This window comes from Camelus dromedarius, chromosome 26 (assembly GCF_036321535.1).
Source record: "Camelus dromedarius isolate mCamDro1 chromosome 26, mCamDro1.pat, whole genome shotgun sequence".
NCBI classification, from domain to species: domain Eukaryota; kingdom Metazoa; phylum Chordata; class Mammalia; order Artiodactyla; family Camelidae; genus Camelus; species Camelus dromedarius.
Window position 1 is genome coordinate 21885746 of NC_087461.1, and position 288358 is coordinate 22174103.

The window sequence follows — 288358 nt, forward strand, 5'->3', positions numbered from 1 at the left end:
TGCCCTGCCTGCCTGCCTGACCACCAGTGGCACCATGGGAAGCTCTCTCTGTCCACATCGGACCGTCCTCAGGACATCCTTCTGGCTATCTCCAGGGTCATGCCAAAAAGCATTCCTCCAGCACTGTAACAGAGGCCGGATTTGGTATTCAGCACCACAAAGCCTTCCCTTTCCTTCCTGCCAACTTGAGGCATCTCTATGCTGCAAAGGACAAGAATACTCAGTAAGTGCCAAGACGAAACGAGTCAGTCCCTAAAAGCCGTGGTGAAAATTACGTAGCAATATCAGGCCAAGAACACCCAGTGCAAAACAATGGTCATTTTAACTGTAAATTTCACGGCCATGATGTTATAAAAGAAACAAACAAATTAGTGAAGCTCTGAGCCCCAGTGGAGTCAGTCTGGCATTTAGAAAGAAAGTGTGACAAATACGTTTAAGGATTTTAACAGAAATTGGCATTTTTATCCAAAGCACAAGTCTTATATTTCAGCAAATTTCTCCTTAGAAGATCATGAAATGCTCCATTATGAATGTAGTGGAAACCTGATAAACTATTGTTTTGGGCTTATTTACAAGAAAGCAATAAAGTTGCCTCTTCTTGGCTGTTACTAGATGGTTGTCATTACCCTCGACATCACATGAACCTACATTGTCTTTAATTTTGTTTTTGCAAACTTAACATCACTAGAAAACCTCCTCTTTCCCACTTGGTGAGTTACTTTATTTTCAGTCTCTCCTTTGGTGGGATCTCAGCTCAGAGGGAAAAGAAGGGCAGAAACTGGGAGGAAATGGACAAGGAGCAAAAAATTGCAGTTGGCAGACAGTGGCACGAGAGGGCCCTGGTAGACCTACAAACGTTTTTGGTTATCTTAGGCAGCATTGTCATGCAAACTGGGCCCCCAAGTAATGCTGGTAATGAGACGATTCCAAAATGGTGGACAGCTGCAGGGCGGCCACGCTTTGGAAGCTGAGCTGTCGTGTCGGACTGATGTGTGACAGCTGGTCTGTCACACGGAGAGAAAGGTTTGGGCAAGTGGTTAGAATGGTCCTCATGAAGACAGCAGCATAGATTAGGAGACAAACCCTCCAGGGTCCTCATTTTTGCCTTGGAGTCCCCAGGCCAGCTACCCCGGAGTCCTGTCTTACTGCTGAGGGGATGTCATTCACAGAACAAGGTGGGGGATCGTCATGGCAACCAAAAGAAAAAAAATGATGATTAAAAACATTGCAAGAGCGCTGACCCCTTACCAGATCGGAATGAGAGTCAAGCAAAAGGTTAAAGCGTCGTGTCTATGAAACAGAAGTGTCCTGATGGAGGAGACACGTGGAAACTTAAGACCCAGAGAAGACAAAATACAACCAGGGACCGGTGATGTTCCCAATCAAGGAAAGAGACAGGAAAAACTGCAGGCAAACACTGACAGCACATGGAGAGTGAGCGCTCCAGACCTTCCCCGTCGAAGAGCTGTCCTCCCCCACCCCATCTCTCGCCGTCTGCTGGGAGCATCTTCTTTAAAAAGCTCATTTAGTTGAAAACGTTAAAACATCACAAAGAAACTGACAGACTCATAGTGAGAAAGGTCCACCTGCAAAAAAGACCCCACCCCTTTAGTTCCCGGAGGACGCCGAGGGAGGCAGTGGTGGGAACCTAGGAACTGAGACCAGTGAGGGCAGGGGAGGGGCATCCCAGGAGTCATGCCATTGCCGCTAACCTTTCAAGATCACTTGTAACTTTACAAGATCACTTTGTTCAAGAACACTTTCACCAGTAGAACCTGAGTCCTCTGACTTCCTCCATCACCCAGCATGACCTCTCCAGGACTGAAATTTCCCAGGAATAATGAAGCTAATGCGATTAGATAACTCATAACCCAACTTCCCATTTCTCAGTGAGATCAGAAAGGGAGATAAGAAATCAGGATGTGGTGACAGCAAGACAGGTCAGTGCAGAGAAGACCCCGGGTGGACAGGGGCTTGGGCTGATATTACGGGAGGGTGACTCCTGTCCAGGGTCCAGGACATCTGCAGAGGTGTGCAGGAAGGGCTGAGAGCTCCAGGAGGCTGTGCATGTGGGAGCAACCTCAACGGTCACCAGCAGCAGGCAGGAGCCACCTGATTCTGAGAGATGGATTATTTACTCCCCCAGTCAAAGGCTCTTCATCTCCCTGGTTCTGCAGGGCCCCTGCTGTGCAGAAACACAGAAGATGGTGCCAGAGACAGTCAGTGTCTCACAGGTCCTGATAAACACCACTCACAGCACACGCTGGTCTGTGAATGAGGATTTGACACGTCCAGCCGACTTCACCTGAGAACCCAATTAAACTAACTGCAATTATTGAGAAGAATGAAGGTATACATTTAGCTAGGCCTCTGAATACACGTAGCAAAATGAATTAGAGCTACTTTTCATCCTCAAAAGGGGAAACAAGAAAATCTACTATCAGTACATGAGTCACCCAGGGCATCCACGGACCGGAAACCTGCAAGGAACTGGAAGTTGCCAGAACTCTCCACCTGGCAAGCCTGCCCTACTCTGTAGATGGCTTCCTTCTTCTGCCTCTGCATCTGGCTCCTCTGCCTGACTGTCTACACTGGGCAGGAGGAGGCCACCTTGGAGTTCCTACATCCACAGTTCACAGCTCAGCCAGAAGCAGAATCTGGAGAAGAGAATGGGCGCCTCCCAGCAAGGTTCCAGGCCCATCCCTGGCCGGATGGCTCTATCAGGAAGCTGGTACCGCAGAGTGAGATGCAGCAGGTCGGGTGGGGGCTGAGCAGGCGGTTCCCAGGAGAAGGGGTAGGGGCAGGGCCCAGAGGAATTGAACATGGACCTGTTTATGGAACCGAAGGCTGAGGGCCTTGGAGAACGTCTAGGTCAAATCAGCCATTTTATAAATAAAGAATCTGAGGCTCCGAGAAGCAGGATGCTCACCCAAATGCCCACAACGCACACATTGCAGAGCTGGCTTTAACCCACTCTCGTTGTTCAGTCTTTCAACTCATGTCAACCGACTACACGTTGAGCCCTACTTAGCCTGGGGCTGTGCAAGCCAGGCAGGTCCCCACCTTCCTGCTGCTCGCAGGCGTGTGGAGAAAGAGCGCCCAGATCAATGAAATTACAACCCTGATCGGCGCTAAGAAAGGCAGACAACGCCAACCTCCATTTTGCCGTTTGGGACCATTGGACAGGTCAAAAGAGTAGGTCTCAGCGCTGGAGCTCAGAAGAAGCATTGCACCTAAAATAAACTTTGACAAGAGTGACATCACCAAGATTGGTGGTGGCATCACCAAGATGGTGGCATCACCAGGATGGCTACATTGGAGGCCTCTCCTTCTCTTCCTCCCAAATGCACCAAATACACAGCCGCACACGCATCCTTCCTCCTGGAAGAGCCCTGGGGGTAGCTGAGTGACTCCCACAAGCTGGATGGCAGAGAAAATATCCACAAGAAAATGAGTAGGAATCATACTTCTGCCATAAACTGCACCCTAGGCACAGTGACACAATCGGAGGAAATCCCCAAATTATGTATATAATTGTGTGTACATATATACGAATGAATGGTACTCAGCCTTCAAAAAGAAGGAAACCCTGTCATTTGTGACAACATGGATGAATCTGGAGAACATTATTCTCAGTGAAATAAGTCAGAAGGAGAAAGACAAATACGACATGGTATCACTTATACTTGGAATCAAAAAAAAAAAAAGTCCTATTCATAGAAACACAGAGAATAGTGGTTGCCAGGGGCTGGGGGTGGGGAAATGGGGACAGATTGGCCAAATTACACAAATCTTTGGTTATAAGATCAATGAGATCTGAGGCTCTAATGTGTAACATGGTGACTCTGGTTGATAATACTGTATCGTCTAACAGAAATTTCTGAGAGAGTAGAACTTAAAGCTTCTCACACACCAAAAAAAGGTAAATAAATATGTGACGTGATGGATGCGTTAATTAGCTCAGTTGTTAGAATCCTTTTACAACATATCCACGTGTCAAATCATCACATTGGACACAAAATATATCACAATTTTATTTGTCAATTACACCTCAATAAAGCTGAAGAAATAAATCAACTTTGACGCCCTATAATTTCATCAGCCGATGCTGCTTACATAGGTACCACGTGCCATTTTAGAATCTTGAGAAGTGAGTTAAAGGCACCCAGAACTGTGGCTCTGTGTGATTATTCGCCAGCCAACAGCTTTTTCTCAATAGACCTTTATTTTGTTTAATTGGTATTGGCTGAACATTTGGAAACAATGGACTCAAAATAGACTGCCTTCCAGAGGGGGAAGGGGGTGGGAAGGGATAAATTGGAAGTTCGAGATTTGCAGATACTAACTACCATACATAAACTAGATAAAAAAAAAAAAAAAAACAAAAAAAACACAAGTTTGTAATGTATAGCCCAGGGAACTATATCCAGTATCTTGTAGTAACTTATAAAGAAAAAGAATATGAAAAGGAATATACGTATGTACGTGTGTGACTAAAGCACGATGCTGTGCACCAGACATTGCTGTGCACTGTAAACTGACTCTACTTCAACTAAAACATAAATTTTAAAAATATACATGCTGTCTTTTTCAATCGATTCTTGTGGTACAGCCATCCTAAATATTTCTTTTTTCAGACACTTGTGACTCCTCCACTAAGATGTTGTCATCAAAAATGTAAAAGACTATGAAAAATTACAGTGACTTGGGCTTGGCTAAGCCCCTCAGCTAGAGTAACACCCTCACATGTCTGCACTTCTCCAGGATGTAGGACATTGTACTTGGGCGATTTTTTTTTTCTTCTCCTTTTTGTCTTTTTAGCTAAAACTAAGCCTTTCTTCCTAGGGAAGTGCTCTTGGTTTTCACATGTCACTGTTCTGTCCGATTAAAACACAGCTGGTTCCATCTCTAAACAAGCAGCATTCCTAATCTTTCCTTCCATCCCAGAAAACACAGACTGAGTTGGGAAGAAAGAGGTCCAAAATAGCATCATTCTGTGTTTGCAGGTTTGTATGATTATAGCATGCTGGAAATGCCACGATAATTATAGAAACAAATTATCTCAACAGTCCTCATAAGTGATGTTATTTTTAGACAATCCACTGAGTATCTGGAGGAGGGGAAGATTCTGGGAAAAAAACCTGGTAATGACTGTGCCTGGCCCCAGGTGACTCGAGGTGTCCTGTGAAAACAAGTTCTCATTTCAAACGCAGCACGTGAGAAATGAGGTAAATAAAAGGGGACATTTACAGGATTATAGCTTGGCCCTTACTCGGCATTCTTAGTGCGTTAGGTACTATTTTAAAAATTGCAACCACTCCTTAACTCTCTTTTGAGACTTTAAAACTAACGGCTCTCCCAGAGAGACCTCAGGCTCAGAAGAGGTAAGTGACAAGAGATCAATGTTTAGGTCATGAGAAAATTAAAAAAAAAAAGATGGGATATCCATGTTATCTTTATCCGTGCCCATGTATAGACTATTAATGCTGGAAAAAATACAAACAGTTATTCTGTGCCGTGCTCACCTTCTTCATTTCATCTTGAGCAGAGGGAAAAGAGTTGGCTGGAATTGCTTGGTTGTTATTGGTTTTTCCCTTTTTATTGTTAGTCTCTTGTTTTATGATTTTTATGTAGTTTTGGTTAACAAAGCTGTCAATTCAGGAATGAAAGAAATTTCACAGTGGCTCTCTAACCTCCGCTGTGAAGCTGCATTTGCAGAAACTTCTATTTGGCTCAGAGATTCAGCTTAGGATAGGGTTAAACCATCCCAAAAGGAGGGAAAGTCATTTAACCAAAAGTAGTCCCTCAGTAAACAACAATTTGCCTTAATTATTGGTGTTTTTGCAGATTGGGTAACACAGCTGTCTCCTGTGTAGTAGGGAGGAACCAACCTGACTCCATATTGGATCTGTGCATTTAGTTCCAACCCTGTGCTGTTTCCTGGGCTCAGTCCTGCTAGTTCTGCACCTTTCGTAAAAGAATGTTGCCTAGAGCCTGAAATATACAGTAGAGACCATTCTCCATGCTCTGACCTTGAAGGGGATAACACTTTGCCATTTGTATAGAGATAAAAAGTTGCAGAACAGAGAATAACATTTGTCTTGAGGTTTACAGGAACACCATGACCTGCCCCAGGTGGGCAGCTGCAAGAACAACAAAGGATTCCAACACCAAGAAAGTTGCAACAACCAACCACATCCCCTCCCCTTTTTAGTGTAAAAGGGGCCAGAATTCTGACCTGGGGAAGATGATTCTGCAGGACAACAGTCCTCCATCTTCCTGTTCTGCTGCTTTTCCGAATAAAGTCGTTCTTCCTTGCCCCAACACCTCGCCTCCCGATTTATTGGGCTGTCATGCAGCAAGCAGAACGAGTTTGGACTCGGTAACACCTGGGGCACTGGGTCGAGCTGACCATGCTGTCCTTCTGAGGGTGATGGGTGAGTAGCATGCTCCCTCTACCCCCAAACCTGACTGTGCCGCTCTGGGAAGTCTCCTAGGGTACCAGTCAGCACCAGCCTCAGGAGCGGACAATGGTGGTCCTGGGTCTGACCTGGTTTAGGGAACAAAAACAGTGTCCCTAATTTCCCTAACCTCTTTGTGAATGGCTGCCTTCATGCTATTCAGTGTTCAGGTACCATAGTTTAGCCTCCATCAAAAGTAGCTTTCTTCCCGTCTGTGCTTCCTGCTGTGCAGTACTGCCTAGAGACTGCGAAGGTAAATTTGCCACTAGTTGGCTGTCATTACGTTGTGGGAGCGCACACAGGTCAATGAGTATCGCGCGGAAAGTGACCTGGGGCGCATCTCTCAGGGAAATAGCAAGTGCAGGAAGGTGCCTCAAAGGCTGAGGACAAGGAATTTCAGAGTAAATTGCTGCTTGCTTCTTCTGATCCATGGGAGGAATCAACCTAGGGAGGAAAGATAATAGCAACAACCAACCAAACTCGGTAACATGTGTGCGGCAGGGACGAGAGCCGCAGCCCCATTTGGAATGAATAAACATGTGTTAATCATTAGAGTTTGAAACTGATCCCAGAGTATGCTGCATTCGAGCTACAGACGTGAAAAATGAATCTTTGCACAGACAATAACTAGGAATGCTTAGATGGTGACCAAACCGCCCATCCTAGCGTGGAGCTCAGGATGGGGTGAGGAGGACTACGTGATGTCACTGGGTCGTGTTTAAGAAAGAAGGAGATGAATTTTCCTCTGAAGCAGCCGGATGTCCTCTGGCATGCAACCTCCCGGCTTTGCAACAGAGCTCCAGATGGATGCTGAGCGTAAGATCCCAAACCCAGCGACACCATGCAAGTTGGACAGCTACCTGACAGCACTGGAAGGGGCCTGCAGGAAGGGTCCCCTCATTAAGCTGATAGTGCACCGGCTTATGTGGTTAACTGAAGCCAAGGGCTGGGGATGATTTTACAAAAAGGAAAGAATTTAGCTGCCATGGTAACATGGACAACGGCAGATCTTCTGGATGACAAGATTCCAGTCTGAATTACACAAAGTCACCATAAGCCCAGAATGCAAAATGGATTTAATTAGTTGGTTAAATCTGCAGCACAGGAAGAATGGTAACATTTGTCCTTTATTTTCTTTCCAAACTAACCACGCGTCACTAGGATGCGTGTTCTAGAATTGGAACATTTTTAGCTGAGTGCAGAACAGTGCTGCACATGGGAAATCCTCAAATTTAAACTCCCTCCAACCTCCAGATCCAAATTAGCCATGATTGCTTTGAAGGATGCTCAGCGAACAGGCTTCAGTATGTCACTTCTAAACATGGAGTCTACAAATGTCCCCTCCCAAAGCCCCAGATGCCAAGATCACTACTTTCTAATTTTAATTCTATTAAGATAAATTGAGCACAGGAAGCTTCTTCATCTTATTAATCAAAATGTATTTGATAATTGTATTGAGCCTTAAATGAAGCAACTTTCAAAGGAGCAGATTCCCTTGAACTTGGATTTTACTACCCAGAATAACATCCATGTTATCAGAGACAGATCTGTCAGAGGGGTATTAAAGGGCAACAAAAACTTCCCTAAAATGGGAGGATTCACAGGGCTGTCTTGCCTTTCTATAACCCTCATTTCCTTGGTGTCTTGGCTGTGTTTTATAGACTATTACCATGAAAACCTTAATGACTATTGATACTCTTTAATAGTAACTACTATTATTATTAGATCTGCTTTTTAAAAGTTTCTCCTTTGGGTTCCATGACCCCCATCTCTGCCCACTCTTGGTCCCACCGGTTGCCTCTTCTCTGGGCGTTTCTCTGCCTCTCTCATGTTAATGAGGACCTGAGCTCCCCTTTCTCAAATTTACCAGTTGCTGTTTATTCCTGAAGTTCCCTCACGCATCTTAAATTGAATTCTTCTCCCCTTTTCCTACACTTCCCTCCATTTCCCTCACTTTCTATCAACGTTGCCATCATTCTTCCAGGTCTTCCAAGTTGGTGGTCTTGGTGTCCCGTAGCTAGTGAGTCGCCAAGTCCTGTAGGTTCCTCCTTCAGATTTTCCTTCAACACTGCCCCCATATTTCACACTTGGAATATCAAACGAATTATTGCTCTGTCAGCAGACCACAGTCTCTCAGGTCTGCCTCCTTGGAGGATAGGCTCTAAGCAAACATCATCAGGCAATTCCAATAGAAACTCAAAGTAGTTCACAGTAAGGAAATCTTGACCGTGAAGATTCAGAAAGAACCTCGTGCAACTTGCAGTAGGAAGCAAAGTCCAACTCACAGACCTGGAGCTGAGGATGGAAAAGTGCCAGGAACCAAGGCAGCGTTTCTCTCCACCCAAGAGGGGCTCCAGTTCCTCGTTCGCTGAAGCCCACCCTGGTTGTTTATTCATCAACATGCAAATGACCACCAGGCACCCAGACCTCCCAGCTTCCCCTTCTGTCACCACCTGCAACATGCCTGGGTTTCTTAGGTCAAATGTCAAGGGAAAGGAGAGATCAGACCAAATTACCGGTTTAACCAAGACCGCACGTGTGTCTGGTCGCTGAACCATCAGGAGGTTTCCTGTGTGCTCAGTGCCAGGTGCCCACCCCTTGGACAAGCAGCCCTGGCTCAGGAAGTGGGAGGGGTGAACACTGCTGCTATTCTGAGAGCCTGAGGGTCGAGTGTGCTCCTTGGAGGGGCCACGGGGAGGACAGGCAATGAAACAGCCCTTGTCAAAAGTGCTGCTTTCGGGAGTGCCCTCTCCCCACCCCTCCACTCGGAACACCCCTCCTCCTTGTTGTCTGAAACCTAGGAAGGGTCACTCTTTTGTTCCACGTTTCGCTCATTTTGTGCGGAGCTCCGAGCAGAGACAGTCACACCCTGCTCTTTCTTGAGCTCATGTCTGTTTCTGCATGTAATTCACCAAACTGTAATTATCTATTTGCACGACTGGGTCCCCTACTGGACCGGGCGTCTCTCAAGGACAGGTTTAGAATTTTACAGTGTCTGGTAGTAAGTGCTCAACAAATGTCTTGTTGACTGAACTGCTTTTGATATGCTAATTAATTAATTAATATTTATGAACGTTGTCTCCTAAGTCTGCCCCTAGCTTTAGGGAATTAATTGTATGTAATTGAAAGGGCAGAAGTTGCAGTTAGAAGCAATGAATTAGAAGCATCCATAAAAATAGGGACGAATCTTAGAAATATAGTCCTTGGTGAAAAAAAAGTAGAGAAGGGAAGATATATAGTTAATATCATGTACATAAATTTAAAATACTTGCACACAAAATAATTCTGCTCATTTTCCAAGAACACGTGGGAAAATACACATCAAACACACTGAAATTTTTGATTATGGAAAATAGAGTAATGGGAATAGGGCATAGGGATTTTTCAAGTGGATAAAAATAAAGTAAGAATGAGGTCTTGCTCAGATGAAAGATGGTGACGTGCCTTGAACCAAAGAGAAGGGTTAATTCAAACATCTGCTTTGGCTTCAAAATAAAAAATAACAAATGGGATGAGCTTTAACATTTAAAGGTTTGGTTTACATCCCAGCTCTTACTTATTAGTGAATTGATATGGAGAAGTTACTTAAATCTCCCTGTCTCTCAGTTTCCCTATTTATAATATTGGGATATTATTATCAACTTCGTAAGGTTAACTTATGAATGTATAGAGTACACACGTCACAGAGTAACCCAAGAAGTGTTCATATAAATGGATTTCTGCTCAGTCTTCCTGCCTGCATTTGCCTATAGGTTTTTCCAGTTCAAATCTGCCCACTACTAAGCCTATCTTTCAAAGACATCAGCTCAAAACTTTTTCCTTTCCTGCTTCCTTATATGCCTTATTTCCCAACTTACTGGAAATTGAGTGGATGATGGTGGTAAGGTTGAGGTGTTAGAAATGTCTTTAATCTTGTTATCCGTGAGTTCAATACAGTGGGGGAGGTGGGGGGTTGATGGGGAGGGTGTGAGAGGTCGGGGAAGGGCCGCCCACCTCCGGGGAGTTGCCACTGGAATACCCTTGCCTCTTCTGTAAGAAGTGCCCTGGGGCATGGGTGCTGCTGGGGGTCGTGGGGTAAGAGCCTTCCATGAGCTTGGGCTGCAGTAAAAGATATCAGAGGGCAATGAAGACCAGCACGCAGAATTTACCAGGAGCCAAAGACTGCAGCTTCCAGCATGAGTAGACTTGACTCCCAGGCTATTTCCCTGGTTCGTCGTCTCCCGCTCCTGGTGATGGGCAGACACACGTCTCTGCTTGCTTTCTAGGCACCAAGCACATGCTAGTTAACTTGATCTTTGCTTCCCAAAGAGCTCAGACTAGTACCCCTCACAGCACAGGTGAGACCCACACACATTCACACGCTCACTCTGCTCTCGGGGGTCGGACCTGTGTGCTTGTTTCTGAATCTGTCCCATCAGGACCCATCAGTCATGACAGGCAGGGCATCGATGTTGCCTAGGTCACCGAGATGAGGGGACTTACCCAAGACCATGCCGACAGTAACAAACTCAGGGACCAGACCCCAAATCTAGCTGTTCCTCTGCGGCATAGCTTCTGAATGAAGCATTTAAAAGTGGCCAGTATATGACTGTCGCCTTCTAATCCCACTAGTGACATAAGGACTGTATGAAATACAGCATTTTCCTGCTCAGGAAGCCCGCTGATTCTTACATAATCAAACACTGCAAATGTCACAGTTTCATGTCTTCTCAACCTACATGGACAATGATGGGAAAGCAGCATGGTACCCGTTTGGTTTTAAGACATCTCTCCGTGAAGGTGAAGGGAGGAGGTGTTTTGTTTTGTTTTGTTTTGTTGTCACATGTTAATGAGAACTTTTATTCCTTTGAGTTTTCCATCCATCTTGGGAGGCTACTTACTACATTGTATCCTGTGGCCTGAAAGAGTGTGTCCCTCTCTAAGAGTGCCACATTTAATTGATTTAGTCATGTGGGTTTTAGAAGAACCTTCTCTGAGGCTCCCCAGTACCGGCTCTGCCAACAAGTACCCTTAACCTCCATGACTCAGTCACCTGGGCTCTTTCCAGAGCAGAAACATGTGAGCTGAAAAGCCCCACAGGAACCAGTGCCGGGGTGGGAAATGTGACTGCAATCGGCAAACTGCTGGAGGCTCTGTGTGGGCACGTCTGGAAAGTTAAAAACTCCGGAGGGACGCACTCACACATTTGTGGGTTTTACCTCCAGGAACTCACTGGGTCCTCGTGGTAAATACTGGAGAACAACACCTTTGTGCTTCCTGGAAGGGCTGCGGAAAGAGAACCATGTTGAAAATGGAGTTTCTCATTTCTTAAACCTCTCAGTTTCTTTTCTCTTGCAAGTTCTTGTTTAAATAATTAATCAGCCCCAATGAATGAGGCTTTCTTTTCTCTTTCCGAATCTCTTCTCCTTCCACAGCCCCCTGTAGGATCCCAAAAAAGTCTATTCAGAGAAGAGAACCCCCAGGGCACTGTGCTCTGAGGAAGGCCTCCAATATGGGCCACGTCTTAGGGCCCCATGTAGTCCAGTAACTTTGCTTCCGGGGGTGCTAGCACAAGGAGTCAAACCCAGGACAGAGAGCCCAAAGCCTCTGCTTACAACCTCTAATCTACTATTTCCAGGACTGAAGTCCTCCACCTAAGGGTTCATTATTGGCCTCAATACTTCAAAAATAATGTTTTCAATGTAATTCACAAAAGCCAGTTACATTTGGTCAGTTATTATTAAAAACCAAATACCTAAGATTAAGTTCAACAAAAATTTAACCTACTATCATTAGGTGATTTCCATTTAGAATTTCTATTAAATGCTTTGACTTGGTCTAAAATTAGGACAAAATATACTTACCATTCACCAAATTTTAAATCTTGTATTTCAATGAAGTAGAAGAAACAGGGAGTGAAGAAGCAAAATTATTACAGTCCCAAATCTCTAAAAATGTTCAACACTAGTTTTTTAAACTTGGTTTTCATCTCATTCAAATTAGCGTAGGCACTGCAAATAAAATTTTAGAATGTAGCAGAAGGTCTGTGAGGCATAAATTATAGGTGTTTTCCCAACTGGTTTGTATGAAGGATTTGCTAAAATCATAAAAGTTTAATTCACTAAAACTCAATTCTTCTGAAAAATAAATTAACTTGACTTTAAAAAGTCACATTCATTCACTTGAAGAATTTATATTGGGTGCCTAGCATGTACCAAGCATTGAGCTTAGCACCGTAGGAGACATGGATGTACGTGTGTGTGTATACATATATACACACATACACATATTAAATAATATATGACATTAATTGGCACACAATCTAGAAGTTTGATTGGAGCTATTTGAAAAACAGAAGGACAGAAAGTACATCTGTGAAACCAGAAATGTCTGGAAATCCAGCTGTCAACGTGCTCTGTGTTGATCTTCTGCCGCCGTACACAGGTTGCATATACCTTATTTATAAAACAAACATTTGTCCAGTATTTGAGCACTGGTGAAGATACAATGATGAATAATCTCTAATCCTTGCCCTCAAGGAGTTGACAGTCTTGTAAGCATTTTGATAGCTAGGTGGTTTTAAAGAAAAGGGGAGATTGCCCTGTCCTCCCAAAGCAATAATGGGCAGCTCTGAACAGAGGAATTAGCAGACAAAAGAACCAATCAGCTTGAGTTGGATTTCATAGAAAGAGGATGATGTGTAAAAAATTGACAATTGACTTTTGAGCGACAAACTCAGCACAGAAGAAAACTCAACCTCAGAGAGCCAAGAATTTGGTCAAGAATTGACTATGGTTGTTTGGACAGATGATCCAAGCCAAGAGGAGTCTGTAAGAATGACCTCCTTATCTGTACAAAGCTAGATACTTACCTATGCTGTGTGTGTACATGTTCTTACCAGTAAGAAACTGGTACTCCCATCTGGCTAGAATAAGCGGTGGCTCCTGCCCCCTAAAAGAGGGTCAGAGATGGAAGACGGAATCTCAAAAGCAAGAACAGGGGGATTCACACCCATCTGCCTCCCCAGCCCTGCTGCCCCCACCTGGAGCAGAGCCCAGCAGCCCCCATCCCCCATCTCAGCATCGAGAGGCACAGCTAGGTCACTGAACAGACTGTGTCATCACATTAACCTCAACAACCAATCTAGACCCTTAATGACTGTCACCCTGCACTTCCTCCCTCCACAGAGTAGAGATGGAATAGCAAGAGCATGAGAGACGAGGTGAGTGAGAAAACGAGGTCATAAGCTTGGACTTGAAGACTGTACCTTATGGAACATTTACGCGTTAGCACTGGAGACTGTCCATTCGTGATGGAAAATAGGACACAAGCGAACCTTTTAGAAAACCTGGGTCAGAAACTTTTTCATGAATTGGCAGATTTGAAATAGATCGATGACAAAGTGCTCTCCTGAAAACCCATGAATCACATAGAAAAGAATCACATGGTACCATAGAAAACTCAAGGTGTGGATAATACCTGAGGATTATATCCATTATATCCATAACCGATTATGAGAGTCTCCTGGAATTCTCTACTGGGGGTACCCATGGTGTCGGTGATTCAGTCCCGGAGGCAAAGAGTTGCCTGTCCTTCAATATCCCCACAATGCCACCTTGACGATGTCTGCCAGTGTAAGAGGCTCAGCCACTCGCATCTCTCTTTTTTTTTTTCCTGAAGTATAGTTGATTTACGATGTTGTGTTAGTGTCTGGTATACAGCATAGTGATTCACTCACATATACATACATAGATGTTCTTTTTCATCATATGTTATTGCAAGGTATTGAATATCACTCCCTGTGCTGCACAGTAGGACCTTTTTGTTTACTGGTTTTATATACAGTAGTGTGTCTGTGTTAATCCCGAACTCCCAGTTTATCCCTCCCACCCCCTTTCCCCTTTGGTATCCATAAGTTTGTTTTCTATGTCTGTGAGTCTGTTCTGTTTTGTAAATAAGTTCATTAAACTAATTTGCAAATGGGAGTCTATGCTTGCCTCCAAGAGACAAGTTAAGGTAATTTTAACCAAGAAAAAAAAAACAATTGAATTTAAACGAGGAAACATGTGAGGGAAAAAGGAGAAAGGGGGATGGTGGCAGAGGAGGCTTCTCCTGCCCCTCGCTGTTCTCAAGCACTTGAGCTTCTGGGACGACCCTGTTCACCCTTGGAATTTTCAAACCCCGCATTCTCTGTTCCTGGCTTTTGCCTTTTTCCTTAATGTCCTATTCTCCTCATTTAAAGCCAATTAATCGTGCAGTTATTTTTTTTAAAGTCATGTTTTAAATTTTAAATTTACTTTTATTGAGGTAATATTGGTTTGTATCCTTGTATAAGGTTCATGTGTACAATATTATATTTCGACTTCTTTGTACTCTCCAGCATAGTAAGCACCAAAAACTCAGCTTCCAACCACTGCCATCACTGTGCAGTTGACCCTTTCTACCCATTTCACCCTCCCCAGCCCCTCTCCTTTTCTGGTAACCATGACTCTATTCTCTCATCTTCATGTCTATTTTCGTTGGGTTTTGTTTGTTCGTTTACTTTGTTTGCTTATATTCCACATATGCGTGAAATCATACCGTATCTGTCTTTTTCTGTCTGACTTAAAAGTCATGTTTTTTTAAAAGAGGAATAAAATATGGAGGGCACATGTGGGAAAAAAAACCCCTATATTTTATAAATTATACATCTGAGGCATGAGGAACTGAGGGATTTGCTTGAAGTCATATAGTGAACATATCCAAAGGGGGTAAAAATAAAAAAAAAACAGGGCTGCAACTTCTAGAAAGATTATAGACAGATAGACCTTGACTCTGGGCACAGAATATTAATGATACCATGCTTAAATAGTAAATATCTGATAAAAGTCATCATCATACATCTCCGTGCTCAAAGGTCTCAGGGTGAGGAGTGTCACGGAGAAAATAAAATAAGATGGGGGAGGGGAGCTCTGAGTAAGGGTGAGCTGCTAGTTCCATGGCGGGGGGCAGTCTTTGGCAGTTCATAACACGCCCGCCTCCCGCTCCCTGACGTAGTCCCCATTCATCCTGACTCTTTGCTTTAAGACGACTTGTGGCCTTACATCTTTGAGTTCCTCTACTGCACTGGACACTAAACTCTGAATGTCCATTAGCATCAGCAGTAGTGGCTGTGCACTTAGGAAAGAGGGACATGGGACGGAGCGTGTAGCTCAGTGGTAGAGCGTGTGTTTAGCACCCGTGAGGTCCTGGGTTCCCTCCCTGGTACCTCCATTAAAATAAAAGCTAAATGTAATAACCCCCCCCAAATAAATAAATAAACAACAACAAAAAAAAAAGAGGGACGTGAATGACATGGCTACAAAAGTCTCCTTCAGCAGACTGCACAGAACTTCGCCTAATTTTTGTCCAATACGATGAAGGACGTGTTCCAGCTTAATGTCTCATACAAACCAGCAGACGCTGGTCTTCTCGCGTCTCTTGCGTGTTCATCAGACGTGACCCTCCACACCCTAAAAAGGGGAACGACAGTCAGAGTATTCAAAGAACTTACTCAGAATTTCTCCAGCAGTTGACATCTGCTCAATTAAGTCACCTGCAGGCTGAGCCAGAATGAGTCCGTTCCAGTGGTGCCGGTACAGAGGCAGCAGGGTCTTCCCGCCCCGGCTTCGCCCCAGATCAGACTCCCCCGGCGCTGACTGCTGGGCTCACTGCATTACCGGTTTCTAAACAGAGCCTTCCCTGAGCTTCCAGGCCCACGGCCGAAGACCAACCCTCCTTCTCAGCAGCAGTGGTTTTCTGCGCGGTGGAATCACAGTTACAACCCTGCCGCTCCTCCCGCCGCGGTGGAAAGGGGACTCCTGCAGCCTCGCAGCCTCCAGCCCTGAGGCGTGGGAAAGGTCGTGTCCACGTGACAGCTCAGTCCGTCGTCGTCGGTGGGTGGCAGAGATGCAGGTTAAGAGGCCAGACCTAACGCTCTGTCCCCCGCACGATGGGCTGGGAGACCACGCCTGGGGGAACCGACCCGAGGAACCTGCGCGGAAGCTTAAATAGAGCATTCAACTGGGCTCGCAAGTGAGCTGAATCCGAGCAGACAGTGGAGAGCGGATGTTTCTCGTTTTCTAGGGCCGCTCCGCGGGGACAGCCCGGCGGCAGGGAAGGCAGGTCTGTGCACTGGGGCTTGGTTTCCTTGGGAGCTGCTTTGAGTCTGTCCCCCGGGCTGCGCGGCCTGGAGCAAGTTCGGTCAGCTGTCTGGGTGGCAGTTTTCTTACCTACACGGTGAGGAAACTGTACTAAGGTCAGACAGCTGTGGGCCTAAGTCAGTAACACCAGAAGCAGCCGCTTCACCCTCCCCGAAGACGTGAACCCTGCCACCACCACTGTCACCAGTCGTGAAGCAGAAATTAATAGTCCTATGAAGCAAATCGTTTTTATGAAACTGCTTCCTGGAGGTTGTGTGCTGTTTTCTCCAAAGCAAATATCAGGAACTGCCCTATCCTCATGCAGGCACGGAACGCCATGCAGGTCCGAGGCGGGGCAGACCCTGGGCTGGGTCGGGGGCCGGTGACCAGTCCCGCAGAAAGGATGTTGAGCTCCTGGAGGCTTCCAAAGTCAGGAGTTAGCATCAGTGTGGTTCGGCAGGTCATTCCAAGGTCAGGGTTACTGGAAGGGGAGCCCAGCAAGGCGGTGGTTACAAGAGTGTGAGTCAAGGATGAGGAGAGCCGTCTTCCTCTGAGATGCAGGCGATGGCTGTAGCAGAGGGACCAGTGGGCCACCGCTCAACACGAGTGGTGATGCTCCAGGCAGCGGGTCAGCCCCACACGGTCACTCGGAGACCCAGGCTCTGCCGTCCGCGGCTCCTCCACCCGCAGCCCTCGGCGTCAGCAGCGTCAGTCGGCAGATGATGAGAGCACCGAGCTCAGGAGGGACGTGAGCTGTTGCTGGTCTCCACCCGCTGCCCGGGCGGCACGGAGCGGGAGAACCAAGTGCTCCTTGAAGTGCCCGAGCCAGCAAAGAGAATGGATTTTGGAGAACTGTTGGAAGTGTCAGCTGCAAGAGCGGCAAAAGCAGCAAAGAGGAGAAAGACGGGGGGTTGGAATCAGGAGACACTGGGGAGGAATAATCCCAGAATGCGGGGCCGGTCTGGACGGAGGCTAAGACATGAGCGGGGAAAGCTGGAGATGATGACTTTGACATTTCTAGCTTGGAAAACTGAAAAGAAAAATATTGGCAATTTTAAGAGTCGGAAACCTCAGAGAACAGAAGGTTAGTCACCAGGGTCTGGGTGGAGGAAGAAGTTATTATTTTTCAAGGAGTGTAAGGTTTCTGTTGCACCAGATGAAGAAGTTATTAAGATGCTGTAGAACGTCCGACGTCCAGCTCTGTATGGGTAACACAGTACCTGTAGGTAACAATATGGAATTGCATATTTTTAAATATTTTACTAATTGTATAGAATTGCCTATTTTTAAATATGAAGAGGATAGATTGCATATTAAGTGTTCTTACCAAGCACACACACACACATACAAAAACGAATACAAGGAAAATGTAAAGGTGATGGATATCTTTAATACTTTGCTAGTGATAACAGCACAGGTGTACGTGTATGTCCAAATTCACCAAGAGGTATACATTAAACATGTGCATATTTTGTATCTCAATTATACCTCAAAAAAGCTAAACATAAAGGGAAAAAATTGGCAGCTGGGTGTTATTGAAGCGGGAAGCCCCATAAAAAGACCAGCAGGACCCCGAAGCAGGGCCGCTGCTCTCCTCCCAGCACCATCCGGTTCCCTGGCCCAGAGCCTTTATCTCACTTTTTGCCTCTAAAGGGGCTAACTTACACCTAGAATTCTATTGGTTCCCTGAGCTCACTTCTGATTGGTTCTTACTCTCACTCCTGATTGATTATTAATCTCACTTCTGATTGGGTCACTTCCTTAACTTCTGATTGGTCCATTTGTAGTACTTCATTTGCTTGGAGCTCACTCCTGATTGGTCTATTTCTACAAAGCTTGTTCCTGGTTGGTCAACTTCTGTTATACTTTATTTGCATATAATGTTGCAAAGTGTAAAACTGGCAGCCTATAAAAGGCCTGTGTAACCCTATAGGCGGGGTCCAGAGATTGAAGTGTTAACTCGTTTAGGTCTACTGGTGTGATAAAGCTGAGTTCTGCAACTGTCTGAGTGCTGCCTGGTCTTTTGTCTGGATCCAGGCTATTGTTACAACTGAGCTGTAACACTGAGCTGCAGCACACTTTTCCTCAAAGTTTTTGGAGGCCCCAACGGCATTGCACCCACACTGGCCCTTTGAGCCACCAGGACGACAGAGCAACTGCCTGGAGGTCGGGAGCTCAGAAAGCGAACGAAGAGGTGCACCACTCAGCAGTATCCTGGGTCCTTCTTTAGGGTGGTGATTCAGTCCTCTGGGTGGCTGTGCCCCAACCAGACTCAGTGGAGGGACGGACCAATTCACCCAGTAACACGGCTGAACAAGGTAGGAGGAGCCCTGGAAGTGTCCATATTTAGGTTAGGGTAATCAGGTTCTGTCCAAGTGAACAGAAGAGGAGACTGATCATCTTCTCCAGGCTCTCCGCCTGACGGTAGTCTGACGGGGAGATCTGGTTAGATTAGGTTACATAAGGGACTCCCTGGTGACAGGGAGGGAATGTGCAAATAATCTCTCGTGTGTTTGTGTGTGTGTGTGTGTGTGTGTGTGCAGCCTGAAAAGCATGCGATCAGGTTCGAGTTTGTAGCTCCACGGCATTCTGCTATGGAGTTCGAGTGAGTCCCAACCTGCTGTTCCGTGGTGACCTCATACGGCTCATGGCGGTATCGGCCCCTCGGGGTATCGATCGGAGTCAGCGGCTTATACTGACCCGCCAAAGCTAAGAGGCACCTTCGTCCCCGCGAGGGGAGCAGCCAGGCGGACGAAGCGAAAACCCTCCCTTTGTCTCGTTTGCGACACTGACATAGGGTGGCTATACAGGGAGGGAAAGGGACATAGAACAACCTAAGAGTAAACGAAATCTCTGCCCTTAGGGACTAAGACTACGTTAAAGAGGCTGACACAACCTTGTCACCAGTCCCCCAGAATATCCTGTCGTGATTAATCGGTATCAATATTACTACATCTAAAATTAAGTCCACAAGAGCAGAGCCGGAGGGAGCCAACCCAGGATTGGCTGGAACTCTTTTGAGGCCCCCCTTATTTTGGTTCATTTATTCAGCCACCAGCCAGCCACCCTAGCCTCATATTTTGTCAATTCAGGCTACAAAGACTTTGTACAGGGACCCCTAGAGCTCCTCCAGGCCTGAGGGAACCTCGGGGTTACCTGCCTAATGTGGAAACCCCAGCCCGTCGGCAGCACTTGCAGCCAGGCAGGTAGACGTTAGGCCCAGGGAGGCAGCCAGCTTTTTGAGAAGGCCACCGTTTCGAGGAGTGGGACAAAGATTCTGGGGTTACAGTTCTCAGTGACAGAAGCAGACCCACACCTATAGACCGTAAAATCTGTCAACTAATAGTAATGGGATCCTCAGAATCAAAGCCGACTGTTCTGAACTGCATGATTCAGAATTTCGAAAAGGGTTTCTCAGACAACTATGAAGTTGAATTGACACCACAAAAATTGCACAGGTTGTGCGAGTCAGAGTGGCCCACCTTTGGAGTGGGGTGGCCCCCGGGAGGTACGCTAGACCTGTCAGTTGTCAAGGCCATACACCACATAATCACCACGCCCCCAGGGCATCTCGACCAGTACCCATACATTGATTCTTGGCTAACAGTCGCCGAAACCTTGCCTCCGTGGGTCCAGGTCTATGCAAAGGGACAGGGACAATGTAAGATCTTCAAGGTCCCGACGTTAAAGATGAAAAAAGACAAAACGAGGCCAGTCGTTCAGGACAACCCTGAAGAACTGCCAATGGTACCCCTGCCAGGTGTTTCTTCTGCTTCTGCAGCTCCACCACAGCTGCCTCTACTGGACAGTCCACCGCCTGTACCGTCATGGTGGCCCCGGGCTCTTAGTCTAGAGCCCAAGGGATGGAAACGCTTTTCAGCCCCACGGGCCACCCAGCCAGTGGCCATGCTCCGGAGGCCTTTCTGGAAAACCCAGGGGCCCCAACACATTACCGGGCAAGAGCCCAAGGGAAGGGAACTCCATTCTGCCCCAAAGGCCACCCAGCCAGCGGCCACTCTCCACAGGCCTCTCTGGGAAACTCAAGGGCCCCAACGCGTTACCGGCCAAGAGCCCAAGGGAAGAAAACTCTGTTCTGCCCCGCAGGCCACCCAGCCAGCGGCCATCCTCCAGATGCCTTTCCAGGAGACCCAAGAGCCCCAGCAAGTTAACAGTGGTGGCCCCGTACAGCCCGGCCACTCCACCCGGTACTACCAGCCTTTCAGTACAATGGATCTGCTGAATTGGCAAGAGCATACTCCACCATATTCAGAAAAACCCCAGGCAATGATTGACCTCCTAGAGTCCATCTTCCAGACCCACCAGCCGACTTGGGAAGATGTTCAACAGCTGCTCCTGACACTCTTCAATTCTGAAGAAAGACAGCAGATCATAACAGAAGCTAGAAAATGGCTGCAAGAGGAGGCCCCAGAGGAAACCATCGATGTGGAGGAGTGGGCCCGGAATGCAGCCCCAGACACAAGACCAGAATGGAACTACAACTCCCAAGCTGAACGGGAGGCTCTGCGGATGTACCGGAGAGCCCTCCTCCATGGGTTGCAAGCCGCGGCAAAGAAACCAACCAATGTGTCTACGACCACCATGATGCAAAAGCCAGACAAGTCCCCCATGTACTACGGTGAGAGGCAGTTTGGGAGCCCAGAGACATGTCAATCAACCACTATGGAAAACACCATAAAGAAATACCCCATAAACAGAAGAAACTCAGACAAGTCCCCCATGTACTATGGTGAGAGGCAGTTACAGCGCCCAGAGACATGTCAATCAACCACTATGGAGGACACCATAAAGGGAAATGACCCCATAAATACAGAAAACCAACCAGCAGATCAAGCTACACATGAAGCGACAAGTGAATCGGGCCATGCCAGAGGTCTTGGGGCCATCCCAAAGATTCGACCAGCACCCAGACCCATACTGTTGCCAACATCTCCAGCATACAGGTATGAGGAAAACTCATGGGCAAGAACTAATGGAGGAGCCTGCAGCAAGGAAGGATGGTGGGTGATGCCTGACAAACGGATATATATACCTGAACGATTAGCCCACCAGGTGGTCCTTCAACAACATGAGCTCACCCACCTGGGAAAGACTGACCTAGAGGCCCTGCTGGAACGGTACTGTCTGATCCCCCAACTTCCATCCCTCTGTGCCTCAGTCTCAGAGCGCTGCCTCATATGTGCTCAGAATAATGCACAATGGGGGTCAGCTGGACCAAGAGAAACCCAGTACTGTGGCCAGGCTCCTTTTGAAGATATGGAAATGGGTTTTGCAGAAATGGGGCCCAGCAGAGGATACAACTACTTGCTGATTTTTTTCTGCACCTTTTCAGAATGGGTAGAAGCATACCCAACACGGACTGAAGAAGCAAGAGAAGTAACAAAGGCCTTACTCAGAGAAATTATTCCCAGATTTGGGATGCCATTAGCCATAGGGTCAGATAATGGACCTGCCTTCATAACAAAAATAGTACAAGAAGTGGCAAAAACAGTAAACATCCTGTGGAAGCTACATGAAGCCTACACGCCCCAGCATACAGGGAGGATAGAGCGCATGGGCCAGACCCTAAAAAAGGAGATGATAAAGCTTGGTCGAGAAACTGATCAACCTTGGACTGACACTCTGCCCATGGCTCTCCAATGGATACTGTATACCCCTAGGCACAGGACGGGACTCTCCCCTTTTGAAATCTTATATGGGAAACCCCCTCCCCTGATGTTACTAGGAGAAAAAGTTAGAGAGGTGGGAAGCTTAGAACTTCATAAACAAATGAAGAGTCTTGAAAAAACTATGCGGAAAGTCCATGGGTGGGTAACTGACAGGATCCCAGTCTCACTGGGAACAATGTTACCCCCTTATGAGCCGGGAGATCAGGTCTGGATAAAAGATTGGACAAAGACCCTCGAACCCATTTGGCGGGGCCCCTGCACAGTTAAACTAACCATCCCAGCAGCTCTTAAAGTTGCAGGTATCGCCCCGTGGATTCATCACACCAGAGTAAAGAGAGAAGCACCACCGTGAGACGAGGACGTCTGGTGAATCAGCCAGGACCTTGAGGAGCCACTTGAAATCGGAGCCAGAGACGCCCGCTTCACCTGCCAGAGAGCGCCAAGCCTTGCTCTAGCCACCACACCGGGAAGCTGGCTAGTCAACGCACGGCGGAAGCCTGAGGAACCACCAATCAAGATGTAAAAAGAACTGCTGCCCTTACTTTATTATTGAGTGTTGTTACTTTATTACTAGTTGTAGGACTGATGGCCACTGCACCCCAGGATTGGAACATAGGCCAGAAACTAACACCAGCTGTACTCTCTCTACAGTAGAAAACCTAACAGTCAGTCAGTGTCTCCTAATGGAGGTATGATTCCTCTGTTAAAAATGATGAAACCCCAAACCCTTGTTATAAAAGTAGTTGCTGACATACCTCTTTCCATGATGGGGGTTCCAATGGGACCCATTCACCAAATTGCATTTGGCAGGAACCTACTCCCCAGAAAAAATCCCCGGCCCACATGCTCAGGGCCCTTCTATAGACCTAGCAAGGGTTGGGAAAAGAAAAATAGACCTAGGTTCATGCTCTATAACCAGGACCCCCGATTAAGTCCCTTAATAAACAAGGTCCATCACCTCCTTAATGCTACTAACCCACAACTAGCACGTGATTGCTGGCTCTGCCTGCGTCCCGTCCCCCTCCAGTGTCCCCCAGCTGCAGATGTAAGCCCCAAGTCAGTTAATGTACAGTTGGCCCATATGGCTCCTGACTGCATCTACAACTCAGGGATGAAACATTGTGTAGGAAATTGGCCACTGCCCAGTGTGCCCAAACCTATAACTACACAACTGTTTATAGTGGTGTGCCTGCCAATCTCCCCTGTACATCGAGCCCAGGAACTTTTTTGTATGCGGGGCACACACCTACAGGTGCCTGCCAGCCAGTTGGACAGGTACTTGCATATTGGCCTTCCTCACCCCTCAGATGGACATAATAGCTAATAACCAGAGCCTTCCTGTACTCCTGATGGCTCATACAGTTATCAAAAAGGGCCATCCAGTTAGTACCACTACTCATTGGGCTGGGAATAGTGACTGGAGTGGGCACGGGAATAGGAGGAACAGCCTCATCATCCTACTGTTACCCGCAGTTATCTGCTGAGTTCATTGAAGGGTTAAAACAGGTGGCTGAGTCCTAATGACTCTACAAAACCAGTTGGACTCCCTAGCAGCAGTAGTCCTACAGAACAGGAGCAGTTTAGACTTGCTCACCACCAAAAAGGGGGGACACTCTCTCTTCCTAAACGAGGAATGCTGTTTCTATGTAAACCAATCAGGAACTGTCAGAAATATGGTCCAAAAACTACGAGATCGAGCTGAACGCAGAAACCAGGAATTAGCAAACTCCTGGGCACAATGGAATAACCTCTGGGGTTGGGCCTCCTGGCTCCTCCCCCTAACAGGCCGTCCTTATGATCCTTCTAGCACTGCTGTTTGGTCCCTGCATCCTTAATCTCATTACCCGTTTCATTAGCTCATGAATAATCACTAAGACTACAGCTACGAGTTACTCAGTACAGGTCCCTGGACCAGGAAGAACCCAATGATGAATCAGGGACACCACTCTAAGGTTGATGCTCACTACAGATGTTAAAGAGAGCATCAAAAGGGGGGAATGAGGCGGGAAGCCCCATAAGACTGGCAGGACCCCTAGGCAGGGCCGCTACTCTCCCAGCACCATCCGGTTCCCTGGCCCAGAGCCTTTATCTCACTTTTTGCCTCTAAAGCGGCTTACTTACACCTAGAATTCTATTGGTTCCCTGAGCTCACTTCTGATTGGTTATTTCCTTCTCTCCTGATTGGTTATTACTCTCATTTGATTGATTGTTACTCTCCTGATTGGTTGTTAATCTCACTTCTGATTGGTTCACTTCCCTAACTTCTGATTGGTCCATTTGTAGTACTTCAGTTGCATGGAGCTCACTCCTGATTGGGCTATTTCTACAAAGCTTGTTCCTGGTTGGTCAACTTGTGTTGTACTTTATTTGCGTATGATGTTGCAAAGTAAAACTGGCAGCCTATAAAAGGCCTGTGTAAACCTACAGACGGGGTCTAGAGCTTGAAGTGTAACTTCTCTGGGCCCACTGGTGTAATAAACCTGAGTTCTTCAACTCTCCAAGTGCTGCTTGGTCTCTCGCCTGGATCCAAATTGCTATCACAACTGAGCTGTAACACCAAGCTGTAACACATTTTTCTGCAACATTTCGTATCAAAATTTCTGATGGACACTACCTGTCATGCAAGCATTCTACCCTAGGAACACATCCTACACAAAAACTGACACACATACATGCAATATATATGCAGAGACGTTCACCACAGCACTGCTTGGATTGGTCAAGGACAGAAAGCTACCTAAATGTCCACCAAGGAGATGCACACTGATAAATATTATACCACAGCCACGTAAGTGACATCCGCTCAAAGTTGCAAGATTGATCTAGTGTATGTATTGACAGAAAAAGACGTCTGAATTGTCCTATCAGCTTCAAGAAGGAGGTTACAGAATGATATGTACAACTGTTTGGGAATAAAAATATATGCGTGCATATTCATTGAAGAAAAACTCGAAAAGAATATGCCAGAATAAGCTAGTATGTGACTATTTTGAGAGTTATATATTATTTAAATTCCTTTCTGCAGAGTGTCTTGTCTTCACTTGAGTAATCAAAAAAATATATGGTGGGGGAGCTTTTTTATTATTTATTTATGTGTTAGTTTATTTTTTAGACTCTATGAAGCCATGCCTGTTCAGGCAGGGAGTTGGGGGCAGGATGTGAGTGTGCATGTGTGTGGACGTGTGTGTTATTTTTGCTGTTCCTCCAAAACACTTCGTCATATCAGCAGTTTTCCCAATTTAGAAACAAGGAAACAGGCTCCGAGAAGGGCATGTGCTTCCCCAGGTCACAGACATCTGAAGGAGCTTCACTTGGGCTTCATGGAAACCAGGGGGAGGCCCTCGGCCACCCTCCCTCTGGACACAGGTGCCCACAGGCAGGTGGTGGACCAGGAGTGGGCGGAGCCGGCAGGGCGTGCAAGGCCGCAGACAATATAAGGAGGGCCGTGTCTTTTCCAAAGAGCGTGTGAGTGTTAGCTACAACAGCCCCCTTGCCTGTTTTCAGTCTGCCCAGTTCCTCTTACTTCCCTTTCCATTCTTCTTGCTTCTTCCTTCTCTTTTTGATTCTGTTTTTTTTCTTCCTCTGCCTCCCAGCAAAAGAAGTAAGACTGAGGTTCAAATGGCACAAAGAAGAGGTCAAAATCAACAAAACTTTCAGCTGTTTTTTATAACTGGCAGATGTTGCTGTAGGATTTTTTTTGTTCTGTTTGCGTTTCTGTTTGTGTTTGTTTCTAATCATAAGCCTCTGAGAGAAACAGACCGTGGAAATTTCGAGTTTTTGTTCCCCTGCCTCCCGTCGGGACACAGTTATGCCCATGAAACTCTTATTATTTAGTATCACTGGGGCTATTTGAGAAATAAATGGCAATTGTTGGGGTTTCAAATTTTATATTCATTAGCGACACCAATTTATTTCTCTTTCCTTTCTTATCAGTCCAGTCATCTTTCTCAGATGTGTTCAGAGAAACAAGCAACAAGGGTGTATGTTTTTTTTTAAGTTTTGGTCTTGTTTTTGATGAGTCACTAAAGGACCCATATTAAAGAATACAGAAGGTACTTTACAAGGGAAAGATTTCGCACAGCGTGGACCTGAAACAATATCACCTATATTTTTAGAAGCTCACAGAAGCCTGTTATTTCCATTTAATAAGACATTCCATGAGCTACACCTGAAAGCCACTTCCTAGCTTCACAGTCACTACGAGAGAGAGACCTGGCCGAGCCAATACCACCAACGACCAGAGTTGCAACTCCGTCCCCAGTGCTTTCCTTGCAAAAATAAATTTAAATACATATTTAAGTAAGAGAATGCTTTTGCATTTAGTGTAACAGTGAGTTTGTTATAAAGATAATCATTAACATGCAGGTGGTGAGACTTTGTTTCTATTTCTAAATAAAGTTAGCAATGATTACTGAAGATGGTTTATTGGGTTCTTTTTTCAATAAAAGTAATAAGGCTTGGTGTATGTGGGGGTGTCTGTGTTGTGCAGGTTTGCTTCAAGCATAAGCATACAGACCATGTCAAAGTTACTGCAGTGTGTTCGATGAGAAGAAAGAAGGTACGTTATTTTAATTTACAATAAAAATCCATATAGTAGGTTTCAAAAAAAAAGTTATGTGTATGAATACCTTAAATGGCTATCATTTTTAGGAATCTTCTTTAGCATTCTCTGTCCTCAAGAAAATCAAATCAGATAAGACCACACATTAATTGGTTGCCAAGTTTCATTTTTGTAAAAATCACTTTGGAATTGTAGGCATTCATGAAAAGACCTATTGGAAAGTGGTTTATTATGATGATGATTTAATTGTTCAAAACAATTTTCCATTGGGAGTACTTTTTCCAAGTCATTTATTTCACTTTACCAAATGACCTTTCAAGAAGGTCTGTAACCCAGCCAAGATGGGGAGTCTGCAGACACGCTGGCAATGTTATCTGTCTTGTCTTCTCTCTCTCTCCCTTCCTTTATGAAAGTCCTGCATCTTATTAATTTAAAACAAAAGCTTCTCTTTAATTCCATCAGGCTTGTTTAGAAAAACAAAAACAGCACTTTTAAGTAGCCTACTGAGTATTTAATATGAAAAAGAACATGAAAGACTCAAATATATGTTATATAATATTGATATATAATCCAAAATATAATATGTAATGCATAACTATAACATGAATTACATATATGTTTCTTTCGCACAAATCTTAATTTCCAACGAGGTATAGTGTTTTGATTTAGTCTCCCTTATGGGGAATCTTCAAAAGCCCTGGAAGATGTTTCTTTGCACAGAGTACAATTTAGTAACGTTTCCTTGCTGTGCGCTGACTCGTGGTACCCAGGCATTCCAATCATCGAAATACATTCTGAAAAAGAAATTCTGCCCAGCATGTTTGCATTTGCCTAGCGTGAAAAGCTGTGTTCTTTAGCATCTGAGTCCCCAAGACAGATGTGGGTTGCAGACTGACAGTCAAGCTTGTAGCCCCCTGTCCTACAGTCCACACTTCAAGGAGGGGACTCGTGGAGCCAAGAAGATGATGTGGACCACCTAACTTCCCAACCTGATAAAGAAGCTGAGGAAAGTAATAAAGGCAAGAAACAATTGGACTCATTGAAAATGATCAAACTCAACATTTTGTAGCAGCTAAAAGCTGGTGTCTTTAAAATTAAATTGACTCACTAACGGTCTGAGACTGTCCTGTGCCCTGGTCCTGAATTTCCCAGCCTCTTGTGACTCTGAACCATTTTCATAGTCATCTTGCAAATCGTCTCCTTTAAAAGTTTTTCATGGTACACAATGAAGTCATTTTAAATTAAATTTTTTTTTTAATTTTAGATCAGTGTATTATTAGAAATCACATTACAAAATTCATTTGCTATAGTCTTCTATATTCTATGCATAAAATAATTTAGCTTTTTCTGATGTATTATATGACACATGGTATTTGATTTACTTTAATTATGTAAGAAAAAAGGATGGTTTGGTAACAAGTTTCCAAATGGTACTGTACGCAATTTGGGGGCTGATGTAGATTAAAATGTAGATTAAAATCTAATTACATGTTACATCAAGATTTGACTTTTTAGTAGCTGGTGTTTAGAATTCCTGATTTTTGCAGTTTAAAAATCAGCTGGTTCATTTTTATAATTGTTCAAATGATATGAAAGGAGCTTGTAGGCTGTTATTTGCAAGCCCTTGCCAAATAACACATTTTTATTAGATAAAAAGCCAAACTAGATAAATAACTACTATATTTTTTCTGTTTTTTATCTTCATTTTTAAGCATTTGAGACATCTTGATGAGCTTGACAAAAACTTGGAGATTTGACCTGTGGATCTGGTGAAGGTCACCTGGAGGCAAATGTGCAGAATTTGCAAATCTGTGCTTCTCAATAACTTACACTCTAACATAGGTTTTTTTTTTTTTTACTTCATGCCTTAAAACCAATGTCCACTTTGTGGTATAAAAAACCATCCCCAATATGCGGTTTAAAAAAATCAGTTAAAAACTACACAATGCTTGAAACCGTGGTGTTTGGCCAAAAAGCATGGCTGTGCTGATTCTGGCCCACTGACCCCGGGCTCACCTGTTGGGTGTGTCTGGGACCCTTGAACCATGCTGTGTCCCAAAGTCTCCTGTGGGAGCAGTGACCTTTGTGACTCACTGGTGTTCACAGATCACCAGGTAGAACAGAGGTGGAGAAGTACCAGGAACTCTGGTGTGGTGGTTAATGTGCCCGCCTGACTTTCCAGGGGACAGTTACACTGACAATTAGATGTGTAGCTCCAGGTTTCAGGGCCGAGTAGGGGTGTCAGCTTGGAGTCTTAAAGTCACCTCACTGGATAAGGTCATTGAGTGAAACAGGGCAGAGAGGGGCCCCAGCACTGAGCTCGGGGACACCCCAACTTGAAGGGGTTGCAGGTAGCAAAGGGCGTGAGAAGAAATAACCAGGAGGGTTGGGGGAAAAGATCAGGAGAGCGTGTAGTCACAGAAGCCAGGAAGAGAAAGCAGTTCCAGGAGAGGAAGGTCCAACGTGGGACAACTGAAGGTGAGGATGAGACTAGAGAAGTGACTGCAGCGTGGGGCCACCTGCAAGGCTTGGGACCTTGACAAGAGTGATGTCAGTGGTGTGGCAGCAACTGTGGTGAGGAGAGAGCCGAGGGAGAGATGCTGAGAACTTATGCCCGATATTGCACTGTGATGGAGACCAGAGGCGAGCCACAGTAGCTGGGGGCGAGGCGGGAACTACTGTGGTGTCTTTTTGTGCGAGTGGGAAGGAGTCAGTGAGTGCCTCGATGATGCGGGGGCGGGGGGTCAGGGAGAGAAGGGAAGCTGTCACCGCAGAGCTGATGCCCTCGAGAAGAAGAGCAGAGGAGCTGATTTGGTGGAGTGAAGATGAATTCATCTGTTTTCATTGTCTGCTTGTATTTTTTTCAGCAAGTCTGAGCGGAGGTCATCAGCTGAGCAGAATGGGTAATAATTGAACATAGATATTTTAAGAGGAGGTAAGTAGGTGCCACATAGCAGGAGGGAGAGAGAAAGTACCAGGGGAGTAAAGCACAGGATGGCGTCGAGGGGAGACTGTGCTGGTGGACTTCAGGGAGAATGGTCGGCGGCATCACATGGCTTCTCTCAGGGATGTACAACTGCTCTGGCGAAGGCATGGATAACGGGTTGAGGACAGGATGGAGCTCTTCACAAAGGGGAGGGAGGTCAGTGGCTTGGAGGTGTGATAACATTCATGATTGCTAGTGTGGGGTCCTAGAGCAGGTGAGCCAGAGGGCCCAGTTATGGTGTCCCAAGAGAGAGAGGTTTAGAACCAAGCCAGTTTCTCCTGCATCACAGGTCTTCCTTGGTCACTGAAAGCCCCTTTGGCCAGGTGTGCCTACTCTTCAGAGCTTCTCAAATTTCACAAAACAAATATGGTACCCGGGTCATATCCCAGTGGGGCACATTTGGGTGACGTCCTCCAGTCAAACACATTCATGTGTCTGCGGCAAAACCATGAATTTTCACGCTCAGTGGGATGAGCAGAGGGCGTTCATGGTCCAGCAGCACGTCAGAGCAGTGGCCAGTGGGCCGTCTATCTCCTCCCGGTGAACAGCCAACAAGTGAACAAGGAAACAGGCACCTGAGCTATTTGGTTCGGGCTGGGTTTTCAGAAAGGAGGTTGTAAATACACCCTCCTCTGCATCCCAAGCCATCTGACCGTTTTACCTTTTCTCTCCTCCAAAGTGACTTCATACACTCCTTGAAGAAAAGGGCCACAACACTCCAGTTACAGGGTCGCGGTAACGTGCTGTTCCTCTGAACGTCACGCGCGTGCGCACCATTGCTCATCTAGAGAGTTCTACACACCACCCATGAAAACCTGAGCCTCCTATAAACATAGGTTAGCAGAAGTAGACTCGCTTTGGTGGGGCTGGGAGGGATAGGGAGGTCAGCCCGAGTGCACCAGGGCCGAGGACGGCCCCGTCCTCTGGTTCCCAGTCGTGGAGAGGAGCCGCCTGACAGCTGTGCTCCCGTCATCTTGAGAAACACTGTCTTCCTCTCCTTTCCTTAAGTTAGTGAATTGTAATAAAAAAGAAAAACCATAAAGTTGAATGGGCTGGAATATGCACATTACGCACCACGGTGTAACTGTGCAATTATCCACACTCTACCTGCTGGACCGGAGGTGGACTGCACACTGGAGAGTCAAACAAAGTCGTGGCTAACCCTGGACCAGATCCAGCAGGCAGATGAAGGGGGCAACCTTGACGTCTTGCCCAGGCCAGGGCAATAGATAACTGAGCTGGGCACGGGGTAAGTGAAAGCACTAGATGAGTGGAAGTTGAGATGAGGGGACAGGGGAGGGCAGAGGCAGTGGTAGAGCACGTGCTTAGTGTGTACCAGGTCTTGGTTCAGTCCCCAGTACCGCCACTCAATAAATAGATGAACCTAATTGCCTCTCCCCCCACCCAAAAAGAACCCTAGATGAGGAGGTCAACAGATGTAGGTTGGTTCCGAATGATCTCTTAGGATAGACTGTTAAAAAAAAAAAACTTTATATCCTTAAGTTTCAATCATCTTTCCATGTTTCAAGCCATATATCTGGTGATGTTTTATCATGTTGTTGGAAGTACCAACCTTGTGGTTTTCTTTTATAATTTCCTGAAGCCTGAATCTGTGTTCCTTTAAGGTCTTTTTTCTAGCTGGACATTCCCAAACTGCCACAGCATTTGCAATGGTGGCCCATTAAGAATTTTATTTTTCCCAAAAGCTTAAGAAAACCCTAGAGGCAATTAGGATGAGGCTACGGAAACTAGTTAGCACTGCAGGTAGCGTTCCACCAAACACGTTCCAGGTGCAAGGAAGAGTGTGCAAATGTGGAAAGGTAGGAAGAGGCATGTATCCCCGGAGCTCATGCCAACAAGACAGAGGATGAAGGTGGAATTCATGGCAATGAAGGGCAGAGACGAATGTCACCACTCAGTTTTTCGGCTCCTCAGTGCTAGGCTGGGGAATCGGAATTCAGTCAGTCTGTCTGCAAAGACAATGCAATTGAAAGAGTTTTGAATAAGAAAATGTCATTATCATATTTATGTAGCTTTTCCCCTAGAACTCAAACCACTTCACGTTCTTCTGAGTCATTTAATCTGTCTACGGCTTTAGGGGAACTCAAGTTAATTTGAGTCCTTGTCCTAGTTTTTACTGACTTCCCAGACCTGGAATCTATAAATGAGAGCCTGCTGGTGACTCAGACTCTCTGAACTTCATTTTACTTACATGTAAGTGGGGATAATAATACTAACTTTATCAAGTCGCTGTGGGGATCAAATGAAGGAATATGTAAACCACATCGTGTCCCATGCAGCACAAAATAGATGCTCATTATGGGCCCGTTGTCCTCCCAGGCTTTCCACATCTTCTCATCATCAGGGTGCTAACATCAGAAAGAAGACACCCGCCACATGAACATTTTTAGTATGTCTTTATTCAACTTAAGAGACTTTTATATGGCCCATTGCTAGATGCTGGGAAGAAGATGAATCAAATAAAACCCCTCTTCTCAAGGACTCTGTAGCCTCCTAAGGAGGGAAGACAGCATCAGTAACCAGAACACACCCGACAAGAATAATTAACCAAACACTAGGGAGCCCCGAGTGCGGCTCTGGGAAGACCCACCAGAGAGCGGGTACTTCAGGTCGGCTTTGAAGATTGAGGAGTTAGATGGATGAGCGAATCCCAGGCACCAAAGTGGGAGTTCCTAAAGCAAGACAGTAAGCAGGGCAGACCGGCACGTGACTCCAGAAGGACTATGCGACCAGGTTATTAAGGAATATATTTCCCCCCACCCCTCACAAATACTGGCCCATCTTGCAATACAGTAGTTTCTCAAGTCTCTCAGAGCATACTAGTCACAGTTTCTGAGTACTTTTTAAGTTGTTTTTTTCACTATGTTTTTCCCTTTGGGGTTGGCTTTGCTTTTCTGGTGTTTCGCTTTTGTGCTGCAGGCTTTTCTCAGATGCTTGGTGACCCATGGTTGGCCCTTCAGACTTAAGAACAAGAGAATAAGGAAGTTGCTTATGTGTCTGCCATTCTTACGGGAAGGAAAGGATTATGTTTTGTTCACCTTTTTTTTGCTAAAACATTTTTACAAAGTTGGGGCACAACATTATAAGGATAGTATTTAGAACATAGTAATTGACCCTCTCGTTTCTGTCATCCTTGTTTGGAGTAAGGGCGACATTAATAATCAACCAGGAAGACTGAGTCAGTTCTGAAACTGCACCCTGTGATCAACAGTTGAACGGTGATGCTGGGAATCATGTGAACGGAGAGGTCTCCCAGGGAAAAGAGCAGACAGAGGGAAGAAGGGGAGACAAGACACAAAAAGTGTAATGAAGTTCTTGAATGACCTTGAACAAATACCATCTGACATGATGAGCAGACCCTGTTCTGAAAATTAAACATGGAGCTCCCCCAATCCTGTATGAGGGGGTATGTTCTCCCCCATTTTACAGACGGGAAATTGAAAGGCAAAACCGTGGAGTGAGACTGCCAAGGCCACACTGTCAGGGACCGGTAAAGCCAGACTGTGTCTCCCAGCTGCCTATCTACAGCAGACTTTTAACCTCACAGACCTAACAATCATACATTAAGTCTTCAGAATTTAGAGCTGGGTAACGTTTCTTAGCAATTGGAATTTCCCAGTCATGGACGGGCAGGAGCAAATGACAGGGATGTCAGGAAGACATTTGCAGTGGTCAGTGAGTTAGATCTTCAAGACCTACGCCAAGTTCTCTGACGGCAGCTTTCTGCACATCGATGTATCTGTCCTCCCCAGACGGACCAGAAGGTTCCCAGGGGGTGCGGCTGACGTCTTCTACTTCCCTGCAGTCTTCTCCCCACATTGTCCTACCTACACAGTAAGTACAAATATTTGTCCATTCATTTTGAAACACTTTCCACAGCCAGGCCTTTGGGAACAAGGTCGATCATCTCTCATCTGTGATGTTCAGCATAAAGGCAACAGCACAGACTGATGACTTCTAAAGCTCCCTTCCAGGGCTGTGATATGGCAGGGGACAAAAATAGACAGGAAAAAGCACCGACATCCTTCTGGTCTTCTGTGGTAGTCGGAGAGTGTGACGCCAGGGCTTCTGATTTTAAAGGTTTTTTTTTTTAAAAGATAAAATGGAGTTCTGAGCCATTTTCAACATGGCTTATTGATCATGTCACCCGGGTCTTCTAAGCTCCACCCTGAAAATATAAGAAATAACAGATCGGCATTGGCAAGAGGAACTAACCTTTCTGACGGCCTCAAGGATAAGTCAGATATAAGAGCAAGCTGTCTAAATATTTCTAGATTACTACGTTAACCAGAAGAGCGGTCATAACGATTTTACAGAACAGTCGTTAGCAAGAAGAATGCAACTGAAAAATGGCAGCAGGGCTGGAAAGAATGTTTCTTCGATGCCCCTCTAGATTGTTGAAATCATTTTGAAATGATCTTTCTTGCTTCCAAACAATGGCGATTTGATACCAAGAGTAGCAAAAAAACAGCGCTTTTGAGGCAAAAGCACTTTGCAATTGACTTTATCTTTGGATACATTATCCTGTTTTTTGAAGGCTAAATGAAAGTGAAAAAATTATTATTGAGCCCTGAGAGGAAGGGTATAGGTAACTCTGAATCTGCTCTTGAAGATGTTAAAATGGTACGTTGTATACAACCATTTTCATCCAATAGCAGAAACACAAAGGCATGACTCGAGGACAGAGAACCAGACGGCCTTGCTTGATGAGAAAAGTGGTAAGAGGACCTCCAGACTTAGAAAGCATCGAGTGAAACTATCCTAGTGAAACATGGTTGATTTTATACATTTTTTATTGCAGTAGAGTTGATTTACAATGTTGCGTTAACGTCCAGTGTGCAGCACAGTGATTCAGTTATACACGTACGTATATTCCTTTCCATATTCTTTTTCACTATAGGCCATTAAAAGGTATTGGGTACAGTTCCCTTTGCTCTACAGTAGGACCCTGCTGTTTTGATTTTAAAGTTATAATGATAACTGCATCGACTGAGACAGCCCCTAACTTCTAAATCAGCCATTTACCAATGGAAACAATCAGCTTACCTGCTGCTCCACCAGAGGTAACAAAGCCATCCCTGGCCCCACTGATGACACCAGTTCCCTCTGGCCCTCTTCTTCTAATTGATGTCCTCACACACCCTCCTTCCTGGAGCCAGGACACCAAGCATCCCACCGCGTCTGGGCCCCCTACCTAGGAAGTCCCCCTGGCAGTCCCAGGACAGGAGCCCAGCTAGCTCGTCTCTCCTTGTTCATACCTATTGACTTAGAGCCCTTGCCCCTCCTGAAAACACCCAGGGCTCAGGTCACCCAAGTCCCCACAGCTCAGAGCCACCAATAATGGAAGTCTAGCTTCATTAGTGTGAGTTTAAAATGTCTTGGTGGACTGGCCTGTGGTCTGCCTTTTATGACATCGGTTCATGCAACATTCTTACCAACAATTTTGAAGCAGATCTCTAGAGTGTGACCCATATTTGGGCTAGGGACCACACATAATAATAATTGCCCCACATAAGCAACAGGAGCTGAAATCACAGAATTGAAAACACTCCACCAGGGAGAGAAGAGGAACTAAGATATTGCGAACATATATTTCATGGTTGTAGCTGTAGAAAGGGAAAGCAAACTGGTCCAAAAAGAAGTAGAGGAAGAAGGTGTTTTCAGCGAACACGCTAGCTAATAATGCTGTGGTGGGAGCGCCTGTAAGCACCCCGCAGCCTAACAGCTCCCAGGATCCTCCGGGGCTTTGGGAAATCGAGTTGCTGGAAGTACAGTGGCTTTTGTGTCTAGAATGTCCGCTTTGCTTTAGGCTGAAAAGTGTGTCGACGCTAGAAGCTAAGAATCACCAAAAAGGAAAGGAAGCAAACAAACACCAAAAGATAGCCCTCTTGGTTCTTCTTTTAAAGGAAAAGCACCAGAAGGAACAGGACACGAACCAGGCCACGGCACCACGTGGGTCTGAACTGAACGGAACAGTCTGGAGGCCACCGCTGTGCAGAAGGTGCGAACACAACAGCAAGGCTTTGACCTCGCACTGTCAGAGTGTTTGTGCTTAATTACGGAAGCCCTTGGAGGCACCTCCCTTTCCCTCTCAAATGTGACGAGTCATCAGGAATGGAATTGCCCGGTCGTGGGATTAAGACCCAATCAGGGGCCACTGTGGTTCTGACTGGGCATCCCCTTCAGGGTGGCAGAGTACCACTCTGGGGGATTTTTCCATCCACCAGAGTACGCCTACCTGGATCTTTACAGACGTGGCCTTCAATGGAGGCGATGATTGCCTCATTACCTGCAGGCTTGTTTTACAGAGAAATTGCCAGGGAGCACAGAATGGGGAAACTCGGGAGGGACAAGACGAGGGATTTTAAAGTCAGGATGGTCAATACAGCCTCAGGGGAAAAGGTGGACTCTTTAGGGGCCTTTATGAAAATTTTTATTTATACTGTTCTCTGACAATTTTTTTTCAATTGAGTTATAGTCAGTTTACAATGTGTCAATTTCCAGTGCAGAGCACAATTTCTCAGTTGTACATGAACATACATATATTCATTGTCGCATTCTTTTTCACTGTGAGCTACCACAACATCTTGTATATACTTCCCTGTGCTGTACAGTATAATCTTGTTTATCTACTGATAACAGTTTTTGTTAAGGGATATGATTGTTAAAATCACAGTCAAGGTATGCTTTGTTAAACGGATGGAGCGGTTCCTCTCTGACCCCCTCCTGCTCTGGGCCAGCACATCACTGAAGAATATTTTTTATGTTCATGACAAAGCCCCTACACATTCTGGATTTCATAATACTGAGAATGTTTGCTGGAGCTAGCTACAGCTTGAGCAGCATAAGCCCACCCGGTAAGTCTATGAAGACCCCGAAACTGCCCAGAAAACTTATCTATCAAAAGCACAGTGTGTGGTAGGTGGAGCTTCCAAGTTTATAAGCAAACCTGCCATTAAACTCAAGTTTGCTCTGAAAGATACTCTGAAAGGAATCTACACTTGGTATAGACGCTAGAGGTGATATGAAAGGAGAGCTACAATCAAAATAAGTGATCATTTGTCTTTAACTTGACCTGGAACCAGTGACACACCACCACTGCTCCTGGAGGGGACCAGGACTAGAGCACAGAAACCCAGTTTGGTACCCAACCTGCTTCCATCGACAAGGATGTCTAGAAATGAGGTTTCCAGGACCCCAGCATCACATGATCAGAGAAACATACAGAAAAACAGCTGTGCTTTAGCCCATATTTTCTCAGTGAATCTTTTCCCTAACCTTATAATTTTGTTAACTCACAAATATCCTTCATGAACTAAGTCCTCCTCTTCCCAGCTGAATAGAACTACTGACTCGCCCTATACTTATGAGAGGTCAGGCAGAAAAGAGTTTGGATGAGGGGTGTCTGTGTGCTTTGTGGTTTCTTTGTTTGATTTTTCTCATGGTTTTGATCATCCCACACCATGCCTCTCATGGTACGTTATTTTATTATCGTGTTTCTTAGGAGAGCTGACAGTATACACAGATGGACACAGGACACACTCCCCCTGTCACTTCAGAGGCTCACCATCCATGTTAGGAACACAAACAATCCAGAAAGAAAATATACTGAGAAGGTCTCCAGTCTCAGAAGCGTAAGAGAGCCCTGTTGGTGTGAGCTACGCCATGTGAAGGCCTGGTACAGCCTTCCCCGCCATTCAAGACATTCAAGGTCTCACTTGACCTTGGATGACGACACGCCCACTCCAGTGTTGTTTAAAAACTGCTCACCAGACAGTAGAATCACTTGGTTTTGCAACTGATAAAGTCCTAAAAGATGACTTCATTCAACATCTGTCTTTTACAGGCATAAACCTTGGCGGCCCAGCAGGATAAAACAATGAATTGAGAATGACCCAGCATCAGGTAGAGTGGGGACTGGACTCCCAGCCCAGTGCTCTGAAGCTAAGTCGTGCTTTCTGTTGTGTGCTCCCATCCCCATTGAAGCTTATATATATATATTTTTTAATTGTAAAGGGGAACATTTAGTAAAAAGAGAATGAAAGAAGCTGGTTCTACAGGTATGTGGGGATTGTTTCCAATATATTTCAATATAGTCACCTGTTTTGTGTTTTGTTTTTTTCTAGCATCCTGCTGGGCAATCTTTTGTTAATTAAAGTTGATTTACTATGTTTTGTTAGTTTTATGGTGTACAGCATGGTGATTCAGATATATATATATTCCTTTTCATTATAGGCTATTACAAGGTGTTGAATATAGTCCCCTGTGCTGTATAGTAGGACATTGTTTATCTATTTTATATATAGTAGTTAGTATCTGCAGATCCCAAACTTCTACTTTATCCCTCCCCACCCCCAGTACCCCTGATAACCATAAGTTTGTTTTCCATGTCTGTAGTCACCTGGTTTCGATTCTTTATTTTGTTAACATGATGTATCACATTAATCAGTTTGCAGATACTGAAAATCCTTGGGCGCCTGGGATAAATCTCACTGAATCATGTTGTATGATCCTCTTGATGTGCTGTTGGATTCAGCTTGCTAAAATTTAGTTGAGGACTTTTGTGTCTATGAGCGTAAGCGATATTGGCCTGTAATTTTTTCTTTCCGTGATATTGTCTGATTCTGCTAACAGGATGATTGGTGATGTTGGCCTCCCTCATAGAATGAGTTCGGAAGCGTCCCTCCTCTGCAATTTTTTGGAATCATTTGAGAAGGACAAGATGTTAACTCTTCTCTAAATGTTTGGTAGAATTCACCCATGAAGCCATCTGGTCCTGGACTTTTGTTTGTTGAGAGACTTTTTTTTATGACTGATTCAATTGCATTACTGGTAATTGGTCTGTTCATATTTCCTATTTATTCGTGGTTCGTGGAGTTTAACATACCTCAAGAAAACGTACCACCACACAAGATTTGCAGAAGAACATACTGTTCCAAGCCTTTCTTTTTATGATCTGATTGATGTTCATTGCAAACTTTGTACCTAGAACCCACCAATCATGTCACCCTAAAATCTTTCACTTGTGGAAGAAAACATATTATTTTATTATTAAGTCTTAGACTATGTCTTCATGGTAATCTCCCTAGAGTAAATATGTCCTCATTGCCCCCTCAAAAGCAGCTTAGAATTTCTGAACCCCAGTGGTTTTACCCTGACGCTAGTGTGCATACGTGTCTCATTCAACATCCGTATGAGGGAATCCTGGAAGGTTCCTCACCTCAGTAAACCTCCCCCACTTGCAGAGCATGGCCCCTAAAATCTCACCATTCTGCGGGTTGAGTACTGGGCTCTTACAGTGATCTATTTCTGTAAAGGTCTTCGTGAGGAAATAGAGAGGAGAGAAAAAAATGCAGGACATTCACCAAAAAGATGATGGAGTTAAAATGAACTCCTTCGAACCTATAATGAAAAAGAGTATGACTAAGAATATGAATACATATGTATAACTGAATCAGTATGCTGTACACCAGAAGTTAGTTGTAAACTAACTATACTTCTATACAATCAAAAAAGAAGAAAGAAGGAAAGATAGAAAAAGAAAAGGAAAAAAAAGGAAGAAATGAATCACTTAACATACAGGGGAAAAAAACAAAACAAAAAAAACCCCAAAACCTGAATAGCAATATAGTAATTGGGAGACTTTTTTTTTTTCTTAGAGATATACTGGGAATGAAAAGATGGCTGTATTAGAAGATATATTAAAAAGTAAATAACAACTGGTACATTCAGGACTGCCTTAAAATAAAATTTTAAGTTTAATGAAAAAACAAACTCCTTCACCTGCTTTATAATTTTTACAGAGAGTTAACCCTGAATGAAGTACTATCCTAAGATTTTGAAATAAAAACTCTGGACTCACGCTGCCTGCCACATGTGAAAAAGGTGAAAAAAAATCAAAACAAAGCAAAATAAAACAAACACAACACACTAACATCAACCCTAATAAAAATGAACTGAAAGTTTCGTGCAGTCTCACTTGAAAACAACTCAGTGAAAAAGAGAGGGGTCTTCTAGGGAGCGGACTCCTGTGGTTTCTGTGGCCTGGCATTCCCTCCCCTTTCCTCACGGAATCCAGAGGCCCTCTTTCTCTGGGAGATACCCTCTCTTGCATGCTGTCTGTCACATGTCCTCATGGCCACAGGCAGGGTGGGCCAGTGACCCAGGCTGGTGAAGAGTGGCCCACCTCCCTTGGGCTGAGGTGGGAAGCCTCATAAAAAAAGACCAGCAGGACCCCCAGGCAGGGCCACTACTCTCCTGCCAGCACCATCTGGTTCCCTGGCCCTGCGGCTTTATCTCACTTTTGCCTCTGAAACTGCTTGCTTCTAGGAAAGTGGAATTTACCCCTAAAATTCTGTTGGTTCCCTGAGCTCACTCCTGATTGGTTATTTCTCTCCCTCCTGATTGATTCATTTCTACAAAGCTTGTTCCTAATTAGTCAACTTCTGTTATATCTTACTTGCATATGATGTTGCAAAGTGTAAACTGGCAGCCTATAAAAGCCTGTGTACACCTACAGACGGGGTCCAGAGCTTGGAGTGTTAACTCTTCTGGGCCTGCTGCTGTAATAAACCTGAGTTCTCCAATCCTCCGAGTGTTGCTTGGTCTCTCGCCTGGATCCAGGTTGCTGTCACAACTGAGCTATAACACCGAGCTGTAATACATTTTTCTACAACAGGGCACCTAATCCAACTGGAGCCAATCAGAATTTTACTAAAGACAATGACATCCCCTGGGGGAGGGTGGGTGCCCTGCCCTCAGCGCAGAGCAGCTGTGACCACCTGGTGCCTCTGCCCAGAGTCTCTTCCTTGCTAGGGAGGGAAACCAGCTCAGATGAAACACAGAAGATGTCCTGTACACTGGCACCAGCTGAACCTTTGGCTCCAGCCCTGCCCAAAGCCAAGTCTATTCCTTGACTTCCCAGTTAGGACCATTAAATTACCTTTGTGTATCACGAATCCAGATTTGTGTCTTGATAGGCAGTGGACAACCCTGATTACCACACACACCTGTGTCCTGAATTGACGAGATCCTTCCTGTTTCATGTGACAGGAAAGTCCCTACCTTACAGCTACCTGAGAAAAGATGTTCACTTGACAGGATCAAGATGAACAACAACTTCACGATAGCAGAGTTGGTCAAAGAGAGAGAACTATTTAAAAACCCAAGGCAGACATTTTCAAATTGAGGTCAACAGAACCTTCAAAATCACCGAGATGGGCGTTTGCTTTGGCAACAACATTAAATTTGAGTATGTCTCAGTCAATCTGAGACTCCAAGTGAAATCTGAGTGTGTTTGACAACATACAGTCTATGCCTCAATATAATCCCACAGTCTGTAAAATTAGAAAGGGGTTTTAAAAAAAATTCCAGTGGAGAAATGTGCCTTGTATACCAGACTAGAGACAACAGCACAGTATGAATTTAAGAAACCATTTGACCTCATAAAACACAAGCGACTGACTATTACTGTCAATTTTCTCTTTTTTTTAATTGAAGCATAGTTGATTTACAATGTTGCGTTAGTTTCTGGTGTACAGAATGGTGATTCAGTCATACATATATGCATATTCTTTTTCATACTCATTTTCATTACAGGTTATCACAAGATATTGAATATAGTTCCCTGTGCTCTACAATAGGACCTTGTTTATACTGTGACTTTTCAAAAGAACAAACCAATTGTGTAAGTTAACTTTATTTTCTGACAAAGCTTTACTTCCAACTTCCATAGGATATGAACCTAAATTCAAAACATCCATTTCCTGGATTTTATTCCATCACAGAATTGCTGCAGAAGCTTGCTAAATTTGAACCCACAACGTCTCCTGGCTCTTTGATCCGTGGCCTGGGAGAGAAAGGAAGTGCCTTCAGAGGCTGGTCATCCCCAGGTCCGCTCTGAACTCCGTGAATGCAAATAATAATTAGAAAAGTCTGAAGCGCACTTGCTTTCATTGCCTGACATTTCAAAAGGCAAACCTATACATATATTTTCGTATCCCCATCACCGTACAATTTTGCTGTCTAAACTTTGACAGTTCTATTATTGCCAGTTTCTACAACTAAAGCTTACACTAAATAAAAAGAAGAAGAAGAAGAGAAAGTACAGGAGTGTCTCTTAACAAATATTTTTCCTTCCTGCCAACACAGCTATTTACTGTCCCTGCTGGGGTGTTTACAGCATTCGAGCAGGAAGAAAATGTGTCTGCAAAAGGTAACGTGCTGCACTGATAAGCTGAAAACTTTTTAAAATATGAAACTTCCAGGAGGACCTGCCTTGTTCTGCATGATTTCCTCACCTCATTCAAGCTTTGTGTGGCATTAGGGCAAGTCCATCTAGGTGCTGAATTTTGTAGCTGAAAATCAACATGGATTAATGGATCACCTTCTACAGAGGAGGCAAAACATTTCAACAATCTCATGGTTTAACATAATAAATTGAAGAAAGATGCCTACTGACAAATAGTCTACTCAATACATTTGTCTGAACTATCAAGGCAGGAAGTTACATAACAATTTAAAGCAAGCCCCCAAAATCACATAAACAGCTGCGAAACACGTGTGCAACGCTGATGTTGATTTTGGTGTAAGATGGTGAGTCTTTGTTTTTTCAGTTAAAAAATTGGGGGGGATGGAAACATGTTCAAGACTACCCCATCTTAAAAGCAAACGAATAAGGGAAAACTTAACCTCCCTCCACTCTGTCTCCTTCCAGAACTGTCTGTCTGTCTCTTTCCCTTCAGTAGAAACTTCCAGAAAGAATTACCTCTACTCACTGTCACTATTTCCTGACCTTCCTCTCACTCCCTAGCCACCTCCAATGGCCTCTAGTCCTGTCTACCCCTCACTCCTCCAATCTGACTCTTGTTGAAGTCAGCCCTCAACAACCATCACACCGCTGTAGCCAACCGTCTTTCAGTCCTCAACCAACTAGAACTCTCAACAGAATTCAGCTCCATTGAGGAACCCCCTTCTACTAGTCCCCCCAACTCTGTTGAGGAACCCCCTTCTCCTTGACTTTTAGGACACGACGTTCTACTGATTCTCCTCCTGCCTCTCCAGCTGCTCATTCCCCAAATCTTTCGTTGGCTCACCCTGACATTCCAGCCTTTCAGTGCTCTGTGGTGTTCTGTTTGGGCCTCCTTTCCCAACTCCCTCAGCAATGGCTTCCGTCCGTTCTTTTCACTTCCATCACTCATCTCCATGACAGTGACTCACAAAGATCTATGTCCAACCCAAATGACTCCCCCACATCCCTGACCCATCTGATCTTCTGAGACTAAGCACTGAACCCCGACCAAATCAAGCTTATGATCCTCCTTCCACACTAGTCTCATGTTCTGCGTCTATGCCAAGGCTCTCCAGTTACAGAAGCTAGAGTCTTTTTTTTTTAATTTTATATTTTTTATTTATTTATTTTTGGGGGGAGGGGTAATTAGGTTTATTTATTTAATTATTTATTTAATGGAGGTCCTGGGGATTGAGCCCAGGACCCCCTGCGTGTTAGGCATGTGCTCTACCACTCCGCTATGCCCTCCCCCTGGAAGCTAGACTCTTAGGACTCATCCTTGACAACACCCTCTCCTTCCCTGGAATACCCAGCTCAACATCTGTCCTGTTGGTCAAACCTTCTAAACCCACCAAGAATGCATCCTTTCCAGTCTCCACTGCATGACCCTTGTTCGCGGTTGTCTTTAGACTCCACCCACGTTACTTCCTCCATGGTCTCTCCACTCCGCCCCTTGCTCTGCTCCTGACCCACTCTCCTGGCACAGCCACAAGCATCTAACAAGAATACAAAGTAAAAGTTCTGTCAGGATAAATTCGACAATTCTGAGAAACCATCATGTTTCTTTTCTTTTCTAATACTTGGTCAGGTTTTAGAATGGACGCTCTCTAATCTCCCTCCAATTTATTTGCGGGGCTTTTAAAAAATTTTTTTTGGTTTTGGTTTGTTTTGCGGGGCAGGTAGTTAGGTTTATTTGTTTTCTTTAGTGGAGGTCCTGGGGATTGAACCCAAGACCCTGTGCATGCGAGGCAAGTACGCTACCACTGCACTATAATAACAGCCCTTAACTGTGGTGTTTTTGTGTGGTCTCTGGCTGATAGCTTTTAAATTATTTTTTTACTGATTTTTAAAAATTCTTCAGAATTTCAGTTCTCTATGATTAAATTTTCAGAGCTAAGCTTTCCTTACTTGATCGCTCAAATCAGATTTTTAAGATTGTCCCGCTTAAAAATAGTCCTTTTGAAATGCTGAGTATGTGCTCTCTAATGATGTTTTTATTGGTTTGATGAGTGTTTCTCTTGGTTATTATTATTTTAATTTTTATAATTAAAAAGTAATTCAATAAACTACTCAGCCATAAAAAAGAATAAAGTAATTCTATTTGCTGCAACATGGATGGACCTGGAGAATGTCATTCTAAGTCAGCCAGAAAGAGAAATAAAAATACCGTATGATATCACTTATATGTGGGATCTAAAAAAAAAGACACAAATGAACTTGTTTACAAAACGGAAACAGACTCACAGACATAGGAAACAAACTTACGGTTACCGGGGGAAGGGGTGGGAAGGGATAAATTGGGAGTTCAAGACTTGCAGATACTAACTGCTGCATATAAAATAGATGAACAACAAGGTCCTACCGTACAGCACAGAAAACTATATTCAATGCCTATAATGAAAAAGAATATGGAAAGGAATATACATATAAATGTATAAAAGAATCACTATGCTGTACCCCAGAAACTAACACAACATTGTAAATCAACTGTACTTCAGTTAAAAACATTAAATAAAAGAAAACTGGCAATTAATTCATGAGTCAGAGTGCACTCAAAACATTCTGTTTGGAGGTTTAGCTTATGGACAACAGCACATAGGATGCTGATATGTTGTTGTTTTAAAAAATAAATATGGGGTAAGCCAGAAAGAGAAATAAAAATACCATATGATATCACTTATATGAGGAATCTGAAAAAAAGACACAAATGAACTTATTTACAAAACGGAAACAGACTCACAGACATAGAAAACAAACTTATGGTTACCAGGGGGGAAAGGGGTGGGAAGGGACAAACTGGGAGTTTGAGGTTTGCAGATACTGACTACTATATATAAAATAGATAAACAAGTTTCCACTGTACAGCACAGGGAACCATATTCAATATCTTGTAGTAACCTATAATGAAAAAGAATGTGAAAATGAATATACGTATGTACATGTATGACGGAAACCTTATGCTGTACACCGGAAATTGACACAACATTGTAAAATGACATACTTCAATAAAAAAAAATTTTTTTAAAGTAATTCAGTGAAGGCAGGATAATCTAAAATTATTCTTTCAGACAAACTGTAGTTTTCAAATGCTAGCTCTGGTGTCTAACACCAACAGGTGTTTTGACTCTACTGACATGATTCAAAATTTAGCACTGTCTTCCTGTGTCTTGTTCCACATACTGCGTTACAGAAACTTGACACTGTAACTTTGTTTTGAAACTTTGATGGTAATTTTTTCTCCAATATTTGAAGAAATTTCAAGGTAATTTTTTAAAGGCCCAAAATGAAGGGTCAGAAAGTAAAAGTTCATTGGTTTCTTTTCTTCTTTCCTTTCCAAATGAGGTAGACAGCTTTATGTGAGGTCCAAAAGACACCTCTTGAATGATAGTCACTTGACAGAGTACCCTTTATAACAGAAATTTTTTAAGTGAAAGGAAATTAATTTAAAATCCAATCCTTAAGCTTTTCTGTTGCCATTCTTCCATTCCGTGTTTGGGCTAGCTCCTACTGAAACTGTGCTGTGGTGTTGCTTTTCTGAAATACATGGATTTGATGCTTTAAAAAACCTGACTAGACTTAATACAGTTCTGAAATTCCAGCCTGAATCTCCATACACATCAACCTGAAATCTTTGGAGGAAGTCAGTGGCTCAGATGGCCTTCTGGGAGCAATGGATCTCACCTTATTTCTGACAAATTGATGAGAGCTTGATGGAAGAAACCAAACGTTTTCCACCCAGTCTATTGCTAAAGGCAGGCCTCGGTCCCAGCAGGGCTCCGGAGGCGGAGTGGAGAGCGTTACCACTACCCCAAGCCCTTCATGGGAGTCCTCGGTGGGGCATCGCCCGTCCAGGGCCTCTGCCTGGCGTTCCGGGAGTGTGGTCCACGAATCTTCCCTTCCGTGGGAATGGGGTCCTACCTCGTCTCGGGATTTGTGATGTCGGGGAGAGTGATGTGTTCACAAGACCAAAATACAATCAACCTAGGGATCCTGCGCAATTCTTCCTCTGTCACTTACCCTCCTATAAGGGTCTTCCTGTCTCCCTTGGCGAGGAATTGCGGAAATCTAAAACCGACCCTTTTCAGCACTTAGCGGCATTCAACAGCAGAGGAAAGAGGTGGTTAGCAAGGACAATTTGCTCCGTACCAAACCACCAGTCCGCAATTATCAATCAGTGCGGTTCCAGTCTGTGTGTGTGTGGAAACTCCGGAGTCTACAGAAGCCTCCAATCAGCTGAGACCAGAAAAATCAGAGGCATAACTTAAATATGATATTTTCCCCAGAGCACACACTGCTTGTCTTGTTAGTTGACTGGAGAAAGACGGGCAGTCGTGCTCAGCAGCTGAGCGAGAAAGGAGACAAGCGTTTCGTGCACCTCGACCCTTGGGAGGAGCGGGTCCCCAAGGAGAGGAAAGGCGGGAGGGAGCCGGGGGGGGGGGTGTCAAGGCTCGGGGGCGGGGCAGCCCCTCTCGGAGTGCCAGCTTTATTTGTTAGCCTGCTGGGTCCAGGCTGGGAAGTGCACACTCAGCAGGGAAACGGGAAGAGAGACTGGCGGCAGTTTTCTAAAAACAACATGGCTCAAGTCTCGGCGTGTGCCCCCTCGCTCACCCCGCGGAGGCACAGAAGGGTCAAAGCCGGTCCCCGGAGAGAGCGCGGCCGCGCGGTTCCCACCAGGGAGGAGGCGGGCATCCGCGACTCCAGGCCGCCCCGCGCTGCGACTCCAGGCCGCCCCGCGCTGCGCCTCCCGCTTCGCCGCCTCTGTCAACCTGCCAGGTTCGGAAAGGCGCTACTCCCCCCGAACCTTGGGCTGAGGTCGCACGGGGTCACCCCAAGTCTGACGCTGCCGCTCGCCCTCCCCGCGCAGCCGGGGGCCGGGACTGGCGGGGGCGCGCCGGGGACAGAGGGGAAGGCGGGAGGAGGCGTCGCGCGCCCGTGGGAGCCAAGGGCCTGGGCTTCCCTCCGCGGCGCTGGCTCCCCGGGGTCCGCGCGGGGCGCGCCTGGCGCCCGGTCTCGCCGCGCCACCGCCCCTTCCGCTCCCCGCAGGCGTCCGACCCCGAGCCTCCGAGTGCCACCTTCCTGCCCCGCGTCCAGGGTCGGAGCGCCGAGGAGGAGGAAATCCGCGAGCGCGAAGAGGCGCTCGGGAACGGGGGTGGGGGGCGGCCAGTGCCCCCCCCCAGGGGGGGTGGCGGGTCTCCAGCTCGGGGGGCTGGGACGCCTGGGCGCGGGCGGGCGAGCCATGGGGTGCAGCTCCGCGCGGCACCGGCCCGCCTGCACCCCCAGGGGCGCGCGTCACCGCGCCCGGCCGCGACCCGCGAGCACGGAGCCCTCGCTTGGGGCCCGCGCGCCTGGGGCCGCCTCTCTCCCGCCCCGCCCCTCGTTCCTCCGCCAAAACCCTTGACCAGAGTCTCCTCGCCAACATTCCTAAATCTGTTTTGCCAGCTCTTTGCGCCAGGTAGGAATAAGGCCCTGCTTTCGGGTGTGCACAGAAACGCCGGTCCCAGGAGGCGTCTGACCTTTTCACCTTCCCCACGAACTCCTTCCGAGGGGGGTGCGCGGGCATTTACCCACTCAAGGGCGTGAGCGGCGGCCAAAACCTGTTTGTTCCCTGAAATGTCCTTGCTGTTCATACCCGCGGAGGCCTTCTGCAGCCGTTCCCGGAAAGCCCTCGGGGTTGGAGCTGGGGGGCATCCAGCCCACAGTGAGGACGCGCCGCCGTGGGAGGCGGGGGTGAGCAGGAGCTGGAGGGCCGGCTTGACAATGGCTTGTGTCCGGAGCGGGCCCCCGAGAGCCCTGCCAAGAGCAGCACCTCGCCCCGCGCCCCCGCCCCCGTTCTCCCTCCCCCAGGATGCGCGGGAACCTGGGCCGCTGGACCCCTAATCTCCAAACCCCAAGCACCTGGGCTCCGAGTCAGGAGGCTGGGCGGGGTCGGGCGACGACTGCCCCCTAGCTGGAAGGCGCATCACCTCCCACCCTCAGGCGTCCCCTCTGCCCCGAGGAGAGGGCACCAGACCTCTGGTAACAATGGAGCCCGTGGCGCGGGGCGGGCACCCAGGCACGCTTGGAGTCCAGCCGCGCGCCCCGATACCGGGCAGAGAGGCCGGGTGGGGCTGCAGCCCAGCCTCACCCGCGCGAGTCTAATGACTCCGCTCTACGTGGCAGCGACACTGCCGACTCTCGCTCGGCTCCGGGGTGTGTCCCCCACCCTAGCCGAGCTATCCCGGGCCCCTCCAGGCCTGGCACGCAGGATTCCGGGGTGCCCCGCTGCTCCTCTCCAGGTCGCGGGCCGGCCGCCGCAGGCGCCTCCCGGGGGCTCAGAGTTGGGAGAAGCGGTTGCCACCTCCCCGGCGCGCCGCACGCCCCGGCAGCCGATCCCCGAGATCCCGGGATAGCTGCCCCACTCTCCCCCGGGGTTCCGAGAGAGCACGCCGAGGGAGGCAAGCCTGACCCTGGCGCGGCCACCGACCTCGACGCCCCCTCCCTACACTCGCCCGCCCACCCGCCGTGGGTGCAGCCCCGGGCGCCTCCCTTCCCGGGGAGATCCCTTCAGGGCCTGCGGGAGAGGCGGACAGACGGCCGGGGCACGCACACGGAGGGAAACTTGTTCCCTCCTCGTCTCCTGTCAGGCAATTGCCGGCGAGCCTGTGCGGGGAGAGGGGCGGGAGGAAGCGAGGGAAGGGCTCCGGGAGGGGAGGGGGCGGAGGCGGCGGGGGAGGCGGGGGTGCAGTTGGTGAAACTCCTCCGTCTCCCGCTCATCTTTTCATTGCTCGCCCCTCTCCTTCGCGCAGACACCCCGGACCTCCCCTGGGCGCCAGCTCCTCGGCTCCAACCGGTCCAGAAACAAGCCGGGTTTTTTTTTTTTTTTTTCTTTCTGGAAATTGGCGTTAGTGTGTTTCCCTCCTCCTCCTCACCCCCCCCCCTTTTTTTTTTGAGACATGGCCCGGGCAGTGGCTCCTGGAAGAGGAACAAGTGTGGGAAAAGAGAGAGGAAACCGGAGCTAAATGACAGGATGCAGGCGACTTGAGACACAAAAAGAGGAGCATTTCTCTCGGATCCAGGCACTGCCTCGCCGCTTCCCTTTCTCGGAGACGGGCTGAGTATTTTACAGCTCTGGGCGGAGTGGGCGCGCTCCGGACTGCGGAGACCGCCCCGGCGCTGTTTGCCCGGCGCGTTCGGTTCTCCCGCGTCGGCCCGGGACCCGGCGAAGGAGGATGGAGAGGGGGCTGCCGCTCCTGTGCGCCGCGCTCGCCCTGGCCGTGGCCGCGGCCGCCGCTTTTCGCAACGGTAAGTGACAGGCGGGGGCGCGCGGGGGTGAGGCCGGCTCCCGCTGCCCGCGCCTGGCTGCCGGGGATCCCCGGGCAGGGCCGCCTCCCGGGCGAAGGAAACTTTCATCCAGGCGGAGAAAGAACGAAGGGAAGGAGAGCGGTCGGTGCCGGGCAGGGAGATTTCAAGTCCTCCGGCTCCCGCCTGAAGTTGGTGGTTTGGCTGCTGGGGGCTTTTCCTGCCTCGGTTACCAGGCGGAGCTGCCTACCTTCCCCGATCAGCACACCAATTATCTTAATATTGTTTCCTCCCAAAGGCAATTAGAGCAGACTCCCTTTCAAAAATCTGATGGCTGTTGAAAGTTAATGAACGCTTCACCGGGAGAGCTTCCTGGTCCCCCCTCAGCTCCCCTGAGCTGCCTCCTCCGGCGGGTGCCTGCGGGAGGCAGCGGTTTGCTGGCGGATGGAACTCCCTCCTCCGCTTGGCAAAGCGGCCCTGCTCCGCCTGGAGTGTGAAAGAAAGTTACCGAGTGTCAATAAATGAATCTGATATATACGGTGGAAGGCACCAGGGTATCTGAAAATTCCGAACCTAGTCGCTGCTTCCACTTAGCTTTTTAAAACCACTGACTGTTAAGTAAATGGAAGACCGTGCCGGGTTATAAACAGTATCTTGTAACCTAAATAATGTGTTTTAAAATGGGATCTGGTTGTAAGCACGTTTGACTTAACGCTGTAAAGTAGGCGGAGGCCGGGGAATGGCATTAGCTTCACAGTAAGTCTTCAGCAATTATTAACTAATTATCAAATATTTACTTTTGTCTGGCTTAGATTTCCATCAGCGTAATTAGAAGAACAGGCCATCGCTGCTTAAGGTGGTATATTGTTTTAATAAGAGATGGCGAGTGGAGGCGTTCATACAGAGAGGAATTTAAATCACATCTTTACGATGGAAGTTAATCTCTCTAACATGCTCTTTGGAGGTTTCATGATTGAAGCCATAGATTTCCCCAACAGCTACCAGTGTTCTGAAAGATATTCCTGGAAGCAAAACACATACGCGTGCGTTCACACACACACACAATTGTGAATGTGGAGTTCAGTTTATTAATGAGCCTGAGTTGATGGCATCTTCCTATAATCTGGCAGGGAATGAAATAATACTCGCCTCCAATTGAAAGTGCTCAAGTGGTTAGACTTTAGAAATTACAGTAACCCAACCTCTGCCCTCCACAGCTCCAGAGATTAAATCGGTGGAGGTGTTCACAGGATGGGTTTGAAACCTAATGCAAATAGCTTTCAGACTTTAGGTTGTGAATTCCATGTGTGTGTGTGTACGTATATAAGAGATATGTATATTTCTTAATTTTCTTAGCAGAAAGCTGACAGATGCTGAGAAACAGCTTTAGTCAGTGGCTTGACTGGTCAAAGCCATGTTACAGTGCCTGCAGTGACCAGAGCCAGTTAATGCCTCTGTGGCTTAGCAGACCTCTTAAAGCCATGTCCACCTCCTCCGAGGACCAGTGTCTGCTAAATTAATTCATTAACCTTATTTAGGACTAATGGTCCAGAATCATTAGAAACTGCTCTTTCTTAATCAACTGTTAGAGAGATTTAACAGAGCCAGAGAGTCTAGGAGTCCACACTATCTTATTACACTGTCACTTTCTCAGAAGCCACAGATTAAAGAGCTCTGGTGTGGTACCCAGTCCACCTAAATGTCTTCTGAAGTGACTCTGTCGAGTGGCTACAAGCAGAGCTGTTTTATTTCACTCCTCTAACAAATGCCAGACACGGCTATGATGTTTGCACGGAGCTGGAAGAGACTTAATGAGATGGGGCTCCCTTTCCAAGTTTTCCGCACATTTAAAATAATGCAAGAGCCTCGGCCGAATCACATAACAGAGTCCCATACCATCATTAGCTGAGATTCTGAACTTCACTTACACTCTTTCTTCCTGGCAAACCCTGAGCTTCCAAAAGCCAAGGCAAAGGAAACCAGTGTAAGGCTGCCTCCAGTCTTAGCAACAAAGTCAAAAACATCAGGCCGTTGAGAAAAACAACATAATGTATATCGTCTTCTTTTTAATTTATGGGAAATGATTTCTGTAATGCATATAGCTTTATGCATTTTTGATGTGCACTTCATCTTTCATTTCCATTTGACCTGGTTTTCCTGTAATAAAATTCCGTAGATTTATAAATTCATGCTGAGAGCGAAGAAGGCCATTCTCTTTCCACAGGGAATCTATTAGATGCAATATTAAAATCTATATATACCATTACTGCAAATTTGTGATTGATGGGCTTATATATTTCCCTGCTTTCATACCTGTACCACTTACAGAGTTTCTGCACCGAATTTTTATTGCTCAAAATTAAGCGTCAATAAATGTGGCAGCATTTCAGGCTGAGGCTGTCCAGAATGAAATTCATCATAAAAAGTGACAGTGAGGGTCCATGCTGAACAGTCAGGCAGCCCAGAGACTGGTTTATTAGGCTCTCAGTGAATCACTTCAGCATTTGGATTTTGGGAAATGAAGGCTCAAAGCTTGTTAGATCCCCTTTGCTAGTATGTGAGCATGTCACTTACCAGATGTGACACCCAGACCTCAGTGGGGTGGAGTCTTTTCCAACATGTAGGGTGATTAGAATTAATGCCATGGAGTGATTTATTTTTCTTTCTGCCCGGTGGCTTTGATCTGGTCTCCAAGATAGAGCAACTTTACTTGGAGCACTGGAGCAGAATTGTTTCTGCTTCACCAAATCTACTTTGTTCTCTGATGAGCTGGATCTCCAGAGCAGAGATAACTCAAAACCACTTAGATTTACGGGCAGATAAAACAAGAACAAAAAAGGTTGGGCTTTAAGCCAGTTGAAGTCCTGGGTGACAGTCCCCACTGATCAGTGACACAGACCAGGCTTATCATCAAAAAGCAACACGAGGGGTCGAAGAGCATCCTTTTAGCCTCCTTCACTTAGAACTTGCTACTTAATGCGATTACGCTTCTGGGGGGAGAATTAAGTCTAGCAGAAGCTCCCTGGGGACCGTGTTAACATCCATTGAGGGGACTTAATGCTTTTAATGCTCGAAGACCTTTTCTAGGGAGGGAACTTGGTGGGGGGCAGGGAGGAGGAGGGGGTCCCAGCTACGCTTTAGTCCTCTTTCCTCCTGAACCAGCTTCCTGAGATCAAAGACTTTCTCGGTGACTTGTTGCTCTTGGCGCCACCTGAGGGACCGGCAGGGACCTCTCGGAGTTCCCCTTCAAAAGTTATGGAGTGCTTAAGACCCGGTCATTTATATGTAAAGCTAGAACACCCAACTGGTTGTCAGGGCAAGGTGGACTAAAATATTATTTTTATTGCAGATAAATGTGGCGATACTATAAAAATTGAAAGCCCCGGCTACCTGACATCTCCTGGTTATCCTCATTCTTATCACCCAAGTGAAAAGTGTGAATGGCTGATTCAGGCTCCGGACCCATATCAGAGAATTATGATCAACTTCAACCCTCACTTTGATCTGGAGGACAGGGACTGCAAGTAAGTGCGGATGTTTGAACAGGGGGCCACAGCACCACCTAGTGGGCGCACATGTCTATGGGGAAAGCGGGAGCCATCCAGGAGGCCAGATCATGTGCCAATGGTGTGGAAATTAAATTATGTTAAGTGATTTCTGAGTTCCCCAAACCAGGGAGATTATATTTAAATGCGTAATCTCTCATGTGCTTTTTCCTGTGGACACTTTTGGGTTTGGAACTCTTTGGTTAGGAAACCTGTATATGGGTTTCTTTTTCTCCTGGGAAGGCAAAGAATTAGAAACCCAAACTCTCACTTGAGTTTTTATGAAATATTGTGGGTCACTAACATAAATTGCATTGGCAGACGGTGAGGTTGGTGGGGTTTTGTTTATTTTAGCAAATCTGGGGTGCGTTTTATGACTTAAGAACTGTATTTGTCTTGTTGAGTTTGACATGACCAAAACCAAGTGTCATTGAAAAGAAGCAAGGAATATAGGGTAAGTTTGATGAGGGATTTTTAGAGTAAGTTAATGTCTGTTAGTAGACATTAATAGATCTAATAGATTAATGTCTATTAGTAGATTAAAATCTCTTATGGAAATGCTTAAAAAAAAGTTCATGCACAGTGAATATCATGGCACTGGAATATGAATCCGTGTTTTATTCATGTGGTTTAGTCTTCCTGTCTCCTGTGGTTAAGTGACTCAAGCATCAATTTATGCAGGTTTCATTATTATGAAAACATTCTCATGAGAGAGACAGTCTAAATTACACTTAAAATGATCACTTTGCATGAAAGCCCTGGTGTGAGGGTTTTGCTTTCCACCGTTGGGAAGTGTGTTTTAAGATCGTGGGCAGCAGTCCACTCCGATCCAGAGTGGCTCTTTTCCCTGGACATCCAGCAGACCACCTGTCTCTGTCTTGTCCACGTCATTCCATTCTGTGCACGCTGCCCAGGATGTATTCTCCAGAGACCTGAATCTGAGTATTGATCTTTAGTGACAGCTAGGTATTAAAATAGTTTTAGCAAAGGAAAATCGTCTGCTTAAACCCTACTTCTAAAGTGCTTCTCAGGGACTGATCTGATCTGTTCACCCAAGTTCTAAAATGGGTCAGTTAGATGTAATTGTGTACAATGTCTGTAGGATATAAACATTATCCTGCAGGCGGATTCATTATTTAAAATATTTTCTTTGCAAACACATAACCCTTTTAGAGAAGAACAGAATAGTATGAAAATGTTCCCACCTGAAGGAAGTCCTCGAGAACCTGTCGGGTTGGTGGGGGAAACTAGTTTTTCAGGGTTAGTGAAATGAGGTCATCTGGTTAATTGAACATCTGGTGCTTAGAGAATTAGCATACAATTATATACTGTTGATCAATTTCCACATAATCAGCATACACGACTGCGCCAGTGAAATCATGCCGATTTCAATTTAATCTTTGTTCTGTGATTCAGAAGTGCTTCAGGGTATTATATTGACTTTTTAATCTTGTGTGAAAGTTGCCATTAATAGAGTGCTCCAGTAACTGCTTGGAAACAGGGAATTCATTCTTTTTTTTTTTTTTTTTTTTTTTTTTTTTGGCCAGTATTCTGTATGGCGGTTTTTACAATGTCAATCACCTAGACAGCCTGGAGACTTGTTTTCTATTTCATTGTATTTTATTCTGTTTTATTTTTTGCTTTTTGACAATACTTAAATGCTATAAGAGATATTTTAAGGAACTCTGGTAAAATGTACTCAAGTAATAACATTATTCTTCAAAATAAGGTGCTGTTAGAGTTCAGTTAACTCATGCTTACTAGTAATTCCTGATCTGAAAGTCTTGACCTTGTGTGTGTCTATGTAATATAACAGTTAAAGAATTCAGAATAGTCAGTAGTTGTTAGCAGCGGTGTGCTGGTCCGTGCTTAACCACTGGAAGTCAGGAGGTATAGATCAAGTGCTGATCTGTAATGTTTGCCAATTTCTGTAGTGTAAATATTCCTACCACGGCCAATTTCAAGCTACCCACGTGATGTCATTGTGCACAGACTTGCAAAAACACGTGCACGTTTGCTCCGTGTGAGCTGGTGTGAGCGGTTCTAGCGCCCAGCTGCGCAGGAGGGTGAGAAGGGGAAGCTGATTGCTTGAGTTACTGTGTATAAAGTGTTCACGAGTGTCTGACACACAGCAACCCTTCAATAATTTTCTGACACATCCTGATATGAAGTAGAGTATGGTAGGATGGAGGAAGCAACTTTTTTGTTAAGTGTTGTTTTTTAAAGATGATAAGAAAAAAAAAAGGATAATTACAATTCAGAGGGAAGGACCTCATTACTGATATTAACAAGGTATTCAAGAAAATGACACGGTCCAAAAAGATTGTTTCTGTAACGATAACAGTGAGTTTTTGGTTTTGGTTTTCAATGATGCAGAGTAAGGTATTTTTTAATTGTAGTAGAGTTTGTTCTCCTTGAAGGTGGATATATTTAGCTGATGTAGTCAGTGGAGATTATGGCCCTGGAAAATGTCTTCATGCCACGTTTTCAAGTGTTGGCTACCTGATCGTTTGATCAATGAAAATGCCAAAAATGATACTGGAAGACCAACATTGCTGTCACTTACCTTTCCTGACTGGTCCACACAACTCTGTTGTGTCTGCCACTGTTGAAGGTTGCGGTTGAACATTCTCCAAAGGTGGCACGATTCTTATTTCCTTTTGTAAAGGTTGTGAGAAGAAACCACAGCTTTAACATCTACAGGGGGTTAGAATTCCCTAAAAAAACAAAAACAAAAAGCAAAAAAAAGGAAAACACTAGAAACTCCTTAAGTATCAGTTCATTGACTTCGTAAGTTGTTGGGTGTGCAAAAGTAAAGACTTTTGGCTTTTGGTGGGATGGGGTTTTTTTGTGTAATTTATATTAGGCTGCTTCCAAAAACGTATTTGATATGATACGTCACATTCAGAGAACCAGTACACTTTCAGTTATCATTTCTGTTAAGAATAAGCTGTTTGTTTTATTTGCGATATTAACATCTTTATTATCTGTCTAATGGCAGTAAAAAGCACTTCCTGTGCCAGTGTCATAAGTAAGATAAAATAGGGTAGTAGATAGGAAAGCCCTCTGAAAAGTGAAGAGGTCTTCTCAAAAGAAATTATCATTATTATGGTATCTTTAACAACTTGGTGATTGTTGGAACATTTGGACATATGAAACGAAGCATATGTCAAACTAAATATATTCACCTAATAATGGGACGATCTGCATAGAATTCACTCTGAATCTTCTCTTGAAACTGTCAGCATTTGTGTAGTCAACTTCCACAGTGTGAAAGCTCAAGAGATCGATTCCTTCACACATTTGTTTATTGAAAAACATCCCAGAGACCCAAGTAAACAATTTTTTTCTGAGAGTGTAGGCATGAGTAAGTAATTAAATAGAGAAATTGTGGTAGGAAAAAATCATTTTTATTTACAGTTTATTGTTTACTTCATTAAAGTATTTTTTCATAATTTTAGCCATACAATAAAATGCACAGTCACAGCGTTTCATGTGGATAACACCAAGACTGGCCCAGTGCAGGAGTAAACGGTGCTAACCTGACAGAAAGCTTTTGATGGTGGATATTTCCCTAAGTTGTATGAACGTGCAAGTTGAGCCTGATAGCTTTAAAATTCAACAGTGTATATTTATGCCAGCCCTGAATCAGGTCTCATTACAAATAAGCATTAAAAACATAATATAATGCCCTGAAATTTTTCACCGAACAAAGGTGGGGTATCAATCAGTCAGTGGAGCATTAGAGCATCCATCTGTGGGCCAGCGTCGTGCTGGGATTTCTAGCTAAACATACTGCCTGGTTTGTGTTGTGATGTTGATACAAGAGGCAGCTACAGGTGGCTACAGAATGTTCTGAGTGCAGGAGAGGCTGTCGAGGGGGAAGCAGGAATGTGGTTTCTCTGTTTTGCACCAGCCATCTCCTCCATGTGGGCGAAGGGTCAGAGCAGAAAAGAAAGCGCAACCTACCAAGCATTTGTCCGAAAGCGGTGCTCCCTGTGCGGTGAGCGTGGTTTCCGCATTCCCACTGAGCTGCTTGGGTCTTAACTCCACTGGGTTTCCTTCACTGGTGAGGCTGCCATCTTGAATCTCATAAAACTTTCTATCTAGAGCATAATAAACAAGAGTGTCATTGATACAGTAGTTAGAATTTATGGAGCTTTTCCGGTTTCCCAGCAGTGCAAACTATCAGCATGATAATTTATAATGGTTTGTGACAAACACCGCTGTGCAGAGAGGTGTGTGGTTACATTCAGATCGGATGTCATCATCGGGGGAGCAATAAAAATTTCACAGACGTTGGGTTAAAAACATGAAGAAAATGAATGTGAAGCTCCAGAAAGAGAGTCTAGAAGGGTGGTGGTGATGGGGGGAGACGTGTGGGCTGAGTGACGCGTTCCCGACTCTGCTGCCTGATTGGTCGGGGCTGCGCGGTAGGGTTTCAGCAGGACACACAGCTGATGTCACAGAGATGCTTTTCAGTCCCTAATTTAGATTTGTGGTCTCTTCTTTGTGGGCGAACCAATAAATACATGACTTTGTCCTAATTCCATCCAATCAATGGAAGATTTCACTCTGCTAACGTCATAGGAAGTTTAATCACCATAAAATTGTAATTAAATACAGGTGAAACTCAAGTTTGGGGATTTTGTTGGAATAAATCACACATTGCATCTTTTTTTTTACTTTTTTTCTTTTTTAAATGGAGGTACTGGGGATTGAACCCAGGACCTCACACATGCTAAGCAGGCAATCTACCACTGAGCTATATCCTCACCCCATTTAATGCTACTTTTAAAATGACCTAAGTTGTTCCATACTTTGAAACCCTACTCATTTATGTTCATAGACTATAAGCTCACTGAATGAAAACTAATCTGCCCTTAGTTTCTCAAATCTGATTATTCCTGGAAGTGTAATTAATTACACAATGGGCATTTCGTCTTTTGTAGGCAATTTGGGGGATGTAAGATTCATTTTTAGTTTCTCTAGTAATATCTTTTGTTTATCTTTACTTACTTGTTCAGCATGGATTTTTGCATTAATTTATATATATTTTTAAATTGCATTCAGATGTTACTTATCTTGATATGTGAGTTTTTGGTACCTGAGGCGAGAGTGTCCCTCTGTCCTAGTCTTGGGTTTTAGAGCATCACTTAAACCAAAGCAAACAAAGACTTTGTTTTACGGAAACAGTGGGGATTTTATGCCAAAATACTTCTCTTTTTTACATGAAATCTAGAAGTCTATTAAATTATAATCTATATCTAGAAAAATACACCAAGTCAGTGTAACGTTTGATACAATTTTACAAAGTGTAGAATTTGGTTCCGTGGTTATGTCCACGTCACCAGTGCAGAGCAGACATTTCCAGCTTCCCAGGAAGAGGCCCCCTCACCTCCGCTTCCAGTCTCTAACCTTTCGCCCCAAGGATAGCTGCCATCCTGACTTGTAATATAAATTTTTTTAAATTTCAAAATCAGGCAAAATGCACCATCAGTCTTCGAAGTCTATAGATCTTTGAAGATCACCAAACTCTTTGGAATGGAGACAGAAAAATGCATACTCTTCCTTTTCTCATCAAAAATCAGAATCCTAATGAGGCATTTTCTGATTTTTGCCGGTGACTCCTGCAGAAATATCTGGTATTTATTGCTTTGACTGCGATTATGTTAAAATAAAGTTTGGGGTCTGGAGCCCACTCTCTGTGCAAGGCAGATCCTGAGCAATCTTCCTTCGCTTTCTTTTCCCTCATCCTTTAATTTCAATCTGCAGTAACTTCCCAGTATGGACGATGTGAGAGACACCACCATCAAGCTAAATTCAATTTAAAAAATGGCTGAGTGGGTAAAAATGTACTCTTCTCAGAACAGCGGAGGTCAAGGTTGCTGCCGCCACCTGTAGCATCCCTGCTTGCCACTCAGACAGATGATTATCTACTTTCTTCCTTTCGATTTTTGCCCCCATTAGTGCTGATTTAAGTTCAACAGAACCCCAGTGTTTCATACAATTCATTCCCTTTTTCATTCCTTCCTGTAAGCAATCCCATTTGATTCTCATTTACAAGGTGGCTGTGTGTTGGGTGTTTCTATAATTAGGAAGCAGCAACCTTGGTGAGAAGCCGAAAGAGACGACGAGTTGAAATCTTATCCAGTTGAATCAACACAGGCGGGGCATTTCCAACCAGATTTCCCTTTGGGGAGGAGGCACTTCAAAACTGATCCAAGTGGGACTTATGCCGGCAGCCGGCGTGCGTCTTCTCAGCTCCCTTCCTTCCAGCATAAAACACGATCCTTGCACACGTGCTGACACGCTCGGCCAGAAACACACACACAAACACATACATGTGCGCGCATGCATGGGAGGGAGGCTACAAAATGAACTGAACTGATTGTCCTTGTCATATTCACCAATGCTGATCATTAAGCCTCCAAGAAGAACAAGAGGCGAGATTAGTGTTCAGATCAGGTTCCAAATGCCTCTTAATTGAGTGTTTGTAATCAGTCCTGATTGGAGGAGTAGATGACTTGGCAGGACATCGCACCTCCAGAGATCTTTGCTGCTTTCCCCGGGTTGATGATGCCGTGTCCAGTATCCAGGTCAGTTAGGATGGCAGAAGGTCGGGGTAGCTCTCAAATGGGCTGTGACACACGCCGAACACATTATGCTGGTTTATGGCTGAAGTCATGCAGTCTTTCCAGATAGCTTAGAATGTGAGCTCCTTTCAGTGCGCTCGTTCAGAATTCTGCTCAATTCTGCAGAAGAGTGGAGAGGAAAAAAAAAAAACTTTTGGCTTCCGTCCACTCAATTGCTTCATCACATGGTTTTTCTCCTCCTCAAGCCCAGGTCTGTCTTGTGCACATCCTCTATCTTCCTTATGGCCAAGATGTTTTTTCTCCTCTAATTTAAATAATCAATAGAGTGTTTATAGAGTGTCAGGTCCTCACTCTCTGGTCCCCCCTGTGCTCACTAAGCACTCTGTGTTTTCTCTCACTTGATCTCACTCAGTCTTCCTATTGCCCCATTTTGCAGATGGTAACACAGAGGCTTAGAAAAGTTAAACTAACTGCACCCAAAGGCTCAGCTGCTGCATCAAAGAGCTTTCCATCTTTGTGAGTGAAGGTGCTTGGGGTGTGCCTTTCGGAAGTGCCCATTCTGATAACATACTGCCAGATTCGTTTTTATTCAGCAGCCATGTTCTTCTGTGAAACACACAAAAGTTTGACTCTAAAACGGCTCATTCTAAGGAAGGACTTAATTTTGAAACTCTGGGTTCGGGTTTAGTTAAGCGCCAGTAAAAACTGTACACAGAAGCTGCCCACCCACTGGTGATTTTTCCACCAAGTTAACTTGCCTTAACTCAGCAATGAAATCCTAAGGAGGGCGGTTGGGGGGGGGGTGGATATCTAAATTTTGGTTCCTTTGGTTGACGAAGTCTGAAAGTACAAGGCACATATAAATACAATATTTATTGGAAGCCTAGTAACCAGCCAGCACCAAGTTCCCATGTACATGGTTGGTTCAAGGGACAAACGTTGAGAATCAGATCCCGGCAGGTGCCAGATCCTCGCCAGCCCAGGAGGAAGAAGCCTGGCTTCTCTTCCAGACACCACTCATCTGCTCAACCTCAGGCAAACAGCAGGAAAGTCTTCCTTTCCCACGGCTCCCCTGTGTGTAAAATGTCCATACTTGTGTTGGCCACGGTGTCTCAAGAGTTAAAGAGAGAATGTTTGCTCGAGACACGGGGTTCCTGTGAGAAACAGAAGAGTGTTTTTTGAGAAGAAACAGATGCTCCAGAGTGTGTTGTTTTTATCTGGTCAGATACTGGAGCCAGCAGCCGGCCAGATTGGAGGTGATGGCTCGTTGCTCCGGAGAGATTGGCGTGTCACTGGTGAGCACTGCCAGTCCCGTCTGAAAGAAGACACTCCACGTCTCCCCGTTCACGTTCGTAAATTTCTGTGGGACAGCCAGAGGTGGCAAAGGCCAGTCAGTGCAGTCCCGATTCCAGCTCCTTGTCTGACCCTCCAGCCAGCGGGTGCCGTGAGCGGGGCAGCCGTTGGGTGAGATACAGGTAGTCCGTGAAATGGCATGGGAAAAATTGGGATGTGGTCAAAATCTTAGTCCTGGCTACGTGGCTTTAAAAAATTAGAAGCACTAAATTTCCAAATTTAAAAACCAAAAGAGCACGCCCTTTAAGGACACGGAGCCCCACAGACTTGGTGGCAGCGCATTTGACTGGGTCTGATTAAAGATTATGTGGTCTCTCGGGTGTAGGTACACCTGACTGACTGAGACCTCTGTTCTCCCTTCCTCTCGGTCACACCTGTCTGCCCAACCTGGGGAACTTGAGGAAGTGGGCATTTGTTAGCAGATATGGTCACAGAAAAGGCGATTGTGATGTGTGAAGGTGCACATTTCTGGAGCCACTCTTTCGAAAAAATGACAACCAATGTAAATAACACATTGCCATTCATCTGAGTCTGTCTGCACCTCTGTTCTCACACTGGTCTGCTCAGGTCCCTTCTTTGTCCTGTAACTGGTTGGTGACTGTAGGTGACAGTGTGTCTTCCCTTTGGGTGGCCGCTCCCTGGATACAGAGGTGGTGGCTGCATTGCAGGGCATCTGGCTGGATTCCCCCTTCCTCACCCCCACCCCCCTGATCAGAGACATCAGAATTTGCATTTTGGAGCTTCTGGTCCCCAGGAGCTTGTCTGGACAGTTTCAGAGAGCAGGGCCAGGCTCTTTGGCACACACAGCCTGCCCCTCTTCTATGATGTTGGCCCCACTGGAGCCAAATCATCACCAAACCTGTCTTTGTAGCATCTACACGGGGTGGCCCATCACTTCAGTTTTTCAGCGCTAAGCTAAGGGTGGGGCTTCCTTCGCACTGATTGAATTTTTTTTTTTTTTTCCAAGAAAAACTCTCGCCTCTTCCTCACCCTTTATTCCAGTGCCAATTTCTCTGTCCCTGGCTGGGGACACTGTGGAGTCACTGTGAGGCTCTGCTGGTTGAGTCCTTGAAGACACAGCCTCACTTCCGTCTGTATCTTGAATCATCCCTGATGGACGGGCTGGTTCATTAACACAAGCTGGGGATTTCTGATCGTTAGGGGACCGTGTTAGCGGCTCCCTGTGACAAGTGTTCTGCGGAGCATAGGGACGTGGGTCCTGATAGCCGCTCCGCCACTCATTCCCGTCCATGAGAGGACACAGGCCATCGGGCTGGGTCACATCCCCTGCCCGGCTGGGTCAGGGCACCCCTAACACTGTGCTTTCCACAGTGGGAACCAGTGGGGCTCAGGAAGACGCGACACCCCAAGGATCGGTGTCGACCCAGATGCAGCTTCAGTTCATCTTTTTCCTTCTCTTTCTGAAGAAAACCAAATGCCTGCCTTCTTCGGCCTCAGTCTCAGCGGCACAGCGTGGATGAGATAATGGAGGTGGAAGCAGCTCAGGGATGCGAGAGAAAGACGTTAAGGAGAGCCCAGGTCTCCCTCTAACAGGAAGTGCGTCCGCGGGCTTTGTTCCTTAAAATAAGTTCAGACCATAAACAATAACATCTCCATCCTTGGGAGGAGGCACTTATAAATATCTCAGGAGCCCTGCACACGGCCGCCGCGGGGACACTGTCTTGTGCTCGGCGCATGTCCAGGCAGCCAGAATTTCTTTTTTTGTCGTTTTGTTTTTTCGTTTGTTTGTTTTAATGGAGGGACTGGGGGCTGACCCAGGACCTCGTGCATGCCAAGCACGTGCTCTGCCGCTGGGCTAGACTCCCCTCCCCTAACCCCAGAATCTGTGGATGTTGCTATAATAAGCTGGCTGGGGAAGTGTGTTGTAATTGCAGTCTTCCAAAAATCTAGACGGGTGGAGTTTCTGGAAAATTCAGGGAAGATGCTATCTCAGTGTCACAAACTTGATCATAACGTGAATGACTTTTTTTTGTTAAGTCGTTACTTTTCCCGGCACGCCTGAGTCCAGTCAGATGGTAGCCAGGCCGGGTTTTAAGGCAGGAGCCCGAATCCTGGTGGCGCTGACTGGGGATGTCCGGTCTTCCCGTCAGTGAAGCCAACCAGGGCCATCATATTTGTGTCCAAGAAAGCAGACCCTGTATGGATTTTGTGTTATAAATTCATAGGGAGAAGCAGCTGGGAAAATAAGTGTTTTCAGGTTGATGGTCCCTCCCACTCCCCCCGCCCACCTCTAGCAGCCTGGGGCCCTTTGGCCCGGATGCGTCCTCCCTCCTCTCCTGGTCATGACAGGTTCCCCAGTGGTGGGGGGTTCTCAGTGGCCTTGATGAAAAAAGCACGTTCGCAGGAAGGCCCTCGGGGCAGAGGCTGAGAAGGGATTACCATTTCAGTTCCTTCTCGCCACCTCGCCCTGGGAAAGGGCCTTATCGGATACATTTATGTCTGCAGCCTCCCAGAGTCCTCCCAGCCCTGCTTCCCTTTCAGTGCCCACAGCTGCGTGGGGCTGGGAGCTTCAGCAGAAGGTGCTGGCTTTTCCTTCTTGGGGCCACGTGGGCCTCTGCGGTCACATAGATTCTGTAGGACTTTCCACTCATGAGTGAAAGAAACCCTCCTTGGACCTGTTACCCTTCAAACAAAACTTTCACCTCTCCCTCCCTTTCCTATTACTGCTAAGGGCTTTGAACACGGTGTCTCCACCCCAGAACACCAGCTGCTCCTTTAACCCTTCTCAGCGTAATTCCTGTCCCGTCCAGTTGACTGAACTGCTTGCCCCAAAGCGCTGGCCTTTCCTCGCTTCAACCTTTGGTTGGTCCTCAGCCTGGGAGCTGTCTTCTCTCCTGCGTCTCGTCGTGCTGTGCCACCTTGGTTTCATCGCCACTTCTCTGGCCACTTCCCTGGCCACTTCCCTTCTTGGCCTGATCCTCTTCCCCTCCAGCATTCCAGGAGAGGCCTTGGCCAACATTTGGCTGTGGCCCCAAATATCTTCACCCTGGAATTGCCTTTTTGAGCCACTCAGCTCAGATTATTCCCACATTTCTGTCCAACTCGATTTGGCCGAAGCCTTGGACTTAAACTTGCAGAGTCTTCCCGGGTGATGCCGGGATGATAGACCATCACCCCAACCAACCATCCGGGTCGACATCTTCCCTCACCGATAATTTCTCTCCCTCCTTTTCTTCCTCGTATTGATTCTTCCCTTTTCTGCTTATGCACATTCGAGACTCTGGGGTGTCTCCTGATTCCTCTTTGTGCCCCAAATAGCCAGTTGAAGGCCTCTAAATCACGTATCTCCACGATCCTTCACGGTCATCTATTCTGTTCTGTTTCTCCTGTTACCGCTCACGTTCTGACACCTGTGGACCTATCCCTAGAGCTGTGGCTCATTAAGGGGGCTGTCCCCATCCTCCCCCATGCTTAGGAGCATCAAGAGCCCCCCGTTTTCCCCTTGCTTCCTCTGTGATGCTCAGCCTCTAAATGTGCGTTCAGCTGAACTCAAAATTAAACCATATAGCTCCCACCTGCCTCTCTGGTCTTTCTCCTGTGGTTCCCTTGTGTATTCAACCCAAATGGCCACTGTGGAGCTCTTCAGACTCACCCTGCTTCCCGGGGCGTCTCCTTCATGGATGTGTGAGGGGTGAGTGCCCTCCACATACCCGGCTCCCTGTCAAAGTGGTACCGTCATCTGGCTCCGCCTGCAGTGACGAGTGCTTGGCAAAGCCACACCTGGTCACCAACTAGCAGTGAAACGTGGCTTCTCTCTCTGCCCTCGGAAGCCCCCAGGGCTGTGTTTATGCGTCATTCACGTTCTTTACGTTCGTCCGTATTTTGTCGTGATCATTAATACTTTGCTGCTGTTCCCCCAGCTAGCTGGTCAGGTGCTCAAAAGCAGAGGCCGCCGGCGGCTCCCGGCCCTGCAGAGTCTCGCCTGGAGCCTCACCTGTAGCAGCTGCACAATTAGTATTTGCTGAGTGGAACTGGCCGGCTGACAGCCCTCCCGGTGTGCTCACCCAGTGCGGAGGAGCCACGTCAGTGTCCCAGGAAAGGCTCTAACTTAACCAGACTATAGCAATCCACACTTACTCTCATTTCCATGGTAAACCCTTCATTTTCCTGGCTTTCCTCCAAAAGCCTCAACTTTGAAAAGCCTAGCGTTTCTCTGAGTGAGTAGCTTTAGCTAAACCTCCAAAAGTATGCGGAGGTGTGGCTCGACTGAAAGCTTTTCTGTCTTTTTTTCAGTGGTCTCCGTAATCAGTTTTGGAGTTAGAGGCATAAAAAGTATTAACCTTGTAGGCATATGTCCGGATTGCTGAGTATTTTCTGACATTCTCACAACTCTTGGGACTCTGTGTCACAACTCTGTAAACTCTGTCTGTTTATATTCATATCTGGGCTCACATCCAAACCACCTTTCCATAAATTTAACACCAATAATTTAGAGTCTTCTTCCGTTCCAGCTGGCAACCCCAATAAATGCACAGGTTAACTTCACAGCAGACTTGCTGGGGAAGATGTATAAACGTGAACTTCTCCATTAGAGAGGGCGACACGGGGCGTGGAATGGTGTTAATATGTGTGTCCATGTCACCAGGCGAAAACCAAGCCCTGTGTCTTAGAGCGGCCACAGAAAGATGCTGTCCTGGAGACGAGAGAGACTGAGGCGGCCCCGGACAGTGAGGAGTTTCAGCTGCTCCCCTGGCTCACACCTCTCTCACCGCAGAGTGCACAGTGTTTCCTTCTATTTTTTTCTTTTTTTTGTGCAACTCCACTGGGACATGAACCCAGCTGAGTATTTCTTAAAGCTGTGGGTCAGCATGGAAAGTGTCAACCCAAGAGGAAGAGGCAGAGAAGGAGCAGGCGCACAGCCAACCCTGCGCCGGCAGCCCGCCGGCCACCACAGCTAGTTTCCACGCTCCTTCTGGCTCCCCAGTGTCACTGCCTCACCCCGAGTTCTCTGGGGGTATTTCTGGTTGATTCTGTTCTCTCTCTAGTCTGGAAACCCATCACACACCCTCGCTCTCACATCTTGAGTTTGTCTGCAAACAGAGAACAATATGACTCAGATGATCAGCTCTTGTGGTTCCACGGGGGGAAGAGGCGCTGAGGCTGGGGCAGATCGTGCCCTTAGCTTGTTCTGCTTTGGGCCAGTCCCGTGTTGCCATGGTTACAGTTCCCTTGGGAGACTGGCTGCGTTAACATGTGGCCTTCACCCGTGATGCCGTCAGGATGCTGAGTTCAGGAAGGGACTCAGCCTCGAAGAAGCCGTGGGCTCACTCCTTTAATCCTTCTGTCCCCGCACTTCCTCGTCTGTGCTCTGAGCCCCCTTTGCCTCTAACACAACAGGACTCGATTTGTGCAGGGGAATCCTGGGGCCACAAGAGCAAATGCAAAGATGTCTTTTTGGACAACTCAGCCTGGCCCTGATCTCCAAGCCTTTCTTTGGTTTTTCCAAGACCCCCTCAGCCTCCCATCTTTTCCTTTCTTCTCTCTATGATCTAAGCCGCCCCAGCTCCTCCCGGACCCTCCCTGCCTTTTGCAGCGCAGCCTCTGCCTGATCTTTTTCCCTCCAAGGCGCACATTTTATGTCTGTTTTCCACCCCTAAATTGTATCAGACATCTTCTATTTTGGCAAAATTTATTCCAAGGAGTTGTTCATTTTTTTACCTAGACCTTAATCTTGCCCATTAACAGGCCTGTTATCTTTTATCTACCCAATTATTTTAAAGAACGAGGAATGTGGTCCTCAGAAATACTCACGTACTGTTCTGTTGCTGAATCTAACATCTGCAGGCAGTAGAAGTTCTGTGTAGGAGTGAGTTGTTTGTTCTTGAAACTAGGCAAGTTCAAAGTGTCATTTAACTGCGGTTGATAACCTGAGTATTAACCCAAACTCGGGTTTGATCTCTTAACACAGAAGTAGCTTTTACCTTATCTATTTGTTCAAACATAGCTTGTTAACTTAGATTGCAGAGAATGGAAATTACATGGGCAACAGTACAAAGGAATGACAACAGGGACTTTGTTCCCGAACTCACCTCACTGCATCTTGACGGCAGCGTAAGCGATGCAGGAAGCTGTGTATCTATTTGTAAAACAGTCTTGAATTAAGGAGCATATTCAGATTCCATTGTAAAAATAATTTTCTGAAATTGCGGTCTATCAACAGGAGATAAGATGGCACTCTGTTGTCGCCTGCTGGGGCCCATTATGAATATCCTGTTTCGGAAGCGAATCACACTGTAAATACCACGTTCAGATTCATTTATTCCCACAATAGCATTTTCACAAAGGTGTAATTTCATAATTTGACTTAGCATTGATAGCACGTCATCATTTCAGATCTCTTTCTCAGCACCGGCTAATTCACACATCCTCGGGAAATTGTTCATTTACACCAGACCCACTTTAGAGTGAAATCGCCAAAACGTATAAAGACAAAGCCACTCGCCAGAGGCTGAACAGGGGCAGAGCTGGGGTTGGAACTTGCTGTGCTTCTATGTGCGGCCTTTTCTTAGCACGTCTGACTACGCGCTTCTGAACACTTTAAACACAGAGGTGCCACCCAGAGAGATGAATGTTAATGATTCCATTACAGGCAGGAAACTTGGTTTAAAAAAATAAGCCCAAGTCGTTCCAGATGCAAATGTCAAAAGGGCCTGAAGCAAATTTACATATTAATTGTACCTTTCTTCTCTGTTTCTTCCACTTGAGCCATATTTTTGTTCACGCAAATGATCAATGGTGGACTGACGTCGAGTTATTCAGCTAATTCCCAGCCACCGTTGAAAAATGTCTAGTATTTCTAAACACCATCCTAAAAAAAGAACTTGAATTGTCAACCCCCATTATTTTTTGTCATTACATGTTTCCTGGGACTGACCCTGAGATTTAAACTATTCATGTTTCTTATCAATGTTGTCTGAGGGTTTGGTTTACGTATTGATTACACAGGCCCTGAGATTGGTGGTGAACACCAGTCCACTGGTAAACATTCGTCACGACACAGACTTAGGAAAAAGCACACACAGTAATACTTTCGGAACTCAGACTCTTGAACGCTGGGATGAATTCGGGCACTTTCTTAAAGCTCCTTTGTTTGGATGCTAAAAGTCTTCCTCTGATACCTCAGCTGTTGCCTGCTACCTCATTCATTCAGGACATACTTGTTGACTGCCTGGTATGTGCCAGTTACTGTTGAGGGATGTCCTGCCCTCACAGTACTGACAGTCCAGGAGGACGGTGACAACCGAGGGGAGCCGCCTCGGGGGCAGGCACACCGCCCTTTGTCCTCCCTGCGCCCCTCCAGCTGCCCATCACCGTTGTCTTCCCTGCAGTTCCAAGACAGGCCCACTTGTGACGTGGCTCTGGCTCTAAACGAGATGCACAGAGAAAACGTCTGGCTGAGGTACCTGTTGGCTGAACGTCAAGTTTGTTCCTGGCGGTGATGCTCCCAGACCCTCCGTGGCTCGGCCCTCAGCCCGGCTGTTCTTGTTCCCCAAGTTCACTCAACCTCCAGCCCCAAATCTTTGACCAGTGGGTGCCTGCTCTCCACGCCTGGCACTGGCTGGCTGTTCTAACTCAGGTCTTATCCTCTTTGGCTGTAATTATTGGTCCCAGGCAATCCCAATTCACCCTCCAGCTTCTAGTGAAGGGCTTTCAGTCCTCCAGTCACCATGATCAGATGTTATGAAATGTTCGTGTTGCCATCCTTCTGGAAATACTGAATGTTTCCTGTCATTTAGCACTGTGTTGCTTCCATCTGTTTTTTTCATGTGGGGAGGTAATTAAGTTCATTTGTTTGTTTGTTTATTTTTGATGGAGTCCTGGGGATTGAACCCAGGACCTCGTGCATGCTAAGCAGGTGCTTTACCACTGAGCTACACCCTCCCTCCTGCTTCCATCTGTCTTAATGCTGCCGTTAAGATCATGAGCCCTTTTTTCCCAATAGTGCAGGCTTTGAAAACTACTTTTATTAAGTTATTGATGCACTTTGATATTGTCCCATCATCTCTATTTCAACAGGGTTGTGTCACGGCATCATCTTTTCTAAATTCATCTCCATTTAAACTCACCTGAAGCTACCCGATTGCTTTTTGCCGCCGTCAGCCATGCTGTGTGTTTGTGTGCCCAGGACGCCTTGGACGTGGGCGGAGTGAGCCTGTGACCTCCAAGGCTTCCCAGGATGGTCTGGGGTTGCTTCAGTGTGTGTTTGCTGGAAGTCAGCTCAGCAGGGCTCCTGGGGATGTGCCCTATGGGTGATTCATAAAGGATTCTCGGTGGGGACTGAACACAATCAGCTGTGCCTTTGGGGGTTGGTGGGTAGCCCCAGTAGCCATTTGACTGTCTCTTCAGGGGGAACAAATTCAACAGAAAGGGTAAAAGGATATGGTAGGAGATCTTCCCTACCTCAGATCCCTAGTCAGGGTATAAAAATAGCAATTCTTCAGCAAGATGTTAATGACTAAGTAAGTGGGCAGGTGCTTCACCTTACCGCTGTTGCGTCTTCATCTCTTCCCACGGAAAGTCCCCATCACTCCCTGAACGCAGCTGGTGGCAGTGGAAACAGATGAAGGCATTCTCAAGGAGACTGAGACAGACTGGACCAGGGATAGGATATGGGGGGAGTTGGAAACTGGGATGTTAATGACTGGACGGATGTCTCCGTCCTCGGGTCTGAAAGAACCGTAGTACCAGTAGCATCAACAGTAAAAATGATGAGGCAGTAGGCGCCGTCTCAGACATCTCGAGATGCTTTTGAAATATACACGCAGCATTCTGTTGCTTGCGGAGGAAGACAGTCAAGTTCAATGCTGGTAGAAATGGGTTTGGCCACTTAGTCTTAAGGGAAGGCCGGGGGCGCTAGAATTAACTTGCCAAACCTGCTGTGTCGCCACATGGAGGATGGCAGACATGTTTGCCATCACCTGGTACCTCTGATCCGTTGGTCGTTGCCGTCTGGAGTGCATGCGAGAAAACTTCTTGGGAAAAAGTGGCAGAACAGACTGCAGGGCGTGCTGTGGGCTTGAGGAGAAAGTGGTGGCCCACCGATGGGACCAACCGGCCATCTTTAATCTGCACGCAGAAATGGCCTCTTTGGGGAATAGGCTAGCCACGGAAGGGCAGAGAAGACTTTATTTGGAACAAGCATTTTTGTTATTTAAATTAAAAGTCATGCCTGTTTCTTTTTCTTGAGCACAGAGTTATTAGAGATGAATGTCAAAATCTCATTGTTTTACGTCAGCCCATTGACAGCTTTTGGGTTAATGTCTCTGTTTCAAGTGAAGTCTGGCACGTGTGCTTTTTTAAAACTCAAAGTTTGCAGATTCTCTTTTTTTTTAATTATCATTTTTATGGTTCTAAATAAAAATGTTCTGTGTGGTTTGGCAAACCCCTTCTTCTGTTTTGCACAATAGTTCCTTTATGGAGATGTGTACACACACTGAGTTTGCATATGGATGAGGGAGGCAGGCTGCATACTTTCCCCTTAAATAAATATTTGAAAAACACAAGAAAATAAGTCACCCATAATCCTAGCACTCAAAGACAACACTATCTACATTTTCATCTCTCTTTTTTCAGCCTTTTTCTTTGCATTTAGAAATATGCATCTCTATATACACCTTCGTTCCTACCGTTTTCTCTCTTTTTAGAATTGAAGTATAGTTGATTTACTACCTCTTTTCTCTTAAAATTACATTTTAAGCATTTTATGTGAGTGAGGCCCTGAAATAGCTTTTAAAACATGTGTTTTGTAAATCACATGATCCTTTGAAAATAATTTTTTCTCCAAAGTGCTTAGAATATCCAGATTGTTTTCAGTTACTCAGAATTAGAAGTAAATGTGAATAATGTGAGATGTACCTCTGTGTGCACATCTGCGTGTATCTTTGAGAATTTCTTTAGAAGAGGTTTCTGGAAGCGTGGTTCCTGAACTGCACAGTAAGAACAGTATTGAGGCTCTCGATACCAATTACCAGTTCTCATCTGTGGGTAGTTTTCTGGGATACAGGAGGTTGGTGATGTTTACTGAAAATTATTTACAAAACAGAAGCAGACTCTCAGGCACGGAAAACAAACTTGTGGTTACCAAAGGGGAAGGAATTGGGAAGGGAAAAATTGGGATTTCGAGATTTGCAGATACTAACTAGTGTATATAAAATAGATAAACAACAAGTTTCTACTGTCTAGCACAGGGAACTATATTCAATGGCTTGTAGTAAACTAGAGTGAAAAAGAATGTGAGAAGGAAGATATATATGTCTCTGTATGACTGAAACATTATGCAGAGCCCAGACATTAATGCAACATTTTAAACTGTCTGTTCTTCAATTAAAAATACAAATAAAATGCGTCTGTCAACATTTATTAAAGGTTTTTTCAAATACAGAATTGTAACTTCTTTTGATTACTTATTTAATACCTTAAAATTTTTAAGTAAATTAAAATTAGATCTACATTTTTAAACACATTTTTATTTTATGACATAATGGAAACTTTAAATTAGGAATTGCCACACTGTCTGTAAAGGACCAGAGCGTAAACATTTTAGGATTTTCTGGCAAAACAACCCCAATCGCAGTGACTGGGCTCCTCCATCATTACGAGAGGGCAGCTGAGGGGCAGAGGGGATGCAGCTCAAGTAGGGAGTGCGTGTCTAGCACACACAAGGTCCTGGGCATGATGCCCAGCATCTCCTCTAAAAATAAATACGTAAATGAACCCAATTACCTCCCCCCACCAAAAAAAAATTTTTAAAAAAGAAAACTTTTTTTTTAAAGCAGGGGGAGGGTATAGCTCAACTGTTAGACTGCATGCTCAATGTGCATGAGGTCCTGGGTTCAATCCCTAGTATCTCCTCTAAAAACTAAATAAATAAATAAACCAAATTACCTCCCCCCTCAAAAAAATTTTAAAAAAAGAAGAAGAAGAAGGCCGCCAGAGGTAACAGGTAAATGAAGGGGTGCGGCCCTGTTCCAGTAAAACTTTATTTACAAAAATAGGCTGGGCCGGCTGGATAGATGGGGTCTGCAAGCCGTAGTTTGCCAATGCTTGTCTTCATGGAAAACTCAGCTGTTCTTTGCAAACCTCTGAATCTGTGGCTGTCAAACACAGGGAGCCATGCTTTGCAGTGTTCTCTTTTGGAAGACTTGAGCTTGAAGGATTGGGAATCCCAGTTCCAGTCCGGGGAAGGGAGTAAATCTGCTTTGGTTGCAAGGCAATTGGGAAACGAAGCCAGGAAGCTATGAATCAGCCTGTTGTTGCAACATATGTGGAGTCGGGTGCCGTCTATAAAGTCGGGCTTCTGTTTGCCTCTGTCAGACAGCTGTGAGTCTGCCTGTGTCCTCTCTTAGCATGCTTTCTTGAGAAATTCACCCAGACTCCCTCAAAAGTCATCCCATCTATGTCTGCAAACGAATGTCACTGAGTATTGATTCAATCAAGGGCTCTGTCACTCATTAATTCCAGCACGACCTCACGATTCCTAGGAAAACAAAGCTGAAGCCGGAAGGGGAAAATCTTCTGAGAAACAACTTTGTTCTCATGGAACCTACCCAAGAGGCAATATTTTTCCCAGATGTTAAGCATACAATTGATTTTCCTTAGGTGACCCTTTGTAGAGCAGCTAAAAGACATCCTTGACCACAGTGTAGAACACAAAGGAAACAAACCAAGTGTAATCTCCCGGGGAGGGCTACTGTGTCATCGACAATCACCAACCCTCTGTCAAGGAAACTTAGAGACCACGGGGATAAAAGATGTTTTATCTTATTTCAGTAGTTGTCTGCCTCCCTTCTGAAGGTGCTCTGAATTCAGAATCTTTCTGGCACAGTGAGGATGAAGGGAGTTGCTCTTGGGGACTGCTGGGTCTTACGAAGATGCACACACGCACCCACCCTTCTGACTCCAGGGATGCAACAGCAGCTTCCTTCCTAAGCAACACACCCGAGTCCAGCAGTGGTGGCACGCTCTTTGTTCCTATCTCTTTTATTTATGCTAGAGAAACAATGTGAGCTCCAGGTAGACAGCCCTTGGCTCATAATAGAAGTGTGTCTGATCAGTGAGCCCACACCAGGATCAAAGAGTTGGGGAGAAATGGACTTGACCCCTGCAGATTAAATACAGACAATAACTTGCCTGCACACACCCACCCACACTGCAGCATGTACGCATAACAGCTGTAGTTAAAATTTCAGTTAGGAACACTTTACTAAAATAAAAGACCCCAAATTGTGTTCCCATCATAAGCTTCCAATCATAATACACATTTTTTTCAATGCATAGAAGGTTATAAACATATATATATATATATATATATATATATACACACACACACACACACACACACACACTCTTGGCAGCTTGCTGAGAAGATAACCCCAAATTTACATTCTGATTCTTCTGTTTGATGAAGACACTGGAGTTTCAACATGGTACAAACTCAGCTCTCCTGATGCCCTCACCTGTTCGCACTTCCTCTCCTGCTCAGTTGCTTTTCCTCTTTGTTGTCTGCTCCAGTTTGTACATAGCCAAGATCTGGCGCTCTAGGTGGCACGCCTTCCCGCTCCTTTGCAGGGAACTTATTAACTATGTCATCGTGAAGGGTACAACAGGGACCCATAGACAGAAGTGATCACCTTAATACACCATCACGAAACTTCTAACTCATAAAACATGATTTCCCAGGGATGTCCGGGTGCAATCTTGAACTCTTTTAACTTGAAAGGTTCACACATTTTTAAAAAATGGTTTCAGTACATTACATATGTATGTGCAAATGCCATTCAGCACATTCTAATAGTTGCTACCCACCTAAAATATGTGACAGCAAATCTGAGAACAGAGTTACCAGCAGGGTCACCCACACCGTTGAGTCCCCTTACTGTCCCCCACTGTGGTGGACTGGGCCACTGTAGTGTCGCAAGGTGCTCATTTGTGGGCTGGCAGGACACACTGTCATGGTGCACACAGTCCTGGAGCAACTCACTCTTCAGTTACAAAGAACTGATTTGACCACTTACATTAAGTCATGCTGGTTGTATGGATTGTTTTGCTTTTGTGGGGGTTGCATGGCGTAGACTCAAGGCGTATGGTCTTCCCCTCTTTCTACTCTGGTGAGGGACTAGAGCTGCCCCCCCCCCCCCACCCTGCTGCCAGCAGCTTTCAAATGCTACGGCTGAAATGTAAGGAAGATGTTTTCTAAGTTGTTGCCCAGTTTGGTGGCGTGGGCAAAGTTTCACTTCCATCACATTTCACATTTCCTTTTGAGGTGGGAAGCCCCACAAAAAAGACCAGCAGGACCCCCAGGCAGGGCCACTGCTCTCCTGCCAGCACCATCCCGTTTCCTGGCCCAGAGGCTCTCTCTCACTTTTTGCCTCTGAAACGGCTTGCTTCTAGGAAAGTGGAACTGACCCCTAAAATGCTACTGGTTCCCTGAGCTCACTCCTGATGGGTCCATTTTTTAGTACTTCATTTGCATGGAGCGCATTCCTAATTGGTTATTTCTCTCACTCGTGATTGATTATTTCCCTCCCTTCTAATTGGTCCATTTCTACAAAGCTTGTTCCTAATTAGTCAACTTTTGTTATATCTTATTTGCATATGATGTTGCAAAGTGTAAACTGGCAGCCTATAAAAGCCTGTGTGAACCTGCAGACGGGGTCCAGAACTTGGAGTGTTAACTCCTCTGGGCCCGCTGGCGTAATAAACCTGCATTCTCCAACTCTCTGAGTGCTGCTTGATCTCTCGCCTGGATCCAAGTTGCTGTCGCAGCTGAGCTGTAACACACTTTTCTGCGACATTTCTTTCTTATTAACCACCACCGTCTGACTTAGAGATTCTGAAACCCAACAGTCTTTCACATTGACCAACTTTGACCTCCTCACCTCACTTCCATATTATTACCAAAGAGGGTCCTGATCACTGTCAATTGGAAAGGAAGAAGGTAGAGTTTAAACTTGAAGTTGTTATGGACCTGTTGGTACCTACGGAGTACGGAAGGAGACACACAGAACTGTAGTATCCTCCTCTGGGGTTTAAGTTTCTAAGCTATTTCAGAAGGTGGAGATTATCCAAATAAGGAAAGAGCCAAAGAAACCAGGCAGTCTGTAAGTGCCAGCTGAGAGTTACAGAGAAGGGTGTGATAAGAATTCAAAACAGCCCCTTTTCCTTGCCGGGTAATTAAAAAGAACAGCTCTGTAGATAAGATCAATGCAGGTCTTCTTTAAATGTTCGTCTGTTTTGGTACAGACTTTGATCTGTTTGCCCAACTTGGTAAGAAGAAAACAGATCCTTCCCCCCTCACTTCACTCTTACATACTGAGGGTCACAGAACAGGCTTGATTAACTAGGAAGGAACGCAGACTGTCATGACAGTGGAGGACAGATTTTTGCCTGAATTTAATAGCTTCTGATGAAATGACCTGGGGAGGATGAGCTGCCTCGGAAAAAGATGTCCCCTACTTTGAAAATAGGAGCTGTGGCTGTAAAGTAATTAAGTTGACTCTCAAACAAAACATACGCAGGGCTTTTATGTGGAAGGATGTCTCCAACTAGCATCATTGGCTTCTGCTCCCATGTCTCAAAAGCAATTCTGCCACGTTCAAGCCATGGAGGTAAAAGCAGCCTTTTTTGTGTCAAGTCATTCTTTCCAAACTCTGGGGTCCCCAAGTTTGCCAGAGCACCTCATGCAGCCCCCTGGCTCCCCTTTTGTGCTCTGAAGTCGGCCTCCCCCCTCCCACCCCACCGTGGCTGTTAACCAGCTGGGACCATGGCGCAGAGGAAATCGTTATGTTTCTCCAGGCCCTGCCTCCTCGTTAACAGACAGACCAGCTGCAACTGATTCTTCCTGCAGTTTCCGTGTGGCCCTCGGACTCCTGGCAGGATGCCCGGCACCTCTGCCGGTGGATGGCTAGTCGGGTGCCCTCCAGGACAGCATCTGATCTCAAAGTGCTAATGGTTGGAAATTTGGGGGAAGGCCTTATCCAAGAGCTACCTTTTGATCCAGGAGGGGCCCTCCACCTCGGAGGAAACCTTTCCTGTTTACAGACCGCTGGGGCTTTGAAAGCCCTGGGCCAGGCTCCTTAGGTTTTACGCAAAGGGGCCAAACAGGATGAGACCAGGATGGAAACTGAATATCATAAGAACCCAGAAGGGCAGGAAGTAACACCAGAAGAAGGAATTCTTGATTAAAAGTATAATTGGAAAGGTTTGTGCTGGGCGGGGAGGAGTTAGTGGCTCTCAGATATGTCTAAGTCGTGTACGTGTTGGGCGTAAGAAAGCCGTTAGCCCATCTTTTCTTCAGTTCTGTTTCCCTTGTCAAGTTATTCTCTGCCGGGGAGAAATCCGAAATGTTTTTTTGACGTGAAGCCTCTGGGCTCAGTCTGTTTGGGAGAAAAGACAATATTACTATTTTCCATGTGAAAGTGAACTTGGGAGAGGCCTTGCGATCCTGTGGAATTAATCATTCTAGAACTAATCATTAGGAGATTGAAGATAAGAGTGTGTACGTTTCAGTTGCTACTCACAATGCTTTTTCTCCACGCTGTTCGCTAAGCATGACCTAGATGTTAGTGAACCTTTAAGAAAATGGCTCAGAAATCAGGCATGACAGGAGAGGAACAGTTTTGTGTGTGGCAGTGGCTGGTGAAATCCCGCAGGTGGAGTTGGGATCTGCACCAAATGCCCTGCTCGTTTTTCAAACCAGCGCCTGGCACCTCCCAGCCCACAAGCCAGACCCACCGGCTCTGCATCCACACCCGGGGCAAACTCACTAAGCCTCCTTGCTCTCAGCTGCAAAGTGAACCTAAAAACAGTGCCTTTTGGGGTTATTGGTGGAGAAAATGTGATGGGGGTCGGAGTGGGGGTGGGGTACCTGGTTAAGTTCTGGGCACAAGTGGATGGTTATGAAGAATGGGTGGCGGAGGTTACAGTTGTGGCGGGCTGCTGGTGGAGGGAGTATTTTGAATTGTGGGAAAAATATGGAATTTACATCCTGGAAACCTGCCAGCCTAGGCCTGTAACTCGTTGGTGTCATGTTCCTGGTGGTGGGTGGCTATGATCTTTAAGCCTCACAAGCACAGGGCAAGCAAGGCATCATCCTTCCCATTTGACCAAAGAGGAAGCCAAGTATAAAAAGTTTATAAGATCCGCCTAAGAGGACAGGACTTGAGGTGGCAGGCTTAATGCCATACCCTCCCGATGCCAAAGCACCACGTGGCCTGGGTGACCCTGGGTCAGCTCAGCGACGGGACCTCATGTTCCCCGACCAGCCACACGGAGGTGATGGAGTCCCCGTTTGCACGGCTAGTACAAGTGTGGTTACTTCCTGCGCAGGAGGTGAAGAGCGCTTGGGATCTTAGGAATTCAGGCTGCATTGTGAAGTGGGCCCTTCTACTGCCGGGTTGAAAAGTCACCAGGCGTTTCTCGGAATCAGGCGTGGCCATGCAGAAGGCGTGGATGGTGCACAGAGAAGTGGGGGTGGCTGTGTGCACACAGCTCTTTCGGAACCGTGACGCACTGCAGGCTGGGGTGGGGGTGAGACCCAGAGGAGCAGGCCCACGGGAGGCCCACCTGCGTCTCTGAGTGCCCGGCAGCTGAGTCCTGGCCACCTGGGATAGAGACGAGGTGACTGTGACGTCACCCGCTGCTCCCGGGCCCAGTGCTGACAGTGGGCTCTCCTGTAAGTTCTCTTTCACCAACTGAGAACAGAAATTCCCAGGGGATCCCAGGATCTTGAAAACCTTGCTGGCTGCGTAGAAGTGTGTGTATTTTATGCCTGCCAAATTGTGTGCGATTAACAGGAAAATGGATTTTGCCTATGAACTGAAGTTGATAAGTGTATTATTAACAGAAAAATATGGGACTTGTTTTCAAGGCTAATGTAACACTCGGGAATTTTCTCTTAGAGCAGCGTCCAAGAGTCTGGTTTTCCAGGGCCATGAGGCCCGGCCATAGCGCATCTGACTGTGGGATCCCCCCAAATCACCCGGAGGGTGGGGCTCCGTTTCCCCACCTCTCCCTGTCCCTCAGGGCCTGTATAATTTAGGAGAGTTAATCCTACTTTAAGCCCCGAAGTGTTGGAAGGAAAAGTGGTTTCCTTAGAACAAGATGCACTTTGACTCCATGGGATGTCAGATCAGAAGGAGAGTTTGCAGAGGCCCCAGCAATATTCCAGCGTCCTTGTTTATGTTTGATCTCAATCTAGAGAAACTGAGAAACTCACAGCAAACAGCTTCTAAAAACACCCTCGGAGAAAACCGTTCACTCAGGTTGCAAATGAAATGGTCACCCCGTCCAAGTGCGCTGCGCTGTGGTGACACACGGCCCGTGCCTGCGCTCAGCTTACCCCGCCTCGTGTGGCATCACCACAGACAGCAGCGTTGGGCGTTTGTGCTCCGGTTTGTGTGGGCCTCCAGTTTGTGATTTACAATCAATTTGTAGAGTGTTTGAAGCTGTGCTGAGTGACTTGTCTTTGTTTGCATTGGATTAGGAGGGCTGAGATGCTCATTCCCTCTGGGCTCTGGTGGCCCCGTCCCTTCCGGGGCACTCCCCGCCGGGCCTGAAGCAGCCTTGGGCCCCAACCTCCCCACCCCTCCAGCTCTACAGCAGGGAGGGCCCTGTGTGCCTCCCCAGGGTGCAGGGGCCGTTCCTGCCCTCGATCGGCCCTCCCAGCTCTCCTGTCCGCATCCAGGATGTCCCTAAGGCTCTGGAAACATCTCGTCCTTCTGGTTCTGAGATTTCCAGACGGCTCCAGGCTGGCTGGGGTATGAGGAGAAGGATTAAGATGAAAAGAGCCTTTTTTCACGAGTCCACTTAGAGTCACTAGGAGGAAAAGGAGACCAAGAGTTCCAGAACAATCAGACTCACTGGAGAGGTCAGTGGGCCGCAAGGCAGGCTGGCTTCAAACAGAACTTCCTGTCTGCGCGTTCCTGCCTGAGGACACGGCTGAAAGAAAAGTGTTTCTCAAACTTAAGAATATGCTGACCCCCTTTTACAGAAAAGCATGTCCTTGGACCTTTTGCATTGAAAGTTATTTTTTTATTATAATCTTACTTATTATAGATATGCCCCCGATGTATTCATACCTTATCTATGCTCAACGTCCCCCTGGAATAAATAAGCAGGTTCACACGTTGATCCCAGCAAAACTCTGAAACCCAGACACCCAGATCACAGCCTCAACCTGATGAGATGAATGGTGGCATTTGGTAGAAACAAAATCCCTTTTATTGGGTTACATAATGATGGTAGGATGTGTTTTATGCTTTATTTGTTATTAACTTAATTTCCCTGAGTTTCAGCATGATGGACAACTCTTTTAGCCACGTTCATGGGCTTTGCTGGTTTTTCAGTTTTTTATTGTTTAATTTGTTTTAGCCACTGATAGCTTAAACTAATGGTCTGTTAATGGTGGATTAATTTAATGGGGTACCCAAAAATATTATGTTAAAAAAAAAGCTTTAAATGAAAGGTTCTCCACTGCCTCTGATACAAATTATGTCTGGAGCTGCCACAGGCGAACTACTGCTTCTTGGTTTCCCAATGAGTAGACCACGGTGCCAGTGGCCGGGATGCTGGTGTCTTTAGAGTTCGGTTCTGTGTTACTCCCGGGTCGCCAAGGGATGCATCATCTCTCCCTCCTCTTGTGTGTTTGTCTGTGTGGGGAGCCAGGCTTTCCTGTGGCCTGCGCTTGGCATGCATTTCATCAGACACACCAATGCTCGTGTGCCTGCAGAAGTGCGTGTCAGGGCACCTGGTGTGGCGGTGCTGGAGGATCTGTTTGTGTTGCACTTCTTTGAAAGATAATCCTCCGAATGAAAACCTACAATTTGTAAATTGTTTTAGAACTGTTTGACACTCGGCGATTCGCCGCCCTGAGGCCCACCTCCCACATCTGACACGTCAGAGATGGTGTCAGGACAAGGCAGAGGCTGTGTTGGCAGCCAGAGACAATGTGGCTGGTTGTGAATCCGCGTGTGATGCGCATGGAAAGGGCCTTAGAGGTCATCTCGGGCAACCCCCTTAGGTTGTGAAGGAGGAAACAAAGGCCCAGAGAGGTGCGGTGACTCACCCGGCATCTCCCAGCTGCTCAGCAGCAGAGTCCAAGTGAGACCCGGGGTCCTGGTTTCTTGGCCGTCGCTGTGGCCGTCACAGCTGCCGGCGCTGACACGGGCAGCCTAGCGGGTTGGCAGCTGTGGCATCAAGGCTATCATCCGGGTTGGATGTTGTTATTACTGCTCAGATATGCCAAGCTGCTGGTTCTCTCCCAGGTGCACATACGTGGGGGGAACCCATCAGGCACTCACAAGAAGAGCGTGTTACTTCTTTTCTCCCTCATTAATTTTCAGATACTCTTCTAGCCCCTTGTGTCTCCCAGCACAGTGACTAGAAATGGGTTTTCCTGAAGCATTATTATGTAAAAAGGCTAAGCCCCAGGAAAGGGAGTGATACCCTCTTAAGAAGTCAGAGAAGGGGAGGCTATAGCTCAGTGGTAGATCCCGTGCATGAATGCATGAGGTCCTGGGTTCAATCCCCAGTACCTCTATTTTAAAAATAAGTAAATAAACTTAAAATAAACAAACAAACCTAATTACCTCCCCCAAAACAAAAATGAAAAATAAATAAATAAAATATATATTTTTTAAAAGCTTACTCCCAAATCCAACACCCACTGAAGTATCTGAGATACACAGGAATCTTGCCAGTATGTAAAGCGTTCCATGTAAGAGTAGGTGTGCAATCAACGTCTTACAAGGATAGAAATGCTGATTTTCCCTTGAGGCTGCGAACCCCCCTCTGACTTTATACAAACCAGTCCTGCTTAGTCGGGCTTGCTAACACCTGGCACTGTTCCAGAGTAACATGAGCTAAAGGGCTTCCTTGTTTGGTATCCGGGACCTCTTTGACCAGCCAGATGAAAGAACTTTATCCGCACTATGATTGTAACAGATAAAAGAACACACATTGGATGTGGATGCGTGAAATTCATTCATTCACAGGGGCGTGCAAAAAACAAGTCCACAGCGTGACAACAGCACCACATCCTCGTTGTGCGGACCAGCTGTGCTTTAAGGCATCTGTGTAGATCCTGAGTGTGTGTGTGTGCGCACGGGTGCAAGTGCTGTTAGTAGATGTCGAGCATTCTTCTTTCAAAGATGATAAATACGTTTTCTGTTTTCTCCCCTTTGCTGAGTGCTAAGTGGGGGTGTTTTAACAGACAAAGCCTGGATCTGGAAGAGAGAACCCAGAACTCAGCACTCACCCTGCTGCGGACTGCGGGTGGAGTGACCTGCGGTCCACCTCGCTTACGAGGGTCTCTCCTTCCTTATCCGTGACTTTTAGGGGTCAGAGAAGATCCCCTCCAAATTCCCTTCTGCAATTCTAGTTCATGCCGGCTTTCCTTGTTTCTAGTGCAATGAAATGAATTGTGTATGTGATTCAATGCACCATCACCTTTTTAAAGACGTAATAGTACAAACAGGTTGTAAAATTCTAAGGAAGCACTTTGTTTCTGTTTCCCTCTGTACTGGGTGCCAAGGTATCCACCAAAGATGTTTGAATTGAAGTTTACTGGGCCAAAAATATTCCAGGGAAGGAAAAGGCTGGGAACAGTCCCTGTCCAGATTACTGTGTTAAAGTTAGTGTTTTATAAACGTTTCTTATCTTGTCTGAAGAGAAATAGAGAATTTAAGTATTCTGGGATTAAAAATAGCCTATGGTTTTTAAGTATATGTTCATCTGTGCCTTTTGATTAAGCTAGAAACAAAAGGAGAAGAAATGGTTTAAAAATAAAATAAGAATGATTGGAACAGTGTCATAAAATTTTCATTAAAGTAGGGGTTGTGAAATACAGGAAAAAGTTGCCAGGGACGCTGTGGACTTTCTTCCTTTGGACCGACACAGACCTGCTCACCTGCCTGACCTGGATCAGGCTGTACAAATGAACCCGGAGCCTTTTCAAGCTTTTTCATGTTACAATTCCCACCAAAACGTTCAGACACCTTCCCCTCGAGTTTCCATGTGAACGTCCGCCTCATAGAAATGAGACACAGACATAGAAAATCTACCTTTTTTGTAATTAAGCATTCACCAAGTCCATCAGAACCCTTGAAAATGAAAATTTTACGAGGGAAGATGTTTAATATCACTTTGCTTATTAAAATACGCTCGAGAAGCAAGATGGTCCACAATCAAGAGTTGGTAGAATTCTGTTCTTCACGGAAAATTAGAGCAGGAAATCAAGGGAGAAGATCTTCATCGTTAAGCAGCACGAGTGGGGAAGCACGTTTGGAGCATCTATGGAAAAGGACTAGGCAGGGGGTCAGAAGACCTGGGTCATTCAGTGCTGACGTTAACTTGGCCAGTTCAACCTCTCTGCATCTCAGTTTCCATATTTAACACAAAGAGATTGAACCAGTTCATTTCACCCCAGCTTGAGACCTGATGGACATAACTCTGTCTACACGGTACAGTCTACAACTCTTCTAAATGCTAGCCCCATTTAATTTTCTGCTTCCAGGAAACACTCTGTAGCCCACATTTTAAATGTTTATGGTAAGCGGAATTCACAGGCTCTTTGAGTTTTTTCTATTTGGTCCCCGTTCTTCATGCCACTGATTTCTGGCCGCGCCCCAGGCTGCCACGACGCGCTTCTCAGGGACGCATGGTGGCTCCTGTCATTCACAGCTGTCTGGAAAAGTCTTGTCTCCAGATTACAGAGGCTTTCTTCTTCCTTGCCCTGAAGCAATAGATGATGGGAGAAATTTGTGTATGTTTCTGTTCTGGAGTCAGAGCTGGCTGGGGCGTAAAATTCTTAACCCTCTAGTTTAACCCAGCTGCAATGAATCACAAAATAAATGCAAACCGCGGGGCTGCATATTCGGGGGGATTATGTAAGTGAAATTAATTTTTGGAACCAGATTGCATTCGGTCAGCCTGGGCCCTTAATTTGTGCCAACAAAAATGTCCCATCAGCCTACCAAAGGGCCTGAGACCTACTGCCCAAATTATAGCTGAAAATTTGAACTTGACCGTTTTATGGTTTGTGTGTAGAAAGCAAATGTTTTTAAAAGCCCCACACAAAGGTTGCTTTCTGCGGACACCTACGGCATGACTGTTTATAAAAGCACCCAGTCGTTTGTCCCCTCCTAAAAGTGCTGCTGGCAGAAGGACGCGTGGTATTTAGTCCATACCCGCCACACACGGCACCCCAGAGGGCAGAGCACACTCAGCGCCAGAAGAAAGACCAAGAAAGCATTCAGCGCGCCGGGCCACAAGACCGTGTTTAAACGATGAGCTGAGAGGCCGCCTTGGCTCAGCAACGGCCCGGCTCACCTCGGGGCCCAGCCCCCGCTTGCTCTGTTTTGATGGGTTATTGCCATCTGTTCCGAAATTGAATTTCAGTTTGTTTCAATAGCGTTTGGCAGTAAACAGGAGTGACGCGGGTATCTCGTTTGTGCATCTTGATGCAATAATCAGAGGTAATTGGAGCATGCACCAGCCACAGAGGCTTATGACATGTTTTTAAACAAGTGTTGACTGATAGGGAACTAATTTAACAAAAACTGGAAATCGGACTCCACTGAGAAGGCGTGCAGGGAATAACACAGGGTCTGTGGTAACCGCACCAAGGGTGCCTTAAAAAAAAAATGGCATGTTCAAGTTTGCTTGCCTTTCCTGAAGGAGTTTGGGTGCAGGCTGCTGACCGGCAAGGCTGTGACCCTGGGGGGACGGCTGATCACCTGGCGACTAGAGTTAATCACCTGTCAGGCCTGGGGTTGGGTTCACTCATCCCCAGCTGCCGCCTCAGTGGCTCCCACGGATGGGAAAACCTCTAGGTAAGGGAGGCACAAAATCAACTTCAAGTGGCAATGTTTGGTGTCAGTTAGCACAGATTTGGAAACTTTTTATTTGGAAATTAATCTGCCTTGGATAAGATTGTAGGATTTTGTATTTATGCTGACCCACAACCAATACACAGACACACAGACGTATCCCACACAGGCGTCACATACAGCCTTGCTCACAGAGTGCCGGCTGAACGTATATCCCATTTTAATGCAAGTTTGATACTAAGAAGGAGAAATAAAAGAACAAAACCTGTCATTTACATCTCTAAGCCGTATAACAGACAGAGATTATTAGAGCAGAGCGCGCCATTCTCCTGAGGGTCTGGATTTCAAGCAGGGTGAAAAGCGTGAGGATAAGAATTTGAAATTCAAATGACGAAGGAAAGAAACAGCCTAAAATGTTGGCTTCCACAGATACTGACCTCAAATACAAATGGCGGTGAGTTTTTCTGTTCGTGCACCAGAGAGAGGAGACAGAATTGTGTGTGGGGCACCCGGAGATCGGTGTGAAAATAAAGCCTGTGCCTGCCTGTGATCCTTGCCCCTCGTGGAAAGGCGCAGAACCCGGTGATGAAGCAGGGAGCGAACGCAGCGGGGAGAAAACTCACCACGTGTCTGTGTTTCTAACACACACTGATGTCCACTGGGTTGAGACTTTATGTGGAGCAAATTTCTTTAGAAGGTAAAGAATTACAGCTTCTTAACTTACGATTCGAAATGCGTCAGTATCTCCCACCTCGTAACACGCGCGGGGACGGCAGAAAAGAGGAAATCTAAACATGGTGTTTTCCTGAACAGCAATCGTGGGGACACCGACCTCATTAGACGTGACATCCCACCTGTGGAAACTGAAGCAGGTAGGATGGACAGAAGCATCTAGGGATTTATAGATGCAATACTTATTATCACTAATGGGAGCCAGGCACCCAAATCCCAGAACGTCCAGGTGAGGCTGTGCCCATAAGAACTCGGTGCGCTCTCGCAAGGAGACATTGTCGTCACGGTGGCTATTTTAATAAGGGTTAATGTAATTGGAACAAAAGCAGAACATGCCGTGCCTTGCGTTTTCCCCAAAGCCATCTAGGTGATTTGTAGAAAAAATTTTTCGAAAGTGTAAGTTGTTTTCTTTCAGAACTGTTTATGAAACAACCTAGAAGATTCCATGTAAACGTGGCTAAAATAGGAAGACAGAATAGTGGTTATGTGATGTTCATGCTAGTTTCTCTCTGATTTATTTATTTTCTCCACAAGCCTGAACGTATTTCCAAGGAAATCAGTTTTGTTTCTGATTCTCAGACAAACCCAAGATAAACAGAGAGAGAGAGACAGACTTTCTACCGACAAGAAGTATGGTCTTACCAGGGAAATAAATGAGGCCTGGTAACACTTGAAATAATACTTCCAGCTCGATATTGGGCAAAGCGGTAATTACTCGGGCCGTGCTGGCTCAGGGCTTCATCAGTTCAGGTGGAGGAAATGTGGACAGGTGACTGAGTCTGAGAAAAGCTTCACAGAAGTGGACCCAGAGTTGGCCTTTGGAGGAATGGAACATGGGCCGGCGGGAAAAAGAAAAGAGATGCTCCGAGGAAGAGCTGTCAGAACAACTCTGTGCAGTTACCTTTCCACGAGGGACATTTGGGCACTTGTCCTCGACTTTCGGTAGCGCCAACACAACCCAGGGGGTAACTGGCCAGAGATGCAGCAGGGACCGCGAGACTGGCCAGGTGATGGCTTTTTCAGTTTGTGCCTTAAAACGAAAACCCTGCTGCTAAATACCTGGACATGAATTTGACCTCCAAGTCACCCTTTCTAATTTCCTATTTTACCCTGCCCTGTATTTCCTAGAATTCATCTTTTATCTTTTTCCTTTTTTGAGACCATGATCAGAAGTCATTTGAACCAGATTTAAAGACTGCTTTTTAAAAGTTGGGTTTCAAGCAAGAAGGGAATGCCGCGTGTTGTTTGCGGCCCCGGGGCGACACCCTCCCCGAGACAGCTCTAAAGAGGAAATGGGACAGCATGCTCCGGGGGCCACGGAAGACACGCTGCTGTAGCAATGTCCTCGAATCACCCTCCTCACCATCCACGGGCACAGCTTCTGTCTCTTTTACCTTCTCCAAGGCGCCCAGGCTGTCGGTTCTCCTCTAGTCCTGGACAGTGAGGTCCAGACCCCGCGGGTGAGGGGTCACCTCTGTCTGCACCCCCAGTCTCCACTCCAGGCACTTCTGTGTGACTCTGGGCGAACAAGTCAAGAGTTAATTCAGTGGATTCACTAGCGAATCCAGTAACGAATCCTCTGTGAAACCAGTGGTTTAACAACATTGACCGGCTGTTCTGGGAGTGACGTGAGCACAGCTTCCCTCCCGTGTCATGGGTGCTACCTGTCCACGCTCCCTTCGCAAGCCTGCACCACAGTGACAAGCGGGAACGCTCTCTCAGCTGCTCGGAGAAGCGTAATATGTAAATCTAAGCTATTACTATTTCTTCACCAAAATTTACGTATCTAAGATTATACGTATAATTATGAGCTATTATAAGCTTACATACAAATATGAGCAATTACTACTTTTTTCACTGAAGATTTTATGTATATATAGAGAGAGATATAATACATATGGGTATTTCACACATGCTAAGAATTCTTTCCTCCTTAATGGCAAAGCATGATGGAAGGAAAAATAAAAGCTTTTGCTAATGGTCTCCTACCATCTGCACAGAAAATTCCTGTTGATGAGATCGATATTATTCCTGTTCAGACATTTACACAGCCTGTGTTTGACATGCCTGTCACACATTAGGGAGGACGTATTTTTGAAGACCTTGGACTTTAAAGGAGAAAAATGAGAAAAACTTTAAGTCGAAGTTATTCTGTTTAATGACTCCCCTATCCAGGGCTGGCTTCTGCGTCGGTGGCGTTGGGACTGTTGTTAACCCGTGCTTCTGGGCGCACACTCGTCGTGAGTAATTCAGGAGTTGGGTAGTAAGGGATTGGTGGGAAGGCCACTTGACTTCCAAATTTACAGAAGCCTGTTTTAAGGTGAAAACCATTATGAAGGCTATGTGCGTGTTTTATTAATGAAAATGGGTAATTTGTCCATGTCTGGGAAGGAGAACTATGATAGTCGTTAGGAGAAGTGTCCTGAATCGGTGACATTTTTACGACGCAGCAATGGTCTTACTGTATGACACACACACACAAAAACATTAAAGGGACCTGAGGTTGGCATGAAACTGCAGAGTAGTGTGAAGAGGGAGGGAGGAAGAGAAAATTCAACATAGAACATTAACAGTTACAAAAATAGGAATGTTCTCGGTCCAGGATTTGGCATTCTTGGCTGGAGTGCCTAGTTTGTGTAAAAAAAAAAAAAAAAGTCAGCAGAATAAATTACATTTTTGCTTTGGCATCAGAAAGCCCACCCTCCAAGTTGATATGGAAAATGCCTATGTTAAACTGTCACCCAGGCATGCCTCTGACCTCTGGCTCCATCCACGGTGGGAGGGGAGGGGGTCCCGGGTCAGCCCTCCCTTCTGCTCTGCATCTGTTTATGTTTCCTGGGTCCTTACTCCCCAGAGATGGTTTTTCATCCCCAGGGAAAGACCCTACCCTTAGACCACATAGTCCCAAACCAGTAAGAAGGGCAGAGGCTAGACGTGTGGGAATGGAGGGAGAGAAGGTTCTGGAAAGAGGGGAGACTGGAAGCTGAGCCCTGCATCCTGCCCTTCCTGGCACAGATACCACCCCAGGTCCCCAAAACACAGCTACAGAGATTTTGAAACACATCCACGCTTTTGCAGTGTCCACCATCCCTGGATTGCTAAAGTCATGTCTCAGCCACCCTGGAGCAATTAGAGAAGTGGTTTCTACACTTCCCTGGGTTCTGCTTGTTGTGTGTGTGTGTGTGTCAATCTAATACGTTAATTCTTTAAATTTTTGTCTTCTTACAAACCCCAACAAGTTAGAGACTAGGGGCGTGAAGGTTTTGCTCAGAAAGCTGAGGCCTCGTCTGTGGAAGGGGAACTGAATGTGGTCTTAGGGTCAATGGGTGGAAACTGCATGGAATCCTGAAGACATATTATGAGGGCCCGGCTCTGAGACAAGTCAGGGAGACTTGAAACCATCGCCAGGCACCAAGGATGGGCTGGACACTCTGTGTGGACTGTGTGCACTTCCTCCTCCTGTAGGTTTTGGAACAAGCCTGAGCAATCTCTTGGTGGAAATCCCAGATTAAAAGGAGACCCAGATGACCATAAGGACCCTTTTCATCATCCCCTAAACAGTGAGATGCAGCGGTACATCATTCCTCATCATGCAGTAGAAAGTTCTGGTTCTTCTACTACCTGAACTGGAACTGTCCGGGTCCCTAAGTGTTCCGGCTTCAGTTTTCTCATCTGTGAAATGCAATATTGGTTTGTTATCCCTTAGGTCTCTTCCCACTGTGAACTTTTGTTAGATCTCTTCGCGGTGTTCACCTCAACATAAGGTCGGTAGTAGAACCAGGGCGTTCCTGCGTCCTGCCCTCAAGGTCCGCTGTGCCAAGCGCATTTTCCAGCCTGGATTGAGCCCCCTGTACCAAGTACAGGCACCGTCTTACACGTCAGCACCATGCTCGGTTAGCCAGAAACAGCCGCTGAGGCAGTTCTCCGAAGCACTGATTCAAATCACATTTCTAACATGTACGGCAGAATGGAAAAAGGAATCAGGTCGCCAGATTTATCTCCAGCTTGTCAAATTTGTGTCATCATTTGCAAAGTTGATTCCCTCCCTGGATTTTTTTATTATTTCTGACCTGTTGCAAGTGCCAAGTGAGTGACTTTTCAAAACAGCACGTAGAAAATACTTTCTGACCAACTCTAGTTCCATTTGTGTTGGGTAATAAAAGGGTCTTCTGATCAACAAGATTGGCATTCTTTGGGTTAAACCAAGTTAAATCAAGGTTAAATCTGCGGGACTTCTCAGAGCCTTTATACTGATAGAAATTCTGGATATTCACAAAAAGAACATGATGATGTGCAGAGTCCCCAAATGGAGCCCCCAAATTTTGGGGGGGGGATTTTTTTTTCATGAAGCATTCCTCGCACTGGTATTCTGAGGGACACATTTTAGAACCAATTTTCTATGATTTCCTACTTTTAAAAAAATAAAAGAGCAAACAACAGATTGGAAAGTGATGAAAGCAGTAATAATGTGATACAGATAAAGCACCATTATAAGAGGAAAAAGCAGTCAGAGTTAATGAGGTATCTGGAATACGGGCTATTTCTGAAGTAATATGACAGTTTCGAGAACCTACAATATTTTAAATCAGTATCGATCAATATTTAAAATCAGCATTTTAAATTTAGATCAGAGGATCTGTTTTATTGAATAGTTGTGACTGAGCATGAATTCGCCCCCAAACCAAGACTTCAGATGCTGGAAAAGCACCTCGTTCCTCTGTCTCCCTGTGACTTTACAGCATCAGTTCTCTTAATGACCTTTTTTTCCTAAATGGAGGTCCTGGGGATTGAACCAGGAGCTAAGCATTTGCTCTGCCCTTGAGCTACACCCTCCCCCCTTAGTGAACTCGTCTCCACAGATAAAGTGCATGAACTTCAGGCCTCCACATTAAGAGCATTCAAAGAAATCAGGCTGTTTAGAGAGTGAAAGGTTAAATCATTTTATGTTTTCTGGTTTTTAGTGGGGGAAAAAAAAATCTCCTTTCCTGGTGCGATAATTAGTCAGAGCCGGGAAGGCAAAGCCCAGCCATGTCTCTCCGTCTTGTTTTCACAGCTGAGTCGGTAGTATTATCAAGGGCGACTCTGAGCCCTGTCTCCAGCTCGTGCGGTGCTGAGGAGGCGTGCGTTTGGGGGTTGTCCCTTTATGCGACATTTTATTTTCACTAACTTGACGGGACTCCCTTTTCCTTTCTCTTAAGCTTGCCACGAAGGTATCTTGGGGTGGGGGAGTGCTTCCGGTGGTAGGATGAGGGCTGTGTGAGCTCCCGGTTGGGTTGAATCCACGATCTGACCACAGAGCCCTTTCTGCGCGCTGACCCTCCCTGGGGTCATGTTGTTAAACTTAGAGATGGCGCCCCTCCTCTTGGGCGACCGGTGAAGTTTATGGCCACTGCTTTCCTTTCTTCTAAACACGCGATTCCTCCTCAGGGTCTGTATAAATCATGAGGCCACCTAGGTCATTAAAATCCTTCCTCATCTCCACGAGCTTGCTGCTCACAAAAAAATAGTTGCCAATTAATTATGCAGTCTGTAAGGCAAGTCAGTGACAAGGAAAAAATCATGGAAACTCACGTTTAGGCTAATAACCAGGGATGCCCTGCACATTTTGTTTTTTAACCAGTTTGTATGCTGTGACATAGGAAAAAAAAAAAACCTAGTTGATAGTTGAAGTATTTTATGTCCACAATCTATTTCTCATTCTATCAATTATTCCCTGTATCACAAATTGGCATGGGGTTACAGAATACGTTCTAGGCTGGTGAGGCTGCTGGTGGTCCAGTTGTCTGCAAATGATACACCTGCTTTCTTACTTAATAGCACTTTAAATAATGAAAACAAAATGAAAAACAACAAATACCCTAAGCAGGAACACTTCAGACTCTGAAGATGACTTGCAGCAAACAGTATGCTGCTTTCAGTAAACACGAGGAACTAAGGAAAAGAAAGTCCCTCCATGACATGATCTGTTTTTCTCATGTGTGTTTCATTTTAGTGTCATAAATGCATCAGGTCCACATCTCAAAGCTCCATGTTTCTTGGCTGTGGTTGGCTTAGTGGTTTGTACTGTAAGTAAGCCTTAAGGGTCTGCTGAACAGAATGGAACAGCACAGTTGACTTGGGTCACTGCCAACTCCCCATCCCCAAATTCGGCTGGCCCTTTCTTTCAAATTAGCGTCACTAAAAGGAAGAGTCATCTAATCTGTCACCAGACCTATTTTCCTTCAGCATTTTTTGCTTTCTGCTTTTCCAGAAACGATGAGTGGTTCTTACAGCACAAGGGACTTCCCCACTCCAGAATGACTAAGCCCACCTACCTGATGCTGAGAAGCTTCTCCTGTAATTACTGAAAAGAAAGAAAGAAAGAAAAAGCCTTTAAAAAATGAGTATTTGCCAACATTAGTTCCTGCAGCTCTGATTAGCAAACGACCTAGATCCACACTGAATAATGACTAATTAATCAGGAGGCTTTTTTTAAACTCTTCAAATTAGCACGTTAGGTCCTCTAGTCCAAAACAGAATTACAGCTCTATTTCTTTTTCCAAAGAATTAAAAAGGAAACTTGCAGATTGTGGTCTTGCTATGCCACCAGGCAGGCACTGCCTTCCCAGAACCGGAAGTTATGCCCCGGTGCCTCCCCCGCACCAATTAAGGGGTCTTTTTGAGCAAATTCAGCACTGCATGCTGATGGCACTAATCCAACTGCAGATTGTTAAATCGGTTGGCTACATCAATGGAAACACTTAAAGGATTTAGTGATTTCTTTTTTAAAAAAAAGTATTGTAGTATATATAAATTGATTTCTTTAACTCCATTCCTATGGCTTTAATTGATTGATTTTTGGTGGTCATAGCAGGGCAAGGCCTACCGTCATTCCAAATAGTATTTACAGAGCATCAGGTGTCCTGCTCTGCGAGTCAGTCATCCTCTACCTGTAGATGCCCCGGAGCAGTGACAGTAGCTACCCCACCTCCACTCCCTAAACTACAGTCTGTCTTGAACTGGGTAGTCAGTACACCTTTTTGGAAAACAAAACTGTGTTCCACTGGGTTTTCTGTGCACGTCTCTTGGCTTCGCCTGCGTTCCAGCCTCCCTTGGAAAGGGACATCAACATGTATTAATTACTTCACTGAGTCCTCCCTACCATCCTGCAAGTTCCTTATCCTCTTGTCCATTATGCAGGTGAGTAGCTGAGGCTCGCAGGTGTTAACTAGTGGCCCACCCAAGGCTGTCAGCTCGTCACTGACAGAATGTGAGAGACTCAGATCAGATGTCCCACTTGGGTTGATTTGTCTGACGGCCAGGCAGGTGGCAGCCCCTGCCCCACTGTCCCTTTGAGGCTTTGTGGGAGGTCAGAGATGGTGGCACTTCTCCATCAGTCAGAGGTGCAGGAGTGAATCCTGAGGCTCAGAGATCACCCGAGCCCAGCTCTCCCTCCACTGGACCTTGGGAACTCAGTTAGCTTCAAAACAAGACATCCCTTTTAGAAGCCTGAGAGAAGAGGAGCAGAGATGACAGCCTTTATTTAAAATGAATGAAATACAAAACTTAAAGATATAAGGGTTTAAAGTAAATAAGGGAGTAAATGTGCCCAAAATGTCCCTTTGTCACTTTTTGATGGCTTGACCAGCTCTATAAACCCATCCTGAGACAGTCCATGAAAGTCTTTCTTTTTTTCCCCCCTGAGAACAGTGGAAAGTTGGCAAGAAGTAAAAATTTTCTATGAAAGAGGGAAGCGAACAAGTTGTAAATGATGTTAATATCTTCCAGATGGCACCGTTTTACTTGGGAACTGAATTTATTGTAATTAAAGGCATGTGAATTTTTCTATAAATACTGAACTTTGCAAGTTTGATGCTGGAAGACTCCATTACCTCCGAGCATAGTTGTTTTAAGGGGGAGGGGGTGTTCCTTTACTTCTATTTAAAATGTATCTTTGGATTTCATAATCGGAGTTAAATCATAGAGATATTTTCCCATGTGAAGGATTTTTTAATCTTCCATGCCAATAAATCTTAATTATAAAGTGAGATTCCTCATAAATGAGAATTCAAACTCCAAACATTTTCCATGAAAACGATATATATTTTGACCATCATTTTACACCACACGTCTTGCATGCTTTTATGTATTTATTTCAGCATTAAGCTATCAGTTTTCTGTCTCTAGACATATGTTTTGGACAATCTTGGAATTTCTGTTTTTGCTTCCATCAGGAGAGCATGGTTCATTCCAGAACCCCACTTTCCTTCCACTGCAAGTGAGGACCATTGATCAGCTCAGGGGTCCTAACCCAACAGCCAGTGGGACATGAGAACATTGAAATAGCCTCCAGCATCACTGGGGTTTCCCATGGCTGCCCTTCATCTTACCCTGGATCTCACTAGCCATCTCAGGAGATGGAAGGGGACCATCCTTCCTGCCTGGGTCTGTACTGCAGTTCCCAGGTGCCCTGTGTCCATCCAGAGTTAGGTCTGCATGGTGGGCAGAATCCCAAGATTACACACAATTTCTCTCAGTTTCTCCATCACCCATTCATCTAGGTGCTGCCCTCCGGGGATTTTGCAGATTTTATTAAGTTGCCAGATTAGTGACCTCAAGAAAGGGAGGTTATCTTAGGTGACCTGGCCTAATCAGATGAACCCTTACAACAGACTCAGCTTTTCCTGGTTTTTTTTTTTTGGCGGTACTCGGGATTGACCCAAGATCTCGTACATGCTAAGCAAACACTCTACCACTGAGCTATACCCTCCTCTTCCTGAAGAGTTTTGAAGCAGGAGAAGAATTCGAGGTGAGGGAGAGTCTCTGTTGCTGGCTGTGAACCTGGAGGGGGACACATGACAAGGAGGGCGGGTGGCCACTGGGATCTGAGAGCCCTTGCCAGCTGGTAACCAGCAGGGAAATGGGGATGGCAGTCCTGCAGCTGCAGGAAACTGAGTTCTGCCACAGTGGTGTGAGCTGTGACAAGGACACAGGGATAAGATGAGGATGCAGCCCTGCCAACACTTAATTCCCATCTTGTGATACACTGAGCAGAGACCCCAGCCCCCTTGCCAGGCCAGACTTCTGACCTGCAGACCCCGAGCTGATAAATGTGTGCCACCCTGAGTCCCTATGTTTGGGGTGACTTGCTACGCAGCAGCAGGAAACTGTCTGCTACCTGCTGGACGTTTATTATCTGTTTCTCTCCTTCCAATGGTCTTGACCAGCCATGACCCCTGCCACCCTCGTACTCCCTCACACAGTCAGTGAAGATCCCTGTGAATTATTACCATTTAATATTGCTTTTTACTCCAGAACCACTTAATATTTCTTTTTACTCCAGTAAAAGCCTTTCCATGAAGATTTTCTTTCTTCACTTTTGTCATGCCTTATTTCCTGGGACTGTTCACCCTCATACGTATTATTGTGTTATCTAACCATTAATCATACCTTTTCCACAGCTGCAGTCAAATTATTGGTATTCATTCTGATGGGCCTGGAGCATTACAGAAGCTTAAAGATGGAAATTTTAACATGCGAGATTAGCTTTATGAGTTTTCCCGCACTCTGACTATTTGAGAACGGGTTACCTATGATATGTATAGAAATCCTTCTTACACTTTAATCAGAGGAGCCCCACGGGAAAGCCGTCAGGTGGACCATATGGCTTTGGAACTTCCTGGAGGAGAACGATTTGGAAGTCTGTGGACAAGCACATGAGTAACACCGTGTGGGCCTTTGAGGTGGACAGTGATGTCAAACAAAAGGCGGTGCTTGCAGTAATTGTTTGTCCCAAGAGAGGTGAGATGTTTGCTGGCCCGCTGACTGTCAGTGGAGCAGGCTGCTGGAGGGATGGTTTGGCTTAAGAAGATCCAGAGCTGCTTTGCAAAGCTGGCTGGTCTTTTAGCACCATGCCCCCCCAGTCCTGTCGGGGGGCCCAGCCGTCTGTCACGCCTGCACCCTGGGATCATGCTTGATTGAAGCTCGGTGGGCAGTGACCCCTCACAGCTGGAACTTGAGTTTGGGTGATAAGGTCAGTGAAGGAGCTTGCTGCTGGGCGGCGGGAATCCCACTGAAGTGCTAGCCTCCGGCTCCCGTGAGCAGAGTTACCAGCATCTCCCAGGTGGCCCGAATCCGCACGAACACACGGCAAGCAGGAAAGTGGTCTTGCTGTGGATCAGAAGTGAGTCTTGCGGAGTGTGTGGAAAGTATGACTAGAGTAGAGGAAAAAGTGAATTTGGGGAAGTGTTATAACAAATGAGAATGAGCCGCAGAGCAAAACTCATGTCTGCGGTCCTGCTCCTGGTCCACAGTGTGCACATAAGAAGAAAACATATATATGTATGTATGTATATAGGGAAAAAGTCTCTCTTTGGGAAAAGTATTTGGCATTATTTTAATGAAGGAAAAATTACTTTATACACCTAGAAGCAAACGTTAAAGGGGAATTATGACAATGTAATAAACAAAGCGGTATTCTGTTGATGGTGTAAACTTTAAAATTTTGTTCGGATTTGGAAGGACTTCCATAGACATTGGTATGTGACCACAGGAAGCCAGGTCACAGCCCAGCTTCTCTGTCCCTCTGAAAATGCAAAGGGCTTCTGTGCAGGGCCCCCAGCTTGGTCCCTGACCTGAATCTAGCCTTTGCCTGCTCTGTCCTGGGGGGCTGCACCCAGCTGGCTCCATCCCAGGGGCCGTGAGAGGGTCCTGCCCTCCCACCTGCCCATCTTGAGGATGTGGGCTCTGCCTCTGGAGCCACCTGTCTTGAGGCCTGAGATGCAGGCACCAGGAAGAGAACAAAATGACAGCCACCTGTCAGCACCACTCCTATTTCTGTGTCCAGGCTGGGCTTGGGTTCTAGCCATGTGGTCCCTGAGCATCAGCCTGAGAGGGAGGGACCAGGACAGCCCTGGGAGGAAGCCCAATCTGAGGCCACCATCAATGCCACTGAAACTGCCCAGTGATGTGACTCCCTGATGGCCAAGGGCCCTCTCTGTCTCTCTCTTTCCCTGACATGCACACAGGCACACACACCTTTGCACACACCAAGATGTTTGTTTCTATGGTGCAAAGCACCCATGGAGAAAAAAAAATCAATGATGTATTAGTTGATGTGGCATTTTTCTAGCAACAGTGACCAGTTGAAAAGGTGAATTACATGTTGTTAATGACTAATCCTAAAATAATAAGTCATACCCATTTCCCACCTGCAAAAAAATATGTGTGAAAGGGAGTAACGAGCAAATATTGGGATCAAAGCTGCCCCAAAGTAGGCAGTGCGGAAAGGTTACTAGTTATTTGTGCATGTGCCTTTCTCCGGTGCTTGGCCTCCTCTGGTCTCCCTTCTGGGATGGTGCCAGCTGACAACTGCCCTCCCAGGATCTTGGGAAAGATTCCGCTCAGTAATAATCTAGGAGTGTATTGTGACATGGAAATTACTGTGCAAAATGGCAAGTATCACTACCATAATTTCAGAAAGTATTATATCCAATCCGATTCATTTTGACTTCCTAGTACAAAGAGAAAATGTGTCACACAGAAACTCATTGATGCAGTTGTTTAAAAAAAAAAAGATGAAGCCTTTGATTTATTTCCAAGTAAAACATCATAAAAGATAGTGTTCTCTGACCAGGAAATATAAAATTGTTAGCTGGGCAGAAAGGTATTGATCTGCTGCTTCATATATAGGTGGATAGTGCTTTTCAAAATAACTTGTATCTGATTACAAAGGAAAACTTGTCCATTGTACAAATTTTGAAAAATGCAGAAATAATAATAATAATACAGATACAGCCTCACTACCCAGAGATAAACACTTGTTAATGTTTCCTTCCTGCTCCCATTGTATGAATAAAAACTGAGAATATCCTGTGTATAGAGTTTTATGTGCTGAGTTTTTGCTTATTTATCATAAGCTTTCTTCCTTTGTTATAAAAAATCCTTTGTGGAACATGCTTTTTAACGGCTGAATAATATTCCTCAACAATTTTCCCTTCTTGTTTTCTCCCTGTCTGCCTTCTTTCCTTCCCCCTTCCCCAATAATATAGAGCTTCTGGCAATATTTCTTTTTTGCATACACGTTTGATGTCTTTCCAGATTATGTCCTGTGAAGAGATTTCTGAAAATGCTTTTACCAAATAAGAGGCTATGCACCCTATGAGGCGTTTCATATATTTACTTGATGTGAACACCTCAAGTGAGCCGGCATGGTGACAGGGTGAATTGTGTGGAATCGCTCAGAAACACAGACGCAAACTCAAGGGCCCCTCCCAGATCCATCACTGTATATTTTTATATCCAAATCCGCTTTCTAATACTCTGAGGAAAAAAAAAATCTGTTCTTTTCTGGGGAAGAGGGAGGGCAATTCCTGGATAGCAGCATGGTGATCGTTTGCAGCGTGTTCCATGGGGATAGCTATTCACGCCTGGTGAGGAATAAACCAAAGATCCAGAGAAACATATTTTTGCAGGTGAAAATTATGTTCACCAACATCATTTCGCACTCCAGTTTATGATGTCAGGTATTGAGTTTCTCCATTATTAATGTACGCATTCAGGCGGGGGTAGATCCTCTTGGAAGGAGATTAAAAAGACACCGTTACCTAAAATCCCCCTTCCTAATAACTCAAGAATGCCCAGAAGCTGTGAGGGGGTTGGCACGGTAGCTGCCCATACAGACGACACCCTGGGGGGGTAGTGTTTCCCCATTAACGGGCTTCACCATAGAGTCGGGGGTCACATGCACTCGCAGGAGAAAACCCGGCTTCAGTAAAGCGTGCTATTTGTCTACCCAGCAGTGCATACCTAGAAAGCCTCTGAAACCCTCTTTAGTGACTGAAGACATTTCTCATTTTCCCATCACTTTTCCCCTTCCTTGGCCCTTTTCCTAAAACCATAATTCAAACTTTCCAAAAGAAAAATAGTAATAATCTCTGAGTAATCCTTTCAAGAATTCTTAGAAGGAAATCTTTATCCTTTTATCGCTCTTATGGGAAACCTAACTCGTGATTAGTATTAGGACTCAGAATGTTTTCACCACCCACATCTGCCCAGCTGGGGTGAGGACTGGCGGAGGGTACGCAGGCAGGAAGGCCTGGGGCTTGAGAACTGTGCAGTTTAAAGCCAGGGACACTCAGGAGTAGAGCCACCCAGGGTCTCAGACTCGAAAACCGAAACCTTAGAAAAGTGTTTTTAATTGTCAGAAGGTTAGGTAGAGAGGTCATTGCATGATTCCCAGTAAACGCAGGCTGCTTTCCCATTATTGGTGCAGAAAGGGGACACTTGCAGGTGGAGGATTTAAGGAGAGCGCTGGGAAGGCCTGATGCTGAGGTCCCCGTGATGAAACGTGGGAGGTGAGGTCCAGAAGGGGCTTTCCTGTTCAGGTGGGTGTGCACTTTGGACCCAGACTTGGCCTCCTTCTCACCCAGAATATTCTTCTTCCAGAGCAGGACTCCAGAGGGACAGGCGGGTTAACCGTGTGACCCCCCTGCACCTTCCATGAGCTGGATTCCCTAGATGCCATCCCCAGGGCGCCTCCAGAGGCCGCAGCTGGAAGCTGTGGGTTCCGAATGAGATTCTGACAGGTGCTTCCCGATGCACTCGGGCAGGGCCCTGCTCCCAGCGCCCGGCATCCTGGCATCGCCAGGCCCCTGGTGCTTCCTGTCCTGGCAGCAGTAACGGAGCAGTGCGGCGTCTGGGGGATCGAAATTTGCAAACTCAGGATGCCAGGCGCAGGCCAGCGCTGGCTGGGCGCGTTGCTGCAGTGACACGTTCAGTCTCCCAAGGAGGGATGCTGGCACCGCGGCCGCATTCCTGGCACCACGCTGCCGGCGAGGAGCTCACGGAGGAGAGGAGCTGCTCTCAGCCCCAGGGGGAGACACAAGCTGCTTTCCCAACTTCCCTGGCAGAATCCCCCTTCACAATCTGTACGCCTACACCCTCCTGAATATTTACACGAACTGCGATCTGTGATACATCTGGGGGCCCTGGGGGGCGGTACCACAAAGAGAAATGCTCAAGTGATGGCCGAATCCCAGTCTAGAGGTGAATCCACTATACCCCAGAATAAGCCCATCTCCCAAAGCTGGCACTTAAGAGGCAACCACTTACCTCTTAGTAGGGGGAGGTTCCAGCCTCTATGCCCCTGTTAAAAATAGCTTTTACTGTTGCCCAGGGGAGAGCCTTGTGATTACTATTAGAAGATCGCGTGAATTAAAATACTGTCTTCCTTCCCCGTTACAACTCACTGGGACTCTCTTAGCTGAGTTCTCTCGTACCTGGGAGAAAGGGCTCCCCGCAGAAGTGCCCTTAGTTCTGCAGAATGCCTGACCCACCTCTCTTATTTGTGTCTGGAAGGCAAAATGCGCTCGGACTGTGCCACTTAGTATTCAGACCATGTCGAGATTCAAGCAAAAAGCCTATCCAGCACAAGTCGCCCGGCCAAAGCTAGTCAGCAGTTCACATCACAGTTAAATTACAGGCAAGCGCGGGGCCAACCATGCAGACCTGTCTAGTCAATGAAGCACCAGAGATAAAAGGAATTGCTGCATAGATGCCAACTGGTGCAGCTTGAGTGGGAGGGAGATTGAGGTCCTTTCCAGCGGCCCTCGGTTGGCTGTGAGAGGCCACAGAGGATTTTGAGCAGAAGCTGTCTTCATCCTCCTCCTCCTCGTCCTCTGCTTTTCCTTCTCCTCCTCCTTTGTCTTGTCTTAGCATGCAGAGCGTCTCCCAGTGTATACAGAAGCAAACAATTCCTCTGTGCAGCCCCATAGTTTTGCCAACGGACCACGATTCTCGCCAGCCAGTGGTTACTACTGGATGTAGCAGAGGAAATGCAGTTAATACAATAATTCACAGATGCGAATGCTCTATTCCATCAACGTCAGCTTTATTTTCTTCCTGATGTACACAAAGCTGGCACACAATGCTCACTGATGAGGTCATGTCATTTCTAATTTAGAGAGCCTTAAGCCGTCCACTCCAACCAGTGATAGCATCTTAGCAGTTGTCTCGTGAGACTTTACGTAAACAGAAGGAATGCGTCCTGGACTGTTTGAAAAGGATTGCGAAGGATGACATTGGTCCTCACGAAGATTTCTCGCCCTTTGATCTCTCTCAAATGGCCGGATACAGTTTATGTTCCTGCCGTATTTTAGCCATTCCTGAAATTAATATATCCCAGGACTTTGGAACCAAGTGAGACACAGAAATAAAGATTTGAGATGAATGGATTGTAATGTTTTCATATCAATTCTAGAAGGAACAAGGAAGACAAATCAGATTATCTGGCTTTGAGGTGACTCGGCAAATAAAAAGAGAAGAAAGAGCGAGACACTAAGAGACATATAATGCCAAGCAAGCAAAAATCTTCCTGTTTTCCTGGGGGATGTTAGTTTATTGGAGATGGTTTCGCACCTTTTAGAGATGAAGGCTTGGGCACATGTATTAACCCCGTGCCATCTTTAGGGTAATGTTTTATTGCCACTTCTTTCATCATTTGTCTCCTTAATATATTACTATTAAGTCTGAATTTTTAAAAATCATTATCATTTTGATGATTTCGAGTGTGTCATGTTTCCTTTTGAGGCAACAGTGTTCCTTTAAAGATTCAGGCTCCTGAGTATAGACAAAGTCCCTTTCAATTTTTAAATATACTTTTTCTTTGCAGAAAGTCTGTTCTGCAGGTCAAGGGTAGTTTGAGGGGAAGATGGTCTGTGTTTTGACCACAATGGATACTGAGCGAGTTTTTTTTTTTTTTTTTTTCCTAAGAAGCCTGGAGTTTGGTAGAATCAAGTTAAAAAGTAAAGAATCTGTTTATTATTCTGTGGCCATGTGTTTAGAGGGTCGCTTACAGAAATCAAAGTATTATTCATGGAGTGCTCCAGCCAAGGAGACATTTTGAATTCATAAAAGAACTTCACAGTTTGAAAAGAATGCACAGCCTTATGTACTGACACCCCCCCCCAGACAAAGGAACACAGTTTAATAATAAGGAATTGTGCTCATGAGATTTTCCTTTTTCTTGTTAATTGGTTACTTTAACTGACATTGTCTGCCAGTATAATGGACACCATTATTCTTAATAGCTCTGTGTTGCCAGATGATGTATACAGACATGATGCAGTCCATTTTAATTATTTCATTTTGCCAGACTTCTTTCCTCTCCGTGTAATCCCACGGTGAATGCAGACAGTGCTTTTTCTCCTGGCAGACAGTGGTGGACAATACCGCGTTCTAAACTGCTGAAATTAAAGGGGCGTTTCTCACTAACCTGACGTTCCCTTCCTCCTCTGTGTCTCAGGTATGACTACGTGGAGGTCATCGACGGAGAAAATGAAAATGGGCGTTTATGGGGAAAGTTCTGTGGAAAGATTGCCCCTTCGCCTGTCGTGTCTTCAGGGCCATTTCTCTTCATCAAATTTGTCTCTGACTATGAGACCCACGGTGCAGGATTTTCCATACGTTATGAGATTTTCAAGAGAGGTGAGTAACTTACAGTAGAACAAGCATGACCAAGTGCTCATTAACGTCGCTTGGTCTCATGAAAGACGAAGTGGAAAGAAAGACGAGGAGGGATGTTTTGATCCTTTGGTAAAAAGCCATATATTCCCGTTAAAAATGTTGTTGGAAAATACTTTAAACAAAGAAAAATTACCCAATGTATGGAGGAAGTACGTTTAAAAAACTTCTTAAATGTATTTTGAGAATCAAAATCCCATCATTCTACTGTGCTGACCCTTGTTTGTAAGGTATATACCCCATAAAACTCGTTATGGGCACTTCTTATCTTTCTTCTTCAAAAATTAGTTTGATCTACTCTTTTTTTGAACATTTTTTTTGAAGTATTGTCAGTTGACAATGCTGTCAATGTCTAGTGGACAGCATCATGTTTCAGGCACACACACACATACATATATTCCTTTTCACATTCTTTTTCATTATAGGTCACTCCAAGATATTGACTATAGTTTCCTGTGCTGTACAGAAGAAACTTGTTGTTTATCTATTTTATATATAGTAGTTAGTGATCTGCTTTTAAAGTTTGATTTCTTTTGTTAAAAATGCATGAGTCCCACTTACCTTAAAGTCATGTACACCTTGTTCCCTTTACTTTATTGCAAAATTCAAAACGGATAGTTCCCGGGAAGAGCAAAGCCATTCCCTGGCCTGACTTACAGAGTTTCTAAAGCTACTGAAGGAAGAAGAGGCTTTCTGTTAATGGAAGGATGGTTGGGAAGAGAACTTCTTGGAAGAAACAAAGCAGTCATGCTTTCAATGGCATTCCCTTTAGGAATTATCAGTTGCCCCTCCAAAATAATCATTTACTAATCTTCTGTTATGATGGTATGTATTGGGATGGGGTGGAATCTGAGATCACAGAGTGCCCCCGCTTTGAGGAATTAAACACACATTTCAGTCAGTTGATAAACAACGTGTCTTTATCTGGATGTCACGGTTTTTCACAACAGCCTGTAGATTCCTGCTACGTGTTGAAATCAATCTTCTCTCTTACATTGACATTAATGTGGGGGAGACCTTCCAAGGACAGAGGCTCAAGATTTGAACATATTGTCCTGGAATGTAGGAGAAAGAGCTTTATTTAATAGAAAAAAAATCCAGCCACACCAAATGCAAAACCCTCAGGTCTCCTGGGTCAGTGGTAACCCAGAATAGCAAAAAGAACTTTAAGCATTTCTGGGAACATTTGGCACAACTTCTTTAAATTTCAAAACAATATGGTACAGCCTCATATAAATATGGAGAGAAGCAGAGAGCTTTCTTTGGAAATTCATCTGAGCACATGCTTATGGAACCTCTGGTAAAGACAGCAGCAGACGTATGATCACAGTTACATCTGTATGCATTTCCTTGTGTTGAAAGCTGACTTACAGGAATCATATTGCACACGTGGGTGTATGTACACACACACGCATGCACACTTGTTCACTTTCCTGCACATGACAGCATCAAAGAAAGAAGGTGTCGGGAAGGGAGGCAAGGGTTGCCTTTGGTTCTCAGTGTCTCTTAAAGATCTGAAGATGGTTGACGGAGAATGAGGGCGAGAGCGTTCCCTAAGTTCTTAAGAAGATATCAGCTCCCTTCCAGGCGGACTCGGCCCCCAACACTTCTGTTAGTCTCCGATATAACATCGTTTCCCTGTCCCGGTCTCCAGCGCCAGCCTTGAGGCTTGAAGCCTTATTTTCTTCTTTCTCTTCTTGCCTTCCTACGTCCATTGTGGCTCCTAGTTCTTCTGGATTTTCATCCAAAGGTCTCAAAGAGTCATGGCTTCAAATATTTTGAATCTCTGTGTTGTACTCCTGAGCCTAATACAATCTTGTAAATCAACTAGACCTCAATTAAAAAGAAGAGAGGGAATCACAGCTTCCTTTCCACATCTGCTGCCATTGACCATATAGGTGGTTCTTGCCCTGTTCACTTATCCTGCACACAGCATCTCAGACAGTCATCATCAAACCTTCACCTCCCGGAACCTGGCTCTAAGATTGTTCTTCTTAATTAAGGAGCTTTTTATTTTCCTGCACTCGTACCCAGCTTGTCCCCTCTACACACACACAAATATACATGTATTCATACTGTATGTATACACACACACACACACAAAACTATGGTTCATTAATCAGTTTGTTTTTCCTGAATACTTCAAAATTTCTCCATGTGTGCATGTTTCCTGACTAAATCACTACCATCTAAAACAACGGAAGCCCCTTTCTTTCTCCCTCACCGCACACACCGTGGTCCTTGTCGATACTCCGTAGGAGGCCCTTACCTGGTAGAGTGCCTTATGCACCCATAGGCAAGTTCATGGGCGCTCCTTCCTCCAAAGCCACTTAATGATATCATAGCATCTCTGTTCTTTTGAAAACATAGCACTTCTTCTGGGATGCAGCAACTTCAAGTTTCCTCAAAACATGCAAATTTGACTAATCATAGTTGTACCGACACGTTCTTCTTTTCCCTGCTGACCTTGATATTTCCTGGCAGGAGATTACAGTTCTAAGGGAGAGTTGGACCATGGCTGCCTCCCAAGGGCTGCATTTCTAGAGGACCCACCTTTGCTTGACAGCGGTAGCCAGTACCCCCCTCCCCATGCCTCCTGGAGCCCACCTCCAACTCTTCCCTGTCCTTCTCGGCCTGGATAACCCAGGCCCAGATGCTGGAAAAAGCCATAGCCGGTTCCCATGGGTCTCAGCAAGGGAAAGGGATGGTATTTATTGAGAGCAGGATTGGTCGCTTCATATGTTATTTGATTAAGAGTCTGTATATTTAATAATAATTCCAGAGAGAGTATCTTAGCTCTTAACATTATCCTTGTGGTCCTTAACCTTGTGGTCCTTAACCTTATGGTCCTTAACCTTACGGTCCATCCTTATGTTCCTTAACCTTATGGTCCATCCTTATGGCCTATCCTTGTTGTCCTTAACCTTATGGCCTATCCTTGTGGTCCTTAACCTTGTGGTCCTTAACCTTATGGTCCATCCTTATGGTCCTTAACCTTACGGTCCATCCTTGTGGTCCTTAACCTTATGGTCCATCCTTGTGGTCCTTAACCTTATGGTCCATCCTTATGGTCCTTAACCTTATGGTCCATCCTTGTGGTCCTTAACCTTATGGTCCATCCTTGTGGTCCTTAACCTTATGGTCCATCCTTATGGTCCTTAACCTTATGGTCCATCCTTATGGTCCTTAACCTTATGGCCTATCCTTGTGGTCCTTAACCTTATGGTCCATCCTTATGGTCCTTAACCTTATGGCCTATCCTTGTGGTCCTTAACCTTATGGTCCATCCTTGTGGTCCTTAACCTTATGGTCCATCCTTATGGTCCTTAACAAGGAAAGGGATGCCTAACAAGGAAAGGGATGCCTAACAAGGAAAGGGCACTCTCAGTCTCACAAATAACACCAAAAGTGTGGTGTCGCTTGTCCAAGGCTGTGTGTGCACTCCTCACCAGCAGTTCTCTTGCTCCTGGGCACAGAGAGCTGCTCACCCATCACACCTGTTCATGTGGTGTGCTCAAGCCAGGATCCTTCATCACAGCCCCTGCCAGGGTCCTTTGTAGGGAAGTGCTTACCTCATTGTGGCAAACTTACACAGTGAATAAGAACCCAAGTAAAACAAACTTTGATGTGTAATGGAAGAGGTTGGAAGTTACAGAAGCTTTGAGTTTGAGAGGGTTATTTTTTTTCAAACCCTAAAGCCCCCCTCCCACTTGTGATGCACAGAACCTGAGGACCAGGAAGGTAAAGAGCCCACTGAGGCTACAGAGCAGGCCACAGCCAAAGGCCGGACTAGGACCCAGACGTCCTGGTGCTCCGTCCGGCTCTCCTCCACCACCCCCTGGGGTCTCCCTGGCCTTTGTCAAAATACCTTGGAAACCTGGGCCAGCTTCCAAAGGCATCTGGCATGACACAGGTGAATGCTGAAAGCAGTGGAATTTAGTTGATTTTGAAAGTAGGTCCTTAATTCCTGCCTTTTTTGTTTCTCTCATTAAATCTTAACCTCACCTGGATAATTTTATCCTCTTAGGAAGGAGAAAGTATTGGGACCCACATTCACTCTGCTGCTCGCTCTGCCAGCCAAAGCCCTGGGGAGGAGGTTGGAGGTCACCAGGGTGACCATTCTTACATCTTAGAAATAAAATTCTAAAGGGTTCCCAATCATAGACACCTAGAGAGACAGACGGATATGACTTTGTGAATTACTGACTTAACTTGGCTTAGTCACTGTCATCTCAGAAGCCACCAAATAGCTTAGAAACATGTTACAAATCACATGGCACGTTGCATACTCTCTACCTGAAATTAACATGGCAGAACGCCACCTGTGAATAACTTCTTAACCAGAATCGAGCAGGTGAGCATTGCAGGCCACCGTGGTGAAGGGTGAGCCACGTGGTAGAGGCTTTGGGAGGTATTTTCTTCAGGTCAGACCTCTACAGACCAGGTTTCTCCTGCCATCCACTAAGCGGTGTTTTCCTGCCTCTCCAGTGCCACGACTGTCTAAGCCGTGCATGGGGAGAAAGTGATTGATTTGTTTTCTCAGTAGGCTGCCAGGGGCCCCCAGGTGGGGATTCAGCTTTCAGCCCTCACCGCAAAAATAGAGACCCGCTCGTTAGATTTAATGTGTTTGGTGTCTAATATGCCACCTTTAGCGCTTGCCCCTTGGAAACAATATTTAGTTGAGAGCAACCTCAACGAGCCTCTGTATTTAGAGCTGAATCCTTATGGGCGGGGTGCTCATCAGTAAGACAGCGGGCCAGGAAAAGAACTGCCGAGCTGAACATCCCCAGGTTGGATCCTGGGATTCCAAAGGGATAAATCTGGGAGTCTGAGATTTGCAGATGTTAATCGCTATGCATAAAAATAGATTAAAAAAACAAATTTCTTCTGAAGAGTGCAGGAACTGTATTCAGTATCTTGTAATAACCTTTCATGAAAAAGAATATGAAGACGAATGTATGTATATATATGCATGACTGGGACAAGACGCTGGACACCAGAAATTGACACAGTGTAACTGATGATACTTCAATTTAAAAAAAAAAAAAAAGAGGTCAAATCATGTCTGGTTTGCAGAGAGCCGTGGGAGCCAGTGCTTTGACAGTCATGGCCACAGCGGTGGTGATAAGGTCTGGATCTTCTGTATTCACGTCCCCGTCCATGTAGATGGCAGTTTTCAGTAGTGCAGTGAACACCACCCCCTTCTGCATTAATTCCATGACTGGAAATTGTGGTCACTCACAGAGTCATCAGGTCGACTTGCAATCTATATATGCATGTGCTGGACCAATTTAAATTACAAATCACCATAATTTGTAGTCTTGATAACACCGAGCAGTCACTTAAATTACACATTATAAATATATACATCACACACACTCACATACATTGACAGATAAGTTTAGAGTGGCCGGCTGTACTGTACCTGCTACTTCGGGGAGGGTTAGGATGTCAACATTGGTATCAGGTGACTTCTGGCAAGAGGACCTGTGACCCCAGTTTATCATGCCCCCACTAACCGCCCTGCTTTACTGGCACACCTGTGTCAACACCATTCCGAATGAGTCACCCACCCCGGGTACACTGCCTTTCACATTGAGTTTGTCAAAGAGGCAGAGGTCACATCTGGCAGAGTTACTGAGCCACTGGGGTAGGAATCTGAAACCCAAACTCCCTCCACTGAATTCTCTCCCTTGCCTTTGTAAATGTTCAATTTCACCAATAAAGGGCTGTCAGCCTCAAGATTTAAAGATTTAAGCTGGAAGGGGCTATAATTATTTCTCTAGGGCTCTGTCGAGATTTCTGTAGCTCACTCATTCATTGCTCCCACCTGGTTTTGAATTTGTCATTTCTTTCCCCTCTGCAGCAGCAGAAGTTTTTAAATTGCTCCCCACAAATGGGAAACGAAGGTGAACACAATAAATCTGAACTTGATTTTCCATACCTGTCATCACCTGAGAAAGGCCGAGTAAAGAGTGATTGGGACAGTGATTGTAATAGGGCTTTTATTAGAAAGATAAGCTGTCTTCTTTGCCCGGTTGTCTCTTGGTAAGGCCGTGTAAGTGGAATCTTCACTTTGCTCCTTTTTTCTTTTGCTCATAGGTCCTGAATGTTCCCAGAACTACACAGCGCCCAGTGGGGTGATAAAGTCTCCTGGCTTCCCTGAAAAATATCCCAACAGCCTTGAATGCACCTATATCATCTTTGCACCCAAGATGTCGGAGATTATCTTGGAATTTGAAAGCTTTGACCTGGAGCCTGACTCGAACCCTCCCGGGGGGATGATCTGTCGCTACGACCGACTAGAAATCTGGGATGGGTTCCCCAATGGTGAGAACGGCAGGGAGCCTCCCCCAGAGGGAGGGGCCTGGGGGGAGGGCGCTGGGAGCCTTTCATGGGCGTCGTGATGCATGCATCCCTTTTAAAAAAGAAGCTCAGAAGGAGGAGCAAAACAAAGCAAAACAGTGACTTTCTTTCTGCAGAGCAGCGATGAAATATTTGAGCCCAGAAAGACTCTTAATTTTCTAGTCTAATTCCTTCATTTCATAGATAAGGAAACGAGAGTCCATAGAAGACTATGCAAGGCCTCAAAACTATTTTTGTGACAAAACTGGGACCAAACCATGGTCTTCCTGACTAGAGAGCTTGGCTCATTTCATTGACGGCCTGCTGGTCATTGATCCATAGGCTCATCAGACAATGAGCTCTTCAGACGTCCATTAAATCAAACCTTCATTTCATGAACGTGGAGACTAAGGAGCAGAGAGGTTAAGGACCTGCCAAATTTGTAATGGTGAAATCTGCACCTATTATGCTACCAAAACATTTAGAAATTTAGGAAAGGAATAAGAGCGTTTGGATGGTCCTAATTTAGATGGCTTCCTCCTCTGCGCACAAGGGAATTTTTATCTTTATCGATTGGAATTGCCTCAATACATCCACGGTACATACATTGTTCCTATCAACTAAATTCATCGTCCACTCAAAAGCTGCATTTGTTGAGTGCCTACTGTGTACCAGACAGTGTTTGGCAAACAAAGCAAAGATGGCTGCCCTGTGGAGTTTAGGTTCTACTGGGGGGTGGGGGTGAGGTAATAAACAGTGTACATGGTGGGAGGGTATAACTCAGTGGTAGAGCGTGTGCTTGGCATGCACGAGGTCCTGAATTCAATCCCCAGCACCTCCATTTAAAAAAAAAAAGGGAGGGGGAAATACTTTAAAAAAAACAGTGTACACTACAAATGATTTCTGTACATAGGAAGTTCGAAGGGGAAAAGTGCTGTAAACAAACCAAAAAAAAAACATGAAAGGAAGAAAGAGTGGACTAGAGTAAAGGCTTGAGAAGAGCCGGGGTTGGGGGAGGAGAGGGGTGGGGGCTATAAATAGGGCGGGCAGGTCAGATCTCGCTGGAGAAGTGACGTTTGAGCAAAGATGTGAAGGAGGCGGGGGAGGGAGCCACGTGGCCAGTTCAGTAGAAGTTTTCCATCGTAATCCTCGTGGATTCGAAGGTGAAGAGCAAAAATACACACCGACTCTGAGCCGAAGGAGATAATGTCAAATAATTTCTTGCATCTGCGTTGTTGTCTTGCGTTTCGTCTGGTTTAGTGTGGCGATTTCTCTGGAGAACACACTGTACACAGATCAGCAGGGGCAGCTTGGACTTTCTTCCGAATCGTGCAGTTGGGGATGTAGAACTGTCTAGAAAACAGAGGTCATTGTCAAGATGGAGGAAAGGTTGTTTAAGTCAGTCATAAAGGAAGAGCTAGTCTAAAGTGAAAGAGATTGCTTTTCTCTTTGAAATGACATGAACACGGTCAGCGTAGCTCAGTTTGGATACGCTCCCCAGCAGCAAACAGCACTGGAGGAAACCGGGGTGGAGAGAAAGCGTTGTTGTCACTGGAGCAAATTGAATGAGTTCTCATTATTTTAGCCTCTGCTTTGCTTTTTTTTTTTTTACCCGTGTAAATAGCGTTATGATGATCTTATCGAAACTCCTTCATTAAGTAATGAGATTTGCCCAAACAGAGCACTGATTGATTTCCAAGTACTCAATCCGATAATTAGGGAAACAATATTATAATAGTATTGTAATAATAGTTGGAACATTTAATAATGGGTTTATTTGTGCCCAACCCACACTTACAGCCTCCCTCTCCAGAACTTACATTTAAACTGACATCTGAAAAGAAGGTCCAGTCAACCAACTTATGGAGAAAGGAGCACATTGTCATTAATGTCAAGGGTTTTCCAAAGTAGTAATTTTCTGGTTCTAGAAAATCACTGAGTTGAAACAAGGAACAAGTAACAATAGAATTTGTCATCTCCGCAATTCACCCATGTTTTAATCTATGGTGTGTTTGACTTATTCCCAGAGAAGACTGGCTTTGGAATATGAAAAATGTGATCATATGTTTGTTAGTATTTATGTGGCCTCGTCCAGCCCACATGAGCATAACAGCTCACTCTTTTTTAGACAAAAGACAAGACCACATCCTTGTGGGGCTTTTTAATCAGTGGCACCAGAAACATTTGTGCCCCGGTGGTTCAACACATACAGTTCCTTGCCAGCAAAATCGCTTCCCGTCTTTGACAGCCTTTCCAAAAACAACAACTAGAAGGCACTGAAGGCTTTTAACCATCAAGTGACTTTATGTTACATTTTATCGTAAGCACTGAATTCGACGACCAAGTAATTGAAAGCAACCCATTAATTCAGATCGACTTTGAAGCAAAGCAGTTGACTCCAGGACGCAGATCCGAGGCATGTGCGTGGCAAGCCCCACGTCTCCCTCCGTCCCTGTCTCTGAAGCTCTGGAGTCACAAGGAGCAGCTCTGGAGTCATCAGTGGACGTTCACATGTGGTTTGAGGGCCGCACGCTGCCCTGGTCAGCGCCAAGGATGCTTGTACTGAACTGTGGAGCCAAATGTGCACACCCAGCTCCCCCGACGTGGGTGCAGAGGGAGCTAGCCCTCCGTCCAGGCTGGGGAAAGCCCTGGAACCGTGGCTGGAACCCACACTCCAAAGATTATCAACAATTCTAGGAATAAGCTTCATAAACATGGGATTGAGTTCTGTTTGGTTTTTATTTACTTTTTATGAACATTAACCTTCTAAAATATACATAGAAAACATAAATGATATAAATATAAAATATAAACATTCCAAAACATAGATGACATAATGAGCAAATTTTTTTTTTTCTGGGGAAAAGTTGCAACATCCAGATATTCTCCGCCAAAAGGTTTCTTACTGTAAGAAAAGTATACCTGGCCAGTCTTGTAACATTTTGAAGTGTCCCCTTTTTTGTTTATTTGTTCAAAATACCTTGTTTTGAAAGTACCTCTTTATAGTCGATTATTGCCCCTTTTTTTCTTTTTCACCTAAAAAGATGGCAGAAAACAAAACTGTCTGATTCTGAGGGCAGGTTAGAATTAACGGAAGGATTAGTGGGAAGATAAATGGGGTGAGCACTTCCCATTGCAGATGTATCTTCCAAACAGCACGAATACTGTGTCACCTCCACCCTCGAGAATATATGAAGATCACAGTCCTGCTCTCTCCCAGGAGAGAGCTGAGTACGTGCTACCGGCTTCAACTCTTCAGTCCTCCCAGTTTGGAATTACACTTCTGCTTTTGTGACATTGCATTCCTCTCTTTGGCCTTGGGCTCCCCGGTCATGGAAGTAGGGACCCCAGGAGTCGTGACCGTGCCCATCCACAGGCGAGCGCACGTACGAGCCAGACCAGGGGACTCCCTCCACGCAGGCTCAGACCAGCACTGCATCAGCGCAGTCGTCCAGGGAAATTCAATACCTCTTTGTATGACAGTCGAAGAAGCCTTTCACTCTCCTATCTTGAGGGCTCCCAGAGAGAGTCGCACGCTGCTGTCCGGGGGCGATGTGCGAAAGGACAGAAGGCAGATTTACCCAGCCTGTCTCCAGCATTATAAACCAGTGAGTCATGCAGACTCTAAATTATGAGTCTGCACCAGACAAGTTCTCTTCTGTTTCCTCTTTCAAAGAGACTCCCCTCTCGGCCTCCCCAGAGGAATTGGCGATGGTGGGCAGAGCGGGGCCGGCCCGGAGCTCGGGGGGGTGACGGCAGCTTGCCTTGTGTGCTTGTATTCTTGGTAAGGTCAGTGGCTTGGCGATCAGAGAACGACCCCGAGGATGAAGGCTGTAAAAGTTTGCCCACAAACGAGAGACAAAGATAGTTAAGAAAGGACAATGATGGAATTTAAATGCAGGAAAGAACCAGGGAGAATGAAGAGACTAAGCCTCCCACTGAGAGTGCAGACCACAAGCGGGTTCTCTCCGGGGAGAGGAGAGGCCTGAGCTGCTGGTTCACAAGGTATTTTCACGCACATGTTAAGGGCGACTGCGCTCCACTCCATCGGGAAGGAAGAAAGTGTGGAATTGGTGGTGGGGCCATATTCAGAATGAAGAAGGCCTGGGGCCAGGATTGAAACTGAAGAGAAACGGAGAGCAGGAGAATTTCATCTGAAATGCTTTTTTCTGCCAGCTGGGAAGCCTACCATCATGACGTTTCTCCTCCGTTCTGCAGAGCCGCCGCCCACAGCCACGTGGCACCTTGTGGATCATTTGTACCCGTCCCCTCAACAGGAAGCCTCCTTGTTCTCCTCATAATAAAACCGGTGGGCCACTCACACAAATGTGTGGGTGCTGGAGAGGAAGGGAGGATGGAGAGAGAAATCTAAATTCAGTCACATCCAATCCTTCGAGTGCCTGGAGAAGTTATCAGATATTCACAGCTGCCATTTTGGACTAACTCAAATAGTAAACCACTTTGGTTTAGTTTCTTTAAAAAAAAAAAAAAAAAAAAAGGAGAATCAGCCAAGAACTGAAAGCCTGTTAGCCCAGGATCTGAGTGCTCTAAAAGGCAGGGTGCTCAGATAGCCGCCTGCCAGGAGCCCAGCTGGCAGGTGGGGTCCTGGGGAGACCAGCTCTCCTGGGGTTCGCTCTCTCAGTCACACCGGAAGCTTCTCCCAGCCCTCTTAGCTGCCTTCTGCATCCAAGGGGCACACACAGGCCTTGGAACACCACATCCCTGTGGAAAGCCCATCCCTCCAGAGAAAGGTCCACGCACTGTGCCTCCTTGAACAAAGCAATCACTCTTAGTTGGAATGCACAGAACCGTGGATTTCTGGGAAGGGAAAATGGCCCAAACCAGGTTGTTCTTCTAAGCCCAAACCATCTGCCATGTTTTTACCATATGTGCAATGAAAAAAATCTAGAGAAAAGGGTTTGGGTTTTGGGGTGGTTTTTTGTTTGTTTGTTTGTTTGTCTGCTTTTTGTCTTGCTGCTGCTGCAGACAGGGGATGGAGAGATTCTCCAAGCACAGGGGGCTTCTGCACCGTGTCCGAGACAGCTGGCAGTTGGCCCCTGGACACAGGAGTGATGCAGTCCTCTCTCTCGGGTTTGGGAGAGAGGACCCTGGGCCAGAAGTGAGAAAGCTGCATTTTCTTCTGTTTTGCTTACAATCTGCTATTATGCACACATCGTCGGTGTCTATAGTTTCTAAAATTCTTTAATTGTTAGTTATTGACTCATCTGCAGGGAACGCCCTTAGTGGGACAGGATCCTATAAGATTGTCTGAGACTGTGATGTTGATCACAGCCAGGCTCCAGGACTGAAAGATGGAAAGAGGAAGGAAGTGGGGGTTACCCAGGGCTAGGTCTGATCTTGGTACTGCCCTGGTGCCAGGACTAGTTTCTGGAACATTCCCATTTGGGGGGAATGGGGCAGGTGACTCCAAGAGTCCTCAGTGGGTGATCACAGCCTAGCTGCAGCTTCTGGGTGCTAGACTGTGTGTGTGCACCATGTGGTCCTGGAGACGGATGCCAGGATGCCACTTGACAGCCCGAATCTCCTTTGCAGTCAAAGCGAGCATTTCGGTTTTGTTCCTGAACACAGTCCTGCTCACTGGGGAGCGCAGCGATGCCTGTTATGGCCCTTCTGAGCACACTTTAAAATCCTCTCCGCAAACCCGATCCAATATGTTCACTGCCAACCAATTAAGCAGGGAAGACTTGATTTGGGTAGGAAAACACTGCTGGGTTCCGCTGGGGCCCATGTTTGCAAATGGCTATGCTTGCATCTGCTGCAGAAGGGGAGGCATTTTCATAGTCTCTGCGTCTCTCCCTCTGCAGTGGGTCCCCACATCGGGCATTACTGTGGGCAGAAAACCCCAGGTCGCATCCGCGCCTCCTCCGGCATCCTGTCCATGGTCTTCTACACGGACAGCGCCATCGCCAAGGAGGGCTTCTCAGCAAACTACAGTATCTTGCAGAGCAGCATTTCGGAAGGTCAGTATTTACTCATCCTGCAAAGCCCTGCGGCGAGCTCGCTGTCACCCCTCCTCCTGCGGCCACAGGAAACACTAAAGACCCGTTTTGTGAGTTGGGGTGCAAGTGTTTCTTTTGCTCTCTTAAATGGTTTTTATGACTATCAATAGGAAGAGATATGTGGTGTGCTTTCTTAATAAAATTAGGTGTGAGAAGGCTGCTTGGAAGCCTCTGAAATTAGGGGAGAAAAAGTAGGAAATGACAAATGTGCTCTGAAACAGTGACCTGCGGCCAGATCACCTACCTGGCACCTGCAGGGCATGTGGGCTGAGAGTCAGGAGAGGACAGGCGTCGACCCCGGATGGCGAGGACCAGTCTGCATCAGCGCGGCTCACGGGCGGCGGGCAGGTGGAACAGTTGGTCCCTCGTGCCATGGTTTGGGAATACCCCGGCAGAAGCTGATTTTGTTTTCCTTACGTGAACGAAAGTGGCTATTCATGTCAAAGAAGCATGTTTTCTTTTTGGCTATAACTTCCCATAAAACAAAAAAGAGGACTATGTTTTCGTATCTCATTAAAGTACTCAACTAACTCAGCCCTTCCTCAAAGTTTATGTGGTCCCCAGCTCTCTGAAGGGCCCAAGGGGAGGGAAAAAACCTGAAAGAACAATGAATAAATTGTGTTTCATCGATTCTGGCTGCCACGTTGTCAGGCAGCACAGGCAGAAACAGCGGGAGTTTTGGGACCTGCTCCACAGGCCTGCGCGGGTCTCTTCTCCCAGACCTCACTGGAAAATCAAAAGGCCAATTAAACTTCAAATCTTATTTGTACTTAATTTATTTGATTAATTAATTCATGTATCTGGAGGCCTTATTTTTGGTCCAGCGAGACCCTTTTTTATTTTTATTTTTTGAAGTCTTGAATATTCTAGGAAATTCTTTTATTTTATTTTTTATTGAAGTTTAGTTAATTTATAATCTTAGTTCAGATGTAGAACAAAGTGATTCAGCTATACATCATATACATATATGTTCAGGTTCTTTTCCATTATAGCTTGTTACAAGAAATATTGAATATAGTTCCCTGTGCTATATAGTAGACCCGTATTGTTTATCTACTTTATATACAGTAGTGTGTATCTGTTAATCCCAAACTCCTAATTTATCCCTCCACCTTTTTCCCCTTTGGTAACCATAAGTTTGCTTCCTATGTCTATGAGTCTAGTTTTGTAAATAAGTTCATCTGTATCTTTTTTTTTTTAGATTCCACATATAAATGATATCGTACAGTATTTGTCTTTCTCTGTCTGACTTACTTAATATGATAATCTCCAGGTCCATCCATGTTGCTGCAAATGGCACTATTTCATTATTTTTTATGGCTGAGTAGTATTCCATTGTATATGTAGTTGACAACTTTTTTACCCAGTCGTCTGTCAATGGACATTTAGGTTGTCTCCATGTCTTGGCTCTTGTGAACAGAGCTGCTATGAACACTGGGGTGTCTTTGTCTTTGGAACTCTTTTCTATGACAAATATCAAACCTAAGCTTAAATGTATGAAACCAGTGAAAGAAACCTTTTATGCCATAAAACGTTATTAATTATGATAGAAAATTTGGAAGATGTGAAAGTTCACTGAGAGTTTTCTGGATGATTGAGAATCTTCTATTTACTCTCTAGAGGTTTGGGGTTTTTTGTTTGCTTGTTTGTGTTTGTTTGTTTTTGCACTTTAGCACTTTGGGTGCCCATTTTCCTTAAATTGATTATTCACTCCCCAGCATCATAGTTCCTGTTTCATCGTCCACCGAGTGCCCGAGGCCGATGGAGTGCGTGTTTTCGTGATTCACGGCCATCATCGTGCTCATTACTGTTTATGCTGGGGAGCTGTGTTGCTGTTTGGGACGCTACGATACTGCTGTTTACCCCTGAGGGACACTCTTATGTTTTAATAGAATAAACTAGTGTGTTAAAAATCATGCCCAAGCCAGGCCAGGGACATGAGAACCAAGGGAGCCTGAGAGAGGAGACCTGGGTACCAACTGCAAGGAATCTGTAGGACAGAGAGTTAAGGTCGACCTAGCCCACCAAATATTGTCCCAAAATGGACAAAGGTCTTTTTCACTTGTCTTAGATATTGGAGGAAGCAGTAAAATTTTATTTAAATACAACTTTCGATGGGCACCCATGTAGCGTATCCACCTCCATCCTGAATTTCCATCTTTTCCGAAAAACTTTCTAATAGTATCTGTGTCAATCTCGGTCCAGTTGGAAAAATAATTAATTGCTGTGAGATCTTCACAGCATTGCTTTTCAGAATTCCTGCCAAGAAAATGCAGGGTTCAGTGCTACAATCCAGCAGGTCCCTTGCCGTCAGCATCTGTAAGACTTTGTGTGAACATCAAAAGGAATCTTGTAGTCTTCCAGATTAAAAAAGGAAAGATGCGTCCAAGGATGCACCCTGGGGTCCCCACGTTTGATGACTTAGGGCCATTTTTTCCCCTTCAGACTTCAAGTGTATGGAAGCACTGGGCATGGAGTCAGGAGAGATCCACTCCGACCAGATCACGGCCTCTTCCCAATACAGCACCAACTGGTCTGCAGAGCGCTCCCGCCTCCACTACCCTGAGAATGGGTGGACTCCTGGCGAGGACTCCTACCGAGAGTGGATCCAGGTATGAGGCACGGGACTGGGCACACTGGGGAGGGGGTGCTGGGCCATCTGAACAGGTGGTTGAAAAACAGCTGTGCCACCTGCATTCAGAGCCGAGAAGGCTGGCGGACACCAGTGTCATCACTCTGCAGAATCCCCACATCAGAGAACAGCATGCCCAGGGACAGCCCCCGGAACCCCGCCCTATTCTCAGGTACTGACACACGACTCTCCCAGAACCTGGGCATGGATGTCTCCCTTGGGTAACAGCTAAAAGTCTAATTCTCCCCACAGCCCCACACTGTCTGTGGATGGCCTTCCTCCTTCAGCAGATTTTTTCTTTCCTTGCTGAAATACATTAACTTTACTGACTGGTGAAATCACGGTTTTGTAAGGTGTTTTGTGTGTGTGTTTGTTCAGGGTAGAAGAGAGGAGAATGGAATTGAAGATGGGGTTACTTTCCCACACAGGTTCATACAGCATGTGCCCAATGTGTGGTGTAATTGACGGCACTGGTCTCTGCGGATTACGTACAGGGCCGTATGTGTGAAATGGACGCATCTCCATCCTTAGTAGTGATGTGGGTCTGCTTTCCCCACCTTCTCTGACACTCCCTTCCCTGCCATCACCCTTACGTGCCCCCCAGGGCTCCCCTCCTTTGCTTCCCCGCCGGGACTCACCTCCCAGGTTACCCCTCGCATCCCACTCCCAGAGCCTCAGCCCACCCCACCTTGATGTCTCCCCACCCAAGGCTTCGTGTTCTTGACTTTTTGACTCATTGGCACATTGACCATCCTACCCGGCTGTGTGGGTTAAACTGTGGGCAAGTCAGACAACGCTGTTTGCTGAAGGGTCCAGGCTTCCTTTTCAAGACAGTAGGCAGAACCCATCTTCCATTCATGGCTGGATGTGTAAAAAGGACTAGTTCCCAGGGAGGGTTTCTAAGCAAGAGAGAAAAAAAGCAAGATGATTAATCCCCTCCTTCCTGCATCTATTGCCGTTTCAGACATCTGAGCACAAACACCAGGCTTTGTTTTACTTTGGAAAGGTCAGTATTAGTTTAACATACACTTTAAAGTGAGGTGGCCTATTTCAGGAGACTGAACTCATGCTCACCTCAAAATGACAACACCGAGAAGCGTGTGGAGGGTGAGAAGAGATGAGACTTTTACTTTAGGGTTGCTGAATCCGGCTCCAGATCAAGTCAGAAAGGAGACGATCTTGCCGACGTCAGAAGAGCTCCCGGAGCCCGTCTGCACAGCCCCCACCAGCAGCCGTCCGCATGATTGACAGCCGTGCTCTAGAGGGACGCTTCCATTCTGCAGAGCTCAGCACGTCTGCATGCGAATGGCGTTCTATTCTTGGTGATGTGGCGAGCACTCAGTAATTTAGGGATGGGGGTCTTGCAAGAGTTCTGAAAACGCAATGGTAGCAATTCTGAGCAAGGAATTCTGTGTCCGTAGAAACATGGGGACAGAGGGGCTCTCACACAGCCTTTGTCAACAGGACAGGGTTTACATCCTTCTCGAGAGCTGGATGCAATTTGAGATTGTCCCGGAAGAAGAGTCTCAGGTGGTCCAACTCTTTCTATCAAAACACGGTCAGGAAAGCTAGGTAGCCAGCACCCCCGAGCAAGAAGGTTTCTTTCTTGCTCATGCCACCCCCGTCTCTGAGTCGGTAGGGGGTCTGCCCCGCGTATTCTCACATGAGGACCTATTCGGAAGGAGTGGCCATCATCCCAGACGTCACCCACTTCCGTCTCCAGAGCACATCCCTCGGCCACACCTAACATCCAAGGGGCAGCAATTCGACTCGTGCTGGAGGGAGGACACCTGGAAATACTGGGTGGACAGACAGGTGACGCTGGTGCTCTTTGTGGGATAGTTGCCACTTACAGAGTTTTGTCTGTGCCCCGACTTATGCTGAGCACCTGACACATCTTTATTTAATCCCCCAGCCATCCGGGGAAGGAGGGCCAGTTGTCCCCATCTTTAAAATGAGGGCGCTGAGGTTCAGGGAGGGGAGGAAGGTCACAGTGGTGCCTGGCTTGGGAAGCCAGGTCTTCCAGGCTCCAGAACTCCTCCACGCTGCGATGTGCTCATCCTTTCCATTCAGGGGCTCTTGTGAAGCGTCGGCCACCTCCCTCTCTGCTTCCCCTCGTGTTGGGGAGGCTCACAGCGGGCTGAGTCGGGGGCTTCCTGTTTCTAAACCCAGAACACCAGGCCCCTGGTCCTCCGTCCCTCCAGGAGGCAAGTGTCAGGAGTCACTGAGCAACAGTTCCCCTTGAGGGAAGATGACCTTTTGCTCCTGCGGGAGCTCCGGGGGTTCACTGACATGCTGGTGGCGGATGCGTACCTGGCGGGGGCTCTTATCATCCCATGATCACCTAATTATGAGTAATTTCATGTGTTTTCCAGCTTTTCTGAAACCCCTTGGAGGTAGCTGGCTTGTTGTTTTCTCTGGGTAGATGTTTAACCAGTTAACCCGCGAGCTCCGCGTCCGTGAGGCTGGGGCCCGAGCCATCCATCCCATGCCCATCACGGTTGGGGGGGATTTTGTTTTCTTGTTCGGCCTTGTTGCATTTTGCATGAAACAGACCCCACAAAACATATTGCTGTAGCAACAAAGACAAACACTTGCATGTGGTAAATGAATAAGGCAGCCCGGACGCTGACCGTCCTTCCCCAACAGGAGCGCTGTCTTTGGTTCCATTGTTTTCTCTGGGAAATTACCGAGTGACATAAAAAACAATGCATCATTAACCGCCGAGGTGGCTGGCCACCTTGTCACTTCCTGTGCGATCTGATGTCTGGCAGAAAGCTTAAGAACCAGGCAAAAGGCGGGCCAGTGGGAAGGAGCATGAAGGGAAGTCCTGGCTTGGACGTTTGCACGTGGTCACATCCAGCTCCAGAGGCCACTGCTCGTCCTGAGAGGAGGACGCCTCCCAGTCCTCAGCTGGAGAGCTAATCGCCCTGGGAGGCTTGCCTGTTTTTTTTTTCAGGGTGTTCCATTCTGGTCCGTGTCCTAGAATTGCTTATCTTTTATTTAATCTGTTTCTTTTGTTTGTTTGTTTCTGGTTAAACAATCAAGGATCCCAGGTAAAGACTCCACGCATCAACGATGCTAGAAAAATTCATAATTTTCAAGCACGTCATTAGGGCCCAAGCCTTTAACCTCCTTGAAACTGAGTTTCTTTTCCTATCAAATAAAGGTAACATCGCCTTCCCCGTTCAGCCCCTCACAGACTGCGCCACTGTGACTCTCGGAGAAAGGCAGGCTTGGTTTTTTTCTTTTCAGAGCCGCAAACCTAGTGCGTGGAATAAGAGTCTGATCAGGAGACACGGTCTCCTAGGTCCTGATGTAACCGTTCAGACACGGAGCAGAGTTTAATTTGTTAATTATTTCAATGTTTTATTAATGACAGTGTTCACCACACTGTAAACAGATTTATCCTTCTAGTTTTAATTGAAGCTCTTGGGACTGCTTTCCTCAAAACAACTGTGACTTTTCCCTGATTAAAATGCCAGGAGACAAGAGAGAAAAAGAAAAAAAGAGGCAAGGGATGTAATGCCTGGATGGGATCTGTGCTTCATGGATCTAAAGAAATAAAAGTGGGACTGGGGACTAATCAATTACCACACCCTCCAGTGACTTTAGAAGTAGAATTATTTGATGAACCAACTCAGGCTGAAACTCTGTCTCCAAATTTGGTAGCATTGTCTTTTCTGGGGGGAAAAAAATTGATGCCAGATTATTCATGCCTTCCTTGATTCCAGAGGAGCAGAAAGCAGTTGGCTTCTAAACCACATCCTGTTTGCTTTGGTCGACCCGCCCTGTTATGGATTAATCCCACAGAAGAGGGAAATCTCCAAGGGGACCCTCTGGGGCTGTGAGGATATGTCAGCAAGCCCTTCTCTGCCCACTGCCTTTTCTAGTACAGGTGTTCATTCTGTGGCTGAGGGGGAGGAAGGTTCCAGAAGAGGGGAGCTCGTGGTCACCTTTGGAGGAGGCTTGTTTCCATGTTTTCCTTTTGCCTTAGATGTATTTCTCCTGGGTAATATTCCACATTTCCTAACTGAAGGAGCTTTGAAAGCAGACACCATAACCAAAGGCCTTGGTGTAAGGAGATGGGTTGAACAGAGTCAAAACACGTCCCCAACCACACACACACACACACGCACACACACGTGCATGCAGGGTTCACTTACTCACAGACATAAGGTCGAAGAAAGTGCGTGCCTTTGTTAAAACTCAGCTGGTCAAATCCAAGCAGCCTTGAGGTCACTTTGAGGATTTTTTTTTTAATTGAAGTATAGTTGATTTACAATGTCGTGTTACTTTCTGGCGCACAGCGTAGTGATTCAGTCACACACACACATATATATTCTTCTGCATATTTTTATTATAGGCTATGGAAGGTCATTGAATGCAGTTCCTGCCCTGTGCTCTGCAGCGGGACCTTGTGGCTTCTCCCTTTTATACACAGTAGTGTGTCTCTGTAAATCCCAAACGAGGATTTTAAAATTCATTTTAAGACATGTTCTAACAACAAAACCTTATGTTTCTATAGCCCTTTTCCTGTTTAAAGGTCCCTTTTCATGCACATCCCATTGTAGTTGTAGAAGGTCAGTTAAGCGGACCAGGGGTTTTGTCTGCACCTTCACACGAGCAAGCGGAGGCCCCGAGAGGTCAAATAGTTAAGTCCCCGCTTGGGGAAAAGGTGCAATGCGTGGGGAGAGTCAGTCTCGCACGACGGAAGGGGCCTTCCTTCCTGAGACCTGGGACCGGAGTCACTGGCACAGGGACGGCTGAGCCCGGGCAGCAGCTGGTGAGTCACGGCCTGTGGTCGGATGTGAGCCAGGCCCAGGGTGCGACTGGCTCTGCAGAGTGTCTTTGGCCATTTGAACTGTGAGTTTTCACCTCCTGCTCTGACAGATGCAGTCAGCCATGCGGTATCTCTCATGCCCACTACACAGAGCAGAACGAAAAGCCTGGTGAGGTCTTCAGTCTTCATAACAGAGGAAACTGTTATTCCGAGAGCCATGTTCCTAACTCCCAGCCCCAGAGGCTTTCCTTTAGTCCAGGGGGGCCTTCAAGGTTTACCGCCCACGCGCTCCCCCACATCCACCGGGGTCTGTGAGCAGTTGCCACCAGCAACTGCCGCAGTGGCTCCATCATGACTCAGAAATTAACTATCCATTACAACTTGCTGAGAACGGAGATGAAAGATCATTTAAAGGCATGGACCCAATTCCAAGAGCTAAGAAGGGGCTGGCTGACATCCTTTAAGTGCCAAATGGAATGAAATAACTTATGAGTTCTTGGAAATGTTCCCTCTGACACACAGCATTATGACATTTTGTTGTTGTTGTTGCATTTGAGGTGGGACAAGTGTGTTGCTTATTTGATGAGAAGAATGTGTTGTCTGAAACCCTTGTGTTTTGTCTTTAAAGGGAGGGTTTCCCCAGACTGAAAGTAGAAACTGAAGCCATTTATTTGAACAAGTTTTGTATCTAATTTTCTTTCCTTCTAAACTTTCTCAGACAAATCTTTCATCCCCTTATATGAGTGTGTCGAGCATGGAGCAGGAATCTCCTAGGAAATAGTCTGCGATTTTGCACACCACTGCTAGTTTCTAGCAGGTTTCTCATCTGTAGTGCTGTGTTCAAAATCGGTTCCATCTGCTCAATTGGACGAATCCAGAGCATATATTGAGGCAAATTATCCTGATTGTAAGCACTCTGCGCTTACCAGCCAGACACTAAAGGGGGTGCATTTCCTCATTCAGATCATTAGTAAATGGCTGAAATTGCAATGAAATATACTTTATAAATGCATGGAGAGAACAGGCAGAAATAGCTCACTGGGTTACCCAAATGTGGAATGATGCATGTGAAACATAATGTTGGCAAATTTAGGGAAAATACAGCTGTTTAGTTGAATGTTTATTCCCCAGGTGTGTGTGTGTGTGTGTTTAGTGCAAATAACATTAACATGCTGTTTTAGCTAAAACATTGATCTGGAAGGGAGACAGTTGGCTTTGTTAAGAAGTCGCCAAGGTGACCCTTTGGTTAACTCACCCTAACTCTACACTGACTTCTACTTTCTGCGTAAAATAAATGCCCTCCCCCCTACCCTTTGGATATCACAGGCTTATTACCTCTGACTAGGTTTCCACCCGGGAAGCCCGTGTCCCAAAAGTGACTGTCCCCTGAGGGCCTTTCCCAGTGCTTCCTCTGGCACCTTGTGTTCCACATTATAGGCAGTCATCCGAAGGAAGTGTATAATAGGAAATGTATACAGGAACAGATGAAATTCAGCATTTTTTGGTTTTTGTTTTTGTTTTTTAAGAAGGATATGATTAGGGGAAAACAGAATACACATCTGACATAATTTTTTTAGACATTTCTAGCTGTTGACTTGTCATCTAGAAACCGCCAAGACAATTTGAACCATGTTGGTCCAGTTGACCACTTAATTCAGTTTTAAAAATCAGGCAGAGGATTTTACTAGTTAGTATTTCACACCCACGGCCCTGCAGGGAAGTGAATGACGCTTAAAGGAGCCCCTTAGACGTTTATGACGAAGCATCACTGGGAAGACGATGCTGAAGGAACAACAACTGTTTAGGCAGAATTACGCCTCAAAATAAGCACGTGCAGCAAGAACGTTCCTTCTTGCTGTTTTAGTTTCTTACGGTTTTATGCCAGTGTCTGTTTGGAACCAACATTCATAGTTAAATTCTAGAGGAGAGGGTTTTTTCCCCCTTTCTTTCTAAAATATCTCAACTTTTAGAGTAAGACTAAACACAGATGCGTCTAAATTCCTTATTTTGCACAAGTTCAGAGGTTCCAGCAAGTTAAAGGCCGAACCTGGCCTCCAATCTTCGTGTCCTTGCCCTCACTTCCTGGCCACCACTCAGTTGTAACAATACGAGGAAATGGCTTGGAAACGTCTTTGAAGATGGTGTCTGCAGACCAAGCAAGCACACGTAAATCCCAGTGTATCCCTCCTTAGCGGCTGATGGGTGAATGATGTCACTGCAGAAAGCTTCAATTCCAACAAATGATTGGACTTTCTCTAGAGCAGGGTTTCTGCCTCTGGATAGTCCTGACACTTTGGATTGGGTAATTCTTGGTCATGGGGGCTGTCCTGTGCCTTACAGGATGTTTACCAGCACCCCTGGCCGCCATTCACGAGAAACTAGTAACACACATGTATACACACACGTACACACACACACCCTCAATCACATCAACCAAAAACATCTCTAGGCGTTGCCAAATCACCCCTAACTGAAAACCGTAGGTGTAGAAGATGCACCAAATCCTAATCAAGTTGTTTTTAAAATAATCAGACTGATCAGCAGTTTGGAAGAAAAAGGAGCTGGTTGCTTGGCTGGTATTTGTCACTTTTCAACCACTGATCGGAGACGTTCTTTGAACAGAACCGTCCTTTTGTTTTCCAAAAATATAGATGCATCTGTTCACCTCGTGTAGGAAAACAGCACCGTAAACCTGCTGGCTTATTTATCTTAAGCTTTGCTGTTTTTAGCTCTTAAAAGTGAACTCGTTGTTTAGCTAAGTGCGTGCAGATGTCATTTCAGAGTCCCGCACAGCCGGGTCTCAGAACGCGCTGATATGGACGAGACAGAGAAAAGGAAACAAAGGGCGAGACCACCAGGTATCGCTGACCAGCTTCAGGGGAGAGAAGCCTGAAATGAGCTTTTCCCACCTGGACGCAGGGCGTCTCCGACCTTGACCGACCTGCCGTGGTTCGTTTGCAGTATGTAAATCAAAGGCTCTTTTCCCTTTTTTTTTTTTTAACTTCAGATATAATCAAGAGTCAGGAACTGTGTTTGAAAAGCCCGTCTATGGCTTATTAACTTATCTTCATGGGGAACATGCTGCTGAGTCTCCAATTCCGTAACCTAAACAGCGACACGCTAGGAGCGATCTGTTAGCAGGCGGCCCCACGTCTGCCGGCCAATCACGAGGCGAGGTTGATGGTCTCACATCTGTTTTAGGTGAAAGGCTGTTCCTGTTTGTGGTATTTAAAATTTAAAGAACTTCAGTTATTATACAATTGGGAATCCTCGGGGAGTAAATGTTAATGAAATCCATAATGTGCGCAGATTTTACGACGGCCACTTTCAGGAATCCCTTTGGTGGGGTTTGCGGATTTGTGCCCCAGCGGTAATCAGCGCACCTTTCACAGAGCGCGTGAGTGTCCACATCGAGGCGCGACAGCGACGTTTATGCAGCGTGTAATGTGACACGCCAACTCCTAAGCTTTAAATAGCTTTCCTATCGGAATTTGAAAGCCCCAGAGCAAAAATATCTGTGTTCTTCGGAACTGGCAAAACCCACAGTGTGAAACTTGTCTAGCACATTCACAGTGACCTTCCCCAAAGGTAAAAAAAAAGGTCCACCCTGGAAATTCCAAAGCCAGGATGTGAGTGGGTATTCCGTGCCCTTAGATGTTTCTCATTTAATGCACCATTTGAGAGCTCCACATCAAAATAGCAGTTCTGGATGCTGACCTGAAACAGAGACACAATCTAACACACACACTTATTTCCTTTCTCCACTGCAAGCTCCCGGTCTTCAGATCTCATTCAATTCTATGTTCAAACAAAGCGAGGAAAGTAGATTAAATTAAAAATGCTCTATAAATCCCAATAGTAATAAAATGCATTACGCTTTTATATTTCCAACTATTGGACAGAGTAGGCGTTTGAGACTAACTGCACATGTTATGACTTAGAATGATCACATATGCACTTGTACAGGTGACTTGTGTGTTGTTGTTTTTTTTTTTCAGTTTTCTTTGCCTGCAGGGGTTAAAAACCACATTTATGGCTTTCCTCTAATTGCCTTCCTTCAGAAGAATGAAGTCTTAATTTGACCCAAGTTTTATTTTTCTTACAAATTCTAGTGCTTTCAACTTCCAACTACATTTTCTGGGTTTAGCAGAAAAATAAATAAGCTCCCTTATTCTTTTAGCAAGCCTGAGAGGGCACGGGGGAAAATTCTTCGGGGGATGGCTGATTGGACCAGACAGCTTCTGAAATCCTTTCAAGCATTTAAGATTCTATGATTCTATTAAAAATAAATTCGCTCTATCAGCTGGTGCCCTGGGCTTGCCTAAATGAAAACATCAACGTACGAAGCATCACTGGAATTCGTTTTAACTGCTGCTGATAATCACGGCAGGCAACACAGGGTAGAAAAAAAATTTTTTTAATTAAAAAGATTTTCTTTCCTCAGATCAACTCATTGTTTAGGTTGGCTTCGCCATGAAGCTTATCTGAGGATTTCACATCAAAACTTCACTAGGGGGGCCGGTTTTGCCTGGTTCTTTTGTGCTGGGTCACGGGGAGGTGCAGCCCCACTAGGGGAAATAAGACGGAGCCGGAACAGTTCATCTTTAATGTCTCTTCAATCTGGATGGACGTATCTGAAAGGCGTAGGTTACCCATCATTACAGTCTGTTCACATCTTAAAGTCTGGCCAATACTTGGTCTCTTTTCTTTCCTTAAGTAGGCAGATATTGAGGTGGAGGGTTTAGCTCAGTGGTAGAGTGCGTGCTTAGCAGACACGAGGTCCTGGGTTCAATCCCCAGGAACCTCCATTAAAATAAATAAATAAATACCCAATTACCTCCCCCCAAAATAAAAACAAAAAGTAAAAAATTTTTTTTTAGACAAATATGTTCAATTCAGAGCGTGCCATAGGCCATCAATATGGAGGGGGAAATGCAGCCCCAGGGATCGAGCTGTGTGAAGAAACAGTCGTCACGTTTCTAAGACTCGACGTGTTTACTTAGGTCTAAAACTAAGGAAGAGAGACAAAAACCGAGATCCAGGTACACGCACTGCCTCTCCCGGCTGCAGGTGCAGAAGTGTGGCGGGACCTTACGTTGGAAGATACGGAAATTGTAACATTTCCAGTGGGGACTACACATGCTAAGAAAAAGGAGTTAACCAACCACATGGAGTGGGGAATACAGAAGAAACTGTCTTTGCTATTTCAGGAGGTACACAGAGTTCATGGGGAGAAGAGGAAAGAACTTTCTTTTTTAAGTTCCCAATCTTTAAAAAAAATGAAGATACAGTATGAGGAATTTTCTGACCTTGTTTTTCCAACATTGTTCTAAACCTACAGACTGGTCACTGCTCTTCTCAATCACAGGCATTCTGTAGCACATACGTCACACCAGCTATTTCTGTAGTTTTGCGTTTTCAAACATTGCATTTATTTATAAGGAGGCCATTATCTATTTGGAAAACTCCAATACCAAGATAGTGAGAATTCCTTGATTGAACAATCACTCGCCGTGTAAAGAAAAAGCCATCAATGTGCTTGTTCATCTAACATGATAGTCCCTCAAAATCAACCACTAGTAAATAAATGGGTCTCATGGATTAAGACAAATGTGGAGGGCATCTTACATGACCTCCATCTGGACACACCTGTGTCTTCTGCGGAGCAGGACCCCAAGGAAAAGTGGCAGGAATGGGTAATTTGGGGTTCAGTCTTTATATGCAAAAACTGAACTCTGATTATCAACTTCTGTAAGATAAGAATGCCGTTCCCTTAGTCTCAGAACTTTGCTGTTTTCCAGAAGAGTGTGCGGGAACATCTGCTTATCTATGTGTCTTGTTTTGAAGTGTCTAGATGTAGAATATTCGTGCATCTCATAGAAAAATCATCTCAGTTAAAATCTTTTGCTCAAAAGGAATTCAAACAAATTAAGAACCTGTTTATTCCATTTCTTTTTAAATACCGGCACTTTTACTAAAACCACACAAAGTCATGTGTTCTCGTGCCTGGCTGTGCATCGAAAAGCCTCATGACAACATGGTAGGGGAGCTTAACGTTCTGGAAACCTGCAAGGTTGTATGAAAGAAACGCTGTTTTTCCCCTAATTTCCAAATATGTGCCTTAGTTCATCTTCTCTGTCAAGAAGCCCACCTCCCCCCGCCCAAGCCCCAACACCTCGCACACCACAGCGCGGCCAGGCCCACCTGGAGAACTTTCACCTTTTGACACCTCCAAGGACATGGTGAAGTGGACGCGTCCACCCAGGTGTTAAGAATGGCTCCAGCGGGTGAACGGTGCATCCCAGCTTCCACTGTGTCAAGGACCGCGGGCCAGGCTGGGGGCCGAAGGCAGGATGCGTTTAGTGGGACGTCTGTGCTTGTTCTCCTGCGGTTTGAAAGTAGACGTGCAGGTGCGCCTTCCCCATCGCATGGACCCAGGTGGAAATGCATGAAATTACCATCGATGGATTTTTTTTTTTTCAGATCAAAGAATTTGCAGTTCTGTCCCCTGACTGTGTCTGGATGGCAGACAGCCTGTCTTCTGAGCACAGAACAAAGCCGTGCCGTGGCCCTTGGAGGAGCGGCAGAGTCGCTGATCAGGGTGTGACATTTCTCGCCCTGGTCACCCACCTCCACCCAGCTCCTCGTCGGCCTCAGGCTGGCCTTTGCTCCATCCAAAACAACAGAGCAGCCATTGTGAATTGTGATGAAAGTCATTCTTTGAAAATGCATTATTTCAAGGCATCTCCACCTTCTTTATAACTCATCCTCCCCCCTCAAAAAAATTCACTATACACTTCGACACTGGCTGGTAAGTTTCCAAGAGGGAGAACGCAGTCGACCAGATATGAAATGGTGAAGTTCATTTCATCTGTTCTCAGGAATGACGGGCATCCCTTCAGAGACTGACTGTTTACACGTGCTTTCTGACAAGCAGCTGTACCTAGGAAGTCTGTTCTTCGTCTTCTCTCTTGTCTCCGGGGCAGTGTTCCTGCTAACCTTAAGCGGGTGACCGACTTTAATCTCAGTAATCCTATCACCTCCTTGCAGGATTTTTAACACCAAGTCGAGGAGTTTTCTGGGACACCTGCACCTCCAGATTCCCCATCAGCACATGAAACTCTCATTAACCCGAGAGGCCCACCTAGATCACTGAGAAACACAGTGCAAAACCAGTGTAAGAGGACGCTGTCAAAGTTTATAGGCCAAGAGGCTGATTTAGACCATCGCCTCCATCTGCAAGTCTTTAGTTTCCAGAAATTCATCCCTCTGTTTGTTTTTGAAACCCGGCTTTTAGAAGGAGGGAGGAAATTTAAAGGCGTGACTTACTGCAAAACTACTAACAAACAAGTCATTTTGTTTGGACTGAAATAGACAGATACCGTCTGAGTACAAACACGTGTTTATCTTGAGTTGTTTAAAATCTCCGCAGTAGGGCAGATAAAGCTTTATGGGTGGCTTAGATCAACGGCTTTTGCGACAGAAATACGCCCTACCTGTACCTGTATTTTCTTGGTCTCTTGGGTTTAAAAATCTCTTTAAACTGCTGACTGAGTGGGAAGACGTGTGTGTCTGTAACTGAGGTCACAGCACCTTGGGAAGCTGGCACAGGACTTCTTCCCTGGTGTTCCCCTGTGTTGCTGCTTCTCAGAGACCCTGAGACAAAGAAACGCAAAGGTCACAGAAGGCCTGAAATCGGCATTCACTACCCAGCACACAAAGCTACAGTTCCAACATCCTGTGAAGATCACACGTTGATTAGGTGAAAACTTGCAGATCTCTCATTATACAGTGAAATTTTGATGTCACAAATACCTAGAGGGTATGAGAAAAACAACTTTGTGTTTTTCAAAAATACAAAGACGGTATGAGAAAAGCCTAAGGTACCAGTTACATCTAATAACGTAAACAGCCGATGGCCGTCATGACTGCAGGTAACTTGGCTCTAAAACAAACAGTTTGAGAAGAGGTTGGAGGGAGATGTTTGAGAGCGTGATTTGGTAGAAAAGTGATTTGAGCCCTACTGCTGGAGGGAGGGACACTTACAAAGTTGATGAGAGGTTGTTTGAGAAATAAATAAGAAGGAATCCTTTACACGGCGAGGACCTGGCCCTTGAAACTCATCATTCAGCAGACCCTCCCTTTAAGTGGTGCATTTCTCAGAGGACTGGACATTTTATGAGTAGTTTTAATATTTGCAGCTCTAAATGCCAAGATAAGAGTAATCATCTTCCTTGATTAAGAGGACAAGTTAGTGGCTCGGTTGACTTACTGGTGTTGACTCAACTTAATTGACTTATCAATGGGTAGTTGGCTTTTGTTTAGAAAAAAGGAGTTCGATCTTGCCAGCAGCACTGAACTCACACAGCACTGACTTGCACATCAGGCTAGGTGAATTTTATGTTAAAGAGGGCTCTGTCCCTCTTGCAAAAAAGTTAACAATCTAGTCTACAGGCAAAACCACACACACACACACACACACACACGCTAATTACCCAAATAGCTAAGGGAAAAAAATCCTAGGACCACATCCTCTGGTTACTGTGAATATGAATGCACCATTATGACTCTCATAATAACCAGGAAAAGTAAATGGGCTTTGCATTGGTGTTTCTGTTGGAGAAAGGAGGAGACCACGGCGCGGAGTGGCTAATGGACTTGCTTAGCGTTGTCCAGGTGACTTCAGTGTCAGAGCCACACAGGTGCTCCTGGGGCCTGTGCGCCCCTGCCCCGCGCTCTGCCTGCACCACGCGATTACTTCCCTGTGGTCCTAGAGTTTATTGAACATTCTTAATGCAGCCAATTCCCTCCTTGTTGAGATGTATCGTTTATTCAACTTCTTCCCCCAGCATCTGGTCACCTGCCCTCTTTCCCCCAAGTATCTAGCACTTCTTGGTGACACAAAGGAAGAGTCCCCAGTCACCAGCTTCCCTCCACAGCACGAACGGTGTCAGATCCAGAAACACCCACCCCTGGAAGCTCACGGTCTCCGCTCAGCCCCTTCCTTAATTGTTGGGGGTGTGATTTCGGCAGCCGTGTGGACCCCTGGGGAGAACATTCCCCAGTTGTGATTCCATTTCATTGAGATGCTTTCTTTCAAACACAGCTATAAACAGAGGGTGGGGCTGGCCCCTGTGCCACAAGGCGCAGAAGAGAACTCCCTGACTCATGCAGATGGAGGTTTAGGTCTTATTCCCAGGAATGCTGGGATTCCCAGGGGCAGTGAAAGCACACATTTTAGCAGGATGACCTCAGCAGTGCAGTGCGTGGTCAGAGCTGGAAGTTTAATTACAAAGAAGGTTGCGTGTTTGTCTGTCTGTCACCAGCCCTGCATGTCCTGACCTAGCCCCATGGACCCCAAGAAGGCCCCCACAAAGGAGGGTGTGTGCTGGGGAGGAGGGTGGGAGGTCATGCATCCCTGCTCACCAAGGGGCTTTGCCAAGAGATAAAAGACAGAAGGAGTATGTTCATCACATCAGATATTTTGAAATGTAGGAAGTTGGGTGGGATTTTTTTCCCCGTTCCTTCTGCCTCAGCTCATCAACCCTGGCCCTCTCTGCCCCCAGAACCTTATCCTGTCTTACGAGGTCCAGTTTGAATGATTCCAATGACCTCTTTTCCATAAAGTCTGAACTTCTTCCCCCCCCCGCCCCCCGTGCAAGGAACCGCCTTCTGAATCCCATGATGCCTCCCCCGTGGGCAGAGTGGCACTTGCGACTTTCAGTCTCGTGTTGGCATAGTTTTATGCCCAGGCCTACTTGCTTCCCAAGCCTGGCACACAGTACGTACGTGTTGACTTTGGTGATTAAATGCTTTCATCTAGACCCTTGGCATCATTCAGGTTAGTTTCACACTTCGGTTCAAGCATCCACAATGTTCGAAGCCCCGCTACTGGGCTTCAGGACCATCTGTGTGGGCCTGCCCCCGGCTCCGTGTGTTAGTTTATGGTTTGCCCAAAATGTTTTTTAATAACAAAAACACCAATAATAAGTGCTTTAGCCACATACTACGGTCCCACTGAAATTAGAGTGTGGAGAGAGTAAATCCTATTAAGTTGTAAATCCGTTGTCATCCAGACCACTCTTTATCCGTTCTTCGTGGCTGGGCCCTCTTTGTTTTGGCAGAGACAGATGTCAGAAGCCAGAAGTCAGTTCACACAGTCTGCTTGATCTCACGGGATGTCTAGAGTCGCATCCCTGCAGTCAACCGGATCCAATCCACTCGACCGTCAGCTTGCTCTTGCCTGCCTGCCCCCCGGAGCTCCCACCTATACATCCTTCTGCTAGGAGGACGCCTTCCCAGTTCTCATGGGTTAACAGTTGATGGATGGAACCAAGGGTCATAGCAGGAGAGCCTCAGCCAGCCTGTGTCCATGTCGGAGATGCCTGCAAAATCTTTGCTGAGTGAACCGACTGGCAAGATCACAGGGTACGACGGTCCTGTGAGGCATCTGACTAGATCTACGTCGTGTTTATACATATTTGAGGCTGGTTACAAGTTTCTTAAAACTGTAGCCTACTTATTTTTCTTTCTTAGGAAATTTCCACTGAGTAATTTTTACTACAGATGAGTAGGTTAAATTCCTCGCCAAGTTGCCAGGGAATTACATTTGTTCCATTCTCAGGGCTTGTCCTCGTTCCAGATCAAAGGATTAGATTCAGGTTTTCAATTTAGTGGAACTTACAAATAAGCAGTCTGAAAATGTTCATTAAAAGCATTTCAGTCCCTGAATTTCTTTTTGCTGCCCAGCAGGGACTGCCGAGTATCTTAGTTGGGAGAAGGGGCCGTGTAAGTGCCGTCCTCCTGACCGAGCTCTTAAAGGTTTCTGAGGTCCCCATCTGCCAGTTACCGCGGCATTTAAGCAATGAATTGTCTTCATTTTGAAGAAGAAGAGACTTCCCAGGTTGGGGTGTGTTTTGAAAATGTTAAGCAGTCTTTTCCAAAGCATGGACATTTAGTCAGCCTTTCTCTGGAGCTCTGTGTAGGAGTTTCAGATTGTCTTAGATGCTGGTTTCTTGTGTCACAGAGTCTGTGGGACCCTGATATGATCTCACTTCTCCTCCTTTGTTATCAGATATCCTGCATCCTGAGGTCCAGGTTTTCCAGGCTGATTGAGTAAGAGAGGAATTGAAATGGAATGTCTGATGTTTCTGAACACAACTATACCTGTTCTAGAAAAGAAAAGAAGGAAGAAAGAAACCCTCAGGTCTTGCAGAGTATAATAGGGGGACATTCTTCCCACATCGGTCTTACATTTGTGTCATCAGTCCCGCTGAGCGTTTTCCGGTGGGTGTCACGGTCCTGGCTGCTGCTCTCAAGGTCTCTGAAAGTGCACTGCTCATCCAACCTCCCGGAGGAAATGTGGACCCACAGAGAAGAGCATCCCGCTCTCCGCGGTCCATCTTCATGGTTCCCATGTTGGAGTGACTGGAGGCACGGGCGTCTGGAAACATCTCTAGCTGAGGCACCAGAGTACTAACTTGCTGAATCGGGTCCCTTTCCTTTCCTTCTGCCCATGCGCCTTGCCAGTATTAACAACTACAGCAGATCCAGATGGAAATCCAGTTCAAAGAACGGATCAGAATTAATTAGTTCTTTTTTAACAAGTTGCTTCTGATTTACGCAAAGAAAAAAAGAACGTGAGAAGGAAAGGCTATGCCAGCGTCCAGAGGCACTGGATCTCCCACAAGCACAGTCTCTTTTTGTTGTTGTTGTTCCTCAACAAATTATTTTATTTGAGGGAAAACATGATATTTTTACTGAAACCTGTTTTTTTTTCTTTTTCAGTTTTATTATGTAGAATTATTACAGTTTGATTGCACATGCACATGATACTGCCTGTAAATACATAAAAACAGTACACTGCACTTTTTTTAGTTTACATATATGTACTAATTATTGTTTCTAAGAACAGATTAGAGTTTTAGCTTTTTAAACTTACATAGTTGTCAAAGGAATAAAGCCAACTACAAAATAAGAATCAACAGAATGCGGTAATTCAGTCATAGAGGACAGTCAGATGAAGCGCGTTCTCTTATCAACCAAAGGGGGCGGCGGTCGGCCCCTGTCTGGGGACTTGGTTTTTCTTGCCCTTTCTTTGTCACTCTCTTCCTGCAAGCCCAGGGGCGTCGGGGAAGCCGGCCTGGCCCCCCGTCTGTGCCCGCAGCGTTATGGAATGTTATTCTAGCTGGCTGACTCCCGTCTTCCCAGAGGAAGCTTCCTCTGTGCATTCACTTGGGACCACTTTGCTATCAAGCACAGGCTTTGTTGCAGCCAGGAGTTTGCTACCACCCAGCAAAATGCTTTCCTTTAATTTCACTGTGAGGGAAAAGAATTCACGCAAGCAATTAAGACTAGAAAATAAAATGGATGAGGGTCTTCTGGCATTGCACTTTTCTTGCTCTGGGATATTTTTATTCTTTACCAGAATTTTTCAATGTTTCCTCATGGTCCTTTGCTGAAAAGGACTCATCACCACCATCTTGTTTTCCAACAGCGTGTTGTTTGCAATATTTGGCTCTCGGTAGTCAGTGTAAATGTTAAACTGAGTCAAAGTAATCATAGTCATTTAGTCCTCGGTGTCTTTTCTCTGCAATACAGTAAGAGTGAAAAAATACATAAAGACTGAATTATGTCACTAACTGTAAAATGGTTGTATTCCTGTTGGTAACTGAGAGAAGTCCAAGGTCCTAAGTCAAGGCACACACTGATCAGGTGGGGAGAATGGGGCCCACAGGTCCTAGAGCAGCACTGAGTTCAAATGCTTAGGCACGTACCCGAAAACATGTGTGTTATCTAAGGAAGTGAGACAATTGCTTAAAAATATTTTCTTTAGCTTGGAGTGTCTAGTGATGAATTAAACAGCTCTTTGAGTCATCAAAGATGCTCTAAAAAAATGCCGACATACTCTACCCCCCCAACAAAAAAACTATTTTTCCTGTTTTTAATCAGACTCCAGTTCTTTGTCTTTTATTTTTTCAGGCTTCTGTATTGACCTGTCTTGGGAATGGTAAAAGCTGGGAAACGCCCCCTGGCCAATGCTCGCTCAGCGGATGGTGTTTCACTGAGCCAGACAGATTTTCATTTCAGGAGTGAGGCTTTGCACATGACGACGTTACCAGTAGCTGGTTATGTCTTATTCTAGGAAGAGCTGATACTCATTTCATGGCTGGGAGGTTGTGTGCTGGCGTTTAACCAGTGCCTTGCAAAGGTCGGCTTGGCGACTTACTATACTGTGCTAAAGAAGTGCCCTTTGGCCTCAGGATTCCCAGTAAAACGTGTGTCTGTCCTGGCTTCTTGTTGTCTGGGGAATGTGCTTCCCGTCATGACTGAGACAATCCCATGGCCACAAAGTGCACGTGGGTTAATACCTGTAGACGTCTTACAACAAAGAGAGAGTTGGGGGCGGGGAGTTCACCCCACGGGCGCTGTAGGACACGGTCCCCTGCCCCCAGGAAGAGGATGAGGACAGCTGCTTCCTTCTGCTCGTGCACCCCTCCCCACCCAGGATGAAAGCTGGGCTGAGAAATCTTCTGGGTCTGCTGTCCAGCCAGGTCTCCTCTTTGAGGGGGGAGCCCAGGAAGAGTCAGATGTGGGGGGACCCTCTCCCAGCAGTGTTAGACCTTCCTGTTTGCATTAGACACAGGATGTCGAACTGGGTCACTTCTGCTAATGGTGATAAGCTAGCTCGGAGAGTGGCCACTGGAACTCAAAAGGAGTTGGGTAAACTTCTGGAAAATCGTCTGCATGCCATCAGATAAGGACCAGATGTTTATGTTTGTCTCACACACACACACACACGTAGTGAAACGTTCGACAATTTTAGTGAATGCATTTGATGTGCCGCTCGGTGCTGCCCCCTCCCCTTGTCCCCCGCCCCCACCATCCCCCTTAATGTTAAACAGAAGTACATCAAACTCAGATGTGAAACCACAACCCTCTTCCAATTAAAAATAAAACAGCTGTGAAATAATGACATTCTTTCAAAATAAGAAAACAGTGATTGCAGCAGGGCTGGTTGGATTTGGGGAAAGCAGGTTATTTAATTATGGTTATTGTGTGTCTGAGCTTTACGGAGAGAAAGGAGGTACTGTTAGGACGATGAGCCCTCCAGAACACGGAGGGCGCCTTTATGCAGGGCTGCTCCGGGCTGTGTCTTTGTCTCTCCAGCTGCCTGTCTTCGGTCCCCAGTCTTGTCTGCGAGAGCGTGAGGCTGGGGCCAGCCCAACAGAATTCAGGAAGCTAACCCACCCAGAGGATGGCCAGATTTCGAATGGTGTTCATGACAACTGATTGTTTTGGCTTCCAAACAACCAGACTCTTTAGAGATCATCCCATGTCTTTTTCTTTTTTCCTTAAATTGAAGTGTAGTTGATTTACCATGTGGTGTTAGTTTCTGGTGTACAGCATAGTGATTCAGATATAGATAGATAGATAGATAGATAGATAGATAGATAGATAGATAGATAGATAGATAGATATTCTTTTTCATATTCTGTTTTGTTATAGGTTATTACAAGCTATTGAGTAAAGTTCCCTGTAGGTCCCTGTTTATCTGTTTTATATATAGTGGTGTGTATCTGCTGACCCCAAATTCCTAATTTATCCCTTCCCACTCCCTTTTCCCTTTGGTAACTGTAAGTTTGTTTTCCATGCGTGTGTCCTAGTGGTGGTCTTATGGAGAGTTTAATTTCTTCTCAAATCTTTTCTGCATCCTATGAATTTTCAATGGGCATTTATTACTTCTCTGCATAGAAAAGCAGAGATTCCTTAAAAGAAATCATAAAAGTCTGGATGGAGGTAGAGGAAAAACACAAGATGGTGAATTCAGCAATGGAGACCTGAGCTTTGCACTGAGCATCCCGGGGTTAGAAGTGACTTATTCTGCCCACCAGACCAAAAAGAGGAAAAAGTCACTTGTGGTTAAAAAAAAAAAAAAAAAAAAAAAAAAAAAAAACTTTACTTGTGAAGGCACACAGACAGAAAAGGCATAACTCGGCTTGGAATAACGTACTTTGTGTGTCTGGGAGACACGTCGGACGGGGTAGATGCGGCAGGTGAGACTGAAAAGGTGACCAAGGCCAGCGTCATGATTAGTGGGGGCGCTTCTCCCCCAAGAAAGGTATAAACACCCAGACGTCGAGTCCTTCTAGGTCTCCCGGCAGAAACCCGCAGTGAGAGAGTGATGCTTCTGAGGCTGAAGGTGATCTGTCTCCTCCCAAACTCCCCAGCTCCGAGGTCGCTGTGGCACCCAGATAGAAGGGACCTAAAAGGACCTCTGTGGTGCTGCCCGTGAGAATCCCCACAGTGCGGGGCTGTAGCTTGGTAGCCTTCCGCCCCATTCGACCACTCCGTTTTACCCGCAGTGGTCCAGGTGCCAACTCTAATTATCAGTGGGTGAAGCTGTCACTCATCCTTCCTAAACCCAGTGGCAGTCACGTGAGGAAGAAAAATGAAATGAAATTTCAAGTCTCCCAGCGCTGTGAGTAAGAGACCCTGTAGTTTGAAAGCCCAGCCCGAGAGCTCCAGCAATCCCACGGGGCGGTCGCTGAGGCATCTCACTGCCACGAAGAATAGAAGGCATCTTTCCTCCTTTACGAGGGATTCACGCATATGCTTTGGGCCGGTCTAGCTGGGACTTTGGACAGCCCCTGGGTTGGGCACCTAGTTAACTTCAGGCACTGTCTTCCCCCTTTAAAGTCAGTTATTTCCAGCGCCTGGGATTCTTCTAGTTGATTACTGGTTAACTTCTTACTTACCTGGTAACTAAATCTTACCCTAAGAACAAAATTTTTAAAATGGGGAAAGGACAGCCAGGGAATGAAGTTTTGGAGGTGTTTCAAGTCAGCCTGAGCTGCACACGCACTCGCGGGGAACTCAGTCATTTCCAAAGCGAGGCGCCATCTGTAAGTGTGACGGGAAGCGCATATTTGAATGGAGTTGCTTCACGCCGCCCTGGACGTCGAGATCTCGAGGGCCGTTCAGGTTGAAAGTGGCTGTGGTGTCGGGCGTGACTCAGTGGACAGGCAGTGGAGCACTCAGTGTTCTGAGGGCATTTGAAAACAGCTGAAACTGTTCGGTGCAGCCTTGGCTAGAGCACTCGTTAGCTTTCAAGTTGCAGCATGAGGCAATCAGAGAGGTTTTGCGCAACCTAAAATCACCTGATCGTTTGTCCAGAAAAGAGTAAGGTTTGGGGTCACCCAGTTGAATGTGAATTTCAAGCAGGCAGTGAACAGTCAGTAGTATGCCGCAAATAGCGCGCAGGATGTGTTTATACTAAACCTATTTGTTGTGTATCTGAAATTCAGATTGAACTGAATATCCTGTTTTTTTGTCTTTTTTTTTTTTTTTTTTTGCTAAATCTGATAAATGTGGGTTGCCTCTCTTTTTTGAAATTGGTACGCAAGTTCATACAAAGCACTGGAGTTCACTTTTGGAAAAAAATTCAAATTTCAGTTAATGACAAAAATATGTAGGGGAAATATTTGTTGAGTTAAAATTTAGGACATCCACCATTATTATCCTACAATATTCACTTCTATTAAAGGCTTGCTCCTTTTTCTTCTAAATCTGGTTGAGCCTTCAGAGCACAGCTGTTACATCTTTAAAACCAGGAAAGTGAAGCAGAGCAGTTTGCACTGAACAGTAGCAGCTTCCTATCTGGTTGAAGTCGCCTATTGTTGGATTGTGTGAGCTCGGGCTGGCGTTTGTGAGCCAGAGGTTTTGCTGTTTGTCCTGGACGTGGCTCTTGGTTCAGTTTTGAAGGAATTGGCCACATGTTGCTGGGGCTAGTCCACAGGCCTTCAGGAAAAAGCAATTCATGGAAGACAATAGTCATTCTTCATGAGGCAGGCGGTACACAAAATGGAAATTCTTTAGGTTTTCCTGGCCTGTGGGTTAACTGAAATACTGTTCTGGAAATTGGATTGTCATGTAGTAACAGGGAAGCAAGATTCAGAAGTTGTGGTGGGTGGGATGTGTTTAGGGGTTTTTTATTTTTTAATTTTTTTGGTTTTGGTTTTTGGCTTTTGCTGTCATTTTCGGGGGGAAAAAAGCCTCTTAATGAATATCCTGTTGGAATATCTTGTAATTGCTAATCAGTTGCAATGTGCAATTCCTTTCTGTTCTTTAAAAAAAATATTTGCCATGTATTTGTGCTTCATTTCTTTAAAATTTCTGAGTTATACAGAAATACAATAGATGGAGGGTCTGATCAGTAGAGGAAGACAATTGTATGTAAGACAATAATCAAATGTATCCACAAAAGGAAACAAAATATTTCGAATATACAGAAACTAGTGATGATGTTTGTTTTAAGATGGTTCTGAGTGGAGGGAGGGTGGAGCTCGGTGGTATAGCACATGCCCAGCATGCATGAGGTCCTGGGTTCAGCACAGTACCCACATTTAAAAAAAAAAGATGATTCTTAGTTGTTAATGATGGAAATAAGGGAAGTCAAAGAAAAATACCTATTTTACTTTCCTGGAAATGTGGACATGATAGGAAGTTAGAGCGGAAAGGGGCCTCCCAGGGGACCTGGTCCACTCCTCTGTTTTACAAATGAAGAACTGGGAGGTGAGAGAGACGTGACTGGTCCTAGGCCCCCAGCGAGCTCAAGGCAGAGCCCCTGAAGCTTAGCTCTCTGCCCTGCCCACTCCCATTGCAGGGCCACGGGAGCAACTCAAGCCCCTGCAGACCTCTAGGGTGCAGCCTGGACCCTGGGCCCTGGGCGTCACTCCTGCGGTGCCCACCACCCCCTCAGCAGCCCAGCCGTCATGGAGATGCAGCCGCTGTGCTGAGGACCGCCTCCACTGGAAACTCACCAGTAGAAGCTCAGAAGTCTTAGCAGGGAGGCGTCGTTCCTCCCAGGTGGTGCCTTGGAATCCACCTGCCTCTCAAGCTGAACTCCAAGGAGAGGGGCCACGGGAAGATGTGGAAAAGGACGAAATTTCGATGAAACAAAAATCTTGACTTTGCCCTCCTCCTCACTCCTCCATTCCAGATTAAAAATCTCTGGCCCAATTCCCAAACCACGTCACTCAAGGGGCTTTCAGAGTCAGCACTGTGTCAGTCCACATTGTGTTTGGAAGGAGGCAGGATGCTGAAGACTGCTGGCAGGTGGGATCGCGTTAGACCCAAGTTCTGTCCAGGCCTCCCTGGTCGCCGGTCTGTGAGCTTATCTTGTTTGTCTTGATTTTCTTTTTGTAAAATGACATATATTAATGTGCTGCTTCCAAAGTATTATTAATCTCATAGAAAAAATGGTGACCCGATATTGAACCTGGTTTTCTCTTTGGTACAAGGGATCAAGCAATCTTGGTCGCATCAGGCAGAAAGGTAGAGTGCTTTCTGGTAACAAGTAACTGCCAGCCCAGGGCAGCTGCTGTCTTGTCTCGGCGCTTTCCCAGGGCTGCTGATGCCGGAGGAATTCAGACAACTGCTCTGTGGTGCCCACTGGAAAAGATGCTGCAGGCAGCAGTGGTCCAAGGATGGGCAAATGACAAGGCTCGTATTGTCTTGCAGGTGGATCTGGGTCTTCTTCGGTTTGTCACCGCTGTCGGGACACAGGGAGCCATTTCAAAGGAAACCAAGAAGAAGTACTACGTCAAGACTTACAGAATAGAAATCAGCTCCAACGGAGAAGACTGGATCACCATAAAGGAAGGGAATAAACCCCTCGTAAGTGTGCCTCCCTCCCCAGTCCAGCCTTTGAGTTGAATGATCAATTTTTCCTTGTTAGTTTGGGGGCTTGCTATCTGGCCCAGTTTACTTTTGAATTGATTTAAAATGAAAAGTGCAATTAGACGTTTAAATCTGACCAAGTGGGTCTCATGTTCCCAGATCCAGAAGGCAGAAGGAAATTGTACAGATGTTTCCAAGAAAAGTCAATGCCAGCCAGATTAAGTCAGGCTCAGGAACCACTTTAAGACTCCTGCAGGCACGCGGACCCCACGGAGGATAACACAGCCCTCCTGGAACCCGCGGAGTTGCTCTGTTTTGTCTCTGTCCCTGAGTTTCCCCATCCTCTTTTGCAGACTGACTCTTTCTTCCTCCCTGTAGTGGGCTGGCTGTAGAAGTCTCCTTTTCATCTCCCCTCTGTGGCTCCCAAACTAATTTGCAAGCATGTTAGGCTTCCTCTGTGGGAAGGAACAGGACTAAAGGCAGCGTCGTGTTTCCTCAGACCCCATGAATGTCACACCACCTCCTCACAGCCATCAGCCCAGGCAGCCACACACGCCCCAACCCACCCCGGAAGCTCTGCCCTAAATTATTTGGGACTGAGATGTTTTTCTCAGCCTGCTGTTTACTGGAAGTTATGCTTGCTCTGACTGACTCATCAAAAGATTTCTGAGAACTCCTGCATGCTGTTTCGCCGAAATTCAAAGCCTGCCTCGGAGGCCGAGGAAAATGCACAGAAAGCGGGGAGGGTACAGCTCAGTGGTGGAACACGTGCTTAGCATGCACGAGGTCCGGGGTTCAATCCCCAGTCCCTCCGTTAAAGTAATTCATTAATTAATTAAAAATCCAACCAAAAAAAGTTTTTTTAATCCAAAATGTATATTATTTAAAGGGCTCTTCCTTTTTACATCTAGATCTTTCAGGGAAACACCAACCCCACCGACGTCGTGTTTGGAGTGTTCCCCAAACCACTGATAACTCGATTTGTCCGAATCAAACCTATGACCTGGGAAACTGGTATATCTCTGAGATTTGAAGTCTACGGGTGCAAGATAACAGGTAAGCTCCACCTGGAAGATTGCCTGGTTCTGGTGTATGCGAACTTTTCGGTCGAGGGAGAGTAATTTGGCATAGATGGAGTCGGTCATTTTTATTTGACAGTTAAGGGCCTATGCTTTGGATTTAGACAAATGTGAGTTGAAATCCCACTTGGACTGCTCACTGGCCTATTTCTTTGGGTGGTTCACTGCCTTTCCAAGCCTTAGTTATCGCACCTACCCAGGCACCACGGTGCACGTCGTGGAGGTGGTTGTGATGATGGGCTCTCTCGTGTATGTAATGCACTTGGCACCACGGTGCAGGGTCAGTATTTACCGAGTGGTACCTTTCCACTCCCTGGCAACCTCCAGGAAGGCAGGGACCCTCCCTGTCATCCCCGTCTCCGGGGTACTCGGCACCCCGGCTGCTACTTCGTAGACTTACAGTAAATAACTGTCGTGCAGGTGGTCTCCACCTGCTCTGTCTTCTCAATTTTGAGGTCTGGAGGTGGCCTCGCCAGCTACAGCTAAGGAGGAGTTTAATTTCCGAGAATTTCTCCTTTCATTCACTAACCACCCTGACAACTTTCTCTTAGGTTTTTCCTCTCTATGTATCTGTCTTTTGTTGAATGAATATACTAATGTTAGAAATCGGTTTCTCAATATCTCTAGTTTTCGTGTTTGTTTCCTCTGACATTCATAGGACTTTAAAAGTCTCTCTTAAATTTACAACAGGTCAGTGGATGATCCCACTTGAGAAATGAGGATGGTGAAATGAAGTGGCTAAAACTGTGGGCCACGTCAGGACGGAGCGGGCAGTGACAGAAGGTGCCATTGGCCTTATTGCGTTTCTGTGGCAACCAGGGCTGCTCTTACTTGTCTGCTGAGCTTCCTGCACAACCAGCCATGCTGTGTCCTGAAGTGCACTGCAGTCACTTTAGAATTCCCTTCCATTTAAATAAATACACTGCGAATTTTTCCTTTTAAAGAAAGTCGGTACAGTGTAACCTTCATAGCAAGCTTAGAAGTTAAAAACCATCCTACTGTCCAGCACAGGGAACTGTATTCAATGGCTTGTAGCAACCTGTAATGAGAAAGAATATATATATATAGCTGAATCACTATGCTGTATACCAGAAACGAGCACACTTTTTACATATTTAGAAAAAATTCATTCGTATCTTTATAAAAAGTTCAAAAACTGAATCAGTTACTGATTAAAAGTAATTAAAAGTGAACAAAGTTTATAAGTGTGTGAACTATCTTTCATGTGGTATCAGTACACATATTGACAGCATTTAATTTCTCATCCCATGAACGCCAGCGCCACGGTTTTTATTTTTATCCTCTTTAGCAATCCTTATTTTTAGAGACGGAAAATATTGACTTTTGAAGGAGGGAAAAAAAAAAAATCGCCTGAGCAATTTTCCATGAAATGACAAGCATTTAGGAAAGGGCTAACTAAGGAGGGAAAAAAACTTTCCTTGTTTACAACAGAGTCCATTTTGGAAAGTAAAACCTGACATCTGATTCCTCACCAGAATTTTATTTTTTATCCTAGAGGCAGACTTGTTTATTGTTTTAGGCTCTAAACACTTAGAAAGCGCAAGGCCTTGGGGGCAGGAGCGGGGTGGAGAGGAATGTGGGGGACGATGGGACACTGAAGGATTAGCTGTAGCCTTGGCTTTACTCCTGATCAGCAGTTACAGGAGAGAAAGTTCTAGGTCATTTTCAGAGCGTCACAAATGTGAGCTGCCCATAAATCCAGAGACAAGGCCATTTGAAGACAGGGTGGAAATTTCTAGCCCCTTCCTCAAACCTAATCTCATGACACTGTACCAAAAAAAAAAAAAAGATGTAAACTTCATAAAGACTCCACACGAATTAGTCTGAACTCTGAATTTCCTGGTTCTCCTTTTAATTCAATAATCACAACATCAAGTTGCCTTAGTATTTTACTTAATTAAGGCCCCTCTTGGTAGTTCTTGGACGGGGCAGACTTGCAGGAGAGATGATATGTTGGCTGGATGGGGGCCATGCATCCCTAGACCTGTAGGGGTGAGGACCGCACCCCAGCCGGCTCTGCATCGGAGAAGGGACATTAATCCCGTAAAGGTTCTGCTCACCTTACAATATTCAAGTTCATTGTTTTTCTCCTCTGGTACATATTACCAACTAAATATTTTCTTTACAAAAGCTGATTTTGAATCAGACAGGTGTGACCACAGTGACCCAAAAATGTAACTTCTATTTTTAACACGATCATTTCATAGACCCTCAGTAAAATCATTTGGGGAAATCTTTTTATAAATCCCCATTGAATTTATTCTTGGTTTCCAGGTCCCGGCCTGGAGCAAATACTGTGGCTGAATTGCAGGAAAGGGTGCTGGAAGGGGGGAGGTGACAGCTGCCTTTCATTGTGTTAAGAAGCTGATTCACTCAACAAATATTTGTGGTGCAAACACCACGTATAAAGCAGGGCGCTAGGACTGGAGACAATGTTCCAATGCGACCGAAAGCACTTAAAATCTGGGAAGGCACATGGCAATCCGAGGAACTGAATCTGGTCAATAAATATGAGAAATGCAGGTGGAAAGCTAGGAAGAGTCACAGAGAAGGAAAACCATGTCTAGTTGGAGAGATCAGAAAAAATGAATATGTAACATAAAATCTGAAAACCAGTCAAGATTTTTAAGATAGTGGGAGGGGCAAAATGATGGGGAACTCTTTGGTAGAAGGAGCAGAATGAGAGAAAGCCCCCAACCACCACCACCACCAAGGTGAGGAGGGTCTTCAGTGAGGAAGGGCCTTGCAAAGCCTTGGTGTGGAAGGTGGGGCAGCTCGGTTGAAGGTAGATGCATAATTCCTAGGCGAGCAGAAACTAAATTTTTGAGTAAAGAAATGGCATGATCTTTAATTATTAGAGAAATGTAAATCAAAACTACAATGTGGTATCACCTCACAGCAGTCAGAATGGCCATCATTAAAAAGTCTACAAGTAATAAATGCTGGAGAGGGTGTGGAGAAAAGGGAGCCCTCCTACACTGCTGGTGGGAATGCAGTTTAGTGCAGCCACTGTGGAAAACAGTATGGAGATTCCTCAAAAAACTAAAAATAGGCTTAACCATATGATCCAGCAATCCCATTCCTGGTTGTATATCCAGAGGGAACTTTAATTTGAAAAGATACATGCACCCCAATGTTCATAGCAGCACTATTTACAATAGCCAAGACATGGAAACAACCTAAATGTCCATCAACAGATGACTAGATAAAGTAGTTGTGGTATATTTATACAACGGGATACTACTCAGCCACAAAAAAGAATAAAATAGTGCCATTTGCAGCAACATGGATGGACTTAGAGATTATCACACTAAGTGAAGTAAGTCAGACAGAGAAAGATAAATATCATATGACATCACTTATATGTGGAACCTAAAAAAAGATACAAATCCCATTTACAAACCAGAAATAGACTCACGGACATAGAAAACAAACTATGGTTACCAAAGGGGAAGGAGGGTGGGAAGGGTTAAATTAGGAGTTTAGATCTAACAGATACACACCTCTGTATATAGATAAACAACAAGGGCCTACTATACAGCACAGGGAACTATATTTAATTTCTTGTAACAGGCCATAATGGAAAAGATTCTGATAATATATGTGTGTATGTATATATACACATATGACTGAATCGCTTTGCTGTGCACCTGAAACTAACACTGTAAATCAACTACACTTCAATAAAAAAAAAAAATTAAAAAAAAGAAATGGCATGATCTGAGCTGTAAGACTCGGGTGGAGAGTATCTGAGTATCTCATTCTTAAGAGTCAGCTGACAACACAGACGTCACTTAATTACATTAGGTACATTTTTAGGCTAAATTGTGATTGATGCAGAATGGAGCTGTTTCAAAGAAAGATAGATTCTCCTTCCTGGCGTGTCCTTCATGGGGGCGTCCGATTTTGAAAGGAGAGTAATTGAAGTGCTGAACGTTTCGTTGTTAAGCCACCAATCAGTCAGTGATTGATACCCTCCTTATCCTCAGAAGCTTCCTGGGCTGCTGGGGAAGCTGTTAAAAGACCCCACGATGCGGTTGATTGCTTTCGAGGAATTTATAATCTAGTTATGGATACAAGACTCCCGATCTTGAAACCTGGAGAGACGGCTTCATGCTGAACCCCGCGCTGCTGCCGGACCATGCCATCGAATTTCTGAGAAGGGAGAGTTCAGGGTGAAGGCCAGAGTCCCTTGAGAGGTTTTCATGAAATGCCCTAAGCTGGGTTTTAAAGCCTGGACTGAACTTACCTCTGTTACCAGGAGGAAAGGGGCAGCAGGGACACTGTGAGCAAAGGTACTGCTGAGAATTATCTCCGTGGTTTATGGGAAGAAATGGATTACTGTCAGGAATAGGAAATAAAACTGGATCAATAGGGTGAAGCCAAATGAGGGTGTTGAAAGCCAGACAGAGACTTTTTATAGTGTCCCGTAAATAATGGAACGCCAGGGGAATATTTTAAAGATCTCTCTCTCTTACAATTGTGGTGAAATATGCATAACAGAATTTACCGTTCTAACCTTTTTTTTTCCTTTTTTTTTAATTGAAGTCTAGTTGACTTACAATGTTGTATTAGTTTCTGGTGTACAGCATAGTGATTCAGTTATATGTATACATGTATTATATTCTTTTTCAGATTCTTTTCCATTATCAGTTATTATATTACAAGATATTGACTATAGCTCCCTGTGCTGTACAGTAGGACCTCGTTGTTTATCTATTTTATATATAGTAGTGTGTGTCTGTTAATCCCAAACTCCTGATTTATCCTCCCCTACTTTCCCTTTCCCCCTTGGTAACCATAAGATTGTCTTCTATGTCTGTGAGTCTGTTTCTTTTTTGTAAACAAGTTCATTTGTATCATTTTTTTAGATTCTACATGTAAGTAATATCATATATTTGCCTTCCTCTGTCTGATTTATTTCACTTAGTATGATAATGTCTAGGTCCATCCATGTTGCTGCAAATGGCATGATTTTGTTCTTTTTTATGGCTGAGTAGCATTCCATTGTAAATATACCACAACTTCTTTATTCTTCAGCTCTGTTTGGATATTCTTTATATTTTCTCTCTGCTAAAAACGTTGCTCTGTGCATCTATACTCTTGAGTTCTCTGAACAGCTTCACCATCATTACTCTAAACTCTTTCTCAGATAAATTGCCTGTCTCCTCATCACTTACTTCTTCTGGGACTTGATCTTGTGCCTTGGCCTGGGAGAATTTCCTCTGCCACCTCATATTGTCTGTCTTTCTATTTGTACTTTCAGGTAGGTTAGTTACATTTCTCAACATTGGAGAGGCAGCCCCCTGTGGGAGGCGCCCTATGCGTCCGAGCAGGACACTCCTCTCTTGGCACCCAAGGGCCAGGGTCCAGCTGGTCCCAGGGTAGAGTCTGGCCTGTGTTTGCGGGTTCCTTCCACAGGCTTTGGGATTGTTTTCTTCTTTCTGGTATCTGCTCCCTGGTGGATGAGGCTGGACTAGAGGCTTATGCAGGGTTCCTGGCAGGAGGAGCCGGTGCCTGCCCACTGCTGGGTGAGGCTTGGTCCTGGACCTCTGGTGGGCAGGGCTGTGTCCAGAGGCCTTTGTGGCTCAGGAGGTCTGCTGATGGGTGGGGCTGTGCTCCCACCCTGTATGTTGTTTGGCCTGAGGCTTCCCTACAGGCTGTTGGGTGGGGCTGGGTCTTAGTGCTAATGATCCAATCAAGATGTCAGCCTCCAGGAAAGCTCATGTAGATGAACATGTTTGGAATGTCTGACACCAGCTTTTGTGTCCCCTGGGTGAGTCTCGGCCATCCCCTACCTCCCTAGGAGACCTTCCAAAACCAGCACGCAGGTCTGCCCCAGGTTCCTGTGAAATCACTGCCTCTGCCCTTGGACCTGGCACACACAAGATTCCGTGTATGCTTCTCAAGCGAATGGAGTCTCCGTTTCCCCCAGTCCCGTGGGGCTCCCGGCACCAAGCCCCTCTGGCCTTCAAAACCAGATGTCCCGGGGTCTCCTTCTCTTCCCAGTGCCAGGACCCAGGCTGGAGAGCCTGATGTGAGGCTCAGAGCTCTCACTCCTATGGGAGGGCCCCTGGGACTTCACAGATCTTCAGCTTGTGCGTCACCCACCCAGGGGGAACAGGGCCCAATTATAACACAAGCTCGCCCTTCCTACCTTCCTGCTGTGGTTCTCTCTTTTTGTTTCCAGTTGCAGAAGATCTTTGCTAGGTTCTAGCCTTTTATTTTTTCAATGGTTTTTAGCATTCAGTTGTGGTTTTGCTGCAGTCACGAGGAGAGGCGATCTTGTGGTCCTACCCCTCCGCCACCTTGGACTCGGTCTCGGGAAATGTGAGGAGCTGGGCCGGTGGGTCCACAGGACCAAGACGGATAGAGATGCGCGGCTGTTCCCTTCGGGTGCCCAGCAGTGGGTGGCCACAGCTTCCTTACCGAGTGATCTGTCCACGGACGTTAAGGTGGCTTCCAGGTCTTGGCTGTTGTAAATAGTGCTGCTGTGAACATTGGGGTGCGTGTGTCTTTTCAAATTAGAGTTCCCTCTGGATATATGCCCAGGAGTGGGACTGCTGGGTCACAGGGTAAGTCTGTTTCTAGCTTTGAGGAACCTCCACACAGTCCTCCATAGGGGCTGCTCTAACCATTTTCAAGGATACAATCCAGTTGCATCTAGTGTGTTCACATTACTGTGCACCACCACCATCCATCTTCCAAGCTTTGCGTCATCCCAGACTGACACCCTGTCCCCAGGAAACACTAACTCTCCACCCTCCCCTGCCTCCAGCTCCTGGCAGCCAGCTTTCTACTTAAGGTCTGAACACACTTGACAGTCCTCGGTACCTCGTATCTCTGGTATCATGCCACATTTGCCCTTTGGTGTCTGGCTTATTTTTCTTAGCAACGGAAGATTTTTGAGGATGAGAATGACATTGGCCAAAAAAGAAAAAAAAAATCATGGGAAGTGACGTGAGTGTTGTTGGCTCAGCACTCCAGTTTGAGAGGCCAGCCGGGTAGCCTTGAGGGTTCAGATCAAGATGAGGCCCGAAGAAATGGAGACTGCAAGGCAGGTCTAGGACACCCTTTCTTTTTTAAATGAAAATGTTACAGGGTTTGGTAGCAGAATAGGAATGGAACACAGAGAAAGGCAGGATGACCAGGCCGGAACTTGGTGGTTGGTGATTGCATCCATTAAAATAGAATTAGGAAAAAAATTGATTTAAAAAATTGTGATAAAAAACTTAAAAATAAAGAAGTAAATAATAAAAGATAAAGGAGATTCAGCGTCAAGAGAAAAGGACGGTTTCTGTCTGAACACGGAGCATCACATGGCATGGACTTTCCTGTGCAAAGTTCTCTTGCTGGTGGACACGGGTAGGGAGGACACGTGAGGGGAGGACGGGCCCCTCCTTTAACACTCCATACAAAGCCCCCTCCTCTGGCAGGCCCTCCCTCCTCTTCCGGCTGAGTCCAGCTCTTCCTTTCGCATCACCTCCTCCTCATCTTCTTTTTACTGTTGTTTTGGCAACTTTCCTGCTGTGGGAGCTGCCGCTTTGCACAGCTCCAGCCCTGCGTAAACTGAACCTCCACTGGGCAGGGCTTGTGCTCTATCTCGGGACAGCTTCTGGGCACCAAAGGGACTGAACATCCATACTTGGCCAGTAAACTTGGAAGAACCCAGGCCGGGAGAAATGGATGTTCATATTGAAGATTTCCTTTTATCAGACTGTGAGTGGGGGGCTGGGAGCACAGGAAGAGAAGGGGGAAGTTTCAGTTTAATGTCAGAGGATCCAGACATTGACAGAGGTACAGAACGGGGGACAGATGATGCTTTTAGTCAATTTGTTGGGTTCTCTTTCCAAGCATGGGGACTCCTAGAAAATCATTTCACGTTGCCCCTTCCATTCCCCCCCTAGACTATCCTTGCTCTGGAATGCTGGGGATGGTGTCCGGACTTATTTCCGACTCCCAGATCACAGCATCCAACCAAGGGGAAAGGAACTGGATGCCTGAAAACATCCGCCTGGTGACCAGTCGCTCGGGCTGGGCGCTGCCCCCGGCCCCTCACCCGTACGTGAACGAGTGGCTCCAGGTGGACCTGGGGGAGGAGAAGATCGTGCGGGGCGTCATCATCCAGGGCGGTAAGCACCGAGAGAACAAGGTGTTCATGCGGAAGTTCAAGATCGGATACAGCAACAACGGCTCAGACTGGAAGATGCTGATGGACGAGGGCCGGCACAAGCCCAAGGTGAGGTGGGCGGGGCAGAGGCGGGTCCTGGGTGGGATTGGGCGGGGCTGGGTAGGGTGGTGGGCAGAGGCTGGGGCGCAGCGGGGCCTGTGTCAGTGGGGTGGGGTCCAGGGCGGGGCAGGAAGAGACCCTCCCTCGCCGTCTTGACTCCACTCAAGGACCCGACCTCTTCCTGGGGAAGCGGCTTCCCATTTCTTGAAGCCGTGAGACCTGTGGGGGCGTGTGATGGAGTCTTTCCGGGCCGACTCCAAGGGAGACAGGAATGGGATGCGGAAACCACGTCTGGGACAAAAGAGGGCAGAATCGTGTTGCCGGCCACCTTTCCCTCCCTTAGTGACCAGCTGCTGGCCGGACACTTAAGAGGACAGGGCAGCTGGGAGGGTGGGGCCAGGAGGACCCCCAGGCAACCCAGAAGGAACTCAGAATCTGCCCTTGGAGGCTCATCTCTCAGTAAGCACCTGCCCCCAGTCCCCTTGTCTCCCTCATCCCTCGATTAAGTTGTCTTTTTTTAAATTATTTTGTTTTTTACTTTTTTATTGTTCATTTTATTTTATTTATTTATTTTAATTTTTTGTTGAAGGGGGGAAGTAATTAGGTTTATTTATGCATTTATTTTTAGAGGAGGTACCGGGTATTGAACCCAGGCCCTCCTGCATGCTAAGCATGCACTCTACCTCCTGAACTAGACCTTCCCCTTTATTGTTACTTTTTAACGTTATTTATTTTTCAATTGAATGCGTCTTCCAATTCTATGGCACTTTACAGTTTTCAGAAGTTTCCTAATTGTGCCGAAAGACAGTAAAAGAAAATTTGCCGTCTTAACCCTTCCAAGCGGACGGCTCAGTAGTGTTATGTGCATTCACACACTATGCGGTCCTCCTCCAGGGCCTCCTCATCTTGCACAACTGAAACTCTGTCCCCGTTAAGCAATAACTTTCCACCCGCCGCGCCCCCAGTCCCTGGCAGCCACTGTTGTACTTTCTGGTTCTGTGAATTTGAGGCTTCTGGGAGCCTCGTGGAAGGGGAATCATACAATATTTCTTCTTTTCTGACGGGCTTATTTTACTTGGCACAGTGTTCTCAGGGCTCACCCGTGTGGTAGCCTGTGTCAGAATTCCGATCCTTTTCAGGAACATACATAATCCCATAGTATGTACAGACCACGTGTTGTGTGTCTATTCGTCCACTGATGGGCAGTCTCATTGCTTCTAACTTTTGGCTCTCGTGAATAATGCTTAAGTCAATTTTGTATGCATTGGGACCTTTTAAAATGCAGTTGGCCCTTGATGAACTAGTGAAAAAAAGAAATATTCCAAGCTTCACCAGAACACGTGGTTTAATCTTTTTTTTAACGCAATAGGTATTCTTTAGTGATTGTTTTACTAAGGCCGATGCTGAAATGTCTTTGCGTTTCCTAAGCACACAATGCCAACGAGGAACGGACACCCGGAGTGTGCTGGGTGGCCCGGCAGCTGCTTTGAGAGTAAAAGAAGGAGCAGCCCCCAGCTTAGCAGCTCTGTGTGCAGACCCCTAGGTGGGAGTTACATTTCATTGCTGATACCTCTCGCCTCAGCACAGCTGGCCTTGGGTCCCAACTGTGGCCTTTCTGTCCTGCTTTGCCAAGGACCTACTCCTTCTGCGAGAAGATTCAGCTCATTGGCGGGAACGCTGTCCTCGCTCCCACTCTGAGTGAGTGTGGGAATATAACTTAATACAGTGTCTTGGGCCAAAGGCTTTGCAGGCAGGAAACGAAGCCGGTCCCTGCAGCCAGCTCCCACCCTGCCCAGATGTCAGGTGCTCTGCCGAGACCGCCTGTCCCCACGGGCTGTGTGCCTGCGGGCCACCAAGGGGGACGATGCTGTTGGAAATGTAACAACCCCTCCCTCTAACTTGTGGTTTCTAAAGCCTTTCCAGTGTTTTCCTTAATCTGTGCGCAGCTCCTTTCTTTCTTGTGTCCATTTCGTTTTCCCCTTTTATGTCAACCCCTCTTGTTTTGGTGGAAGAAAAAGTCAAATAAACATCAGAAATTGGAGTTCCCCTAAGAGCCGGTCTTTTTGAAGGAGGCGGGAGCCCTGCGGTTTTATCACCAAGTGTGAATTTGCTGCGTATCAACAACTTCCCAGAGCTGCTGACGCACGGCTGTGTGCGCTGTTGTGTAGGGTCCTGAGAGGGAAAGAAAACAAATTACCATATGCCTTGGATGGGATGCATCGCCTGCTTCCGGCCTTTGTCGTCTTAATCCACTCATCTGCAGTCAAGTCCAAAGCTGTCGCTCCTTGTTAGGATGTGGCAGATAGAAGCCAACACACCGCTTTCCATTTTAACCACAAGCTCCATTCAAGATTGGCTGCATGTGTTAGATTTTATTCCCAAAATGTGATTTTATCCATCATTATCATCTTCCTGTGTATTTAAACCATAAAAGCTTTTAAGTTGTCTACATGGTGCCTGATCTGCAATTCCTAACGTGGCCAGCCCCCGGACTAAAATCTCCAAGATGAAAAAGGGAACTGGGGATATCTTCCATTTCAGAGCCATACAGATTTCTAAATGGCACAAAGACATTTAAAACGTACTGTGTTTGAACTTGCAAATGAAGGTTACCTGCTTTAGGTACCGTTACTGAACCGTGAAAGGAGCACTCTGTTTTGCGAAACAGAAAAGCACTTTGATGGATTTAAAAACCTCTATGTCCCCTTCTTACTCCCTACCCTTAACTAGTGTGTGGTGGACTATCAGGGTCTGAATCAACTAGACCTTTCGGGGGCAGATCCATCTAAGTACTCGAAATCCTCTTCTGCTAAAGCATGACTCGTTGAAAGGACACAAATGCATTTTATCAGCAACCTTACATCAGCAGACTCAGCCCAGCTCCATGCGGCTCCTCCCTGCTGACCCTCTTCCCACCTCCCCACTGACAGCCTTTATGACATAGGTACATCGTGCTAATAACTCTTTGCTCAAGTTAAAAGCAGAAGAATATAAAACAGACAAACAACAAGGAGCTACTGTGTAGCACAGGCAACCGCATTCAATGTCTTGTAATAACCTATCATGGAAAAGAATCTGAAAAAGAATATATTTGTGTGTGTAACTGAATCACTGAGCTGCACACCTGAAACCGACACCACATTGGAAATCAACTGCACTTGAATTTAAAGAAAAGGTAGCAGAGTGTGGGATTCCGTAGATACAAGTGCTTTTCTCCTGTGATCGCTGGGGTTACGCTAACGTAGACGGAACTCCCACGTGTCGTCACGCTGTTTTCATTGTTAGTGTCTTACTGACGACACTTAATTGGGCCTGACAGTGATGGATGTCAGATTCTCAATTACCAGCAGCCACTGCAGGTCTATCAAGAGTGCGGGGCCCCAGTAATGAATTTGCCCTTGAAAATGATAGAAAGAAACATTAACCGAGAGAAGCAGGTGTATATTAGCTCCATACCTGTAGATTTCTGGAGGATTTGCTGAGTTGGAAAAAGCCAATCAATTTACTTCTAGAACTCAGAAAACCTCTGACTGCAGCACATCCTTCCTGATCTGTCTTCTTTTCCCTGTGTCCCCCTGTTTGGCCAAAATATTTCCACCACCAAATGATGGCCTCTTTGGCTGGTGTGTGATGTCGTGACTCAGCTTGACCAAAGACCCTATTTCTTGGGCGTGGGTCCCACCCCTGCTGGATGTGGCCTTGGGCTGCCCCTCCACCCTGCAATGCTCAATCTGAGCTTTTAGGTTTGGAAGCCCAAACTGCAATCCATTTAAAGAAAAAGCAATCAAATGGAATGTGTGGCTGTGGGAATGGGCCTCAGTGTCCCGGACCCGAGTGTGGTCATCTGCTAAAATGAGGAGATGGGACTAGATTGTTTCTCAGGGCAGCATGGAGAAGGGGCCGGGCGAGACCATCAGGTCACAATTCCATGGCCTCTCTGCCTTGCCTGGAAAAAGAAGGTAGTCACAGAACCTGCCTCCTGGAGCTGTCCTGAGGATTGAGGGAGTTAGGGCCATCTAAGCAATTAGAACGGTGCCTTGCATCGGTTCACACCGCAGGATGTCTGATCCCAGCAGGGACGCTCCCAGCCACGAGGCAGGGTGATTTTGTGATCCTGCCCAACCTCTTCCCATTCTGGACAGAGTTAGGAGTGATGTTGGGAGAAGAGGATGCAGGGAGGCTCATCCATCTCTGGAAAAAGGAGACCGGTCCAGTCATGCCACTCAAGGGCCTGCCTGTCAATGTAAAAAAGGGACATAAAATAATCCGGGGGCAGCAGGGCCAGAACAGCCGGGCTCCTGAATTGTGACTTCACCAAGAGTTGCCCACTCACTGCAGGGCAGCCGGGCATCGGAACATCACTCAGCGATCGGGACCCTCTTACCTTCCTGAGATGAGGCCTTTTATCTGCAGGAGCCTCCGGGTGCTGGTACTGCTTGAGCAAAGAGCAGTTCAGCGGATTGGACTGCCCCAGGTTCTTGAGTTGCACGATATCCAGTTGACTGTCTCCTTCTTCGGGAATGTGACTCCTCACTCTTCTGGAAGACCAAGTTTTAGCAAAGACAAGGACCCGCTCATTCAAGAGAACACAGTGGGAGTAGTTATTGGAAATGGGGTGTCTATTTATCCGCTCCAAAAAATGGCAAGCTCTCTTCCTGAGTTATCTTCCTCCATCTCAAGGAAGTGGTAAAAGTGTTACTTCTAAGTGGGGAGAGTACAGCTCAGTGGTAGAGCACGTGCTTAGCATGCGTGAGGTCCTGAGTTCAGTCCCCAGTCTCTCCATTTAAATAAATAAATGACCTAATTACCTCCTCCCCCCAAAAAAGAATAAAAAGGTTAAAGTAATAATAATAAAAAATAAAAATGTGTCTCATTAAACCCTCCACTTCTGGTATATAGCCATGGTGTGTCCTCCAGACTCTGAGAAATGGCAGCTATCATTTCCTAGAGAAGGTTTAATTGTTTTTTTCTCTTATTTATGAGGGGCATGCCAGCCGTTCACAAAGTGGGGAGAATGAGCCCCATTTCTCAGCCCGTGAAGCATCCTGAAGGAGGGACTCTTGTGCTGAAGGGGAGGTTTTGTTGACACCCGCCGTTCTCTGTCCTTCACAGTCCTTTGAGGGAAACAACAACTACGACACGCCTGAGCTGCGGACGTTCCCGCCGCTCTCCACGCGGTTCGTCAGGATCTACCCGGAGAGAGCCACCCACGGCGGGCTCGGGCTCAGGATGGAGCTGCTGGGCTGCGAGCTGGAAGGTAGCCGTGCTTTCTTTCCAGGGCCCTTCTGCCTCCCCAGACGTCTTCTTTCCTTTTCACGCGTTTGCGTCCCGATGGTGCTGCTGCCGGTTGCCGCCTTTCCCCGGGTGACCCTGGGTCTCCCGTGCCTGCCGGTCTGGGGGGCTTGGCGTCTGTCATCCCGCGTGACACCGTGCCCCCCCCACCTTTGTCTTGCTTGTTTGCTTGGTGGTCCTCAGACTCTGTGGGGTCATCTTTGACTTTTATTGAAAATGACGTATCGAGGTGAAATTCACATGGCGTAAAACTCACCACTGAAATGAATGGTTCAGTGGCATTTAGTACACTGACCATTATTTATGCAGCCAACACCTGTTTCTAGCTCCAAAACATTTCCCTCCCTCCAAAGTAAAGCCCCCTACCCAGTAAGCGGTCCCCTCCCTGCACCTCCCTCAACCCCTGGCAACCACAGATTCCTTGACTCTCTTGGCGTCGTTTAGCGATCTGTGTTGGGTCCGCGTTTCCATCTACAGTGCTGACTACCTGCAGATACTAGCAGGAAGCAGCATCTGACAGACCGAAACACCAAGACATTATCTTGGCAGCTGCAGGGAAACAAAACTTTACATGAGATAGCGCTCATGCCTGTACACCGAGGTCTGTGTGAAGACGTTACGGCATGAACTTGGGTGATCAGAGGAAGGCCATGTCAAGGAGAAGCTGTGTTCTCACACTGACCTCAGGATTGCACAGTGCTCTGCATTTTTAATCACATAGTGAATGAAATGAATGTTTGCAAAAATGATAACGATGGTTGCTTCGTGTACTGTTTAATGCTTTTGTGCATTGGAATTCCCATCTGCCTTTGATTTGGGCAAACACGAGTAACCTTATACCAACTTTTCCATCCCCATAAAGGTCTTCCTCCAGGTTAGCTCAGAGAGTGGCTGTTGTTGGTACCCAGATGTTAATCAATGGAACATGCTCAGAGTTGTCTGGAAGGATGCTTTTTAAATATCACCTTCTTGTGGTTTCCAAATTATTTGTGTTTTGAGCTACCCAAATAGAATTACATTCCTGAGCACATTAAATATCATAAAACGTGTCTTAGGCACTAAAGAATCTTAGGCTGTAAATCACCAAACTGGTGAATAATTCATCACTGCTTCCCTACTTGTTCATTGAAAAGCCAGCCATTATCTCCCATTCTTTACTGTGCAGTGTTTCCGTATCTGTAGTCCTGTCCTGACCTCTGAATTATCCAGTCGCTATCAACACGGGCCAAGAAAGGCCATGTGCCAGGACTCTCAGCAAAGATGCCAAGAAAAAGAAGGCACAGGCAGGCTGAACCAACCGCGATTCGTACAGCTCACTGAAACTTGTCCCGTTCACTGAGATGGACCATGAGTCCAGCTCACTGAGAAGTGGTCCTCTGAGAAGGGGGGCCTGGTGCAGGTCTCCAGTCTGGGTTCTGGAAAGTAGCAGTGACTTAGGGGGTGGGCTGGATGGCTGGTTGAAAAGTCAGAGCCTGGTGGCAGTTTGCCAGTGTCAGCCCTGTGGTGAGTGGAAGTCGTGGTGAAGAGATTTTCTGCAGATGTTTGAAAGCACTCACACGAGTGGGGAAGTCGCCTGAGCCACGTGAGAAACCCACATCCGGGGAAAGTCTTGTCAAAGCTTGCTAACACCAGTGGTGAAAGGGAGTGTTTTTCTTCTTCCTTAAAACGATTAACAGTCCCTTGTTAGATACCGACTGCGGACCTCATTCTGTAGGAGGGACTTAAAGGGACAGAGAAAGAGGTTGTGAGGGGAGGGTACATCTCAGGTGGAGTGCGTGCTTAGTGTGCACAAGGTCCTGGGTTCGATCCCCGGCACCTCCATTAACAACAAACAAATAAATAAATAAACCAAAAGTGAGACAGACTGGTGAAATGTACTTAAGAAAAATATATATATAAAAGAAAGAAAGAAGGAAGGAAGGAAGGATGGAAAGAAAGACAGGAAGAAAGGAAGGAAGGAAGGAAGAAAGAAAGAGGTTGAGGTACCACCCAGCCATCCACGCATGTCCCTCTGATTTGGGGCTGGCACTTTTATTGAAGAAACCGTTAGAGAACCTTAGAAAGGAAAAATTCTCAAGTAGTAAAATTGGGGCATAAAAATGACTTTCTACTTTTTTTTCAATTTAATCCAGATACTACCCCAGGGCCGCTTCCAAGGCAAAAAAATTCTTCCTCTATAAATACCATAAGGAATGTAGAAAAATCAGCAAGATGAATAGAGGGCTTAAAAGGGGCGCGCTACCAGGAGTCGGGGCAGCTTAGCAAAGGCAAGCATCCAGGTCACCAGAGAGGATTCTGTTGAGTCAGTGGTGGCGCCAAGGAGCGGCCAGCACGTGTGTGCGCGCACCTTGCAAAGTGCAGACTATACACGTAATGCTGTGCACCTTCTCTGGGCGGGGTGATGCCTTACTTATGACTGGTGTGTGTTCTGGGGCTGCTGAAGAAGTTGAAACTATGTTTCTATGTTATATAGTTATTTATACATTATGAACATATTCTACTTTATATATTGTATATCTATCTAGATTATAACTCTGCTCAGAACTTAAGCACAATAACAAACAGTGTAATTTTTATCGAGAAAGCAGCTGTTAGCAGCACATTCCTGACTGGCCAGAAGCCCTTAGAGAGCAGCCCCCTCAGTCCCAGCATCTTGTCCGGTTCTCAGACGTCAGGAGAACTGTACGTTATCTCAAGTCTTATAAAGTGAAAGGTAATGCCGAATACGGTGGAATATTAAACAGACTGCAAAAATGAGTAACAGGCTGAGAAAAAAAAAAAAGTAGACGGAACTAAATTGCAAGCCCTTCAAAAGCAGTCTCTGATTAACGTTGGCTACATTTCAACCACAAACTCAAAGACGTAGGAACAGCGGCCAACACTGGAATGCAGTCCTGCTGGGAGTTCAGGTAAAAATGACCTCAGGGATCTCCCAGACACCTGCTCTGGAGGGACTGCAAGCAGAGGAGCTGACTCACAGGGAAATGGAGTGACAAGAAAGAGAGAGAGAGAGAGAGAGAGGAAGGAAGGAAGGAAGGAAAAAAGAAAGAAAGAAAAGAAAGAAAGGAAGAAGGAAAGAAAGAAAGAGAGAGAGAGAGAAAGAAAGAAAGGAAGGAAGGGAAAGAAAGAGAAAGGAAGGAAAGAAAAAAGATGGAAAGAGAGGGAAAGAGAAAGGGAAGGAAGGGAGGGAGGAAGGACAGAAGGATGGACAATATTGTACTAAAAGTGAATGCTGAGACTCCCTTTTGGGGCAAAAAAAATACATACAAAAAGTATAAACTTAGCAAACTTAGTAAACACCAAGAATGTAAAAAAAGTCATGACACCTGAGTTCTCTAGCGCCTTGAAAGTGAAAGGAAAAACAGTTCAAGCAAAATCTCTGCCATCAAAGTTCCCAGCTCCAGGGTCATGAATAAATAACCAGTGAGAACTCAAGAGCTTTCCAGACAAAGGATGTGTAAGGAGATAACAGTTCATACAAGGTGAAGGCAGCTAGCTCTGCTAAGGAGCGAGGGATCAAATACCCAAACAGAGTGGTCCCCAGGGCATTCTGCAAAATCCAAGTGTATTTCTTTCCTGAAGGGGAGGCAAACCACGCTCCTGCCTGTTCACCACAGATTAGAGTTTTCTGCAAAAGCGCTAACAGAGTCAGCGGCCAGGGGTGGGGGAGTCCATTTCAGACATGTGAGAAAATGACCTTTGTGTGTTGTTTCAGCGCCTACAGCTGGACCGACCACCCCCAATGGGAACCTGGTGGACGAATGTGATGACGACCAGACCAGCTGCCACAGTGGAACAGGTGATGACTTCCAGCTCACAGGTGCAGAAACCATCTTCATCCCATTGCCCTGCCATTTCAGATCTGTCACACTTGAGACCTGCTAGTGAATGTGTGTGTGTGTGTGTGTGTGTGTGTGTGTGTGTGTGTGTGTGTGTTTGCCTGAATCCTCGTAGGCATCAGGGTACCGCAGGGGAGGCAGCCCTGCCAAGCCCTGGGCACCTCCATCCCCCAACATCCTGTCAACAAGTTGTCCTTCACCACCACAGCCATTCAAAATAATCATTTTACCATGTTCAGAGCCAAAGACCGGGGCTGTCTTCCTTGCATAAAAATTTCTCCAAGGCTAAATGTCACATAAAGTGATGCTCATCTTCAACCCCAGCCCACCCCCACTAACACGCACACCGCCCAAACATAACCACACCACCCCAGGGGAGGTTTCTTTTTTCTTTCCCAGCAGGGATAAAATCTTTGGAGTGGATCCTTTGTCCAACTAATTGATGAAATCCGGCTTATATTGAAAAGGCAGCTTTTAAGATAGGATTTGGTAAATCATGTTACACTAGGATAAAGGCAGACTGAGTTATCAGTTCACGTCTCCCCTCGCAAATACATCACGGATGGCGTGTGCCCAGTGCCTCATGGATTCATTTAGAGAATTCCTTCATAACATTCTAAAACCCTAAAAGCTAGAACGTGACCTTTGCTTCCACTTGGACCAGCAGAGGAGGCGTCAGGTAGTTGGGGAGGTGGGGTTGCATCATTTGGAAACTGGCCAAGGCACTCGGACTCTCACCGTATTGTGGCCAAAGGCACTGGGGGACCTTACCTGCTACCCAGGTCCAAACTCAATTTCTTAGAGTATCTGACTCTCATTTTACATTAAACATGAGCCTTGGATGCAGGTCTGTATTTTCACCCAGAAGAGATTCAGAGAAGCCACGTAATTAGTTTCCGGGTAACTTTATGATGAGGCCAGGTGCTGGCTAACGTGCTCATGTAAAATCTGGAAGGAAGTGTCCCACGGTACACTTCCAGTCACTTCCAAGCTCTCCGCTGAAGGAGCGAGAGAGCTCTGAGATGGAACGGGGTGAAACCTAGCTCATGACCTGGGCTTGCGTGTAAAACCCCCCTCCACGGGGTGGGGGCACAGCTCCGTGGTAGACCGACTGCTTAGCGTGCGTGAGGTCCTGGGTTCAGTCCCCAGCACCTCCACTGAAAAGTAAGCAAATAAATAAACCTAATTGCCTCCCCCTAAATAAATAAGTCAACCCCACCTCCTAAGTCTCTCTCCCTCCGAATTTCCAGAATAATCCCTCACAGTCCATGGCCAATAAACGTTTCACGGCTGTGGGCTTTTGAAAACAAATCTTGTCTGTAAGTAGCCGCAAGCCACCGAAATTACTCTGATTAATGCCGAGCCCTTTCCTCTGTAAGGTGTCGCGCTCCAGCTGAAAACCAGGCAGCTGATGTTGAAAGCAGAGGCCCAATCTGAGAGGCAGGTCCTCCGGAACCTTCCCAGGGCCGCCCGTTAAACACTCCACAGACCTCAGGCTTTTTGCAAAGCCAGTAACACGTCCATAGTGAAATTCTTCATAAAAAGGAATGGCCACGGCCAGCAGAGTCCTCTGTCCAGTCACCCTCCTGAGGAGACGCTCTCACTTTTATAAACCTGGCAGCGGTCAGTTAGCGCTGATCAGAGACAGGGCCTCAGACGGCCTCCCCGCCTCAAAACACCAGCCTCCTCATTTCTACATCAGTTCATGGCTGAATTAATTGAAACCCAAGCCTTTGAATGAAACGGGGCAAGTGTGTTAGCCTGGAGGAAACTGTGTGTGGCAGCGAGTTTCAGACCACAGAAAATGGGCCATTTCAATGGGAGACACTGATAGCCCTTTAAAAGTACAAGGTTAGTGTTTATCTACAGTGTTTATGACTGTTTATTGGGTAGAGAGAAAAAAAATGCGTTTTAATTTTTTTTTTTGCTTATTACCGTGGCCAAACAAGAGTCTTGTTCTCAGGCCATCACGGGTGTCTCAATTATTCCGTCAACACGAGCATCTATTAAAAACTTCTGGGGGTGCTGATAACACCCCCCGACACCTCCCATCAGGAAGATGTGATTTTAGAAGGCGTTCTCACGCCTCGAATTCACTTCCTGGGCTGTGGCCAGTTTGTCCTTTTTTCAAAGCTCATCTTGCTCTGGGAAGCCCTGTGTCCATCTTCTCTGAAGCAGGGTGTGCTCACGTGCTGGTGGTGGCAAGCAGCCTGGCCTCCCCTAGCCCAGGTGTGAGCATCTCACCTCCTGGGCTCACACGCCAGCCTGCACCCTCCCTGCGCCTCCTGTCCCGGCTGCAGACCGAGAGCGTTCGGTGTCCTGAAACCAAACTAAAAGCGGTCTCCCTTTAGCCCCAAAGGGTGTGAACCTGGAAACTGGGCTCAGTGTCCTCTTAAGTGGGCTTTTGTTCCTTAACACGGAGGGTGTCACTTCCGTGTCTCCTCCAGGCCGACCTATCTGAATGTCATGGGAGAGAAGAATTGTAGCAGGCTGCTCACCAACTGCAGCACTGGGGTCCGGGTGGACTGGCCCAACGCGTGGGAGTGAGGCGAGCTTTTTGCTCTCCGCTGCCGGCTTGCCAAAGCGAAAAGTCACCCTGGAAGTGACTCGCTGGCAAATGCCTTTGAAGCCGTTGGGTTATACAGTTGTCTCCAAAGGCACCAGGGGGCCAAACTTCACAGTGGATCTGCCTGTGCCCAACAGCGGGATTTGGCTTCTAACAAAACTGACAACGCGTATCGGTTTTCAGAAGTGAATTTTCACCTTGAGTCTTTCTCCTCTGAGACCGCAGGGAACAGAATGCTAGCGTGTCCTGGCTTCTCTCCAATCCTGCCATTACACACTCACCTTCTTCACCCACAATGCATGTACTTCCATCTCCTAGTGCCGGCCTCGCTGAGGCCACGCACACGTGTGACTGCCCGCCCGGCGTATTCGCTGGGGTCACCTGACACCATGTCGCAGGTGACTAGCGCAGGACTTTGCAGGCCGTTCCCAGAGCACCGTTTTACGGCTCTCCGATTCAAGATCTGGCTGATTTCTGACCCGTGGGAACTTCAGGATAGGACCAGGGCTCGGCCAGGATCGAGGTGCTCACAGGCTTTACTGTGCGATGCTACTAGATGGTCACCGTGGCACCGTGTAAGCCCCTCAAACTCCCGCCGTTGTCACGAGCCCACTCACGCCCTTCCCCTGAGTCTGCCCAGGGCCTTCTGTCTTGGGAAAGCAAATAGATGATCTCCAGCCCTGAAATGCCAGGCAGACACACAGGAGGAGAAACAGCTTCCTCCTCCAGCGCCTAAGGAGTAAACAGCAAACCAGTTTTTCCAACAAGCATCCAGGTGACTCTTTGAATTTGAGGAACAGTGCTTTAAATCAGAAGTCTCATGATGAAGAGGGAGAAGTGGCCGAGCTAAGACAGCAAAGCTAAAAGGGCGAAGTCAAGTTTCCACGTGGCGCCCGGACCAGGAATTCCAGTCCACCCAGACCGATTGCGGTTCACAGTGTCCAGGGCTTTGTTTGCACGGCCTCCCAGCTCCTTGGGACTGTGAAGAAATGTGTCTCCCTCCTCCTTTTTCTGCAGCTTCTCTGATTCGCAGACTGGGTGGAATACTCGTCCTTGGGAAAAACAAACAGCTTTGGCAGCAAAAGAAAGGAGGAATCACTGCCATCCGCTTTAAACCTTCAGTTTTTAAAATAGTTTGTGGAGACCAGCCTTGCAACCCCCACGAAGGCACACATCTGAAACCTTGGGAAGCTACTGCAAGCTTAGAGGTCTAGGTCAAGTTGAATGTCCGAGTCACTAATGATACTGGGAGCATGGCCTTCGCCTTTCACTGTTGCTGTTGCGAGCATCCTTCAGTCTGGGAATCAAGGAATGCCCTCGGAAGGAAGTCTGGAACCCTCCATACCGCCTGGATGCTTTATGAGTAAATGTGTTGAGTGAAAACTAGTGGCTTATTAGAACTTTTTGCTGCGGTGAGCAAAATTTAAGTGAGACAGTTAACTCCAGCTGGAATTAAAGGAAGGATTATTGAAGGGAAATGTTTGCCCCTGACCGATGACTGTAAGCGTGTAAGTCTCTACTGCCTGCGACCCGCGATGTTGTCCCTTTCTCATCTCCGTGTGTTGCTGTTTTTGTATTTCAGGTGGCACCACTGTGCTGACCACAGAAAAGCCAACCGCGATAGACAGCACCCCACAGCCAGGTATCAAACGCAAGAGAAAACGTGGCAGATTTCACGCATGCCTCCCCCCACCCCCCAGACATCGCGCCTTGCTTGGTTCTCAGTTTCCATTTGCCTCAAAGTCGTAGCAGAGACGCCACCAGCATCTGGCCCCCGAGCACGAGCCATAAACACTGCTTCCGTCCCATCCACGTGCACCTGCAGCTGGGAGTGAGGTTTCTTGATTTCCTCCATTAGTAACTGCCAAGTGGTGACAGTCCCCACTCCCGACGGCAGGCACTAAGGAACATACTTTGTTTAAACGCAGCACATCTAGGACACGGACTGTGTTTGCAAACTCGGGGGAAGGCAATCTCCCAGGCAGCCGCCTGACTGTTTATTTTCGCTGCCACTCTGCGAGCCGAGACGGGCGGGGTTTGTCAGTTTTGCCTGCCACGCAGTTGGCACTTGTACAGCCGCGTTTCCAGTGGGCGAGCCACGAGCCGGGGTGCTTGGAGGCGAGGCTGGTGCCGCCCAGGAGGGGAGCCCCCACCCAAGGGGCACCTCCGCATCCTTTTGTCAACAGAAGCCCCTGGTGGCTTCAAAAGCCCCTGGTTTGCTGTCCTCAGGGCCCAGCCGCAGGGGACCGCTGGCCTCCCCGCCACTCTGTTTTGTGTTTCGTTAGTATTTTTGGAAGGTCTTCCCCACGGACACACCCAGGGGGAAGCAGTCCGTCTAAGCAGTCAGAGGCTTTACCTACTTTCAAGTTGATCATTAGAGTGAGGTGACCAGGTCAGCTCGCCAGCTTCTCCCATTTCCTCTCTGAAGCCGCCCAGCCAGGGCCTCCCCGCCCCTTGTTCCTGGGGCATGTGGTGCCCATCAGTGCTGCCTCAGCGGGAGACCCTCCCCAGCTGGCAGAAAGTGGGAAGGGCCGCTTTAATCAGCACACTTCCTTCAAGGGCACTGTCTCTGGCGCCCTGATTAAATGCACTGCAGAGCTAGCCTGCCATCACCCTGGTTTCCCCACGGTGGGCTCGGGGTGACGGCTTCCCTGCAACACCAGCTCAGGCAGGTACCCCAGACACCGAAGCTGAAACCGGGTGGGTTCACCTGAATCCCAACAACACAGGGGTCCTACCCGCATCTTCTCAGCTTATGCAACGTGGCCTTCAGGGACTGGCTATGGCCCTGCCTCCCTCCTGAGTGAGGCTGCCTCTTGCTTCCGATCTTCCCTGTAGGAAATTCCTGGGTTCCTTTTCATCCTCGGCCCCATCAGGGTGGTCTTCTGTGGGGCCGCCGCCAGTGGGCTTTCAAGGATTTTCTGGAAGAGGGAAGAGGGGTGAGGTGGACAAGTTATGTTCTAAGAATGCAGGAAACATTTTAACTGTTGCTCTGATTTTTCCCTCTTGCCGGAGAGTTAATTATACCCGCGAGGAAGTTGCCAGCTAGCCTGTTTGATCTCACCTCTCTTCTTCTTGTCCAAAGAGCTAGGGATCATTAAAAATACGAATGTGGACAATAGCCTTGGGGAGAATGGAAAGGTACACGGGATGAGTCTGCCCCAGTGTTGGAGGTCCACGTTATCAGAGTAGGAATGACCGCGAACTTGCGGTTTGGCCATGAGCTCAAGGCCATTGGTGTGATGGCTTCAGAGAGGAGCTCCAGGGCAGACAGTCTTCTTTTAGGGTGTCTTGTGGTCAGAGGGCAGGTGTATAAATCATGAACCAGTGAGACCCCTTGTACCACCATCTGAACAAGTTCCCTCACACTGTTACTGAGTCCAAGTTTGTACAACAGGCCAATAAATCAAGAGATGAGATGTTGGAGCAAGGAATAGTGACTTTATTCCGAAAGCCAGCAGACTAGTGTCTCAAAGAACCATCTTGCCCGAGTCAGAATCCAGGCTCCTTTTATACTAAAAGGGAAGGGGGTGTGGTTGGTTGTTGCAAATTTCTTGGTGTCGGAATCCTTTGTTCTCACAGCTGCCCACGTGGGGCAGGTCACAATGTTCCTATAAACCTCCAACAAGACAATCGTTATTTTCTGTTCTGCAACTTTTTATCTCTATGTGAATAGAAAAGTGTTTTGTTTTTAAAGGTCAGAGCCTTGAGAATGGGCTCTTTTGTACATTTCAGGCTCTAGGGGACATCCTTTCACAAAAGGTGCAGAACCAGCGTGACTGAGCCCAGAGCACAGGGTTAGAGCCAAAGGCACAGGTCCAGTGTGGGGTCAGGTTGGTTCTTCTCTGTTACAAAGCCACAGGGCTTACTGACTGGGGTGGTCTGGTCCACAGGCAACCCAGAGCCCTTTACAAAGCACCTTGGTTTCTGTTTTTCTGTTGTCTGAGTCATGAATCTGGCTCTGTAAGTCTTCTTCTGTGGATAGGGAACTGTGTGAGCTTGGAAGAGTTCTGTTCATTGTCCCCTCCTGGCTAAGCCAGTGTTCAGGACTTGAGGGTGTGTGGAGTCAGGGACCAGGGCTGACTCTGAGGTGTTCACCCCGGGGTCAGACTCACCTACTGGTACCTGGATCCCCACTGAACTGCAGGCGTCTTGACAAGCAGCAGCAAATCAGACCCTGAACTTCCATCATCTCCCGATTGCGCCGAGGCCATTACAGACTCCAGCAGAGTCTGAAGATTTCATGTAGAGGATTCTTCTCAACATAACACGTTCCTTGGGCGCATGATATTCATATGCTGTCTGGGCTGTAATCAGATGCATAAAGCCTAGTAACGCTTTGCCGGGAACTGATGAGAAGCCCAGCTCCCCCGGGGAAACCTCCTGCCCTCCGAGGACCTCCAGCACTCCTAGAGCAGCCAGAGCCTGTTGGTGTTGCATGGACCGAGGCACCTCCGCCGACTTCCAGGGAAAGGCCAGCCTGGGAGGAAGGGGCAGTTTTGAAGACCAGAGTTAAAATGAAATCCGTGTGTATATACGGTGCTAACGGTCTGACTGCGGCCAAGGGAGTCCACCAGGCGCGGCTGGTCTTGGCTCACAGCAACTATACGTTTGTTTTAAGTTCAGAATATTGTTTCCTGCTATTTTTAAGAGTCAAGAAGGGATTTAGCCAGGTTATTCCCAATGAATTTAATGAGGATCGTGCAGCCTCAGGGCCTGGGTAGTATTTTGAAGCTTGAGGGTCCCACGGAGTCCTGGATGCTCGTTCACTCCTCCATGTGCTTTTTTCTCTTTCTTTTTTTGCCCTTTACCTCTGCTCTGTCCTCTCCCGCCCACTCTTTTTTCTCCCCTTTCTATTTTATTTTATTTTTTGAGTTTCAAAGCCTTTCTAGCCAGGCTTGAATCTTCAACATTGAGCTACTCTGACTCCACACCCATCCCCCACAAAAGGCATTGATTTTTTTAAATTTCTTTTAATTTAACAAGATTTCCATAAATTATGTGATTGGGACAAGGAGATAACAGAGTAGGAAGACACGAAAAGTTAGAGCAGATTCCTTGTTAAATTCGTAGATTGGAAAGAACAGTGGAAGATAAAGGTTGACTTCCATTCACTGGAGCAGGAGAAATATCTGAATTACTCTCTCAGGCGAAGCCGTCCTCTGTCCTGGCCACTGCAAAAATCCCCAAGTTCATATATTTTATATCACCAGGCTAGTAACAGCCAAGTTCTGGATGGTGCGGTTTTCTGCAAATTATACAGTAAATTTAATGTATTAACAAGGCAAAAAGAACTAGAAACGTGTGTGCTGTCATGGCTTACTGCCTTCTTGTGTGTACGTGTCTTATAAACAGCTCTTAAAGAGAAAACCCCAAACCAGACATGTATTAAGATTTCCAGTATTAACATTTACTAACATGAGATTATGCAACAGGACCTTTGGGACCATGGGCGTTGGCATCCAAGGGTGCTTGACCATTCAGTCACCGTTCAGCTGCCTGCACTTCATCTGCAGAGCTCAATCTTGCTGCACAGAAGTGGGGCCGACTTTTGCAGAGGGTTTCTCATGCTTTAAGGAGTCCTATTTCATGGTTACGATGGACTAGGTATGAAATATACCTCTCCAGTGACACTGCCACTGTGGCACATGGCCCTTTGCACTAAACAGTGCTCGCGGTGTGCACGTCACCTGACTTACTAGGTGCGCCTTCCTGACTGGCCCTGTGAGTCCTTGGGCAGGTCCCACTGCCTTGGGATGGGAGAATCCATCCTGCTCGGTTTCGACCATGCATAGGGTGACTTCCTTCCAAATTTCACATCAGCACTTGAAAGGAGCTCCTTGGAAACTAAAAATGCCAAGCACATCGCACTAAAAATGCCAAGCACATCGCCCTTATCTAGTCAATAAATCTTTCCCCAAGATCCTTCCCGCCGCCGTTGAAGTGGGGGAGGGTCCGCAGAGCCCAGGCTCAGAGAAGAAAGCCAGATATTTGTGTCCATCATGTAAATAAAGTTAAAGAAAAGATCAAACGATTTAGGCTCCCTGCTGGACCCCCATACGGCGTGTAACACCGTCGTTCCCTTCTTTTACAGACATGGTTTTGAGACTTCCTTGTTAGACCAGTTGGCTAGCTGCCCCAGGCACCTTTCTGTCCCAATGCTGCCATCTGGTGGACCCAGGGAGATGCAGTGACCTTCCCTTGTTAGCAAAAGCAGCCTCTGTTGGGTATTTAACCTTAGCGGGGAGGAGGGAGCCTGGCAGAGGCATGAGAATTTTATCTTTAGGATTATTTATATTGTTAGCTCAAGTTCCCCCCCACCAAAATCCCAAGCATTTTCCCCATCCTTAAAAATAAGGCTATAGAGATTTTAAAAAAAAAATGCGTAGTCAAATAGCACCTGTAGAACGCACAGGACAACCCGTTCCTGAGAAGCCATTCATACTTTCTGTTTAGATTCCAGAGGAAGCATTCGGAACATTAAAAAAAAGTACAGATGGGTACCTATTCAAATACACTTTGGCTTTACTTGACCTTGCATTGAGGTTTTAAGTGGGGTGAGCAATTTATATGCATATCTGAAAATTCACTAAAAAAGCAGACATACACTTAAAATTAATTGACCTGATATAAAGCACAGAAGTCAAAAGTAATCTTCAGAAATGCTTCAGTGATCGGACAGTGAGGATCTGAAGCATCAGCTGGTGTGGCGAGAATACAAAGAGCCTCAAGGGTGAGAGGCTCAGCCAAGTCACGTTTCCAGACTCCAGAGGTCCGTAGGCCAGTCTCTAAATTGAGATTCTTTCCGTGGGTGGATATCAATTTATATGACTCATCCCCATGAACAGAGTATCTCTTATATTAAATATTGTGGAAATCGGGAGAAAACTGCAGGTGTAACAGACATGCTTTGGGAAGAAACCTTCCCGGAAAGGTTCAGTACAACCAGTTTGACAGGCAGTCCTTGATCTTTTTTGAGCTGGATTTTAAAAGGATAATAATTGCTCAACATGATTTTGCAAACATTTGGACATCTTCATGCATCTTTTTGAGTTTCCTGGTAATCCTGGGCTTTGTGGCTTTCCCAGAATTTTTGAACAGACATTAAGTTACATTAAGTCTTGCTTTCCATGGACAAATGAAGGGCCTTTCTGACCAAAATGATGAAATTTGTCTCTCTCTGTCTCTCTTTTTCCTTTTCCCCACCGAAGAGTTTCCAACATACGGTTTTAACTGTGAGTTTGGCTGGGGTTCCCACAAGACGTTCTGTCACTGGGAGCACGACAACCACGTGCAGCTCAAATGGAGCGTGTTGACCAGCAAGACGGGGCCGATTCAGGATCATACAGGTAACGGAGGGTTCACCGTGGCCTCGTTTCTTCAAATCAGAAGCAGTGTTATGCCTGTGGAGGGTTGCCGGCTCTGTGAGTTTAGGGGGTTTAGAAAATACTGCAGAGTATTCACTTGCGCTTTTATTTTCTGGAATTAAGGAGATGTCCTTTCCTAGGAGAGGGTCCCTTGGTTGAGAATGCTGATTCAATTCGGCAACTGATTGGCCTCTCTGAAAAATAGCCACTGGGCGAAGGAGCATGTGTGAATTTGTACCTGTTTTTCTACTTCGTCTGAACTTTTTTCCATGGGAAATTCCAAACATATTCCAACGGATTCAAAAGTAGAAAAGAGAGAGTAAAATGAACCCTCCAGAAACATAAACCAACTTAAACAATCACCAAATCACAGGGATCTTGGTTTCTCTCTCTCACCCTAACTCTGGGTGGTTTTGAAGCAAGTCCAGACATATAGGTGTCATCTCACTTATCCTGCAGCTAAGGAAGTGCTAAGTGAGCGTAATGCTTCTCTCATGACCCTTGGAGTGGAAGTGGATTGGGGTGTGGGTAGAAATCTTGTTGTTTTGAAGAAGATTGTAAATCTAGCCCACTCCCTCTGAGTGGGTAGAAACCTCACCACACCCCAACTCACAGCCCACCCCACCTCCTGTCTTCCTTTCCTCCTAAGATTAACTAGGCCTGGGGGACACGGGTCAGCCACTCCAGGAAACTCTTCGTCTAGCGCCATCTTGTTTTCCTCTAGTCATTTCTCTGCCCAACTGGAGGAATGGAATAAAGAACCAGGAGTGTCCTGCAGAAACACACATGCGTGCACTCACACACACACACATTCACACACCCAACCCACAAACTTCTCATCAGTGGTACTGACAGGACGGCTTACCCAAGTCACGGCTTCCCAGATGAGACCCCAGACGCGCATTTGCTGGCCCTGGGAAATCTCACTCAGCCGAGGCCCCCCGTGCTGAGCGGGCCCGTGGATGGGCAGAGGTGCTTCCTGCCTTGCACACTTCGTTGTTCGCCCGTCTCCCAGTGAATACAGCCATTAAGTCGGTTGAATGGGCCTCCTCCCACCGCCGCCACCTCCTTTCCTAATGAGAATGACAAGGAAATTGGTTAAAATTGGACTCCTTCAATCGTGAGACACTTTCAATTGAGTCTTGAGACAGGCAGTTTTAGAAAACTTAAAATACTTTGACTGTAAGTGGCACTGAACATACAAAATGGCATCAAATTAACCAAATGCAATTAGCCGCCACGAAGGCAGTAATGGTGGAAAAATGGATGTAAAGTGAAGCAAAATGGCTCAGTAGGATCTGACATTCAAAGGAGGTTAAAAGCTACGTTAGCCCGAGACAAAAGCTAAAAGGCTTGCAGAAGTACAGTGCTAATTGAGAAAGCCAAGAGCGGGTTCCTGACCCAGAAATGCGATAAAACCCCCGAAAGGAAAACTGCCAGCGCTTTCTGTGTTGGAGTATCAGGAAGGGCGGCTTGTCTTGGATTAACGGCTGAGAAGTGCGGTTCCTTCAGAAGGCGGTGTCTCTTTTGTCCTCCCAGACACGCCGATTTACCCGGCACTGGCACCGGGGCCGCCCCCCCAGCACTAGACACACGATCATTTGCCGAGAGGGGTGAGCCTGACATCTGAAAGGCAGGAACTTGTTTCCATGGGCAAGTCCGGGTGGAAAAAGCCCCCCACACCCACTCAGACTGACACAGACCGGGCGGCACTTTGCAAATCAGCTGTGGAGAATTCTTACATTTTAATTTTAGTTAAAATCTTAAAGGAATCCCACTTGGTTTTCTGCATTTGACTTCTAACAGTGAAGCTGTGTCCCAACTCACGGAGGATGCCCCAAGCCCGCATCCTCCCCTGCTTCACTGCACGAATGTTATCGAGCTGCTGGCTTGTATGGGAGATGCTTCGGTGGTCACTGGAGACACAAGTGTGAAGGAGGGAGGCCCAAGCCTGGCGGCCTCACAGTCAGTTGTGGGTGGGAAACCGTCCAGCGCAGTGGAGCGAGGGTGTCCCACAGCAGTGGGGGGGGGGGGCGGCGCAGCGGTGGCAGGAGATAGCCCAGGAGGGGGCAGAGGAGCTGGCCTGGCTCAAGGACCATCTCAGCTGAGCATCCTTAACTCAACTCTTCATAAGATCTGGAAGCGGGGGAGTTTTTGTTTGTTTTTGTTTTTGCTTAGAGAGAAATAACCATTTTTTATTACCAAGAAGAGTTTCGCTCATTGTTGTGGCAATACTGTGTCTAGTTAGAGTACAGACTTCTCTGAAAACAAATGAAAATAGGTTTCTTGGGTGACCAAAACTGAAAACCGCTGTTTCCATGTTTTACTCATCAAGACAGAAGAAACAATTAAGAATATTTCACATTAAAATCTTGGCTGTGTATGTGTTTTAGAAAGAAAATACCTGGAGGTGAAAATTTCCAGTAATTTCTGGGTTTTTTTAATTTCTCAAACCATTAAGCCATGCGGTATTTATGAAAATGGAATTGTAAACACATTTATGTCCAGAAAAGTCACTCTGTTCCACAGAGTTAGAACAACACGCTGACATTTTTTGTATCATAGTCCTTTGTCTCATATTTTGCAGTGTTGTTAAACAATTCATAAAAGACTCTCAGGGGCAAGGTGGGTGCATGTCTTACCTGCCCACCTTGCTGGGCCAAGCGAGGTGGTACTATGACATGGACAGGTGGCCACCACCTGTAATCAGTGGGAGGAAACAGACCCCGGGGGCGTCCAAGTCTGCATGGTCACAGAGGACACTCCCCAGAGACAGAGCATCACGCGTACCGCCAGCCATGTGGTTTTTATTTCCACCCTCTTTTCATTATCCCACCCACTGGTTTCATTAAGAGTACTCAGTACCAACCCAGACTAGCTGTCAGGTGAGAGAGGAAAGTGTCCCAGTCCACACGACCCGGGTGCTGCTGACACAGGACCTGCCCACAAGCGTGCAGTAAGCGTTTCTCCAGACACACCAGCCTCTTGGGTGGCACGTGGACCACCCCATTGCCCACTGAGGCCCCACATTCACGCTTACATCAGGTGCAGCGTTAGAGGCACATTTCTATTTGCAGAGCGAACGGGGAAATACGAGTCGTGTGTTTAGACCAGGTGGTAGCAGGAGGCAGGGCTCCCACTGGGGGTCATTAACAGCGGAGCCAGGAGTTCGTCCTCCAAGCTCAGCAAGCATCTCCGTTGCCAAAACGGCACATTGTAATAAGCCTCAAAAATGCAGCCTTGCCCCTCTCTGAACTGGCAGCCCACATCCAACAGGAGTGGGGCTCATAGTGGAGTTTCCAGCCCTCCGGTGTATTTAAGGAAATTTATAAGCTGTTAAAATAAACTTGGGGAGAATCATTGGAATCTAGGGGGAAAAAAGATGGCTAGGTTATTTGGGCAAACTGCAGCTCGGTTATTATTAAGCTGTCCTAGTGACCAAAGCATCACCAGCCAGAAGTCCTGCCGCTTCATAAATAAGACTACATCAAATTATCCCCTGTGCTCTGTGTTCACACGGGCACTGCTGGAGCAATCTAAAAGTTGCACAAAAATAGGGCTTTCCAGACATTCCATCTGCTTGCCGTGGTGCAGAGGCCAACCTGCATCGTGTCCAGGGGGCCGTGCGTTCCAGATACGGGGTGTCCCACTCATGCGCTTACAGCCTCCTGGGCGAACGTCCTTTCGCAGAAGCTGAGAGCAGAGCTTTCAGTGCCAACAAGGTTGGCATCAACTGCACACCTTCCCTTCCACTGCGTGGTTGGGTTCTGGTGCTCAGCCCCGGAGAGAAGGCTTGAGTAGCAGAACATCATGGGAAGGAGGCAGAGGGCATCCACTGGGCCACCCTCCCTAACGCAGCCTTTTGTCACAGCAGGAGATGGGAACTTCCTGTACTCCCAAGCTGACGAGAACCAGAAGGGCAAGGTGGCTCGCCTGGTGAGCCCGGTCGTGTATTCCCAGAACTCCGCCCATTGCATGACCTTCTGGTACCACATGTCCGGCTCGCACGTGGGCACGCTGCGGGTCAAACTGCGCTACCAGAAGCCGGAGGAGTACGACCAGTTGGTCTGGATGGCCATCGGGCACCAAGGGGACCACTGGAAAGAGGGGCGCGTCCTGCTGCACAAGTCTCTGAAACTTTACCAGGTGCGCCCCTTCCCTGGGTCCGGGAGGGCAGCTGCCTCGGGGATGCGGGCAGTGTGTCTGAAAGTTATGCAGATGAGATGTGGGAATCATGGAATGACATCAGGTGTTTCTGGAACCTGAGATATTGCCACGAGGATGATAATCTTGGTAGCAGGGTTCATAGTCCCCAAGATTAAAGGCGTAGAATCAGTCTGCTGAGAAAGGGGGGGAGATGCTGCCCTGTAAATACTTCTGGGCTCTCACAACGAGCATTCCTGTTATTTGCTGCTTTCTCCAGTTTTACATTCTGTATCATACAAAGGGAGCGTGACGGGCAGTTTTATGCCATTGCCATGCAGTTCACACGGATTGGAGAGCAAGCCACGTCCTTACAGGAAATCTCAAGAATTTAATTTACGTGCTGTGGCTTGAGTGGGACAATTTTGCAAACACTGTTATTTGGGACCGAACATTTAAATACTGGGAAAATGACCTCATTAGGTTAGGTCAGGTGATTTTTTAAAAACCTGAAATAGAGTCGATTTACAATGCTGTGTTAGTTTCTGGTGTACAGCAGGGTGATTCAGTTACACACACGTATTCTTTCTCATATTCCTTTCCATTGGGCATTGAAATACACTGAAATGTGCGTTGAATATGGTTCCCCGTGCTGTACGGCAGGTCCCTGTTGTTGGTCTGTGTTATATACAGCAGTGTGTATCAGCAGATCCCAAACTCCTAATTCATCTCTCCACTTGTTAGGTGATTTTTGAGGGTGAAATCGGGAAAGGGAGCCTTGGCGGGATCGCGGTGGATGACATAAGGATTAACAACCACATCCCTCAGGAGGACTGCACAAGTAAGTGCGAGCGGCTGTGGGACCCTGCCCAGGGCGCGCGTCCTCCCTGTGGTGGGCTCTGTCCTGCTCACTTAGACCTAGAATCTCAGTGTGGGCTGTAAGTGCATCCTGTGAAATGCATGTTCTGGTGCAGCAGGGTATAAAGCCAGGTCAGTCTGCCGTTAGCTACCCCGTTACCTGGTTCACTTAGAATGTCTTAGAATGTTGGTGCCCAGAAAATGACTTAAGTAACGCGGAAGCCAAAGATCATAGCGAAGAAGCAGCTCACGGTCCCCGGGCTGGGTACGCCGGGCCAAAGCACTGTGGTGAAACGGGGGAGATGCAGGCGTCTGGAGAACTCCAAATAGCTGAGTGTGTAAACAAAACAGCAGGCCTTTGAAATTTTTGCTCACAGTGGATTTAATGACTGTTCATGGGTCACGGACACCATCATTGTTCACTGTCTTACAAAGAAGTAGATGTTTCTGACCCTGAAAACCGTTGAAATGACTCAAACAAATACGTGAAATTTCGAGACTTTGCTAGTGTTTCAGAGGGGATGGATGTTATCGGTCTGGTGTATGTGGATAAAAGTCTGACAGTTCATACTCCTGGTTCTTGATATAAAATTATGAATAGCATCACTAATGGCGATGTAATAGCACACTAATTAGTCTTAAGCTCCACTGGCTACACTTAGACTTTTGTTATATATCATAATATAATAGGATGTTAATTATAGCGAGATGGAATCAGTCTGTTGGGCAAATTTAAGACAAAGGAGGCCTGTTGGCTATAATGGGTTTTTGGTCGTTCCAACAATTTACAAAGCTTTTATTATACAATATATTGGATATACGTAACCCCTAAAGTGGCAATAATTTGATAGGGTCGCTTGAAGAAATTGGGGGAAGAAACAAGCAGTGAATAAAGGACTCCTTCTTTATATTATGTAAGAAAATCTATTTAATGTCACACTACTCAGCAGACCCTTCACCGAAAATGACAAGGCTTAATATTTAAGTTATGGCTACTTTACAAACGACCCACATCCACGTCTGCACAGTTGTTAAAATGGGTACTTCGGATAGTTACATGGTGCGTGTGTCACTGTTGCTTCTTCTCTGTTCGAAGATGAGAGGGAGATGATGTGACGGTTTTGGAATGCGAGCATGAAGTCCACCCACTGCAACAAGGGAGTCAGTTCACTTCAGCTCAGCGAGTCTTCACTGGCCACCTACTGTGTTGCAAAGCAGCATCCAAGTGCCACAGTGAATGTGCAGAGGCTGAGACAGGTCCACGAGCCTTTCCCTTCCACGTGACTGGTCCCCTCGGCTGTGGCTACTGCCCGGCATGGACTCAAAGGCACAACTCAAGCACCCTGAAGACACTTCATGCTGCTCTCACAGTGAAAGGTGTCTAAGAGAAGTCTACAATTGCTCGTCAGATACGTTTCCTTGAATATTTAGCCAGGGGTGCTGTGAGGTTTTCAGCTGTTTATTGCATTATTTATTCATGCATTAATACAACAAATATTTATTGAGGCACCAGATATGTTCCGGACACTATTTTAAATGCTGGAGACATAACAGTGAACCAAATCCTTGTCCCCTGCTCAGAACACAAAGGACACCAGGTCTCCACTTCTCCACAGACCTTTTTCTGGGAGGCGGGAGACACAGGACACGGCGCCTGGCCTTAGTTAGCGGACCTACTATATGGGAAGCCAAGGCTCATCGAGTAGGGAGCACTTATCTACAAAAGCGCAAGACGGTAGCCACGTGGACAGCCCACTGCTGTTTTCTGTTTTTACCAGATATTCTCCCAGCCCAAAGAGCCAAAACCCTCTCTCTCCACCCTGCTCTGCTCCTAAGACAACAGTCTGCTACTGCAGGGCTCCCTGGACTTGGCTCTGGCACCCATTCCAGGGTCATTTAGGATTGCCTTTCCACTGCTGGCCGGTTACTCGGTGGGGTCAGATTGTGCTGAGAACTCCAGTGGAAACCCAGCAGAGCCATTAGTGATTGTGTGTGTGTGTGTGTGTGTGTGTGTGTGTGTGTGTGTGTGTGTTGTGTTTGGTTGACTCTTCAAATATCTCTTTCAATTTTGTTTGACTTGTCAGAACCAGAAGACCTGGATAAAAAGAACCCAGAAAATAAAATGGACGAAACAGGTAAATTTGTCCTGCTGACCAATTCTTAAAACCTTTTACTGTGGCTTTGTTTATATTTGGGAGAAACTTTCCGGAAGTCTGGTGCCTTCTGGAATCAGAGCAGTGCACGTGAACTGAGCATCCCTGTCCGTGGGACTGGGCCTTGGACAGTCACCAGACGGCCCCTCCTACCTGCTCCGCACACGTCGGGGGTCCCTGTGAGAGGCTCTGCCCTGTAAGCGGTGGTGGAGCCCTGGGGACATGTGCCTGCCCTGGCCCTTCCCTGCCTGCACTGGGGGAGGGACCTGGAGGACAATGGGGTGAAACACTCTCATTTTACAGCTATGGAAACAGGAAACTCGTGAAGACTTTCTTTCCCAAAGACCTGTAGTAATTTTCATACAATAATTTGAAACCAGCCCAAGTTCTGGTGTCTGGTTGATATCCAGCTATAATCGTTAAAGGACAGGGGCCCAGTTTCTGTGATGATCTGTTGTGTTTTATCCATCTACTACCCTCCTCCTCTAGTGAAACAGTTTTTTTTCATTTTTTTAAATTGAGGTATAGTAGATTTGCAATGTTGTGTTAGTTTCTGGTGTACAGCATAGTGATTCAGTTATACATATATATATATATATATTCTTTTTCATTATAAGTTAGTACAAGCTATTGAATAGAGTTCCCTGTGCTGTGCAGTAGGACCTTGTCATTTATCTCTTTTATATACAGTAGTGTGTGTCTGCTGATCCCAGACTCCTAATGTGTCCCTCCTCTCCCCTTCCCCTTTGGTTTGTTTTCTCTGTCTGTGTTTTGTAAATAAGTCTGGTCATTCTTTCAGATTTCACATATAAGTGGTATCATATGATATTTGTCTTTCTGACTGACTTCACTGATAATGGTGATCTCTAGGCCCATCCACATTGCTGCAGATGGCATGAATTCCTTATTTTTTATGGCTGAGTAATATTCTATTTTTTAGCTTTTTTTTTTTTTTTTTACTGAAGTATAGTGAGTTTACAATGTTGTGTCAATTTCTGGTGTACAGCATAATGCCTCAGTCATACATGAATGTACATATGTCTGTTTTCATATTCTTTTTCACCATAAGTTACTACAAGATATTGGATATAGTTCCCTGTGCTATACAGTATGAACTTATGTTTGACTGAGTAATATTCTATTTTATGTATATATTTACATATATATACACACACACCACAACCTCCTTCTCCACTCATTGTTGGCGGACATTAGGTTGCTTCTGTGAGACCCTAGTTTGGGGATGATGATGACATCACTAAGGAGGAGGAGGAGGGTTTACTGAGGAGCCAGTGTGCTCCAACCACTTTATGTGCATTGTCTTACTCAATCCTGACAGCCGCTCTCGGGGATATATTTATTCCCATTTCACAGATGGGGAGACTGAAACTCAGAGCAGTGACTTGGTCTTAGTAACACAGCTAATTAGGTGGTAGCCTCAGACTTCAGACCGTGTTTTCATTGAACATTGCTTTGTGATCAAATGCAAGATGTTTGGTCGGAGTCAGGCCTTGCCCAATGTCATTTTATCCCAGACGTCTCCACCCCCTCCCAGCAGTGGTGGGTGTTGGACATCTGCCCCAGCGGCCCTCGCAGCTGCTGCCTGCTGTCCTGTACGCGGTGCATCAGCCTGGGCACCTGCTGCCGTGAGAAACGTGGACCTGCTGTACCCAGACTTAGACTTGATAGAGAAAATAAACATGGCACCTTACTGTGCGGCTGGTGATGTTAACACGTGGCTCATTTAGCTAAGTTACATCGTCCACACTGAGATGTAAACTTTATTAGAGGTTGTGTCAAAACAAAGTTGCATCGAGGGAGAGAATATTAATATGTCCCCATGGCTTGTTTTCCCCTGTTTAGGGACTTGCGTCTTGTATTTTTAGTTTCCTCTGATTGGAACCCTTGTTGATCAGAACACCATTAAGCAAACACCATGCCTGCTGCACATTAACATTTTAGTCTCATTTCTAGTACCAGGTAATTAGGCTCAAAGCTCCCCTGTTAATAATTTCTCATGTTCCACTCTTAAGAAAACATTTCCCCAGTGCCTGAGGGCAGAGCCACGTGACTGTCTCCAGCCAAACCACCAAGGCTGCAAAGCTGGGGTCTCTGGCATCACACCCGGCCACCAGCGGTGTCTGATGATGGCAGTTTTCTGTACGAGGTCACAGCACGAGGTTTTGGACAACACTGGAGAACGGGGAAGAAACCCAACAGTTATGGCTTTGCAGACAGGGCTGACTCGCTGTACACCAGGTGCTGAGGCTGCGGTACTAGGAAAGAAGACATCCCACTCCTCGGTTATTAAACGTGTTCTGTGCAGCACAATGCTCGTCAGGCTCAGACGCCTCTGCCGGGCCGAGGGTGATCTAGCCTTTCCCAGATTCTGAGCGTCTCCGGCCCGACAAGTTGGGATACTAAAATACCTGTCAGCTACCTTGTTTCCTGAGGACCACCGCGCATGCGGATTCCCTGGACGTTGCGTCCCCTGTTGCTTGTGTTGGAGTGAAGAGCGAGCCGAGAGCCAGGAGTTCAGGTGCAGCCAGACGGGCTCGGGACGGGAGGGGACCCAGGCCAGCGCTTCTACCAGCCGACTTGAGGCCGGGAGCGCGTTGAACCCAGATCACCCCCAACCCCCAACAACCCCAGCATTTTATTGAATTATCAACCAATCAAGCAAAAGGGCTAAGGTGGGGGATCGTGGGGATGGCGGGGAGAGGGGTGGTGGTTAGTTATGACTAGTGACCTTTAAAGCATTAGGGGCATTTAGCGCTCAGAAGGTGTGGGGCGACCGTCCATTTGCGCGTCTGCCTGGCCCGCGTCACCGTGGCTGTCGTGGTCACCAGGTACTGCCTTTTGCGAGCAGCTGCTGTGTCTGCTGCCCTGTTCGTATAGCAACACCTCACCTTTGCTCTGCCTTGTGATTCTAGTTTCATTTCAGAGCCACTAGCCTGTCTCAGCCTTACGTGTGCTCTCTTTTTATTGTAAAAGCTCAAACTACTTCCGCGTCCTCCCTTGACAGCAATTGATATCTGGCCATTTTTCACTGGATTCCTCCTGTAGCCCTTCGACGGGCAAGGAGACAGATCAAGAGTCTGACACCTTGTCCGGCTGGCCGGACCAAGCGTCCCAGCAGCATGGCCAGGGCTCCTGGGGCCATCCTGGTCTCGTTCAGTCTCCTGCTGCAAAAGCCAAAATACAGAGCAGTTGGCTTGCACCCAAAGTTGTCTAGTTAGGCATCCGCAGATGGGGGCGGGTGTGCCGTGAGGCGTAAAGAGGGGGAGGGGTGTGGGGTAAGAGTTTCCGGCGGAGCTATTGCTGTGGGATCTAGATATGAAAGCGGGAAGCGGGGGAAAGGAAATTTTGGCTCAGGGTCCTCGGGTGGGAATTTTGGATGGCACGATCGGGCCTCCCGCATGGGCGCCAGCAGTCCTCTGGTGCTCAATGTGCTTCTAGGTGCCGGCGTTGGCGTCTCCAGTGGGTCTGGCATCGGGTCCTCTGGTTTCTTTCCGGGTTTGGGGCGTGGTCCCAGCATCCCCCTGGTGATCCCTGAGGTCCTGAGTGTCGGCCTCGGTTTCTCTGTCTCTGGGGATGTCTGGTTCCTTCATTCTCCGCTGGGTTGGAGGTTTGTTCCCTCCCTCTCCTGCACTGACAGGTCTGGGCCCGAGGTCTCATTTGTTACGAGAGGGGCACTGGGCTCGGCAGCCGCCGGCCACCACAGTCCAGCATGCCGCCAGGGGTCCGTCCATCTCTCTCGGGGGTTTTCATTAATAGATGTCCTTTCCATCCGTCTAGGACTGGGACCGGGCCCTGCCAAGGCTCATGTGTGATATTTCTCCAGAGCACATCCCCTGGGGCGCCTGTATGCAGGAGGCCTCAAACTTCCTGGCCTGCAGCTCGTACTCTGATGACAGGCGGGTGACCCAGGTCCAGCACTGGGAATGCCTGGGCTTGAACCCATCTGATGGGGGCTGCGCCAAGTATTGTGAGGCGGGCGTGATCCCCGGCACACATGTCCCAGTCAGATGATTGTAATTTTTAATTGGAGAATAACCTCAGTCCAAATCCCTGGGAGTAGCCAATTGTTTCCTGTGTCAAAATTATATTGAAATAGTCCAGGCCTAACATCAAGGTGGCCAGTAAGCCCTGGTGGGATATTTAGACTGGCCCCCGGAGGACAGGGGTGACCGCCCCATTTCCTGGCAGTCTCTGATCAGTGGCTGTGACGAGATCAAAGCAGCTGTCCCTGTCCATCGTGGGCCTCGGGGCACGGGCGCCGGGTCACAGGGCTCGCCACATGAGGGCTATGGCAGGGGTGTCCCCGGGGCAGACGAGGACTTCTCCCTCTGAGTCATCCAAGGGATGGCCTCGGGGACTTACTGGCCCTCCTGCTGCCCATTTTTTGCCAGCTTCCCGGGGCACCAGGCTGCCCAGTGACTAGGTGTTTGGCAGATGGGGCAGGGTGTTTTTGGCCTGACAGTGGGGTCAGGCATGGTTTTCTGCCTGTATCTTGGCGCCGACTAGAGCATTCATTTTTCCAGTGCCCACCTTGCCCAGGGCCCTTTTGGTTGGGGACCTCTGGGCCCAGGACCACCTTGGCCGGCCATGGTGGCTGTTAGGGCCTCCACGAGGGCCATGTCGTCAGGATGGATCTCATTTGCAGTCCGAATTTTGTCAGTTAGGCCCCCCTTTGTTTGCCCTCGAGAAGTCAAGGCGCTGGGAATGGGTTTGATGGTGCTGGTAACTGGGCTCCTCTGTGAGTCTCTCTTGGGCCCCTGGGTCAGAGGTGACCTGGTCCCCCGCCTTTTGCAGCCTATCCAGGAAGGTTAAGTAGTCCTCCTTGGGGCCTTGCAGGACCTTGGCCAGAGCCTCCCGGGGACCTGCCTGGGGCCAGCGCTCCATGGCCTCAGTAACCCAGTCCGGATAACGTCGGCGAAGAGCTGCATTGGGGATGGGGTGCCCAGGCTGGTCATTTCCCCTCCCTCACTTGGGCTGCCGTCCATTGTTGACCACTGGCCAGACTGGTAACCCATTGCTCAATTTGCTCTTGGATCAGGCTGGTGGCCATCGCCATTTGCCTTGAGCAGGTGCCTTAGATCCTGGCCGGTGGGGTTGTGGCATCTATGATGCCCCCGAGGCCTTGTACACACCCTGGGCTGCCTGGGCCATATATCTTTATGGTTTTGCTCAGGTCTGTTGTCGGCCTGGGTGTTCCAAGTACCTATGGTGGGAGGCCCTGGGCATCTTGGGTAACTCGAAAGGCCTGAGTGGCAAGGGCCTTCTGGAAGGAACTGGGGTTACTATTCCAAATATCCTCATCCCACTCCTCCGGATCTGTGTCTCTGAGGGTCGGGGAGGGGCTCCCTGGGTTCCCTCCTTCTGTGTGGAGCCACGGCCAGGTCGGCCTTGGGGTTTGCCTCTTCCCACACGGTCTTGGCCTGAGGCACTAGTGGGAGGTCTTTATGCCTTCTCTTGTTTTTAAGCATTTGGGTTGTTCTCTGCCATTTGGAGGGTTCCAGGGCACCCTCACTGGGGAACCACCCCTTTTTATTTAATTTTTTCATCCAGGACTCAGTTGTCCCCTTTGCATAATTTCCATATCCCGAGTGGTCTTTGTTGGCTACCATGTCTTCCAACAAACCCCGTGTACGGTATGCCCCGCTAGACTGGGGTTTGGATTGAGGTTTTCCCGCAGTAAATTAAAGAACGTGTCTCAATTCCTCAGACTGGTCGGGAGGGGAGTCCAGGGCCTGTGGATGGGGCTCTGGCCTCAGATCCCGGGGTGGGCTGCCAGGGGGTCTGACGCATGACGGGCTGGGGCTGCTGTGGGTGGCAGGATGGCTCAGGCTTTTCGCCACAGCACCAGTAACCGCACAGCCACTGCTCTCCCGGCAGCAAACCAAGAGGATGAGCATAACAGGCTGCTGGCCGCCGGGAAGCCACGTTTACAGTATTTAGGATCCATTTCCGTTGCATTGGTTGCACTGTAGTTTGTGCAACCCCATAAGTTGGTCAAATTGTAACTGGCTATTGTCTGGACACCAAGGGTGTCAGGACTAACCTGGCGCCACCACAGGCAAGCCCAGCAGACCAAGGCCAGAGTTACCAGACAACTGCGGAAGGAAGGGAGGCAACAGGCCATCCCCGTAAAGCCCGGGAAGAAGCCAAGATCCCAGATGCCGGGAGGTGCTCCTCACAGGGGCGCCGCTCGTCAGGCTCAGACGCCTCTGCCGGGCGATCAGCCCTTCCTTGGCTCCGAGTGTCTGGGAGCCCGACAAATCTGGGATCCTAAAAAACCTGTTAGCTACCTTGTTTCCTGAGGCCCACTGTGCACGCGAATTCCCTGGACGTTGCGTCCCCTGTTGCTTGTGTGCGGAGTGAAGAGCGAGCTGAGAGCCAGGAGTTCAGGTGCAGCCAGACGGGCTCGGGACGGGAGGGGACCCAGGCCAGCGCTTCTACCAGCCGACTTGAGGCCAGGAGTGCACTGGATCCAGATCGCCCCCCAGCCCCTGACAACCCCAGCATTTTATTGAATTATCAACCAATTAAGCAAAAGGGCTAGGGTGGGGGTCGTGGGGATGGGGGAGAGGGGTGGTGGTTAGTTATGATTGGTGACCTTTAAAGCATTAGGGGCGTTTAGCGCTCAGAAGGTATGGGGCGACCGTCCATTTGCGCGTCTGCCTGGCCCACGTCACCGTGGCTGTCGTGGTCACCAGGTGCTGCCTTCTGTGAGCAGCTGCTGTGTCTGCTGCCCTGTTCCTACGCAACGCCTCACCTTTGGTCTGCCTTGTGATTCTAGTTTCATTTTGGAGCCGCTAGGCTGCCTCAGCCTTACACAACCCAGACCCCACTCCTAGATTTGAGCCCTGAGCCGGTTTAAATGTCAGCAGCAAGCATCCCTTTGTTCTGCAAGATCTCTCCTTCTTGAGTGAAACCACCGCAGACCTGGGGGAAACGTGTTTGACTTGAAGATTTTCCATGGGGTGACCTGGAGGGGCAGCTGTGCGGGCTCCTCGGGCCTGGCTGGGGAATCAGGCAAACTCACCGGGAGTGGTGGGCTCCTCGGCTCGACAAACGTGTGACGGCGCATTTTGCAAAGCTTACAGACCGTGTATCTGGCCGAGGACGGTAAACCCAGATCACAATCTCACAGGTGGCGGGCTGCATGAAATCTGAATTCGATTAGAACATAACCCTCACCGTTTACCCAGCGTCAGTGGTTTCCACGTGCTCAGCTCTCTGTTCGAATCACGGCACCAGCGCCCCAGTCCCCTGCCTGCCCAGGCCGGGACTCCCAGTGATCAGTCAGAGATCACCAACGTTGGTGTTTCTGGGCAATGGGGGAGCCAAACCCCAGGACAAAAGCCCCCTGAGGCTCCTGGGGGAGCATAGCCCAGGCGGGACCTGAGCTTCTTCCCTTCTTGTCTGTGTCCCTGCCCACTGCCATCAGGTGGCATCAGGTGTGCTGGCAGTGCTCACCGAGCTAACTTTGTCTTTCTCCCCAGGGAGCACCCAGGGCTATGAAGGCGTGGGAGAAGGCGAGGAGAAGATCTCCAGGAAGCCAGGCAGCGTGCTGAAGACCCTGGACCCCATCCTCATCACCATCATCGCCATGAGCGCCCTGGGCGTCCTCCTGGGCGCCGTGTGTGGGGTCGTGCTGTACTGCGCCTGCTGGCACAACGGGATGTCGGAGAGAAACTTGTCCGCCCTGGAGAACTATAACTTTGAACTCGTGGATGGCGTGAAGTTGAAAAAAGACAAACTGAATTCACAGAGCACGTACTCGGAGGCGTGAGGGCAGAGGGAGGTGACAAGGTGCGTGGGGAGCGGAGGACGAGCTGGGGCGTGCGGGGCGGCTGGTCTCTCACTGCTCAGGCTGGGAAGCGCGTTGATGACGCCAAGCCAGATTTTCTCAGGAGCTGCAATGCATTTGGCTGACAGACATGAACGACTTCGCCATGTTCACAATTGGAATCATGACCAGTCAGCCTCTTTCTGTGGGTTTCATTTGAATAATCAAATGCTGATGTGGAGACCAAGGATGATGGACTTAATCATTCATTTTTGACTCCCCCTTCCCCTTTTCCCTTCTCTCTCCTCTTCTGGATTCTTCTCGGAAACTGTGCAAAACCCAAGATGCTGGCACCAAGTGTATTCAGTGGGGCCCTTTGGATGGACATGCTACCCGTAGCCCAGTGCCCAGAGTGTATCCGAAAAACCGCATTTCAGTGCATCCTGAAGTTGTCCTTGTGTGGAAATGCCCGCGTCGTGCGCAAGCCGAGGAGGAGTGCGATGTCTTCTTTCCTAGTGCCGCAGCCTCAGCACCGGGTGTACAGTGTGTCAGCTCTGTCTACGAAGCAATACCGTCGGGTTTCCTCCTCGTTCTCCAGTGTTGTCTGGAACCTCGTGCTGTGAACTCCGTGCAGAAAACTGTGCTGTCACCAAACACCGCTGGCAACTGGGTGTGATGCCGACGACCCCAACGAAAAACCCTTGGCACTGGCTAGTCTGCGTCCTCTCAAGTGCCTTTTTGTTTGTACCGCTTCTCATTGTGTTCCATGAACCCGCCCTGTCTCCCGCTGTTGAAAGCCCTCCCCTTTCATCAAACCCTGGCGGCCCCCTGACTGAGAAGAAAGTATATTTTAGTGTCAGATGCCAGCCTCCGGGAAGGCAAGGGCTCCGAAGATTTGGCAACGTGGCTTACTTGTTCTGGCTCTTTCCGTAGTTCAATTTCTTGTCTCTTGACCCTTTTGTATAAAGCTGCAATATTCTCTCTTACTGTTCTTTCATATGGAATGTATTTTCAAATGTAATCTCACTCTCTCTCTCTCCTCTCTCTCTCTCTGTATTTTTTCTCTCTTAGGATTTAAGCATTTGCCATTATCCAGAAAAGAAACTTGCAGCTTTAACTTGCTGGGAATGGCAAACAATTTTACTAGACTTTATGTTTGAAAATAAATAAGGGAAATTCCTAACTTTGCCCTCCAAAGTCTAACTTTGGTTTTCTCGTTAACTGGTTAAAGCAGCAGTATCTTTTTTCCTTAAGCCATCTGTCGGTCTATTTCAATCAAAATGATCTTTGATAGGAATGTCTGCATTTAATAGAAAGAGATACACTGAAGGAAGAAATAATACTAATTGGCTCTCAAGTGAGACCTAAATAAATTCTCCCCAAATCCAAAAATATGAGATTTTTCCATCCAAATACACAGAAGTGACCCATGAGAACCTTCTTGTTTTGATATTGAGTCAGACAAGGGAAGTGGAAGAAAGAACAGTTAATTTAAGAATGCAACTATAAATCCTGGTGCCTGGGGATGAATTATCTTAAGATAAGAGAGGGGAAGAAAATGAGTAAAGTCAAAATGATGTTTTTAAAAATACATTCAACAGCATCCCTGAAAAAAACATCGACTTGAACGAGTGCATCTAGAAACTTCCAAGGGCTGACAAAGAAAAAGCCTGCTTTAGGGCTGGCAAGACCTCAGCCTCCAATGGCACCGAGAAGTAAATACCTTATCAGGCAGCATTGAATTAACCCAAAGAAGTGCTGGTTGTTTTCAATGCGTTTGTGTCTTGCTGTGTTGTATGTAAGAGCTCAGCTCTTCCTGCCTTCCTGCACAGCGGTAGGACTCAGTCAGATAAGTTAGTGGGAGTCCCATTTGCATCATGGAGGGAAAGTCCATTCATCCTGGTTTAATTGGATTGAGAATGCCTTTTGTTTCCAGGAAAGTATTAATTGCTATGAAAGAATAGAGTCTCATCCCAGAGGCATCCATTCAGCCGTTATAATCATACCAAGACAAAAGTAAGACTTGATTTTTTTTTTTAAGGCCACAGACCTAAAGTTGTCCTCAGCCAAGGAAAAATGATACTGCAACTTTAAATTTTAAAGTATCTTGCACTGATAAATATATTTAAAAATTATATGTTTATAAAGTTATTAATTTGTAAAGGCAGTGTTACAAAATGTTCAGTTTATATTGTTTTAGATTGTTTCGTAATTTTAAAAGGTGTAAAATAACATATTTTTTCTTTATTGAAATCTATAAAACTTTCTGTAGTAAAATGTTTTCATTTTACTGGTATATTATTGCTTCATTTTTTGTACCATCATAAAATTTTGTGCAAATTTTTTTTACAGAAGTTTTTATTTTCTATGATGATACGACACTTGTAAATTGTTGTTTCAAAATGAACAGCGAAGCCTTAACTTTAAATGACATTTGTATTCTCAGACACTGAGTTGCATTAAAAAAAAAAAAACCACATAGAACTGAACTGTAACTTAAATTCCAAACTATGACTACTACATTCCAAAGAAACAGTTGAATTAAACATTTTCATAAAATATCCCAAACCTGATGGCTTTTATTATATTAGCTTTCTTATTGTTAAAGAAATTGGTATTATTCCAGCATCAAATAACTTTCAAGATTTTTTTTTAAAGTTCTCTTTTAAAAATAACATCCTAATAAGGAGAGAAGATTAAGAAGACATTTCCTGACAGTGAACTATCAATCCAAATTGGACACTTGTCAAGATAAGGCACAAAGAATTTGGCCTTATACATGGAAATTTTTCAACTCTAAGTCTTGTGTCAAACATTTCCATATTCCACTTGGTAAAGTTTTCTTTAATGAAATTCCCAAATATCTGTTGGTAAGTTTTGTTCTCATAGAAAATAGGTAATAAAACTGACAATGTTTATTCCAGCGCCCTTGCTAAATTTAGTTGCAGGGAAAAGTTGAGCATAGCATTGCTATTAGCTTCCTAAAATCTTAGGAAAAAATTGATTCCATCTGGGACCAAAATAATAGTAGTGGGAATAATAATACTAGTAGTAAAAGACTAGAGAATTGTGGAGCCAAAGCCCGCTCCTTAGGAGAGCAGGGCAGGCCCTGAAGAAAGCTGTTACCACACAACTGGCCGCCCCCATCCCATCGCCCACAGGCCAGCCGGCCTTCCTTAGCTTCCTCTGACTGAATGAAGACTTAATTCTGAAGCACAGGGACTCCGGGAGGGGCCAGCCGCTCAGCACAGCTCTTCCCGCTGAATCAATATTCCTGCTTTTCTCTAGACACTGACACCTTTAGCATCTTTCAAGATTTAACCAAGAAGAGGACGTTTTTCCCTCCTCAGTGGCTGTTTCGGTTCCTTTGCTGAGCGAAAAGAAGCAGAGATACAGTGAGAACTGGGTCATCACTACACCAAATTTAAATTTTATTTCTGTTCATGGGAGTTTCCAGAAACCACGATGACTTCCGAGGAATCTCTCAGAATTAGTCCCGAGATACTTTCCGAAGAACACTGAGGACCAGAGATTAATGTTTTCTGCTTCATTGTTTGAGAAGACCTTAAACAGAAATGCTTTTCAACCATTTCTTATCCCGAGTGAGCTGCTAAGCTAGGCTCTTTCTCCCTTGGTTTAATGAGCTGAATCACTGTACAATACTTCTTGAAGTCAGGAATTAAATATGTCATGAGGATTGAAACATTTAACTTAAGACATGAAAATTACATATTGTTCCATCTCCTGCCTTCCTTGCTAACATATTAATTGCCCCTTGGGCTGGACTGCACTTTATCTTTGTGCAAATCAAATGGCTTTTGTAACATTCCAGAATGTTTCTGCTTCGCAAAGGTAATTAGAGCTGCTGTATTGCATTAGAAAACAGTGTTGCATTAGAAACCAGTTCCACCAAGAAGTAGCTCCATTTACCTAAACTCTGTCCACTGGGGGGTCTTCAGCATCTTCTCAGCTCGGAGCTGGGGAAGCCAGAAGGAAGGGAGTCTCAAACCTAATAGAACTTGGCACCAAGAAGCCCACAAGACCAGGATGATCACTGACTTCTGTTGTTGTTGTTGTTCTAAAGAAACCTTGCAGGATGACCCAGATAAGAGCATCATATCATCACACACCTGTCAATTCTTGGCAATAAAGTTCCCACGAACCAACTCTATCATTTTAGGAGAGAAGGCATAAACCATCAGAATCTTCTAGAATGATGATGCTACACTTGTGTATGCTGCAAGCACTGGCTATTTCCACAGCAGCTCTGTGAGCCATGTTTCATCATTATTCCACTTTATAAGTGAAGACTCCAGAGTTTAGGTCGGTTGAGAGGTGAGTCCAGGATGTATCTGGTCTCACCTCCCCCACCATCCCTCCTACCCAGCCATAAGCCGGCCTTTTTTTTTTTTTTTTTTCCCATCTGGGGACATGAGTTGAATGAAAAAAACAAACAAAAAAGCTTATACATTAGAACGGAGCAACAGATGAGTAGCACGTGGCTGTCAGCTTATCTGTATTACGTTAACTACGTGCATTCTGCAAATCATAGAAGGTACAGTTAGGGATGAAAGGAGAAATTAAGGATTCAAAGAGCTCTTCATGGTTATATTTCTTGACAGTCACCTACTCTGTCTTCCTTACTGTGTTAGGGCAACTCCACAGCTTCACAGAAAACACAAGTACGGATGTACTGAGGACTTGAGCCCGGGAGACAGCCTCTCGGGTAGCCCTGGGACTGTTCCAAAGAGGTAAGGGAGGATCCAAGATATACAGGAGTTTTGCAAAAACAAAACAGGTAGTTGAACATCAAAAGATTTCTGCTAATTAAAGAAAGAACAAACATCTCAAGTTAACGAATTTGGCACTTTTGTATGTAAGGGAAGATACAAGAGTCTGGGCTCACTGAAATCCTCCCTTTGATCTGCATCTTCGCTGCCCAGAGCCTGTATTCTGCTCTTCTCCATCCTGAGTCCCCTCAGGGGGCGCAGCTGGGGGAGGCTGGGGCTGCTGACGGCCAGTGTTGTTTGTTTTCTGATACGGCAGGGGACATTTTTCACCCACACTTACGACAACTCTGGGTCAGGTATTGTTACCATCATCGTCCCCGTTTACAAAGTATGACCCTGGACACAGAGAGGTTAAGGAAAGAGACCAAGATGGCGGGGGGGGGGGGGGGGGGGGAGGGCCAGTGGAGGCAGGATTCCGAGACAGCAGTCTGCCTGCAGGGTCCTGTGCTGTGGCCCCCTGTCCCCCAATGCCATTCCAAACCGGAGACCCCTCCTCACTCTTCTGCTGACTTTCCAGATCCCGAAGTGAAAAATCCTCCCCTTTTTTGGCACTGAGCACATCAGCATTCTTTGTCTTGTCCCAACCCAACTAATCGGCTCTCTAAGGGGAGGCATGGTCTTGGGTCTCTGATTAACATCTTTTGTTTGCCCCTCCCATTGCCTTTCTTGGGATGAGCCTTTCTCACCTAATTCCTGCTCTCTCTGAGCAAGGTAGGCTTCCTCTGCTCCAAAGCCCAGGTCAGCCAACAGCTACCAAGACACAAAGGAAGGGATGTCCCCTCGCCCATAACTGCAACCAGAGCATCACCCACCTCAATCTTAATATAGACATTTTGATTAAAACTAACACAAAGCCATGTTATCCATTATTTTCCACCTGAAAATGTGCCATCCCCTAGTTTATTATAAAAGGATTAGACCTCTACCAGTGTTTTCCACCATGAGGAAAGGGATCAAAACACAAAGGCGGTAGCCACTTGACCAAATTCATCCAGACCTGTAGTGGCCAAGGTAGGCGTGAAACGCAGCCCCTTCTAGAGAGACCTGACACCTGAAATTCACCCCTGTTGGTTTTAATCTCCTGGTGCACGTCTCCCTGTCTCAGCGACGAAGCTTCTCTCTTTCTGTGCAGCTCCTGGAGCTGCTAGTGAGACTCAGAATGGAGTGGGGAACAAAATTTCAGAAGATGCCAGGAGAAAATTCAGGGATCCTGGCATATTAAACCATGGAGAGGTGATCATCCAAGTTCCTGGCCTCCTTAGAGGCTCACACCCCATTAGCTCCTAGAGAAATGGTATCAGAATATGACGCAGTCTCAGTGGTGCTGAGATTTGTCATTTCCTCATAAGTAACAATGTGTTTTTTTTTTAATTGATTAGGTGCCAAAGCATCTGCATGCTATTCTAACACCTAAGGATAAAATACATTCGTGGGTTGAGTGCTCTGGGGAAAGCCCTGGAGTGTGCAGTCACCGTGCGCACTGCAGGGCGGGGTCTCTGGATGGTGCCACAGGCATTTCCACTCCCTGGTACAGAGAGCCTCAGAAAACCAGCCAGGGGGGTCTCACCCCAAACACGAAGGAAGGAGGAACAAAATGTTGTAGAGGGAACTCGGTAACTGAAATTCCTGGGCTGATTGAGGAAGACAAAGAGGAGAGAAGAACCCTTCACCAAAAGTCTTTGGTGGAATCTTAGTTATTTAAGACACTTTCGTAAAAAGGAGTCTGTGGACTATTGTTTTCAGGAAATGCTATATACAACTACCGTCCTCTTGAAGAATCACAGCTGCTTTCACTGTTTACAACAGCCAAGACATGGAAGCCACCTACATGTCCCTCAAGAGACGACTGGATAAAGTTGTGGTGTGAACACACACACACACACACACACACACACACACACACACAGATGGAATACTGCTGAGTCATAAAAAAGAATGAAATCATGCCATTTTCAGAAACATGGATGGACCTAGAGATTATCATACTTAGTGAAGTAAGTCACACAAAGAAAGACAAATATATGATATTGCTTATATGTAGAATCTTAAAAAACAATTATACAAATGAACTTAATTGCAAAACAGACTTATGGTTACCAGAGGGGAAGAGAGGGAGGAATCAATTAGGAGTTTGGGATTAGCAGACACAAATTACTCTATATAAAAGAGATAAACAAGGTCCTACTGTAGAGCACAGGGAGCTAGACTCAGTATCTTATAACAACCTATAAAGCAAAAGAACATCTGTGTAACTGATCACTGTGCTGCACCAGAAACTAACACAGTGTATAAATCAACTACACTTCAATTTTTAAAAAAATCACAGCTGCTTTGATACACTAACAACACTTTAATCTTTTGCTGAGAATGCCCCACAATTATTTACTCCTGGAAAATAATTTTGTGTGCAAGGCTTTGACAATGTCCCCATTCTGAGAAGTGGTGAGAGAGAGAGAGAGACACTGAGAAATAGATCTGGTTGCATGAACATAAGACAGGAGCATGAGGCCAACTTATGGTTGGAAATGTTGCCCCAAGATGTGAAGTGGTCCTTGGATCCTTTGTCCTAGGTGAGCAAATGAAGGACTGAAGAAACCTAAAAGAATGCTTGATAAAGAAGACAGAGATATACAGGGACCTTGGAGAAGAACTCCCGATGAGAATTTACAGCATGTTTCCCATTCTCTTCTCTCAACAAATTCTTCATGCTAATGAGCCTGGAATTATCTCCCACGATCCTTCCCCTGCTTCATCACCCTTGATTACCTCTGATGTGAGCTCGCAGCCTCAGGTTAAATGATGCAGACAGCCCCTCCCTCTTCCCTGACTGTGACCGTGTATCATAATTGAGCCATTTCTGCCTCTCAGGTCCCCCTAAGTGCTCCCCAGAGTGCAGTGCACCCTCTGTACATTAATCCGCTAGTTAAATATGGATGGCAACCCTCTCCCTTCATATTTACTTTGTTGCTCCATTACTGCTATGTACAGGGTGATTATTTGTTTCTGTCTTGCCAGCCTGTTTAATCAGGACCCAGTCCACCTTTCCCAGGTTTAACCTTCTTGCCCAATCACAGCGGGAGGGGGTTTGGGAGAGTATTCTGACATCATCTCTGAAATGATTCTCTACTCAAGGTGTATGTGCTCTCATAGCCAGCAGGGGTCAGAAGGGCATTTCTCTTGGGGTCAAGTGGTTGGTAGTAAGAAAGGAAAGCCCTGGAGGTGTGGTCTTAGGTTGAACATCTCCCTCTGAACCCTGTCTCCTAAGTGAAGCCTAGGAGAGAACTCAGCCAACCAGGCAGCTTCTGTGTGTTTTATGGAAGCTTGGCCCTGGAGCTCTTACAACATGTCAACTTGCTAGGACAGCGGCCATCCTGTCCCCAGGAGGACTGTGGCATGGCAGAAAGTGTTCCTGCCAAAAATAGAGACCCAGATGCCATCCCTGGTCTTGACAGTCTATTGCATGCTCGTGGGCAACTGCCCACTGAGTCACGTGGAAGGATTAAGTGATCAGTGAATGGGAAGCATCTTTGAAAATTTGCTCTGCTGCTAAAGGAAGCTGTGTGATGACATAGAAATGTACAGATCCTCCTTGAAGGCAAGCAGATCCTCTGCTGTCATTGGAATGGGTTCAGGGGCAGTCTTCAACACTTGGGTCCCAGACTAGAAGCTATGACCACCCCCAGCAGAAAGGCCATGGTTGCCTTGGGCATGTGGGAATGTGGGGAGGGAGGAGTGAGTAATGTTTACACACATTTGTGTTCCTATCAAAAGAAAAATGTTTAACTAAATGTCCATTGACAGAGGATTGGATAAAGAAGATGTGGTATATATATATACACAATGGAATACTACTCAGCTATAAAAAAGAATTAAACAATGCCATTTGCAGCAACATGGATGGACCCAAGTGAAGTAAGTCAGACAAAAAGATAAATATATGAGATCACTTATATGTGGAACCTTTAAAAATGATACAAATGAACTTATTTACAAAACTGAAACAGACTCACAGACATAGAAAACAAACTCATGGTTACCAAATGGGAAGGGGTGGGGGGATAAATTGAGAGTTTGGGATTAGCAGATACAAACTATTGTATATGAAATAGGTAAACAACAAGGACCTACTGTAGAACACAAGGAACTATGCTCAATATCTTGTAATAACCTATAATGAAAAAGTATGTGTGTATGACTGAATTACCATGTGTACACCAGAAACTAACACAACATTGTACGTCAACTATAGCTCTGTAATAAGAAAGAAAGAGAGAAAGAAAGAAAGAAAGAGAGAAAGAGAGAAAGAAAAGAAAAGAAAGAGAGAAAGAAAGAGAGAAAGAAAGAGAGAGAGAAAGAGAGAGAGAAAGAGAGAGAGAAAGAGAGAGAGAAAGAGAGAGAGAGAGAAAGAAAGAGAGAAAGAGAGGAAAGAAAGAAAGAAAGAAAGAAAGAAAGAAAGAAAGAAAGAAAGAAAGAAAGAAAGAAAGAAAGAAAGAAAGAAGGAAAGAAAGAAAGAAGGAAAGAAAGAAAGAAGGAAAGAAAGAAAGAAGGAAAGAAAGAAAGAAGGAAAGAAAGAAATTAAATAGATGTGCTCTGGGCTGTTTCCAAGCAGTGACTCGGGAAGTCTCTGTCTCTCCACCCCCATATCTGGTAGAACCGAGGCGAGCAAGAAGTGAATCTTCCAGAAAGTCACTATCTGATTTTCAATAAGAGTGCCTTGCAGTTTGGAGACGTTGGGAAACAGAGGTATGAGGCTAAATACACAGTTTAAAGTTTCCCCAGTGGGCGCTGACTAGGCAAACAGTCCTCTGCAGAGGGAGACTGAGTACAGGAAGAGGGCTGACGTTTCCAGCTGTGTTCTGACATTCCTCGAAAACTCCATATTCTGTCGCACTGCCCTGCTTTTCATTTTTTGAATAATGATCTATATTTTTATTTTGTTGTCGGGGGGTAATTAAGTGTGTTTATTTATTATTTTTTTTTTTAATGGAGGTCCTGGGGATTGAACCCAGGACCTCATGCATGGTGGCATGCGCTCTGCCTCTGAGCGGCACCCTCCCCCTGCCGTGTTTTTTGCAAACAAAGGGGATACTCTCTCTCCTCCTGCTTCCTCTTCCTCAACTGCTTGCCTGGGAACTTCCTACTCAGTTCTGGAGCGGCCACTCAAATTTCCCACTTACCATAAACCTTCCTGGTCCCCACCAGTGAGAGCACACCACCGTCTCAGTACCCCCAGCCCTTGGCACAGATTCTCTTTCTAGTGGCATCATGTTAGACAATAAAAGCAAGCTCATTCCAGGTCAACAGGAGGAATTTAATGCAATAAACTAGTTACAAAGGTGTTGAGAGACTTGTGAAGCCCAAGAGGGGACTGAGAGGTGATGCAGATTTTAATTACCCTGGACAGTTGCTGATATCTGCCTGGGCTGGAGGAACAAATGGTAAAAGGAGCTGTTATCAGGGCCCAGAGGCCAAGGTTTCCTGGCCAGGTCTGGTCCATGGGAACTGGCCTCCCTGGGGCTCCACCCAAAGCAGAGAGAGACTGGCTTGGTCACCCCAGCCATCCCCTATATCCTGCTAGTGCTGTAACCGAGCAGGACTCTGTCGTCACCGGTGACCACACAGTATTTGTAACTGCTTCACTGTGTAATAATTTAAAGGGTTTTCTCCTGCTTTTGCAGACCAGGAGTGGGCTGGTAAGGAGAGGGGACTCGGGTGATCTGCCCACCGCGCACCTCGGAGACAGCAGTTGGGTGTTTTGTGCATCTTATTCATAACTCGCCCCAACTGTGCATGTCTGCAGTTATTTTTAGCCTTTTGGTTTCCTTGTATTCTGTTGTTCCCACCTGTGCAAACAGCACAGCAGGAGGTCCCAGGCCTCAGCCTGCTTAAAAGGCCAGAAGCATTAATCAGCCTGACTTTAAACTGCACAAAAGTGCTCTCTAGAGCTCTTTTCCGTGGACCCCTTTCCCAAGCACCTCTGTTCTAGGCACAAGAATAGTAGACTCCCAAAGCTGGTGGTGAACATCAAACCCTGCAGGACAAAGGGGACCGCTGCCTCTGTGGAAACAAGCACAACCTCGCAGTGCGTCCTTACGCTGCACGTGATCTCCACGGAAACCAGCGCCTCCCCTGAGCTGCTGTCAAAGCCCTACCTGCCCTCCCCTCAGGTGCTCGGTCTTGGAGGTTTTAGCCCACTGGGACCTCCTTTGCTGGGTAAAGAAGTAAACCTGCCTTTTCTACTTAACCCAAACTCTCAGTCTTAATTCGGTCCCACTGCCTTAAACGTGGCCCAAAGCCAGCTGGTCAGGGAGCCCGGGAAATGCAACTTTCCGGGGAATGTCTAAGCTCGGATCTCGGAGCAGAGAAGCAAGTGACCAGCTCGAATACTTTGCTCCCTCAGTAGATGGTAAAACTCATGTTTGGTACCTGGAGCACAGGAAAGCTACTACACAAATCTGCTGAGCAGAGCACTGACTTCAAGTGATACTTGTTTTCTTTGTAGTCTTGTCAAAGGCTCTTACCCCTTTTTAGGAAAAGAATACCAATCTTCTCAGCCCACCTTAAACCAGTTTCTTTCTCGCCATCAAACTGAAGAGTCCTCTCTTTTTTTTCTTTCCCCTTAACTACGGTCTTTCTTTGTTGGCTTTTCACAGTCCCCACATTCCCAGCGTTCCAAGGGGATGATACGATGCTGCTGGTAATCTGGTTTGAAATTTGCATTGAGTTCAGTCCTCTGTTCCCTGGGGCCCTGCTCTGGAGGCCAGTCAGGCTAAGAAAGAAGCTTCTTTTGCTATCAGACACTTTTTAAGTCTTCATTACCAATTCACCAGTGCAGCACATAATGAGGTCTTGTAGTAGCAGTAGGGAATTCATTTCTCAGCCAAGTGGCGGAACTTGTAAGTGCCAGATCTGGACCATTATCTATAATTACTTCAGGGGTATTCCACAAAGATAATCTTCTTTGTAGGGTAAGAAAAAAGGCAGGTCTTGCTGTCAGTTTTACAGATTAAGCCCAGGCCAAAGTAAGATCAGCTGGCGTTGCTACCCAAGAGGGGGTGTTTCTCTCCCCCAGGACGAAGTCGTTTGCCCTCTGCTTTGGCCAGGAAGCCACTGCCTGTGACATGCTGGTCTCTGAGATTCTGGGTTCTTTGCTATTTGCCGGCTTTTATATGCAAGATCTCTGTCCATGAGCATCTGTTTCAGTCATGACATTCTTCAGAAACTGCTTATAAATCAGCCAAGTGCCTGGCTCCTCACACAGATACAGGGAAAGGAAAGACCAGTGACTCCACGGACACAAATTCTGGAAAACTCAATGAGCAAAAAATGTTGCTTGAGGCAGGGGGTGAGAAGGTGGCAGAGACGTGCTGGAACCCACTGGTGCAGACCCCTTGAGAGCCAAATATGTATGTCTCTTCCCAACTCCATGCTCAGGGACCCATACTGGTAGCTTGAAACTGACCTGAGTGGGAATATTTACAACCACACAAATGGGCAAACCCTGCAAGTCAGCGCTTTTTTCTTTTCTCCTCTTTTTAGAGATTCTATAAAACATTTACCAGTGCCCCATGGAGGAGTGGGGGTAGGGAGAAGAATCCCACGTTTGCCAACCGTAGCCCTTTGATAAAGCCCATCAGATGAAATGTTGCAGAAAAGCATGTGTCAACTCAGTGTTACAGCTCGGTGTTACAGCTCAGTTGTGACAGCAACCTGGATCCTGGCGAGAGACCAAGCAGCGCTGGAGAGTTGGAGAACTCAGGTTTACTACACCAGTGGGCCCAGAGGACCTAACACTCCAAGCTCTGGACCCGGCTGTAGGTTTACACGGGCTTTTATAGGCTGCCAGTTTACACTTTGCAACATCTATGCAAATAACGTATAACAAAAGTTGACCAATTAGGAACAAGCTTTGTAAAAATGGACCAACCAGGAGTGAGCTCAGGGAACCAACAGAATCTTAGGGGTCAGTTCCACTTTCCTAGAAGCAAACCGTTTCAGAGGCAAAAAGTGAGACAAAGCCGCAGGGCCAGGGAATCGGATGGTGCTGGCAGGGGAGTAGTGGCCCTGCCAGGGGGTCCTGCCAGTCTTTTTTTATGGGGCTTCCCACCTGAATAGACCACCAGGAACACACCTGCAGCCAAACATATTTAGGCTTAGTAACTAGTTTACACCAAGAGTGATGGAACTCCTCAGGAGCTATGGAGCAGCTCATCAAAAGGGAGTCTCGGCTGATGGAGAATGATTTTCAAGACGGAGTGGGGAAGGGGGAACTGCTCTGTGTCGGAACCGCCACGCCGCAGGTAGCTTAGAAACTACTACGCCTGCAGTAGTCATTACTCGGGCAGGAGGACTGAAGTGGGGCTGAGGGGGTCACGGGGAATGTTGTCATTAGGTGAGAAAAGTAATCATTGCTCAAAAGAGAGAGGTAACCCCTCTTCTCAAAGCTGTGGAAGTGCCTTGGGACGGACCCTATGCGGCCTTGGCCAGGTCCTATCAGAAACATTTTTTAAAATCTAGGTTGTGTTAGGATCATCCCAGTCTCATTACCAGCAGTGCTAAGAAGTGGACTCCCTGTGAGGTCCCGTTTCCTTGGAAACTGCCAAGCTGAAATCACTGGGATGTGGTTTCCAAATGCCTCACCACCTGGTTTGGACACCAAGGCTGATGTCCTGTACCAAAGTGACCCACAGGCTGGGCTCCTCCAGGCAAGAGCAGCTGTCCACTCCCCTGGAACTGAGTCACACAGCAAAGCTGCTCACCAACTAGGATGGCAAAAACTGCTGTCCCAGGTTCACACCTTAGCAGCCTGCACCTGCTCACCATTGCTCACTCCTCTCGCACCAGCCTGGCCACTTGGATTCACAGGGAACACGGCTGCATTTTTACCCAAAGGAAGTGCAGGTGCAGGGGAAGTTTTGACAACCTTCATTTCCTAAACAGCTTTTGTCTCCAGACCCAAGCATGGTACCTGGTACAAAGTCAGTGCCTAGTAAATGGTGCTGAAACTCAATCCAAGGGGATGGGGTTACTGGGGAGAGAAAGGGGATTTCAGCCCTGCTCAGAGACAGGCTGTGTGGCCGGTTCTACACTGCACTTTACAGGTTGGTTGTTACCATCATGAAGTTCCTTTTTCTGTAGAAAATGCTGCTCCAACTTCTCAGTGGTAGGAAGGAAAGCATGGTGTCTGCAGCTGTGCCCTCCAGGTGTGGCCCTCACTGCAAGTCCACACCGAGCGTCACCTTTTTCTGTAGGTCCCATCCAGCCTGCCACATATCACCAGGTGTTGCTCGCTCTTTGGTGCAAAAAACCACCCGCGCCCGGCCCACCTTGAGAACTTGTTTACGACATGCAAATTCCCATCCCGAGCACACTCAGGTTTGAGAACAGCTGAGCTGGATGATGCGATTTTGTTTCTGTAAGGTGTCCTCACCTAACAAGGCAACAGGAAGGCGCTGACTCACTGTCCACCCAACCAGCATTTACTGAGCGCCATGACCATGGGGAAAGAGCTCAGGCCGCTTGCCATCTTCCAGTAAACCCTCTGTCAAGACTATTTGCCCTGATCAGAGAGAGACTGTTTTCCTTTGTTTAGACTGAAAAGGAAAAAAAAAAAGACGTCATGCTTCCTGACCAACCGTCAGAATTGCTGATACTTACAAGCTAAGCTGTTTCCAGTGGTTACGTCTGAAAGGATGGGATGGCTGGGGAGTCGGAAGAGAAATGCACATCACAGCACTGCCGCAGGCTCTCCTGCCCGACCCTAACCCTGGTCCACCCTCCGTGTGCTGACCCTCAGCGGATGGCTCAATGCAGAGTCTGGTGCCCGGTCTTTGGCCCCTCTGACCAGCTGCCCCGGAGGTCCTGCTTTTCCCGTCCCTGAATTCTGGCCTGGGGAAGATGGACGTTAGTCCCGCATCTTCTCCGTCTGTTGAATTTCTGAATAAAGTCATTCTTCCTTGCCCCAACACCTTGTCTCCCGATTTATTGGCCTGCCATGAGGTGAGCAGAACGAGTGTGGGCTTGGATCACATCAGGGGGTTAGGGTTTCAACATAATGAGTTCTGGGGAGAACACATTTGATCTGTAATAGCATCTCATCAACAAACTAGGTTTCAAAGCAGTATCTTGTGCCTCCCAGTTCTGAGCCAGACTAGGTGCAAATCAGCTCAACTGTCTGCAGCGACTCCTCTCAGGAATCCAGGTGGAGTGAATCTCCTTTCGTTTTCCTGAGTCATCGCCACCTCTGTGGGCTTCTCATTTCCCAGGGATTTATTTTCATCCTCTGCCCACTGTTGTCTTCCACTGCCACCAAGAGTTTATGTCTTTTTTTATTCCTTCACTGGCACATTGGGAGAGAAAAAAGACCCATGAGGTTAATTCACTCTGTCTCATCGGAAGGTCCTGCGTCTCCCTCAGTATCCTGTGTGTCCTTCTACGACTGCTGGAGGTCAGCGCTTCCCAAAGGATGTTTTGAGGAACCGTGGTTCCGTGGGCTGTTAATAAAAATGTATGAAGAAAGGATCCCACACAGAGAAAGACAAATATCATATGATGCCATTTGTATGTGAAATCTTAAAAAAAAAAAAAATGAGACAAATGAACTTATTTACAAAACAGAAACAGACTCACAGACAGAGAAACCAAACTTAGGGTTACCAAAGGGGAAAGCTGGGGAGGGATAAATCAGGAGTTTGGGATTAACATATATAAAATAGAGACCTAGCAAGGACCTACAGTATAGCACAAGGAGCAATGTTCAACATCTTGTAATAACCTTGTAATGGGAAAGAATCTGAAAAAGAATAATTTACATGTATATTTAGGTATCTAAAAGTAATATATAATTTATATACATTTATCAGATATATATTATTATATACACGACTCTATATATCTGAAAAAGAATAGATTTATATGTATGAATCTGAATCACTTTGCTGTACATCTGAAACATTGTAAATCAACTAGACTTCAATTAAAAAAAAAAAAGGATCCCAAAGCCATATAAGCGTAGGAAACGTTAAGTCATAGACATCTTCCACCAATGCCAATATCTTTCCAACAAAGTGGGTCGCACTCCTTGAGAAATGTCTTCAGAGCCCAGCTTAAAATCCACATAAGAAAATCATTCTCACGAAAAAAATATATATACATATGTATGCATGTATACGTATAACTGAATCTCTTTGCCATAACCTGAAACTAACATTGTAAATCGACTACACTTCAATAAAAAATAAGAATTTTTAAAGGAAGAAAGAAGGAAAACCATTCTCACTGCGTTATGCACACCTCTTTTATATCACACACACACATCTCTATTAGACTCAGCTTACATGTCTATCTCACTTCCTAAATTTGGCTCTAAATTATTTTAGAGCTGAAATGTTCAAGGAGAATACGCTTCTGTCTCAGAAGAGGAATTCCAAGCATGTCTTTAGTAATGACACAGTCAGCTTATGTCTAGAGCCACCCATGATAAGTACTTGGAAGGGGACATCACACAGCTGAGGGCAGAAGCCCTGATTCTGAAGATCAAGTCTTTTGATTTGTGTGGCGGCTTCTCATGGCCTCAGATGCACATCCTGTTCTGCGGCTTCCAATCCCCTAAAAAAACAGCAGTCAGTCTCCCTCAGTGGTCAATGAAGCCTTCTCCCCCGACCGGCGTCACAACCAGCAAGGCTCAGGCTCGACTTCTTTCTTCCTTCTTCTAAGCCCTGGCGATGAAGTTGTCCCACGTTTGATGGGTTCTTTGTTCACCACCACTCATCCTCTGCCAGTTCAGTAAAACAAGGCTCAGCTGAAAGGGGGTACAAAAGAGGAGCTGGGATCTTTTTTTTCCCAAGAGTGGGTGGGGAGAAGCATTTCCAAAGGCACCCGGCGGTCTTCTCCACTCCCCATTTTGACATTTCTTTCATGGCTTGTCTCTCTTCTGAGAAAGGACGCTTCTCGGATGTCAAAATGCCACTTGTTTACAAATGCAGTCAGCGTCCCCGAAACACTCAAGAGGGTCACTGTGTGGCCTGCGGAGGTGTCTGGCTGACACATGGTACAGCCCAGCCAGGACCCTAAATGAATGAAGATTACAGCTCAACGCAGGTTAATTGCAGTGGTACATCCAGAATTTCTTCACTGCCTCCAAATTTCAAAGCACAAATGCTATTCCAGACTGTTACAATGTTGTCTTTTTTTCTGTTTGTTGAGGTTTGGGGGGGGGGCGGTAATTAGGTTTATTTACCTAATATTTTTTTAAGGAGGCGCTGGGGATTGAACCCAGGACCTTGTGCATGCTAAGCATGCGCTCTACCACTGAGCTATCCCCTCCCAGCAGGCTGCTGTAAAGAACTGCCCGCAGAGAAGGGTACGGCCAGGATATCCCCCTGGGGTCATCTGTCAGCCCTGACTTACACGTCTGACTCGGGGAGGGTGCCGTTTACCAGTTAGGCAGTTAAATGAAGTTAACAGACCCGCCACCAGTATGCTACACAAGTCACCAGAGTCTTTGTGACCTACCCACCTGTCTTTCAGAGGACATCACATGCCAGCTGAAACCAGGCACAAGTCTGCAGTGGGTAACCCTGCCTTCTGTCGGTCTAGCTCACTGTGTTTCTCCAGGGCTCAGCACCCTGCCTGGCACAGAGTAGGTGCTCATTAAATTCATTAGCCCGCGGATGGATGCATGTTCTTCCTTACAGCAGGAAATCAGAGCTCTGTGAATAAAGGGGCCAGACGCTGTGCAGAGAGACCAGCAGGCGAGGGCAAAGCCTGTGACCAAGCGTCCCACTTGCCATGTTTCTGCAGCTACTCAGCTGAGCCTGAGGTCTGTCTGGCCTGGCTGGGCCCCCTTGGGATGTGCCGTCTGGGCACCACGTGGTCGCACGGTCCCCCTATGCAGAAACGCCAATGCTTGCAGCATAACACTGCTCTGTCCGCCGCAACCCCACAGCGTCTCTGCAGACATCTATCTCCGTGAGCCTTCCAACGGGCCCGCTCAGGACCTGAAAGGGCTCCTTACTTCATGTGGCTGAGCTTGTAGCTCCAGCCCGAATGGGCTTTCCTGCAATCGTGGTCACTTGGGAGCAGCTGCGACTGTGTTTCCTAAGCTCATCTTGCACCTGGATGGCCTCCTGAGGTGGCTTCTCACGGGTGGAATCGTGGCCGATTGTGTTACCTAAACACAGCCATGCCTGTGGGTCCCGTGTCACACGTCTCATGGTGACGCTCCTGTGTCCAGCAGTAGGGTCTGTGTCCCCGCACTTTCATCTGGTTGGACCTCTGGGGCTTATCCAGACAAGCCATAAAAGGCGACACGGCTCCTGCCCTGTCCTCTGGGGACCCCCGCCCTGGGAACCCTGGCACCGCGCACTGAGGCAGCCCCGCAGCCACACGGAAAGTTCAAGTGTAGCTGCTCTGGCTACGGCCACAGCTGACGCACCAGCAGGCGCCAGCCTTCCACATAAGGGAGGAGCTGGCCAATGATTCCAGCCCTCGGCCTTCACGTCATCCCGGGAGACACCAAATGGAGCAGAAACAAGCTGTCCCCACCGAGCCCCGTCCAGATTACAAGTCCATGAGCAAAACGAATGTTGACATTGTTGTAAGCCACTAAGTTTGGGGTGATTTGTTATGCATCAGTTAAGAACTGGGACAGGAATGTGAGTGGAAAGGACGTGTCACTTCCACTACGAGGCACCCAACTACAGCTGCCTTGTCTGTACACGCTTTCTGCCCAAAGGCCCGGGGACAGCTGGACCACAAGATGGGAGGAGCCAAGTGTCCCGACTGCCACAATGTGACATCACTCAATACCTGCTTCGAGCTGTTCAGGAGACAGAAATAAATTTCTGTTGTGTTAAGACATTAAAATGTAGGAGCTCAGCAGGGAGGGTAGAGCTCAGTGGTGGAGGGTGTGCTTAGCATGCACGAGGTCCTGGGTTCAATCCCCAGTATCTCCGTTAAATAAATAAACCTACTTACCTACCCTCCACCAAAAAAAATTCTTTAAAGAAGAGAAAACCTAAAAATATAAAATTACATTAAATAAATAAATCTTTTTTAAAAATTTTAAATAAAGTAAATGCAAGAGTTCATATTTAATCTAATCTAGAATTATCATAATTCACTCACTTTTTGAATGTCTCAAATCTACTCCTGACTTCCCAATTGAGTAACACTAACGTTGTCCCTTGGGTTTCTGCTCAGTTGTCCGCATACCGATAGACAAACCCTATGTCTGATCAGAAGGACAACACTTGCACACTTCCAACCTCCTGGGAGCAGGAAGGGCGGGTGGATGGGCAGGGAGTCACCCTTCTCGTTCCTCTTCCTCAACACTCAGTGACAAGGGCAGCGCTGGCCCAGGACACAAGAGGGAAGCTACCGCCGTGGTCCATGGAAGGAAAGCAGCATGGGTGAGCAGAGTGTCTCTCCCAGCTCATTGTAGAGGCAGCCTTGTACGGTGAGGCCGAACGCATCACATGAGGACCTTCATGAGTGGTCCACATTGATGTCCTCGCCACACTTCAGGTTAGTGGGGACAGACAGATCTTTGGCTCCCATGGGCTTTGGGGCCAGAGGATGAGAGGTTTAGAGCAGCATCTGCCTCCCAGCCCGAGGGTCCATCTGTTCCCCACGGGCTCAGAGATCGGGGCCAAGTGCTCACTTCTGAAGCTCTTCGTTGACCAGAACCTTCCTACTCCCCTCATTCTGAAGGGCCAGAGGCCACCAAATCCTCCCAAATAATAAGCCAATGACTTGAGCATCATTCTCAACATGGGGACAGGAAAGCAGGGAATGCTGGCTCGTTTTTAAATACGAACACGCGTCGGTGCCAAGGGAGACAGAGGAGGAGGCTCAGAGGGTCTTCGAGCAGCTGTGCACTCTGAGTGCCCCCGAAGTCTGGCCCTCTGCCCCATATGAAAATCCCCTTCCTCACCTAAAACACACTTGGAAAAACTAGAGAAATTCTGCCGGGGAGCTCAGATTGTGTCCCTGACACCCTGGATGGAGAATCTTGGTATAAACCACGGTGCCCCAGGAAGCAACTTTTTTCCCCCAGGAAGTAACTTTTTGAATGTTCAGCATCAAGTACCTGTGCTCCTGACCTGACACGTGGCCCCTGCACCCTCTAGGCACCGGGACCTGCCCTGCATCCACCCGCAGCTTCCATCCTGATGGTACCTTCACCTCAATTACTTACAGCTGCCTAAAGCTTCCTCTGCTTTTTAACTTTCCATTTTTTTTTCAAAACTGCCCGGGGAGCAATTGGAATCCAATCCAAGATGAAAAAGCTTTACCACTAGATGGAAAAGGACAAGAAAAATACCCCTGGTTCACATTTACTTTTTAAATTCCAGTAAGAACTCACTCCATCAGGGAGATCGGAATCCCCTGACCTGACGATTCCGATATTTTTGAGGTGCGATCACAGACCTGGGGATGTGTGGTTCACTCTGTGTCATCAGCCTGGAACAGAAGGAACGCGATCACGTGTCCAATTCCCCAAATGGCCTGTGGGAGCATTTTTTGGGGGGGGTTTAATGCTTCAGCAAGAGACCCCAAGTGGAATTCACCTTTTCACAGCTCGTGCCTGAGTTGAACTCTTTCTATGGGGTCCTCAAGAATGTGAGAGATCCCCCATCTTAACCTGGGTAATCCGTTAACTCTTCTCTTCAGGAGCTGTTTTGGCCCAAGCTGCTCTGATTTCACGGGATCGTCTGGGCCCCTGAGACCCCTGCCCCGGCTCCTCTCTTCCAGCCTCTGGGCTTGACGTCTTCAACGGAGATCCTGTGGGATAATGTTTCTAAATTTGTTTTCCAGAGCTGGCCCCTGGGAGCAGCCTTGCCTGGAGGGTCAGTCTCTGAGTGACCCCTCCCTCCCCCTTCCTCCTAGACCCTCCGCCCCGCCCCCGCCCCGCCCCTCCTCCATCAGCAGCCCCCTCCCCATGGGCTGCATCACTGCTGATGTTGGAGAAGCTATAAAGGCTTTCACAGCCTCTGCTTAGCTGGGGAGACTCCGAGGTGCCAAAAGCCAACTTCTAGTTCTCAGCCGTCTCCATACTTCGCTGGCTCCTAACAGACTGGAGGGTAACAGCTCTGTCAAGCCCCGAAACCTCTTCCCCCATCCTTGTCCTTCAGTGTCCTTGCTGAAAGCACCCCCCCCCCATTGACAAGACTCTTGTTTCCTTGGCCCCTGGGGTGGGGCCAGATCCGCTTTCCCGCTGCACAGCCCGGGGTGGGGGGGGCTCACTGAGCCCCCAGGGCTGGGGAAGGCCGTTCCCCACTCCCCATGTTCTAGTCAGCCTGGAAAATATGTGGAAATGATGGGGGGGCTTCCTAGGCACCAGTGCGGCCCACTCCTTGCCTGCAGACCTGGGTCCTGCTTCATCTCCCTGAATCACAGAACTCCCCAAAGCATCGGCTGGAAGCATTGGGCTGAAAGCCTTGACTAGCCGGCCTCTCTAAGGAATCAGATGATGAGGAGTGTAGCTTGGGGATGCAGCTCATCCCGCTCAGGCCCCAGGCACATAGCTGGGTGATGATTTTATGCCTTCAGTTTACAATCAGGCTTCCAGCATGACCCTCCACACCGTGACCAGCACTCTCCACGTGTAGAAGCCTTAGTCTCAGAGACACAGGGGAAAGGAAAGGCCGAACCTTCTAGCAGCCTTTCCCCGTGGCAGACACTCTCTCCAGGGCCCAGGACCTGGTGGTGTTCCTGCACTTGACTTAGAAGCACTTACGAAATGGGGGCCGCAGCCAGGGGATGGGGACACCCGCAGACACAGACCCTGGGCTCCGGGAAGCCCCACTCTAATCAGGAAGACCAGCGGGGGGCCTGCGCTGCTCCCACTCCCGGCCCCCAGCACCCCCCTCACTGAGCACGTCTGGGCTGGGGCCCTCGGGACACACATTCTTTGGACCCCAGGGGTCATCCTGATGTTCACTCCGGGTGGGGGCAGGGGTCCTGGAACTGAACACAGAACATGGTGGGAGAGGGGGGGGGGCAGCTCGCACACCCAGAGGGGAGGAGAGAAGGGTGTGGAGAACCAGAGGAGTTAAATCATTCATTTATTCATTCATTCAAGTAATATTTATGGAGGGTATACAGTGTGCCAGCCACTCCTCTGGGCACTGGGACTATGGTGGTGCACAAAATAGACACCCCCTGTTCTTGTGGAGATGGTGATGGACTTGGTCTCCTTGAGTAGGATCCAGCCTGGAGGAGGGGTGGGGGAGGGGAGAAGTATTCTGAAGGCAGAGCCTCAGGGCAGGATGCGGGAGGCTTCAGTGACTGTGAAGGATGATCTTCTGAACAAGGATGGAGGGCAGGGGAAAAGGCTGGGGGCAAAGGAGGTGTCTAGAGACTGGGCTTCTGCTGAAGATGTAGAGAAAGAATATTGGGAGGCAGAGGAGGAGGCATGGAGGACACAGGGAAGTTGAGATGGAGGCTGCAGACCGCACTGTAGATGAGGACAAGGTGCAGGTTGTGACCATGGCACTGGGTGGTGGGGAAGCTCTCCAGGGCTGAGCAATCGCCCAGCAGGTGTCAGGAGTGGCTGGCAGGGAAGAGACCAGCAAACAAAGTAAAAGGTGCAGTCCTGTTTTTGCATCTTCTACCTACAAAAGGACAAATTGTTACCAGCTGTGAAATAAAACCAACCGTTGTTACCACTTCAAGCATTTGGGGTTTGTTTTCTTGCTCTTGGAAAGGAAGCGAGCTCCAGTCAGTTTCCCCCTGAAAACCAAGCTGTTGTTGACTTTCCTTAACAAAGTCTATTCTTTCTTGTAACCAGCATAGAACTGAAAGACAGAAACCCCTAGAAAGTAGCAGTGTATCCCCTGTTCCTCCTCTAGCTGAGTGTAGTGATTTTTTTTTTCGGTTAAGACAGGAATGAAATGTCTTGGTCTGAAATTTATACAAAAACCCCTGAAATATGCGTGTTTGCTCTTAGAATTTGTCCTGAAAATAATACGTCGATAACACTCTAGGCTCTTTCCTTGTATATTTGTCAAATTCTTGTTCTTTAAATCAGCTCTGTGAGACAAAAAATGGTTACACAACTTTTTGCCTTTTTTTTTTTTATGCTTTGCCTTATTTTACCAATTCGATTTGCAGTTTCTAAAATGTCTTGAATTCCATACACAGTAGTTTGTATCTGCCAATCCCAAACTGCCGATTTATCCCTCCCTCCCCTTCTCCCCCCTCCCCCACTAACCATAAGTTTGTTTTCTACGTCGTGAGTCTCTGTTTTCTAATTAAGTTCCTCTACAACTTCTATGTACAGAACAAACAAGATTCTACTATCTAGGACAGGGAACTCTATTCAGTGGCCTGAAGTAACCTATAATGGAAAAGACTGTGTACATATGTGTGTAACTGAATCACTATGCTGCACACCAGAAATTAACACAACACTGCAAATTGACTATACTTCCATTTTTAAAATGTTTTTTTAAAATGCCATTAATTAATTAGTCAAATGTCTTGAATTCCTGAAGGGAGTTGTGTCATCTGTGTGTAGATGGATTCCTCTCCTCCATAGCCAGGGGGCTGATGCCACAGGTGTACACCAAAGATGGGTGCTTTTGTAACCCTGGTTTCTCCCCAGAAACTTCAGTTAGGATGGGAAAGGTACCTGAAGGGCCAAACTTAGAGCCACAGTGTTTGGTGCCATCTACTCTGCAGTTTTTGCCAGGGTCCCAGGACCCTCTTTCAGGTGGTCCTCTTGTGAGGCAGCACAGAGTGGGTTCCCCAAGGCCTGCTTTTGCAATGTGGGTCTGCGCTTTGTGGATGGCAAAGCCGGGGTTCCTCCACTTCATGTAGAGGACACTCTTCCCCTCCCCCTCCCCTCCCCCAGGCTGGATCCTATTTGAGGAGATCAAGTCCATCACCATCTTCACGAGAACAGGGGGTGTCTGTTTTGTGCACCACCATAGTCCCAGTGCCCAGAGGAGTGGCTGGCACACTGTAGGCCCTCCATAAATATTTCTTGGATGAATGAGTGACTGAATGACCTAACTCCCCTGGTTCTCCGCACCCTTCTCTCCTCCCCTCTGGGTGGGCGAGCTGCCCCCCCACCACATTCTGTGTTCAGTCCCAGGACCCCTGCCCCCACCCAGAGTGAACATCAGGATGACCCCTGGGGTCCAAAGAATGTGTGTCCCGAGGGCCCAGCCCTCACGTGCTCAGTGAGGAGGGGCTGGGGCCGGGAGTGGGAGCAGCGCAGGCCCCCCCGCTGGTCTTCCTGATTAGAGTGGGGCTTCCCGGAGCCCAGGGTCTGTGTCTGGGTGCTCACATCCCCCGGCCACAGCCCCCTTTCATGAGTGCTAACGTCTCAGGGGCTGGCCGTAGCAATGCTTACCAAACGCAGCTGGGTGAGCGAGCGGTCCTGACGTCTAGGGCGTCTTCTCCTCACCCCCCACCCCGTCCCCAGGAGCCTGGCAATCAGTCCCCAGGTCCCCTTCACAGCTTCTCCCAGCAGGGGGACCTCAAGCTGTGGGGGGATTAACATTCTACCCCGAGGCACTACAGTAGCAACCACATGGGGACCCAAATAATCTTGGGAAAGAAAAGCCTTGTCCCTGCAAGCTTTCTGGTTTTCTGAAGGGAGACAGTACATTTTGGTGGGGAGAGCCTTGCACTTGGAGCCTGGGACTGTGGTTTGATCTCTGTGTCCATCGTTTCTAGTGTGCAAGGTAGGGTGACTCACTCAGCTTCCCTCGATTGTCCTTGTCTGCAAAGGGGATATTAGGAAGAGCCATCTCCAGGGCTTTTATCAGCATCATATATAAATATAAACACTGACCCAAAAAAGGATCAATCAGAACACAGGTGAACAGGTAAACAAGTTTATACTGTACAGCACAGGGAAATATATTCAAGGGCTTGTAGTAGCTCACGGTGAAAAAGAATATGAAAACGAATATATGGATATTCATGTATGACTGAAAAACTGTGCTGTACGCCAGAAATTGACACAACATTGTAAACTGACTCTAACTCAATATTTTTTAAAATGTAAAAAAAAAAGAACACAGGTGAGCATCCCTTAATGGCTGCTAATTAAGATCTGCATTCCTTCCCTCCCCCATCCCCCCCAACACCCAACCCCTTGGTCATTTCACTGCACCTTCCAACAAAAAGGAAGACTAGGAGACATGCACTCTGATTTTAAATGTTTAATAAATTGCTTAGTGGAAGGGAGAGGAGGCTGTGTCCGCTTGTGCTGAAGCCAGTTTCAGGCGCGCGTGGCAGGTGGCTCAGCTGGCCACGCCGCCGCCGCGAGTCCGCGCCTGGGTGTGCATTCACAGGCTCCCTCTCCCAGCGCTCCTGCACGCCCCGCTCTGGTGTGGGGGAGGCTGCCGCACACCCGCGGCCGCGGGGATCTGTGCACACGGCCGCTCCGTCTCTGCGGCTGGGCACGTGCGCCACGCAGATAGCTTTGATTAGTTTCAGTCTCTCTCAGTAGCAGCAGTGTGTCTGCCAAGGGAGCCTGGGCTGGAGCTGAGACTAAACCCATCCACAGCAAACCCCCTCCCCGCTCCCCGGGCCTTTCTGTTCTGCCTCCACATCAATGCCTGAATTTGCAGCAGGAACGGCCCCCACGGAGATGCAGTGGCTGTGTCTCGTCCTAAGGCAGGATTTTCAAAGCCCCACTTCTGGACACAGCCTTTGAGAGCACAGCCTGCCTGGGCTGAGCCTCCGTCTCCACTGTTAACTGCCTTCAACGGAAGATGGTCTTCCATGGCTTCATAGATTATGTCACAGCTGAGTGCTGGCCTCTAATTTTGGCTTCACCCAGTAGAGCCAAGTCACCTGTTTTGTTTGTTTGTTTGTTTAATGCTGTTCCAGCTGTGCAATATTCTTTAAACTCTGAAACCCACTGAATATGTCAAAGCCCCCAATTTCAACTCAACGCCAAGAGGTGGTGCAAGCGGCAGACACACCCGGGGGCGTGTGGAAGCCTGCAGGCAGGCTGGGCTTGAAGATGCCTGCTTCACCACCTCCCAGCCCCCTGAGCTGGCTGAGCCTCGGTCTAGAGATGACTGGTTAGGTCCTGTTTTTTGATGGTCGTCGAGTGGAAAATATTACTGGGTGGGGACCTGGCACAACTTCCTCTTGAAATGACTAAGCTTGCACAAGTTGGATGAGTCACAGCACTGCCAGGTTCTAGGCACAGGCCCCAGGTTCAAGTTTTTATCACCTCGTTAGGGTTCCAGGCTCGTCCCAGTGGGACTCACAGGCTGCCTCTCCCCACCGGCTCCATGAGGAAGGAGCTGATCGTGGCAGCGGGGGGATGACAGTTATGCCCCTGGGACAGTGAGGCTTTGCCCCTTGCTCATCTTTGTGAAAAGGATCTGACATCTGATCCAGATGACTGGCCTTGCCCCCTGCTCACAGCCAGAGCTGAGTCCTGTCTGAGGCCGTAGGCTTTATTCCTTTCCTTATTTGGTCACTGGAACCCAACTCTGAAGCCTCAGGAGATTTACCCTCCATGACTGGCATGTCATCTTTCTCCTCCCTTTGCATTTAATTTCCCAGGGAGCAGGACGGCGGTGGTGTGGGGCATTTGTAATTAATCAGCTAATAGGCTCTGTGTCTGCTGTCACCCACAAAGTCATGCCCACTGTAACAGGCCACATATAGAAATACTCAGGGTTAGGGTTAGCATGTCCAGAGCGAGAGCCAGATCTTCACTGTCCTGTCCAAGTCATCCTGACTCTGGGGACAGTGACTGTCCATGATCATTGTCCTGCCCAAGAAAATAATCCCAGAAAAAGCATCTGTGCATCGTGTGAGATCACAGAAGCAAAGCACAGGAAACCACTGTCCTGGCACAGGTGAACTGTTCCGCACTGAAGGCCGCACCTCCTCTGCCGGAGGTGAGGTCAGATGCTATGGGATCCAGGGACGGGCCTCCCACCCAGCCTGGTGGAGTGAATGATGGAGGCACCCTGGAGTGGAGTCTCATGGCTCCATAGGAAGCGGCCACATGAAGGGTGTGAGCTGACCGTTCAGAGGAAGTGGCAAACAGACAACTCGGAAGAGAGGAACTATGAACAGCTCTGGACGGCCGCAGAGGTGGAGGGCGGGGGACGAGGCTTCCAGAGGGGATGGCCAGACGGGGTGGAGAAGGGCTTCGGTGACTCGCAGGAAGGATTTTCAGCATGCGAGCAACACCATCAGAAGCACAGCTTATAAATCTCACTCTGGTGAGGAGCGGAAGGAGACAGGAGGGGAAGCAGAGAGGTCAGCAGGAAGCCAGGAAAGAATGCGGATAACTGGGCATCTGGGCAGTGGCCAGTGACATGGAAGGAGACTAAACAGCGGGACGGGGAGACAGCCAATGAGATCCAGGGGTCGGTGAGGTGGCTGGCAGGAGGACGCACGTGGCCTCCGGGGCTTCTGACTTGAGCATCTGGAAGAACACCAGATCCCTTCGTGGAGACAATACATGCAGGAGGGAGCAGGTGGGCAGGAGGCAGCGGGCAGGGAGTGCAGTGATGGCGAGCTCCATTGGAGGCTGTTGCCCCAAACGCTCCAGGTCCTCCACTTCCGGCCACGTGCAGCAGGCACGTGTGTGGGCCGGTCCACATGTTTAGGTAAGAGTGACATCCTCTGTGCCCAGGGGACCCCTCACCCCCACCCCCATGGGGGCACAGCAGACTGGGAACACTGATCATCTCCTCGTGTTCTCTGAATCACATCAACACAAAGGAAAAGGCATTTGTGCCCACCATGGAAATGCTATGTGGTTCTTGAGATTAAAAAGACAAGGCTCTTTTTAATTCTAATTTAATCCTAATACAAAAGACTACAATCGTTTTTGTTAGGTGAAGCGGAAAAGATAGCCCTGTTATAAACTCTGAAAGAGCTGCCTGGTGGTAATCAGTTTGGCTACATTAGTAGAAGCATCGAGATTCAGGTAGCCAACCAATAAATACTTGCTAGCGCCTACTACATGGAAAGGCGTGTAGGAGACGCTGAGATGTGTGTGATGGACCACATTCTCAAAGAATTTGTCATTTTAATGGGCATTCATGAATACAAATAGCTATAATCAAAGGTATATATTTCCTAAGAAGTCCTAGCGAACCAGCAGCCAAACCCCCGGGTGGGAGAGATCGGCTCTGGGTGTGGTGGTGGGAGACTGGGAGGGGTTTCCAGGACTGAGAACGCTTTAGGAATCAGACTGTACCTCTGAGCACGAGTAGAATTTCACTCAAATGCCCCATAGGGTCGATCCGTCATGGTGGAAGAAAAGGTCACAGTCAAGTGTCACGTGGCTCCTGCAGGAAAGGAGGCGGCGGTCGGATAAAGGAGCGAGTTGCTCGTGGCCGTGGCGCGTGGCTGCGTCCACACCTGCGTGGGGCCCAGGCTCCCCGCATCCGGGCGCCCAGCGGCACGTGCGCCCTGCATGCCCGGGTCCCTGCACAGGAGCGCGGCCGGCGGGCGCGCTGGCAGAGGACTGTCCATCCTGGTCAGCATCATGGTACGTTTCCTCTCTTTTGGGGGTCGTAACCAAGAATCTCTCATGTCATTTAAAAAACAAACCGAAATGGCGGTGACTGTGGTGGCCTGGAGGGGCAGCGGGTGGCCAGGGGGCGCCTGAGGGGCTCAGGGCAGCCGGTGGTGCACAGGTCCCAGGGGCTGGAGGGGAGTCCATCCCGGGATACTGAGTGCAGCCTTGAGAAAAGCCAAACCCTGTGTGCGCTTCTCCAATAGCCCCCCCCCCCAAGATAGTCACCAGTGTGGGATGGATGTTTCAGTACTGGAAGTGATCTGATCCACGGCGACTCCAGAACACTTCCTCACGCTTCCAGTAGTGAGCAAAAACCAAACCACACTGAGCAGCCCAGGGTGTCCTGCCGTCGGAAGCCCAGAGGGGTCTTGTTCCACTGAACTCTTCTGTCTGGACTCCTGCCTCCTGCCCACCAGACTTTTAACGATGTGCTGCGTCTACACTGGTGTTTCATTTCAAACAGTAAACAATCCTGTTAAAATTGTTTTTAAAAAAAACACCGAAACAATGCAGCTGGGAGGGAGGTGACATTGTCTTCTCAGCAACCCAGCCCCATGGATCCATTACTTTCTGTATGTTTTCTTGGAGGGAGAAGACAAGTGTTTTGCTTTTCAGCTGCATGGTGGCTGGTGAAGGTTTTCTGGACTGAGTGAATCCGAACCAAGGGCAGCCCTGTTCAAGCTTCGTGCCACATGGCCAGTAACACCGATGGTTGCAGAGGTGACGTCTAGGACTCGCAGTGGCAGGAAGCACCAGGAGCAGCCCCTCACCCTTTGGGGTCACATCAGCCCTCCTGTAGGCGAGAAGGGTGTGTGGGTCACGATGCACCGTGACTGAGAAAGGGAAGGTCCCCAGCCTCTGGCTGGATTGGCTGACAAGGGGAGCGTGTGTCAGTGACGTGGAAGGGTGGGCATTGCGGTGCAGAGGGACCCTGTAAGGATGTATTCCATCTTGCTTCGCTCGCTAATTGTTTTTCCTCGGTGACTCCCGGAGAGGTCATGCTCCCATGAGATCAAGGGTCACCTGACAGATGCACCTCCTTTCTGGAGATGCAAGGGGCGGTCCCGACCTCCAGTGAGCATGTGCACAGCAGAGATCCGGGCACAGGTTAGAACCCTGAGGCTAACGGGCAAAGTGGGAAGTCTGCCCGGGCCTGGCAGGCAGGAAACCTTAGCTTATCTCCTGTTCCTCGTGCCTCCAGGGGCAGGGCCGACACCCAGGATGTGGTGACATTTGTGGATAATTGGTAGCAAGAAAGGATGAGCAGGAGGGAGTGTTTCCTGGACCCCGTCTAGTGCGCAGGGAGAGCCCTGATGGTCACTGCGCCCTCTCCTCCTCGCCCAAAGGACCCGCCAATCCGCCTACTGCCCTGACTGCAAATCCTGAACTGCCTTCTTAAGGATATGTCCGATCTCAAAAGGAGAAGCGCCCTCCTTTCATACAGCCCAGCAGGAAGTGGAGGCAGGGACACGGTTTTTTGGAAATAGATCAGGCAGAGGGAATGGCCTGGAAAATCACCTCCCATTTGCTTTCAGAAGCTATTAAGCATGAAAAGAATTTCCCCAAGGAGGAGTGAGACAGCTGCCCCTGCCAATGTCTGCAAACAGCCTAGATGTTCAGTGCCCTGGAATGATCCAGGCGTGATGGCCCTGGCTTAGGGCAGGGGGAGAATGAGGCCACCGGCCACGGTCCTCCACCCGTGGGCTCACACACTTCAGCGCTGGTTTTGTGGTTCGAGGCAAACTCACAAAGACACAGACTCCATGGGAGCATCATTATTCACATTCTGTAAGTCATTTGATAACCATTGCTGGAATCTTCTGGAAGGCAGAGGCATCTGGAGGCCAGCGTACCTCGTGGCCTGTGATGTCAATGCCCAAACACCCCTCTCCAGCCCTCTTTTTGTGCTGCACCATCTTGGCTGTTCATTTGGCTTTGTCTCCAGGTTTTGATGACCAGGCAGGGCACCTGTTCATCTTGAATGGACTCAGGTCTCCGCCACTTCCATTTGAAAAAGAAATCGCTCTGCCTTTCCCCTTTGATTTGATAGTATAAAATATTCATGATTCCTCTGGCACCTCCGAGTCCCCTCTCTCCCATTGATTCTCTTGGTTGGCACTGGAGGAAAGTATTTCCGCCCGTGGGGGAAAGGCCAGGATGACAACAGTCAGAGGACCCAGCTGTTCCAGGTCCTCTGGGAAACACAGCAAAACTCCTGCGGCTCCCATCGCAGGCTCTCATGGGTTTCCAAGACCCTCTGCACAAGATCCCTGCCCCCGGCACTGCTTTTCCATCTTACTTCTTCCAGCTGCTACACACAAATGTAACCAGCATTTCTGAGACTTGAGGGGCTGAATCAGGGTGCCCGGGGGTGCAGCTGGTCCCAGAGGTCCACTGTGGAGCCCCGAGTGGTCTATTCTGACCATTCACATTCCTCCAATTTCCTAGTCCATTGTTGCTCTCTGTAGTAGAGCTGGAAGAGTGAACAGATTTAGCCTTAGGGTCAGACTTCCAGACCCTAGGATTACATTCGTTCCCGGAACTCGCAGACTGGCACTGGCTCCCTTTTCCTTTGTTACTAGTGGTGCTTCCTGGCAGAGTGCTCTTCTCAGAGCCAGGGTTCGAGGCACTGTTGTGTTTTCGGAAGACGACTCAGTGTCTTTGCTGGCAACACAAGGACTGGGATCTCTAAGCAGCATGATTGACCCAGGGGTGGGGGGTAGGTTGTTGAGAGGAAAAGCCCCCACATCGCTGTCCTTGAGGCTGATGAGTGGTTTTGCTCCTGCCTCTCCAAGTGGCTCCTGCCAGTCCCTGTGCACTACTCCTGACTTGAGGAATTCCTCCAGACTCACCACCACAGTGGCAGAAAATCATGCTGGAACTGGTGGAGGATGCTGATCCCACTGCCCAAAGGAAAGATACAAGGATGCAGAGCTCTCAAAAAATATGAAAATGAATATATGTACATATATACGTGACTAGGACATTGTGCTGTACATCAGAAATTGACACATTATAATTGACTGTACTTCAATTTAAAAAATAAATTAAAAAAAAAAGATACAGAGCTCTCCAGGTTGCGAGCCCCTCCAGTGCCTCAGCTGCTGGGCAGCCTCACTGTCCTGAGTGGTTAAGGAGGGTTGTACATAATAAATGAAAAGAGTTTAAAGCAGTCCCTGGCACTCAGTAAGTGCTCAGTCAGTAGAGCCATGACGGTGGTTCTCACTGTTCCCAGTTCATCTGACAAGGTTTCAGTCCCAGCCATTGACAACGGGGGACTGTCTCTGATGGGAGACCATAACGTGGGTGGGCTGCTGCCTCAGCCCGGAAATCCCACTCTGCTCCCTGCCATCAGCCCAGAGCCAGCAAAGACAAAGCAAGCGGGGCCGGGGGTTACCAGGCTAAGTCCACGCCCCAGCCACTGGTGTAATTCTCTGTACATAGCAGCTGCTCAGTAAGTCAAAGCAAGTTGTCACTCCTACAGGAGGGGTTTTATGAGCTATTGCAAGAAAAGCGATCAGCCAGGCACACACTGTGTGCTCAATAAACGCTGATTACTGTGGCCACTGTTGTTCGTGAGTTAAGCCACATAAGTGGGGCACACCTGACTTTCACTGAACTGAGGCAGCCGTGCCACAAGACTGTGGGAATGGCACATGAGTTAGTGCTGGACATTTTGTTCGCCCAGAGGGAGAGATTTGGGGGGTAAATGATGCTCTCGACAGATACTCCTCACCACCAGCAGCAGAGGGCCACTTCCTGCCGCCCTGACCGAGCAAAGCAAAATTCAGAAGCCCTGCTGCTGGGCTGGAAGGTGGGCCAAGCTCATCCAGTCCTTCCCTGAGCCAGGAGGGGCAGGTCACAGAGCAAGTCAAAGTCTGATTCTGAGTCAGTGGGTCCCCTTTCGGTCACCGGGTTATTTTTAAGTGGTGGCAGCAGGATCTTGGTTTGAGATGGCTTCGTTGTGTTGTCTGCTTGGCTGCAGACCCTAAAAGAAATGATTAAAAGTGGCTAACCTGGTCTGTTTCCCTGAAAGCTTGGCTGTGGGGCTCTCCTGAGTGACAGAAACATCTCCAGAACTGAGATGGAGCTGCCCGGCGCTTCCCAGGAGGGCCTGAGAGAGAGGGGGACGTCGGCTGTGCGCCTCCCGGATGTGAAACTTCTGGGCCCTCCTGGAAAGGGTTGAGCGCACAGTCGTTCCATGCAGCCACGTTCACCCGACTAGTGTCAGTGTGTTACTGCCTTGGAATTCATCCCCCATGGCCGGGCTGCCAGGTTGTCCATCTGTTTGCATTTAGAACAGGACTCAGTGCCAACGACTAAGGACCCATGTGCCCACAACCCAGAAAGCACAAGCCAAAGGGTAGAAATAAAAGCAAATTGAAAAACTACTTGTAGCTTAATTGGATTCCGAAAGACTAGGAATTTCCCCCAGAGCATTTGGTCCCAAAAAGGAGGCTCTTAGCGGAGGAAAACCTGAGTGGGATTCCCAGCCCCCAACTTTATCACCTTGACTGTGCTCCGTCCTCCATCCCCACCAGCCCCGGGCCTCCTCCAGGCACGCAGGGGTGTGCTGAGTCTTTCTTGGTTCTCCCAGCCCAGGGCCTGGGATCTGTGCTTAAGAAATGCTGGTTGGTTGAAGGAATAAATGGATTACAGTCAGTTCTTTGCGGTGGTTTTCAAACACACCTGCAAATTCTTTGACAGTCCTCCATTCAGAAGTCACGTCGGTGTTCCCTCCCCTTGAATCCGGATGGGATTCTGACTACTTCCACCATCCCAGCTGCGCAGAAGTGACGCTCGTGATTTCAAAGCCTTGCAGCTTCTGCATTTGTTCTTGGAGCCCAGAGCCATGTGTCGGATGTCCGGCCACCCTGAGGCTGCCATGTTGGAGCAGCCAGTGCAATGACCCATGGGAGCATCTTGACACTACACAGAGAGAGGTGCTCAGCGAGGTCCTGGACATGAGACACGTGAGTGAGGAAACTTAACAGATGATTCCAGCCCCACCATGTAAATTCCTCCCAGCCGTTTAAGTCTTCCCTGCCGAGGTGCCAGCCCCGTGGAGCAGACACAAACCAAGCTTGCCATGCCCTGTCTGAATATTTGACCCACAGAATCCAGGGGCTTTATAAAATTGTGATGGCTGGTTTCACACCATGAAGTTTTGGGGGTATTTTGTACATGACAATAGACAAATGTAACCTTCTTCAAGGTGTCTTCCTAAGCCAGCCCTTCCCTGATGGTAAAAAACCCCACAGTCAGGAAGCTGATCTTAAGAGAACTTAACTGCCCTCCTCTCTCTTTGCTCTGTGAAGTGGTGGGAACGGCTGGTTCCCACTCACACTCTTCATAGGACTTCACATCCTTGAAGATACTGAGCAACAAGCTTTTGAGTTTTTCTTCCTTGGGTCAAAGCCTCTGAAATCTTTCCAGATCCTTCTATCTTTCTTCATTTTCCCTTGTATTTTTCATGCTCTAAAAACAGAGGCCAACGGCTTTTTGAAGAGCTGGAGAACACCATCGTGTGAGGGGGCCTTTGATCAAAATAACAGTCCTTTTGGCATTTAAGGCACGTTACAATATGCAAACCATTTTCACCGGTATAATCCCCAGGTTCCCGTAACATAAATGGCATGAACACTTCCTCCTACCTATTAAAGTTAAGCTCCTTTCTCAGCATCATACTTGTTAGTAGCTAAGCTGAGACTAGGAAACAAACCTCCTTGAGTTGTAAGTACATTGACGAGGACAGAAAGGAAACCAAAAACAATCCAATCTGCTGACGGGTTTGAACAGCAGTTATTTCCTCTTCAGTTTTCCTTGATGACTTTGTCTTCTCAATAAACAAGATCAGAACATTTTTTAAGAACGAAATTCTAGGTCTTCGTAAGGCATTTGGACAGTGTCAAAATATTTCAAAGTAGGTAATTCTGAACATAAGTAACTCAGATGGTAGGCGCAACAGAAACGGTGTGTGAATCGTCTCGCTGACAGTCTTGACATGACTTTTTTGAGTTCTAGAAAAATGGTAGAAAATATGTGATGGTCAAAATGAGAATTAAAAACCCACTGAGTGCCACTAGTGAGGCCTAAAAAATGTACATGCCTTAGTAGTTAAATGCCAGTTACCAACGTGTCCTAGTATGAGGACGATGTCACGTATGAGACCACAAAGAAGCACCAGGGTCTCCTGGAAAGCAGGCAGCATCTTCATCAACAAGGCACATGACTGGATGCCCTGCTGCATCCATCCTGCGGCAGCGATGGGCCACATCGAGTCAGGACAACGGCCCCACCTGGATGAAGTCAGCACGGGTCCACACTTACACTCAACGTCAGACCTTCTGGCGCCATCATGAGGCAAACAGCTAGACAGGTTGTGTGTGTCTGGGTCCTGAATGGGGCCAAGGGAGGGGAGAAGCATTGGTGATCAGAAGAGAGGGAGAGGGAGGTGGGATGGCAGGTGGGTGTTCCTACTTAGTGACACGGAGCTACGTTCTCAGGACCACACATGTCATGGGCTGGGCTGAGACTAGAAAACCAAGTGAAGAGACCCCATGGGAGGCTAGGCCACTCTGAGACAGCAAAGACCACAGGTGTCCTCACAGTGTCCCTCGAAGACAGACCCCAAACCTGGTTCCTAACCTCTGCTGGAGGGCCAGTGGGGAGTCCAGCATTGGCACATTTATCGGGTTTTCCAGGCCACACTGATGCCCACGGAAATAAGCGTATTCATCTGTGTCATCTTCTCAACAGCCCAGAAGGTAACCAAGAGCAATGCAAGACTCAGGTCTGTTCAGCCATGACTGGAGGGGCCACCCTGGCATGTCCCAACTCTGAAAGCAGACTCCACCCTCCAGCGCCCATCACCGCAACCCAGTGCCAGTCTCTGCACTTCCCTGCACCTCAGTGTCCTTGTGCATGAAGTGAGTGGTTGGACAATGTTAGCCTTTAGGGTTTTTTGTGTCTGATGTCTGGTGATGTCTTGAGGTGGTGGCTGCATCCAAGGCACCTGGACACAAGGCGCCATTTTGGATCAGAGCAGCTTGTTTAGACTTTGGGCCAAATGGCTTTCCAGTGGTCTCTGATTCCCCCTGCCAGACTGATGTATCTGAGAAGAATAAGCATTCAGCCCATTTATATCAAGATCCGGTTGAGTTCTAGTTGGCACTGCCTCCGACAGGCCTTGCAAAGGTGGCTGCCACCAGCCACCAGCTGCAGCGGAAAGGATGTGGGCACAAACCCTTCAGATTTGGGTGTGTCAGTGTCGACCAGGCCAGAGCCATCAAAGCCCCACGTGTCCCTCCACCCTTTCCGAGGGCCCCGAGACTGGCATCAGGCTGACTCAGAGCGAAAGTAACACTTGACTTTCCAGGCGCCAACTGTCTTTTCTAGGTGGTTGAACAAGGTGCCAGACAGAGCTGCCACCATAGAGAGAAGTTTTTCACAGCCCCAAACCAGATACTTCTGCTGCCGGGACGCTGGGGCGTCAGGCCTGACCCCTACGCTCCATCAAGTGCAGAGCAGCAAGCCGTATGAGCATGTGTACCGGCCAGGTTTGCCTGCATGGCCCTATTTTAATCTGCCCTCCCCAAATATACGACGGCACCTACTTAGGCCACGAAGCTGACTTTTGCCGAACGGTGTTTAGAGGTAAATCGGCAGTGAGAACATCCTGCGAGGTGTCCCCGCTGTTTGTCAGCTGACTCCACACCGATTTGTGATTGCTGTTTTCCAAGGAAGTCTCCATTTTAGAGATTGCGCTTCGCACAGAACAGGGAAGCATTGAGTCTCACTTGACTGGCAGCACCTCACCTACGAGGACGTGTCACCAAGCCTCAAGGCTGTGCACGGAGGGGACACCAAAGCCAATAGGTGCTTAGCCAAAAAGTGATTTGGTGCTTCCAGAATGTGGGCTGCAAATGAGATTGTGTAAGGGTCGGGGGTAATGGTGGGAGGGGGCCGGGGAGAGGGCTCCAACAGATCCTGAGTTCCAGACAGTCTGTTCTCAGTGATCCAAGAGCACCGGGAAACGCAGAAGGAGGGAACTCCTGTACCCCTAGGCCCTTGGGTCAGTTTCACTCTCAGGCTTGATCTTATGTGTCTGTTTCCCATCCTTCCCAACCCCTTCCTTAGGTGGCAGAATGGGCTTAATTCGCTGGTTTGGTCATCATCTATCAGCTTGGACTGGAATAAACAACTTTTAGGGGTGGAGGGCAGAGGGGTCCCATCTGTGAAGTCCCAGTGACCCGCCAAGCCAGACCACCTTCCCTGGCTAAGCACGGAGGAAGGCAGCAGGGGGTTTTCATTCCCGGACAGCAGCGCGGCGTTTGAGAACTCCCCAGCAGGCCGCAGAAGCCGGAGTGTTCTTCCCAGCTCTGTCTGCTTCTGGACTGAATGGCTCAGCCAGTTAGCCCCCCTGGACCTGCCTTCTGAAAAGTGAGGCTAATAGATGTGGCCTTCTGCAAAAAAGTACTGGTGAGAAAGCATGATGAACGATGACAAAGCCCTTTCCTGCATCGCAGCGGTGATGGAGCAGCAGTGAGCTCTGACCAGAAGCCATCTGTTCTGGGCTAGTTGCTGTAATCACTCCTGCTGGGGACTCTGGCGGCTGGGCTCGCAGGATGGCCGGGAGGGGAGGGCTCCGGTGGTCGGCTTAGGAGGGAGCCTGTGCTTCTGCAGACGTGCAACACCGCCCTCTGTCGGCGACCCGCGTCCTGACGCCCTGAAGCCGGACCACCGTCATCCTCGGCCTCCCAGCATCTCTGTGCCCAGATCGGGGGATCCCTGCGACCTACCCAGCACCCAGGGCTCCTGCCCCGCGGAGTGTGGCACGAGACCATCAGAAAGCTGCTGAGCGGAAGTCTTATTCCGTGGGATTTTAGACAGCCACATTTCCCGGTATTTGACATCCCTGGGACATTTAGCAAGTGGAGGGCCAGGTGGAACTCCTGGCTGTTTTCTGTAGTCAGAACCCTGCGGAGGGGGGCTCGCTCACCATGGGGCTGGCCTGGCTCAGTGAACACAGGGCATCCTGCAGGGGTGAATCGCGGGATGGCTGGCACAGGACACAGGGCGTGGCAGCTGTGTCTACAGTCCTGCGCAGAAAGGCTTGGTAATTTGCTCTAACACTCAGACACCCTCTTCTCTGACATGATCTGACTTTCTGATCAGCCAGGAATGCAGACAATAATTGCTTACCCCCTTCACAAGCCTCCCAAGAAAGTAGGGCCAGCATTGGTGTTACCATTTTACAGACCAGAAAACTGAGACTCAGGATGGTGAGGGACTTGCCCTCGTTCGCTGTCCACATGGTCAGGACCACACAAATACAGGAAAGCAGTGACATCTGGGGTCTTCCCTGGTACCCAGACAGTGCCCCCACCACCTCCTAGGTGACCACATGTCCATGTAGAAATCACTTGGGTTATCTGATGTTAATCATAATTCACATTCATGTGAATCACAGCCCAAGATTCTAGCCCTTTGAAATTGCTTTATTAATCACTGTCTCTCTGAAGGCTTAGAGAACTGTCTCAGTGGTGATAGTCTAGAGTCTTTGATGAGCTCAAAGTGGTCCTGTAATTACAGCAAAGACAGAGATCAAGTCAATCAACAGTGATTCTCCGAGAATGAACTTTCGGATTTTATTCTTCCCACTCAGTTGCAGTGTCTTGGGTGTTCAGGCTGGTGGAGTTCACGTGGCTTTGTTGACTTGGTGGGATACAGCCCGGCTGTCATTTCTTTGTCCTCTGCAGAGATGATCTAAAATTCTCCAACCGGGACTCACCCATGAGGTGTTTGTGCTCCTGTTGTACCAGAACCGGAAAGTGTTTTGGGCTCGGAGCGCCACGGAGTGGGCCCGGCCCCGTCCTTCTGAGGTTTGCATGCTGCTGTTTCTACGGCTGTGCTCCTTGGTTCCCGCCCTCGTTCGGGTCAGGGGAGTTACTGGGAAATGAAACTGTGTTTCCTCTGGGTCCCTCCTCCCTGCACGGCTGACTTGACCTGTGAGCCCACAGAGAGCCTCCGCAGGTCGGGGCCGGAGTTGTTTACCTCCTCAGCCAGAGGTGAGGTTCTTACCTGGTGTTGCTGGCTCTAGAAAAGAGCTGCCTTATAGATATTTGGGGCCTGGCCTTCTGCCGTGGTACCTCCTTCCATAAGGAAAGGCTGAACCTGTCTCGGGCTGCACTTCCAGAAGAATCTGGGATGTGTGTCAGTTTAAGATCATCACCACCCAGCAAACTGAACGGCCCTTCCCTTGTCCTGAAACAGAAACCCTAATCCCGGCCAACTCTCAACAGAAACAAAAATCGACGTTTTTACTTTTCCAGGGAAAACTAATAAAGACAATAAGAAAACAAAAACCTTTCATTTATATCCATCTAGCTTCCCTCGGCTCCCCGGCATGGAATTAAGGAGTACGGTTTCAACACATCTTAGCTTTAGAGGGAGTTTTAGGAAGTGTCTGTTTCAACCCTCCCGTTAACATGGAAATCTGCTCTCTTTAGAGATACTTCCGTGACCAAGCGTCCTCTCTTTAAAAGGTCATCCATCCTATTTCTGAAGAGTTTGGGGAAAGTACCATCTACAGGAAAGGCCTTTCTTTCACTGGACTTTGCATCTTATAAGGGCTCCTCTCAGAGATACAAGGGAAAGGAGAGGGGACTACAGGACTTGGGAAGAGGCCTTGCCCCCTGGCAGCAGCGTGGGTGCACCTAGAGATGATCAAGGTATTAAGTGAAGTAAGTCAGGCAGAGAAAGACAGGTATCAGATGATATCACTTATATGTGGAATCTAAAAAAAAAGATACAAATCTTATTTACAAACCAAAAACAGACTCACTGACAGAAAACAAACTATGGTTACCAAAGGGGAAAGGGTGGGGGAGGGATAAATTAGGAGTTTGAGATTAACAGACACACACTACTATATATAAAATAGATAAACAACAAGGACCTCCTGTACAGCACAGGGAACTGTGTTCAATTTCCTGGAATAACATAAAACGAAAAAGAATCTGAAAATACATGTGTGTGTATGTATATGTATAACTGAATCGCTTGGCTGTACACCTAAAACTAACACTATAAATCAACTACACTTCAATAAAAAACAAAATTAAAAAAGAATAGGCCATTTCTGTGACATAACAGCAGAAGGGACAAAGGTTAATAGGTTTGATCAATCTTATCAATTGGGAAAAGAGAAGTCTTGTCAAAGGCGCCTTGGCAAACCCCCAAACCAAGCCTTTTCCACGCTTAGTGGTCATCGGAATACAGTTATGGAACATGGCATTTCAGTCTAACACAAGCCCACCGTGACACGGAGCGTTCACCCAAGTTAAGTGAACCACTAGTCAATTGGCCCTGAAAGTCTCCAAAAACCAACCACAGGATCGTAATGAAAGAAAGTGATGACAGACACGTTATAACACACGGCCAGCCAATTTCTGGACCCACAGGTTTGGCTGATGAGCCTTGGCTGCGGGAAGAATTATGTTCCTCAATTTACAACTTTGAAAAGAGGGAGCGAAGCCGTGGATACAGACGGCTGTTTCTGCATCGAAGACTAGGGGAGGTGGTACTACAGAGCTTGTATTGAGCAAACTGTCAGGCAGTTCCTAACTCACGTTTCCCTGTACCTAGTCATTAGAAGAGAATGATTTTTTCAGAAGGTTAAAAAAAAAACTCGTGTTCTTAGTAAGCCAAGGTGTTGCCCTCTTGTCTGCAAGAGCTGAGATAGAATTGGTTTCATTCCTCAGGCAAGGCAGTAATGACTTCTCCACGTGGTGCCTCTTTCTTGCCAACAACATGCAGGATGGATGGAATGCCTTTGTGCGGGGGGAGGAGAGGGGTGCGCTGGAAATTGGTGATCATGTTTTATGCTAGTAGGTGACATCTGCCCCCAAATTGAAACCCCAAACGACTTCTGACTTAACAGAAGGAACCAGTTGAGGGACATTTTTAACTATCAGCCCCCAAAGAAGCACCAGCAGTGTTGAGCATGAGAAGAAAAAAGCCATTGACTTTGATTTTGTTTCATGACCCCACGGAAGAGATCAAGTTCACGGTTGCTTTCAGCTGGCGTCACGGGACAGCAGGAAGACTCCTGCTGTAGTCACAAATGAAGCCTGATTTTCAATAATCTTGCAGAGGCTGAATTTGCTTTGTCTATAGGAAGGGGAAAGTTGGATGAAACCCTCCCCAGGATTTGTTCAGCCCTTCCATTCTGTGGTTTTTATCTTCTTGGGTTAGTAACGTCTGCACTCAGCAGTGGGGAGCAAAGGATGCTGGAAAACCTCATAGGCCTTTGGTCCCTAAGAGGGCTTCTGGATAATCTCTTTCAGGAGAGGGCTTGGCTTTTAGTCCCCTCGCTCCCGCATGGGTGTGAATTATCACCCACCACTGAGTCATCTGTGACCTTAGAGAGACTCTTAAACTTCACTTTTATCCGTTTGTAGGTGGTGGTAACCTGCCTAACCAGCTCCCTCCCAACCAGACCTCACTTGTAGGATTCATTAGATAACAATTATGTTTTCTATTACATGGAAGTAAAATGTTCTAAAAGTGTAACCCATTTTTTTTCATTTTCACACTTTTTATTGCCACAAATACTAGTATGTTTTCACGTATTAACATTATACACAGCAACCATTTGTTGTTGTTGCTCCAGGGGGTGTTCTCTATTTTTTTTTTAATTTTTTAATTTTTTAGTTGAATTATAGTCAGTTTACAAAGTATCAATTTCTAGTGTGCAGCATAATGTTTCAGTCATACCCGTACGTACATATATTCCTTTTCACATTCTTTTTTATTACAGGTTACTACAAGATATTGAATATAGTTCCCTGTACTGTACAGTGGAAACTTGTTTATCTATTTTATATATAGTAGTCAGTATCTGCAAACCTCAAACTCCCAGTTTGTCCCTTCTCACCCCTTTCCCCCCTGGTAACCATAAGTTTGTTTTCTATGTCTGTGAGTCTGTTTCCGTTTTGTAAATAAGTTCATTTGTGTCTTTTTTTCAGATTCCTCATATAAGTGATATCATATGGTATTTTTATTTCTCTTTCTGGCTTACCCCATATTTATTTTTTAAAACAACAACATATCAGCATCCTATGTGCTGTTGTCCATAAGTTAAACCTCCAAACAGAATGTTTTGAGTGCACTCTGACTCACGAATTAATTGCCAGTTTTCTTTTATTTAATGTTTTTAACTGAAGTACAGTTGATTTACAATGTTGTGTTAGTTTCTGGGGTACAGCATGGTGATTCTTTTATACATTTATATGTATATTCCTTTCCATATTCTTTTTCATTATAGGCATTGAATATAGTTTTCTGTGCTGTATGGTAGGACCTTGTTGTTCATCTATTTTATATGCAGTAGTTAGTATCTGTAAATCTTGAACCCCCAGTCTATCCCTCTCACCCCTTTTCCCCCAGTAACCATAAATTTATATTTTATGTCTGTTCTTTTTCATATTCTTTTTCATTATAGGTTGTTACAGGCTATTGAATAACGTACCCTGTGCTCTACAGTAGGACCTTGTTGTTTATCTACTTTATGTACAGTAGATTGTGTCTGCTAATCCCAAACTCCTGTTTTATCCCTCACCCCTCCCGTTCTAATTGCCAGTTTTCTTTACCACCATGATCCCTTCTGATTTTTTTCTGAGTTTTCAAGCTATCTATCACAATAAGTCACCAGCTTGGGCCATATTTCCTCTTCTCTGCAAAAGGATTTCATGTGGTGGGCTGGAATTTCCTTTATTTAAGATGCTTGGAAAATCTGGAATGGTCTCACTGCATTATTTCTGGAGGGAGAGTATCCAGCCAAGAGCCAAAACTGACATTCTGCCTGAAGGATGTCTCGGGCGTGGGGCGTGGCAGTGATTTACACTCCCTGTGTGGGGAGTTGAGGCCAAGCAGCTGCTCAGCACTTGCAGAAGCACATTTCACAGAATATAGGCTCCTGAGACAGGAACACCCGGATGTTCCTCAGCCCCAGGTAGAGGGCCCCACACAGCTTCACGACAGCCCAGGCCGTGGGCCGCTGTCGGGCTGTAACTGGTGATCACTGCACGAACAGTTCCATGGAACTTTCCAAGATTCTTCAGCAACTATTTGGTTTCTTTCCTTCTGTTTACTTTGGCTCATCCATCTATCTGGGGACCCGTTTATGTCAAATTTTAACATTTCAGGATTATAAATGACATCTCTCATATTCATATCACCAGAACAAGACAGGAAGTTACTGATGACTTTTCATTTGATGCTAATTCCACCGTAACTACTCAGCCATAATTGTTTTCAATTTTTTATTGACATATACTTGATTTACAATGTTGTGTTATTTTCAGGTGTACAGCAAAGTGATTCAGTTATACATATGTATATTCTTTTCCAGATTCTTTTCCATTTTTAGGTTATTACAAGATATTGAATATAGCTCCCTGTGCTGTACACTAGGACCTCGTTGTTTATCTATTTTGTATATAGTTGTGTGTCTGTTAATCCCAAACTCCTAATTTATCTTCCCCCATCACCTTTCCCTTTGGTAACTATAAGATTGTTTTCTATGTCTGTGAGTCTGTTTCTGTTTTGTAAATAAGTTCACTTGTATCATATTTTAGATTCCACATATAAGTGATTCCATCTGATATCTGGCTTTCTCTGTCTGACTTACCTCACTTAGCAGGACAGTCTCCAGGTTCATCCATGTTGCTGCGAATGGCATTATTTCATTCCTTTTTACACAGCCATAATTTAGAGCAGAAAACAGATGATTCAGGCCTTCTGTTTATTTTTAACATATTTTATGGGGGAGGGCGGGATTTTTAGTTCATTTCCCATAAGTACACAAAATTGAGAAATATTTTTTCCCAGTATATTTTTATAAGCAAGTCAAAAAATGTCATTGTGACCCTGAGTGAACAGAGCTATTTCCAGACCAGAAATAGAAATCTGAAGACTGGAGCTGAGGGGCCCCCGGGCTGATCTGCCGTCCTGGCACCCCCTCTTCAGGGGAGGAAAAGCAGAATGTAGCAGGCTCAAAGGCAAGGCAAAAACATGACAGGGACACCAGGACCCAAAGGAAGAGTTAAGGAAGGACGTTTTCTGGCGCCGGTTCTGGAAGGGGAAGCGGGCAGGGTGATGGGCTCTGAGCCGCTGAGTCCGTGATGCGGTGACACCAGGCCACGGGGGGCCCGTCGGGAGAAAGCAGCCACACAGGACAGCTCGCAGGCAGGTGTGCAGCCAGGGAGCGTGCCCAGGCAGTGAGGCTGGGAGACAAGGTGCCGGGGGGCTGGGGCGCTCCCCGTCCCTGGCAGTGTTAGAAATTAGATCACTGCTTATCTGCTGGACTCCCCCTCTTCGAGTGCAAGAATCTCTACCCCGCGATGGGGGTGCCGGGGGGAGGCAAGCTGCTCTTGTGAAAAACGAAGTCTCTCAACCGACTCCTTTATCCATTTCCTTTTTCTGTCAAAACGAGAACTTTTTTTTCTTTTCTGAGAGGATGTGTATCCTGAGGAAATTATTATTTTCTATTTGCCTTTGATAAAAATAGTGCTAACCACTTCTGGGTTTTGAGCAGAACCCACAGGGAGGCAGGATGGAAGGTCTGGCAGGGTCTGCAAAGGCTCAGTTATGAGTCCCCTTCCGAAGTGTCCCTGCAGGGCGGTGTGAAAGGGCAGGACCGCTCGGGGTCTGCTTGCAGAAGTGCTTAGGGTACCGGCCTGTGTGGTTCTTACAGAGAAAAAGGGGGGAAAAGAAATTAGGGGTTTCCCCCAGCAGCTCCCTGAGGGATGGGGTCACACAGCGACCTGAGAACCGGGAAAAGCAAGAGAAGCCCTCCAGGCCACACCTGCTGTCCGTCAGGTGCTTCTGAGGAAGTTGCATGTGTTCCTGATAAGCTTCCGGGTAAGAGTTGTGCAGAGTGTGTTGCATCAAAACATGCGGTTTCACACATACAGCTGTGGACATCATGGGATTTTTGCACCTAGAAAAGCATTTTAGGAGGGAGACAGAGAAAGAAATTTGAACCCCTCTGCAGACTTCTCTTGCCATTCTGATTAATCTTCGCCCAGTTGTGATCCGCCCCACGCTGGCTGTTCCCAGGCCTTAGGCCACTGGTGCAAGAGTTTGTTCAATGAAAATGGAGACTCGCCTGCGAAAAACAGAACCGTCATTCCAATGAGTAAGGACAGGAGTCCGTCGTGTCTCTTTTCAAATACAAGATTGTTTCTCCAGCCCTTTCTGAGAAAAGCTGAAGCAAGAGCCCTTGGGGAGTGATTATTATCTATCCTCTCCGGCTTCTTGTTTAGGGCACAATGTGCAGTTTTCCCCTGGCAGCTGGAGAATTATGTTGTGGCAGGAAGGACATCATTCTGCCTGTCTTGGAAGGCTTTCCCCGAGGGATCTCAAGCGGAGGCTGGGTTGATAAAATGCACATACAGAGACGAGAAATCTCTCTTTTTTTTCCTCCCTCTAACTTTATAATCTTCTAGTTACCCATCTTTGGAAGGGAATAAAGCAAATGTAGAAAAAAGACAGGGAAGCTTGAACACCTCATTTGATATGGGCAGGTTCAGCCTGCGAAGGGAATGGACTAAATTATGCCAGTTTCCAGATAACTGTTTCAGCTCCACATGGAAGTGGGTGGTTTGTAGTTTGGAGCATCTTTCGGCAAATAAGCCAAGTGAACTTTTTTCATAAGTAGACCTGCACGCAGGTTTGCAGGCTCACTACAGGTGACTGGGCTGTAGGCATGGATGACTCCATGCAGTCCCCGAGGGAACGAGTTACCCCACCCTCCTGGGCCTTCCTGACTCTCCAAGGTTGTGTTTCAGAAGCTCCCTCTCTCCTCCCTACGAGTGAACATCGCTATTTACTGTGCTTACTGGTAACCACAGGCCATTGCAAGGTCCCGTCCCTAAATCTATCTCCATTTCACGTGGTTCTGAAGAGTGGCTCCGATCATTCTCCACGCAGGAAGGTGGCACCAGGTAACTGTGGTTGGAGCCCCCTGTGAACAGGTCAGGCTCTAGAAATGAGTGCACTAAAACACGTTCTTAGGTGTTCTTTGGACAAGTGAGTTCCTCTGACATAAATTTTTCTGAGATCCTTGGATAAGTAGAGAAAGGGTCTAGCCATTGTGCTCTGGTACAGCTGTGTTTGACTTTCAACCTACCCTGTTTGAGCTGTGTGACTTTCAACAAATTGCTTTCCATCTCTGAGCCTCAGATCTGCAAAATGAGTGCTCTCCTCTCTTCCTCACAAGGCGACTGTGAAGATCAATGGAGAGGATACATACGAGGCACATGGTACAGAGTAGGCTCCTGGTGCTAGTGGTCCCCTAGTGAGGATGTGCCCCAGCTGCAAACTTGGAGGAAGACTCCAGAAAAAAAAAATTAGAAAGAAGTCTCCCAGCAATACTCAGGGAAGGGCAGATCCTAGCACGGACACAGTGGTCCATCCCAGAGCCCAGGCTGCTTTTCCATCTTTCTTCCCGATCTTTCCCTTCCCTCTGGGATGCTCTGCGTGGGTCCCCAGATGCAGAAGCTGGTTTGACCTCTGAAACTTGCAGCCCTCATCAAACTGACTCAACTCTTCTGCCCTCTCCCTCTCCAGAAGAATTCAGCATGGCAACGGCCACATGTTTTCCTAACCCGTTCCCACATCACAGCCTTTCCTGCTCTCTTAAAAAAAAAAATGACCTTCTGGCCTGATCCAGCCAAAAGGCTGTTGTGAACTTCCGGGGCCAGGGTCCCCTGGGGTCAGGTACATTAATAGCCATTCCCTCCTCTGAACTTTCCTGGGAATTTTTAAAAATTTCCCTGATCCATGATAATGAGCTGGAAGGGCCTCCCTCCTATGTCCAGAGGTCTGTGGGATTTGCACTTTACCAGCTGTCCAGCAAGGCTTGTTCTCTCCCTACACATCTCCTCCAACTCCATCAATTTCTCACACACCTTTCGATTATCTGGGAATTTGTTAAATCCCCTGCTTGTACAGAATATTTCCCATCGATGAAATCGTTCATTAGAACCAAGTCCTTTTTCAGGAAGGGCTCTGCTGGGAGTGCATTCATGCTCTCCAAGTAACTGGCAGATTTATTGAACACAGACTTCAAAGCAGACATGGTTCGAAGAGCACCTTCCTGGTGAGTCCTCCTGACCAGTGCTTGTGATGAGGACGAGGGACACTGAGGATGGGAAGGGCACAGATGTTAGGGTTCAGGACAGGCTCAGGCCGTCTGGGATCAGAGCCCGAACGCCCTCCACCGCCCTCCCTGCAGGCACCGACACAAACCGTTCATTCTGCTGCTGGGTTGGGCTCTGTCTTGGTGTTCCAGAGAAACTAAAATACTGTTTTTTGCTGTCTTCTAAGGGATAAGTATGAGGTACCTTCACTTCTTAATCACACCACCACTTCCTTGGAACACATGCAAAACTGAAGAAAATTCTAGAATTCTCAGAATGAAGGCTTTTTTTTTTCTCTTTGAGCCAAATGACCATAATATGTGTTTCCAAAAGTCAATCAGTCTTCCCAAAAGTTGAATGGGTCCTACAGTTTTAAAACTATTATGGGAGGGAGGGGAGGAGTACGTTAGGAGTTTGGGATTAGCAGACACAAAATATTATATATAAAATAGATCAACAAGGGCCTAATGTGTCACGCGGGGAACTATATTCAATATCTTGTGATCAGCTATAATGAAAAAGAATCTGAAAAGAATAGAAAAAGAGAATATATATATAACTAAAGCATTATGCTGTACACCAGAAACTAACACAACATTGTAAATCAACTCTACTTCAATAGAAAACAAGTAAGAAGCCACCAAGATTAGGAGCACACCCCAGGGGTCACTTCCCTTTGCCAGGACTGTGATTTGATTGTGGGGCACAGATGTCATCTCGATCCAGAACAGAAGGGTTCCACTATTCTTCTCCGCTGAGAAAACCAGCCCAGAAGCTAGAGAGGAAATGTCAAGTTTCCATCCACTGCAGGAAGCAGGTTTCAAAACCAACTTCTAAGCTCCTAAACATTTAGTCTTCACCAGTCTTCCCTGGCTCTTGCTGGCTGGCCAGCCGTGGTCTGAGTGCCCTCCTCCTGGGCCGCAGAAGCCTCTAGCAGGGCCCAGCGTGCGCTGGGCTTGAAGAAGCAGGCTCCATACTGATGTGCTTTCAGCTCCTTCCTGAGCACTGGCCCCCCGCAGTCCCCAGCTCCGCAGGCGCCGGGCTGCCACAGTGCGGGGAGGACAGCCTGACCCTCAGCCGAGCACTCAGCTCGTTCAGGGCCCACACCCAGGCCGCTTTTCCAGCCTCATCACTAGTCTCCCTGGTCCACCTGCAACCCTCAGACGGTGCCTTCGTATCCCCCTCCTTGCTATTTGAATCCTACCCATCCTTCTAAACTCAGCTCAAATTAAGACACACCTCCTTCCTACAACAATCCCCACCATTGCCCCAGCGATCACCCGAGTCTGTGCTCTGAGTGGACCCCAGAACTGAGATGGAGGAAGGGGAAGACTCCAGGCAGGGAGGACAGAGCACATGAGACCTCGTCTGCATCCATAGTCCCCGTGTTCGTACCGATACCAAACACCAAACACTTCAGAGTTGAAGAGGCATCAGCTAATCAGGGACCTAAGACACCCTCCGAGCAGAAAGAGGAAAGACGTCATGAGACTCAAGAATGAAGAAAGCACAAGTCCCAGAACCGAACATTCAGGGCAGAGACCCAGATGCGGACCTGGAGAGAAACACTGATGGATGAGAGCGCTGATCCCGCCATGATGGGAAGGAACCACCAGGTACAGAGGAAAACAAGCCTGAACATCACCTGTGCCGACCACCGCGTGTTTCTGTGTAGTTTGACCAAGACGTGATTGGCTCTTCCCAGCACACTTGTTACCTAAACTGCTAAGTGAAAAGTTCCCTCGGTTGAATCCCAAGCACCAAGGATGGGAAGGAGGAGTCCAGATGCAGGCGTGAGCCCAGAGCACCCGCCAGGTGACAGCTCCCGCCTTCCCTACCCCGGCCCGCATCAGCTCCTCTGCGTGTGAACCCATCCTTCCGAGGCATGACTGACCAGATACAATGAGAAGGAGGCAAACAAGGTGACCTCTCGGTCCCTCTCTGACTTAGGAGAACAGCCACACATCAAGTGGTGATTAGATGCAAAAACAAGAGCTCAGAGCTTTTAATGGTCCTTCAGTCCCTGGACCCACAAGACCATCGGGATTCGTCCGAGGGCTGCAGAAATCCTGGAGATGGCCCCACATCCGGGTGGTCTTTTTCCTGAAGACCCTGTAGAAACTCTAGCAGCTGTGGGGACAGACTTCTCCATCCTGCATGGATTTCTCCTTTGCTTCCTGTTTGTATAGCGATCAGTTGGGTGCCGTGGAAAAAGCAAAGATGTATAGATGGCCATCTGTGTCCTCACGGTGCTTACTGTCTGGCTGGGGAAACAGAACACAGCCTCCCTAAAGATGAAGTGGCATTTGCCGCTGGGTGTGTTGAAGTCCCAAACGAGCAGGTGATCCATCGGTGGTGCGTCGGGGTGTCAACTACATGCGGGTCTGGCGGCCGCAGCTCAGTGCACAAGGACATGAGTCGGGACACAGGGAGGCAGCGGCTCAAAACGACCTGAGGCCTTTTGTATATAAAAACTCAGCTGCAGCCCGGAGGGGCCCCCTGCTCCTTTCTGCCTCCCCAACAGACGATGGTGCCCTGACTGGCCCTCCCTGCAGCCCTTTGTTGAGAAGGACCCTCCTGTCTGCCCTCCCTACCCCCATTATAGGGAAGAAGTGTATTTAAGTACTTTTAAAATTTTATCTCGGTGCTTTTCAGTTCTGCTTTTTTGGCTTGTTCTCGCTTTAGCTCATTAAAGGTGAGTTAAAATATTTTACCTTACCGCTTTATTCATTCAGCTCTTTAAAGCTTTCCCTTCCCCACTTTTGTGTTTTATTATCACTTCTGCATTCTGATCGTATTTCCAGCTGCAAATACACAGCCTTCCTTTAGCCATCATTTTCTTTTATCTTCTAATTGGAATTTACCTTCAAAACCTCCCAAGACTCCTTCCTGGCGACTCCCCAGTTTTTATGAGCAGACTTCCCTGTGAGTGACACGTGTTCCCTTGAAGCTGTCCCCCTTCAGGAAGCCCAGTCCTACGTCTCCTTTCAGCCTCTCCTTATTCAGTTACTCATTTCTCAGAAAGACCTGCCTTAGAACCTGAAATCCCCCGTAAAATGCACGGCTGGCGTTGTAACGAAAACCATCTAATTTCTATAGGATGAAACAAGAGAGGGGTCACTTAGATTCAACCATGGAGGAGACATCTAGGAAGGAGGGTTGGAAGCAAAAAGAACAGAGTTTCTGTTTGAAGAAAGAAACCACGCTTGATTATGATGCTGTTCTGTGGGTGTTTTGTTTTTTTTTTTCTAAATAAGAAACTAAAAATAGAGATTTGGTCTGTTCCCTGATTTGCAGTGAGTGGTGTCCAGATGGTGGGGAACAATGGACTATTTAACTCCGCACAGAAAGAAAGCCAAGTGTGCGCATGTCCGCCCATGACTCAGGGAAAGGCCACAGCTGCCAGTCCCCAGCTCCAGGCCATGTGGGAAACAAGGAAGAACTTGTCCCCACAGGACCTGCCCTGGGCCTTCCCGGGGTGGAGACTGCGGGACAGGCTGCAGGGCTACCATGAGGGGGTCGAGCCTTCTCTGTTCCTCTCACCAGATTTTCCCTCTGCTGAAGGAGGGCACCAAGAGTCTGTCCCCAGGAGGCCGCCACTGCGTTTAGAGGGAACACGCAGCCGGGCAGGGGGAGGGGCAAGCCTGGGGAGTGAATTCTGGGAAATTCCTGGGCACGGAGTGTGGATGGGCATCGGGACAAACTGACTCTGCAGTTGCGCTCACCCCGAACTGACGTCTGTTCTCACCATGTGAGGTCCCACGGGCTGTAACTCGGACACCCAAAACTGACATGTGACCATCAGCAGGATGATACTAATTCACTGTTACAAAGAATTTCCCTTTAATAATCATGTCAAATCAAAACCAGAGTGCTGAAAGCTGTGTGAGTCACAGAAAGAAACTCAGAGGCAGTGTTCTCAGTGGAGGAGCCCCAAAGCCCTAGATCCCAGGAAATAGCCTATGTGGAACGGAGGTGTCCCCTACCCAGGCTCTGTCCAGGCCATGGGGTTTGCAAGCAGTGTCTGTCTTCCAGAAACAGCTCAGCTGTTTATTTATTTATGTATTTATTTTTAATGGAGGTCCCGGGGACTGAACCCAGGACCTCGTGCATGCTGAGCACGTGCTCTGCCCCTGAGCTGCACCCTCCTCCCTGTCGTCAGCTGTTTAGATTCTCTCTCTTGACCTTCAGAGTCATAGGAAGGTCTTTACACATAGTGGCTGACTGATAAATAAGTATGAATGTCTATGCTCTTCATTCACATCAGAAACCAGTCAGTATCTGGTTTGGTCCCGAGATGGCTGTGTGTGGGCTGAAGACTCTAACCAATGCAACTCCTGCCCTGAAGTCTGATTCTGTGAGGGGGAACCTCCCAGAATGTGTCACTTATCTTAGCACCCAGCCAGGCCTGTGTGCTTCCAGATGGGCACAGGACACCAAGGGGCTTGGACACCGAGGGCATGACCGCTGTGGAGGACCCAGACAGGGTCCAGCCTGGGAAACAGAGGTGGTGAACCTAAATGATGACTGAATAAAGAAGCTGTGGTGTATTTATATGATGGAATACTACTCAGCCATGAAAAGAATGAAATTATGCCATTTGCAGCAACATGGATGGACCTGGAGATGGTCATTCTAAGTGAAGTAAGCCAGAAAGAAAAAGAAAAATACCATAAGATTCACTTATACGTGGAATTTTTTAAAAAAAGACAAATGAACTTATTTACAAAACAGAAACAGACTCACAGACATAGAAAACAAACTTACGGTTACCAGGGAAAGGGGGTGGGAAGGGATAAATTGGGAGTTCAAGATTTGCAGATACAAACTACTGTATATAAGATAGATAAATAACAAGGTCCTACTGTAGAGCACAGGGAACTATATTCTATACCTTGTAATAACCCATAATGAAAAAGAATGTGAAAAGAAATCTGAATCACTTTGCGGTGTCCCAGAAACTAACACAACATTGCAAATCAACTCTACTTCAATTAAAAAAAAAAAAATAGATGAGGGAGATTAAGAGGTTCAAATTTCCAGTTGCAAAATAAATCACAGGTTTGAAATGTACAGGGTGAAGAATATAGTCAGTGGGGAAAAAAAGCAATACTATGTGTATGTTTATTTCTAAATCCATAGTAGCCACTTTACAGAAATGGGTGTGCCCAGATTGGAGAGGTGGCCCCTGGAGAACAGCTGGATGGACAGATGGACAGGGAAGGCGGAAGGAGCAGTTTCCTCCTCAGACACCTGGTTTTGTTTATCAGGAACTTTATCGAGACTTTTCTGTGTCTTTTCACCAGTTAACTTTCCTACCCATTCATCTGTATCTCCCTTTTTATTGAAAAATCTTTTCAACTCCCCTTTCCTGCTTCCTCCTGTTCGGACACTGACCACTCACTGATGATTGAATTCAGTGTGTCTACCTAGCCTAGGAGATAGTCTCATAAAAATAAAATGGGGAAATGAGAGTGAAGAGCAGCTCAAAGTGTGATCCAGCCAACTTTCAATTTCCCCATTACACCGGCAGAAACAGAACACAGGCATCAAGACTCCAAATAAGTCATTCAGGATATTACTTTAACCCTCTCCCTAATCACCTGTTTAACAAGGAATAATGCTTGTTCTGTTGACCACGAGTTGATGAATTTCAAAATGGGCAAACAAATAATAAGAGGCAAAGAGAGAAATGAAGCAAAAGGAGAAATGAGACAAACTATATGCTCTACTGTGCTCTGTAGATTACGTTATGTATTTTACATGCAGTCACATATGCTTGACAGAAAATTGTATGTTGTATATTACAGGCGATTATACTTTATATACAATATTTTAACACATCACATATGTATTATGCTATAGAATAAACTGAGTCGGGTGCCAAGTGTACATGCGATCATTTACTTATGCAATTTAGTCTGAAGTGCAGCACTCCACCCTAAAGGTCCTTTGCCGAATTTCAATGATTTCTTAAAACCACATGCCCACGTATTTACGCTCCAAATGTTCCTCTCTATTGATGTAACAGGAAAGATTCTGATTATCATAAAGGAATTGTGCTCTGTGCACATTCTGATCCAAATCTTTACTTTGCCCTATTAAGCGTTATTAAATATTTTGCACACTATTCCAGAGGAAAGTTTTTATTTTCCATTTTTTTTAATTGAAGTATAGTCAGTTTTCAACGTTGTGTCAATTTCTGGTGTGCAACATAAGGTTTCAGTCATACATATACATACATGTATTCTTTTTCATCTTCTTTCTCATTATAGGTTACTACAAGATATTGAATACAGTTCCCTGTGCTGTGCAGTATGGACGTGTTGTTTATCTATTTTATATACAGTAGTCAGTATCTGCAAATCTCAAACTCCCACTTCATCCCTCCCCACCGCCTAACCCCTGTAACCATAAGTTTGTTGTCTATGTCTGTGAGCCTGTTTCTGTTTGGTACATAAATTCATTTGTGTCTTTTTTTTTTAAGATTCCATATATGAGTGATATCATATGGCATTTTTCTCTCCCTTTCTGGCTTATTTCACTTAGAATGATAATTTCTAGGTCCACCCATGTTGTGGCAAATGCCATAATTTCAATCTTTCTTAAGGCTGAGTACTATTCCATTGTGTGTGTGTATACATAACTATACCACAGCTTCTTTATCCAGTCATCTGCTGATGGACATTTAGGTTGCTTCCACATCTTGGCTATTGTAAATAGTGCTGCTGTGAGCACTGGGGTGCATGTGTCTTTTTAAATTAGAGTCTTCTCAGGATATGTGCCCGGGAGTGGGATGGCTGGATCACAGGGTAAGTCTATTTTTAGTTTTTCAAAGGACAACCACACTGTCCTGCATAGAGGCTGCACCAGTTTACATTCATGGTTATTAATGAGCCAAACAGGCTGAATTCCAACCTGGAGAGCCGATGTGTGAGGCGGCCTTGGCCCAGCTCTGACAACAATGGGATTGTGGTCCTGGAGGGTCCCGGGCGGCCCATCCAGGGATCTGGGCCACCAGGACCTCACTGCAAAATGGACTAGCATAGCATCTCTGATCGTCTTGCAGAGGCCAGGCTTCCCACGGCAATTCTCTGTGGCAGTGAGGATCAAAGGCCATCTGTCCGAAACGCCCAGAGATTTTTCACATTTCAGGCTCACAGGGTAAAACTCAAGGAAGATGACAGACACAGGATGTTGGGGCTCAGTCATTAGCTGAAAAACACAAGAGAGGAGACCACACTCCTACTTTGGGCAGCGTGCACAGTTCATAACAATCTCCCAGAAACAGGACACCCTCCCGTTACCTTGGTTTCCTGATGACACTTGCTCCGCACCCAGAGCCTCAGCAGAAAGGGAGCAAACAGCACATGTGCTCTCGGTGACAGTCCTGAAGATGAGCAGCCAATGTATCTCTTGCTTGTCTTTCTCCGGGATGTACTCTTGCAAATGTGTGCCCACAAGAGCCCTGGAGGCGGCCAGTGCCTTGAGAGGCTCAGTAGGTAATGAGCAAACTCTTTCCAGAACGTCTCGTCGTCTGATGGCCCCAGCAGAGCACAGCGCTGACTTGATGGGGTGCACTTGCCAGAGGGCCAGGGGCCTTCACGCCCTTTCTTCGGAGCCCCTCGTGTCTATGTCACTCCCGAGTTCTGCTCAGATTGGGGCTGAAAGAGAAAGCAGGTATGGTTCCTTCCAGAACGTAATGGAGCTTGAATGCATCCAAGAGTTGGCACTGACACAGCCAAGTATCCCTCGGGTGTACATTCCCTCTTCTCTCTGTCTCCTGGGCACACATCTTCTTGCCAAAAAGCCTTCCAATTTCACACAAAAAGCAACCCCCAGGATCAATCACCATCCTCAGAACCTCCGTAGTATCGGCAACTCTTGCCTTTTCCTTCCACATCCTTCCTTCTTTGTTTTCTCAAACCTGTCCTCTAGAACCAAGTAAGTCTGACCCTGGCTGTGGCGGGCCCCCGCTGCAGCTGCTCACCAGCCAGCTGTGTCCACACTCGCCCTGGCACTCATGTCCCCACCACCACCTGGCTGCACTGAATGCCACCCACTGTGGTCAGTCTTCCCCGAGAATTAAGACCTTGCTGTGTTGACACCTTAATGCGTGTTAACCTATAAGTATTTTTATCTTTAAAACATCTTTCATAAGGCAAGTTTATCTTAAAGCTTTGAGATACGGATCAGCAACTGAAAATGAGGGGTAGAGAAAAAGGAAGCTGGAGAAACCCTGGTCCTCTTCAAGATGAACTGCTACCATCAAGATGGCGGCATCTTTCTTCCCCTGGTACACCTCCGAGGGAGCCAGAATCAATTAGCTCACAAATCAAGATATTCAGGCTTCATCAGAACTTGTTGAGCATGAAAGGCAGACAGCCACCCGCCTCCTGGATTATTCACAGATGGTTCTGTTCAATACAACCCTCTCTGAAGTCACTGGCTACACACACGCACCCTAAGACAGCCCCACCCCCACAGCCTCCTCCTGCCCGAGGCCCCGTTTGAGGAAAGATGGGAGAAGGAGAAAAGTCACTGAAGATGAGAGAAAAATCTCTCAGAGTAAATCTGTACTTTGAAATACAAAGAATTTCCCAGAGAAAGATAATTTTTAACTAAAAGAGGCCGAGTTGCCTTTAATTGAGTCGTTTGTGTTTTCACCATCAGCAAGAATGAGGTCGGTTATAAGAAACAAGATTTTTCCCCCCTCCACCTTTTTCTCAGCAAGAATTTAAAGAAAAAGTGTAAAATACAGGGTATATTATACCTAAAATTAGGGAAGGCTAGAAGAAAGGCCATGGGGAGAGTATATAAAAGGACCAGGGATGGTGACGATGCGGGTTCCATGATGGGTCCTTCACTTCCATCTGCCGGGCTGCAAGCTGGATGCTGTGCTGTCCAGCAGCTAACGACCAAGGGTGATCACAGTGTCCAGGACATTAAAAACAAACCACTGCTCAGGGCAAGTACATCTTTCTTCCCAGGAAGTTGGAGGGTCCTTCTAAATAGGACAGCTTCTCACCGCAGACATGGTGGGTTCCTCAGGGCTACGTCCTACAGCCTCCTCCCCCAGCCCAGCCACCTCCTAGGCTCGTGGCATCGCACCAAACGTGATCTCCCCCTGGAAGATACGCAGTTATCACCCATCTTCACTGAGGAGCTGGAATTTCATTGATATCCTTTTGTAGATGGGAGACCACGGCCCCAAAGTTATAGTCAAATAGTATGAACACAGTTTATAAAATAGGTGGAAACAGGTAATGACTTCAGGCAAACCCGTCCCATCAAAAGAATTTTTTAGCCTGCGTGGGACTCTCTCTTGTGCCCCCTCCAGACTAAATTACTGGGAAATACAACCCAAGGAAGAAAATGAGGTTATGTTGTGTGGTAGTTATGGTGAACCCAATAAAAAATAGGCTAAAACACCCATCAAATATAGTAGCTTTAATTGTTGGGTTTCTCTGGTAGCATCCGCTGCTGTGGTCATCCCAGCCATTCAGTGTCTCCGCCCCCTGTGCAAATAGGTGGACTTCACTCCCCTGCCCCCTGGGGGTTAGGCATAGCCACGGGACCTGCTTCAGCCAATGAGACGTGAGCAGAAAATTGAAGGTCCAGTGTGTGATTCTCAGTATCTGTTTCCCCCTTGGCAATCCCTGGAACAAAGAGACAGAGCTTTCTGCAGCCAGAATGTCTGTGTGCGGTCCACATAGACAAGGCTTTCAACAGCTGCCCTGTTCCGCCTCTGGCTCACCAGCGCAGGGCTGCATAAACACACAGCACGCCGTCTCTTACTTGGCAGACTGTGTGTGCTGAACTCTCAGGCCAGGATGCCTTTTCCTAGCCTAGCCCTTCAGTAACTCCGTCTGATGGCACCCCACTCAGATCGCCTCTTCCAGAAGGCATTCCCAAGTCACCAGCCCATCCCAGGACTGCATGCAAATACATTTTCTGTGCTTCCAGAACATCCTGCCCATTGTTCTAATGCTGCATATCAAACAGAAATGATCTGACCCTCCCTCAACTTGGTTTCAAGCTTTCTGAATTGAAGTGGAGACTGACCTATATAGAATCTTTGTAATCGCAGGACCCAGCTCAGTAGCCAGTCCATAGTATGTGCTCAGTAAACATCTGTTGGGTGAATGAATGAATGACTTAATGAAAGAGTGAAGGAAAATGACCTTGTATTGAAGCAAAGGAGAGAAGTCCCCTCCCCAGGCCATGCGAAGACTCCAAAGACCTTCTTTCTACTAGTTACCTCTGCGAGTATAGGATGACCACTCGATTAATCCTTATGGAATGAATATCAGATTAAACCCTTTTTTGCTGTTTTTCTGGGAAAACTTACCACCCATTTCAGAAAAGAGACTTTCCCATGGAGAATTTGTTATTCAGGCTCTGCAAGCTTTGCAGACTAATACAACTGAATTCTAGTGACATCCAGGGGCCTGTTCATTGTGGTGACATTGGGCCAATTAACCTCCCTCTCCCTTTGTTCATCTGTTAAAGAAGAAAACAGGCCCACATACCTCCCAGCCTTTAAATGCCCCCCTGTACTGAAAAACAGTACTGGACAAAATTTTGAATTACAGACACAAAGTAGTTGGTCAAGTCACCTTTTGAAACTGAGCCAGAGAACAACATCCTGGAATAAACATCTGAAGTGCAGATTGTATGGATACCATGCCGTCCACCTACTGATGCAGATAATGCTGGCATCCTCCTAAAACAACTAGGATGCTGGCATCCTCCACTCTGCGTCTAAGGTCAAGGTTCAGGGTGTCGGTGATGTCCCGCCCACTATATTAATGTGTTCCAACACTGGGCTGGCATTTTGGGCTGGTTTATGGAGGAATTGAAAAAAAGGCCAGGATATCGGTTCTTTATCTTCCTGATTGCACTGTTTATACAACAAACAAGCACAGGCAGTTTCCCTATTCATGTTGCTTTAGTGACAAGAGCATTCTCTCCTTCCAATAAAATATATTAAAAAGGGGGGCGGGGAAGCTAGGTCAAACTTTCTCATAGTCTCAGGAAATGAGAAACCACAAGCAAAACAAAATGGTTTAAGATCTTTTTAGGGGTAATATGAACTTTGCTTTTTCTGCTAGATCTTTTGCGGGGAAGGGTGGGGGCTAGGGGGTGCATTTTATCTTCTTTGGATAAACATAGTAGCGGTGCAAACCAGCTCTCATTACTGAGGCCTGCCCCACTGCATCACCCTTGGGAGGGTGAGTAAAGGAAAATGAGTGTTGCTCTCAGGATGAAATTCTGCATTCTAAAGTAGACCAGTAGAGAAATGCGGTCTGGAGGAGGACCACAGGGGTCGCAGGTATTCGGGACCATGAGTCACCAACAGGAAGCAGATGCTCAGAGCCCGTCCCTGTAAGGATGAGCTCACTGTCACACAGGGTGCCCTCCATGAGAGCAAGATTCAACTTCCCTGGCCCCAGCGCCCCCAGCGAGCCATTGTGAGGAATAATGATGCCACCTGGCACAGAGGCCAGCCTTGCTGCTCATTCGCAGTGACAAAGGGCTCAGCTCGTGGTTCCCACTCTTTCTGAATCATCACCTCCTAGGTGAGCTAACAGATGCCCCAGGAGGTGCCAGAGTCTGACACAGCAGGACCGGACGCCTACCCATGGGGCCTGGCCTTCTGGCCACGCACACAGGTAGGAGCTGATCAGATCCCACAGCCTGCAGACGCCAGGAGCGGCTGGCGGGGGCCTCAGCGACCCCTTCGGGTTGTGGTTTGGCAATGAGCAGAAGTCAACCACTCCAAAGAACATGCAGTTTTGAAAACACACACTTTCCAAATGTTTTTACTTAATTATCTCAGTGTAGGGAATTCTGTGTCAGGAGACTGAGATTCAAAAACTAAAAAGGGCTAAGAGGCAGGGTTTAGTTCAGTGGTAGACGAGTGCTTAGCATGCATGAGGCCCTGAGTTCAATCCCCAGTACCTCCATCTAAATAAATAAATAAATACATAAATATATACATACATACATACCTAATTAATCCCCCCCCCAAAAAAAACAACAAAAAAGGTGTATAGCAGAGGAGAAAAAGAGCAATTGGATTAGGAGGACAGGTTTCATTTGTGTTCCACGGCACTCATCTGGGCTTTGACTCCTCACTGAAAGGTGGAGTGTCCACAGCCGGAGGAGGGCGGCGCCCTGCGTTCCCACAGCTGCTTGTGGGGAAATGGATGGTGCAGGGCCGGCGGAGAGTCCGAGCAGGCGAATCACAGTGTGGATGGCTCAGCTCTCCTTAGGGCCCAGGAGGGAATGAGATGGTAACTCTGCCTGTTCCATTCAAAAACGAAACCTTTCTCAGCATGAGAGACCCACTACCGTGATTATTTGAAAACCAATCTGAATGCCTTTTATCCCTGAGCTAGAATTCCCCGTGTTGCCTCCAGCAAGCCTCAGCTCCCCCGTTTATTATGCGTGGAGATGGGTTAGCATTCAATGTATTCTACCATTTTTATAATTGTTTCTGTTATTGATTTCTGGGTTTTTTTATGAACACATTGGCCTTTCCTTCTGTGCCTCCGCTGATAGTTTCCACTTTTCTTCCAAACCCTTTAGCATTATTTTGACTCAGGAATTAGTTCTTTTTTTTTCATAGTTTACATTAGGGGTCACTCTTGATGTTGTACATTCTATGAGTTTTGACAAATGCACAATGACACGTAGCCACCACTATAGTATCACACAGAATAATTTCATTGCCCTAAAAATCCCTTGTGCTCCATCCATTCATCCCTCCCTCCCTCCCTCTCCCCAAACCCCTGGAAACCACGGTCTTTTTATTGTTTCTGTAGCTGTGCCTTTTCCAGAAGGTCATTTGGTTGGAATTGTGCAGTTTGTAGCCTTTTCAGACTGGCTTCTTTCATTTAGTAATATGTCTTTTAAGTTTCTTCCATGTCTTTCATGGCTTGATAGCTCATTTTTTTACTGCACATATATCTTTTAATTTACATATATGTACTGTTCATTGTTTCTAAGAATGTTTAGAGATTTAGCTTTTTAAACTTACATAGTTATCAAAGGAATAAAGCCAACCACAAAATAAGAATTAAAAAGATACATACAGCCTGCCTTATTATTTAGAATTGCCAAGATATGGAAGCATCCTAAGTGCACATCAATAGTTGAATAGATAATGGAGCAGCAGCAAGCATATGTGTAATGGAATACAGCTCACCCATAAAAAAGAAGGATATTTTGCCGTTTGGAGCCTTTCATTCACTTTTTTTTTTCACTTCGAAAACCAAAATTTTCTAACTGGCAGAGGCATTTCCATTACATCAAAAACAACAAAATACCTAGAAGTAAACTTAACCAAGGAGGTTACCTACACTCTGAAAACCAAAATGACACAAAGAAATGGAAAGATTTCTTGTGCTCTTGGATTAGAAGAATCAACACTATCAAAATGGCCACACTACCCAAAGCAATCCACAGATCCAACGCAACCCCCATCAAAATACTCACGACACTCCTCACAGAACTAGAACAAGCAATTCCAAAATTTATAAGGAACCACGAAAGACCCTGAACAGCCAAAGCAATCTTTTGCAGGTCTTTGTTTTTCTCTTTTTTCTTTTTGTTCTCTTTTCTTATGGTTTAGTGACTAGAGAAGGTCCTTTAACATTTGTTGTAAAGCTGGTTTGGTGGTGCTGAAATCTTTTAGCTTTTGTTTATCTCTGAAGCTTTTGATTTCTCCATCAAGTCTGAATGAGAGCCTTGCTGGACACAGTATTCTTGGTTGTAAGTTTCCCCCTTGCATCAATTTAAATACATTGTGCCACTCCCTTCAGGCCTGTAGAGTTTCTGCTGAAAAATCAGCTGATAACCTTATGGGAGCTCCCTTGTATGTTATTTGTTGCTTTTCCCTTGCTAATTTTAATATTTTCTCCTTATCCTGAATTGTCAGTTTGATGACCATGTGCCTTGGTGTGTTCCTCTTTCGGTTGATTCTGTGTGGTACCCTCTGCGCTTCCAGGACTTGGGTGACTGTTTCCTTTCCCAAGATGGGGAAGTTTTCAGTTATTATCTCTCCAAAATTTTCCTCAGGTCCTTTCTCTCTCTCTTCTCTTTCTGGGACCCCTGTAATGCAAATATTAGAGCACTTCATGTTGTCCCAGAGTTCTCTTAAACAATCCTCATTCCTTTTTATTCTTTTTTCTGTTTTCTGTTCTGAAGTAGTGATTTCCAGTACTCTGTCTTCTAGCTCACTGATCCGTTCTTCTGCCTCACTTAGTCTATTCTTGGTTCCTTCTGGTGTGTTGTTCATTTCAGTGATATTGTTCTTCAGTTCTGTTTGGGTATTCTTTATATTTTCCAACTCTTTGCTAAAAACTTCACTCTGCTCATCTATATTCCTCTTGAGTTCCCTGAACATCTTCACCATCATTACTCTAAACTCTTTCTCAGATAAATTGCCTATCCCCTCATCACTTATTTCTTCTTCTGGGATTTTATCTTGTGCCTTGGCCTGGGAGATGTTCCTCTGCCACCTTACATTGTCTATCTTTCTATGTGTTTGTGGATTCCTTCCACAGGCTTTGGGATTGTTTTCTTATTTCTGGTATCTGCTCCTGGTGGGTGAGGCTGGACTAGGGGCTTATGCAGGTTTCCTGGCAGGAGGAGCCAGTACCTGCCCACTGCTGGTTGAGGCTTGGTCTGGACCTCTGTTGGGTAGGGCTGTGTCCAGAGGCCTCTGTGGCTCAGGAAGTCTGTTGATGGGTGGGGCCGTGTTCCCACTCAGTACGTTGTCTGGCCTGATGCTTCCTTACAGGCTGCTGGGTGGGGCTAGTTCTTGGTGCTAATGATCCAATTAAGATGTCAGCCTCCAGGAAAGCTCATGTGGAGTAACACTCTCAGGATGTCCACCACCAGCTTTTATGTCCCCTGAGTGAGCCACAGCTGTCCCCCACATCCCCAGAAGACCTTCCAAATCCAGCAGGCAGGTCTGGCCCAGGTTCCTATGAAATCACTGCCTCTGCCCTTGGACCTGGCACACATGGAATTCCGTGTGTGCTTCCCAAGAAAATGGAGTCTCTGTTTCCCCCAGTCCTGTGGGGCTCCCAGCACCAAGCTCCCCTGGTCTTCAAAACCAGATGTCCTGGGGTCTCCTTCTCTCCCCAGTGCCAGGACCCAGGCTGGGGAGCCTGACATGGGGCTCAGAGTTCTCACTCCTGTGGGAGGGCCCCTGGGACTTCACAAATCTTTAGCTTGTGGGTCGCCCACCCAGGGGGAGTGGGGCCCAATTATAACGTGAGCTCACCCTTCCTACCGTCCTGCTGTGGTTCCCTCTTTATGTTTCCAGTTGCAGAAGATCTTTTTTGCTAGATTCCAGTCTTTTTTTCAATGGTTGTTTAGCATTCAGTTGTGGTTTTCTTGCAGTCATGAGGAGAGGTGAGCTTGTGGTCCTGCTACTCCGCCATCTTGACCAGAAATCCCATTTGGATTTTCCGTGTTCACGTCTTGGGGAGCTCAAGGGTCATGCAAAAGTAATTTGCAAGGGACTCTTCCTCTCTTCAGAATCTTTGAGGCAGGTCAGAATTTCTCTGCCTTTGCAAGAAAAATATTTGTGCTCTTTGGTTCATCTTATCATTAGCTTAATCCTCTCTTCTTTCTTACTTGCTTCAAAGTCACCCAATTCTCACTTCCACGCTGATCTGTTTTTAAGGCAGAGGCTGTCAACCTAACAGAGTAACAGTTGAAATGTATCTGTAATGTCTGAAGGAAGCATTTGGAAATACAAATTTTCTAAATAAAAGTGTCAAGCGACTAGTAAAATAAGATGGATTTATTTTTCTTTTGTATATCTGTAGCATAATTTCATCTTCCCCATTAAAAGTCTTGTGCAGAATACCAAGATTCATGGATGTTTTTCCTTAGCAGAAAACATTAGCCTAATTCCTCCACTTAAAATGATTTAACTTCTCAGCAGATGTCCTAAGCAGGCTTGGGGTATGTCCAGAGGCTCTCAGCAAATTAGCTATAGTCAGGTCCAAGGATGAGTAGACCCTTTGAATGCCTAAAACAGATTATTTAAGAGAAAGGAGGGGAGAAGACCAGCACTAGAATAATAATTTTGAAAACCATCTCCAAGCATTTGTAATGCAAGGAAATCTTGATTTAAGGAATGGCTTATGATTGCACAGGTGCAGATATGCCAAAGGTCACACCGCGTCTCTAAAAACAACTACACGCCCCAAAGGCTGAATAAAATGCACTTTGGCCACAAGGAGCTTGTTAATGCTGTCTCTCAGGCTGTTCAAAGGAGATTCCATTATTCATTCTCATTGAATAGCAGGGCCTGGTGCCCCTGGCCTCCACTCACACGCCAGAAGGGATGTGTGTCCTCCCACACTTTTTAAGTGCTCAGTGGATGGCTATACCATGGAATCAGAAAGCTTGAGAGAAGTCAGGCAGATCTAGAAAGTAAGTTTGGTGCTGTAGTCCAGCAAAACCTGTAACGGTGCTTCGGGTGCCTATGTCATGGTGATTAAGAACAGAATCTGTGAGTTTATGCCAATGAATTTAATTACTAGTACTTTTATACAGTCCTCTCAGTGGGAATTAGGTTTGGTTGAGAATCCAGAATAACAGAAGTATAAAAATGATTGACATTTATGTCCCATTAAAGGATCCTGGCTGAAAAATGTAACTCTCTTTTCAGACACCAAACTGAAGGTCCCTGCAGTGGGGAGTGGCTGGTTTCAAAGCTTCTGGAATCAATCCACCTCCTTTAGAGGAGAATTTGAACCCAGGTGGGACTCACTGAGTAGAATGTCAACCATCTGGGCTTGCTGGACCTGGCCTGTGTTAGCGACGGAAGTTAAGCTTCCCAGGAAAGCCCCTAGATAGGGACTGGCTGTCACAGGTCACTGGGTGCCTCTCCACAGTGAAGGGGGAACACAGGGCTGGCCAGGTGACATCACTGAAGTTCCACCTGCCTCGGAGGAGTGGCCCCCTAACCTGTTCTGCCCAGGCCTGGTGCCAGCTCTGGTCTTCTGGTAAACCCCGCCAGGCTCTGCGTCTGGTCCCAACTCCTGAATCACCCTCCCCAGTCCCACAGAAGCTTGTCCATCAACCGTTCTAAGGAGGCGACATCTGGGTCCACCTCACACGGCACCCTGGTCTTCCAGATTCACCAGGGACAGGATTTGTCATATGTTTCGCAGTTTTTTTCTCTTCCTTCTTCCCTGGGAAGTTGTCATCATTAACTGAGGAGGAGGAGGAAGAGGAAAAGGGCGTGGCAAAAGCCCACGTCCTCAAAGGCCACGGGATCTGGAAACATTGTGGATGAATATGGAATGGCTGACAGAGTTTCAGGGTACACAGTGGGAAAATGAGTTCCACAGAGGCACGTGAACATCATGATCCTAGCTTATAAAAATATATGAACAATCTTTACTTATTTAATAGATTCCCAAGGAAAAAGAGGCTGGAGAAACAGGCACCAAAATCCGAGTGGTGGAACTGGGGGGGACATGCTGTGACGGAGAAGGGGAGCCCTGGCAGACTGAGGACTTGGGGGTGGACTTGATGCAGCCGGTCAGAAAGAGGGCGCAGTGGAAGGTGGCAGCCAGGCAGGACGGGTGGAGAGCTGCGGGCGGGAGACATGGAGCCACGCGAGGCTCCCACGTCGGGAACCTGCGGGGGGAGGCAGCCCATCACCCTTCCAAGTACCCAGCCGCGCCCCTCCCCGAGTCAGCCCCCTGATGCCCGGAGAGACCGGCCGCAGCAACAGCTGAATAAAACCGTCTGCACTCCTCTCCGATCGCTCCTCCCCCTTCCCCTCAGCCACACCTGCCAGCGGCGGTCGGTGAGAGAGAGGAAAGAGCCAGCGCCGCCACTGCCCCTTGCCGGACCCTCGGTGCCTGGACGGCTGTTCAGGGAAGGACCCGGTGAGGGGGGCCCTCCAGCGGATTAACATCCTCCGTCTTCATCTGGCAGGACTGCATTTTTTGGATAGCTGACAATACCTGAGGAGCTGTGGGTGACTTCCAGCACTGAGAGAAGGGAGTGGAGTCAGACAAAGCACGTTGGAACGTTAGGTTCAGAGGAAAAAAATAAAACCATTTCATGTGTGTTTCTCACCAGGTTCATAGTGTTTAGTAACTGGTTACACTTACAAACACGGTAAGCTCTCAGCTTTAGGGAGTGGTGTGGGGAGACGTTCAGGGTGGCCCGAGCACGAGAACCGCGGACGGCAATAACCTGGGACTTTCAGGAGTGTGTGTACAAGTGAGTGTGTGTGTGCGTGCAGCCTCACGCGGGTGGGTGAATGTGTGTCTGGGTTGATGGTACAAAGAGGAAGAAGAGGAACGAGATGGAATAAGACGGGCTCTAAAGGGCAACATACCAGGAACTCTAACCAGCAAAAGAAAAACAAATAGAAAAAAGAGAGGTGGCCAGGTCACATTGCCTGTAATGGGGATGCTCATTCAGCGCCCGGCATCCTCATTCAGGGAGAAGACCTGCAAGACACACTGTTGTGTGCTCCCAGAGCCGCTAACTTGCTTTGCTCTCAAGCCATGTCTCTGTTTAATAATTTCCACAGCTGTGTGTGACATAACCACAGATGCACAGCCGAAGCGAGTTTCCCCAGCCAGTCCTGCTTCCAGGGAAACTGATGGGAAGAGACAGCACCGGGGTTTTTCCCTGCACGCCGGCCAGGGCTGCGGGTTGGGTCAGTGAGCTCGCTGCCCAAGGGAGCAGCAGACAGGCTGCCATCTCCCACCAATGTGTCCTTTGTCTTCCACTTTCCTGCAGATAGCACATCTTTCTCTCTGACTTCTGAAGAAATCTCTTCTTTTCCTGGTTTCCTGGCTCTTTAAGGAAAAAAAAAAAAAAAAAGACAAGACCAAACAAGTCATCATTTTAGGCACAAACTAGTTCAACAGCTTTGATCCTATAAAAAGCAAAACTTCTATTTCCACCATTTTATGTCTCCCTGAAAGAATTTTACAGTTATTTCTTGTCCTCTGTTTTCCCAACTGGAAAACTTAAACACCATCTCGGAAAGGCAGCCATTTCCAGATTACTGCAGTTTACTGAGTTTGTTGCAGAAAAACGTGTTACAGCTCGGTGTAACAGCTCCGTGTAAACAGCTCCGTGTTAACAGCTCCGTGTTAACAAAGCTCCGTGTTACAGCTTGGTGTTACAGCTCAATTGTGACAACAACCTGGATCCCGGCAAGAGACCAAGCAGCACTCGGAGAGTTGGAGAACGCAGGTTTACTACGCCAGCGAACCCAGAGGAGTTAACACTCCAAGCTCTGGGCCCCGGCTGTAGGTGTACACAGGCTTTTATAGGCTGCCAGTTTACACTTTGCAGCATCTTATGCAAATAAGATATAACAGAAGTTGGCTAATTAGGAACAAGCTTTGTAGAAATGAATCAATCAGGAGGGAGAGAAATAACCCATCAGGAGTGAGCTCAGGGAACCAATAGAATTTTAGGGGTAAGTTCTACTTTCCTAGAAGTAAGCCGTTTCAGAGGCAAAAAGTGAGACAGAGCTTCTGGGCCAGGGAACCGGATGGTGCTGGCAGGAGAGTAGTGGCCCTGCCTGGGGGTCCTGCTGGTCTCTTTTTTTTAGGGGGCTTCCCACCTCAAGTTCACAAGCTTGATGACCGCCAGCAGAACTGACCTTGACAGAGAATCGCTTTCCTCCCCCGCTTGCTGATGCACAAAGGAAGCGATTTCTCTCCGTGTGCCCTTCATCCAGGAACGTGAGTGAGCAGAGTGTCAGGGACTTAGAGCGGGACACCACCGTCTGTGCTAGTTCTCCCGTTTTACATGTGAGGAAAGCAAGACCTAGAGGAGTTAAGTCACTTGATAACTAGTCACCCCGGAGCAGAGATGCAATCTCTCTTAGCAGTCCTGATTCCAGCCCGAGGCTCCGGTCCCCGCCCCCTGTGGCCCCTGGATGTTGGCCGCCTTGACGTTGAAATATAGCAGAGTTGGAGCGAGGGCTGTCATCACCATCAGGGCACAGCGACCCTGTACAAATGCCGGAACCAGGGAGGCCGGAGGAAAGTCACCCTCTGAGGGCAGGTCTGTGGTCCTTGTGAGGGGAGGCATGGGCAGTGGGGGAAGGCGCATTGTGTGACCCCTCCAACGACACTGCTCTGCCAGGGGAGAGCCTTGACCCATCTAGGAAGAGCGTCTCTGAGCCCTGCCCACCTCTGACCTCGTGCCTTCACAGAGCTCCTGCCCTGTGCACCAGGCAGGAACAACACAGCTCCCCTGACCTTGTCTTAGGGTTGGTCTTGATGAGGAATTGGTGTTTGATTTTTGAACAGAAAGAAACATCACGGGAGAGAGGGAGGAAAGGGATGGAGACACGAAGGGAAGGAAGAGGAGGAGGAAGCGCTGGAGGTCAGTGGCTTTATCGCAGCATCGTGTTTCAGACCCAGTCTAACCAGGAGCCAGCACTGGGCCACGGAGGCCCCTGTCCCTTTCTCTCTGATCTCCCTTGTGATAGCCTGAAAGAAAAGGCAGTTTTACCACTTTGTAAAGCGTGGCTTTTATCTCTCTTGCATTTTCTGGATTCCAGCTGTTGGTGAGAAAAGAGGGGCAGCACGACCTTCTTGGGACAGGATGCCCGCCTCTCTCCTCCCTGGCATCTCCTGGCCTCCCCATCAAGTCAGAGGCCAGGGCTAGTCAGCTCTGGTCATCGGCCCTGTGCGAGAATGACGTTCTGCATCATATGTTGAAGTTAATTCCTTCCAGTCACTTACATCACGTACGCAGAACATTTTTCTCATCATTCGAAGGTTCCTCCAATGGTTGCCCTTGGTTACAACTTTATCTTTATGACACAGATTATCCCCTCGTTGCCTTGCTCCCCTTCCAGGTCACTTGTATGTGTAGCTGGTGGCCTTTGCCTCGTATTACTGACGTCGTGTGCTGCCTGTCATTTATTTGGGAGGGAAAGTGAAGAGATAAGAAAGGCAGAAATTCAGGGAGAAACAAAGGCCCAACTTTGGCTCCAGCCTAAAGGTCATCATCCAGACCGGCTTGGGCAGAGTCTGTGCTGGGGTGCAAGGTGCTGGGGTGCGAGGTGTCGTGACAGTGAACAAAACTGCCCTGTACACCCGGTGGAAACCCTAATTCGAAAAGATACATGATGCACCCCAGTGTTCACAGCGGCTGTGGACAGTATGTTAACAAACGGGCCTGGTGGCATTCCAAAAAAAAACTCATCTGCAAAGACAAGCTCCCTGCCCTAGGAGACGACAGAGCAGGATGGAAGGAACGTGGATCCCTGATGGTCTTCGTGGGAGCGAGGGGCCCCACCAACTCCAACTGCAACGACGGATCAGTTAACGTGAGAAAGCTAGGGATGTATTTTCCCTTTGAACCTCGTAGCGTTGGGAGTCTGTCACCTCACTTAACCATCACCCCAGCAGACTCTGACTCTCAGACTGAGTTAGGCACCGATGTCGCCAGCCTCCGGAAAGTAAAGAACCACTCGAAACCAGCTTCTTAAGTCACCATTGGTTTTCTTGTCATCAATATTTCTAAACCAAAATGATGCATCAATGAAAAATAGTTCAAAAACGTCAGAGGCGTTCCCTAATTAAAGCTTCTCCTCATCCTGCTGAGACCAAGAACCCTCCAGAGTGGGTCTGAGCCTTACTCGCCTCCATACCTGTGATGATCAGCCGGACGTTGACTGCATGATCAATCTCCTGCATCAAAGAAGGACAGGAGCCCAGCTGGGAGCACACCGCCAGGCTGGCCTGGGGACAGTGACTTCCAGAATTGACACAGTCATCCCCTCCCCCCACACCCCCAGGAATCACCTGCCTCTGGCCCCGTTACTGTGCTAAGAACAGATAAGACACGTGTTACAGTCCAAGATGCTGGGAGGTGATCAGATGCCTTTAATTAACTAAGGCGGGTTAAATAACTGAAAGGAAAGACTGTGAGTGTTCTGTTATCTCGCTTTCCTTTTAAACCCTCGGTGACTCCCCGCTCCCCTACACACCATGAATCGCACGGTGAGTAAGTGATTTAAGGTGACTGCTGGATGGTGCCCAGAGGGCCTGTCAATACAGCCTGCTATCAGCCGCCACTTTATATCAAGGCTAATGGCATGAAATGTAATATGAAATTCTGGTTTGGAGAAAAATAAAATAGTGGTTGTCCATTGATTAAATTTACCTGAAAGTCTGACATATTCATCGACCAAATGCTGTTATTTCTGAATGAGTCATGAGCTTTTAAGAGGCTGCCGGTAAACCACCGCTTGCATTTCAGACTGATCCCTGAAAGCATCTCTTCCCTAGGTTAACCCCTGTGCCCTCAGCTCCAAACGTGCCTGTGAGTACTGCCAGCCTTGGCTGGTCCTCTCCATCCCCTGCTGAGGATGCTGGGCTCCTAGCACAGACGGGGAAGGGCCTGGGGGAGAAGCTGCTCCAGCGCTGGCATTTCACAGAATGGGACATCTTCCTGCCACACTATCTGTATCGGTTTCCAGTTGCTGCTGTAACAAATGATCACCAACTTAGCGACTTCAAACAACGCAGTTTTACCACCTGACAGTTCTGGAGGTCAGGAATCTAAAATAGGTCCCCAGAGCTGAGTTCCTTCTGGATGTTCCAGGGGAGAATTCCTTTCCCCTCCCCTTCCAGTTTCCAGAGGCTGCCTGCATCCCACATCCTTTGCCTCTTGTTTGCCTCCTTCATCTTTAAAGCCAGCAGCATCACATCTTCTCTTCCCTCTGAGCTCCTGCCTCTCTCTGATGAAGACCCTGGTAATTACATGGGACCCACCCAGATAACCCAGGATAGCCTCCCCCATTGCGATACCCTTAACTTAACCACATCCGCCAAGTTCCCTTTGCCATGTAAGGTAGCATGCGCCCAGGTCCCAGGGCTTCGACTGTTGACATCTCTGGGGGGTCATTATTCCACCTGCCATGTTGTCAAAAGAGGAAATGTTGTAAACAAACCACTGAAAATATTTCACTTTTAGTGAAAAGATTTCTGTCTATTGACACAAATGTTGTCAAACTCCGGAGAGCATGGCAGTTAGATCTCAGAGCCTGGGCACAGGGACCACGCAGACCCCGTCTGACTGGGCTCTGCCAATCACAAGTTCTGCAAGCTCCGACCACATAGGCCATGGATTGTCCATGTAGCTTAAGCATCAAACCCTTGAGGGAAGGGGCAGAAACACACGGCCTTGTGGGAGTATCCCGTCGTCCCTGCCCTGCCTCGACCTCGTTGCCGGACACCCTGTGACTCCCGCTGGATCTGTTTTGTTCGAACTCGTGTTCTTCCCTCCCTGGGATTTCTGACGGTAAGTGTCACTGACCCACCCCCGCAGGTGCCTGGCGTGCGCTCAGGCCTTCAGACTCAGCGTGCGGTTGCTTCTCTGCCACGCAGAGACTTGGATTGGATGGAGTCCCTGAAATCCCCCCGCGCAGGACGGAATGGGGGGACGCCCCAGGTCGGAGTCTCAGCTTTCCTGGTAACTATCGGGTGACCACGCACAAGTCAGTGACCCTTTCCGGGCTTCAGTTTCCAAATCTATAGAATAGAGGCTGGTGATGAAATGGCTGGCAGAGCCTTCCCTCGTGTGACCGTCTCTGCTTATGTGACTGGGCCTCACAGGTGATGTCACCTGCTTCACCAGGTGTCACTTACGGACCCCAGGGATGCCCACTAACACCTGCAAGAGTAGAAGCAGCAGGAATTAGACAGGCCCCAGAAAGGGGGTCACAGAGTGGGCGTCCTCCGCGCTCTCCCGTGACCTGACGGGCCAACGGAGAGCAGCTTCTGTGGCGAACTGGACAGTGCGCCCACCTTTTGGTACCATGGCCGCAGAGCCACGTGTGACTCTCGGAAGGAAAAGGACATTGTTCTGGACAATTCTGGGAAGGACGCTGTGGTGGATTATTCTCGACCACAGACAGACTCAGAAATATGTCTGCTTCTTAATCCTGTGAATCAATGATTCATGGGATGCATGCATCTTAGGAACTGAATGCTCTAGGGTTGCTTTCCTGGAACTCTTCATTTCTGAGCAGTCTCTAAAGGCCAGTAATGAATGTCCACAGCCACAGAGCTAAGTGATTATGACCTGCCCTCCTGCGTCTGGTACATTTGCTTTAGGAAAATTCATTAATAAATAAACATTTTCCATAAATATGCCTGATGAAACAAAGGTAATGAGATTCACTTTTAACAAGTCAATACTGAGAATGACAAATGATGACTTTTTAGGGGATTTTCCTGTAAGTTTCCTGAAAGCCTCGTAAATCTTGCCCTGCTCTTATCCACGACTGTTCTCCCCTGACTAGACAGGTGCCCAGCTTCGACTGAAACTCCACAGTCAATTACGCAGAGTTACAGAAAGATGGTGAGAGTGCGGGAAACAGCAGATAATTCCATGGGTGAATCTTCTGAACGGTCAAGTTCTCTCAATGCCCCAAAGACCCAAGGAGCCAACCCTCTGTCTTCTCTGAGGGCAACTGGTGAGGTGGGACCAGCAGCCGGGGATGAAGTGTGATTCGAGGATGGTTAGAAGTGCCATGTGTTGAAATGACTTCCCCACCAACACTGGCTTCCTTGCCTCCAATTCCCAGTGTCTGGCACATACTAAGAACTCAAATGAATAAATTACTTAAGTCTTAATTGGCCAAAGTACAGGGTCGTATTTGTTCGGTCCAACAAAGTGTTTGCAAAGGTCAGAATGGAGAAAGGAGTCCCACCAGGCTTCCATAGTTTGATGAACATACTCTCTAAGTTGGAATTGGTCATGGAAAGATGAGGGATTTGGAATCTTACAGAACTGGTTGCATCCAAGCTCCACACCTACAAACAAGCTATATGACAAGCTATTTAATGTCCCTGAGTCTTTATTTTATTCCCATCATCAAAGGGATATAATCATGGCTACATCACAGGGTGGCTGAGGATTAGAATAAAATATCATGTGTAAATTATCTGGCACAGTGCTGAACACAGCCAGAGCTCAGTGTACGTTTAGGTTTTCCTCCCAATTCACCCCTACACCTTAACCCCTTAGCTCTGATTCCTTTGCTTTTAATTCAGATTCCCCAAGTAACCCAAATAGAAAAAAGATGTTTAACAACCTACATGGAATTTTTTCTCTTCTTAAGCGTAGTGATTTCTCAAAGTTTGTATTATTATATGTTTTGAGACTCGGCGGTTAGAATCTAGAAAAGGGAACTTTTCTAAGCTACAAAAAGTCTGTATGCACAGAGTTTGGAGATGTACATTCAACTTTTTCAAGATTGGCCCTTGTTTTAAAAAAAATCTCTAAGTGCTCCTTTAATTTGAGGGTTCTAAAATCGGCTACTGTATTATTTTTCCGAGTACTTGGACGTAACCATTGGCCTGAACGCACTTTTAAACACTGAGAAGATAATTTGTTTGAAGAACTGAAATATTGCTAGAATTAATTGATCCAAAGCCATTTAAGAATTTCTTGCCTTAGGAGGAGGTGACATGGTGGATACTGAGGGAGGGGTACTAGGAATGCCCCTCAGTTCTGTGCGAGTTCACAGAGCAGTATGCACGTTGCTGATTGTGTTCTGGAAATTGTGGACAATCTAGATTGGAGACCTAGCAGAAGATAGAAGGAAACTGTGTTTCTTACCAGAACATTCTTCCTACCAGAACATTCTTCCTACCAGAACAGAATCCCTGAAAGTACCCAGCCTCAGCTTGGCACAGTCCAACTTGGACTTGGTATCAACTGTCATTAATGATGTTATGAATGAATAAATAACCCAGAATAGACTGAGATCAAGCTGGTACACACCTGTGTGTAGGAGTGGGCTCTCTCTGTGGGAAGTGGCTATTTTGCTTGTTAATTATTGAAAAAAAGAGTCAATTCTGGGACAGTAACCAAAGACTTAGGAGTGGAACTTAGACTGGGCTGCAGACACAATGTCTCTTCTCTCCCTGTGCCACACGCTAGCCAGGCATCAGCTGGCCTACGGGCAATCCTTGGAAAAGGACCCATCCCAGAGCCACGGTGGAGGTCACTCAGGTGGGGGCCGTGAAGAATCAGGACCCAGAGAAGTGGCCGAGCAGCAGAGGCGGTGGTGCCGTGGCTCTCAGAGAAGAAGCTCCTTGAGAACTCAAGGACCCAGGAAGAGCACAGCAGACTGACTCTCAGAGAACCGCGGGTCAGAGCTACAGTGGGCACCACCTAACACCGCGCAGAATGGCCAGCATTCGAAAGTCCACAAACGATAAATGCTGGAGAGGGTGTGGAGCAAAGGGGCCCCTCCTACACTGTTGTGGGGAATGTGATTTGGTGCAGCCGTTATGGAAAACAGTACGGTGATTCCTTTAACCACTGAAAATAGACTTACCCTATGATCCAGCAATCCCACTCGTGAGCATATATCCTGAGGAAACGCTAATCTGAAAAGATACCTGCACCCCAATGTTCATAGCAGCACTATTTACAACAGCCAAGACATGGAAGCAACCTAAATGTCCATTGACAGATGAATAGATAAAGATGAGAGATATATATAGATATATATAGATACACACACACACAATGGGATATTAGTCAGCCATAAAGAACAATGAAATAATGCCATTTGCAGCAACATGGATGGACCTAGAGATTATCATATTAAGTAAAGAAAAAAACAAATATCAACTAGTATCACTTATATGTGGAATCTTAAAAAAAATGACACAAATGAACTTATTTACAAACCAGAAACACAGACATAGAAAACAATTTATGGTTACCAAAGGGGAAGGAGGGGGGAAGAAAAATTAGGAGTTTGGGATTAGCAGATACAAACTACTGTATATAAAATAGATAAACAACAAGGTCCTACTGTACAGCACAGGGAACTATATTCAATGTCTTATAATAACCCATAATGAAAAAGAGTATATATATGTATGTATAACTGAATCACTATGCTGCGAACAGAAACCAGCATAACATTGTAAATCATCTATACTTCAATTTAAAAAAAAATAGCACACAGCAGCAGCGGGGGACCGGCTGAGTCTTGGGAGGATAAAGCATACACGGAGGCTCAAGCCATCATCGTTTGGGTGACAAAGGTGCGCTAAGCACAGAACATACTCAGCTTGGGCTTAGCTATTTTCTTTACACACGAATCATTTCCCTCCCCATGCTCATCTCAAATGATTTGGTTGAAACCGTTTCCAAGCCAATTCTAAAGAGCAGAACCTGAACAGATTGGAAACCTCTGTACCTAATCGCCAAACCCTGGCATCCCATGTCAGCCCACCCAGTGAACAAATCAGAGTTCTTGTGCTGACTTTTACAAGATTTTTCCCCCTGCATAATGCCTTTTTTTTTTTTTTAACTATTTTGTTCGTTTTTTTAATGGACGAACTGGGGATTGAACCCAGGACCTCATGCATGCTAAGCATGCGCTCTACTACTGAGCTCTCTGCCCCCTCCTCCCACATTCTGCCTTTTAACACAAAGAATATGAAAGAAAAAAAATGGGTGGAGTCCAGCCCAGTTATGATATTATTTTTTTCACCAGATACAAATTATTTCTCCATTATAAATTCAGTCCTGAATTATGCTTTAGTGGGAGAACTGGCTGTGAGCTTTATTCCTGGAGGAAGCCCCTGAGATGCCCCATCCCTTGGCTCAGCTGGAGAGCGGGAGGCTTCCATGTGGCTGTTCAGCCTTTGCCCGAGTACATTTCCAGACGCTGCCCCAGCAAAAAGAAAGCAGACGGAAAGTCACCGGATGCATGTCTAATGCGCAAGGGAAATGTAAGCTACTGGAATAGGAGTAGGATGAGTAACAGGGAGAGAAGGAAGGTGGCACAGCCCACTTGGAACCTGGGGAGGAGGCACCGCTCAGCGCAGAAATCGGCGCGTTTCACTGGAGCGGTGCGCCGGGCATGTTCCTGCGACTGAAAGAGGCTGTGTAAGGCGGTGCCACAGGCTGATCCGCCTGCTATTTATAATTCCTGAGCAATGTTTGATGTTTTGCCACCAGAAAAATAGATCGTGGGCATGGTTCACTGACAAACAAAATTAAACATTTATTTCGTTCTCTCTGCTGAATAAAGCGTCACAACCACCTTTTGTATTTTTTCCAATGAGACCAGGTGGAACCTCCGTCCCTAAGAGGTGCTCAAATTGCCCTTAGACCTTGTTTTTGGAAAGTGCAGCCGGGGGCCCTTCACGAGGCTTTCTTGGCCACAATATGGAGGAGGCGGCAGAGGTGACGTTCACATGTGCCCTCGTGTCCCCGCCCACCCCCTCGGGGAGCCAGAAGCTGACCCCTGGCCCTTCTCTTGTCTCTCGGTGCCTCAGCAGGAACGCCTGTCCTTGAACGGGGTTCGCCTGCGATGGGAGACGCTGGCATTAAACAGAGCACCCTTCTTTTCTTAGCTCAGCTCCACGGAGCTGGCCGCACTGCACCTGGGGGCAGTGGCGACGTTTTCCCATCACTTCTGGAGAGAGTTGCAGAATCCTCTAGGGGCGAAAAGTCCGCAGCTTGAGGAAAGGTATGGACATCCGCCAAGGAGAAGCAGGCTTCTGGGAAAGCGTGTGCTCTGAGTCACCCTGGCCCATTACTGGTGATCTCTGTCCCCTTTCCTCTCCCCTATCCCTCCCCTGCTGCGTCTGACACTGGGGTTCTTCCTCAGCCGAGGAGCCCTCAGTGCTGGGGGACCCCTGGGAAGAAGGCTGAACCCCTGCCCTCAAGAAGCTCCCGGATTGCAGGATAAGTGGTCAGGGTAATGCTAGCGGCCTCACTGGTTCATGCAGGGGAACAGAGCCAGAGCACCACGCCAGGAAGAGGGCGAGGAGACCAGAGCTCCTCCAGGATGGGTGACACCCTAGTGCCTATGACAGTGCCCTGTGGACACCAGGCCCCCAGGTTTTGTTTCGCTGAACTGATCGGGAACTTTCCCTCTGCCCAAGCACTCCCTCCCACGGTGCCCCTGAGGATGCGAAAGCCATGATCTGAGAAGGCATCAGTGGAAGGGTTCAGATTCTGTAGGTGTAAGTTCTGTCTCAACCACCACCCACCCTTGTGAAGTCAGACACGTGATTTATCTTCGCTGCATCTCTTTTTTCACCCACAAAAATGAGAGGACTTCTCTAGGATCCCCAACTTTGAAACCCTACACCTCTAAGTGTTAATGTGAAAGAAATCCAGGACTGCTGAGAAGGCAAAAAAAGCAATGAGTGTAAACACGCCTTTAAAATCCTTAGCCAAGGGTCAGGCATTTCCATGGACACGGAGTCCCTAAACAGCAGAAAAGACAAGCAAGGTCCATCAGGCCTCCTCCAGGCATCCTGCCACATGTTCCACGTGAAGAACAAGAACCTCGAGTCAACTCTGCTTGAGCCTTCATCACTTTTTTTTTAATGTTCTTGTTAAGCTCCGCCCATCATTTGCACACACATGGTTGTGTATTTTGCAACGGGGACTTGGCAGGATTTTCTGCCACATACTCTGATGCAGTAAATGAATATGTTATGACTCGCCAACCACTGATTTAGGGGGAGAGGCTGCCTTTGGGGGATTTCAAATGTGACTAAACATTACTGGAAATACCCAAACCGAGCCCCACTGATTCTGATTTCGCACCGCTGAACAAATCTGTATGTGTGCCCATTTTTTTTTCAGATGAAAAGAGACAGTGATAAAAATCAGTAATCTAGTAACATACTTAAGACAGATATTTAGAAATGGCTGGGTTTTGTTTTTTTATTTTTAATTTTCAATTTTTTTTTTTTTTTTTTTTTGCTGGGGGAGGAAATAGCTGGGTTTTGATTGTATGTAGATGACCATTGTGGGCTGAAGTTTTCACAGTGACTTAGCAAATGTTTTCCAACCTCTTGCCAGACTAAACCCCTCAAGAAATGACTTCCAGGTCAAACCTTTTAAGAAGTAGCTCTTATTTCCTGTCCTAGAGTGGTTCGTTTCTTCCCCTCCTCGGTGACTCTGAGATGTAACTGGCACCGCTGTCGTAGGTCGGACCTCATCTACAACGCGCTACGTCGGGTGCGGCTGGTGCAGGGCGGCGATCACCCACCTTCACCATCAGCATGCTGAGTTCTCTTCTATCAGAGTTGCCCACTGGTGGTCCAGGCAGAAAGTCAGTCGCTAAAAGCCCAGGTTGAGGAGGTAGGCTTCCTGAGTTTTAATCCAGATTGACCATTTTAACTTTAGAAAATATTTGTCAGTGTGCCTTCAAGCATCTCACCTCCTCCATCTGCCTTCCCGCTGTTTCCGAGTCTCTTTTTACTAGGATGTCGGTGCCCCTGTGTCTGCTTCCCTGCAGCTTAGCTCGTCTCTCAGTCTTTCGATTTATCCCTTCCCAGTGCTTCTAGGGAAGTTCTTTGAGTCAATTTTTCATCTTCCTTTTCCTTCAGCTGTGTCAGTTCTGCTGTTCCACCATCCGCTAAATCTCTTATTTCAACAATTGTGTTTTCAAAGTCAGTACTTCAAGCTGCTGCTGCTTTATAACTGCTTGGTCCCGTGGCGCTCCCCCATCCTCTCCCGCATCTCTCTGTTGACGTTGATTGTGCCCATTTTACATTCTTGATCTGTTCCATGTGTCATCCTGCCTCCCCCGGGGAAGTCCCCCCTGGTTTTCTCTCTTCCATGATCCTTGAAGTCCTCACATCCCTGACCATTTCCCCTATGACTTTATCTTTTATCCTCTTCAGACTAACATTTGCTTCAGCTGGTACCTCTACCTAAAGGAGATGGAAACCTCAGATCTCGCTTCTGTCCTATTAGGAATGGGCTCAAGTCAGATAGCTTCTAGAATAGTAAGTGGATTTTTTTTTTAACTTTCTATTTTGAAATAATTGTAGATTCACAGGATGCTGCATAGATAGTGCAGAGAGGTCCTGTGTGCCTGGCACTGAGTTTTGCCCATTGGTTATAGCTTAGGTAACCAGGGCACCTCATTAAACAAAACAAAAACAGGAAATAGGCGTTGGCACGCCAGGTCTGTAAGGACCTGCTCCACTTTGATAATGGCCTTGCCCTTGGGGGGAGGTATGGAAATTTCCAGACCTGCCAACCTCAACTGCTCTTACCTACTGCCCTCCCATCCTTGCTGGGCTTCTGAGCCTCCTGGGGGCAACCTGATCTTGCCATGTCCAGCTGGCTTTTGTGCTCATGATAGCAGTGGGGTGGCAGGGATCCTTTCAGAGAAGGGAAGAGGATACAACCAGGAATTTGCTCCCATCCCCTGTCCCCTTTTTTAGCCTGTAACCCTCGCTCTCTCCAGTTCACCCTTCACCCAAGCTCATCTTCCCACATGAGGGCTTAATCACCAGTTGTCTCTCCAGGTTTCTCCATGGTTCGGTCCCTTGCCCCTGTGCTGAGACACCTGGGGCACAGTCAGATCTCCAGCTCGGTTAATAAGACTGAGGCAGAAGTGGTCTGGAATTGCTACACCTCCCAGCCCCCTGCCTGACCCCCAGTCCCTGGCCCCGCCCCTTGCCCCCCTCCACCAGCTCAGCCATTCTGGTGCATCACCTTAGCCCAGCACCTGCCCCTCAAAGGTAGCTGGTGACGCTTTGTCATCTACATCACGAACAGAAGATTTTCAGCCCCGCTCACAAACAGGTTTCATCCTAATACCCCAGTCTTTTATTTCTCCCTGTGAACTTTTCCTTTCCAGTCCCCGAAACCAAACTCACTTGATTTCCCCTCCATTGTTGGTTCCAGCTCAGGACTACCCTGTAGTTCTGTTTGCCTGAGTCCGCCCGCCAACCCCCCAGTTGGGATTGCTCTTTCTGTCCCGTGAGTTCCTAAAGCAAGGATTCAAGCAGCATTAACTGGGGACAGGTCACTGACTGCTCCTGATATCTTGAAATGTCCTCAGCTAGATGACACAGTCCTTGGGGGAAGAAGTCTGTCTTCTGACGTGTCTCCCGTGAACGTGATGTTCCGCACCACAAGGGAAAGCTATTTTTGGGGGGGGGTCCCTTTCAATTAAAAAAAAAATTTTGTTAAAATACAGTCAGTTTACAATTTTGCATCAATTTCTGGTGCACAGCATAATGTTTCAGTCATACATAGACACATATACGTTCCTTTTCATATTCTTTTCCATTATAGGTCACTACAAGTTATTGAGTGTAGCTCCCTGTGCTAAACAGTAGAAACATGTTATTTATCTATTTTATATATAGTAGTTAGTATCTGCAAGTCTCCACCTCCCAATTCATTCCTTCCCACCCACTTCCCCCAGGGGTAACCGAAAGTTTGTTTACTGTGTCTGTGAGTCTGTTTCTGTTTTGTAAATAAGTTCATTTCTGTATTTTTTTTTAATTCTACATATGAGTGATATCATATGTTATTTTTCTTTCTCTTTCTGGCTCACTTCACTTAGAATGATGATCTCCAGTTCCATCCATGTTACTGCAAATGGCATTTTTTATTATTTTTTATAGTTGAGTAGTGTTCCACTGTATAAATATACCACAGCTTCTTTATCCAGTCATCTGTTGATGGACATTTAGGTTGTTTCCGTGTCTTGGCTGTTGTAAATAGTGCTGCTGTGAGCATTGGGGTGCATGAGTCTTTTCGAATTCGAGTTCCCTCTGGATACATGCTCAGGAGTGGTCATTGATTGACGGAGACCTTCAGTGAATTTCACAGCTCATTCTACCATTCATACACATACTTTCTCCGCACGTCTGGAGGCCAGGTAGGGTTCAGCTCACTCACTTCCTTTCTGCTCTCTCAGCATTATGCCCAGTGCCAAGGTGTGTGAGGACTATGTATACCTTCACTTCTTCAGTCAAAGCCATGAACAGGTGCATGCCTTCTCTCTGTCATCTCATAATAAGAACCTTGAATAGCAATAATTCATTTGTTGTGTCCTGCGCTACAGAAAGCAGTGCCCTTCTGGAAGGGGTGTGTGTGTGTATTTGTGTGTGTGTGTGTGTGTGTGTGTTTTAGAGAACACAGGCTGAGTGGAATGACCTTGACTTATCAAACTCAGAGCCCAGAAAGCAAACAGGACTCATCCCAGATGGGACTGAGTTGGCCATTGTTGCTCTGGAACCAGTCTCATTACTTGAGATCCAATCTGCCAGCTGCCATGTTACCCTTCATTACTTGGGAGCATCTTAAATTTGCAAAACAATTGGAAATGCTAAAGTCCAACCATCACGATTACTCACAAAATACTTTCTTCTTGGAAGTTAACTCCTGAGTAATGTAAGTTTTCCTGTTCTCTGTCTCGATCCCTGTTGTTTCAAAGTAGACATAGAACATCTACATGTAACTACACGGGCTTCAAATGCTAATACATTGCAGCAAGGATCTTACTTCAAAATCATACAGTACGTGAAACTTTAAAGTCTTGTTAACTGAAAATCACAAGCACACAGTTGCATCAGTCATTTCAGTCTCTGACCTCTGAGACGTTTAGCCTTGTCAGATATTTATAAAGTTGGGAAATTTTCAGTGGTGTTATGTAATGGGAAAGAAGGAACCATTTGGAACTAAGCAGCTAAGATCTTGTTCTGATTACTCTCTAGCTGTGTAATTTGGGGTAGATCCTGGAACTCTCATAGATCCATTTTCCTGTTTTGGAAAATGTGACAAATAATTCCTATTTCATGGGATAGCTGTGAGAGTTAAACCAGATCATAAACGTGGAGGTGATTAAATAGAGCACTTTGTACACTGGAGATTATTGCACTTCTGTTTGTCACCATCTCTTTTCTTCATTTGAAAAGCCATAGCACTGAGGTGGGAGGGTGTAGCTCAGGGGTAGAGCGCGTACTTCGCATGCACGAGGTCCTGGGATCAATCCCCAGTACCTCCATTAAAAATAAAGTAATTAAATAAACTTAATTGCCTGCCTCCCCCAAAAAATAAATAAAAAGGTATCCTTAAAAAAAAAAGTCATAGTGCCAAATGTATGCATGGTTTTAAATTAGGTACCTTAATAGATCAAGAAAGAGCCCCATTAAAAACAGTTATATTTTAATTAATATTTCATAATTCACTGGATCACTGTCTCTAATACTCAAGGATACTGGTTTTACATGAACTGATATAGTTCACACAGTCAAAGCACTTAGTTCCCGGGGATGCTGTCTAGAAATGTTGACTGAAGAATAAGCCAGTAAGCAGCGGCACAAGCAGAAAGAGGCTTCCTGGCTGCCAGGTGGCGGGCTTTGGTTGCGTAAGTTTACCCCGGGCTTTTCCTGTTGGGTTCCACGATACTTAGAGAAAGACCTCCTCCTTTGTGCAGAAACCACTTCAAAATTCTCTTAGAAAGGTGAGAAGAGTATAAATATTTTCAAGGGTAGGAGGAAGGAAATTCTGTATCTTCATCAATCACGCATACCAAGCTAAGCGTCCAAAGTTTTTTAAGGAAAATACTTTGTAAAACTTCTTTAAGAAATTCCTGTGAAAGAATAAAAAGAAATTACATCTCAAGAAGGGAGATAAAGAAAGAAGAGGTATGTATTCAGTGTTGAGAGTAACTTTATACACAGAATCTTTGGAACAATCTCTCTACCCTTTGCTTATTTTGGTTATTTGGACTTCTCTAATAAGCTATCATGAGGTCTTTCTAAAATTATTACAAGGGAAAATTAAAAAAAAAAACACTTTTCCACTATCTCATTTGTTGGCAAAAGAGAAAGAAAACAAAGCAAAGACATCTGGTAAAACTGTCGACTGTGGTTAGGTATCTCCGATGGCCTGTTAGGTTGTTTCAAGGCACGTTTTATTTAATTCTACTGAATGCTATTGAGCTGCTCAGACCAGAACTGTGCGTTCTGTTGTGTTTCCACGTCCACCATCGCAATTCAGTAACAGTTAGTAACGAGTTACCATTTATCGTTTACAATAGGCCACGCACTGCGTTAGCACCTTTGCGTAGGTTATGTCCTTAAGTCTCCAAAATGGCCTTTGAAGCAGACACCATCCGTGTTCATACTGTCTGGTGTGGAAAACTGAGTGGTCGTGCCCAAGGTCACACAGCCAGTAAGAGGAGGTTCCAGGTCACGCGGGTAAGCAATGCAGAAAGCACGCGTCAGACGCCAGCTGATGGTGGCTTTGACGGGGTATAGGAACAGCATACTTATTTATAAAAAGTGACCTGCCCCAGGACTGTCTTCTTGTAGACGTGAGTAAAAAACCTGCCAAGGTTGAAGCTTTATTGCACGTATAGCATCTGATTAAATAGTTTCCGATAGCCAGATTAAGCCTGGACTAAGAACTGGGCACTCAGATCGAGCTCTAATCAGTCATCTATATTCTGACATCATTTTACTTTTGAGCAGCTAAATTACTTTGGGGCCTGGAAGCTCAGACAAGGGACTAAAGAGAATCTCTCGCATATTTAATATCCAATGATTAAAAGGTGAAATAGCCTTGACCTTGAATTCTCTCACCGTTTGGGTTATGCCCCGAACATTACATTTATGCTGCATTTTTGTTTTGTTTTGGTGTAAGGCAAGAAACTCTTATGGTCAGTGCCTATCGAGCTGCTGTGGTCAAATATTTATTAAAAAGTGCCTATTGATTTGCAGATTATGACCGACCACATATGAACCCTTCTTTCCAGTGACATTCTTATTTAAGGTATTGATTAAAGGCTTTTCATGCAGAAAGCATTTTTCTTGTCAGTTCAGTTACGCTGGCTTTTGTAATAAGCTAATTTGATTTCCTTTTTTAACCTTTGTTTGATTAGAGGAACAGACATTTGCATTAAAATTCAGGAGAGATGAAGTCTGTCATCGATCCTGACTTCCTCGTGGACCTCTTGTGCTCCACGAGAGATGATTTAGAGAATGTCAGGAGGCTCGGAACAACCATAATGAGACAGGGAAAAAAAAAATCACTTCAGACTTACAAACCAGTGAGGGCTTATTTGACAGAAAGGGCAATTGCGTTGGGTGGATACGTTCTAGAGGAATCCAATTCAGGAAGTTCAAGTTTGTTCTTTTAGGCCAAGTCGTTAAGAGATCTGTGAGGTGAACTGACGTTAATAAAGTACTCCCCAGTTGCACCAGAACATTTCCAGACATCTGAAGAGGTTAAAACATATCCATTGTTAGTTGCCACAAAGGAAGACTGAAAGTAAATTCTGATGTTTATAGCATGTTCCTGGTGAAGCACCAACCTCAAGACAAGTTTGTGATTTAACCCCTACCGCTGTGTCTGAGAACTGTGGAGATAAAGCAGCATGGCAGCTCGGGTCCTCCCCCCGTGCACCCCAGGACTGTTTGGTCCTCTTGCACAATAACACTCAAAGCTATTTGCAAGGTCTTAGAGCTGCCCTTGACTCTGGATCCTTTTCCTAGATGGGAGTCACTGGGGTTTGTGGCCTCAGTAGCTTAGATCCATTGCTTATTCCTGAAATCACCTCCCAAGGTCTTTATCTGGATCTTTTCTGGAAATGGAGGTTCCTTCTGTTTTCTGAGGAGTTCCACTGGACTTGGGATTTTTAGCTCAAGAGGAATTCGCCTACGATGATCCAAGGGATGTGTATGAAACACTCAGTGAGATGCACGAAGTCTATAGTTTTTGCTATAGTTACTCCAACATTTTCATGATGCAGGAGTTAGAAAAACCAAAAGACAAGACAAGTGAACAACTTGCAAGCAATTGGTTGCAAAATTTCTGGTTCCCAGTATAATAGGGAACTCTCCCAAGTCCACTGGATAAATTCTCACAATTCTAGGTCGCTTGGAAGAATGTTTAGGGTCAGCAGGCCATTACTAAAATTTCTTTCTTTCTCTGGAAAAGTCATTGAGTATACTTACTGAAAGTAACTTTCCATTATCCATTGTTCTGACAGTGGCTAGTCCCAAGTGTCCAGATTCCACAGCTTATATTTGACTCTTTTTATTTTTTATTTAGTTAGTTATTTTTTTAATGGAGGTTCTGGGGATTGAACCCAGGACCTAGCGCATACTAAGCATGCCCTTTACCACTGAGCTATTTCCTCCTCCCACCCCCATCCACTATCTTTTTATATTAATGTTTTAAATTAATCTAAATTAATGTGTTTCTCCTTTAAGCTAGCAGAAGCTCAGACACTAGGAAACCAGCTTCTTAAAAACTCAATCCAGTTTGGAAGTGAAAAATAGTTGGCATTTGTTATTAGAGATACATCTAAGTGTACAACTATGATGCAACTACACATATTTTAAGGTCTGCAGATGAAATGAGATTGTTCACATGAGAAACATTTCTAAATTAACAAAATATGATGACTGCAAATACTTTCAAATTCCATAAAGTTAGGTTCTTTGACAGTAACGATGGCACCATCTTATTTGATGTCTAGCAAATAATCGAGATGAAAAATGTTCCACTTACAGTACCAAGTTTCCATACTGTCCATGGTATGGAAGTGGAATATCCATAAAACATGGCAAAAGAATTTAATAGAAGTATTTTCATATGTCCCATATGGGCAAGTCATTAGCTGTTCTTTCATGTTGTGAACCCAAAAGTATCTTTATTATATTTTATATGGTGTTAAAATCAATAAAATGTAATATAAAATTCATCCGGAGGATGGTATATTTACACATTCATAAGGCATTTTTAGTTGAGACATTATGTGGACTTTAAATTTAACAACAATGCGGCTGGGCTTCTAGCTGTGCTGTTCCGTCCTTTCCAGTCCAGGATCCCGGCACCTGGGAAGGCCATCAGACTCATCCCAGCGGAGGCCTAGGGGCAGACACATCATTTTTTTTTGTCTTTAGCTGCCCTTCAAGTCCACTAAAGAGATTTCCTTATCTCCTAACAAAGATTTTACTAGAGCGTTTCATGTGCAATTCATCAGAATAGCTGCCGAGACGTTCAGATTTGTTTTAAAAAGGTAGGAGCCTGGTGGCAGACAAGCTTGAGGTTTAAAAAGCCTGATTTTGCCTGCTTTTCATTTTCCCCGTGGCCTCTGCAGTCTAGTTTATTGGTAACTGCCATGTTACTATTCCTGTCTCAACTGGCTCCTCATTACTCAAAGCCAATAATACTTGCTAAATATGACTAATAGCACGTGGAAGGTCACCAAGTTCACTGCTAACCTTCATTCCAGCTCCAAATGTTTTCAAGGTTAATAGATTGATTTTTGAGCTGAGATAGGATGCATTTATAAAATGGGAGAAAATGAAAACTTTGGCATCGCCAATATGCGGCTAGTTTTAGATGATTCATTTGTTACATTTGGAATGTAGCCATGAAATTCATTTGATATATGTCACATGGTTATAGTCTAACCCAGACACTGGGAAATAAATTAATGATACATTTTTAACACTAGAGGATTTTACACACACACACACAACTCATAATCCAGGATGAGAGTGAGGGCGCTGTAACTTATTGATTATTCCCGCTAGAGGATATCACGTATGTAAGACAGAGCCTAACCACTTTCAAAGATTGAGACTACACTAAAACACAGCTCGGTTAAAGCTATAAATCTAAGAGGTTAGTTGTCAATTGTGTCCTTCAGTCTCCTTGCTTGGAGGAAGGATAGATGAAAATCCTGACCTTGTCTCTGTTCTGTGCTTCCTGCATTTTGTGGAGCCCAGGTTTGAGCCCACAGAAGTCCCCTGTTTTGCCCACAAAACCTTTATTGGACTTGACAAGGATGCCAAGGTCCCAGAGAGACCTTTATCAGCAGGCTTTCTGATCCATCCAATGCCTACTCTGGATCCGTTCCTACAATCTGTTCCTGAGCTTGGATTTCAACTCCAGTTTGGTGAGTTTGGGGAGTCCTGGCCCCTGGCCCACCAGGCAGAAGGCAGCATCTCCTGGGAGGGTCTTCCAGGTCTCAGCAGGCTTCCTGGTCCTTATTAAGAACAAGTCACCAAGGCCCGCGGTTTCCTCCTTTCACATGTTGTTCAATTCACTCTCTCTCTTGATTCCACCAGGGCTGGATCACTACCTGCCCCCTCTAGCAGATCGCCTTTAGTTTCATGCCCTTCCCATCCCACTGCCTGGTTAGTTGGCCCAATCACAGTGAACGTCATGGCGGTCTTCCTCCGGAAACGTCTCCAGTGACCTCCCCTTACCTACCGAACTGCACACAGCCCCCTTGGCCTGGCTGTCCAGGTTTCCCACCTGTTGCCCCACATCCCTGCTCCCTTGTCCTTACAGAACAAGGATCCGTGATCTGCCGTCGACTTAGCTCTCCCTGTACTGACTGTGCGAACCTGGGCCGGTCACTTCATCTAGCCGAGCCTCCCTATCTCACCTCTGTACACAATGAAACCTTCCTTATACGTCGTTGGGAGGAGCGACCACACGGTGCGGAAGATCCCTGACATGCTCCATGCCCGTGGCCAAGCTCCAGGCACTCGCAGGAGGGCCTGTCCCCTGCCTGCAGGTCTCAGCACCCTAGGAGGCTCTGGACCTTGCAGCTCCCTCTCTCCTGCAGGCCGTGTCAGTTTCCACTGTGATGAGGACGGATGCATGCCTGGCCACATCCTAGTTCTTATCATTTCCTGGTTTTTCAGGGGTGAGAGTCTCATCTTTCTAACTAGATTACAAGCGCAAGGAGCTGGTTCTCTGCTGCTTCTCGGCCTTGCCTGCTCCCTATATCCGGTATTCCTTGCCCCAGGTATTTCTGGGGCCTTCAGGATGTGTCTCCAGGGTCCATTCATCGTTCCCATGTGTGGTCTCCAGTCTCTGCTGAGCGTCGTAATGCCTGTCAAAGAGAACTCCATCCTCCTCCATGGTTCCCATGCTGCCTTCACCCAGCGTTTCCACGGGCGCTGTCACCCCCTCGTCCCCCCACACCTGCCCTCCCTGGAGGCTGTTGCATCCACTGACTGTCATCTCATTGCACAGGGGCCCCCAAGTCCTGTTCCTTGTGTTCCCAGTGTCTCAGGAGAGTTTTTAGGAAAACAGTCGTTAAAGAGGGAAACATTTTTCATGAGAGATGAGTTGATTGGAAAAGAGCAGAGTGACAGGTTCAGGATCCCCTTATTCCGACTGGTGAGCAAGGCCGTGTCACTGGGTTAAGCCTGCGGACGTGGTGGCCTCGTCCCTGAAGCTGAGTTTGCTTGCAGGAGCCCTCGGTGCCTCAAGCAAGTAGACGTCTACTGAGCCCCTTCTCCCAGGTCCCCGGCCAGGGCTCGTTCCCAGCGCCAGCCCCAGCCTGGCGCATCTACGTCACCTTCCCTGGCAGCAGTCTGCCCCCATGTGCAGAAAAATCAGCTGAACATCAGCCGACCGACTGTCCTAGTCAGCAGCATCCAGGAAGCAATTTGGGGCATTAAGCTGACTCTGTCCTATGGAATTTTATTTCTATTTTTTTGTAATTTTTATTTAAATGTAACTTTAAATCCTTTCTTTTTAAGATTTTTGGGGGGGAGGGGAGGTAATTAAGCTTACTAATTATTTATTTAATTTTAATGGAGGTATGGTGGATTGAACCCAGGGCCTCGTGCATGCAAAGCATGCACTCTACCACTGAGCACTGAGCTATAGCCTTCCCTTGCCCTATGGAAATTTTTTTAATTTTTAATTTACTTTAAATTTTTTAATTTAAATTTTTTAATTCAAATTTTTAACTATTTTTTATTCCTGTTTTGGATTCTTTTTCTCTTATTTGTCCCCCCCCCCCTTTTTTTTTAAATAAAATTAAGACACGAGGGAAATAACATCTGTGGTTTGAAATGTGCCTCTCAGGGACCTGACAGGGCAGCTGAGTTTAAAAACCAGGTTGGAGAGGACTGACCTGCAAAAGCATATGTTCAAAGAAAAATTGATTTTTTTTTTTTTTTTTTTTTTTTTTGCACTTTAGGTTGCAAACACCAGAATATTTCCCAACCCGAGAATGAGGAGGCAGCTGAAAGAATCTTGCTTGGGATACTTTTGAAGCGACAAAAGTTCTGCTGGCCTGAGAATTCAAGCCGCCCCCTCACCGTTTTGGTGTCATCGTTGGCTGCCCTGGTCCACGTGAGCCTCGCCTGTGGCCCCGACACTCCCCTGTCTTGGGTTAAGTGCCCCTAACATCCCTGAGAAGACCAAAGCCATCCTTACAGGCATCAGTGGTGCCTTGGTGCTGGAGGCTGGTTACGCTCTGGTGCCCGGGCCTGCAGGAGTCTCCTCAGTTCTGGAAGACGCGTGAGAGAAGGGGAGGGGTAGTTTGAAGGAAATAAAAAGTGAAGGAGGGAAAGCTAAGTACTGTTTCCTTATGGCTGAGCCTCTGGTTTTTGGTCTCCTAAAGGCAATGGCTTTACCTGGTTACTTTCAGGTTTTCAGATCTGTATGACACCCCACACAAACATGCAACCAGGCAGGGGCACACACACACCCTAATCGAGTTGGGGGCAGCAACGCTGTGGAACCGAATTTCCAGAGGATATGATATATGGCCGAGAAAATGGCACAGGACATTAGAACCAGGGGTGACCTTGGAAATCATTGAATCCAGTTTCTTCAATTTGCAGATGAAGAAACTAAGGTCTCAAGAAATATACTGACTGGATAGCACTGGGAACTATAATCAGTGTCTTAAAGTAACCTATACTGGCCAGAAAGAAAAAGGAAAACACCACATGATAGCACTTATATGTGGACTCTAAAGAAAAAAAAAAAGACAAATGAACTTATTTACAAAACAGAAACAGACTCACAGACATAGAAAACAAACTCATGGTTACCAGAGAGTGAAGGAGGTGGGAAGGGATAAATTGGGAGTTTGAGATTTGCAGATACTAACTGCTACATATAAAAGAGATAAACAACAAATTTCCACTGTACAGCACAGGGAACCATATTCAATATCTTATAGTAACTTATGGTGAAAAAGAATTTGAAAACGAATATATGTGTGTTCCTATATGACTGAAGCATTGTGCCGCACACCAGAAATTGACACAACATTGTTAACTGACTGTACTTCAATAAAAAAGATAAGAAAGAAATGAATCAGTTTATTCAAAGTCAGGGAGATGCTTGTGGTGAGGGCAGGAATTGGTACCCAGGCCTCTCTAACATCCACCTGGCTTGTTGCACCTGAACAGCTGTAATCATTTGCCCAATTTGGGGGCTTAAAACTAAGCTGCTTCCCTGACCCTGATGTTGTGCTAGGATATTTGCAAAGAGCTAGCCTGCTCAGCTAGCGTGCTTTGTGGCTTCCACACCTCCTGTGCTTATCCATAGGTTACACAATAGCTGAAAGACTTCAAAGAAATATAATGGACCCTTTCCTGATTTCCAGTGTTCAGTACTTCCATTTTTGGATTGTCTCTCTTTCTCTCCCTCCGTCCCCCTGCCTTGGCCCCACTTTTGTCGAGGAGTCAGCTCTGAAGCTTGCAGTTGGAGTAACTTTAAGCTCTTGTCAGAAAGCACATGAAAAGCGGGAGGAGGAACCCCATTCGCCACTGCCTGAGAGTCCTGGTAAATCGCCTGCTTGTTGCTTTTTGCTGTTTCATTCCATAAGCTCATCCCTCTGACACTCACCTTGAGCAGAAACTTACGGAGACAATAGACAAACTTGGCAGAAACCAAAGAGGAACTGTCATCAAGGAGTGGTTTAACAAAGTGGACGTAGCAGACAAACGGCAAGGCTGCCTGTTCAGTCATGAGGATGGAAACATGTCTGAGACTCAGTGTATGAAAAGGAAATTTAATAGGATGGGACAAGTCACTTGAGCACCTATTTCCTTGAAAATTGGATGTGCTGGTGCCCATCACTCACAGTCTGCAAACACTCTCCGGGCAGAAAATGACCTCATCTCTTTCTTTAAGGATTGAGGCAGCAGACCTGGGTTGATTTGGAACAGGACTAGGGGCTGTAAGTAGGGCACTGACCGCTAGGGCATTGCCTTAGAAGGTCTGGACAGAGGCGGTAGGGAGTCAGAACCAGGAGAGAGAGGATGAGAGAGATTGTGAGCAGCAGCACGTGAAATCAGGGCAGAAAATGAAAAATCTGCATAAAAGATGAACTCATTTTATCCTGAAATTTGCTAAGCCTAGAGTCGTAAATGCCTCTTCATCTTGTAATCCATCCTGGTCATGGAAAAGTTTGTTTGGAACTGTAGCTGTCTGTGTTGATGTGGGTCAGGTGGAAATTCAAGCTCATTTATGGGGGAAGAGGGATTCCGAGTAACTTCAGCAGGCAGGGCTCAGCTCCCGGCTTCATGGAAGGGCTCCCTTTCCCAGGACTATGCCATGAAATGTTAATATAAGCATATTTCTTTTCTGACTTTCTCCCAAACTTTAGGCTTCCTCCCTACAAATGTGACGATTGCATTTCATCAGAGACTCTTCCAGAGCTTGGTTTTACCCTCTTCCATGTACCAGAACCAGCACTGTGCCTGCGAAGAACACAGCGTCACGATTATCTTGGCCTCCGAGATGTAGTACTTTTGCTTTCTTTTAGCTTTTCTATTTCTCCAGGGATGGACGAAGCATTTAGGACATCTTTCCAAATAGCTTACAACATTTCTTACATAAAACTCAGCCTCTTTACTGGATTCCAAATTTCTAGCTGATTCTTGACTTCTGTCTGGTAAGAGCCTCTTCAGTTAGACACGGACACCCGTCAGGACTCCCAGGGGTATATCTCACTCATCTCTCTATGCAGGTCTAGCGTCCCTCCCCGGTACTGTAAAATGTGGAGGAAATCCTTGAGTGAGATGCAGCGTAGTCAGTTATAACAAAATACTCTATAGGATGTTGTGAGAGCATGAGGAATGTGGCAGTTATTTTGGCCTGGAGGACGGAGTTCAAGGGAGGGCTCACGGAAAAGAGATGTCCGGGCTGGCTCTTGTGGCGGAGGGGAAGAAAGGGCGTTTCAGACAGGAAACAACATTCACAAAGGCCCAAAGGTGTGAGGATATGTGACACATTCAAAGAATAACCAGCCCTCTGATCTGGCCAGAGAGTTAAGTGCACAGGTGAGGGGGGGGGGGGGCCTGGGCGGGGGGCAGCGGGCGTGAACCCATGAAACCGGAGAGGCAGGTTGGAGCCAAGCTGTGAAGGGCTCTCCACTATGACTTGACTATAACCTTTCGGTGCCCTTAAGCTCAGTATCAAAGATCATGATGATCTTCTAAGTAGCTCACCTCTCCTAATTCAAGGGACGAGGAAATTCTCAGGGGAGAATTAGCTGCTTGCACAGATGGTGTCCCCGGTGCATGGACAGATGCCAGCCACAGGCCCAGGAGCAGAAGGGCTCGCGGAGCATGTGCCGCTGCGCCAGGTTCTCTCCGACTCTTGCTGACAGCAGAGGGGCAGTGGTCCACTCATTCTCTCAGCACTGGTTGGCTACCTCCATAAGGCAGGAAACCACATTGCCTCCCCTTGCTCCTCCCAGTCCGTCCACATCTTTCAGGGTGTTGGTTGTGTTTTATGACTCTTTCCTCGAGGCCACGCTTGACTTTATTTTCACTTGATTTCATCCGTATATGGAGATATTTATTCAGGGAGTGTTTGCGGATGTGCACTCTGTAAGCTCCATGCCTCTCTGGAGACAAGTCTGAATACAATTCACAGAAAACACTTCGGACCAGACAGACCTGAGCCAGTTAGGAAGAAATAGAAGCTGTAAAAAGATGAAAAGCCAAGGATGAAGAGGAGACGGTATTTGGGATCCTAACACTGCCTGTGACGGGCTTGTAATATGTGGCTTGAATCACTTCTTTCCTGGCCATGTTGCTTACCAAGAGCTGGGTCCCCTTGGAATCCAGAGGCCAGGGCTGATAATGACAAATCTTTCAGGATTTGTCCTAAAAGGTTTCCTGATCTGGGTGTAAGATTCAAGATTCTGAAGTCCTTTCACCATCTGAATCTTCAAGTCTCTTGTACTCTCGGGTTCTGGGTGAAAGAGGAGCAAAGCGCTCAGAGAGGAGGCCAAGCTTACGGAACACACTGCGCTGGGCTTGCCTTCATGCTTTCGATGTTCCTACGTTGCATTTTATGATCTCACGAGTTACAACTGGCATCAATTTAATAAATTATTTCTTGAAGAAATCCATAGCATCACTTCACAAAGCTTTATTACTGCCACATTTGAGTCTCCCACTAAAATGGTTTTTATTAAAGCCTTCTGAAAATTCAGACAAGATGGTATGGCTAGTTCCACCAAAAAGGGGGGCTCTGAGAGGAAGAATCTGGAAAAGGTTTCAGCTTTATGGAGTCAGACTCCCTAGGGTCGCATCTTGGCCCTATCACCCAGGAAGCTCTAGGACCTTGGACAAGGTCATCCGCCTCTCTACACCTCCGTGTCCTTCTCTCTCTCAAGACTTGTAACTTATCTACCTCAAGAGGCATGGAGATTGGATCATTTGTTCACAATTACCCGTTTCCTTCTCCTCTTTTTCCAGTCTTCCCTGTAGACACCATCATCACACTGATGGGGTTTGGCCACACAACTTACAAGATGGGCTGCGAGCAGGGGAGGTCTTTAGAGGCCTTGCGTGTCCCCACCAGCAATGGTGTTCTGACCCTCACCCTAAGACCATCAAACCTCATGCAGTGGCTGCTTCTTCAGCCTGGTTCTGGAAGGAGAAGACACATGGAGCAGAGCCAGGATGAGTCCAGCAGAGCTGCCAGTGTCCGGAAATTCCAGAACTTTTAGGGTTGACAGTTGAAACTCTCAGATCTCACAGGTAAAAGAGTCTCAGATTAAGACAAAGACAGAGCATAGGTCCAGACCGCCCATTGTCGAGTCTGCTGATTAGATTTATATGGCCCTGGTGAGTTATGTCAGTTGGCAAAATGCCCCTGGGGAAAGAGTAAAGGTGCAGTCATCTGAAGCTTGATGAGATCAAAGTACCAATGGGGCCATTTCTTGAGAAGCTATCTGAGGTGTGGCTGTTGACTTACGTGGACCTTACCGGGATCAGTTTGATTAAAAATGAAAGCCGTTATGTAGAAGGAAATATTACCAAAAGCACCACTCTGGATTAAAAGAGACTACAACTATTCAATTCATAAAATAACCCCCGGGCCCCCAGTCTTCTGCAGGTGTGAAGGAGTCTGAGACCGCTTCTCAGCCACAAACACCATGCTTTCCAATACTCCCTTCACAAAAGACCAAGGAGGATGGTGGAAAAGGAAGAGCTGCCCAGACGGTGGAATCGAGCACCTGGAGAACAACAGACTGAGAAGGGACTCCCAGAAAATGGAACTGGAACAAGCCAAGGAGCATCCCCTGCCGTCGAGGGGGCAGGAGGGAGCCTGCAACACTGGCTCAGTGGAATATCGGAAGTGCTATGAACCAGTGATTGGCACAGGCCTCCAGCTCTGCCTGTCCTTACTAAGGTGTCCCTACCCCACTGTACTGTATGATCTTCAGTGTCTGGGGAGAAGCGGGCAGACAGCTAACTTCTTTGAGTTCCTAGGTCTCTGCATCCAGAAGGGCAGAAAGCACACGTGATGTATAGCACCAGATTCCAGACTTCTGAGCCCACTGCCTGGTGGTTTTGAATATCTTGGGGAGAGGTGAGAGTATCCCGTGGCAGGGGGGTGATCTGGGGCCAACTGCGGTCCTTGTCCATCCCTGCCCTTGCCAACCACTGGCTTTGGGGCTGGCTACATGGCTTGCTTTGGCCAATGAGACAAGAGTGGATGGGATGTCTGTCACCACTGAAGAGATGATCTCAGAAGAACTGCAAGTTCCCACCAGCCCTTTGCTGTCCCGGAGGGTGGCTTCAACCTGGCTTTCTTAACGCATGAGCATGTTTTGAGAATTTGATGTGATCATACGTGCATAAGACAGTGCCTGGCACATCATACATTCAAAATATGTTAAATTCTGTCATTGGGTCCATCTCTACACCCCCATTCACCGACAACAGCTCTTGGAGCAGAATTAGCAATCTTTAATATTTATTGAATGATTGAAGAGGAATTAATTGAAATTTACACCTTTCATAAAGTTAAATAAGGTGACTGAAATAGAGAATCACTTCACCAACCCTTATCAAGTCTAGTGAGACACCTTGTAAATTGTTAGAGATATGTTTGTTTGATCTATATTGAAGTACCTGGACTGAGAAATCATATACCAAATGACATTTTTAAAAACAACCAATTAACATTTGGGCCAATATTTTTTGCTGCTGCAAAACATGAGAAGCAAGTTCTCCAGTAGGAAAGGGCCCTGGAACCATAAGAAGCACTTCATCAGTCATTTTGGTGGCAGATAGCAAACCTGACTGCGACTCAGAGTCTTGCTAAAGGGGCTCTACGAGAACCCCATTCCAGAGCAAGGACACAGCGTTCTTTCCTAGATTTTTAGAATGTTCTGCCAAGCTGACTCTTGGGGATATTTTTGATAAGTTCTAAGGTAATTTATTTGGGGACCTTAAAAGGTTCCTATAAATAATGGAGAGGCCATTTTAAAGCCAAAGTAATGAGGAAGGAAGGGCGATAGAAATGGACCGGAAGAAGGACGGGGGATCTATCTGGGGCGCTTTGACAATGAACATGGCTCCTTGGAAGGGCGGATGCTTTTAAAATTTGAAATGTCCCCTTGGAAATCAAAGGAGGTCCCCCAAGAGAGTGAAATGCTTTCATTCTGAGGCTTGCAAAGTTTTAGAACAGCATGAAGATGGGCATTAAGAGTTGATGTTTCTGATAGTGCTGCTGTATTACTTTTACTATTAATAAAACCACCTGAGATTTTTATAGTGAATTTAATTTAAAGCACTTTCACATCCATGTTGCCATTATTCTCCACAGCAACCCCGTGAGTTTGGCTACACAGGCTTTATTATTATCTCTATTTAAATAAACAGATAACAAAATACAGGCTCAGAGAGGTTTAAGACTTGCCCAATGTCACACAGCTAATAAGTGGCAGAAGTGATTCATTTTACCTCGGGACCATGGTTCTTTTATCTCTTATCAAACAGCAAAAAAAAAAACAAAAAACAAAAAAAACAAAAAAACAACCTTCCAGCTGACTTTCAGTATTAAATGGCAAAATAAAGATGCAGCTGCCCGTTTCTTCTGTCCTCCAGAAACACAAGAGGCAGAGGTGATTACGAGTCATGGTTCTCCCACCCATCATCCACGAAGCAAGGTGGAGACAAGGGACTGTGCACGGCAAACAGTGGTCCAGCTGTCAATCTCTGCTGGTCGAGGAGACAGAGGCTTGCTCTTCTACACGACTCTGCTGGGAGGAATTCCCCATGACTAACAAGGCTCTGTCCCCTGCCTCGCAGGCACCACCTGCAGTGGCTGGTGCAGGATGCCCATCCTGGTGAGGATGAGTGATAGCCAGGTAGAATCATCACGAGATGTAGTGTGTAGAGATACTGCAAGAGAAAAGACAAAAAGAAATGGAGTGCATGTTGGGGGAGGGGTGAAATGACACCACAGACCAGGCGAAAATTGGCATCAATTATGTCACCATGAATACACAAAAGAAAATGAAGCTATCAATTTTTTTTAAATTTTGGAGTGGGTAATTAGGTTTCAGTGATTCATGTATTCTTTTGTAATGGAGGTACTGGGGCTTGAACCTGGGACCTCGTGCATGCTAAGTATGTGCTCTACCATTGAGCTATACTCTCCCCTGAGGCTGTTGATATTTTAAATAAGAGGTTAAAGTTGGGTGACAAGGGCCCAGGGAAGATAAAGTGAAATAACAAGAGATGAAACAAACCCTCCCAGAAACATGAAGGTAACTTTGGAAGCAGCACAAAGGAGAACAGACCATGCTGAAAACCCAGCAAGGAGTGCGGACCAGAGAGAGGATGTGACGTAGAAATAAACAATGGCAGGGCTGGATCAGAGATAAAGGGTAAATACAGAAGACATAGTAATGAGATCCAGAATCAATGGGAGACCTGAATCTAAATTTTAAATGGCACATCTTATTCTAGAGAAAAAACTTACATCACATTGTCAACACTGAAACACACCCTAGTAAAGCCACTGGATAACAAAGAAAAAGAAAGATTTCCTGTCAATGTTAGCATCATACCAATAACAAAATTCAGAGAAAAAGGATATAAAGAGGAGAGTTATGTAGGTTTAGAGAGTTCCTTATCTTTCTGAGCCAGGCATCAAAGCTGAAAAACCAGTTAACACGAGCTTATTCAAATAGAAACACTAAGAAAAATAATAAAAGTCAAAGAAAATCAGCTAGTAGCAGGAACATTGGAGCGAGGAGGTGGAGATTAGTGATTCCAACATTAATATAGTAAAGAGTCAAAGAATGCTAGCTGAAGAAATAGAGATCTTAAATAATGTCTACTATATCCTTATACAAACAAGCCACTAGATAAAAATTAAAATCTTTCATATTATCAGCAAAAGAAAACACAGGGGCAGGGTAGAGCTCAGTGGTAGAGCACATGCTTAGCATGCATGAGGTCCTGGGTTCCATACCCAGTACCGCCATTAAAAATTTTTTAAAAGATAAAAAAAAAAAAAGCCCACATAGTGAAAAATAACAAAGCATTAATAAAAGCCAGAAGTATGTCATTAAGACAAACAGATCTGTCACATCCACTTCAACAAATTTATCCTGCAGATATCTTCATGAATGCATGAATGGCATATGTACAAAGGTGTCTGCTGCAGAGCTGTTCATAAAATCAAAAGACTGGGACCAATTTAAAAGTCTATTCATGACAACTGATTGAAGAATCTATAACACATCCATGAAATGGAATACTAGACTGCAATCTGAAAGGTTGGAGCAGCTTCAAAATCAAATCGTTCGGTTGACAAATATGGGAGCATACGACCATGTGTATGAAAAAGCATGTGCCCATGTAACACGGGAGCTGCGTGCGTGTGTGCCTACAGGGTAGGCATAGACTCGCTCTGGGAGGATGAAGAAATGGGTAAAAGCATGTCACCGGGGAGGGAAGTTGGGTCTCTAGGGGATACACTCAAGAGGAGGAACCGTCCACCACCTGCTCCTCTGTGCTTCCTGAACTGTCATGTAAGTTAAGCAATTTACAAAAGGCAAAAGCAACCTTACCAGTTGGTTGGCTCTGGGATGCATGTGCCAGTTTATAACGGGGTGAGACACCAAGACAGTTTGACACAGAATAATCCCCCACCTAGAACGCCTCTGAGTGTCCGGTTTGCTTCCGTGTCCCACTGAGACATCAGGTTTCAGTTTGCTTGGAGACACGTAGAGCTTGACTTAGGAGGGACTTGAACCCAGGGATCACCATTGAACTGGGTAGACATAGTCCAGATCAGCCGCCTAATGCCTGCTTCGAGCATGCCAATCAGACACCAGGAAACTGAGTGTAATCAGAAGTCACAGTGAGACGGGGGTATGGAGGGCCAGCCCAGCGTGCCAGCCCATTGCTAAGTGCTCTTCAGTTTTTAACTTTTCTCCCTGAATGTCCAGTCCCACTGAGAGTGCCCTTTCGCAGTCTTCATTTGAAGTGAGAACGCATTTCTTGCTTTGCTTCTGCTATGTGGATTTTTTCAGCTTTCTACTAATAGATTATAATCTCTAGACCCAGGCCTGAGGGACAGTTTACACAAGATTATTTACACAGTATGCTCTTCCACAATTTGCTATTTCAAGGCATGAAAGAAAGAATCACAAGTGCCTAGGAAGGAAAAAAAAAGAATTATAAAGGGCAGCCTTCCTCTTGAGAGTTGAATTTGATCCTTTAAGGCCAGCAATTCAATCTCTTTAAAGGCACATCTCTGTTCTAATCAATCAAGCTTTCATTTCCAACGGCAATAACCTTCCCTAGGCACTCAAGGAATCAGAAACTAGAGCTCCGGGCAGGAAAAGTCAATACAGAATTTTTCTACTAAGTTGACCTGGTCCTACAAACGAACCTGCCCAGGATTTTGTCAGCGGGAAATCTGATGTTCCAATATATTGTGGGATGCCAACAGCATCTACCAGCACAAATCTGTCACATTAAATGGAGAAGATGTGGTTTGCATCCAGGGAGTTGAGGAGTAGCCTTTCTGATCAATCTGAGAAAAATTGAAAATAAGCAACAGCCTCCAGTGTGTTTCTCAGCTTCTCGTCTCGGGTCTATGGTTTTGTGACAACTGTGTCTGAGGTTAATTGACTGGATGTTCTGGGTCTTCGAGGTTCTGATCCTAGTTACTTAGCAGGTGGCTTCGCAGATGCTGTTGGTCAATAAAAGCGTTAGAAACCATGGATTTGATCCAATCCTCCATCTTCTTCATTAGATAAGCTTTGTGCGACGTGATTGGAAGATTCAGACATACACACATTGAAATTTACAATACAAGACATTTTTTAGGGATTTTTTTTCCCAAAGGGCCACATTAGAAATTTTCTCAGGGAACATTCAAATTTCCATAAGACTAGAGAAACAGTGTCTTCGGCCAACAGATTTCAAGATCTGAATGGTCAATGGTATATCATGACGGAGTTTGTATCTTCCCGCACTGGTGTCTAGATAGTTAATAGATGTGAAGTCACGAGGCTTGGCTTTGGGGGGAGGCCCCCACCCCCACCCCATCACAGTATGAAGCAGGTAAGAGTTGGAAACCATTTGACTTTCTAAGCCTGCAAAACAGGGATCAGAATAGCCGGTCTGCCGGGAGGGCGAAGGAGATGATGTGTGCGCTGAGCTTCGCTTTCTGTAAAAGTGATGCTGTCAATACTCAGGCAGTTCTCAGCAGGAATGAAGCTGGGATCCTGGTGAGCATTCTGTCTGCATCTGCTACATTGTTTCACAGGCTACTGGTCCAATCTAATTCTTTAAATAACAGCACACGCTTTATTGACGTATGACTGACATACAAAAAGTTGTACGTTTGTTTGAGTTAACAAATTTATAATTACCAGGGGCAAGGGGGTGGGAAGGGATAAATTGGGAGATCGAGATTTGCAAATATTAACTACTACGTATAAAATAGATAAAAAGCAAATTTCCTTTATATAACACAGGAGACCCTATTCAATATCTTGTAGTGACTTATGATGGAAAAGAATATGAAAAAGAATATATGTATATATATGTATGATGGAAACACTATGCTGTACACCAGAAATTGACACATTGTAACTGACTCTACTTCAGTTTAAAAAAGAAGTTGTACATGTTTAATGTGTACTCATCTCAATGAGTCGGGAGATACGTATACACTCACGACACCATCACCACAATTTATGCAAGAAATACCTCCATCGCCACCGAAAGTTTCCTCCTAGCCTCATTATTTTATTTACTTATTTATTTATTTATTTATTTATTTATTTATTTATTTATTTATTTTTGCATAACATAATGCTTACCGTCTTAGTAAAATCTCAAGTATACAGTGCAGTATTGTGAACCACTGGCTCTGTGCTACAGCAGATGTCTAAGGACCTACTCATCTGCATAACTGAAACTTTTGGGTCTAATTCTTAGCTGAAAATGCCACTATCATCATGAAACTCTTTTAGAGCTTGGTAGGAAACTAATCTTCTTTGTATGTTAACAGTATCACCCTAAGGGTAGTAATATTGCATTTCATGACCCTTTTAGAGAAGTTCTGACCCTTTCATTAGACATGCAATTATAAAAGTTGTTTTTAAAAAAAACTTGCTGCAACTGCATATTTAGATTTTCTGTGAATAATCTAAGCCTCTCTTCTAATGCTTTTTGTTCCATGAATACACATAATTATTCTTAGTCAGTAGAGTTGCTTTAACGATCTGGTTAGCAGGTATCTTCCAGATATTCATCAGGGCGAATTTCAGCAATGCTGTCTCTCTGAATTGCTTAGCTGCATGTAGATATGATATTTTTCCTTTGCTACTAAGTCCTGCTGCCAAGCCAACTGAAGTCTCCGGCTTGAGCCAGGAACATAAGCACAGTGCATCGTGGAAGGACTCCACGCTGGCAAGTCACCCGAGATGCACACAGGCTGGAAAATGAATCCATCCTGTGGCCAGAGTTGGAACTGCCTAGAAATCCTCCAACTCCTTAGTAACTCTGGTTAGGACAGCCTGGAAATGGTTGTTTTTAGTTGCTCAGCACACATGAGGAGCCTGGGCACCCCAGGATACCTTTCACCAGGCAAGAAGTGGCAGGAGACAGTCAGATTCCAGTTGTTTAAAGGTATAAACAGGCAGATCAGGCACTCACGGGAGGCTGTGCCGCCCAGAATGTTGCTACTGCCAGAGAACCAGTTTGTGGTTTTCAAACAGGACAAGTGGGTGTGGGCTGAAAATGTGGCATAACCACCCAGGAAGAACTGAAATTGCCAAGCAGGAGGCAAAACTACCCGCCCTGATTATAATCTGTTGCCTGACCGCTCCCACCAACATAAGCCTGTGTCAGTTACCCATACAAAAATTAAGTTATCTATCTGAAAGCAAAGAAAGGCTCGAGGCATGACTTCATCTGTTGGGGGCCAGTCCGAGGGCAGCAGCCAAGAGGAGCCCTAGATACCGAGGAGACCCCAGCCCTCCTGTTCTGGCTCGGTCATTGACAAGAACAAGTCTTGCAAATACTCCCAGCTTCAGCATCCTTATTCATAAGCCAGGATAAACCACCCCAGCTGCATCTTCCTGGCAGAATTGTGCTGAGAATAAAGAAAACCCATCCACAAGTATCCAGGAGCTCTCAGTGTTCCCAGAAGTGTAGACCCTGAGTGGGTAAGAAAAGTATCTGGCCTGGGGTATTTCAACAACAGGTTCTGGAAGAGACAGACTAAAGCCTGTGAGATAATAGTGAAGCCATTGGACTGGCTGAGTCAGGTTTGGGACCTGGGCAACTGCTGGGAGGCCTGCTCTGGCAACACACACTGAGACTGCTTCATGCGCTTTGCTTTCTTGGGCGGTCAACTCAAGCCATTGCTCTGCAGAGTATTGTGAATGCAGCTGGTTCTTTAACGATGACAGTGTCTCCTCCCTGCTCATAGCTGTTCATCACATGATTCTGGAAGTGGAGTCTTCTTGATTCTTCCCGTTTGATTGAACATCAGTTCCTGGTCTCCAGCTTTGCAGTGGTTATCATTACATTCTTTTCATTGTTTTTTCTCCCCACATTCTGGGGTCTCAGAAGGAGAAGAGAGAGAGAAAGTGCCCAAGAAAATGTTTGAAGACATAATAGCTGAAAAGCTCTCTACCCTGGAAACAGTCACCCAAGTCCAGGAAGCACAGAGAGTCCTCCCGTAGAATGAACCCAAAAAGGAACACACCAAGACACACTGTAATCAAAATGACAAAAATTAAAGAGAAAGAGAGAATTTTAAAAGCAGCAATGGAAAAGCAACAAATAACCTACAGGGGAACTCCCATAAGGCTATCAGCTGATTTTTCAGCAGAAACTCTGCAGGCCAGAAGGGAGTGACAAGATATATTTAAAGTGATGGAAGGGGAAAATCTACAACCAAGAATATTCATTGTTTTTTTTTTAACCTGTGAGTCTCTGAAGCTTGAAAGTAGTCTTGTGTGTAGAATCCATCAGTCCTTGGCTCAGTCAGTTACACTGCATGACTTTCAGCCCCTTGATCTCAGTGGCAAGGTGCAAATCCAACTCGGAACCCTAGATGGCAGGCAATAACTACTTTTCTCCATCCCATTCCCCTAAAAAAGCCACAGGATGGACAAACGAAACAGTATGGCTCACACATTTCTGTTTGTCCTCTAACCTCTTATTTAAAACAAAACCCCACAAAGTTTTCTACCTACATCTATGTTCATTCTGCTGAAAAAGCAAAATAAGGATTTTCAGACTATTGAGACCTGAGTGCGTGTGCTTTATTTTGTTTTTCTTAAGTTTTTTCGTTTGATTGAGTTTGTTGTTTTGCCCAGGAAGGAAACGGTGGAGGGACAAGCAATGAAAGTGGTAATGCTGGCATTATGAAGTGAGACTATCTGGATTGTAGCGCAGTCTTTATTTATTCATCATTTTTGGCAGGGTGGGGTTGGGGGAGTTCGAGTGGGAAGGACACAGTGTGGATACACAGGTGGAAGCCACGATCAGGAGGAACAGCAATGAGGTTGCTCCCAAAAGCCAAACAGCATCATCACCCAGGAGCCCGGGCCGCTATTTCAGAACAGCCCTGAGACCGCAGTTACTTTCGGGAGACTTTCAGATCATCCTTCTGCCGGATGGAAAATCAACTTAGTAGAAAGCCGCCGACAGTGGACTTCCAACCTGACTGTAGTCCTGAACTGCCCTGCAAAGTGAGGACGCTGCCCGGGAGGGAGCGCACGGGCACACCCACCCCCGCAGCCACAGGGCCCCCGGGGGCCCGGCCGGGATCAGGACCGAGGCCATGTGGCGCCGCGCGCGCCGGGGATGCGCCGGAGGGGTGAAATCGGCCCGGGGACCTGGGACGCCGCCTCCCACCTACCCGCGGGCGGGGGCGCTGCCCACGTGGTTTCTCCCAGCAGCGAATTTCCTCGGGAAGCGCGGCTACCGGGTGGAGCGTTATGACCATATATAGAGAGAAACTGCCCGGCGCGCACACATGCAAAAAAAAAAAAGACCAGGAGAAGCCTGAGTCAGGCGCCTCAAGTAGGAGGGACAGTCGAGGGGTTAGGACGGAAGCTGCCCTCTTGCACACATTGTTACTATCGGTGTCAGGTCGGCAGATGATTCAAAAGACCGATGGGAGGAGGGTAGAGCTCAGGGGTAGAGCGAGTGCCTAGCATGCCTGAGGGTCCTGGGTTCAATCCCCAGTGCCTCCATTGAAAAAAGAAAAATGAAAAACCTAATTACTTCCTCCCCAAAAAGATGAAAAAATAATAAATAAAAAAAGTAAAATTGAAATTTAAAAAAATAGTTGGAAAAGACCCATCAGAACAGGGAAGTGTTGTAAAGGCCCCTGCACGCCTGGAAATCCAACCACAGGAAGAGGTGGTAACAGTCGTTACAATCCTGGAGAACTGGTGAAAAAACTGGCTCAACTTCGATTTTTTAAAATAATCATTGCTTCTACCTTTACGTCTACATTTGCTTGTTTTTTATTTAAAGAAAGCCACACATATTCTAAATAGAAAGAGTCCACTTTATGATCTGGGACAAAATCTCTGTGGCTGAAGCATTGCTGTGGGTGAAAAACTAATGCAGATTACACGTCAGACCACCTGGCAGCCAAGTGGAGATGATTTCCAGTGTGTACAGTAACTGCTCTGATGTTTGGGATGTAACAGTTCCTGCCGACAGAAGAATAGAACTACCAAGAATGTTGACCAGAATGGGTCCAGAAGGAGGGAAGGGACTTTAGGAGGAATGTTTGGAAACGAATCGAAAGCTTTTATATCTCTCCCCAGCTCTTCCATTTTGCCAGCGTGTGCGGAGTTCATGTGGCCTCAGTTTTCCACTCACAAAATGGTCACAGCACCTGTTTCTACCTAGTTTTTAGTTCTCTATTAAGTTTTCCTGTGGTTATGCTCATAGAGCTTTTTGAACCTCTTGGAAGCAAAATATTCTCATTTTTAAAAAACTTTTCTTTCATGGCCTATTATGATATGATCATCAATATATAGTTTTTAATATATGTATAGTTATATTATCTGATGATAATAATATATAGTTATACTGAGAGCTGAACATAATGTCTATAACATGGGAAAATTAAACATTAGCAAATAACCAGAAGGAACCCATGGGCTTATTTTTGGATTTCATAAAATTGGCCAAAAACAGCGGTGGGGGGGGTGTCTATTCTATGCAGATCAGCTAGGACAGTGCATCACTCATGTTGCTGAGATTAAATGAGCAAGGTAGCACAGGAAAGCAAATAATTACCCAGTGAGAGTGTCCTCACATAAAGTAATATTTTTGCAAGTTTCCAAATATATCCAGAAAATAATATTTTTCCACCAAATCGACTGGCATTTTTTTTCAATAGAAGTTAACAGTCTCATCATGGAAAATTCAAGCAATATGGAAATACAGCAAAGAAAAATGTGAAAACCCTTTATTGGTCTCACACTCCCCAGAAACCAAAGACATTAAAAATATCCTGCCAGACCTCTTTCTAAAGATACACACACACACACACACACACACACGCATCCGTATAATCAGAATGACGGTAATGGTCTGCAGTGTGCTTTCGTAACTTAACAAATTTTATATAGCTTTACAGAGTCATGTGTATAAATGAACCCCATATTTTATTGGCTGCAGCCACTGACTGAAGGTCCTACAATTTATTGACCCCATCTCCTCTTGATAAAGCCTTAGTGATGTTCCCTCTCACAAAAGTGCTGCAGCGAACGTCTTTGAATCCTTACACGCCCGTGACGAAGTGTTAGCCTCAAGGTACATGAGCTAAGACGAGTTTCTGGGTCAAAGTCAACAGACCTTAAAAATGTTGCAGTTTCAGTTTCTCTCCCTTCCCTCCCAAGCACTTATCCACCTCCTGAAGTGTACCAGCCTCCCTTTTCTGATGCCCTTGCTTTTGCGGCTGAAGCCATTCTTGGTAAGAAACGTTGGAAGTTTTACCAGTTTAACCATCATGGTATCATGATCAGTTGATCAGAGACCCCTCCCAAGTGCGTCATCTGGTCCAGCCAATCAGTTCTGTTTCCCACGGAGCAGATGAGCAGACCACAGCGCCCACTTCACTGTTAGCTACAGGACCATCTAAATACCAAGCTCTGGAAAAGCTATCTCCAGAATGCGGCTTAGACACGAGGTGCGGGAGGCGCCCTCACTCCCCTCCTGCCCAGATCTGAGCGGTGGACGCTCACTTTCCGGCAGTCCTGAGCAGGGCTGAGCACGGCCAGCGGTACCTGCAGGAGGAAGTGGGCAGGGCCCCCTCAGGCTGCAAGGCAGCCGGCTCACCAGACACAGGGGACAGAAACGGTGGCTGAGATGATGTCAGCCGGCGGGTCCTGTCTTTTTTGTTTTTTATTTTTTAATTTAAGTACAGTCAGTTACAATGTGTCCATTTCTGGTGTCCGGCACAGTGTCCCAGTCATGCATATACACACATAGATTCGTTTACATATTCTTTTCCATTAAAGGTTGTTACAACATATTGAATATAGTTCCCTGTGCTCTACAGAAGAAGTTTTTTGGTTTTTGTTTTTTAAAACCCAGTGCTTCTGTCCATTTGGTGTAAGGCGATTCTTCCAGAAGGAAAGCTAAGAATGGCCTGGTGGAAGGCGGGTCCCGTGAGGGAATACTGCAGAAATTCCTCCTCTCTCTCTTTTTCTAAACCAAGGTATATTGACATATAATATTATACTAGCTTCAGGTAAGCTACGCGATTCGATACTTGTATGTGTTGCAGAGTGATCATGACAGTAAGTCTAGTTAACATCCCCCACCAGACATAGTTGAATGTGTTTTGCTTGTGATGAGGACTTTTAAGATTGACTCTTTTATTCTCCTCTCTTGATTGATCCTTCACTAAACCAGTTTTATATGTTTTTTTCCCAGTATTGATGAGGCAGTTCTGTGCATTATTTTAAGTTCTACTGATAATCATTAGTATATTTTACCAAAGACATGTGAGCTTACGTTTCTCTATCAGAATCTAATATCAAATCGTAACTATGTCCTGGGCTTCCTACCCCAGTGGGAACCCTTTGCAAGCTTCTCCTTTCCCTTCTTTCCCTCCCTCTGTCCCTTCCCCAGGCTTTACTGAATAGTCTGAACAATTTCCCAGATGCTCTGATAATTATTTCCTTACAATACGACTTCTTTTTCATGATTACTTTTGCATCCCAACTGCAATTGCATCCCAACTGCAATTGCATCCCACCTCATTTCTCAAAACTTATTTAGATTTCACTCTAAGTTTTACTTAAGTTTTACTGAATTTTTACCGCTTACTGCCCTTTCTTGTATATCGTGTCTTTTCCTTTCTTGTGATCTTTACTCTGATTCAGTTTTTGTTTACCTGAAGTCTCTTCGCAAATAGTTACCCCAGAAGTGCACGTGGTTGGTACACTATTACATTCGAAATCTCTGAATGTCTGTGATTCTGAGTTAGGATCCTTTTCCTTGCTAATGTGTAGCTCTGGTAAAATCTCACACCTTTCACGGTTCTTGACGTTAGAAATGGGCCTTTGAAAAATAATGCCGTCATTTGTTGGTGAACATTTTCAGTAGACAACTGCCCTTTCTCCAGCTCTGAAGAACTGTCTC

At 46.7% G+C, this 288358-nt stretch overlaps 1 protein-coding gene and 1 non-coding gene across 5 annotated transcripts; both read left to right on the forward strand.

The window, feature by feature from the left end:
- The first annotated feature begins 48908 nt into the window (after positions 1-48908).
- Positions 48909-185360, forward strand: LOC105100649 (neuropilin-1). 4 transcript variants are annotated; one of them, XM_031444510.2, is made up of 18 exons: positions 48909-49425; positions 52772-52946; positions 100778-100959; positions 107098-107325; positions 113166-113321; positions 115806-115972; positions 139298-139453; positions 140368-140512; positions 148464-148795; positions 153899-154043; positions 157794-157898; positions 162066-162125; positions 167695-167832; positions 171722-171996; positions 172738-172834; positions 174936-174986; positions 182513-182822; positions 183144-185360. In XM_031444510.2, the coding sequence occupies exons 1-17, from the start codon at positions 49353-49355 to the stop codon at positions 182800-182802; spliced, it is 2775 nt and encodes a 924-aa protein (XP_031300370.1). In that variant the 5' UTR covers positions 48909-49352; the 3' UTR covers positions 182803-182822; positions 183144-185360. The 4 variants fall into 4 exon arrangements, with proteins under 4 accessions (XP_031300370.1, XP_031300371.1, XP_031300372.1 ...); XM_031444511.2 differs by having other exon boundaries at positions 171725-171996; positions 182513-185360; XM_031444512.2 differs by having other exon boundaries at positions 157794-157877; positions 182513-185360.
- Positions 185361-263096: 77736 nt separating this feature from the next.
- TRNAA-CGC (transfer RNA alanine (anticodon CGC)) lies at positions 263097-263169 on the forward strand. The gene has a single exon. It is a non-coding gene; the product is annotated as a tRNA-Ala (tRNA).
- The last annotated feature ends 25189 nt before the right edge of the window (positions 263170-288358 follow it).

Coding starts and splice junctions, on each gene's coding strand:
- LOC105100649 (XM_031444510.2), top strand. CDS start 49,353: ATGGAGAGGGGGCTGCCGCTCCTGTGCGCCGCGCTCGCCCTGGCCGTG. Junction 49,426..52,771: donor GGCCGCCGCTTTTCGCAACG/GTAAGTGACAGG, acceptor TTTTTATTGCAG/ATAAATGTGGCGATACTATA. Junction 113,322..115,805: donor GCAGAGCAGCATTTCGGAAG/GTCAGTATTTAC, acceptor TTTCCCCTTCAG/ACTTCAAGTGTATGGAAGCA.